Below are 274047 nucleotides of genomic sequence, written 5' to 3'. Positions count from 1 at the left end.
AGGCTCACAAAGTATACTTACTTGAATGTGGAAGCTTGATTTTATGAGTATTTTGAAATTACTTAATGATATAGCATACATGTTGATTGAGCATAAGGAATTTTCCCATCAAGTTCTATAGATCTTCTAGAATAATCTGTAAAAATGATTAGTATAGCCTAATAGGCTCTAATACCATGTTAGAAATTAGGATCTTAGGATACTAATCATTATAAACAAGATCATAAAGTAAATGAAATGTGAAACATACATGCATAAATGTACACATTACACAAGATATACATGGGGAAAACCCTTTCGGGTTAAAAACCCCATAAAGCATCATTTAATTAAAACACTTACAAATATAGTATATCATAAAATAGACATGAACCTGGGGACACTCCTCCAATACTTCCACATGGCCAATAATACCTCGTATGCATAGTGATACAACTCACCATAAAGCTCCAAATTCTAACCACTCCCAAATGGGAGAGAACCTCCTTAAATATATGAGGAAGGGTGGCTTCACTAGTCACACCTTTTCAATATCCCTACTCATTAATAATTAATAATCTAATAGTTATTAGATTATAATTATTTCAAATGGGATATGCTTATAAAGAATATAATATATAAGATTTTATAACCTTATATTAGAACATTATATATAAATATTACAAGGATGTGATCCCTAATAACATTATGTTCTAATAATCTTCAGGTTCATACATCATGGTTGAAGAAGCTTCATCTCTTGTTGCTGATGAAAATGCTCGATTGTCTAATCAACAAGAAGATTTTTTCTCTTCTCCTACACAAGAAGAAAGTTCATATTCTCCTATGGGAGAAGATGATAACTTTTCTTTTCATGATGCATCCATTTTGGATGAGTGTAGGCTACAAATGGATTTGGAGATGGCATAGTTATCATATCTCTTAAGGGAAATATCTTCCCTTATTCCTTCAAATTGCAATTTGTTAATACTAACAATATGATTGAATATGAGTCACTTCTGTTAGGAATGAGCGTTGCATTGAAAAGAGGAATTAGAAATCTTCACGCCTAAGGTGATGCAAAATTAGTAGTTTTTCAAGTAAGGAGTATATATCAAACAAGAAATGATAGACTCAAGCATTATCGTAATTTGGTATGGGAAAATATTGAATATTTTGATGCTTTTAGCATCTCATTTGTGCCTCATGAGTACAATGATAGGGTTGATTCCCTTGTTGTTTTAGCTACTTTGTTGGTTCCTCATCTTGACTTTGGTCAAGATAAATATATTATTGAATTGAACTGCAGATCCAGTGTGCCTGACAATTGGGATCGCTGGCATATTTTCAATGATGATAAGCAGATTAATAATTTCTTGAAAGCAGAAGATGGTTTCAACAACCTGTACTTCAAAGGGATTAATTCTCCTTCCTCTTCATCATCAAATTCAATGTCAGAAACATCATCTGAATCAGACAAAAATATTCTTCAGCTGAAAGGAAATAAAATTCCCAAGGGGTTGGTTTCTCTTGAAATCAATTTCAATCAACATGATCGTTATATCAAGAAACGACAATAAGAAAATGTTGATTCTCCTATGGGATATGAGAAATATAATATCGGCTCAAATGAAGACCTAAAATTTGACAATATTGGTAATAATTGCACTTCGAATGAAAGAGATCAGTTCATTCAGCTTTTGCACCAATACTGTGATGTCTTGGCATATTCATACAATGATCTTAAATCTTTTCAACCCAAGGAGGTGCAGCATGATATTCCCCTAAAGCTTGGTGCAGTACCCTTTAGACAAAAGTAGCGCCAATATAATCCAAAAATCTCAGGTACCATTATTTCTGAGATTCAAAACATGCTTGATGCTCAAATTATCTTTCCCATCCATCATTCAACGTGGTTGGAAAATATAGTTCTAGTGCATAAGAAGAATGGAGAAATGTGTATTTGTGTTGATTTCAGAAATGTTAACCAATTGTCACTAAAGGATAACTATCCATTTCCAATCATGGATCAAGTATTGCATATAGTGATAGGATCTGAAATGCTATCTATGTTAGATGGATTTTCAAGATATAATCAAATTGAGGTTAGTGAATCTGATCAACATAAGACTGCATTCACTACTCTATGGGGTATGTTTTCCTACTGTAGAATGCCTTTTGGGTTGATCAATGCCGGAGCTACTTTCCAATGAGCTATGGACTTGGGTTTCTGTGGTACTATGGGAAGATATATTTTAGTGTATCTTGATGATCTTACTATTTTTTCCAAAGACCGTGAGAATCATCTTTTTCACTTAAAAGATGTACTTGAAAGATGTCGTAAGCATAACATTTCTCTTAATCCCAAGAAATCAGTTTTTAGGGTAACCGAGGGAAAACTTCTTGGTCATATTGTTTCCAAGGAGGGGATTAAAATTGATCCTGAAAGGGTTAAATCTATTCAAACTATTCATTTATCATCTAGTAACATCATTGTTCTTTCCTTCTTTGGTAAGGTAAATTTTCTGTGAAGATTCATTCTGGACTTTGCGAAAAGATTCGTCATATCATGGATATGATGAAAGGAAAGACCATTTTCTGCTAGAATTCAGAAGGAAAAGCTGCATTCAATGAAATCAAGGATGCAATTGCTCACGCGCCTATGTTGGTATGTCCCAACTACACCAAGGAGTTTATCATGTATAGTTATTCTTCCGAGCATAATATGTTTTCTATTCTAATGCAGAAGAATTCAAAGGAGATTGAATCTCCTATTGCTTTCATGAGTTATCCTCTAAAATCTCATGAACTCAAGTATTCATTTGTTGAGAAGAATACTTGTGTTGTTGTTAAAGCAGTCAAGAATTTTTGTTTTTACATTCTAAATTCTCATACTATTGTGTTAGTTCCTGATACGTTGGTCAAGTCTATCTTGATGCAACAAGAATTTGGCACAAAAAGAGGGAATTGGATTGCCAAAATCCAAGAGTATGATTTGGAGATCACGCCTACAAAGCTTGTTCAAGGGAGAGGACTTTGCCAGCTCATGCCAGAAGGCATTCTAAAGGAGCAAGAACTGGACGATTCTGAATGTCTTCCCAAGGTGTTGTTTGCCAATGCTACCGATGAATGGTATTCTAATATAGCATTTTTCTTGACTTATGGTGAATGTCCACAATATTTGTCATTCAATGAAAAGAGGAGTATCAAGCTGAAAGTTGCAAACTTTATATTATGGGATACTAGTTTGTACAAAAGAGCAATTGATGGAACTTTCCTTCGTTATGTTGATAAAGCACAACAAGCCAAATTGCTATAATATTTCCATGATAAGGCTTGCAGTGGTCATTTTTCCGCACCAGTGACTGCTCACAAAATTTTGAGAGCTAAGTATTATTGGCCTATGCCCTTTCAAGATGCTTTTAGATGGGTGCATAAATGTATACATTGCTAGCAATTTGTGGGCAAATAGAAGCTTGTGGCATTACCATTAAAACTGGTGATTGTTGAAGAACCTTTCCGGGAATGGGAAATTGATTTCATTGGTGTTATCAACCCTTCTTCAAGTGAAAGAAATTCATATGTCCTTACAGCTACAAATTACTTCACCAAGTGGGTGGAGGCAATACCAGTAAAGCATTCTACTTCTAAAATAGTATGCAGATTTCTCAAGGAGAACATGTTATATCCAAGTTTCGCGTTCCACACAACATCATGACTAATAATGCAGCCACATTTTTCTCCTCTAAGATCACACAATTTTGTTTTGAATATGGTATTTTGTTAACTCATTCATCTAACTATTATTCTCAAGGTAATGGTCAGGCAGAATCAAGTAACAAGAACTTGATTACCATTATTCACAAGCTTATGGAATAAAATCAAAGGTCTTGGCATAAGGCTCTTTGTGATGCTTTATGGGCAAACATAATTACACCCAAAAGGGATATTGGTATGTCACCATTTTAGCTTCTTTATGGGATCAATGTAGAAATACCCATTACTTTGGAACTTCCTACTCTAAATTGGCTAAAGCAATTAAAGATGAAAATTTTGAGAATGTTTTAGACAAGAGGATCATGTACCTTTCTCAGCTGGAAGAACAAAGAACACAAGTGGTGGACTGGATCGCTCAGCACCAACAACAAGTCAAAGTCCTTTTTGACAAAAAAGCAAAGCAAAGAGGATTCCAAGTTGGTGATCGTGTGTTGCATTGGGATAATTGAAGGGAACCAAAGGGTTCTCATGGAAAATTTAATTCTCTTTGGCTAGGCCCTTTCACAATTAATCATATTGCTGGAGAAGATAGTTTTATCTCTGCTTATCGTGATGGTACGTCATTTGTGTTGCTTTGTAGTGGCAGCATTTGAAGTATTACTTTGAATGAAATTTTGACGTAACTTCTTGTAAATAATGTCTATATCTTTTTTCTTTTTTCTTTTTGTCTTTTGTCTTTTTGGTTTATTTGTTTTCCGTTGATTGAATTTGTGGCCCAATGGATAAAAGGAAGGCATTTAGAGATCTAGTTTCTTTTCTTTCACAATCTAGAAGGATAAATGAAAGAATTCCCCAATCAAAGCACGTTGTTGTCCTTATTTTTGTTTTCAAAAATGATGGACCATTACATAAAAATTTTGTCAAAAAATGAAAATTTCACTCTATTGCACACTTCCTGAGGTAGAATTTTGCCTTATCGCTGGACTGGACTAATCCTCAGTTCATCCTTAAACCAAGTTTCAAATTTCATCGCATTTTGGGTTCGTTTGCTATCTCTTTCCTTCAATTTCGGGTTTTTTCTCCCTAACTGCAGGTGGGAAATTTTCCTTAACTTGCAAGTTTTAATGTTTTCCTTTGTTTTAGTATTTGTAGGGAAATTTTTGGTTAATTACAAATTCACTTTATGTAAAAATAACTTGTAACTTACTTTTAATTTCCCCCTTGTTTCTTTTTGGTCATGTAGGAACTTTTTGGATAAGTTACAACTTAATTTTATATTTTAAATTTAAAAGTCACTTGTAATTCTTCTATAAAGTTCCTCTTTAGTTGTTTTTTAGTTGTAATAAGGATTTTTTCTCCTTATTACATGTTTTCTTTTTCAAGTCACTTGTAAAGGGAATTTATTTTCCCCATTACAAGTTCTTTTTTAAGTTAAGTTATTAAAACTTGTTAAGGGGATTTTATTTTCCTGTTGCAAGTTGTTATAACTTATATTTCTCTCTCAAAAACCCAATTTTGCTAGAATGAAAAAAAGTGTCATTTTAAACTTGCAATTGAGTTTTAGAAACCTGATTTGTTCCTAGAATGAAAATAAAGGTATTTTAAACCTACAATATGGTCTCAAAAACCCGATTTTTCCTTGTGCCAAGAAAAGTGTCATTTTAAACTTGTAAAATGAAAAAAGAAACTCGATTTTCATTCTTACATGCAAAATGAAACTTGTTGCATTCTTCCAAGAACCCGGCCAACATTTTTGAAGGTTTTGGTTGACATTTTCCACCAATTTTTGTAGAGAAATCTTAGGAAGAAGAAGGCGTTTATAATCCATTGCTACTTTCATGCATTCTTACACTCTCTTCACGCCATTTGGAGATCGTGAATGTTGGTTTCATGGTATTTGACATCAAACATGTGTTTTATAAATTCCACGATTTTCTCCTTCAAAATGCCACGAATCCTTTCTCTTCAAAGTCATTTTTGCTTCTTTCACTTAGGCATTGAGGTTAAAGGAAGATTTGACCAGTTCTTGTGTCATTTTACTTGCATTTCGTGCCACGTTTTTGTTGTTTAGTCTCCCAATCTAAGTTTGGAAAACATGGCTAGGTTTTTGGGAGTTCGTTTGGTTACTTATTTAAGGGATTTGCTTCTTCATCACAAGGATTGTTGCATTTCCTTGGAAGAGCATTTGGATTGAAGCAAGGTGTGATTCCTTTTCTTTTTTTCTTTTTTTCTTGTCTTGTTGGTTTTATTTCTTTGCTTGATCTTTGTATATATGTTAGTTTTGCCTCAAAATCGGTTTTGTGAGAAAGATTTTCCCCTTTCCAAAGCAATTTGTGAATTGCATTGATCTTCATCATTTTACCTCTTTACTTGCATTTAGGTTTCAAAATCCCAATTGAAAGAAGCATGAAATAATTGATCTTCCCTTATGGTTAGAATATTTTAACCATCTTTTGTTAAAATTCCAAGTTTCAAATATGAAAAATACCCATTCTTTCAAAATCGAGGTTTTAGAACTAGATTAAATGTTTAGAGTTCTTCCCATTTTCTTGAAAGTGATTTTCCTAAAATATTTCCATTTTCATCCATACCCTTTGCCTTTATCCATACATTCCATTCACGTCATTTCCCACATGCTGAAATCTCTTTCTCACCCATTTCTCCATTTTCCCTTTTTACAAGTATACTTGCATTCGCGTTTCAAAAGTCTGACTGCATATTTGTCCTTCCCCACTCGTATACTTATAAAATGTTTCCCAAGATCCGAAATTGGTTAAAGTCAAGTTTCAAGAATCTCTTTTTATTTCCCATCTTCCTCTCACAAAATCATGAAGTGCAAGGGTTAGAGTTTTTCTCGTTTGAAGATGAGAAGATGTTAGTTGCATCTGATTTTGATGTTGCTTTGACACTTTTGAGTCTTCATCGCAGCATGTCGGATTGTTCTTTAACGACATATTTGTCATCATCCTTCGTTCCCAAGAAGATGAAATACAAATATGACAAATACCAGAATGAGGTTTCTCCTACACATGTTTCCTCTCCTATGGATCATATCAAGGATATGGAAGTGGGGCATGTTGACATATCAAAATTCGTCAAAAGGGTGGAGGATCCAAAAGATAGTAATATGCAGCGTTTGTCGGAGAACCACATTCACCACGCTTCTTCTTTTCCAGTGGTTGCACTTGAACCTGAATTTGTCCTTGCTTGTTCTCATCATTTTGACAGGGAGACTAGAATCATCAGAAATGATGATGGGGAGGCAATAATTCGCCTTCATATGGATACCATTGAGAAATTTTTCAGAATACCATTCGTACCTGTGTATATATAAATTTCTAGGGATAGTGTAGCTGAGTACTATGTCAAGAGAGAAAAGGACTGTAAATGCCATGGCAATAGGTGGATTCATGAGCCACGGGCCACTTTCACGAGGTGGGCTAAGTTATACCGATGTGACTTCAAGTGGGAAATTGGAGACATCGTCGCTCTCCTTGGCAGAATGTTGGGTCTTGATTTTTCTAATGTTTTTGAGCCTTGGATATATTAGTTTATCATGTTCATAAGGTAGTCCCATCATATTTCATGGGGAGAGGTCATCAATGATGATTTGTGTGAACAACTTGCAGCAGTCCCTACCACTATGACATTTTATATGAACTTATACTCAATGTATTTAGCAGCATCACTTAGACATTTCCCTGGTCTTTCTACCAAGGGTGATCGCTCACTTATACCAGTGTAGGAATACTATGATCAGCTGCCCTTGAGACCTAGAAAATTACATTTCATGAGGATTCAAGATGCTTTCTTTGGTTATTTCATGTGCCAGTTTGAGAAGACTCTGAAGAATAGAAGGGTTTAAGATGAAGCATGGGAAAGAGTGAATGAGTATCATTGTGTGTTCCTTCAATTCCTGACTTTTACTTATATGAGAGTTGGATTCTATAGTGGGTAGCCATACATACATCCTAGATACTCAACTGATAGGATTATTCTTATGGAGTTGGGAAGACAAATCATGGCTGTGCATGCTCATCAATTTGTCAAACATAAGGTTGGGATGGGGATTTCTACAACTAACCCATTGAAGATTGATCAGTATTCTCTTGTCACATCAATCAAAGCCAAAGCCATGGAGACTGAGATGCAAGAAAGTAAACTCAAAATTTTTAAGTCAAGGGAAGATTTTGATTATCGAGGGATGAAGAAAAGGATTAAGAAATCCATCATACATGTGCATCGCTTTGAGGATATCTGGGTGGATCATCGTATAGAAAAGGAGGTTCTCAAGATGTACTAATGCAGGCTCACTCTTGAGCAGATTGTTAATCTGAACCTTGTGAAATATATGATTAAGCTAAAAGAGAAGTTTTGAAGTCTTTGTTTATGAAGGATGAGGAGTAGTTAAGGGCATAATCCGAGTGGCATCTTGGGAGCTCTCGGCTTGTTCTACCAGTGAAGTAGTTATGTCTGTGTCAATATTTTCAACTTCTATTTCCTGCCAAGACTCATATTGTTGTCCACCATCACCCAAAGGTTGATTTTATTAGAGTCTGAGGAGGTGAAGTTAATGCTATGTGTGGGGGAGAATGAGGAGGTGAAAGAATGTGAATTTGATGGCTGGAATAGGAATGTGAATTTGATGGCTGGAATAGGAATTGGAATAGGAATACGAGTAGTTAGAGTTTGAGATGTAGGTTGGTCTGGTGGAGGACTTTGGACATGAGGAGGTGGCCTAGGTGGTGATTTTTACGGTGAATGGTGAATGGTGAATCGTGAAGTGGTGAAGGAATGTTTTTTTCGGTGGAGATGTTCTAATAACAATAAGCTCACTTCCACTTTGGACATGAGGAGGTGGCCTAGGTGGTGATTTTTATGGTGAACCATGAGGTGAAGGAATGTTTTTTTTGTGGAAGTGTTCTAACAACAATAAGAGACTTGCAAGCTTCCTCCTCCTAATAAGTGGGATTTCATCTTCCTCACTTCCACTTTGACTCAACCGCGACTAAATTTTCTCTCTTTCCTCTTTATGGAAAAAAGTTCCTTTGCATTTATATTTTAGACATTACCATTTTACAGAAACAAAATTATAGTTGCTACTTAGGGGACACAGAAGACGCACATTCCTTAAAATTGGCCCATTTTAGACAATTCCCATTTTATTTTTTCATATACAAACAAAATTATAGTTGCTACTTGGGGGCACATAAGAAACATAAGAAATCTTTGTTTGGGGGCACATAAGACACTTGGTTGCTGCCACATTGAATCTATACACTAACAAAATTATACTTGCTACTCGGGGTACATAAAAAACCTTCGCTTGGGACCAAATAGACACTATGTATCTATTTAACACACAAATCCACCAATTAATTACCACTACAAATAATCTCTATATTTGCCAACGCGTTGGCATTGGCCCATTTTAGACATTCATAGTTAGTTAAGTTCAAAGAGAACCCTTTTACAAGATTGTTATTTTATTGCATTAAAATTTTCAAATTAACAACTATACATATATTGTATTTTTTTTTTAAATTCAAAAACCATCAGGATACTTCTAACAATCATCAAAAATCTGACAATAATATAATGTCAAATCTATGACAGACAATTATAATGATTCACCAGGAATATGAGAAACATCTTATTTTTCACTTTTAAAATCTTTACTAGTAAGACTTCTATAATCATATTTAATATTAAAAAAATGATCAAAAACATCTTCATAAACTGTGGAAAAGTCATGTCTACTAGCACTGCAGACTTTTTGATTTATTGTAAAAAACTTCAAGAAAAGGCCAAAACTTTTCCATTTCCAATTTTAGATTAAGTTCACCACTGAGCAAATAAATCAGACTAGCATCTAACCATGGCTAAACAGAACAACATAATCCAAACATGTCCTCCAAGCTTTCCAATACAACCCAGATTGGACCCAAAAGCTAATGCTTTTCCCATCTAAGCAAAGACCCAATTCATGACCAAAACAAAACAAAAAAAAAATTCTGCATCCCTCGTAGTTTGCAATTATTGTACAAATATAAAAACTGCTCTGTATCATATACAATGATTAAACTACCATTCAACACTATATCCTGTATCTACAGAAATCTAAGTCATGGTATCTAATTACACATTTTACTCAAAAATTGGACGCATATTTGTGTGTCCATGCTCGGGCAGTATCCTCATAACGAGCTCTGTCACTCTTGTAAAGATGAGCAATCTCAGGCACCAGAGAATCATCTGGATTGGGATCAGCCAGCAGGCAACACACAGATAACAGCACCTTGGAAACAGTCAGTGCCGGACTCCACTGCTCTTTCAGTATATCCAGACACACACTTCCATTCAAATTTATATTTGGATGATAAACCTGACCCCAAAAAAACAAAACCCACATAAATTACAATGATCTCAGAATGGGATTTGAAAGGCTTAAGACAACGAAAAACTGCAAAACCCACATAAATTGCAATGATCTCAGATGGAATTTGAAGGGCTTAAGAAAAATTGCAAAACCCACATAAATTCCAATGATCTCAGAGGGGATTTGAAAGGCTAATGACAAAAGAAAAACTGCAGATCATAAAAAAAAAGAGCAGATAAACTATAGATTAGGGTAATGGGTTGTTGTGTTTAAGATTGTATATTTACCTTGGTCTGGAAGGTGAGCTTAGGAGGCTTGAAGGGGTAGTCCTTGGGGAAATGAAGGAGAAGTAAAAAGGCGCCCCCTGAGTAAGGAGTTTCAGCAGGACCCATTATGGTGGCCTGCCAATGGAATATGTCTTCTGCAACTGGTCCAGCAGTGAATGAACTTGATGTATCCTTCTTCAACTCCGTTAGTTCCTTCTGTATACGCCTGCTCGCCATGTTTTCTTACTCTTACTAGTAATCCAGACTATCTGGGATTTCTTTGGAATTGATGTTTTCTAGCTTTCTCCGCTTCCTGCTTTTTTAATTTTTCTCCCCACTGAATTTGCTTGCGCTGGTGGTTTGAGAAATGTTGTGAATGTGCTTGATTTTATAAGGTGGCAATGTCGGCATGTTACACCTGGGGTGAGATGGACCAGCAGCTTGTTTATGATGTTAGTCGGTTTGGTGATGACTTTTTGGATGCCCAATTTGTCTGATTAGTCCGAGTGGAAATTTAAAATGTCTTAATAAGTCTGATACACGCTATTGTCGAGGTTTACCCTCGATTTCTAAATCTTTAATGGACACTTGGAAAGGATTGAAGAGAGGGTTTTGAGGATTTTTACTGTAATTGAATTGGCATGTCTATATTTAAAAAAATAAAAAATAAAAAGACATCCATAGATATCGTTATCAAATTGTCTGTTTTAAGAAAAAAAAATTTAAAAACCACAATTTAATAAAATTAAGCACTTAGATAATGATCACTTTTATCCTTTTACATCTACAAATAGAAAATTTGTAAAATGAAAACCTTCAAAATGGAGTAATTAATAATTAATTACTTTTAATTTAATTAATCAATTCATAATTAAAATATTCAACAAAAGCATTCCAACGGGGTTTGAATCTTGATAGCTAGAACAACAATGCCATAATTTTACCATTACACTATGCCAACATTGGCAATGTTTCAAATGCACATATTTAATTATACAAATTTTTATGCTCACGTTATTATATAATTAAATTTGCACACACAATTTGTAGACACTCAAATATGACCACTTAATTAAATGAATACTTGGCATTTATTTGATTATTTAACCATTGATCAACAATTAATAATTTAATTAATTCATCTTAAATTTAATTAATTTAAATCATTAAACCATGTTCTAACTTTTAATTAAATAAATAAATCATATTTATTTAATTAAATCCCCCTCTCACATTTAAATAAATTAATATTTATCTAAACCCCTAAAAGTCCATCCCTCACATTTAAATAAATAAATAGTTGTTTAAACTCCTAAATCCCTCACCCACTTGCACTTTCTACAAAATGCAAGTTGCACACTAACCCTTCTCCTAATCATGTCTAAACTCATAATTATTAGCCTAATTCCACTCTAAGTGTTTGCACATTCCTAAACTAAGGGATTAGGGAAGAGTCACTTCTCAAAAATATCTAAGGCTCTTACAAAGCATTAAAGGTCTTCTTCCTTCAACAAGTTAACCCACATGGGTCTTTGACCAACCTAGCCCGCCTTTAACCCTTGCACATTTCTCCAACCCTTGGTTAAAGGCTTATCCCTTAACCTAACCATCCATGGCAACCCTCAAGTCCCCTAAACTCTTAAAGGCTTCGACCAATATAACCCTTTAACCCTTGCACATTCCTTTACCCCTTGGATAAAACCTTTATCCATTAACTTAACCTTAACCTAACCACCCATGATAACCATCATGTCTCTTGAAGCATTTAATGCTTTGTCCCTCTCCTCTCTAGTGTTCCCTTGTTGACACTTTTCAACATGGGATTGGCTTGAAGAGGAGCACATGGATTGAGGATCATCACTTCCTCAGGCAATCCTAACCCCTCCTCAATCAGCTCAATCTCAACCCTTCATTTGCCCATTTCCTCTATAAATAGGGCTCATTCCTTCATTGTTGAGGTCTCACACACACAAGACAAGAGCTATTATCCATGCATTATCATTTTGTAGAGATTTTGAATGAGTTTTTTGATGTTTTATCTCTTCCACTAGTTGGAGTTGCTAGTTTACATTAATACTTCATTTGCAAGCTTCATCCACACTTGACATAATCAATCATCTCCCATCCTCCATTTGGCATCCCATTGTGCTAAGTGCTCAAACTAAGGGGACACTCCACATAGCAACAGGATCTTGGAGAGGAGGAGGACAAGGAAGAGCTAACGCAAGGGAGCATCATGGAGAAGTTTTGTATTCATTTCGTTTTGTTTATTTCCTAGCTTCTTGTTTACTAATCTTCCTTGATAATGCTTTTAAATGGTTTTAGTTTTTATGTTGATGACTAATCTTGACTGACTGTTTTATTGTGTTTCACAATTAATTAATTATGCATTACAATTATTCTGTCATCATTCTATAATTAACGCATTATCAAATTTAGTCGTTTCCAACTAAATAAAATGTGGGGTGACATTTAATGATTTAAATGATTGTTTTAGAGTCCATTTCAATTCAAAATGGATGAATCTCATTATTTTGTCATAGCATCATCTATGTTTGATTGTGGTTAATGACAATGGTGTAGTTTTTTTTCCAATTGCTATCTTTTTTTTCTATTAGCTCAATGGCATCTTCTTCTAAGGTTAAGAGTGGGAGGTTTTAGAAGTTTGAGGTGGTGATGGACAAATTTTTCATGAAGGAAGAAGTGATGTGTTTCAAACAAGGGTCTATCGATCGGCCCCCGAGGGTTAGCATTGTCTTCAAAGCGATAGTAGGGCATCTCGAGTTCCTTTCATGCCATTCTTAGAATGTGAAATAAAAAATATTAATCTTAGGCTCTAGGTAGTGTGTGTTTGGGAGCTAGCTAAGGATTTTAATGAAACTACCTACATTAATGTTTAGTATACCATGGCTAACATGTTGCTAGACCTAGTCATATGCATGGTCAAAAGAATATATTTAATGTGACACACGCTCTTAGTCATGATTCTATGTTTTCGAATAGCATTAACTCCTTCCTCCATGATGATATTTAAGATGTTTTTCTTTTGAAATCCAAAGTGTATTTTAATTGTGTTTTAGATCATTTCCATATGATAAAGTGGAGACAGATTTGTCTAAAAAGAGTGATGGAAGCAATTATTAAGGGGGTCAAATTTTATCTTTCAAAGCAGACTATTCCTACTTTCTTTGAATGTTGTGACAAGGATGACTTTTTTGAGGAGGTTGTGGTATCTTCTTAGGTAAGTCTATTTCTTGTAAAAAATGAAGGTGTTGTAATGTTTTCAAGATTGGTGGTGAATTGAAGCTTGTGTAACTTTCCTTGGCCATAGATGGATTTTTACTCTTTTCCTTATCTACATGGGGATTTATACTTAGGGTTTGGGTGTTGGCCTTTTGTTTTCTTATTCAATGGTACCATCTAGAAGGGTAGTAGATGATGTTTCTTGGTGAACTTTTTAGTTATAGGATGGTGATTTCAGTATGTTTACAATTAATCTCCATATCCCTATTTACGCATATATAAAAGACTCTTTATGCTATTAGTTTTTTCTTGCATCTATACCTCATCAATTTCATAAAGTAGAAAGTTGTGATGGACCTAGTTGCTATTGTCACCAACTACTAAGAGATAGCGCCTTTCTTTAGAGACTGTCATGGACCTTCACCTTAAAAAATAATGTCTTTTGAGATTTATCATTGCATTTATGTGGAATGACATTGAATGGTAATGAGGCCTCTTTCACCAAAGGTCAATGACAATCTCTATATCACCTTCTATATTACTAAAAAATTATTGGTAGGTCATTATTGTAACGTTTCATATCCAAATTCCCAACACTAATTTCTTCCACCTCTATAAGAAGATGAACCACCAAGGGTGTTTTAGATTTAGATGTGAAGCCGCCCAAGATCAAAATGACTAAAGGAAAGTAAGATTGAACCTAGAGATGAACAAAACTCACCACTCCCTTAGCACTAAACTAGCACTCATAATCAAGTGAGCTAGTCAAATTAGCATAGGGAGAAGTGAGGATTGTTTATATAACAAAATATGGGCATATAAAACTAAGAGGAATAATAACTCCCAACAAGCCAAAATAGGTGGGATTTTTACCTACATGGTAAATGCCAAAGACATGGTTATGCCAACGGTAAGGACAAACAAATGGTTATGGCAGGTGGAAAATAAATCCAATAGAAGGTGTGACATTCAACTACCTAAAGGTAGAGGTGAATGACACATGTGATTGAAGGATCATGCCGTGTGTCCGCATCCTAACCATTATAATATTTCTTAAGCAAGCTTAGTAATGTGTCTTGGAAAAATAATTATTCCCTAACATAAGGAAAATAAAAACCTAAACTAACCCCCCCTTAAGAGTTTCTTAAGTAGGTAAAAAAATATAAAGATGGGTCCTAGCTACAAGGCCATATTAGGTACCCATGTACAAAATAACCTCTCACAAATGAGGAAAATGAGAAAACCTAGTGGGATAAAATCCTCCCACAAAGAGAGAAAAGAAAATAAGTTTTCAAACACAAGAAATAATCTCATGCAAGGAAGAAATCCTTTCCAAAACAGAAAGCATAAGAAAGACTACGTAGCCTTCCCTGAAGTAATCTATTGTACCAATGGTTGATGCTCGAAATAGGTTGTAGAAGATGGACCATGATCATCGAACATTCCTCCCCTTAAGAAGAAACAAAACCAAAGGTGTATGAAGAACATCTTCCAATTCCTAAAAGGAATATGAAGGAAGAAGGTGTAAAATGTATGAAGTCTCTGAAAATTGCTCATGTGTCTCCATATCGATGTTGAAAGTTGTCACCTTAAAATCAAGCATTCTAGGCCACACTGATGAAGATGACAATACAAAATCTTTAGATATATATGTAGAGCAAGGTCCAAAGACTGAAATATCTCCTCTAGAGATAAAGACACCTCCTCCAAATTTTGGTAAAGAGTATCCACACTCATGTCAAACTGTGATGAATGATCATCTGGAAAATGAACAAGAGGACCCAAAGGTTCCTCCACAACAACTCAAGAAGAATAAACTTCATCAAAGAGAAGATGAGTTTCATGAATAGCATCTCCACATCTAAAATATGAGACCCCACAAATAAACCTGCAATGTCTACCAAGTAGTCATCCCATGTAGCTATATTTGGAAGATGGTGTAAATCGTGATGCACTAAATGTAGCAACACAAGTATCATTAGAAGCAATAGAAGATGGAGGAGACAAAAGGTAAGGTTCAAGAACTGAATCAGATGTGAGAATACCTAGGTTCAAGTAACCAAATTTCTCCTCAAAATCAAATTTCGCACTAGGAATATGATCAACAACCATATCAAGTGCAAAGTCTGAAAAGGCATATAACGGAGATACATGATCAACCATCCTAGTAGAAATTATCTCTCTTCTTTCCAAGTCTCAAATGATAATTGAATCAAGTGTGAATTCTAAAGTATTTCCAATTCCACCATGGGTGATCAGATAGATGGAAAGAAGATTGTTTGACAAATGAGGTACGTATTGTTGTCTTGATGATGATTGTAATGAATTCATCATATGTTGTCATTGATCAAACACATACACACACATATGTTCATATTGTCTATCATTGTAACTTCAAAGTTGTTTACACTACAACCGGTGTACTAGAGGTTTATATCTAACCGGTACTTGGTGACAACCAGTAAATGCATGGAGATAACCAGTGGTTATACATAACTCGGCATCAACAGGAAGATCCAGTGGAGATTATCACAAGAGTATCAAGGATAACGGTTTATATGTTTAACTCCAACCGGTATTCGTTGATTGTGTGATGACTTATCACAAGTCGTGATGAGTTACCCTTACCGACAAATTTTGGTGGTATTTTTGTGATGAGTTATGATCACTTGACTAGATACACTGCACCTAGGTAATTGTGTTATGATTTCTATAGACCGACATGAAATCTAAATGTCTATTTATTGACATCACAATTAATTATTGTGGTATGAGCGAAAGTGATATGTTATGTGCGAAGGCAGAAGTGTTAAGTCGCAGAGTATGTTGGTAAATAAGTGTTAAGTGTGCAGAAGAGGATCTATACAAGCAATTTGTGCTACTACTAGATCACATCACCTATTTTTTCTAACCACTACAACAGTCAAATCCCCTAACCGGGTAAGCTCTAACAAGATTCATTGTTCAGATCCTCTAACCAAGTGATCCATTAGTTTGGATTCATAAATCCTCCACCAAGGTTACTCCTTATAGGGTATTACCTTTACATGGTATAGCTTTTAATTAAGCTTTGGGATCTTTAACAGGGTTTGCTCCTAGCAGAGTATTTTTGTAGACCCTAATCGACCAGTTATCTATTACTGCAGATAGTTAACTTGTGAGTCACATCTCACCGTGGTTTTTACCTATTTGGGTTTTCCACGTATAAACACTTGTGTTATGGTGGATTTTTTACTTATTATGGGTGTTGTTATATCATTTTTTATTGCATGCATATTGCTTAACAAACTTGTTAAGTTTATCTATCGGTCAGTGTTTAAAGTAGTATTATTTCTGGTGTCACTGATTCACCCCCCCCTCTCAGTGCTTTACAAGTCCATTACGCACAAAATAGCATTGAAAGTGCCATCCTCAACATCAATAGAACCTTTCCCAATAACACTCATATAAGTGTTGTTGCCCATCAAAATAAGTGACATATCACAAGGCTCAAAATAGGAGAACATAGACTGTGAAGAAAACATATGATGAGAAGCTCTAGAATCTAGGAGCCATCTCCCTTATTCAAAACTTGTAGAAGCACAAATACCTTTACCTATATTTTTAGTTGCTTCAAAAGAAACTCCTGCATGACCTTTTACCTTGGTAGATCCTAATTGTTTTGAATATGAAGAAAAAGATAACTCAAACATTCTAGAAGGTAGATCAATGTTGTTCTTCTCAAGATTTTTTTAGTTCATCAATATCCTTTTTATAATAGAATGTCCTTCATGTGCACTCATGTTGCAATGTGCACAAGTAGGCTTCTCCTTCTTAGATGAATCATCTTTTGAAAATGGTTTATTATGTGCTTGATTTGTATGTCGTTTTTTCTTCAATTTCTTCTATTTCTTGTCAGATTGTCTTAACTCTCTTTGTCCCTTAAGCTAACTAGCCAACAAGTATAATGTCCCCTTTAGGGAAACTTCCCTAAATCTTTCCCTCGTAAACATCAAAATTGGCTAATTTTCTCCCTTTATTAATTCTGATATTAGATATGTCTCCCTTGATCCATTGAATTTCTTGTCTTCTTTGATCTTATGGATGATTCCTCCCCAAATGAAACCTTCTCCTTTTATATCCTCCATTGTGAGGGAGAGTCACACCTCTTCACCATGTATGCCCTCTGCAATCATCACAACTTTCATAATTATCACCTTTTGAAAGAGACACAACCTTCCATAATTATTACCTTTTGAAAGACTCATAACCCTTCATTTATTTCTACATTTTTTAGAGAATCACTTGTGAGAGTTGATAAATACAACACCATAGGAGCCTAAAGATCTTTGCAAGCTGAATAACCTATTACAAGGAGAAGCAAGGAAGCAAATAACAAAAAAGCAATACACAAAAAATATGCTCAAAAAGATGAGAGCTCAATATTCAAAAAATGTGTAATGTGATAATGATACAAGAAAAAGAAAAATAACCTCTAATAGGTCAAGAAACCCTAAAAGAGAAAACCTAGGCTTGCACATAATAATTAATAAAAGAATTAATTATTATGCACCTAATGTTAGCTTAAGTGTAAAAAGAGATAATAGGGAACTTAAAGAATTAAACAAGTATTGTTTAATTAATCAAGTAAAGAACCGATTACTCTAACACCCCCCCTTAAGCTAGACTTAGGGAGAAGCTAAAACCTAGAACAACTACTAAAAGCAGGAAAGATGGGTCCCGGCAAAAAGGCCTGATCAAGTACCCAAATACAATGAAATCTCTATGAAACGGAGAAAAAAGGAGAAAACCTAGTGGGAAAAAACTCCTCTCCAAAAAGAGATAAAAGAACATGCTGAAAGAAGAAGAAGGAAGGAAGGCCTCATAAAGACCCCCCAAGGACAACTTCCTTCACCCCAAGCATAGAGCGCAAGTGAAGATAGCGCGGCGATGCAAAAGGTTTCGTGAAGATGTCTGCAACCTACTCGGCAATGGGAATGTACTCCAGAATGAGAAAACCATCCTGAATCAACTGGCAGATAAAATGCATGTGAAGCTCAATGTGCTTCGTCCGTTGATGCTCTACCCGAGTGCAGGAAATATGAATAGCACTCTGATTGTCACACCAAATAATAGTGGGACTGTCAAGACGAAAACCAAACTCAGTCATCAACTATCGAAGCCATAAGATCTCCTGATTGGCAAGCACATCAGCTCAGTACTCAACCTCTGTAGATGATAATGCATGAGCAGTCTGCTTCTTGCAAGACCATGTGATAGGACCAGAGCCAAGACAAAAAACAAAGCCAGAAGTAGACTTCCGATCAGTGACATCACCAGCCCAATCTGAGTTAGTGTAGCCAACAATGTGAGGTTCCCCTGATGTGTAGTGAATGCCATGAGAAATAGAGCCCTCAATGTACCACAAGATACATTTGGTGGCTTGCCAATGACTCTCATGAAGATCACGGGAGAATCGAGAGACAAGGCCAACCGCAAAGGAAAGATCGGGACGGGTGTGAGTCAGGTACAACAAACTGCCAACCAACTGCCTGTAAAGTGTAGAATCTACTAAAGGAGTGGGACAAGTAGTAATCAAAACAACCCTTGACTAAAAATGAGTGGGAGCAGGCTTGCAATCAAGCATATCAAAGCGCCAAAGAATGTCAAGAGCATACTTCTGCTAGTAAATGTAGATCCCATTAGAAGATTGAATCACCTGAAGACCAAGGAAATAGTACAGAAGACCATGATCTGTCATCTCAAATTGGTCCATCAAGACTCGCTGGATATGTTGAATCATAGAGGATGAGCTACCTGTGATGAGGAGATCATCAACATAGAGCACAAGAATCAAGATCTCACCCTCAAGAAGCTGAATATACACTATGTAATCAGAATGACTGCGGGTGAAACCAGTGGAGAGCAAGAAAGAATCCATCTTCTCATACCAAGACCGAGGGGCCTGTTTGAGACCATACAATGAACACCAAAGTCTGCAAACCAAAGAATTGTCCTACACAAATCCCCGAGGCTGCTCCATGTAGATTTCCTCCTGTAGCTCCCCATGCAAGAAGGCACTCTTCATATCCATCTGAAAAATGGGCCATCCCTGAGAAGCTGCAAGAGATAGTACAAAGTGAATAGAGTTCATCTTGGCGACTGGGGCAAAGGTCTTGGAGTAATCAATACCCTCAACCTGTGAGAAACCCTTCGCAACAAGATGTGCTTTGTACTTATCAATGGAATTATTAGCAACATACTTAGTGTAATACAACCAGCGGCACCTAACCATCTTTCTGCCCTTAGGAAGAGGACAAAGATCCTCATCAAAGAAGAATGCTCCTCCTCCATAGAAAAATCCCACTTAGAGTGTCATGTAGCCTCTGAAAATGTCTGAAGATCATCTGAAATGGCATGACTCAAAAGACTAGAACCCACAGTATGAGAAGGGGTGCGACAAGTATCTAAAGGATCACCAGCCATAGAATCGAATGCCTTAATAGTAAAGTGAGCCCACTTGGGCATATGAGGTGGAGAAAGTGGAGGTGGGGATGTTGGATCATCAGCACCGTCATCAGAATCATCCTCAAAATAATCCCGAAGAGATGCAGTGGGAGGAGTAGGCAGAGGAGTAAACATTGAAGTCAGGGTATCCACTGTGGGAAGGCACTCATCAAACTGAACATCCCATCGAAACAGAACCTCTCTGGAATCAGGATCAAACAAATTGTACACCTTAACATCCTCACAGTAGCCAACAAAAATGAGGGGTCGGCTCTTCCGCTCCATGGCTTTCCTCTGAGCATCAGGAATAAAATCCCATGCCTCATTGCCAAACACTCGGAAAAAAGAAACATCAGGCTTGTCATGAGACCAAGCCTCCTCAGGAGTCATATGTCAAATCGCCTTGTGAGGCATCTGATTCTGAATATAGTTGGCACAATTGACTGCCTCAGCACAAAAAGATGAATCCATGGACCTGGATTGAATCATACAATTTGCCATCTCCCATAAAGTTATGTTCTTGCGCTCAATGACACCATTCTGTTGAGGGGTGTAGGGAACAGTAAACTAATGTTGCAAACCATGCTCAGTGCAAAAATATCTGAAAGCCTGATTCACATACTCCCCCCCATTATCTGTGTGTATCCACCGAATAGAACAACTAGACTGCTTCTCTACAAATGTCTTGAAGATTTGAAATGAATCAAAGACATCAAACTTGTACTTAAGAAAGTACATCCATGTGCATCTAGAGAAGTCATCAATAAAAGTGAGTACATACTTGGCCCCAAAAAAAGGAGTGGGAAATGACATGAGATCACTGTGAATCAACTCCAAGGGTGCCAAAGCACAAAGGGCTCTTGCCTTCGGAAAGGGATCTTTGTGATGCTTGCCAAGCACACAACCATGATAAACACCATCAGTGCAGGAAATCTGTGGGAGCCCAAGAACAAGTGCCTGTGTACTCATCTGCTAAAGATAACTGTAATTGACATGGCCCAAGCGCTCATGCCAAAGCTTACTCACTGAATCTGCATGTTCTATAAGAGACAAATCGGCACCCGCAGAGGGCTCAAATCCATCAAATCTGTATAGATGAGATGCGGTATCAACACTCCCAGTAGCCACAACCAAATCAGAGTTATGGAGGTCCCGAATAACCATATCATGTGGTGAGAACTCAATTGTATTACCAAAGCCAGAATGACAAATCTAATAAATGGATAGGAGGTTCGTCAAGATGTCAAGGACAATTGGAATATCCTGCAGAGTACCCCCATCCAAAGGGACAAAACTTGAACCCAAGACAGAAAGCTGAACTGAGTCACCCACTGCAATCTGTGAAGTACCACAAGAGGCAAGAGAAGTAACCAACTACTGAGTGTGAGTCATATGGTGAGAAGCACCAGAATCAAGTATCCATGTGGACCCATAGGTCAAAACTCGAGCAGTGAGAGCATGACCTTTCCCCATGAAAGGAGAAGACGCCTGAGGTGAGGAGATGTGATGTTGCTACATGGCTTCCTCTAAAGCCTCTAAGCATTTCCAACACTTGGAAACTAGATGTCCTTCCTTTCCACAAAAACTACAAGTGTCTCCTGATTTCTTCTTACTCTTGGAGGAAGACTCACCAAACTGTGAATATTTCCCATGTTTCAGAGGAAATGGTGGTTTAGAATCAGACTTAGGAGGTGGCTTGGAGGAATGCTCACTACCTGCAAAATTCTTCTTTGGCTTCGGTTTTTGCTTTTGTTTCTCCTTAGAGGACTGAGCAACCAATGCTTTGTTCTTGGACCCTGAGAGCATATCCAGTTGAGAAAGATGAGACTGCTCATGAGACAAACACTCACAAAAGACATCAAAGGTGGGCATGGTGAAATGAGCACCCAAGCCATCCATGGTGGAGTAGAAAGCAAAGGGAAAAAACTAAAAAATGACCCCAGAGCTTCGAAAGAATCAAGTGAATGCACTTTGTGTCTGTCTTGATCTTGCCACATCCCTAAAGAACAAATCTAGTAGTCTTGAACTTGTTCAAAAAATCGTGAATGGTGGGAAAGGAATCAGGTGACAAGGAAACCAACTCTACCTCAATCTGTAATGCCTAAATCTCATTAACCCTCTCGAAGAGAGACTCAAACTTCAACCACATAGCGCGAGGAGTGAGCAACTCATCAAGGTGAAACAGAAGACTGTCAGAGACATGCAAAGAGAGCGAACCCATGGCCTCATCCATCGAGTTTCTGTACTGAAGAAGCTCATAAGGACGCTGCAATAGAGGTTGAACCTCATCCAAACAAGACCACAACCCTCGTGCCTGGAGAAGCCTCGTGATGTGGGGCTTCCAGGTGTGATAGTTGTGTGAAGTCAACAACTCAACTGAAGGATCTTCCATGAAAACTTTGCACCTATACCTGCTTGTTGGTTTTTTTTTATTATGTGATCTTTCAAAATAGACAGAAGATGCAGAAGGGTTTGTTTGTTTTGAGAGTTTTGGTGTTCTTGATTTCTGATATAAATGACAGAAAGCGAGAGAAAAAAACACTCCCCACAATAGATAAACCCAAACCCTAGTACATACTGATGAGAAGGAAGTAGTGCATAAGCAAAACAACTTCAAACTGAAATCTCATGTACCTGATGAAAAATATTGAGAAACAAGATCACATATCTGAATAGATAATTCTGAGAGCTTTCCAACGCCTATTCGTTTTCAAAAAATGGAGTCTGTTTGCCCATTCTACGACCCCGGAAGTGCAAAAAAGAGTCTTGACTTTGACTGGAAAAAAATACAGTCAAATAGAAAAATTGAGCAAAAATTCTAACACCACGAGGTCCAGCTCGGAACCAGTTTTCCGATGCCTATTCATTTTCAAAAAAATGACTCCGTATGCTCAAGATATGGCCAAAAAATAACCTCCCCCCCTTAAAAGACAAGAGGGTGGAGGTCCGGTGGCAAGGGCCTGGCAGTGGTGGCGCTCCGGGGAGGAGCAGTGGAGGGCGGAGAGGGAGCGGCGATGGCAGGAGGTGCCAAGGTGGCCAATGGCGGGGAGAAGAGCTCCGACGGGCAGTGGTGGCAGGGAAGCAGGCGTCGACAACGAGAAAGGGAAGCCGACGACGGGGGCAGATCTCCGACGAGCAGCGGTGGCAGGTAAGCGGGCGTTGGCAACGGGAAGGGGAAGCCGACGACGGGGCATCAGTCGACGGGGGCAAGGGTCGGCGGGGCCGGCAGGAGCCGACAGTTCAAGGCTGGCGGGGGCCGACACTAACAGGTCTGGTCGGCCGGACTATCAGGGGTACGGAGTACCTTCCGAACCCTGCAAACAATGGCTTTTTCAAAAAAAAAAAATTTTTTTTTTGGGTTGCCAAAACACTTGTGATTTTGATTTTTTGATTTTTTTTCAAAAAAATAAAAAATTTGGCCTGCATGCCATAAAAAGGAAAAAAAAAAATTTAATTTTGTTCTCGAACTACGTGCCAGGGTCGTACGACCTAGTATTGAAGAAAAATTACCCCCAGATGCTTAGGAGTCAAAACTAGGCAAACTTTCTATGACTATAGGGGTTTTTGGGCCCTCTGAGCACAATAGTGAGGTATGTTTAGGCCCAAAGTGCTCAGAAAAAAGGCCTATCCCTAAGTACATAAAAAAACTTCCTAAAACCTCAGATTTGCTTCCAATGCAAAAATCTCAAAACAAGAACAGATAGTTGCAGATCTAAAGCTCTAATACCATGTGAGAGTTGATAAATACAACACCACGAGAGCCTAAAGATCTCTACAAGCTGTATAACCTGTTACAAGGAGAAGCAAGGAAGCAAATAACAAAAAAGCAATACATAGAAAATATGCTCAAAAAAGATGAGAGTTCAATATTCACAAAATGTGTAATGTGATAATGATACAAGGAAAAGAAAAATCCCCTCTAATAGGTCAAGAAACCCTAAAAGGGAAAACCTAGGCTTGCACATAATAATTAATAAAAGAATTAATTATTATGCACCTAATGTTAGCTTAAGTGTAAAAAGAGATAATAGGGAACTTAAAGAATTAAAAAAATATTGTTTAATTAATCAAGTAAAGACCCGATTACTCTAACATCACTTTCTTATCTACTTCCCAGTTCGTCTTCTTCCATTTACCTTTCCTTAACTCCTTTGATTCATTCACTTTCCCCTTCTTCCTTGTCCTCTTTCAAACAAACTCTTCTCCCTTGTACACCTCATGTTTGAGGGAGTCACAACTCTTCATGTAGCATGCCTCTTGACATTTCATTCAACTTAATTAACTTGTAATTATAGTATATTATATTTTATTATTTATTTATTTATAATCTAATTTAATTATTATTTATTCTTAAATCATATTTCAGAAAAGGGATATTACAATCCACCCCACCCAAGATTGATTGTCCCCAAGCAATGATCACATAATGTTCAAAATGATTCCCACTATAAATCTACTCTGAAAACACTCATGGAATAAACTTGCTAAAAACACATCATGTATGAACCAAACACGAAGCGTACACATAAAAACACAAAGCATACACATGCATATATGCAGACATAGAGTATACACACAAATACGTGTCTTGTAGATCCCCCCTTTTTTTTTCAAGCCAGAAAGTGGGCCTAATCCCAATCTTGTTGCTCATAATTTATTTTAAACCAAAAAGTGGGCCTAACCCCATATTTCACCTCATAATCCATTTTGAGCTAGAAAGTGGGCCTAACCCCATCTTTTTGCTCAAGTTTGCCTTGAATAGGAATGATATTCAAAAAATTGTTTCCTTTCTCTTTCCAACACCCTTGAGCCCTTTGCCTAGTTTGCATTAACTATCTTTTGTCCCTCGGGCTAGCATGAACAGGGCTCTAATATCATTTGTAAAGTCCCCTTTTGGGATTGCCCAAAATCTTTCCCTTGTAAATATCAAAGTCTACTAAATTTATCCCTTATTAATTTTGATATTAGATATTTCTCCCTTGATCTATTGATTTTTGTGTCGTTTTTGATCTTATGGATGATTCCTTCCCAAATGAGACCTCCTTTTTATATCGTCTAATGTGAGCAAGAGTCACACCTCTTCACCATGCTTGCCCTTTGCAATCATCACAACCTTCAAAATTTTCACCTTTTGAAAGAGACACGACCTTTCATAATTATTACCTTTTGAAAGAGTCACGACCCTTCGTTATGTATGCCTTTTTGAGAGAATCACTTCCTTATTTACTTTCATTTCCTTCTTTCATTTACCTTTCCTTAATTCCTATGTTCCGTTGTTTTTCCCCTTCCTCCTTGTCCTCTTTCAAATGAACTCTTCTCCCTTTTATATCTCATGTTTGAGGGAGTCACAACTCTTCATGGCATGCATCTTGGGTTTTCATTAAACTAAATTAATTTGTGATTATAGTATTATTATATTTTATTATTTATTTATATTTAAATTTAATTATTAATATTTATTATTAAATCTTATTTTAGAAAAGGGGCATTACAACAAGGCCTTATTCCTTAACGGCTTAATGAGACTCACAGAAAGAAGATTTTGTTGTTCATGTATTAACATCTTAGAAAAAGATGCAAATGAAGGCTTAACATAAGCCAATTCCATAGTAAGCCTATGAGTGTGAAAGCTAGAAACAAAAGATGTATATCGAGTACCAAGTTTGTTTAGTACATTATAAACCAACTGAATGTCCTTTTTCTCAATGTCACATTCTTTACATTGTGCTCTCAAATCATTAACTCTAGTTACAGAATCTCAGATTTTGTCAAAGTTCTTTGGATCAAGGAGCATAAAATTATCAACAATTGGATAGCCTCTAACTTCATCAGTTGTACCATATGATGTTTTTCTTTTCCCAAGCTTCATGTGAACTTTTGCATTCTTCAATCTTAAACATAAGATCAAGTGAAATAAAACTACAACATCCAAGAGCTTTTGTTTGTTCAAGCATCTGTTTAAGCTTATCCTTGTCATTTGTAGGTTCAACTACTTTTTCTTCAATATATGGAGTATATCCAAGTTACATTAAAGCATTCCATGCATGTTGATGCTAAGTTGCATGATTATATGGTGTAAGCAAAGGAACCTTAGAATGATCCTTGTGTAAGAAAAGAAAAGCACAAGCAAGTAGATCATAAAAAACATACACCAAGAGAGAACCCCCCTTTTTCACTCAATCAAGAATCCCCTGCAACAAAAAATAATTGTGGCACTTTATAAACCGGTGTGTTTACAATGGTGGAGTTGTTTTTTAGAGTTTTACAATGTCAAAAAATGAGCTCAAATACTAAAAGTACAATTAAATCTTGGAATGAGAACCTCAAACTTGCACCAATATCAACTTTTAAAAAAAAGAGGCACCTCAATTTGAGGTTGTATGTGAAAGTTACATATATTTGAAGTTCCAAAATTGAGGACTATCTTTCAAATCTAATGAGAAAACCAATTTTCTAGAAAACTGGAATCACTTGAGTAGAAACCAATCACTCCACTGTGAAGAGTGCAAAATTCTACCCTAAATAAGAAAAAATGCTCAAAAAAATGACTTTGTATGCTCGAGATATCGTACTTTGAAGTTGAGGTGCAAAAATGAAAACTCCAACAGAGAGGGGTCTTGGTTTGCAAAAAAGTCCACCTTTGCCACATTTGGCAAATAATTGCCAAATTTGAAAACTTCCAAATTTAGTTGTTGACAGACAATTTAAAATCTCTAGCAAATTAGAATGTCGCCAAGTTTTTATGTTCGCCAGGTAATTTAGAAATCCTCCAAATTTAAAAGCTCCTCTAAAATTTGTGAAAGCTACCAAATATACCCTCAAGTTTAGCAAAGGCACAAAAGACAACACAAAGACTGGGACGCTTGCACAAAAGTCGAGGATAGATCAGGTTGTAGGTACGAAGACAAGGTCGAGTTTGCAAGCACAACGTTTGATTTTTTTTTTTTTTTTTAATTTTTTTAACTTTAAAAATAACCGTGTTTTGGTGGGGGGGGCAAGTCCTCACCCCACGACCCAACAAGGGGATTGTGTCCATGGCCACACTATGTGGCATGAGTCTCAAATGTTATTCGGAATTTTTTTAATTTGCTCTTGAAAATTAAAACTTATATTAAGTTTGTGTTGGGCTTTAAAACCATGCAGGGGGCACTATAGATAAAGACCTACTCCCTGTGCAAGTAACCATCGTATGAGGCATGCGCAAGACTTTAACCTTTTCAATTATTGTTTTTTGACTTTTCATTGTTTATAAAAAGTTTATAGATAAACTTTAACAAATAAAAAACTGCCATTTTATTTTTATCGTACTATATATAGGTGGGGTCGAATGGTCCTTCCTATAAAAAAAATTTGCCTTAGATTTGACTTTCACCAAAATTGACGAATTCGTAGTCGATATTAATGTTTTTGGACCTTCTAGACATGATGGCACAATCCCTTTAGCTAGAAAATGCATCAAAAAATCAGCTACCCTCTGAATCTGGCAATGAAAGCCCTGTTTAAACCTTTACCAAATTCGCATCTAATGTTTGTTTTCGACAAAACAAAAGGCCAATCTGACTTTCTCCGCTACTTTGAACTCAATGGTGAGTTCAAATTTCTTCTATGAAGCTCCAAAGAAACCTACACTGAAAAGAAAGAGATAGTAACTGCCTAGAAATTGCACTCCTTTCAAGAATTTATAACTCTCAATGTCATCATCAGATGCCAGACAAGAGCATACTTTGCTTTCAAGAAAAAATAGCTTTAGATTCCTAAAAAACTACTAACCTAAAACTCATAACTAGCTTTGATATCATGTTAGATTTAATTGTGAAGTCATCCAAGATCAAAATGACTGAAGGAAAGCAAGATTGAATCCAAAGATGAACAAAACTCACCACTCCCTTAGCACTGAACTAGCACTTATAATCAAGTGAGCTAGTGAGCTTAGCATAGGGAGAGGTGAGGGATATTTATATAACAAAATATGGGCATATAAAACCAAGAGGAATAATAACTCCCAACAACCCAAAATAGGTGAGAGTTTTACCTACTTGTTAAATGCCAAATACATGGTTATGCCAATGCAAATAAGGATAAACAATGGTTATTGGAGGTGGCAAATAAATTCTAACGAGGGTGTGACATTCATCTACCCAAAGGTGGGTGTGAATGACACGTGATTGAAGGATTATGCCACATGTCCTCATCCTAACCATTATAATATAACATAAGCAAGCTTAATAATGTGTACGAAAAATAATTATTCTCTAGCATAAGGAAAATAAAAACCTAAACTAATAGGGCAACTTAGTTAAGGCACTACACGACACAACAAATGAAACTTTGTAGCAACTCATCAACTGTTGAATCAATGAGTATCAAAGAGGCAACTTGTTTAGGGGGGTGGGCTTCTTGTTCGGAAAGATCCATGATGATGCAATGTAGACCACCTAAATAGCATATCATAAAAAAACCATCATGAAAAGTAAGACTAGCATCAATTAAGGCAATGCAATGTAAGGTAGAGACAAATACCCTAGCTTTAGAGGTTGTGGGCGAAGAACTAAAACTAACTACAACTATGAAATCTCTACAATATAACCACAAACTAGAAACCCTCTAAATAAGCCAAAGAGACAAAAAAAAATTGCAAAAAGCCAACTTTTTGGCCAAAATGGAAAATGGGCAAAGGGAAATTCGATCATTTGCTATAAAAAATTTGATTTTCTTTTATGTACAATGATGAAAAATTTATAAAAGTTGAAAACTACCAAAATTGATGAAACAGATGTTATTTTTCGTATTTTGAACCTTTGAGATGCAATGACAATGTTTGTTTGTCTCACGACGCTCCAACGATAGAGCTATGTGCAAAGTTACCTTAAAGTGGAAAAAACCCCGCTAGCATGGCTTTGATACCATGTTGGGGTAAGCCAAAAATTTGAAAGCGTGTAAACAACCTTCCACTAGTGAAACAAAAAAATACAATAGAATAATGTATCATATACAAATGAGTGTGTAAAGTGTACATAGAAACATTGCATATATAGGCAAGGATGAGGTGATAAGGTAGGATTGAAACTCTAACCAACCCCTCAAAGGTGCAACACTTGTGAACTCTCTTGAAAAGTGTGTGAACAAGTCGCAAGTATGCAATAGATGTCATGCACAATGAGGACATATGAGACAACATCATGAAAAAACCTCTGAAAACTTAAACCAAGTGTGAATAGGTCAATCCTAGAAAGTTGATTAGCTAACTAGTTTGATAATGACTCTATTTACACTAACAATTTCTAACCTAAATATTAAAAACAAAAAATAAAAGATAAAAGGGAAAAAATGTCAAAGCTCAAAAGATTTAGTTTGACTAGAACTGTAACCACCTTTTGGTCACCATGATCCCTCTAGAGCGAGGTGAGAGCATACAATGGATAGTTGCAAAGAACCCTAAAGTTGAAATGCTGCTTCAAGAAATAGCCTTGAAAATATATCTATTAGGACTTGTAATTAGCCTACAAACAATATAAAGCACTATAAATAAAAATAGGCATAAACAAAAGAAACACAATGCTTTTATTATCTTCATAGTGCCTCTTCAAGGGGACAACCTCCCAATGGAGTATACACTCCAATTACAAATTTCCACGATACCTTACACATGGGAAGTCATTAAAATATATAATGTCCTTGTATGGACCACTATTACCATCATATGCATGTGGGACAATAATTTTATTCAAACTAATTAATGAAATGACTCATAAAGCATATGCATCCACACTTTTATTTAATTTTACATATGAGCAACTTAAAAAGCATATGCAACCAACTAATATTAGCTACTATATCTTCAAAACTATATATATATATATATATATATATATATATATATATAAAACCTTTAAATAAATAATTAGAGAGTTTTTATTCATTCACAAAGCTAATCCGACTCCCACCCTATTCTAATTTCTAACAATGGCTAAACCTACATATTCTCTCTTTTCCTAGAGGTGAACAAGAATGCCAACCCTCAAAATCGATTGCAAAACCTCTGAAATCGATATTTAAAACCCCAATGTAATGGAAATCAAGAACTCTAACCTCTAGAAATTGAAATGAACTAGCAATCCTTTTTTAGTTTTCTTGCCACATCCATGTTGCCTATATTTGTTAGATGTTTTTCAAGATGAGCTAGCATTCACCGAGGCAAAACAACTATCTAAAGGGATATAATTGCCTGTTTGAGCCAAAATTTTCATTTTCCAAAGTTGTGCACAATATCATCTTTCTCGAGATGATCTAGATCACCCTAAATCTTCAACAACCTTATCCATGCCTCCTAAATGCACCCAACTGATGTAAATGACTCTCCATACGAAAATTGACTTGAATTGAACTCTTCTCTAAATCAGATTTAAGAACCAACCTTTCAATAGTAATTAGGAGTATTAAATGTGATTAAAATTTGAACATCGCTTAATACATTTACCATGCAGACTTGTATCATTATTGTGTAACAATAGAGAAAGAAGATAACTCCCTTCTCATACTAGCAATATAACTTCTTGTATGCAACAATTATAGATCATATAGAAATACAAATCAGATAATGCAGACAAGCATATACTTGGATTCTTCTGAACTATAACAATTCGTATAAAAGAAAATTAAACTTGTGATAATTATTGCATGTTTTGAATCCTTGTGGTCCTGATTCAAGTCAGACTCACTGTTTCTAAAAAGACGCCCCTAACCTATTTTTTAAAGTTTTAGAATAATATGAGAAATTATGTTTGAAAGGAAACTTTTCTAGGAACTGTGAGTTTTTACCTCACATACTTGAAGAAATTTCAGTTTACATTGTTCAAGAATAAACTCGGAATAATGAAACGATAAGCATCTCAATGTTATTGTTCAAGCAAAATGGAAATCATATTAATTTTATGATACCATTTCCTGAAACATGTAAATTCCCTTTGCCGTGTTTTCCGTGCTAAATGTCTACATACAAAGAACATCAATTTCTACACTAGGGTGTCAATGCATGTTTCTGGCATCGACAGTGAAGAGGCATTAACCATTGTGACATCCCCAGCATTGGAAGTTTCATTTTGATCCATTGAATTTTCTTGAACAACTTCAGCTACAAAGATGCTCCCTGACTCACACCACCCTGCAATTACATCCAAATTTGAACACTGCAACAAAAACAAAATCATGTCAAACATCATTGAAAGCTTATCCCATTACTTCACATCTCTCAAATAGATTTTTTGGTAATTAAAAGTTATTGAGATCAATAGTCATAATGCATGAATGTCAGAATCAAAGTATCATAACATACCTTATTGAAGCCCAACCAACTAGAGTCACCACGAAAGGAAAAGCTGCGTTGAGGCTTTCCTCTCCATCTCCCACAAACAACCTAAATATAAAGCATGACCTATCAATATTTCATATTCTAAAACATTCAATCTCAAATGATTAATGCTAAACAAAAAATGTTTGAGACACACAAGTATTAATACTATGCTTTTTAATCAATTTTATAAAATGAAGCTTAATATCCAATAGTTGTTATAAGCCAAAAAACTGGTATGTCAGACCTCTCAAATAATATTCAAATCAAACAAAACCATGCAACTCTTCAAACACAGTCTGTTAATCCACTGTAGACAAAATGGATGAATCTCTGACTTGTTCTTTCATCTTTAGAAGGAAATCTAGGTATCGCAGATCTTTATGTGGCTGGTTAAACAAAGTTAGGTGGACTTAAACATTATAATTTAAACATAGATGTATTGATAAATTTTTAATGAATGATCCAAGGTGGGTGATTGACGGCAACAGTATCAAGTGGAGTAAAACAAAAGACAGTTCAAAAGAGCTTTAACTTGCCTAACACTATGTCAGATTTGTGAATACAATTGAGAACCAGCATACCTGGTTTCACATTGATCAACCTCACATACTTGTGGAAATCTCTCCACTTTTGTTGGGAATCTTTGATTGGACCGTGGGCCATTAGTCACTTCTCATCCAAGTTCCATGGTGTAGGTACGCTTTCAAACCTTCATAAGCTGCAAGCTTGTTTCTATTGCTACTTGTAAGATGGAAAACAAAAAGTCCAGAGGATTCACATCTAGAAATACCTAAAGCCATCAGATATATGGTATATCAACTGGAATAAGGCCCTAAGGGTTCATTCTAGTGTGATTTCCCGATGCCAATCAAAGACCAGGTACCCACTTAAGGGCTGCCAACCCTTGCAGCCAAGTACACATCTCACACAAAAACATGATGAAAGCAAGTACAGAGAGCTACTTGATAAAAAAAAATTGATCTTCCTGCATCTTATTACAAAGAAAATAAGCTATGCTCTCATAGCTCTGTAACCTGCACCTCCCTCAAGCATTACTCATAGCATCATCTTTTGTTTTATTTCTCTACTGAAATTTTAAAACTACTTCAAACCCACACTACTACTCTTCCTCTCAGCTAAAACTCCCTGAAGCTCTCTCTATCTTGTACACATCACTTAGAAGGTTTCTGTTGCTGTCTAGAATTTAATTTGATTGCTGTTTTTTATAAAAGCTCAAAATGAGCTACTACTTACACCTTCCACACTCACCTCCTCTTTACTTTCCTACACTTTCCCATTTACTCATGCTATTCTCCACCCTTCTATTTATTATAATTTGATGTTTTAGCAGGGCCCAAGAATGAGCGCCCAGCTTCCAACTTCTACGTAGCCTCATCTTTTTTGTATTTGCTGTTTTAAAATTCAAAAAAAGCTGTTCCTTTTAACAACCCCACCTTCAGTTTAACATCTGTATTAAAGGGCATGATTCCTTATTAAAAAGGGTTCCCAAGTGTTGCTCAATGCCTCCCAGGAAGGCAGAAAATTTGAACTTCTTTTACCAAGTCTCACATGAAAGATTCTTCCTCCAAATAGATAATTTGGTCGCTGGAATGGCTTAGAAACAAGTAAGGATTTAATATTATTGCATCCAACAGCTGCTCCACATTATAATTTTCATGATTTCATTTTTGTGAAAAGAAAATTGCGTTTTAGAGAGACTTAAGTTACGTCAGTTACCTAGGAAACAACTTTTAATTTTTGCATAAGTTTTCACTGGATGCTTGATTTCACCTAAAAACTGGCCAGAATGTGAGGAACATTGTGAAAACCACAGTAAAACCTTTCTATTCCAACTTTCGAAAATCTCTAGAAGTAATATATTCAATATACTATTGACGAAAACAAAGAATTTCACATTCTCCCAACAAGTGCAAAATCTGGCCATGAAAATTTGACACATTTGGCGAAATACAACCACAAACATCCTTGTAAAAGGATTTAGCTCCAAGTATCATGGATTTTCAAAATCAATTGTTTCCATAAAACTGTCTACAAAGCTTTAGAACTGTGTTTAGGCAAAAAGTCCAATTTTGCAATTTTGACCAAATCAAAAATTTCCAGCTGTAGAGAGATGCCAAGAATACCAAAACAAACATTTTTTGCATGATGTTGGATTGCCTGTGGATCCAGATTCCGTTGCATCATTTTTTTACTATCTAAATTCTATTAGCCACGATGTTGGCTCACATAACTTTCTTCATATATCATTTGGGATGATATTTCCTCCATATCAGTAATCAACAAATGATGTCGATCAATACCATTTGCACCATATAAATAATAATAATCCATGTAGCAACATTCTCATACACAGTGATGGAATATTTTGAGATTGTGGTCAATCCATAGGGTAGTCTTGAAAAGTGTCTATTCAATGCAACTGTCCTGATCAACATGGCTATCTTAATTGTAAATTCAAATTGCATGACTTGTTTGACTGCTGCTTTTACTTCTTTAATTGTCTTCCTTAGGTTCATCACCATCTATATGGTTGTGGACTTCTCAATCACGATTAATGTTGTGTACTGTATGATTGCAGGTTGGTCTATATTTTGCTTCATGTCTTGTTGTTTGGTAGCATTTCATGCTTGGTCAGCTCATATATTTTTGTCTGTTGCCTTCTTGTTTGCTTATACCAGAGGAGGAGCCATAACACTCTCAAAACTGTTCTGTCTAGATTAAGTTAAACCACCATCTTCTTGCTTGATGGTTATCCTTCCATGCTTTCCTTCTCTAATATAAACAAAGGATTGTGTCCTTGCTCTCCTAGCAGCAACGACCCATTTGTTTCTCCCCTTGTACCAAGTTCTGCCCAACAGTTGCTCCTTTCTCCCTGTAATTTCCTTGTAGTTCAACTTGTGTAGCCTATCAATCCTATGGTATTCAGAATAAATCATTAGTCGTCACTTTCTGTCAACCTAGTTTTCAACCTTTTGTGCTTTACTTATAAATCCTAATAACTATGTCATTTTGTCTTTGTCATCTTTTTATTTTGAACATTCTGTTAGAGATTGCTATATGTAGACCAGTCCCCTTATTCTTTCTATTCTTTTGTCCATGTTTAATGGTGGTTCTCTTTATCCACTTCAGCTTTTAAAATTACTAAAATCTTGTGCCTTGGTTTGGAATGTTACTCGCTCACCCTCTTTATGCTGGTAAAATCATATTGACGTGCAAATTGTATTGGTGTTACATGGATGGTTGGTTTGATTATTAAGTGCATAGTTTTAAAACTCATGGACTCGCCACGAACTTGCCACGGACTTGCGAGTCCATAGGAGCCACGAGTCGACTCACCAAGGACTCGCGAGGCGAGTCCCGGCGAGTCCATCTGAAAGACTCGCGAGTCTTTTGCAAGGACTTGCGCGAGTCTTTTGCATGGACTCAAAAAAAAGTCATGCAAGCTTTGAAATTGAGTTTTTTAAAAAAAAATTTGCCTTCATTTGGCATAACTAAGGGAGTGAAAAATAAAAGAAAAATAACACCCGACGCCTTTATAAAATAATAAAAGTATTTTTGGCCTCACGGGGCACTGCCCCTCGACCCCGCCCTGTATCGCGACAGGGAGCGCGCAAGGGGCGCTGCTCCCAAACCCCCGTCAAAAAATATAGGGGGAAACTGCGCCGATGGAAGTAGGGAAAATTTAACTTCCGAGTCTGATTAGGCTCCATATAACAGCATAATTAGCATTGAAGAAATCTTGGTATTATACATTTTAGAGTTGAAAGTTTGAAACTATGAGTATGTGACATGTGTAATGTTTCAATTATGGCTCTTATGCTCTCTAAATGCATTAATTTCTTTATGTTTTTTTGTAAAACTACGGTTTTTCTTTTTGTCGAGTCCTTGCCGAGTCTTTCACGAGTCCGAGTCCGAGTCCAAATTTTTGGTTTGCCGAGTCCGAGGCGAGTCCGAGATTTTCAACTATGATTAAGTGTACATGTTAGGAAAAGGGTTAAGGATATATAAGCGTTGTGAACTTTGGTTTAATTGGTATAGAATTTGATAAGGATGTGATTCATCAGGTGCTGAATTGTGAGTCAAATGGCAGTGAAGGTGACAAAACTATATTACATAATCTACTACCAACATGACAAGCCAAAAATATTATATATATAATATATATGTATATATGTACACACACATGTATGTATGTGTGTGTGTGTATAAGTATATGTGTGTATATATGTGTGTGTGTGTATATATAAGTATATGTATGTATATATATATGTGTGTGTGTGTGTGTATATAAGTATACGTGTATATATATATATAAGTATATGTGTATATATATATATATATGTAATATCCCCAACAATTTTTTTTAAAATTTTAACAATTACAAGCACCCGTTAGGGTTAGAAAATGATAACCAAAACACTGCAAAAAGTAACCCTTCGACTTTTTGATCATCGAGAGCCCAAATTAGGAGGGTGAGAGCATAAAGTGATAGGGGATCGTTAAATACAAATCTGAGATGCTGATACAATACTGGGTGGCAAGCCAACCCCTTCCGCTTATACAGCGGGTAATGGAAAATCCTAAAATCACTTGACGGTAAACCAGCCAAGGACGATACAAACAATTGAAATGAGCAATCACTCTACCGCTTATGCAGCGGAAGAACTAAAATGAAGATTACTATCAACTCCACCGCTTATTCAGCGGGAGGACATTATTACAAACAAAGATAGGTGGCATGGCTAGCCTCTTCCACTTATGTAGTGGGAATTACAGATAAGTTGCAGCAAGAATGATTGATCTATACTACTGAAACAATCTTACAAAATAGAGATAAAGGATTAGAGAAGATGTTTAATGCTGATCCCAAGCAAAATACTTCCAAAATCACACAACATAAAAACACTACTGCTGTTCTAATTCTGCAAGCTAGAAACACACTGTCCAGCCACTACCAGAAACACCAAAACACTCATAACTTTCTCAAAACTATTCGAAATCACACCAAATCAAATGCAAATGACTAATATAACATAGGCGACCAATCCAATACCTCAAACCTGCAACTTGGAAGCCTCAAATGTGATGCACGCATCCCAAGGTAATTCTGAAAATGGCACTACAGCAGCAGAATTCGATTTGCAACCAAAAAACAGAATGACCACCAAAGCCACGCCAAGATAGAAGAAGGATTGTCTTCCCAATACGCTTCCAAAGAGCCGATACCTAGAACAATGCTCTCAACACATAGGCAGCTACGAATAAAACTCACTTCCAGCCAAATACGCACCAGCAACACCAAAAACACAGCAGCAACATAGAAAATTCAAAACTCTCACTGAAAACTGAATCAAACACTCCAAAAACATCACTCAAAAATCAACTATCCAGCTAGGTACTGTGTCTCAAGTACGAAACCGAAGCAACTAGGAAGCTCTTCCAACTTCGAAGTCCAGTCACTAACCATTCCAATAGTATAATGGTGTAAATTCTCAAGATCACCAAATGAGGAGCCCATCCCTTGTATTTATAGATTTTGAAACTCAAATTCACCTGAAATGGTGCCCAAATTACCTTACATTCATTTGCATTTCATTTCACATGCCCCTCCAAATATGGCATCCACTTCCACACTCCCTAGTCGAACTTTTCCCAAGGAAAAATCGCCAAGTTATAATATCAACATTGTGTTGGCAGTGGGCCAGCATCCCTCGTGGGGATTCACGACATGGTTTAACAACCTCCTGTGGATTCTATAAGTCTAGTGGTTGTATCAAGCATTGACAGGTCAATCTTTTGGTGCAACGGCAACCCTAGCTTGTAACAAGTGGTATCAGAGCTTGGTCACAGGTTTGAATCACACAGGCCGCGGCGAGTGACGCTGGGAGGGGGATTGTTGGCAGTGGGCTAGCGTCCCTCGTGGAGATTCGCGACATGGTTTAACAATCTCCTGTGGATTCTATAAGTCTAGTGGTTGTATCGAGCATTGACAAGTGAGCATTGACAAGTCGACCTTTTACTGCAACAGCAACCCTAGCTTGTAACACATTGCAGATCATAAACACCTTCATTTTTTACGCCAACAACTTAGGGAAATAACTTGTGACTTAGGATAAATAACACTATGCACAATTCTCAATACAATTGATCAGTAATATAAATAATTAAATATTAAACTTTAAAGTAAAGTACTACTATTTAATTAATTCACTTATATCTCCAATACTGATCGCAGTCAAATCCACAGGTGAACTGAAGTGAAGAAAAACACTGAACTGCACTGGATTGGAGCTCTGCCCAAGACTGCCAAAAATAGCAATACCCGAACTGACACTTACTAAAAATAGCAAGTCAAGAAAAACTACTCCGAAAATCCTGATCATCGAACCCAGAGAGAGAGCTCAGAAAACCCAAAAAAATTGTACTATCTAGTCAGCCCAACACCCACTTACTAAAAATAGTAAGTTCAAAATTCTCCTCAGAATTGAATGCATGTTATACCACCAAGAAACTCTCAAAAAACCTAAAAGGAAAAATGAACAGAAATGTAGAATTGCCAACGAACAGTCCTCAAATGGCTCGTGCAGAACTCCACAAAAATAGGAAACCCTAACTCTCCATTTCAATCAGCCTACGGGTCTCTGAAATCATAGAAACGAGACTCGCCCGGACTCGCCTAAACTCGACGAGTCTGAGTCCGAGTCTAGTGAGCAAACTCGCCAGACTCGCCGAGTTTGGCGAGTTTGCAACCTACGGGTCTCTGAAATCATAGAAACGGGACTCGCTCGGACTCGCCTAAACTCGACGAGTCCAAGTCCGAGTCATGCTCACCGAGTCTCTAGGACTCGGACTCGGACTTGTCCGAGTCTAGTGAGCAAACTCGCCGAGTTGGCGAGTTTGGCTCAAACTCGCCAAACTCGGCGAGTCCCGAGCCCCAAACTCAGCTATAGGCTACGTTGGTAAAATGACAAAAAAACTCGGCGAGTCCCGAGCCCCAAACTCAGCTATAGGCTACGTTGGTAAAATGACAAAAAAAATACATTTTAAAAAGTTTTTTTTAAATGAATGGTATCGTCTTTGTTCACTACAACCTTCGCCTGAGAATGATAAAAATTAGGGTTACAAGCTGTCAGCCAATAGAAAAATAACATCCGACACCTTTATTAAATAATAAGTTTTTTTTGGCCTTGCAAGGCGCTACCCCTCGAGCGCGCAAGGGGTGCTGCCCCTTGACCCCACCTTGGGGGCACTACCCCCAAACCCCCGTCGAAAAATATGGGGGGAAACTGCGTCGATAGAAGTAGGGAAAATTTAAGCTCCGAGTCTGACACTGATTGGATCGACCAGGTAGATATAGAGGCTGAGACTGTAGCCATGGCAGAGGAGGAGCGGAGAGCACAAGCACAGATAGGAGATTCAGAGGCAGATAGTGACACGGATGTTCCTGATGTTGGTGAGCATGGCATGGTGTCACGGGGAGCGGCTATGGCTGTCGAATCATCCAAGACCTACCTTAGACACCTTCATAGGGGGCCGGGGCCGAAGGGTGCAGGCTCCTCTGAGCCATAGGCTTGTAGTTGTATTTACCTTTGGTATTTGTATGAAACATTTGATGATGATCATATGATGACATGGATTTTTTATTCCATGAGTTTTGTAATATTGTATACATTTGACAATATTTATATATCTATGTTTTTTATTTCCTTCAGCTACAATTTGCGTTTATGCTTATGTGATTGATGTATACTTGTGTATGTAATCAAATGAGCCGAGTTTGATGATGTTAGTGTCTTTAAGGTGCATTCAATAAAGGGTGCTTGAATCAAGTTTTAAATCTTTAAAAATCTCTAAATTTCTTGAGTTTTTCACTTTCTTGAGTCCAGCCAAGTATGGAGCTGAGTCTGACGCCGAGTCCCGAGTCCGAGTCCAAGTTGGCCTTGCCGAGTCCGAGTCTCGTTTCTTTGTCTGAAATAGACCAATGGACCTCTGATTACTCCTCACTGAGAAGGGGACGTTACAATATATATAAGTATATGTGTGTATATATATCAAAGAAACGAGACTTGGACTCGGCTCGGACTCGGCTGGACTCAAGAAATTTAGAGATTTTTAAAGATTTAAACTTGTTACATGCACCCTTTACTAAATAAAACCTTAAAGACACAATAACATCATCAAACTTGGCTCATTTGATTACATACACAAGTATACATCAATCAAATAAGCATATGCCATAAACGCAAATTGTAGCTGAAGGAAATAACAAACATAGATATATAACTATTGTCAAACGTATACAATATTACCAAACTCATGGAATAAAAAATCCATGTCATCATATGATCATCATCAAATGTTCCATACAAATACCAAAGGTAAATACAACTACAAGCCTATGGCTCAGAGGAGCATGCACCCTCTGGCCCCAACCCCTTGCAAAGGCGTCTAATAAGGTGCTCCTAGATGATTTGGCAGCCATAGCCGCTCCCCGTGACACCATGCCATGCTCACCAACATCAGGAACATCTGTGTCACTATCTCCCTCTGAATCTCCTGTCTCTGCTCGTGCTCTCTGCTCCTCTGCCATGGCTACAACCTCAGCCTCTATATCTACCTAGTCGATCCAATCAGTGTCATCATCACTAAAGACAGCCACAATATCTGTCTCAGTGGCCGACTCTGCATCAGGATCAACCTCATCTAGAATGATAGGAGAGATGTCAGCTAATGCATTCTTTCTCATTCTTAGGCAGAGGTTGTAGTGAACAAAGACGAGATCATTCATCTTCTCCACAGATAATCTATTGCGCCTCTTGGAGTATATGTGCTCAAACATACTCCAATTGCGCTCACAATCAGATGCATTGCATGGTTGGCTCAAGATGCGAATGGCCAACTTCTGAAGATTTGGTGTCATTGGGCCAAAAAAGCTCCACCAATTATCTGAGTTTGAAATGAGAAAAATAAATAAAATCAGTCTCACTCATAAACTCATTTAACAATATACAATAAAACTAAAATTAAGCCTTACAATTTATTTTTACCTAGCATCATAGTTGTCCTACTTTCTTTGGCGATAGGACGAGAGGTCTCCCCTTGTGCATTTGAGAACAACTGTAGCTCTCGAATAAGCTCTGTCTGAGTAGAACTAGCAAGTGCCATCTTCTCCATGATTGAGTATAACCATTAAGAACCTCCACATCAGCCTTGAAAGTAGGGCTAAAATGGAATGCCAGATTCAGATAATAGGTTGCTGCACAGATGGGCCTATGAAGTTGATGATGCCATCTCCTATCAATGATCTCCCAAATGGGACCATACTTGCTCTCATCTCCTCCATAGACGGATTTGATGCCCTCCTTCGCCCTATCCATGCCCTCATATATGTAGCCCATTGCAGGCTTTTCTCCATCCGCAACTCGCAACAGAACCACCAAGGGCTTAACAAACTACAAAATTGAAAATAGTGTAATTTAGAAAAATGAGCAAATAAGAGAATATGATGAATAAGTTATAAAACAAAAAGTCAAATTGTAGAATTTATAAAAAAATTACCTTCACTATCTCATCACAAGGGATCCAAAAGTCTTGCTCATCAATAATGCAGTCTGCCATATCTTTCCCTAGAGGGGTAGCAGTATAGGATGAGGAAGACCACTCCTCACCAACAATCATACATCTCAAGGCCCACTTACAGCGAAGCATGGACTGCAATGTGATGAAGTTTGTGGCAAATCTTGTGATTCCTGGACGAGCTAACTCCTTCCGCTCTGTGTATTGTCTCATAAGAGCCAACACCCATGAATGATTATATACAAATTTGCACACATTTCTCGCCCTTTCTACACATCTCTTGACCCATGGGAGTTTTCCAATATCCTCCAACATGAGGTCAATGCAATGGGAAGCACATGGGGTCCAAACTACAGATGGGTGCCTCTCCATCAATAGTCTACCTGCAACAACATAATTTCTTGCATTGTAATTAATGAAGTTACAAAATAGTAATTAATTTGCAAACAAAATTAGTTTGTAATCAAAAGTTTGCCTGCAGCAACATAATTTGCTGCATTGTCGGTCACCACCTGTACCACATTTTCCTCATCCACCTCATCAATCACCTCCTCTATCTGCTCACATAGGTAGGTGGCATTCTTGCAATGGGCAGAGGCATCAATGGACTTGATGAAAACGGTGCCCCCCTAAAATAAAAAAATAAAGCAAGATCAATGATCATTCGATAAATCATTAAATGAAAAATATAAAATTAATGACTAAATGAAACTAAAATTAATCAATCACCTACGGAAGAAAAAAGAAAATTAAGGAGAGTTCTATTTCTCCTATCCGTCCAACCATCAATCATGATGGTGCAACCTTTAGTGCTTCATATCTGGCATTGTTCACCTAATTCCTTCTTCACATCATTCACCGATTGAGTCAAAATGGGTCCCCTCAAATTAGACTCAGAAGGGGCTTTGAACCCCGCCCCGCATATGGTAAGGGCATCAACCATTTCTTGCCAATAAGGAGACCTGACACAAATAAATTAAATGAGATAAGTTAAGTATGTACAGGAAAAAAATAAACGAAGAATCAAAATATAAAAATTATCAAACATAAAACATTCACTTGGCTGTAAAGAATGGAACACTATCGTAGACCCAAAACCTGCCAACTGCCATTGTAGCGGCATCATGGACCTCCTTGTTCCAACCCATGCTCTCAAGTGACTGTTGGGACCCAGGAGTAGTGCGAGGCGCAAAGAAGGTATCCAACCTAGATTTACGAATTCTAGGTCCAATGCTAACACTCCCACTACCACTGGCAATGCTAGGAACATGAGTAGTGGCACCTGCAGAAGCAGAAGCACTAGCACCAACAGTAGCATGGTGAGTGGGACCATATGGAGGCATGGAAGAAGGCCCTCCAACACAACCTAAAGCTGTCCCACTTCCAATGGCCGCGAGATCCTCCTTTTGCTTCTTTTTGTTTTCAATTGTTTCAACCATTACATAGCACTCGCATACAACCTCAGTTGTTGCCTCAATGCATCGGTCGGCATCATGCCCACGCACACCAGAAATATGGTATTTCAATCTATATATGCCTCCATGGAATATTGTTTTGCAAAAAAAAAACTGTCTGCCCCTTTTTTTGCCTTGGAAAACCCTCATGAAATTTACAAGCAGGGTCCTTTCTAATGGGGGGTCTAGAAAAAGACATTGTATGATAATTTTGTAAAACTTGAGGCAAATAAGAAAGTGAAGGTTGTTGCAATAAGAGTCATAAGACATTACAAATACAAAAAAAATTAATACATTCATTCTTTGTTGTGAATTCATTCTCATTGTACATTTTTTTCAAAAAGCTAAGGTAGGGCTTGTAAATTTATTTTTTTTTAAATGTAGTGTTTGATCAAAATTTCAAACCCTACTTTTTTTTAAAAAAAATTTACAAACCCTACATAGTAACATACAAAATATTTTGGAAAAAAATGTAAACTTTCAAAAAAAAAGAATAGAAAATGAAATTTTTGCATACAAGAAACAAAAAAAGCTCAAAAAATCAATCTTACCTCTTACAACAAGCTTGAAATAAGCTGCAAACTCTTCCTTTCCAACTCTTGATGCACCAAATCAAAGTATAATGCAGCCCCAATGTGATGAATGGATGAAATCTTGAGCTTCCTCCTTGCTGGTTTTTCTTCAATGAAACCTTGTTTCTCTTCACAACTCACTTTTCTCCTCCTATTTTGCCAAATGAATGAAATGAAGTTCACTTTTAGTGGCATAGGATAATAAACCCCAAAAAAAAGTGGCATAGGATAATAAACCCAAGATATGAATAATAATATTTAATAAATAAATAAATAGTTAAATTTCAATTAATCATTCATCGGTAATTATATTAAGTAATAATAATAATTGATATATATATGATGATCAAGCATAGGAGCACAAATATGGCTAAAGCCCCTTATAAACTTCCTATAGAAGGTAGCTAAGCCATGGAAACTTCTGACATCATTCGTTGTCCTAGGTGTAGGCCAAGACAAAGCATCTGCCACCTTATTCTTGACTCCTGTCTTGTCCTTAAGGATGAAAGTGAAAGCTTGTAGAGTCTCTACCCATTTCATGTGCCGGTGATTCAACTTTTCTTGAATATTTATGAAGCTAAGGGCCTGATTGTCTGTGAAAACTATGAATTCTTTCGATAACAAGTAGTGTCTCCACTTTTTCAATGATTGGACTAGAGCATACATCTCTAGGTCATAGGATGAATATCTTTTCTTGGGCTCATTCAACTTCTCACTGAAGAAAGCAAGAGGCCTTCCCTCTTGACTGAGTACCACTCCAATGGCCATATGACTAGCATCACACTCCACTTGGAAGATTTTGTTGAAATCAGGTAGGGCAAGGACCGGCTGCTCTGCAACTTTCCTCTTCAATGTTTCAAAGGAGTTATCTGCTTCTTTTGTCCAATGGAACCTGCACTTTTGTCCTCCTTTTATGGTATCAAGCATAGGAGCACAAATATGGCTAAAGCCCCTTATAAACTTCCTATAGAAGGTAGCTAAGCCATGGAAACTTCTGACATCATTCATTGTCCTAGGTGTAGGCCAAGACAATATGGCACTCACCTTTTCTTGATCCATTTTCAATTCACCATATGAGATTACAAATCCCAAGTAAATGATCTCTTCCTGCATAAAGAAACACTTTTCCAAGTTGATCATTAATTGCTCTTCATACAATCTTCTTAGGACCAGGTCTACATGCTTTAGATGTTCTCCTTTGGTTTGACTGAAAACTAGAATGTCATCTAGGTAGACTATAACAAATTTCCCTATGAAATCCCTCAAGACTTCATTCATTAACCTCATAAAGGTACTAGGTGCATTGGATAAGCCAAAGGGCATGACTTTCCACTCATACAACCCCTCATTTGTTTTAAAAGCAGTCTTCCACTCATCTCCCGACCTAATCCTAATCTGATGATAGCCACTTTTTAAATCAATTTTTGTAAAATATCTAGCACCCCCCAAACAATTTAACAAATCCTCAATCCTAGGCATTGGAAACCTATACCTGATAGTAATCTTGTTGATAGCTCTTGAGTTGGTGCAAAGCCTCCAAGTGCCTTCCTTCTTAGGTGCCAAGACTGTAGGGACTGCACATGGGCTCAAACTTTTGCCAATCAATCCAGACTGCAACAATTCTTCAACCTGTTTTTCCATCTCAACATTCTGATCCGGTGTGAGCTTGTATGCTGCTTTATTAGGCAATGTGGATCCAAGTATAAGGTCTATACAATGGTTTATATCCCTCATGGGAGGTAGTGACCTTGGCATGCCATCAGAGATGACACCCTTGTATTTGTCTAGTAGCTGCTGCACTGCAGGGTCAATCAATCTCAATCTGTCCTCTTTCTTATCCTCAGACCTCTCCACCTTGGCTACTGTTTGAATAGGGATAAGGGCATAACAGACCATGTCTTCATTTGCCATGTTCTTCAAGAATTGCTTCCTTCCTAATATCAACACCTTGGCTACCTTTTGTTTGGTCTCCTCATCATTCTCCATTAAAGGTAGCAACTCAATCACTTTACCATCCTTGGTGATGGAGTATGTGTTTCTAACACCATCATGTTGTGCCTTCAAGTCAAACTGCCATGGTCTCCCAAATAGGAGGTGACAAGCATCCATCTTTGCAATGTCAAACATCAACTTATCTCTATAGGTTCCAATCTGGAACTCTACCCAAGCCTGCTCTTCCACAACAGCTTGTTGTCCTTGTGTGAGCCATGAGACCTTGTAGGGGCAAGGGTGAGGTAGTCTTCTCAACTTATCAGACTCTATATTAATTAATGTATTGCATTAGTCTTATTTGGGCAAAATCGCCGAGTTGGCAAGTTTGCCCTTGGACTCGATTGAGTCCGAGTCTGAGTTTGTTTAACTCGTGGGGGGTGACTCGGACTCGCCAAGTTTGAGCGATTTTTGTTTCTCTAATATATATATTAATATATATATACAAGGTCTATATTAGTCTTTCTCAACTTATCAGACTCTATATTAATTAATGTATTAATTAATATATAGAAACGTATTGCAGTTTATATTAATGTTACCCATAAATTCCGTATAAAACATTATCAGACTCTATATGTTAATCTTACGTGTTAAGCATGTTCCCATGCATACCACCAAACAAGGATGTTACTGCCTGTAACTTAATAGTTCTCATCTAATCGACGGCTATCCCATCCAATATCCTCCCGCCCCTTTCAATTCTCATTTAATATTCTTTTTATAGCTTCCAGTTTCTTTACGAAGGGAGACATCTCATCGTATTAACCTTTTCATGAGACACCTCTTCATTAATTAAATTACTCTTATCTACAAGTCGCACCATTTGACTATTTGAATTTCATGGTAATCGCACCTTATGTGGATAACTAATTTATTAATTAACAGCATTTGATAATGATGACATTAATGTCTATTTTGCTTCATGTTTGATATAAATGCTCATGGAGGCTTCAATATATACAGATTGTTGTTTGTTAATTATACTCTCTTGATGTAATCCATTGCTTTTATGGAAACATCGGTGCTGTCTCAGATATACGATTCCTCTTGATCAGCGATTGTGGAAACGGAAGGCTGTTGATGATCTTGGTTAAGGATCTTCATATGGCTTAGTCAATTTGATTCCAATCAATGTCTTGCATAATTTGTTTAATCAAATGTCGATTATGATTGAATCTTTCTTAGTGGGATGGTTTAGTTTATTTCATGATTAAGATTAATTTATTAAATATTTACACATTAAATTAATAATATCATTAATATATTACAGATATTATTGCTTTTTTTATTAATAATATCATTAATATATTAATATGTAATATTCCTTTATAATATTTCCAGATGATCATAATATAATAATATTTCAAGAATATTATTATTATTTAAACAAATATGAATAATAATATTTAATAAATAAATAAATAGTTAAATTTCAATAAATCATTCGTCAGTAATTATATTAAGTAATAATAATAATTGATATATATATGACGATCAAGGAGGGGACATGATAGGGCCCTACTATTCGAACTAACCCCCCCCCTCCTCCTAATTATTCTGCAAGGTGATACTTTAGCCCCCCAACCCCCCCTTTAGAGTAGTAATCTACCCCCCCCCGCCTACTACAAGCCAAATTGTAGGGGAAGGGCTAGCAGGCTGATTAATTAAGGGGGGCCCACACACGCAAATAACTTAATGGCATCAGTTCATGACTATACCCCCCACCCCAAAAGAATAACTTAATGGCTTTAGTTCATAACTATTTCCCTGCCACAAGATGATATGCTTCCAATGCCAATAGAAAGTAACCCATCCAATAGATATAGCACCTAATAGATCGCAAGCTTGGACTCAGAGAGTACTCAGCAAGCCCAAATTGTTTGACTTGGCAACTTAAAAAGTATTGAAATTTCTTATAAAAACAATTTTTTTTTTTTTTTGTTGCAAAATTCAATTACAAAATGTATCAAATGAGTCTAAAAACCATGAGGAAGTGTTGTCTATTAAATTTGATTGTTCAATACATGTGGATTACAAATGGCATCATCATACGAAGCTAGATAGTGGAATTGGATACAATAGCTAGCTCCTAACTAATAACTATTATGAATTTACGATGATTGTATTTGAAAATCATAATCATAAATTCCATATCTAGGCAACTTAGACATTACAAGTTTCTACATCTTCCTCTTCCCCGCACTAGAGAAATAATGGGAAGTAGAGGGTATGGTCCTCGCACTCGAATCTAGCTCTCTGCTTGGTATAGAAGATTGTGCTTGTGGCTCCACCATGCTGGTAAGTGGTAGTGGCTCCTCCTCCACCATATCAATGTCATCCAATCCAATCTCCCCTGCTTCTGCTGCAGCCACATCCTCCATAGCTTCCCTTTCAATATCAGCAATCTCATCCTCTGTAAATAAGGGGTCCTCATCATCCTACCTAGTCCAATCACCATAGGGATCAATGTCATCCAAATCAATGAGTTTGTCAGGCTGGTCCTGCACCTTTCTTGTGCGAAGCTGAGGTTATATTATTAAATTTCAGAGCAGCATACAAAAGATGGTAGATTTTATTGACACTAATAATGCGCTTCTCTATTTCACTCGCTTTGTTTCATCAATCATAGATTACATATGCTAATATATAGGAATTGGATCTCCTATATTATTGAAGAACTCCCGTAACAAATCCCTTACATCATGGGATAACAAATAACCAAACTATAACAAACACACGTAAATATACAAGCTCCTAAACAAACTAACAAATACTTTTATATGCATCCTATAATTCTAACAAACATGTGAACACTAACAATAGTTTTCCCAACATATATTGCACAAAAACAAGATCATTGAGGTGTTTTTGAGTCAACTTATTACACTTTTTCGTGTGAATGGCATCAAACAAACTCTAGTTGCGCTCACAGCCAAAAGCACAAGGTTGAGACAATTCGAAGGGCTAGCTTTTGCAAATTTGGGGTATTTCCACAAAAATCTTTCAACCAAGAACCTGCAAATAAGATATTCATTTTTTTTGTAAATAAACAAGATTCTATCAATAATTGTAATTCATAACTTGCATAATATAAGGGTTCACTTTTCTTACTTGGTGTTCGGATCTCTCTTCCTCATATACATGAGTTGGAAGAATAAAATTTCCCCCTAGCTGTCTTGTAATTCTGCAACTCTAAAAGGATGAGGTCTCTTGTTGCATTTAGGTGTCATCCTCTCAATACATGTGAATAGGCCCTCCATAACCTCCCCATTAGCATCCGTGAAGCTACCAAAGAAGTAGAACTTGAGGTTGAGAAAGTACCCCACTGCATGAATGGGTTGGAGTTGATTGTTCTACCTTTGATCAATGATGTCCTGAAAAGGGGCAAATCTTTGCATCCCCCCTATAATAGTGTTGGATGGCCTCTTTGGCCCTATTCATTGCCTCGTATATATATATATATCCCATCACAATTTTATCACCATCACCCTCACCAACAGCTTAGTCACCTATAAAGTACAAAGTACAAACAAATTTAACTTACAACTTACAATGAAACAAAATACTTCTAAAGTTTAAAATTAGAAATAAAGGATACAATATGAAATTAAATTAAGTTACCTTGACAATCTCTAATGCTCTAGTTACAAATTCACCATAAAAAATTATTTTGACAATCTTTTCTCCATCAGCCTTCTTTGAGTAAGTTGAGTCTACCCATGGTTGACTCACAAACATTTACTTTGAGGGATTCAATAAACTAGCAACCCTTTGCAATGTTAGGAAATTTGTTGCAAACCTTGTAGCTCCTGATCGCACAAGTTCTTTGCCCTTGGTGTGCTCTCTCATCAATTGAAGAACCCATGGATGATTATATATATGTTTTGTTATATCTCTTGCTTCTTCTACAATTGGTTTCACCAAATCAATTTTGCCTATGTCCTCCAAAAGAAGGTCAAGGCAATGAGCTAGGGGTCAAATTAAGTGTTGGATGCCTCTCCTGAAGCAACCTTCCAGCTGCCACATATGCTGCTACATTCTTAGTAACAACTTGAACAACATTGTCTATGCCCACCTCTAAAACAACCTCCTCCATCATCAAGCTGAAATTTTCTGCATCCTTTATTATATTGGAGGCATTAATTGACTTCAAAAAAACCATCACACCATTTGAAACCATCATAAAATTGATAAGAGTGGTTTCTTCCATCTATCCAGTCATCTGAAAGAATTGAGCAGCCACACTTTTGCCATTGCTTCTTTTCAACTTCCACCATTTCTTTTACATCTACAATTTCATCTTGAAGCAACTTGCCACTTAAATCTTTTGGAATAAGGGCCTTGAACCCTTTCCCTGCAATTGTCACTGTTGTTATCAAGCTCTCCCAATATGGACTCCTTGCCACGTTGAAGGGAGAAGTTTGTTATAGTACCAAAATTTTGCACAAGCCTTCTCTACTTGTTTGTGAGCCTCACTATTCCACCCAATAGCTTCCAATACAAGCTGTGATCTTGATTCATTTTTAGTCTTAAAAAAATTGGATATGATTGAAATCAAGAAAGATTGGTCACGTACACGTGGACTGCGACTAAAGCCAACAATGTGTAATGCCCCCTATGTTATTCCTTACGAAATTAGGGAACAATTAACTTGCAAATCAATTGCAAGAGACTTCTTATAAGAAACTCTAAATCCTTATGAATTCTGATAATGAATACTAATAGAATGACAATATATTAATTCAGAAATATATGATCAACTGAAAGATGCCAACTATTGAATGTAGCAATCTGACTTAGTTTTCTGATTCTGAATTCTTTGCCCAACGGTAGAAAAAATTGGTTTTGTATGTTTGTTTTGTGGTTTTATGTTTTTTTTGTGGTTTTGCAATGTATATATGCCTTGAAATTTAGATAATGCAATTGGAAGACAATGACAAAACATGAACTAATGACTGAAATTAAATTTCAAATTGACTAATTTTCTAACAGCAATTATCAAAAGCCAATAAATAATGGAATTTATCAAAGATATGCCAAAATTGGCCTACCAGAGGTCCAACGCTTTGCCTGGAGGGCTGCTTTATTAGCTTAAATGAGTCCAGGTGCTGCTACAAGAGCTACCAACGAGTCCTAACTGTTCCAATGAGTTTTATTCCTCTAAATAATAATTACCAAAAACAAATCTAACATAAATAGACCAAACTGCTACTGTTTCCTTCAAGCCCCCAGGAGCCTTCACTGAAAATGGACAATTTTCCACACTGATTTGCTCATATCTCTCTCCAATGACATCATAAGCCTGAAAGAATGATTCCAATCTTTATTCCTACTACTGACAATTATGTTTGCACAAAAAACCCAAAGGTAAACCCTTCAATTTATTTTTTATGAATTCTAGGCAAGTAAGGAAGGTACAGCTGGCCCTGGAATGGTACGGCTGGCTTCAAGGAGTGGAAAGCTTGCTGTAAGAACCTCCAATCTGATCAGAACTTGCTGTCCAAAACCTCTCCTTGCTGTCTTAGCTGATAAATCACACAATTTGGTCCTCCAGTGACCTGAATTACTGAAAATAGTACCGAATCAGGTAGGGGCTACGTCCAACCTGTAGATTTCATTCCCAAATCCTTACCACAACCTGCAGATCTGAATTTGCAACTTGATTTAATGCCAAAGGTAGATGCTCGATTTGAGCACATCCAATATTGGATACAAATAAGAGATAAAAGAAAAATTCGATGATTCCATGAGAGTGTGACCAATTCCCAATATATTGCTTCCAAGATCGAGGGGATGCATCCTTTAGTTTGTAAACAGTCATACCCCTCCTCAACCATGTCCCTTCATAAGTAATAATTTATTTCTAATCACACCCTTATGATCATTTGTAATCGAATTTGTTTTGATTAAACTAATCATTAGTTTGATTGAGTAACCAATGAAATGGTTAGTGGCTGATCGAACTGGATGGTTCATCAGCCAATGGATTAATTGTTGCATTTGGATTTGTTAATGAAGAATATGTTCATCAACCGGCTAATCCTTCCTTCCTCATGAGGACAATATGCCTTCTCGATTACCTTCAGATATGATAAGTCTCCTTCCCACAATAATAACTGATGGCCAGATATGATGGTCTTTTGTTTATACGATCGGATTTACACAATGATGATACTTTTCCATTAGCTTATTACAATGATAACAAAGAATGGATGTTGGATAAGAAATGGTCTTCAAACATGATCGATATGGATTTTATATATGATCGATGTGGCATTGATGTTTGAGTGTTGTTACGTGCTGCTTTTAATTGATGATAGTGATGAAATATGTTACTCATTGTCTCCATTGTTATGCCAATAGGGATTTGCCTATGAGACCTTCATGAGTACTAGCGTGACAATAGTATTATGATCATTGATTCAGCATACAATATGGGGTTGAGGGGTGGAGCCCCAATCACCAAGCCCAAATGAAGACCTTCAAAACCACACAAACCTTCATGACACACATCATTTCAATATTTTTTTGTGAATCTTGGAAAACGTCATAAACCAAACAAGCATTGAAAGGTTGCAAGTTTTTTATTTTATAGTAACTTAAATGTTCGATTGACGTTTTACATTTTTTTTATCTTTAGATTTTTTTCCCCAAAATCCTAGTTGAGTCTAGCTTGTGGGAGTCGTCGAGTCTAGCAAGTCTCCCTCAAACTCAAGTCTCGAGTCCCAAGGACTCATTTGGCCAAACTCGCCTCGAAACTCACCAAGTTTGGGCTAGTCTAGGAGAGTCATGTAATTATGGGACTCTAGGGTCACAATTCAAAATAAAATCCTTACAATTACAAAATTGAAATAAATACAACCAAAAAATTGTATAATCATCTTCAATCTCATCAATCATCAAAAGTATTGAAATCAAGATCATCGTTTGGTTCATGTTCAACATCATTTGACCCATAAGTAAATGCATAGCCACTGCAACTAGGTGCATCATGTGTAAGAATCTCATCATCATCATCCATAGTAACTCTAGCAAACTCTCAAATAGATGCATCCAAGTTGGTACACTAAGGGGCTATGCCCCAATGCTTCGTTGACCCTTCCTTGTAGTGTTCTTGCTTATGTGAAAGAAGACACAAGTTGGAATTGACATAAACCAAGTCTTTTGCTTTTCTTTTGCAGCCAACTGGTTACACTTCACTGAGTGGATAAAGGAGTATATACTGCAATTCCGTCCAGCTGAAGAACTTGCAACATGTTTAAATAGGAGAAAAAACCAGCAGAACTTAAAAATAAAAAATGCAAAATAAATTAAAAAATGGTGAGTACTAAAGTCTACAATACAAATGTTAAAAAATAAAAAATACTTGTGATAGAATCTTGATTGCAAGGAACAAATACTATGATCTCGTCTTGAGATGAACATGCTAAACTCTTTCCTAACATTTTCCGCTATTTTTGGATCTGAAAAGAGCCTTTCAAATGCCCGCTTGTACCCATTAGCAACTTCACTATCTCTATATGGTGGAGTTCTCCCTGGCAAAGCAAGTATCTATGAGCTATAGTATTCAGGAGCTAATGCATATGCAAGGAGATGCAATAGTGTGTTCATCTTGTTCTAGTGGTGATGAATGATTTTTTCCACACTTAGGAAAATATTTCTTCGAGTTCATTCTATTTTTGTTCTATTATGACCTTTACTTTTTCTATCATGGAATCAATTCCATCATAGATTTCCCCAAAACATGGTTGATCTGTATCAACAAACCTGATCATACTCAAGATAGTCTCAGTGAAACTCAAGACAGTGTCCACAAGAGCCCACCAATTGTCATCTAGGATCAATGACTTAACCTTATGGGCCCTCTCTAAATTTCATTGCTTCCAAATACTCCATTGGTTGCTATTAACCATGGCACCCAATGCCTCTCACACCTTAACAATTCGTTTCAAAACAATCGTGGGTGATGCAAATCAGGTCTCAACAACCTAGTATATAACACATTTAAAAAATTATATAAGTAAATATAGCATGAAAAAAATTAAGAAAAATAAATTAAATAATTAAATTAAAATTACATTCAACAATTCCAAATTCGAGAAAGTCCTAAAAATGCCTTGTTACATATGGTGGCTTGTCACAAACATTTAGATCTCCTCACCCTCTTGTTATGTAGCTTTCACCAACTCTTTTTGAGTGCCAAATACTTGCATCGCCAAGTTAAGGGAGTGCAAAATGCATTGTGTCCAAAAAATGTGTTCATACCTTTCCTCAACCAAAGCACCTACAGCCCTATAATTTTTTGCATTGTCCATAGTGATTTGGACAACATTTTTAGCTTTCACCAACTCTATTTGAGTACCAGTTATTTGCATTACCAACTTAAGATAGTGTATAGTGCATGGTGTCCAAAAAAAGTGTTCATAACTTTCCTCAACCAAACCACCTACAGATGCAATTTTTCGCATTGTCCACAATGATTTGGACAACATTTTTAGCGCCTACCATCTCTATGGACTCAATGAGGATTTTAGAAATGAATTCTGCATCAACGATTCAAGTTGATTGTGAGGGGCAAATCAAGGATGCAGAATTTCTTCTTCTTCTTGTTCTCTAACGAATAAATAGATGATAAGATCTCCTTTATGCAAGTTATCTTTTCTCCTCTAGCACTTTGTGATCGATCTCCTTTGGAAAACCAGCTAACCTTCAAAATGCAAAAATAAGGAAAAATGGTTGAGCAATCTGTTTGAGGAGAGAAATGGAGCTTGATAGAGGCAAAATTTGGCTTTAGGGGGCCTTTTAGGGTTAAACCACTTTAGGCAAGTTGAAAAAGTTTTTTTTGGCATTCGTTAGGTGTTGACACCTGCAGGAGTGCCTAGGAACGCCAGACAGTGCCCCGCACAACCCAGGTTCCCTATGGGTACACAGTCACATATCCATAGGGAACCTAGGGTGTTTTGGGCACTCACTGGATGCTCTCCGGCACTCCCATACCCAAATGCTTCTAAATCGGGCAGGTGGAGCAGATCCAAAGAACCCAGCAACATAGTATAAAACTTGTGATACTTGCCACAAAAATTGCAGAAGCTCTAATTATTTGTATGCTTTCGAATAAAAAATGTCAAGGAAAAACATTTGACTTCCAATAAGCTTACGAGTGAGCAAGCCATCCTCCTTGGCGGCCAATTATTCTTTCCTTTGAAGCTTAAAAATATCTTAGGGCAGACCTCTAGATCAGATGAACTGGAATTATTAAAGTAATAAGAATTGTAAATTGGACTGTTGCAAAGAAGATCAAATTAAAGGACATAATAAGGAAACTATCAAGAGCAGACAGGCAAACATAGGAATGTGTTTCTGAGAAGATGTTTGATAAAAAATATCAGGGTCTATCAGTCTGTAAACCTCCCATAGATGTAGCTGCCTTGTGAATTGAGTAATTCTTTTCTAGTTTACATTTGATATCTGTTTGGTTTGTATTTGTATGATGTTAGCCTAACACAAAAATAGCAGTTGATATATATCAAAGTTAATGAAAAACAACAGCTTATGAATCATTAACATGAATTTTACCTCATAATCCAATCCATGAACATAAAGGAAATCAGGATTAACATCTGAAAACATAAGACCAGTAATCTGCACCAAGAAAAAAGGAAAGAAACAGTCAGTTATATGATAATCTGAACAACTCACTGGAAGAAAATTTTAAATGTGCACCTTTGACATAAGCTGCATAAGAAATTAAAAGTATCGGTTGCTTCTGTTACTATTAATGATATCAATAAACTGGAAGATATAGAATATGAATATTTTTTGAAGGAAACAAGTACACTGGAAATAGAACGATGGAACAAACTCCTAGGAAATATAACAGTAGAAACTTAAAATAATCAGTATCTGCTTCAATATACATAAAACTGTAGCACCCATGAGTACATGAAATATTGTCACATATATAAAGCAAGTAATACTTATCTGCAACAAGAACATATACCACAGAGCCAAAGAATAATGCTTTCATTTTATGAGATAATGAAGTTTAAATCATCTCCATGTATCATCAAACCTTCATATAGGAGAGTATTGTTGTGCCTTGCATACCCTCCCCGTCGTCGACAAGGTCCCCGCTTCCACGTCTTGTCCTCACTGAGGTCCTGAGTAGTAAGTTTTGGTAAATTCGTAGAGAGAAGATGCCACTGTTAGGAGTTTGAGCTTTGATAAGATGATCCAATCTGAAATCAAGTCAACCAGGAGTTGTAAACGGATCAAACGTCCTAAGTCCTAGATACCAAAGGATTTGCATCTTGAAAATGAGAAGCAAGATGTTGCAGTTAAGTCAGATCGCCAAGCTGACAAGAGGGTCTTGAACTGATAAGAAAAATCGGCTACTTGAGTGACAAGGAGCCTGAGATGAAGTCCCAAGATATTGTCAAATCCAAGATTGGTCATCAGCAGGTTCGAAGCCTGATACTCAAGGCAAACCAAGAGATCTAACCTTTTGACTGAATAGGCCAAGATTTTAAAATGATGAAAAGGTCCTAAGTTTACAAAATCAGCTCACAAGGCCGAAATTTGAAGAAAAGGCTCACAAATCGGCTCATAAGGCCGAAATGTGAACAAAGGGCTCACATTCGCACAAAGCAATGCAAAGCCAAAAAAGCTTCAAACTTCGAATTGCACCATAGAAACCATTTTAGCCGAAAAGAACAACAAAAGGCTCCATAATCTTGCAACCAAGCTCGAAGAGCCAAAAAGGTAGAAAAGGAACAAAGTTTAAAGCTTGCAAAAGGGTCTTTTAAGCCAAAAAAAACACTTAAACACTCTCAAAATCGGCTTCTAGGCCGAAAATTACAAAAGGCCAAGACTCACAAAGTAAGCTTTTAAGCCGAAATTGGCTAAGAGGAAGTCTAATTCGCACAAAATAGCCAAGCATGCCGAAAATGTAAAGAGGAAGTCTAATCCGCGCAAAAACGTCTTTTTGGCTGAAATCAAAAGGTTCTATTATCTCGCAAAAAGGCCATTTAGGTCGAAAGTGATCAAAAGACAAATTCGTGCAAAATCTCCTTAAGACCCAAAAAAGACCAAAAGAGTTTAAAATCTCGCAAAAGGCGTTAAAGAGCCGAAAATAGAAAAGAGGTTAAAATCTCTAAATAGCGCCAAACCCTCCAATGAGCCAAAAAGGAGATCAAATCGTGCAATTTCACCTTATAGGCCGATAAAGGGGCTAAGTTCACGTAATCTCATCTATTTAGCCGAAAAGCTTCAAGCTTCTAAATCACACAGAGGGTTTTCTTGAGCTGAAATCATCCAAAAACCGAAAACATTAGAGTTTAAAATCGCACAAGAAGGCTTTCTTTGGCTAACAACCTTCATTAGAATCAAATCACGCAAGGAGTCTCCATTGAGCCAAAATCATTCAGAGTCCAAGTCGCGCAAAGGTCTTAATCTAAGCCAAAGAGGTTAAAATCTCTAAATCGCACCAAACCCTCATTCTAGCCGAAGTTGCAAAAGAGTGCGATTTTGTTAATCAAGGGACCAAGTTTAATTATTGCTAAGGAGAAGTGTCTAAGGTTAGGGAAAAATCGCGCAGGAGAAGTCTTTTTAGGCAAAGTCATTTGAAAACCAAAATCTCCAAGTTAGTTTGAATTTCTTCTTCAAAATGATTTAAATTTGTGCAAAATAATCATGTTGCTTAGCCTAGGGTTCAATATACAAGGTAAAATTCAAAATTGAATTTTGAAAACTAAACACCCAATTAAAAACTATCATTTGCTAAATTAACCTTTCAGCCAAAATTCAAACACAGGCAAAATTTAGGAATTCCGGTCTGAAACTGTTTTGGTTGCATAAACTCATCTTTAAGAAATGGCAATCGCAAAATCATCCTCAAAACATTCAAAACGCTCAATCAAAGCTAAAATTTGAATGATGAACCTGAACCGCAGCAACTTTTTTTAAAAAGCATCAACAATTAGAAACAACATCTCAAAAATCTGCTCAAACCAACTAATCTTCAGTGTCTAGTTCGTATATAAAACGTAGAGTTTAAATTGTTTAAATAACCTGTTTTAAACATGCTTTCGAGTTTCAAATTATCTCGCTGATCATCAATTTTTATGCTAACGTCGTCTTCTAGCACTACTGACCCGCTTTTCACCTTAAAATTGTCTCGTAATCCATGTCCAAGTGTGCAGGATAAATGCCTAATTAGGCGGCAAAGTCTTCGAAGGCACCCAGTGCACCAAGAACATCACAAACCTCCAGAGCCGACATTCCCCACAAGCTGGAAAAAATGAAATACAAGTATTAGGGGGTGATCAAAGAGTCAAAGGTCCAGACTGATTGGGATAATATTGGGGATATAAACATTCAAGACTTCAGAGGCAGAGTGTATACTCCAAATGCATATGGAAAACCCAGGCGGATGCTAGAAAGTGGCATCGTACAGGCTGCTGGTTTCCCACCGGCAGTACAAAATTTTGAGCTTGTGGTCGAGGCCGCAAGGCACTATTAACCGAAAACAAGAATGGTGGTGGTAAAGGGAATGGTAGTGGCCGACTTCACAACTAGGGCCATCCAAGAAGCATTTGTCATCCCGTTGCCTGAACGTGCCACCGCAGTGACCATTGATGATGCTCAGCTCGCTATTGACGAGGATCCCAATAAGTGCAAGATACTAATAAACGAAGAATGGTTTAAAGTAAGAAGAGCCCCGAGCACTAGGATCATCAAAAAGACCTACAGAAGCGAATTCAATGATGAGTACGGGGACATGGTCATGCTGCTTAGCCGAGCTATGGGGCTCCCCCAATCTAACTTGTATGAGTATTGGATGTTCTATTTCACCGAGCAGGTCTTTAATGGAAAGGCTAAGTTTGACTAGGCTCAGATCATTAGCGATAACATTCACATGCAACTAGTGGAGCTCGAGGAGAAGAAATACTTTAACATGACCTCCTACTCTGTCTATATCTTCGCTAGGCATCAACTGCTGCCAGGGTGAAATTGGGAATGGACCCAATCAGGTGAAGACATATGACTGCTAACCCCAACTGCACTATTATAACATAACTCAAAGGGATAAAAACAACATTGCCTATGCAGTTGGTTAATATGAGGGCGTGAATGATGCATTCACAATGCGCATGGTTAGGATGATGCAGGGGGGATTACACATAAGGTTGTCAATACAGGCTACCGCCCTGATATGGAAATACGAGGCATGGTTCATCCAGTTCCCTCGCTTTACCTACATCAGAATCTCGGGCTTCGAGGGAGCACCATACCGGCTTCCCCGTTATCCATTAGACAAAATAGTCCTCATGGAAGTTGCAAGACAAGCACACCCAGCAGGACATATACTCAAAGAGAAGAGGCAGTCAGGGTTCACCATCCCAATGATCATAGGGAAGAATGATGTGTATTTCAAAAACTTTGTGCAGGTCGAGGAGTCCTTTGATGAATTGGCAACATATTGCTTGCAAGAGCATCTCCCCAGGAAATACTTCGACCCTACCCGGCTAGGAAAGAAGGTCTATGGCAGGCATTACAGGGGTAAGGCATCCATAGAAGACTACTAGGCTAACTGCCTAGATGACTTTGAGGTCCGCTCGCGAGAATACTCGAGGTTAATTGTTCAACAAATGAGAGATTTCAAGTATCGCCAAGTCCCAGATCAAGTAGTTGACTATGGAAATTGCCTGCAAACCCAAGATTATGAGGTAGTCAAGGACCTCCCACCAGCCATTAACTGGGCTCAAGACCCGATCACAAACTTCGAGGCCATCATGGAAGGTCCTAGAACATATACAGATAACTGGCTATCCCAGCAAATAGAAAGGCTAACTCATGAAGGGACCCAGTTCACCTATAATATGATGGGCAATCTTGATTCCCATTCTTTAGAGGACAAAGGAGCATCAAGTGTGCCAAGGGAAGAAGAAGTTAAAATCCAGAGAAGAAAAGAAAGAAAGCAAAGGCCAGCAAGGGAGCTTGGACATCAAAGAGAACAAGAAGGGAAAAGATACCAATTAGGAGGCTAGAAGTCACTACCTCGTCCAAGGATCCCAGTTCTGATGATGATATAGTTGAGTTTGATCATCTACCAACCCCACCTTCACAGAATGATCCAATTGCACCAGAGGCGAATGATGCACAGACGTAAAGTGAGCAAGAAACAGAGACACAGATCATTAGTTTGGAGAGACCTGAAAATTGGGTCGAAGATGGAGAAATTGTGCCAGATAAGGAGATTGACAAACAAGAGCTCACAGAGGGGAACAGACATGAGGTGCAGCAGGAGGATGGTGACAACCGAGATAACACCACAGTTGAGGGAGAAAAGGAAGAGGATAGAACCCAAGAACCCAATAGAGCTGAGGAGCAACCGCTATAAGAAGCTACACATCAGTTGCTCAATGAAGTGGGAGAAAACTCAATTGTGAGTAAGGGACCAGATACAGCGCCTAATCCACCCTCTACATCTAATCTCCCACGAATAGGCAATGAGTCCACTGAGACATCTAGAGGACAAAGTGGGGAGTTGGTGGTTACATCAGGGCAAACCATCCCTCACGACTAGTTGATAGCCCGAGCACAACGGAAAGCAGATGTCAAGCCGCCAATTAACCTGGAGGACATATTCTCTTGAATAGGAGAATCACAGGTTAAAGGAAAGAAGAAGCCAAGAACTTACTCAAGGATCACCAAGGACGAACAGAGGAATCAGACGATTCATGTTGCTGCTCCACCCAAGGACAAACCAGCAAAACAGGTCGCATTGGCTGATTATAGCATCACATCTATCCTGCTAGGGAAGGCGACCAAGGAACAAGAGAGAGAAGAGTTCAAGGACTCTGTTCAGAACATACTTCGGTAACTGGATGAAATGACTGTTGAACGGGACATGTATAGAGCTCGTGTTGACCAGGCTGAGGGATACATTGATCATTTACTAAAACCACTACAACATGCTGCTGAATCTCACATTCCTCCATTGGCCTTAGCGCAGAAGACTACGGCTGAGTTCGAAAGTGCCCGAGACACCACAAAGGCAGTCAGGGAGTGGATAGAGGAGATCATAAGAATGGGGGACACGGTGATTAACAACTTGGCTGATTATAGACTGACTACAGACGAAATCTTCCAAAGGGTCAAGTCCCTAAAAGATGACTTTGGAAAGAAATGAAAGATAATTGGCAGGCTGCTTCCGATCATGAGGGCTTTATTTTGGACCCACTCGAAAATTCCAAATGCTCAGCAAATCTTCGAGCCTTATGGTCTCAATATTTTTGAAGATTGGTTCAAGGCTGTAACAATGAAGAATGATGTCTTAAATAGCCTCAATGATGACTGGGAAAATAGCGAGGCAGCTATACACTGTATTGAGCAGTGCTCAACGAAACTCCTGAAGTCTCTAATTAGTGGTTGGAGGCCGGACATGGATCCGAGTGAATTCAAACTTCTCTGGGAAGGCCAAATAAAGAAAGGAGGTGCGTAGACTGCTAATGATTTCAAACTTCTTTGCTTGATATGGTGATCATGCAATACTTTTTGTCTCTAGTTTTCTACGCACTAGATCCAAAGCACAGATGCTTTTCTTTGAATGCTCCTAATTCATTCAAACGTTCTTCTATGAAAATTTCATTGTCTAATTGGGCAATATGCACAATGTGTAGGCTTGCCATCAAAACTTTAATAAGTACCACAGCCTCCTTTCCAAATGTCAGCTGAATTGAAGTGTATCCAGTTAGCCTCTTAGACGTTGTGTAATGCACCCAAAGGACCACAAGTATTCCTTCAACCCAATCTTTTCTCACAACATCACATACCTTTAGTAGGAGGTTTACCAAAATCTTGTTTAAGGTTTCAACAGTCCCATCTGCTTAAGGATGATATGGTCTGCTCTTATGGTGTTGGATTATGAAAGTCAGTAAGTACTTGAACAATTGGTGAATTAAGTTTGTTTCTCGGTCACTGATTATACTCAATGGGCAACCAATGTGATGTCCCCATTTTTTACGCAATGTTCTTCTGTGAGTGTTTGGCCAGTTTTTCGGTTTTCCCATTAGCCTTTGGGTGTGCTTGGGAGAACTCCAAAGATCTTGGAGAGCTAGAGTTCAGCTATGATTGACATATATTTATGGCATTGAACTTGGCGGTCTAGATCAGTGTTACGAGACATGTCCAGATTCACGAGTCTGAGGCAAGTCAGAGGTGAGTCAAGCTCACCGAGCTGGGGGACGCGAACTTGGGCTCGGCCAAGTCTTTCTCAAACTCATCAAGTATGTGGATTCCCTAGACTCGCTGACTCTGGGCGTGTTCTAATGTCCACTCTATCGCGCGACAATCAATAGGAATATCAAAAAAAAATTAAATGTTTTAACTCTTTTTTTTTTTACTTATTGTTGATCATCTACCCTTAAAGCAACATTATTTCATTTTGAAGCCAAAATAGAAGGAGAAAAGAGAGTTGTGAGAAAAATATAGAGTGCATTGTAGGGAAACCAGCAAGGAGGTAGAGCTAAAATTCATTGTTTAATCGCATTTGGCAGCTTCGTAGATACATTTGGTGCATCAATATGTGTCTACCAATGATCGGAAGGAGCTCTCAACTGATTTCAAGGTTGATTTAAGAGGTGAGTTTGTATTTTGATGGTTTTTTGTGTTTTTTTGCATTTCATTTATTTTTTCAATTTTATTTTAGTAGATCAAAGAAAGAACCCTAGGTGATTGATTTTTTATAGACAAACCCTAGGTATTTTTTGTAAAAAATTATAATTTTATAGTTGCAAATCCTACATTTTTTGTATTGGTTTAATAATGATAAATCATAAATGTTAATTTTTTTGTATTTATATGTTATTGCAACAGCCTTGAAATTTCAAGTCATCTTTATCACAATGTCCAAAACCCCAATTAGAAGGGACTCATGTTGGAAACATGCTTAAATTTTTACCTCAGCCAAAAAAAGGAGAGGTAAAATGCTATTATTGCAAAATAGTTTATCATGGAGGAGGCATTAATTGATCGAAATACCAGCTTGCACATATACCAGTCCATGATGTTATGCCATGCTCACAAGTGCCTCCTGAGGTTATGCATGAGATGCAAGTACTACTAGAAACATTTGAGCTACAAAACGAGATGGTAGGAATTGGTGGTAGTGGAGACTCGGAGAGTCTTCTTCCATGCATCCATTTTGTTCTTCTTCAGGTGTTGGGCTTGGTAGTGCTAATGTTGGTGTTGGTGTTGGTGTTGGTGCTAGTGCCAATGCTAGTGTTAGCATTGAGCCTAGAGTTTGTGAATCTAGGATGGATTCATATCTTTTGCCACACACAACTCCAAGTTCCCAAATGTTGATTGAGAGCATGAGTTAGAACAAGGACATACATGATGCAACAAGACATGCAATTGGAGACTTTTGGTATATTACACCATTCCATTCCATGCAGCCAGAATTCTTTTTTGTTTGATTGTTTTAAAATGTATATTTTGATTCTTTGTTTCTTGAATTTTTATATTTAGAAGTATATCAAATTCAAAATTAAACTCACCATTTTACAATACTTAAATTTTATTAATTTATTTGTGACATGTGTTAGGTCTCCTTATTGGCAAAATATGGTTAATGCCATTACTGTTTGTGGGGCAGGGTTCAAAGCCCCTAGTGAAGATGACATAAAGGGCCCAATTTTGACACAAAAGGTGACTGATGTAAAAGCCACAATAAAGGAGCAACAATTGATATGGAGGAAGGGTTGCACCATCATGACTGATGGTTGGACTGATAGAAGAAATAGAACATATTTGAATTTTCTTGTTTCTTCCTCAAGTGATTGTACTTCCTACAACGCATTTATTTAGTGATTAATATTTTTAACTTATGCTTTATTAAATCATTGATTTTGTTTCTTTTATAGGTGGCACCATATTCATCAAATCAATTGATGCTTCAACACATGCCAAATATGCCACATTCCTTTGTGAAGCTTTAGAGGAAGTCCTAGCTGAGGTGGGTGAGGAGAATGTCATGCAAGTGGTGATGGATAATGCAGCAAATTATGTTGCTTCAAGTAGATTATTATGGAGAGGCACCCATCATTATTTTGAACTCCATGTGTTGGCCATTGCCTTGACCTCATATTGGAGGATTTCCAACAAGATTCCATGAATAAAAAAAAAGTGTGGAGTCAGCCTAAAACATTTGTAAATTCGTATACAATCACACATGGATTCTCAACCTAATGAGGCAATTCATGGGGTAGGAGGAGTTCACTCATCCATACATTACCCGATTTACAACAGATTTCATCACATTACAATCCTTGCTTCAGTCAACGGGAGCTTTGAGGCACATGTTTGTTAGTGAGGAGTGGACTTCTTCATCATATGCTAAGACCATTGTAGGGGTTGATGTGGCAAATTGCACGTTTGATGAGACAGGCTTTTGGGTACTTGTTGCTAAGATTGTAAAGGTAAATGAAAACCTAATTCTATATTATGTTTTAATTTTTACTCATATTTTTCTTTTATTTGTTTATTTTTGTTTACACTTACTTATGTTAAGTTAATGTTTCACAATAATTGCAGTTCATTGAGCCTTTGGTAACTCACCTACGTGTTATTGATGGGGAGATGCTTGCAATGGGCTGCATATATGAGGGCATTGATAGTGGCAAGGAGGCCATTAGACCCATCTATGTAGGAGTTGAGGCTAAATATCGTCCCATTTGGAGATTTGATAGACGATGGCACCTCCAGCTTCACAAGCCCCTACATGCAGCCACTTATTACCTCAATCCGGCATTACAATACCACCCTAATTTCAAGGTGGATGGGGAGGTTCTCAATGGGCTCTACATAGTGATAGAGCAGATGTTGCCTAGTGTTACAACATAAATAGTCCACGAGATCGAAACCTTTAGACTTGCACAAGGAGAGCTCTTTTTTCGTTACATGTGCTAAGATAATCAGATGACATTGCAGCCAAGTAAAAATATATTAACTACATAATTTAAGTTTAAAAATGTAATAAACTTTTCCTCTTTTATATTATTATTAAATGTTGAAACATAAAGTTGGATAATGAGATTACTTTTTTCTTTTTCTCATCTCAGATAGATGGTGGGAACTTTTTGGTGCTAAGATACCAAATCTTCAAAGGTTTGCAATTCAAAAATTGAGCCAACCATGTAGTGCTTCGGATTGTGAGTGCAAGTATGTTTGGGCACATACACTCCAAGAAGCACAATAGACTGTCCATGGAAAGGTTGAATGATCTAGTCTATGTTCATTACAACCTTTGTCTTTGCAACAAACAAATTTTGGGCATTGACTCCACACCCATCACACTAGAGGAGGTTGATACACAATCTGATTGGATCACTGAGGTTTCAGATCCTATCTTTAGTGATGAGGACCTCAATTTAGTTGACCAGGCGGATAGAGTGTGAGGCTATAGCCATGGCAGAGGAGCATAGAGCACAAGAAGACACACATGATGTTAGTGGGGATGGCATGGAGATAGAGGCAGAGATTATGGTTACAACATCTGTTGGAAATGTTGTCATTGATGTCAAAGGTGCATAGATGAGATTGATGAAAAATTGTCATCGATGTCAAAGGAATTTGTTAACAGAGATTGATGAACATATTACTATGTTATGGAGATTGATGAACATATTGAACCACTATACTTACTGAATTAGTATAGTTGATGAACATATCGTCCTAAATCTAATAAATATTTTACAGTCTGATCATACATGTGTATTATGTCCTAGTCTGATCATACAATAACAGACAGAGAGTCCCAGTAATATATATATACAGTGATTTCAGTCCCAGTGTATGCATGGCAACAGACAGACAGAAGTGATTGACTTCAAATGAGTCTGAAAAGGTGAAAGAAGAATATGGGATATGAGCAGCAATTGAAGTAAAAAAATTATTCAAGAAAAATCAAAGGTATCTGGTCAAACCAAAGAAAAATATATCTATTAATATATTGAAGGGACACCAATTATGATGTCTGTGCAAGCAGCATACTTATAAATCTATGACTACCAAGACAGGCCCGATAAAGAGCAGCAGTCTCTTTCTAAGTAAATTAGAAAAATCGAAGTCAAGAACCTTCAATTTAAATATATTAAGGAAGGTACAATAACACTAACATGGCAGTTTGTTGAACAAGCAAAGTCAAAATGTTACAAGTCAGCATAACAAGTTGCCACGATGGATGGTGTTGATGTGTTTTTTATGCACAATCAAACACAAAATAAAATACAAAGGTATCTTATCCTCTCTTGAACAAAGTCTCTCAAATGCTATGCTTCGCGATCAAATGAGACAACTCCAAGGTTTCTACTGTCAGATCTTGACTCGTGGATAAGCTCAATGGTTGATGTGATTGCTGGTAATCCAAGGGGACTTACGCTGGATAATTAAATGTTGAATGCTTAGATGTCATTGGAACTTAGATTCTATCTATTTGCTTGGAGAATTAAAAATAAAAAAGAAAAAAAGAGATGGGTTTAGGAAGACTATGCTACTCCTAAGAATGCAAGAGACAATGGACAACCTTTGGTGAAACTCCACTAAGCCTTGCTTTGACATGCAAAGCAACAACTCCACAAAGCTTAGTGCGATCTTCTAAGGAGAGTAAAATGATGTTCAAATCACTATAAACAACAGGGATACCGTCAAGGCAATGCATATCAAAGTGTGAATAGCAATTGAAGTTAAGCTTATTAAGAATTCCAGTTGACCACACCAGGCAAACTTACAATCAACAAATTAATAGTGGTATGGACATATGAATTCCACCATTGATCATGCACAAAGTTCTTTCACTCATCAAATTATTCATTATCTAACATGAAAATCCAACAAGAAACCATGCACTTGTAAAGAAACAAAACATTCCACCATAACTTCAATGAAAAGGAAATTTATTTACAACTTTGGCAATAATTTCTGCCTTCTCCTCCTACTCTACTCTAGCTGCTATCTACTATTCTTGAGCTACTAACTATTAATCTGTTATTCGCTATTAAACTCTATTAACTATTAACCTTTACAAATGAGAGAGAGAAGCCTTTTATAGTGCTCCCTTTACAAATGAATGGCCATGATTGATTTTAGATCAATGGCCAAAATTACAAGATGAAAACCCTAATTAGGGTTTGTTAAAACAAACTCTTCTTAGCCAATGAAATAATTACAATATTTGGACACATCTCTTCTCTTGAATATTTGACAAATAGATAGTGGGGGTAGGCACATTGGAGTTTGTGCCTCCGGACATGCCGATGTGGAATCCTCTGGTTGGGTGAGTAGTGACTAGGATGACACCTCAACTTGCACTTGTAGACTTGATTCATCATCATGAATGAGTGTTGAGTAATATCTCTTGATACTCAACATTATTCAGTTTTCTCAAAGTGATGATGATCGATTTTCACTTATTCATGATCTTAATTTTGTCATTCCTTGGTGTCATTCTTGACTTCATGTTGTGGAATCCTTGATCTCTCACCACTTCCTTGTAGTGTGAATCTTGCCTTGATTATTTCCTGTTGCTGAATCTAAGTTCTCCATGTCGATGTTGTTCCTTCTTGATGTAACATTGTCCTAATCTCCAATTCGCCTCCTTGAAGTGTTCTTGACTGAGTCTCAACTTATTATTTCATGCCTTTTGACCATTCATTAACTTGAATCAAATTTTAATTATGTTCTTTAATATTTTTATTTAATTTTTATTTTTATTCTTTTGTATTTTAATTTTATTATTATTTATTATTAAATTATATTTCAAAGTGAGGACATTACACAATTATATAGTACTATGCACTAAAGTAGCAGGCTGTATGCTAAATCAATCAGTATAAGAAAATCAATGGTCCATTTTTCAAATAATTGTTAAGCCATTACTAGATTGAGTGGCAACTCATCTCTTCTGTTAGGCTTGTCTTTACATTGGCAAATATCACAGCTTCTAGCATAATCATGTGCAACCTTGTGTAAAGTAGGCCACTAGAATCGTTGCAAGATTTTTTTTACATTATTATTTTCCCATGGTAATGTCGTCCAACTTGACTTCACGACATTCTTCAATGCACCTTTTGCATTTAGCTTGCAACACATATCAATGTAAAACTTCATCAATCCCAAATGTGTAGAGTTGACCATTGATTAAATGAAATGGTATTATGTGCTCTATCAACTGCTTATTTTGTGCCCTTGTATAATTTAATTTTATGGCACTTCTCCAAAAGTAGGAAAAGCAGCAATTTCTCCACATCATTGGCGATTACTATTAAGATATCAATCATATATTAGAATAGTATGTTATAACTCCTCAAAATGTAATAGTGTAATTCCACTTAAACTTCTTTTGGCATCTTTTTTCTGTAATTCCCAACATTGTGGCCTACATAACTATCATCTATTATTAGATGTTCTTCAATAATATAAGGCTTCCATCTCTTCCTAAGACAAGCCTCTTCTCCCAATTCATTCTTTTCTCATACTAGCATTGGTATCAAAGTCAGATCATGTTGAGGATAGCCTAGTAAATCAGGTACAACATGAATCACATGAAGTTCGAAGGTCGGGATGAGAGAAGGTTGTAAGGCACAGTTGAATCAAGTGGTAGGTCATCGCAGCATTTGCAAGGAACAATAAACTGTGAGGGCACAATATCATTTCACACAATATAATTTGCAGTTGTGTCCAGGATATTGTATAAAGAAATTTGTGAAAGTTATCAGAGATTGCAGTAGAAACAGATGTCATGTGAGAAAAAATTTGAGAGTATATATTCGTGTTGTTTAGAGCAAGAGAAACTTGTGCGGAAGGTTGCACAAGGGAATAAAAAATTGTACAAAATTATAGTTTTTTCAAATCACGAGCAACAAAAACCATAGATTTTTTCAATCATGAGTAGGAAAAAACATGAGAATTCATCATTAGTAGTAGCTACAATTGCATGTGGTTTAATTTTCTAAGCACATTTAGGTAGGCAATCACATGTTTTAATAGTATTTCAAGTATTTCTGTTTAAAAATTCATTTTAAAGTCTGCATTTAATTTTTGGACGGCAGTTTACACAAATTTTCTAAAAATCTGAAGTTTGTCTAAGTCAGTGAAAAGTCGAGAGATTTTTATGTCTGCACCAATTTTGCAAAAAGGATTAGAGTTTTGAGAAAAAAATGTTTTTGGGGGTTTGTAAATGCAGATCGTACTCCTCTCAGATTTGATAGTTGCTAGACTGTAATTAATATTTCTGAATATATGTGATTTATGATTCTAATGAAGACTGTGTTTTGCAGGTCCAAACAAGGCTGAGAATGTTCGATTTTAATTGCTCAATATTGCCTTATCGGGTCTGCATATATACTTGTATCGGGGGGGCATGTTTTGAGTGGACATGTCTCCACAAAGTGGAGGCATGTCTTGAGCTGATGGCACTTAAACAGTATTATGAATACCGTTTTATGAACGGTCACTTACTATTAGTTAAGTACCCACTAACATATGTTTAATATGCCAATAAGAAAGGTATTCAACGTACATACAATGTAAGCAATGTTGATCAATCATTACTCGATCGATAATGAAATCAATATGATATTAATTCATGCAGATCGAAAGCATTCTTTATTCGATCATGATAATTAATAGTGAGGTGGTAAACTGATATATTTCATTGTTGATTCTTTATCTGTCGATGCTATATTTTTACCAGGGTTGCTAGGTAATTGTCCATTATTCAAAACGTAGCAGTGTCGAAGGCACAATAAATTGTAGTGTGCCTGCTAGTTAGAGATCACTGTCCTGCAAAACAAGATTGTTAGAATACAACAAATATATATATATAACTAATCCAACTTGCAATTTAAAATACTTAATTAACATAATCACAATTCTCATCTAATAAAAAAGGATACGAATGCCATACCGAGATATGTCATATGTCCTTAGGCGGCCGTGAAGCTCGTCTTCTTGGAACCCATCTTGGTTCCAACCCATCGAGGAAATCGAAGGTGAATTCGATTCTTGTTCTTACACCCAAGCCATCCAGGAGATCAAAGGTTAATTCGATTTCTGACTTGGGTGTAATTTCTTACACCCAAGCCATCCAAGGAAGACCCTATGTCAATTCCTTGCCTTGGATGATGCATCTCATCATCCAAGTCCTCAGAGGGGACCGGCCAGATCCGTCTCTTCTTGGATGAACTTAGTCAACCAAGCCATAAATATACATATAGATATTCAGTATATATACTGCCTTAGGGATTATCATAATCTCTCCCTTAGACTAAGGGAGTTTCCTCCCTATAGCCTTCAACATGTAATCACATTTATAATACATTTTTGCATTTTATTACTATTTTCCATTCCATAATCCACATTTACATATTCCTGATTTAACATGTATTCCCTAACATAAAAAATGTTCATTAACCAATATTCACATTTATTTCTTAACATATATTCCTACTATTCATTGATATGTATTTATTACTTATGTTCATACATTCATTAACACCTAAGAACCTTTCATTAACATATGTATTCAACTTGTTCATTACTATATTCCTTAACATATGTATTAGACCGTTCATTACTATTTTCATTAATATACGTATTAAGGTATTCATTGTTTATAGTCCTCAAACATATGTAATATCATGTTCATCATTCATATTCATTAGTATATATAATACCAAACTGTTCATTACTATGTTCACTAACATATGTATTAAACTTGTTCATTACCATATTCACCAACATATGTATTAAGTATTTAATTTATATTCATTCACATACGTAATAACATGTTTTATCATTCATATTTATTAACATATCTAATACCATATTCCCTCCTTACTTACCTGCTGCCGTAGCTTCCAGAACTTCTCTCCAACCACGTAGCAGTCCTTCCTTCTTCCCCGCGTTTTTCCCTTCTACTGTGTGCTGCTGCTTTCCCCTTTATACCTCGCGAAGGGATGTACCCCTCCACGGGTCCCCTTCCGCATGAAGGGGTGCAACGGTAATCGCAGCCTTTGCATCTCTTTGTGCGGGGGTAATTGTGGGGTGGGGGGGGGGGGGTCTAGTTAATATATTACATCGTGCGGGGGGGGGGGGGAGGGCGCTTTATTATATTTTGAATATTTGATGTTTTAAATATACTAACTATTACATTGACATATATTAAATATTGACATTGTAAATATATTTAGTATTAAATAATACTTTCTTTATTATTATAAATTATATATATATCCTTTATTATTTTTTATATTAAATACATTGACATTTAATAATATTTTTCTTTATTATTTTATATATTAAATACATTAATATTTTAATCGTTTATTTATATTAACCTTATTTAATTAACAATATTTAATGATTTATTTCCTCTTTAGGATATTAACATTATTTAATAATTTGCATCAGGTGATATCATGGGGGTCATCACAAATTGACTAGGAAAAATTAAAATATATTGAGTTGCAAAATGCTCATTACCCTTGAGTATCAAATGTGTGATAGAATGTGTTAGGCACTGATACTAGGCAAGCCAACAACCTAGATGATTTTGGCAAACATAAAGAAGCTTTATTATTGCTCAAATTATCTATGTTTGACGATTTAATCCCCGAAGTCCAATATGCACATCTACACATACATTATGGAATACTCTAAAATCAAATAACCCACCTCAAAAAAAGTTAGGACCCATATTTAAAAAATTTCTTATTTTCCACTAAACTGCATGAGGGTGACTCTATATCAAAGCATCTTCTAAATATCAAAGACTTTAGGGATTAGCTTGCTATAGTCAACAAACTAGTGGATGAAAGCAATGGTTGCTTTAATCATCAATAGCATGTTTCCCTCCTATTGGACTTTTGTGGAGTCTCTAAGCCTATTCAAATGAGTGAAATTTCTTCTAGGAGTTTAAATATTGCACTCATTGCATATTCTCAAGGTACAAACCACAATTATCCTTCTCCTACTTCACAACCACAAATAAATGTGCAATTCTTCTACTACCAGAAATTAGGGTATATTAAGAACAATATGAAGCCAATATGGCAAATAATGCCAAGGAAGACTATTTTGAGGAGTTTGCATTTTGCATTGATGGCTTTTTTAGACAATGCTAAAGGTAGTTATTGATTCTTTGATTCAAGTGCAGCCAGACACTTCACATGTCAAAGGACTAGTATACCAAGTTTACTACTGACGATAGACACAAGGATTTTGTTTCGCTTGCTGGCATCAAATCAATTATAATAATGGGATAGATGATGGTATAACTGCACTCAATAGGCATCATACTTTTCATAGAGAATGCTAGGTATGTTCCAGGTTTGAACAATAATTACTCTATTAGCCAAATTACAAAATATCCTATCACTCTAGCTAAATTTTATGGGAAGGAATGTATTGTTTGTGATGTAAAATAAGATAAAATAATTGCTCAAGGCATTATGCTAGTCCCTGTTTACAAAGGCTTCTAGAAACTTATTGATTCTTTTTACATGGTAAAACAAAGGAACCATAATCTAATCATAAATCTAAAGAGGTCAAGACAAAAGCCAATATTGTTACACAATTGATAGATGTATCTTCAAAGTTCATGAGATATTTTGCTATGTTAACTTTTGGGTGATTCTTCTCCACCTATGTATCAACAACATAAAACTAAAGGTGTATTCATTCTAGTTTGACATACAAATAAAAAAGGTTTGACATGCAACCATGGAGAGAGTTTAATCAATGGCAAGACTGATATAGTATTAGGAATAACAAAAAAGAAGAAGAAGAATTGATCTTTCCTATGGATGAACAAAAATAAAGAATTCTTTCAAAGGAAAATAGTTTTAGTTTCAATACAAGCTAATGACCTGCAATGATGGTTTTGGAACTACAATCATTCTCAATAAAAGGGAATAAAAGCAATTGGAGATAACAAACCTCATATTTCAGACAGCCAGTCCACCTGGATAAAATTGACCACCTGCATATGAAGATTAAATAAATTTGATGTTATTCAATTTGGATTACCAATGAAATCTCTCTATTGAGAAACACATTCCAATCAAGACCAAACAAAAACTAAACAAATAAATTTTGACAACTATTCTTCTCTATTATTGCCATTGTTAAGCATTCTATCCTAACATCTATCTAAAAAACCAATGATCAAGCAAGTTTTAGGGAACAAGGGACTAAAGAAGCATGGAAGTGTTTTAGGAATGGCTACAAAGAATCACAAATTCTAGAGGATACAGTAGGGACACTCATTCGAACTATACCAAAATTGTTATATTGCAAAGAAAAACATATATTTTCACTCATTTACAATATTATATATTAAAAATATTACACAATGCCTAGCTTAATATTTAAAAAGTCTAATCATTCTTTTATAAAGTCAAATCACGTTCCTGAATTAAAACCGAGTTACCGGGTTCGGCCCCCTAGACCCCTAGTACTAGTCCGGTACGGTTCGGGTTCGGTTCGCCTGTGGTTCGGACAGGGTTCGTGGTTCACAGGCCTGGTTCGAATCAGGGCAAACCCAAGAGGACCCAGGGTCGAACCCAAGAGGACCCAAGTCGAACCCAAGAGGACCCAAGTTGAACCCAGGGGTCTGACAGCCCAAAAATGGATTTTTTTGTTTTTGCAAAATTTAATTTTTTTGAATTCCACCACAAAAAAAATTAAAATGACCCTAAAAGTGAGTTTTAAAACATTAACTTGGCTCATTTCACACAAGCAACATGACTACAAGCAAGGGGAAACGAAGATGTGGGATATGGAGCCAAAACATACTGATTTGGATAAATTCACTTCTCAGCTTGTTGCATTTGATGACTCAGATAGCGAGCAAACTTAAAGTGCAAGTGCAAGTGTCATGGGCATTGGCATTGATTCATCTAATGTCAATGTCAATGATGAGGAGGAGGAGAATGAGGATGACGAATTAGAGAATCCATTTGATGATCAAACTTTAAATTGTTGAAAGTTGAAACAATGATACTTGAATATTTTATCATTTTGATATTAAACTTGATGTATATGATGTTGTTATGGTATGATCATGATGCTATGATTACAAGTTTATGTTGGTTTTGTTGTTTATATGATGCTATGTGACATGCTTATAGGCTGCATATATATATAATTTACATGTTTTTGTACTAATGACCCAAACCCCTTTTCAAAATTTTGTTGTACCAGCGTACCGGTTCTTCGAACCTGAACCGGTGCCCGAACCCAAACCAGCAACCTAGAATTAAAATTAAATACAATGATACATTCTAAAACCATAGACCTAGCAATGCTTAAATAGGTTGTGTCATGTCCCCTCCTTGATCGTCATATATATATCAATTATTATTATTACTTAATATAATTACCGACGAATGATTATTTGAAATTTATCTATTTATTAAAAATTAATATTTATATTTATTACTAATAATATTATTGAAATATTCAAATTAAAATAAATTAATATTATCTTATAAACATAATTACTTAAATATAAGTTGCCAATGAATCCAACTAGTGCCAAGTTTACCAAGGACGATACATACTATTAAAGAAGTTTGTATCTCTGTCAAGTCAGCCACTATCAATCATGTGTAAATCTATATCAGCATCACCCCAAGCCAAATCAAAATCGACTACAAGGGAGCAGCAACTGTATTCGAAGAAGGCAGCAAACTGAAGACAACTACACAGCGATTAAGAAATGTAATCTGTACCCTAATGAGAACAATATATACTCCTAGTTGCAGATCCATATATCGATAGAGACAATTTTGTAAATCGCCATAGAGGACTATCTCATATCTAACGACAGTGATGATATAGAAGAGATGTATGAAGCAGCGCCTATGATTATGAGGAGGTCGAGAGTATAATAAAACAATTAATGATTGAGGCATTCGATAATCACTTCATATATGAAAGGGCAAAGCATCGATACTACATCTGTAATGACAATTAAAATCAGCCATCTCACATAATAATACTCATAATTTACATATCGATTTATGTTCTAGACAAATAGATTAATTAACACCAAAGTGGTGCGGTTCCTGGCAAGGCTCCAATGGTTATGCAAAGTCAACATCTGAAGGGACGTCTTTTGCAAGGAAGGTTTTGACTTTGTGGACAAGACTCCTCATCCACGGTTGGGGAAAGGACATGATCCCTCATCTTGATAGAGAGATATTTATACAATAAAATAACCACTCCAAAAGGAAGGGGAGGTCGGGAAAAAGGCAACAGCAGGCTACGAACAGCAAAGGGAGAAAATACGAACCGGAACTACTACTACGGGTTACAAATAGGTAAGTAATGTCACAAAGTGTATATATGTGTGTGGACATGTGTGCCACACACACACATATATAAGTAATGAATATTTTAATATATATGTTAATGAATGGTTTTTATATGTTAATGAATATGTGTAAATATGTTAATAAATATGTGTGAATATGTTAATGAATGTGTAAACATATGTTGATAAATATGTGTAATTATATGTTAATGAATACATATTAATGAATAGTTCGGAATATACGTTAATGAATAACTGTGAATATATGATAATGGATATCTTCGAATATATGTTAATGAATATTCCTGAAAACATGTTAATGAATAGTTTTTTGAATATATGTTATGGAATACATGTTAAGTTAGGAATGGAATGGAAAATGATAATGAATTGTAAAATGTAATGTAAAAATGTGATTATATGATGGAGGCTATAGGGAGGAAATTCCCTTAGCCTAATGGAGGGATTATGATAATCCCTGGTAGGCAGTATATACTGAATATCTATATGCATATATGTTATGGCTTGGTTGACAAAGTTCATCCAAGAAGAGACGGATTTGGCCGGTCCTCTCTGGTAGACTTGGATGATGGGATGCATCATCCAAGGCAAGGAATTGATCAGCTATGATGGTCTTCCTTGGTATGGCTTGGATGTCCTGGATGGCTTGGGTGTAAGAAGTTACATCCAAGACAGGAATCGAATTAACCTTCGATTTCTTGGATGGCTTGGGTGTAAGAAGTTACATCCAAGACAGGAATCGAATTAACCTTCGATTTGTTGGATGGCTTGGAGCCAAGATGGGTTCCAAGAAGGCGAGCTTCACAGCCGCCTAAGGACATATCACAGTACGGCACGTGTATCCTTTTTATTAGATAAGAATTGAGATTAGTGTTAATTAAGTAATTTAAGTTAAATTGCAAATTAGATTAGTTATATATATATATATATATATTTTTGTTGTATTCTAACAATCTGTTTTGCAGGATAGTGATCTCTAACTAGTAGGGACATAACAGGTTGTGTGTGGTCTTTTGTTTCTATGCAATTTGCACATAGTCACAAAGTTCAAAAATCTGAATTCATAAAGGTGAGGGGGAGCCAAAAACCTGGAATCCACACACATACACCTCCACCCAGCCTCCAACACCACATAACCCACTCCCACTCCCATCCCCTGCTCTTCCTCTCCACCCCAGGCCTACCAACCCCCTCTCCCCATGCCTCCCCTCCCCCACCTCCCCCACCACAACACATATAAATACACACACATGTAAAACTTAATAATTGGGTTGACTAGAGAGTTATCTGGTTGTTGGCTTGCAAAGGAATGGAAAAATGGATCTTATTGATTTTTTTGAATGATAAATGAAAATTCTCAAGATGGATTAGAAAAATTCAAATTCGACAAGTTTTGGATGAGATCTGACAATATTTGTGTAATGTACCTAAACTAGTCAGCGCACAAACCCCCCCTGCCAGATGTGGAAACAACTAAGAGGCGTACGGTGCTAGACGTACAGGAGGTTGTCATTAGCCGTACGGTGGTGTTTGGGCCAATCGTACGGTGAGGGTGGAGCAGGTCGTACGGGTGTTTGTGCCAGCCGTACGGCGAGGGTGGTGCAGGCCATACAGAATGTTTGTGCCAACCGTATGGTGAGGGTGGTGTAGGCCGTACGAAATGTTTGTGTTAGTCGTACGGTGAGGGTGGTGCAACCGTACGATAGATGTTGTCGTACGGGGTGTACGGTAGGGGTTCGTACGGTGGATGAATACCCACCGAGTTTCACCCTCAAAGCCCTCTGGATGCTTCGTCAGTTCGATGTTGCACTAAGGCGTAGAATGAATTATTGTTATGCCAGACACGAGACTCAGATGAAGATTTGCACATACAAAGAGAGATTATATTGATAAATTTGCACAACAGATTACACACTCCAAATAGAAGCAGAATAGGGTGAGCGATGAATCCCACCGAAACTACAGAAACCAAGTAGGGAGGGTCTTTCACCTTCGAAATGGTGGGCAACAGAACTCCAATTGGAATTCGCACAAACAAGAAAAGATACCAGATTCACATACCAACACAAATGACAGACTCGGCCATAAATATGGGCTGCGGGAACTTTCCCGAAGGGTTACAAACGGGCCAACACGACCAAACTAAGACTTGACTAATCTAATTAAATAAAGGGCCCGAAAGATGTGTTATTAAATTTGGGGCCTTACAATAATTAATATTATTTAATTATATCGGGGACATTACAAATCCTCGCCGCCCAAAGATTGCTTGCCCTCAAGCAATCCATCATCAAACGGTTTGCCCACTGCAGAGATCCAGGGTCCCAAATCAGGCGTGAACACCGATAGCCGTATCTGAAATCTCAAGGCCGCAACATGACCACGTGCACGCACATGGAAGAAAGTGAGAAGAGTAAATCTCCTTCCAGCTTCCGCTGCTCCACTCTGATATAATTGTTGCCATGCCCGGAGTCGCCAAGATCCCTTCGAAGCCAATCATCAAACACATCGATGCCCGAATCCCAAGCTATCATGCCATCATGCCAATCAGTCCTTTCCCAATGATGGTCTGGAATCTCAAAACTCATCTACAATAGGTTCTTATGTAGATGCTGCTCTTCCTCATGGAAGAACAACTCATCCACTTGAACTGCCTGGCATCTAGTGGAGATGGCAAAGAAAAGGGCATATTTGGTCAAACGATCTACCACAACGAAGATGCAATCCTTTCCTTGCACTATGGGAAGCCCGGTAATGAAATCCATCGAGATGCTATCCCACTTCTGGTCGAGGATTAGCAACGGCTGAAACAGTCCAGCAGGTAACGTGTGCTCGGATTTGTTCTGCTGGCAGGTGGAGCATTCACACATGTATTGCAGAACGTCATTCTTAAGGCCCTTCCAAAAAAATTTGTCTCGGATTTGTCTATAGACCTTTAGATATTCCGGGTGGCTGGCCAAGGGAGAGTCGTGCATTTCTTTTAGAATTCTTTCCTTCATCTTGGACTCGGGCACCAAATAGATTTTGTCCTTGTAGTAAATGATGTCGTCAACCACCTTGTATCTGTCATCCTGCACTTGACCATCCATCAGCTCGCACGCGAATGTATTCTTGGAGTATTCAACCAACAAATGTTCCTTCCAATCCGCTGAAATATGGGATAGAGAACATATGGCAGGCCTTCTTGCGAGGATCTGGCAAAGCTCTTGCTGACTTCTTAACTCCCTCAACGCATTTATCAATCCTTCACTCGGTGCCATGATTCTCCCGACAGGCTGGCAGAATCACTAGCTCTGATACCACTAAGAACTAGCAGAGTTCTTATGGCAAATTTGTGTTAAATTGAGAGTCAAAGTCAAATTGCTTATAGAATTCATTGTCTATGCGAAAATTATGGGGACGTCCCCTAGGAGTCCCCTATCCCAGGGATGTCCCGAGGACGGGGACGCTTGAAAATAAAACCAAGGACGCGTCCCTAGGTAATGTAACACATTTCTTAATAATTCTTAGTCACTGCTCTTGAAGCACCATAATTACTATCTCTTTAATCACTCCTATATAATGTTCTCATTTTCAGTACTACCTTATTAATATTATTGCTGTCCAGGTTTATGAGTCGTTGTCTAACTTGTATATGTGATTCGCTGCACCTTAATACATCTGTTGACTTCTTTCATCGACCCTTTAATATAGTTGTTGTTCTAATCTTGATAAAATCACTGTCATTAGTCCATATATCGCAGCATGTTCCTTAGACATTGTGATCAATTTTCTTAATAGTTGTATCATCAATTACATTCGCTACCTTCAAACTGCTTTTGCTTATTTACTTAACTCGCATTCTTTTGCACTTTCATCACTGCTCATACATTTGTAAGACTCCTTGTTGTCATAGTTCTAAAGTTGGCTGTAGCAGCTGTGGTGACCGGAATACAATTGTGAAGATGAACATTCCTATGAGTTTATTCCGTGAATTGCACTCTATCTTCACTCTTTCTTACGTGAATCATTGTCTTATCAGTCATTGTATTGATTGTTGTTTTCTTTAATTAACTCGATGCTCAACCTCCAAATTCCTTCATCGCTGTTCTGAACCTTTCTTAAGAAATGCGTTTTACCTTTAATATACACCATGCCACTTTTCACTGTTGATAATCGATATTCTTCATTAAAAATTGAGTATTCAATCGAATTATATTTGCTCCTTATAATTGTATTCTTCATGGATCAGACCACTGCATACTAATGAAGATATTTCTCTTTAATGAATCGAGCTTTATACAAACAAAATGCTTTGAATGAATCACTGCCTGTCTTCTAAGTAAACTCACTGTCATAAACATAATGTCGTTTGTTTTATCCTCAATATACATGTTAGAATATGAATCACTGTTTTTCTTTTAATGAAAGTCGGCAATATAAAGACTTGTCATCAAAGCATAATCGTTGGTCAATGGACCGTGATGAAGTCGGCCATCATATAAAAGAAACTTGCTTGTGATGAAACTCATCATTGTGATTAATGACATGATATCAAGAATTTTATCAATCCCATTCTTTTTGTTCATAGCTTTCTTGACATCAGTGACAACATTTCCAACAGCTTCAAGATTAGGATTGGTTGACGACAACGAGTTGGGTTTGTTGGCATACTCAAGTTTCTTCCCTTTACACTTGGAGATTGAGTGTCGATGATATGACTTCAGTTGGTCATCACAGAGACACTACTTGGTTAGCGAATTTCAGAGTTGAATATATAGACATCTTCATTACCAGTCCCTCAATTGTGATAGATCAATTTCTTGTTTGGGACTTATGAGGAAATATACTGAGGATTATGGAGACCACGTTAGTTACAAGGACTGCAGTTATGGATCTTATTGGATTGCGTCGGAGACGTTTCATGTTGTGAACAATGTGGCGCAGTGTCAGAATGATGGTTCCTTTCTGAGATTGACTTGGAACCCTAGGATCACTTTGATTTGTAGTCTAACAGTTGTTAGAAATAAGAGAGTCAATGTTGACTTTCTTGAGTTTGTTCTTACGGTGTTTCAGTTCAGTTCCTTCGGAGAGCAGTTCTATGAGGAGTTGACATAGTTGGTGCAGTAATTGATTGCTCTTCTTCTAGGAGGTTTTTATAAAACCACTTGTTTGGGTACTTTGCACGACATTGTTTTCAAAAGATGGTACTACAGATCTCCTCGAATGACTTGGGGCCCTGCGATCATTTTTGGTTGCATGCTAGATTAGTTTGATAAAAGTGCAATTTCTTTGACATTGCTTGAGGACAAGCAATCTTTGGGAAGGGCGGACCATAATGTCCCCATTTTCAAATTCTCTGGTAGTATTGTTATCGCTGACTTTTCAGGTTTCAGTCAGCTTGTTCAGAAAGGTAATTTGATGTTACAAATGAGCTCAAAAGGTTTAGAGGAGTAATATGACACTTTCAAATGTTATTTTCGACTTCCGATTTGGGCTCCAATATTATCGAAGGGAGCATCTAATTTTAGTAAGTCACCCAGTCAGGTCCGCTTATCATCTTTCATCATCGGGATCACTCCTACGCAGTCAAATTTCAATTCAGATGCATTTCGACAATTGTCACTAATTGGGTGCAGTATTGAGCTATAATTAATTATTTTCACTAAGGTTGCCTTTTTAAATAAATTTATTTATCCGGCACCTTAGTGTTATAGCTCATCGGAAAGAAAATGTTAAGTTTCAAATGATGAGACACTTAAAAGTGATTTTAAGTGATGGACATGTTTTAAAAGAAAATTAAATCACTTTTTGGAGTTAAAGGCTTAATAAATTAATAAACTGATTTTAAAAAAGAGTTTCTAGAAACTTCCCTAAAAGGCTTAAAAAGGGGAATTGAGAGCTCATTTGGTAGGTGGAGTTTATTATTTCTGATATTTCTGTCTAAGAAAACCTTGCATAGTCCTAGATATTTGGACTTGGCCAATCTCAACCTTCCTGAGGATGAAATCCCTCTTGAAGAAGACTAGCTATGATAGTGAAAGATCTACTCTGGATGGTATTTGTTGGAGATATCTTAAAGGTATTTCACAGCGCATCTCTAGTTTGGTTTTGCTAAGTGTTGTCTGAGTTTCAAGAATTTTTGGAGACATTTTGCAGTTCTGATCATACAATTCCAGCTACCCTGAAATTCACCTTTTTGCTCATATCTCTAAAAATAAGTCATATTATTCTGAATTTCTGGGTATTAATTCAGATTTTCTTATGGCTAGGTGATGAGAATGCATATAAAATATGTGGTTTTTTGGTTTGGCATTTATTTTTCTAGCTAAAGTCAACCCTTGCAGGCAGCACCCAACTTGGGTATTGGCACATGGGAATTTGTGAGGTTTTTTTTCTGTGTTTGAAAACTACAAAATCATCTTTTCCAGGCGTTTAAGGTCTATATCACCATTTCTATCTGTTTCATGACCTATGGTGAAGTTATTGAAGATTGGCGTCCAAACTCCAAGTGCAAGTTAGCTGATTTCAATACTAGTTCAGTCTCCTTCATTGCTGCATTTTTTGGGTATGCTTGAATTAGATATGTGTTATGTTGCAAACATACACACCCCATTGCAAATGGGGACCCCCACTTTTTCACTTGCTTGATTAGCATTTGTCTTAGCTGGGCAATTGTTTTAGTCTTTAACATTTGTTTGTGAGGAGGAGTTTTGTCTTGTTAGTCCGAGAAAGAGTTTGTTGATCCGTCATTGAAGTAACTTAAGAGGGCAAAAGTTCGTCCTTGAGGTGTGATCAAGTCAGGGTTCAAGTTTCGAATCCGGAACTTATGAGTAGGTGACAAAGACTAAGGATTGATGGTGGGATTGTGAGAAATGTCAAACTTGTCTGAATTGCTTAGAGTTGTCAATGTTGTCAATGTTGCAAATAATGATGAAATTTGAAAAACAATGATGTGTGGGAAAATAATGATGAAATTCAATGTCTTGACAAAGAAAATTTTCTAACCTTGACAGGAGGGGAAAAATTGAAAATTCAAGTGCAATCCAGGTTGAAATGTAGAACTCAAGATTGAGATGTTAATATCCTTATGTGAGTAAGGAATTCCAAAATCGAAGTTCAAATTCCATGGTGGAGTGTGGAAATTTACAAAATTTGCTTCAATTCCTTGTTCAAATGTGGAATTCCTAAATTCAAATGTAAAATACAAAGTTCAAGCATCGATTCTCATTCAAAATTTATTTTTCCTTCGCCAGTTTGAGGATTTCATTGAAAAAATTCTTCATGATGATCATTTTTCCTTGCCAATATGGAATTAGCACTCAACATTCCTTGATCACCCTTCACAAGGGCTTGGGAAATTCCTTAATTCCATGTTGATTTCTCTCGCAAGTCCGGAACTAATCCTTGACCTTGTACTGATTGCATCCTCTACTTCGGAGCTATAGGACCCATGGGTCCTATAATCCGAAACTATAGGTCACACCCTCCCTTTAGTCTTGAACAACTCTTCAAGGTTGCCTTGCTTTGAAATAAATCAAGGTGTGCTCAAGGATAATATTGTCTCCTTGTTGTTAGTATACTCCAATCCAAGACTATAGGTCCCATGGAACCTATATTCAAAAGCAACCTTGTTTTGGCGCTCTTGTATCCAAGCACTCCAAGATTTAGCACTCTCATTTTACCCTATTAGCCTCTTAATACCACAAGGGGGTGTTTAGGCCAAGGTTGGCCCTCAAAAGAAATTTAAAACTTTTAAAAAAATCAAAACAAATCAATGCCTAGATCGGCCTGTATAAAACATTTCAAATTTCAAAAATGATAAGCATCAAAGCCTAGGTCAGCTAGTTAAAGGAGCGTTAAATTCAAACATGAGAGTCCTATAAAAGAGAAGCCTAATAACTTCACTTTTATCATTCACAAAAGCAAATCAGGTGCGAATTGGTGAAGAGGAGCTGAGCAGAACAAATAAAAATCCAACAATGAACTTCTTCCAGTCCAACCTAGTTATACAACCTTTAGCAATGGGTGCAAGTAAATCAATTCCAAGCACTCAGGGTGGAATGAGGCCAACCAACTTAGGAGGTAGTTTTTATTAATGAAATTGCAAAAAATTCTAAGACTAGGTCAGCCTTGTTGAGGTGTTTGAATGTGAACTTGACGAGGCATATAAATAAGAGGTCAAAACCTCATTCAATTCAAATTACTCCAAGCAAATTACAAGCAGACCTCTACAAGCAAATTAGGAGCAGTCTTCTACAGCGATTTGCATCAGACATTGACAGCAAATTTCATCAATTTTCAGGAGCAATTTTCACCTTAACTTGGAGCGATCTGATTCTAAAACCAGCAGCGAACTTTAGGAGATATTGGAAGCAAGTTTGTCAAACAGTTTTAATGCGAAATTATAGACTTTGTGATGTGAATTTCATCAGCATTCATCAACTTACAAAGTGAATTCCAGATCTAACCTGATTGAAAGCGAATTCCCAGCCACGGCAGAGTTAAGTCATCCTGATTTGGAGTGAATGCTGTCTACAGTTTGAACAGATTTCAAATTAACATCATCATTTCCAGACCTAGAGAGTTACTTCCAGATTTGAATGGGGTTTTAAAAACTTGATTGATGAAGTGTGGATGTTGTTTTCATTTATGAGATAAGAGTGTAGGATTGAGTTTATTTTATTATCATATTCTGTAATGTCCCCAATTTGGATCCCAAAGATTTTTTTGCCCAAATTCTTAAATTGCCAGCCACTTCATTCTATTTTGGTGCTTAGTGTTGACAATTTTATGTTTTATATTGCCAAACAGGATTCAGGTATAGAATGACTATTATTTTAGATCTACTATGTTATCTAAATGGAATACATAACTACAATCTAATACATTAGATATCAATCTACAAGTTTAGATAGATATCAATCTTATTGATATACGGGTGCACTACTATGACATCCGACTTGGTCGGTGTCTCTGATAATGACTCAATGCTAATTACTGCAATTATGACTTTAAGGGAGTAGTGAGTGCTACCGCTGTAGTCTTTTATTTAAATATAATTGTATATCTTCCTGGAAGTAAGAAGATGGGCACTATAACCAGATATCCCTTCTCCCGTATATCCAAAGTTTCTGTTATTGATCCCTTCTTATACTTTACACTTTGAAGCGATACCTCTGAAAGACATGACTTCGTCCCTTCAAACCATACCGCTTCTTAATAGTTATCGATTAGACTTCTTTGACCGATTCCTTCTTAATCTTCCTATTTCTTATCTTGCCTATGAACTACTTTGATTATCAGGAGCAAGCTAATTATCGGTGAGTCTTTGATATATTGATGTCGTCGCTAATTACTGATTTAATCAAATGGGAGTCACAATAATATCAATCCCTTAATAACGATAGTTGGGTGATTAGTCGAGCGCTGTCATTGATTCATAAGACTTGACAAATTATCGATAAGTAGTTGTCGCTATATATCCTCAATTAACTAGTTATCACCCTCCCATCAATCGACAGTAATATATAACCTTCCTTATGAACCTTGATAATCAATGCTTAATGGAATGATAATTGGTACCGATCAGATCTGCTATGATTAGTGCAATGTAATTAATGTTGAATATGGATAGAGTACCTCTGCTGTCTTTGATATGACGGCGTACACTATGCTGCTTAATTTGTTGTTTTGATTTCAGGCTGTTAATGTATGCGATAGTATACTGTATTGGTCTGATAAGACCTTCAATCTATGAGTGCTTGCCTGATGTGTAAGATGATGTAGTGATTCTATACAATCGTTAGATATGGTTGGTTATTTGCTTTATCTTGTGACTTATAGCAAACCTGATAGGCGATGCGTCTGATATGTTTAACTGGTAAATGTGCATCCAAAGGTCAAGGGCTGTTTACTCCAGGTGAGCGAATCCACAAAGGATGAATAAAAAGATGTTCCATATAGGATACTAAAATTACACTAAGTCTGGTTGCCTTCTCTGGTTTATACCTTTGTCTTCTATGCAACTGGAAATACCTTAATGGCAGTCTGCTATGCTCCTTTGTAATGTCCCCGTTTGGGACTTACCTTAATTTAGTCCTTGAGTCAATAATGAGTGTTTTCTGTATGTATACATAGCACATATATCATGCCTCAAGAACACTGCTGCCCCGAAGTGTATTTTAGGTTGTCGCTGTGTATTAACAAGTGGTCTATAACAGTAATATGTCCTTTCTTCCCCCCTGTGTCTGGTCAATGCTGATTGATCCCTTAACGGATTCCTCTTTAACACCAATTTATCTTAGTCTCAGAGTTCTGGCAGTGAAGTCGGTTCTGAATTCTCTTCCTATATTTTTCTCCTTTTTCTCCTTCTTTCCTCTTTGGCACGGTCTATTAGTATCTTTGAATAGATACATCCCCTTCTTGCCCACCTTTCATCGCACCTTCTAGTATTGATATTTGTTAATACGTTGCCTTTTCATCACCACGTATTGCAAATCATGACTCCTCCCTTAAACGTATTGGCTCAGTTGTTACTCCGTATCCTTAATCTCATTGTTTATGTCTTGGTCGCTTTTGTTAATTTGTCTATCTTTCAGTCTCCCCTACTAATCATGTGTTAGCTATCGACTCTCCAATTTCGTCTCTTTAGAGATGTAAACAATAATACTATTAATAATATAATATTATAACATTGTTTTAATAATAATATTTTTATTAATATGTAATGCTTATAATGATAATATTGTTTTGCTCTACTTGAATATTTTTAGAATATTATTATTAATGAATACTAATTAAATAATGATATCTAATAAATAAACAACTATTTAATAATTAATCTTTCATTAATTAATAATAATTATTTAATTCAAGTTTTATATTCACTCTTCTTAAGTGTGGTTTAAGAAGAGCATAAATAATTTATATTGTCTATCGGTTCTATTAATGGCATTGTATTAATACGATATTATTCCAAATAATACTTATAATGTATTTTGACAATTCATGTTTATATTTTATATTTATTAAATAACACGTTATATGGTAAGTGTAATATATTCAATATATCTATTTTATGTTTTAATAGTATTTTATGGTAAAACTTCTTTAATAGTTAATATAATATTAATAATTGAAATATGAACGTTACATTAAAATAAAACAATAATAATAAATAATAATCATAACAAATAATAAACATTAATAATCATATATTAGAGGAAAATCGTGAAATCTCATAAATGAGACGATTTTCCAATATCATTAAATGTTAATTAATAAATGTTTTAATTATCGTATTTATTTAATCCAATGTCCAAAGAGGGGTTATGACATATTCTTCTTGATTCATAATGTTTCCTCTTTCAGGTTTGATGCAAGGGCGAAAGGGTGAAATGAGTATTCAATTACACGGAGTCGAGATGTTCAAGTTCAAGAAAGCGGCTACATGGATACATTATGGATACATGGATACATTGAGTTTATTTTATTATCATATTCTTGTTGATGTTTAAGTTCAAGAAAGCGGATACACTGAATAGTAGAGTAGGAGGAGGAAGCTAGAGATTGTTGCCAAGACTATGTTACAGTTAAACGAATACATAACTTTCATTGAAGCTATGGTGTTTCTACATTTTGCATGGTTTCTTGTTACTTCTCGAAGTGTAATATCCCTTGCTAAATCTGATTTGAAAATTTCTGATTAAATGCTCAAGGAATATTGTCAAACACTTGTCATGCAACTTCTGTACTTGCTAATTGTGGTTTCTTTTTTTGTATTCTGATGTATGGGATGATAATATGCATTCATTGAACTCAAATAGACATATATCAAAGTTTGAAACTAAATGAGAATGCAATGAAACACCTACCACTAACCTTTCAATGACAATGAGTGACTGAAATTGCATGAAATATGCATCTACAGCTGATAGACATTTCTACGAACATTTGGCATGCACACTGAGAGATTACTCAAAGAGTATAGTGACTGAAAAAACACCTACAGCAGCTAGTCATTTAGTCAAACATTTTCAATGCAATCTAATTATGCAATAAGATCATCTACAGCAAGAGGCATTATGACAAACAATTGTCATGCAATGTAACAACTGAAGCAATGACCAAGTATATCTAGATGCAACCTTATAACACCTTCATTATTGACTGAAATGAAAAGCTGATTCTAATGTCAATATCATTGGCCAAGACTCTTGGGTACAACATGAAAATGCAAACTGAAATTTCTGAAGATTAATGGCAGCTAACTACCACTGATTGGAATGCTCTGAATATGAATATGAAATGCAAGGAAAACCTGGAATAAGCTGAAGAAAATCGTTGAAGAGATAACACTCTAAACAGCTCTTAATGCCTTCCAATCATCACCTACAGCAGCCGCCCCTGTTTCTAATTTTTGCGAAAGAAAGAAGGGTTTGATTACCCTTATAGCTGTATCGAGTTCTTCTTCAGCACTTCACCATCATTTCAGACTGTGTTGGGGTTTCATGACCTGTGATTTTCTCCATGAACAAATGACTTCCAGCATTCATATTTTGGACTGAAGGTAAGTCTTCTTCAAACTGCTTATTTGATTTCAAAATTCCACCGTTAAGTCCAGATGTGGATTCCGTATGAATCCACCAATCTTGAAGGAATGGGTTTCTGCCCAACCTTCACTAATTTCAAGGGTTTTAGTCCTTAGAATATCCAGTCACTGATTTCCAGCAACAATGGAGAAATAGCTTCAATGAAATAATCTCATAACCTCCCTCAAAAAGGATAGCCTTGCTTATATAGCTTCTTAAGTCTGTGAATGTTTGTACTTTTAGCAATGTGGGATAAAACACTCTTTACTTTTAGTTCCTCCTTATGAAGTAGCTTCTCGAACAAGCTAGAGAGCTATATGAATTAAAGTGACTTTATATTGTCAATTTATAAAGTCACTTTAAGAAAATGACTTAAATAGATTTTAAACCCCCCCTTATGTCAACATATCATAGACATTTAATGCTATAATGGCCCCCACTCTTAATGACATTTTATAAAGTTAGATAATAACTTTATAATATAATCATTAGCAAATAATATCATTAAATGCCATTATAATTTTAATATCTCATTAATTACTCATTATCTCTCTGTCCCGTCTGAACCTGAAGGTCAATAATTGTTCCCACTACGCATCCAACTGCCTTACTAAAAATAGTAAGGGTCCCTCTCTAACAACCACTAACTTACTATAAATAGTGTGTAAAACTGAGTCAAACGAAGGCAAAACTGAACCAAACAAAGAGCAATCTTGAACACTTCTGACCTTCGGAAAGGGAATAAGCCTCCTGCACTACCAACTGGGACCCTCTAACTATCCGACTTGGCCTACAAGGGCCAATAATAGGCTAATCCAATCATAAACCATATCATCCCAAAAAGGGGACACTGCACAAAGTTAGTTGAAGTTCATTGATTGTAATGGAGAAATGTGAAGATGTTTGATGGAATTCTGGTTCATACCATTTGTAATTTGTTGATTGCAAATTGCAGCGTATAGTTAGTTCGAACCTAATTTAGCAATAGTTCGATTGTGGATGTTCATTTGGATTGAACCAGTATTGGGTATTTGAATGGATGTTTGCAATATGAAAATCATTTATTACCTTTGGAGATTGCATCAGTTTTGTGTAGTTGTTTCCTCATGGCAAAGCAAGGTTTGATTATGGAATCCATCTATCTAAGCACTATCCATTATCGTCATTGTCCTTAGGTTTAGATTCAATTTCTCCAACCTACCTCTTTTATCTTTTATTTTCAAGCCAATCAGTTAAGTGTTCCACGTTCTAGCAACACATAAGTCCCTTTGTGTTACCAGCAAGATCACATCAATACACTGAATCTATCCACAATCTAAAGTCGGGTGTTATCCACAATATAAAGTCAAGTGTTCACATTGTAAACCTTGGGTTTGCCTTGTTTGATCACGAAGCTTAGCATTTGAGTTTTCCTTGTTAAGAGAGGATAGAATACTTAGTATTGTATTCTATGTTTGAAGTGACATAAAAAAGTGTTTGAAGTGACATAAAAAACACATCAGCAATATGTAATGCTATTTAATGATCTGAGTTGCTCTGACTTTAGGAAAAAAGTGTATTTTCAAATCAAAAATAAAATCTGGAATTTTCGGCTACATATATTTCTGAGTTTGGTCAATTTTCTGAGTTGTTAAAGTGCTGCAAGTTACTTTATTATATGCCCTTTGTTTATCATCTCAAAAACATTGCACAACACGTTTCAAACACAAAACAAAAAACCAAAAAAACAAAGTCAAAATAAGACAGCATATTACCACCACATTCAATTTTTCCATCATGGGTTCATAAATTGGACACTTTCTTTTCATTAAACCCTATGTTCAAGAATGAGGCTATCAAATACACTACTTCGCACTTGGATGGTAAGGCTCATGAACTATGGTATAACAAATCAGTGACACAAGGGCCTGTTGATGTGTTTTTTACGCACATGCGAACACAGAATAAAATACCCACAAGTATCTTATCTTCTCTTGAACAAAGTTACTCAAATGCTGAAGATTAGCTTAAGGATCACTTGAGACAACACCAAGGTCCTTGTATGTCGGGTCACGACGTGTGGATAAGCTTTGTTGGTCGTTGTGATTGCTGTTTCATCAAGGGGCATTTTTGGTTACGAAAGATCTCATGAAGTATTTTGCAAATGATATGTGGTGAAGTTTCTTCCTAACACTATTGAATGCTTATCAAAAAATGGCAAAAGATAAGGGTTTAGAGAAGCTCAAAGCTATCCTAAGAATGAATGGATGAAGAATGACACGAGTGAAACTCTACTAGTTTTAGCATAGCCATACAAGAACAACTTCACTAGAACTAGTGCTATCTTCTAAGGATATTTGGAGATTTTCAAATCATTGCTCAGCATAGACAACATTACTCAAATGCATATCGATGATTGAGCAACAACCGAACTTAAACAATTTCTAAGGTTCCAGTTGACCACACAAGACGCACTTACAATCAGCTAGAGGTTAGTGGTATGGATAATGAGTTTCACAATACATCAAGTGCAACATTCCATCATTCAATCTAAATATTTAAACTAATATCAAAGATTGACTTGACAAGATAAAGAACCATGCAATAGGCTTCAAAGATGGAATAGAAACACCATAACTTCAATGTTTTGTTAATCCAATGGCCAAACAACCACAATTCTACAAGTCCTTCTCTTATCACTCTTGACTTCTAATCAAAATCTCTATCTCACTATTCTAGCACTATTATTATTCTCTTTTCTATTCTCTATTAACCTTTACAAATGAAATGAGTGGAGTTTATATAGGACTCCCAAATACAATGAAGGGCCGAGATCAAATGGAGATCAAAGGCCAAGATTTTGCCACCTAAACCCTAATTAGGGTTTTACACAAATGCAACCCTATCCAGATAAACATTATCATGGAAACAACCAATGAGAAAATAGCATGTGTTGACACAAAATTTGAGGAAACATCCTCCAATGAGAAAACGAGCTGCCAAGTAGGATCATAACAAACTGTCTTCTAGAATCTTATTTCCTTTCTCACGTTCCTTTCTGACATATTCGATGAATCTGGTCACTATACCTTCTATCTCCGGCATCGGGATCTCAGGTAAAGACTTCAGTTGTTCCTACATGTGCATTACCTCGTCGAAAGCTTTGACGATGGCGTCCTCCCATTCAAGTTCGAGTTCTTCAGTTTTGCTTGCTAAAATCATGAACTCAAGCATATCATTCAATCGTTCCTTGGTGATCATTCCATCAACCCTATGGAAGATAGCTCTTATTCTTTCCTCCAACTCCTTAGCTTCTATAATTGTTCTGGGATCAATCTTTCTTCCCAAAACAATTTGTGCTACTTCACTATTTTATCATGGATTCGGTGCATATCATCTTGAACTTGACTACATCCGTTTCCAATCTCCTCAAAAATGATCTTTTTCATGCGAAGTAGGCTACTCCATCGTAGAAGGCTAGGTGTAGTTCCTTCTCTTCTTATCTTCTCTCTTGATAGGACTTCCCTCGGTGTTTTCCTTATTACTTGAAGTACTGGAATGATGACATCTCTAGCATGTGTAAATGTTTCGAAGGCTTCTATGAGGACATGAGTTCTCCCAAGGACTTTTATGACTGTATCGAGTGTCTGCATTATGTCCTTCATGAATTTGCTAACTCTAGTATATGAATCCTCTATCCATGCATCCATCAACTGTGCGGAGTTCCTCATCTTCTCCATATGATCAACTAATTCTGGAGGGAGCAAAAGGTGGTGGTGTAGCTGTTGGACTTTGATGTCTCAATGGCTGCTGAAATTACTGGACATAATTTCTCCACATTTATCTCCTTTTTTAATCTTCTATTCTTTTCTATTTCAGCTCTCAACAAGTCATTAACTGCCTTCAATGAATCAGTTGCATCACCTATAGCCTATTCGGAGGTGAGTGGACCCAAATCAAGAGTCTCCATATCATACTCATCTGTCGTGATCTCACCTTCGTACTTCTCAACCCTTGGAGTAGCTATTTGCGACTTCCTTGATCCTGAATCATCTCTAATCACCTTAGACATGTTCGTAGCTTTCCTCTTCTCGGTGACTTCTTGAGTTTGGCATAGAAGACTCGCTATATCATATGTTTGTTCTTCCTCGACCACTATCACTTCTTGAGCTAGTCTTTCTTTTACCCATTCCGGAATAGAAAATCTCCCTTCTTGAATTTGTGCTTCTTTGTGCATTTGTTCATCTCTGGGTGGTGAGGTAGTCCCATCGTTGTTCCCTTCCTCATGTCCTTCGGTCTCTTGGGTGTGATGAGTGAGATCTTCATGTTCCTGTGATAACTTCTCTTTCCATTTATCATTGTGAACTATGGATTCCGTTGATTCATTAGCCCCTTGACTCAACTCCTTTTCTACCCTTTGTTCTTCATGTCTGGAGGAAATATGACTTGAATTTGATTTATGCTTCTTCCTTGAGATCTACTTTTCTCCATGATCTTCTTTTATCTTTGATCCTCTTGAATGAGATGGTTGAGGTGCACTCCCACTTGCGCTTGCTTCATCTTCATCATCTGCTCTTTCTTTTGAGTGGAATGTGTGTGCTATATTTTGCTCTTTCAACTTCTTGTGTTGTATGTCTATCCATATGCGGGTGTACTCTAAAACTGGTTTCATTAACTCTTTCAAGTCATCAACCTCTACATCAACCCATTTGAATTTGATCTCTTTGTCTTCTTTGGCGTAGGCTGCTTGGAGATATTTGCCGCTATCTTGAACTTGATCGGCAATATGAAACAACTTGCATTTCCTGACGAAATCGAGAGATAGCTTAGAATAAATCTTCTTCTTCACCTCCACATCATTTTGAACGTTCATCCAATAGTCTTCAAGATGCCACCGGTGTCCATATTTCTTTCCCAGAACTGCTTTCACATTATCATATGGGTTGAAACAATCTCTAGGAGTGAATAGCTTGAGTGAATCGAATGCTAACTCTTTCTCGGCATCTTCTGCTGCATGAGTGGAGGGGCATACTTCAATAGGATCTCCAAGCATGATAGGAAAAGAAACACCAGCTCCATGCTTATGCCTATATGCCTTGACATATGCAAATAACTGTCTCACCACTTCAAGTAGCACCACTCTATTCATTGAGTAGTGTGGCAACATGTAGGGAGGAACGAGATGTCATGTCCCCTCCTGGGTCGTTATACATATACAGAGAGAAAGAGAGAGAGACCCTAAATGAAGAAGTTATTATCATTAATTTACATAATAATTACCAACGAATGAATATTTAATATTTATTTATTAAATATTATTTAATTAACATTTATTAATAGTTATAACTAATAATATTCTTTAAATGATAAGGATGGGTAAAAAGAATGCATACAAGCAATCATATGGTTTCTCCAACAAACAAGAATAGCATTTAGACTAATTGACATTAACATTTAACTGGACATTACATCGCTAGTATTCCTCAATCTTGTGAAGTCTCTAAAAGAGACAAAATTGCGAATGTAATTGGAAGACCACTATTATAGAGGGTTCAAGGGTGGTGCTTAGCATGGACCACCATTTAAAAACACTAATCGTATAGTCAGCGATCATGATTAAGGACATGTCGGACACTCTAAGGGGATTTACTACGTAACCTTCTACTCGGACACCCTTCAATAGATCATGGTTCTGATTTAAAATTATTTAATAATGTTAATATATGGATTAATTAAATAAGTTATTGTAAATAATGATTAAAATGATAATATAAGTAATATATTAAAAATAAAGGAAATATATTTAATATATTAAGAAAAGTGTTATTTAATATTGAATATATAATAAAGGAAAGTGTTATTTAATATTTAATATATTTAAAATATATATATATATAATAAAGAAAGTGTTATTTATTATTTAATATATTTTTAAATATATATATAATAAAGAATAAGTGTTATTTATCATTTAGCACATTTTTTTTAATGGCAAAATAATATGGTTAACTATGACGAGCCTCCCCCCCCCCCCCCCCCCCCCAATTGACCCCGCACGAAGTGGTGCGAGGGTAGGCTGTGATTACCACCGCACCCCTTCATGCGGAAGGGGACCCCTGGAGGGGTACAACCCTTCACAGGGTATAAAGGGGAAGGCAGCCGTAGTTTGAAAAGTGGGGGTAGGCAGCAAGAGATGTAGTGACAGAGACAACCATAGAGCTGGAATTTCTGCTGCAAACAGAACAGTACGTAATAAAGTATAATACGTAATGCTCACCACTATATATATCCATGAACATAGGTAAGTAATATGTTAATGCTCATTACTATATGTATCAATGAACATAGGTAATTAATATGTTAATGCTATCTACTGTGTATATTAATGAATACAAGTATTTAATATTCTAATATATACATTAATGAATGACTATTTTAATAGGTTACTAACGAGTGTAATTAATGTATATTTAATATATATGATAATGAATAATATCGACGTTAATGAATGTTTTTCAGATATTAAGGAATAAGTGTAAACCATATGTTAATGAACATGTACAAACATACGTTAATGAATACATTTCAATGCATAGTTAGGGATATACGTTGATAAATGTGAATGTTTTATAATGGACACCTTTTGAACATATGTTATGGAATATATGCTAAGTTAGGAATATGTAAATGTGGATGATGGAATAGGAAAATAGTAATAAACTGCAAAAATGTATTATAAATGTAATCACATGATGGAGGCTATAGGGAGGAAACTCCCTTAGTCTAAGGGAGGGATTATGATAATCCCTAGGGCAGTATATACTGAAAATTGATATGCATATGTATGGCTTGGTTGATTAAACTCAACCAAGAAGAGATGGGTATGGCCGATCCCCTCTGAGGACTTGGATGATGGAGGCATCACCCAAGGCAAGGAATAGACAAGGGTCTTCCTTGGATGGCTTGGGTGTAAGAGGTTACACCCAAGACAGGATTCGAACTCATCTTCGATTTCCTGGAGGGCTTGGAACCAAGGGGTTCCAAGAAGGCGAGCCTCACGGCCGCCTAAGGACATACTTTCGTATAGCATTTGTATCCTTTTTTTAAGATGAAAATTATGATTATGTTAATTAAGTATTAAAGATAGATTGCAAATTAAAAATGGGTCATATATATATTTATATGTTGTATTCTAACAATTTGTTTTGCAGGACCGTAATCTCTAACTAGTAGGGACACTACACGAGACATCCTTGAACTCTGATATAAGTGAACTTCGAGAATTGGATGAACCACACACCATGTTGCTCTACCAATGCTTGTGCTTCTGGAGAGAATCTTTGTTGCAATCCACCTCAAAATGTTCTCGTGATAAGCATAGTGAATGCATCATTCACCCTCCTATACTGTTGTTTTGGTGGATGCTTAAGTTGTGGATAACAATCATATACCTTAATCTGTCCAAGTCTCCTTCCAACTACGCCCCTGTACATGAGTCCTAGATACTCATAATTTCTTGCAATGGTGTATATGATGTAGGAGCTCATATAGAATGTTTTGGTGCGCATCGGGCTCCTCAACTGTAGATCAATGTTGTTGCTCATGAGTCTCACCCAATTTACTACATTCTTGCCATGAGTAATAGTCTCAATGAAGTAGAACATCCAATCCTCAAAATATGATGCTTCGGGTGCACCAACCAATCAATGGAGTAAGGTGATGAAGTCTCTGAATTCATCATTGAAGTCTATCCTATGTAGTCTGTCGGGCCATCTGCTTCTACCACCTCTACTCTTCTTCAACCAAAACTTGTTAATGATCTTCACACAAGCATCTGGATCATCATCATAGGCGGATTTAGCTCCTTCCAAGCTTATGTAGACCATGTCCTTAGGCTTGGGTAGATGAAATGTTTCACTGATTGTTGTCTCTGAGAGATATGCGAGCACTGTCCCATCCTTCGCAACAATTCTTCTTGAGGTAGAGTCATAATGTTGAGCACATTCCACAATCTGCTCGTAGCATTGCACCGCGAGAGGAAAGCCAGCTGCATTTATGATCCCACTTTCGATCATCTTCTCCGTTGTAGCTATAGATTCACTTGTGTATGATGGGTGCCGGAACTTCTTGGTGTCGAACTTCCCGAGATTGGTATCTCCTACTTTTCTCCAATGCGACGTGATCTTGATTTCGAATACACCACTCTTCGAGTCTTCCTTGATGAGCACTTGATGTGAGAGGGTCTTATTTGGTTTAAGAGCCGCCATCTTTCACCTATGAGATATATGCAAATTTGTAATATCCCAGATATTTTTTTTTTGTTTTTAGACCAATAATAATCATCCACAAACAGATAACCCGTTAAGGTTAGAAAGCATAAACTGAAAACTTGCTGAAAAATGCAACCCTTCCACTTTCTGATCACCAAGTGCCCAATGTGGGAAGGTGAGAGCATACAATGAATATCGTTAGATCTCAAATCTGCTGAAAGAAGAAGTGGAATACAATACTGGGCGGCATGCCAACCCCTTCCGCTTATACAGCGGGAAAGCAAGAAACTTGGCGGTGAACCAGCCAAGAGAAACACACAAAGACACAAATCACTCGACCGCGATATTTCAGCGGGAGGGCTGAAATTACAAACAAACTCAACTCAACCGCTTATGTAGCGGGAGGACCATTACAATCAATCATCATTCGACCGCTTATGCAGCGGGAGGACTGAATTACAATTCAATTGAAATAGGTGGCAAGCCAGCCTCTTCCACTTTTCAGCGGGATGAGAGTTCACAAACCAGAATTGGTTAGTAGTACTACTACTTAACCTTACAATAATCAAGATAGTGAGAGAAGAAGAGTAATGCTGAACATCCAAATAATAAGCATGAAATTTCTGCTAACATCAAAATCTGCAGGCTGGAAATGCAAAACCAGTAGCCTATGGTTTCACTAAAACACTCATAGCTCTCTCATTACTCACCCAATTCACCCAAAATCAGTTCTAAACCAATGCTACACCAGCCACAATGAAAACAAACCCAAAGGAAGCTATCAAAACACCCATATTTATTTTACACGCTTCCCAATGCACTCACTAAACCCAATGCCTAACCTGGGAAGTTCGATTTTCATTATAAAATTCCACACTCAACATAAGGTGTTAAAAACTAACAAGATGCATCGCCAGTGGTAGGAAAGATGGATGAGCCAGTACCCCAAATGATGGAATCGCCTGGCCAAGAGGTATGAGCAAAATACAGTTTCAGCAGTTCTGCGACCAGCAACCAGAAAACACTCCAATCTCACACAAAACACTCCACAATCTACAACTCACTCACCAACAGCACTGGAAATACATGGACACAGCTAGGTACTATCTTGCAAGTATGAAACTGAGACTTAGCTAGGAAGCCACACTTCGAAGCTCAAATTTTTCAATTGCCAATTCGGCAACATAATGATGCAAATTCATATCATGATCAAAATGGGAGCCCAAGGCTCCTATTTATAACTTCAAACTCCCCAAAACTAAATGCAAATGCTCACAAATTCGCCCAAATTCAACTTCTCCATTTGCATTTCCTTTACCAAGTGGACTCAAGGATGACGCCCAAACCATAAGTCAAAGAATTGCACCAAGTAAGCACAAGACCATGATTTTGAGTTAGCAAACATCGGTGGTGAGTAAAATAATATTTCCCAATATAAAATTGGCGTCCCTTTCTAGACATAATAATTCGCCTAGCACTTGGGAGACATTATGCGCAATTTCCATAGTCATTAGTCAGTAATCAAATTAACATGTGCAATGAAATGATTGACAAGCTCATTTGTAATCTACTTATGAATTCAATCTTTGGAATATCTCATTCAAACGCTCAAACTCATACTTACACATATTCTCAAACAATACACTCAAGGGAAAATTCGCTCATCTACCTCTCAACATGAAGTTCGCTCCTCTATGCCTAAACATGAAGTTAAGGTTTTGGGGACTCGGACAATGAGGTGAATTGAAATCGGATATTGTCTTCTTGTACATCACCTTGATTCATTTTCTCCCTTCAAATTTCCGAGATGAGGTCTTCTTGGAAACAACTTCGGCCGAGGATATTTAAAGTGAATTTTGCTTCTTATGGGAAGCAATTGGAGTTTTTACCTTGAACTCTTGGAGTGTCACTAACTAGCAACTTCTTTAGACTCTTCAGTTGATCTCCTGATTGACTCACATGACATCTAGACCCTATAAACCTACTCATTTCATCTGTGAAAAGGGGAGAGACTAGACTAAGAGGCGAGGACTTGAAAAAAAGGTGGGGTCCCCATCTTGATGGGGCGATGTGTGAAATGGCCACAACAGGGCCTATGCAGATTTCAAACAGTAACTTATAGAGAGATTTGATAAGAAAGATCAAGAGTTGTATTTTACAGAATTAGCATAGCCAAAACAAAGTGGCACAACTAATGCATACATTTCAAAGTTCTAGAGACTACTTGTTATAGTCCCACTCACCCAGATATAATAGATAGGAGGTTGATAGTGCTCTTCATTGAGGGGTTATCAAAACCTCTTCATGGTTGGATTAAGGCCTTTGAACCTCCCACTCTTCATGATGCCATTAAGAGGGCTACGAACATGGAGTTTTCTACTCCAAAGGCTAAATTTCAATCTAAGTTCCATCCATAAAAGAAAGAAAAAGGATCTCTCTAGGAGTGACATAAGAAGCCAAGCTTGTCAAATGAGATTAAAAAAATGAGTTAAGGTTGTCTTGTGACCTTTTCAAACATTGCCCCATTGCTAACGGGGACCTCCTCTTTTCCTGCTTTCTGCGTTGTTAGTTTAGGGTTTTGGCTGCTTAGTGAGCAATTTTACGTTTCCCGTGCCGGAGTCTCGGAGTTTTGATCGTGCCTAGTGCCGTTTAGGGTTTTGGAAGTTATAAGATCAAGCGCGTAAAATTGAGATTCTTAATGATCCTAGTTTTGTCCAAGTGTAGACCCTTTTGGAGCGTTAACATGTTTTTAAATGTGCTCGTCAGTGATTTTAAGTGCTAAAGCGTTTTCAGACCTTTGGGAGTTGATTTCTCGCTCCTAGGGAATTATTCAAGATGATTTCGCACTTTATCCCGATAGATTCCCTTTTGTTACGCTCCAATTTCTAAGGAATTTGCCTAGGTCCAGTTGAGTTTTATTAAGTTTCAGAGTTTCTAAGTGATTCTGAGTGGAAAAATCATCATTTTCCGGAGTAAAATCCATATTCTAAGGGTTAAAAGGTCAAAATTCCATGCTAGAGGTGCTTTTCCCCTCATATTCCTTACTACCCATGGTTTTCCCCCCTCAAAATCCAGACTGGGCATGGATTTCCCCTGAAATCCATACTTGCCTCATTTTTCCCACCACTGTTAATCCATACAAAGGTCGTTTTTCCCTTGGAAGCATTAAATTTTGTCCAAGTATCAGGATTTATCCTGACTACCCACGTTTTCCACCAGGGAGGTATGGACAAGGTTGTTGATGATGTTTGCATTCATTCCACACCTGGGTCAATTTTCCACCAAGAATTTGTGTCAACTTTTTAAGGATTTTTGTCTGGATTTTTATCCAAACTCATAGCGATTTTCCACTGAGAGTGCATTTCATGATTTTGAGTCTAGATTTTCATCCAGACTGAGCTCAATTTTCCACCAAAGGGGTATGTTTGGGTGATGACTTAATTTTTGAGTGGAAATTTCATTCCACACTCATCGATTTTCCCCTAGCCCATTGTTTCGCACATTTGATGAGTTTTGAGTCCGGATTTTCATCCAGACTAGAATCGATTTTCCCCTGGGGGGGATACTTGGCGATTTTAAAGTGATTTTGGTGAGAATTTTTTAATCCTTACTTGGATCAATTTTCCCCAATTGGCTTATTTTGATTTAAATTGAAATACTTTAATAAATTAGCCCCATTTTTTATTGTTTTTAAATGATAATTGAGGATTATTTAAAATTTAAAAACAAAATTAAATAATTTGCAAGGAGCATTTAATGTTTTTACCCTTCTAGAAGCAAGATAGTTTTGCCAAGCGAGTATAAGAGTAAGTTTTTTATCCAACATTGCTTGTGTGGTAAAAGTGAGGCAAAAGCAAGTATAAGAGAGGAGTCTCGAGCATTATTTTATTGTTAAATTTGCCAGGTGTCTCCATGCAAGGCGATTTTTCTCTCTTATTGGCGAATTTTGGCGAAGTGTTTTGGCGAGGCGATTGATTCAGGATTCTTTTCTCCTCCATTTTTTCCAGCTTAGCAACCTTTTGGTGGCTTCCATTAATGGCTTAGTGCCACGATTTTCCAAGTTTGGCGCTATTTTTGAGTTTGGCGATTTGTGGTGATTGAAGAACTTTGGCGATTTTCCTTGTCTCCACCATTATTGCTTGTTGTTCCCAAACCTTAATTGCAAATTGTATGCGGATTGGACGTGCATTAAAGACATTTCAGATTTTCCAAAGATGGCGCCATAGCTGGAAAATACGATTTTGATTTAGCCAATGTTTATGCCATTGTTTGGGTGGATTCTGTGCATATTTGGTCTCCTCCATCATTCCCTACTTGCTGATGTGTTGCAGATCTCATTTTATCCTCCATTGTTGCAGCTGGTTCGACCTCCATAGCTGACTGGAAAATCAATTTTCAGACTTATATCTTGTTCCCAACTAATTTGTGCCTTATGCGATTTTATCCTAAGGGCTGATTGGAGGCATTCTCAATCAATTTTCAGAGTTATCTTCCATTGTTGCAGATCTGAAACTCCATTGTAGGGGGCTGTCCTCAGAAAATAAAATTTTCCAGCCACCTACCTACCTTGCGACTTCACTTGGGAAGCATTCTTGCTTCATTCCGGAGTTTATTTCTGAGTATTTTATCATTCCCAAGGGTACTGGTAAGTCTGAAAACTTCATTTCCAGATTTGTCTTCAAACTAAGTTTTCATTTCCAGCCCTACATACATGCTCAGATTTTCTTATGTTTGCCTTGGAAGGCTGATTCTCATCAATTTATGCATATCTAGGTGATTGCAACGTGTTTTAAAAGGTTTAATTTTCAGGGTGTCTTCAAATTTTGTTGACCTCCATTTTTTACTGCGGAAGGTGTCCTCAAACATACTTTGTGTGAAAACACAACCTTTCACACCTTTCCTTAGTCACTGTTGATCCGATATACTCCTTTGCACTTAAGTTTACACAATTTCTAAGTATAAGGAGGTATTAATGAATTTCATTAGGGTTTCATACCCTAACGTTGTCACATTTCGAGTCTAATTGTTAAGATCTACCAAGAGTGTGGACTATTTTCCTGACTTCATGCTCTAATTAGCTTAAAATCTTTAGAAAGTCAGGAATTCTATTAAGAACATTATTTATTTTTCTAAGTTCTAACTTCAAGCTTCGTACAGGTGAGATGTCGAAGTCCGGATTTAGGGAAAGAAAAGAACAACAGAAGATACTGGAGACTCGATTCTATCCAGAATCCAAGATGTCATCTAGATGGAAAGAGATTACGGATACAAACATGCATGTCCTAAACCTAAACCTAATGCGATAGCAGATGTTCAAAATCGGATATCAGATTCCTTCCCCAGCATATGTGAACATTATGAAGACTGGTATTTTTCAAGCCGCTGGATTTCCACAGTCCATACAATGTAGTGAGCTTATCCTGGAGTGTGCACGATGTTATGATCCTCGCTCGCGAATGATCAAAACTCCTAAGGGAGATGTTATTGCCTACCTTGTTGAGGATGCTATTGCTAAGGTGTTCGGAATTCCACACGGACCAGATATGAAGGATGCAACTAAGGATGAATATAAAGAGCGGTACACGAAGAAGATGGATGCGTGTAAGAGTATGATAAACAAAGAGTGTATGATCGAGCCTAGGCTTCATCATTCCAAAGCTCCCAAGACACTCATGTGCACAGACTTCAAAGACGAATATAGTGACTTAGTATTCCTTCTTAACAGAGTATGGGGATATCGCAGGGTGCAATATTCGATGGATGGATGTTCTATTTCATCCATGATTGTCTTAGAGGGACATTGGTAAATTGGTCTAGAATCATAAGTGACAATCTGGACTTTCAGCTGAGGAATGTAGAGCGGTCCAAGTCATTCGCCATGACTTCCTACTTGGTATACCTGCTTGCACGGTTTGTTTCATACAAAGGATTGATATGCAAAGGTGAAGTCAGGAATGGGCAAGGAGAATTCAGGAGTCATGAGTGTGTTGTGTGTTGCACACACTCCCAGTCGCCGACACGGTCCCCTTCGTTTCTTTTCCAGCCTTCATCTTGCCAAGTTTCCGAATTTGATTTTTTCCACCATTTTGAGGTCCGGCAAGTAGTAGTGAAGCAGTGAGCTATGCAACCATCAGGAGATGGGGTGTTTGTGGTAGTTTTAAGTCACACGGCCACAAAATCAATTTACAAAGAGTTGCGCAATCTGACTGCCCAAAATCAATCCAAGGAAGACTAGTTTTAGCATAAGCCTGAAAATCGGCTAAGTCGGCAAGAATGTCAGTTCCATGGGTTTGCAAGATGACCTTTTACGCCAAATTCGGCGTTTCACCTTTTAAAGCTTTTCAAAGCACCTCTTTAGGCCCATTACTGATTTCTGAGACGACGTTAATATTTGGGAACTTTGCGAAATTCCCTTTAGCCCGAATTTGAAGAGTGAAGTAAGGCGTCAAACTTTTTAAAGTTTTCAAACTCCCTGTTTACCCCAAAAACCGCCTGATAGGGAGAAAATGTTAAAAGTTTAAAAACTTGCAAAAGTGCTTTCCAAGCCGAAAATGAAAAGATGAGGTAAAAGCGTAAAACTTAAAACTTTCCAAAATACCCCTTCAGCGCAAAATTGCAAGGGGCGTTTCGCTTAAAGTTTTTCAAAACTCCATTTAGCCCCGAAATTTGGCAAAAGGGCCTCATGGGCCGAAAACACGAACCAAGTCATAAGGCGTTATAAACTTCAAACCTTGAAAAAGGGCCTCATGGGCCGAAAACGCGAACCAAGTCATAAGGCGTTATAAACTTCAAATTTGGCAAACGGGCCGAAAACGCGAACCAAGTTATAAGGCATTATAAACATCAAACCTTGCAAAAGGGCCTCATGGGCCGAAAACGCGAAATATGAGTGAAAGTGTTTTTTAATAACTTTAAAACATTGCAAAAGCCCACTTTAGGCCAAAAACACGAAATAAGGAAGGTAAGGCGTTTCATAAATTTGCAAAAAGGTCTCCTACCCCGAAAATCGCAAGCAGCAGAAAGGTGTTGAAAATAAAGAGTTTTCAAATCATCTTCCCAGCCCGAAAATGGGCAAACATCTATGAAATCGCGAAATCGCCAAAGGGGAAAAGGGTGACTTAGAGTTTGCATTTTAGCCTTTAGGCCCGAAATTGGGCAAAGCAAGGAAGGTAGGGCGTTTTCATATTCTCGCAGAAAGCCTTTTAAGGCCAAAACAACCAAGTAAAGGGAGAGAAAAATAGGCGTTAATCTTCTAAGTTTGCAGAGTCCCCCTTTGACACGAAGTTCACGGCAGGTAGGGCGTTTTCGTTAAACCCTTCATTCTTGCAAAGCCTTTCACAACCCTCTGCAGTCAGAAAATTGTGAGATGCTAGCCGAAGGAAGAAGTTTTTAAAGGTTAGAAAAGGGCCTTGCAGGCCGAACTCGCACAAAGCTTTTCTAACTCGAAGTTTGGGGAAATCGCGGGATAACCACCTTATTCGCCAGGTAAGTTTGTTATGTCTCCTTTAAAGTCATTAAATGAATGTAAACTGGTCGTAATGTTTAAGCAATGAATTGAAGACTGAAGTTTGTTGGTTGAAAATTTTGTACACTTGGGGAAATATACAAAATTGTGGTTTCAACCACAATGTGTGAGTAAAACTCTCCTAATTAAGGGAAGGCTCCCCCTATCTAACTACAACTTTGAAAATAAAATAGGATGGGACAGCAATCTTTCTTCTTCTTTCAAGAAAGACAATATCCTTTTCTCTTCATAGAAAAGGATAGCGATTGAATATAAACAACAATAACCACTTTCAAATGAAATGAGAGAAAGGAAATGAAGTTTCTTGAAAGCGCAAAGACTTCCGTCACTTCCTTCGGGACGGGACGACAATATCAAGCTCAAAGACTTGATTATGTGAAGTCCTATCTACCCTTTTCTACACTAATGCTATAAACAACAAATTATGACAGCTCAAAGATTGAAATACCTTATTCTTTTCTTCTTTAAAACAATGAGAAGTAGTGTAAGCTCAAAGGCTCACAGCTATTTCCCACAAAATCTATTCCTAAATTCTCCTAAGAACAAGTGAAAGCACAAAGACTTGCAGCTTCTCTCAACAAAATATTTATTTTAATCTATACAAAACTCAACTACCTGCAGCACAAAGACTGCAAATCAGATGTGATTAAGCTCTTTAGGAACACTTGCAAGAAAGGTAATATAGAACACTAACTCAAGAATGTAGCACAAAGACTCAAAGCTTGAATAATTTCCTTTTATTCCTTTCAATTCTTGAATTTACACATGAAAGCTCAAAGACTTCTTTGCTGTAAATTTGGCAGAGTTTTTTCTTGCTTTCCAAAAGATAAAAATTACAATAGACCCCTCCTGTATTTATAGAAGAGGAGCCTTGAGAAAAAGGTGGGAGGATCCTAACTAACTTGAGAGATTCTCTCAACCACCAACACTTATTCAATAACTAACTAAGACTTCAATAACTAACTAAGACTTATTCCAACTACAGTCCTAATTGGACACACCTTGTAGTTGCCTTACATGTAATTACAAAAGTGCAAGTAATGAGTAACTTGCATTTTACAAAAAATACTTTTACATATAACTTGTCAAAACAAAATTACAAATGCATAACTAAAACTATTCCATGTGTCTAAAGACACAACTCTAACTACATCATCCTTTGTCTGTGATGATCTTCATGTCACTTCAGGATGCTAGAACTTGAAGTATTCTGGATTGGTATAGACATCTTAAACCGGAACGGGAACTTGCATCCTTGTCTTCTTGCTTGGGGTAGTACTATCTTTTCAAGAGGGAAAGGGCGGCCTTCCTCTTTTAATGTCATGACCATCTTTGTCTTGAAAGCATTCTATGTTCTCAACCTTGAATTCTTATTGTATCTCTTCTTTGTATCATCCTCCAATCTTGAAATCTACTTGCAAAATAAGGCCCATGCCTTAATTCATTGATTTGGTAGGTCGTGCGTGCAAACCGGACTGACAAGGGAAGGGATAAATTGATGCAAAAATGGGCTCACAAGTGAATTTCGGGTTTTGGAAGCTGCATTACATGTGTGGGAAAAACAAGAGCATTAACTTGCAATTGTGGAGAACAAACATGCAACTTCATATGTGTAATAGGTAAACACAAGTTTGCACTTGTAATTGGACCTTTAAAACTCATTTTCAAGTGTTTTTTTAGTGCATTTTGAACCAATTTCGGGTTCTGGATGGCTGACTGCAGGTAGACTTTAAATGGGGAAAATGAATGAAGGTGTGAAATGAGTGGATGAAATGGTATGTACGGATGATGGAAATGAATATGAAAAGATTTTAGGAAGATCATCTTCAAGAAAATGGGAAGAACTTTCAACATGTAATCCGGTTCTAAAACCCCGATTTTGAAATGATAGGTATTTCTCATCTTTGCAACTTGGAATTTTAACAAAAGATGGTTAAATCTTTTATCCGTAAGGGAAGAACAATGATTTTCATCCAACTTGTAATCGGGACTTAAAATCCCGAATACAAGTAAAGAGGTAAAATGGGAAAGATCAATGCAATTCTAAAATTGCTTTAGAAAGGGGAAAATCTCTCTCACAAAACCGATTCTTGGGGAAGAACCAACATATTTACAAATTTACAACTAGAAAGGAAAAACAAGAAAACAAGAAAACAAGAAAAATGAAACAAGAAGAAAAGAAATCTTACCTTGCTCCAATCTGAAAATGCCTCTCCAAAAGATGATCAATCTTTATGTTGAAGAAGACAATCCAATAAACAGAGACAATCCAAAATGCTAAACCCTAGCCACCATTTTGCAAAAACGCCTTATGATTCAAAACGTGGCAGCAAATGCAAGGGAAATGGCGTGGAAAGTGGATAAATCTCCCTCTAACCTCAATGCCTTAGCATGAGATGCAAAAACGACTTGGGAGATTGCTGATTCGTGGCATCCTTGGAGGAGAAAAACGTGGTTTTTGACAGTTTGCTGTTATAAAGCAAAAAACCAGCAATCTTAACCTGCATGTGGCGAGAAAGGTGTCTAACAATGCATGAAAATACGAAGGAATCCTAAACGCCTTCCTCCTCCAACAAATTTTCCACAAAAATTTGCTAAAAATCTTCAAAAAAACGTTTTTCCCTTGCAAATAGGGTTTTTGGAGACAAAGTGCAAGTTGGAATTGCATAAAACAATAAAAATTTGGGTTTTTGGAGGATATAACAAGTTTAAAATTTCACTTTTTCAACATGTTAGGCAAAATCAGGATTTTTTGACCAAATAGCAAGTTTAAAATTGTCAAAAATGCACTTTATAAGCAAAATCGGGTTTTTTGGACCAAATAGCAAGTTTAAAATTGTCACTTTATTTCATTTCTAGGCAAAATCGGGTTTTGGACAGAGATGTGCAAGTTTTAATTACTTGTAAAGGGAAAATAAGATCCCTACAACAAGTTTTAGTAACTTACACACATGTAATAGGGGTTTAAAATCCCTATTACATGTAAAAACCATTAAAGTACGGGTTTTGGGAAAGAATTACAAGTTTACTTGTAACTAAACCAAAAAATCCCTATTTTAATTGAAAAAGCCAAAAAACAACAAAAACAACAAAGGGGAAATAAAAAGCAAATTACAAGTTTTTATTTTTCAATAAAGTGCACATGTAATAAGCTAAAAATTTCCCTACAAAGACCAAAACAATGGAAATCATTAAAACTTGCAGTTCAAGGAAAATTCTCCACCTGCAGTTAGGGAGAAAAAACCCGAAATTGAAGGAAAGATATAGCAAACGAATCCAGAATGCGACGAAATTCGAAACGTAGTTCGAGGATAGAATGAGGATTAAGCCAATCCAAGGATTAGTCAAAATTATGCCTCAGGAAGCGTGGCATAGAGTAAAATTTTTCATTTTTTTACAAAAATTTCATGTAATGGTCCTTCATTTTTTAAAACAAAAATGAGGACAACAAAGTTTCGTAGGTTGTAATTTTACAAACCATTAAACATAGCGTAAGAGCAAAACCTGCAAGGAAAATTAACCCGGAAATGTAAAACTCAGACTCAGGGAAATTTTGAACATTTTGAAAAACTGAACTTAGGCAAAACTCTTACAATCGTTAAACACCCGAACCCTCAGCTGCAAAATTGAACATTTGTCCATACCATCGTAATTAGTCGGAAGTGGCACTTTTTGGAACTCACTCCAAGTAGCAAATTTTAAACAGAGCCAGCTTAATTTCTTATTTCAAATAGCGTTTCACTTCCAGTTAATCAAGCTCTTTTATTGAAGCGTCATGTTTTTTCTGAATCTGGTGTTCCTATTGATCTTTGGTTTTATACGCTAACATCATCCTCTGTTTTGGCTAACCTATTCACTTCCTTCATCTCGTCTCGTAATCCGTGTCTGGTTATGCAAGATAAATGCCTAAATCGGCGGTAGAAACCTCAAAGACACCTGGTGCAACCGGAATATCTCGGGTCTCCAAATCTCACATTCCCCGTAGTGGCGAGAAAATGAAATACTAATACCAAAAAGGAGGAGTTAGGGAGTGAAAAGTCCAGGGCATATGGGAAAACATAGGTGATACTGATTTGGGCCACATAGACATTCAGGATTTCAGAAAAAGGGTATATTCTCCTAACGCCTATGGCAAGCCCAAGCGGATGATGGACAGTGGTATCACTCAGGCAACAGGCTTCCCTCCATCCGTGCAAAATTATGAGCTAGTAGTTGAGGCTACCAGACATTATCAGCTAGAGACCAGATTAGTGGTTCTAGAAAATATGGTGCTAGCTGATTTCTTACTTGAGGCCATTGGGGAAGCATTTGACATCCCATTTCCCGATAATCCTATTGCTACAACTATAGATGAGCCACAAGTTGCTTACGACATGAATCCTGCTAAATGCAAGACATTGATAAATGAAGAATGGTATAAAGAGAGAAGGCCTCCGAGCATTAAGATCGGTAAAAAGACCCCCAGAAGTGACTTTCATAACGAGTATGGTAACATGGTCACCTTACTCAGCAGGGTTATGGGACTCCCTCAATCCAATCTTTTTGAAGAGTGGATGTTCTACTTTACAAAGCAGGTCTTTGCTGGGAAGTTCAAGTTCAACAGGGCTCAGATCATCAGCGATAATATCCATACACAGTTGGTCGAGCTTGAAGAAAAGAAGTACTTCACCATGACTTCCTACCTGATTTACATGTTTGCCCGACACCAACCACTGACAGGATTAATCAAGAAGGGTGAAATCAGGAACGGCCCAAATCAAGTTAAGGTGTATGAATGCTACCCTCAACTGCATTACTATGACATAGCTCAAAGAGAAAACAACAGCGTTGCTTACACAATTGGTCAGTATGAGCGTGTCAATGACGCCTTTACAATGCGCCTAGTCAGGTTAGTGCAAGGAGGATTGCACATAAGGCTCTCAGAGCAGGCTACCATTTTGGTACAAAAGTATGGCGCATGGTTTATCCAATTCCCTAGGTTCACCTATATCAGGATAGTAGGCTTTGAGGGAGCTCCATTATGACTTCCATGCTATCCGACAGACAAAATAGTCCTTATGGAAGTCGCAAGATAGGCACACCCAGCAGGCAGCCTACTCAAAGATAAGAAACAGTTCGGATTCACCTTCCCCATGATCTTGGCAGACCTCGATGTGCATTTCAAGAATTCGGTACAAGCTGATGAGTCACTTGTTGAATTAGCATCTTATGGCCTACAGGAACATTTCCCAAGGAAGTGTTTCGATCATGACAATTTGGCAAAGACAGCCTATGGCAGGCGCTACAAAGCGAAGGCATCAATTGAAGATTATTGGAGCAACTGTTCCGATGACTATGAGGTCTGATGGTGTGAGTATTCTAATCTAAGTGTGCAGCAAATGCGGATTTATGATTATCGTCAGGTCCCAGATCAGGTAACAAATTATGGCAATTGCTTGCAAGTCCAAGAGTTTGAGGCAGTTAAATACCTCTTGCCAGGCATTGATTGGACTCAGGATCCAATTACTGATTTTGAGGCAGTCATGGAGGCTCTAGGAAGGTATACTGATCACTAGTTATCCCAGCAAATCGCGAAACTGACCCATGAAGGGATTCAATTTACATACAATATGATGGGCAGTCTCGATTCCCAGTCTTCGGAGGATGAGGGAACCTCGAGCGCACCCAAAGAAGAGATTGAGAAACCCGGAAAGAAGAGGAAGAAAGCCAGAGCCAATAGAAGGACTCGGACATCAAAAAGAACTAGAAGGGAAAAGATCCCTATCAAGAGGCCCGAAGTCAGTTCGTCATCCAAAGACCCCAGCTCGGAGGATGACGTAGTTGAGCTTGACTGTATACCTGCTCCGCCTTCCTTAAGTGTTGTTGATGCATTCGAGGCTAATAATCCTCCGGCACAAGGTGAGCTAGATGCAGAGGTCATGATCGTTGGCTCTGATGAACCTAGAAATCAAGTTGAGGGAGAAATCCCCCCTAATCAAGAGGTTGGTAAGCGTGAGCTCACACAGGGGAGTCGGCATGAATTACAATTGAATAGCGCCGGCAAAGATGACACCACCATTGAGGGAGAACAAAAGGGGGATGAGACCCAAGAGCCCGACAAAACTAAATAGCAACCATCACAAGGGGATACCCGACAGTTGTTCAGTGAGGTAGGGGAGAACTCAGCTATGAGTAAGGGATTGGATACTGCATCCGTCCCTTCTATGACAGATCAATTGCAGATAGGCAATGAGCCAGCTGAAACCTCCAAGGAACAAAGTGGGAATTTGGCAATAACATCTGGACAGACCATCCCTCAAGACTGGTTAATTGCTCGTGCACAGCGGAAAGCAACTGTCAAGCCACCTATCAACTTGGAGGATATCTTCTCTCGCATAGGAGAGATAAAATCCAAAGGTAAGAAGAGGCCCAAGACCTACTCCCGAATCACTAAGGATGAGCAGACGAACCGCACCATTCATATCGCTACCCCGCCTACAGATAAGCCAGCCAATCAGATTGCATTGGCTGATTATAGCATTACAACCATCCCAATAGGGAGAGCCACCAAAGAGCAAGAAAGGGAAGAGTTCAAGGATTTCGTTCAGAATATGCTGAAACAACTCGACGAAATGACTGCTGAGAGAGACATGTACCGAGTTCATGCTAAGCAAGTTGAGGGATACATTGATCACCTGTTGAAACCATTGCAACATGCCCCTGAATCCCACGTTCCCCCATTAGCATTGGCACAAAAGACTACAACCGAGTTTGAAGGAGTACGTGATACCGCCAAGGCCATCAGGGAATGGATTCAAGACATTAAGGAAAAGGGAGAGCGTTTCATTGAAGACGTAAAGGAAATGGCCCACAACCGAGAGACCATTCTTGTCAAATTGTTTGAAGTAAAGGAGTGTTTCAGGGTCCCTGAAGTGGTTGGTACAATTCTTCCCCTCATAAGGGCTCTTTTATGGACCCATACACAGATTCCCACATTGCCCGCTATCCTGGATCCCTATGACATCAACATTTTTAAAGAATGGTAATGAACTACCAACATGAAGAATGATACAAAAGATACCATTAATAAAGAGCAGGAGGAATGCGAGGAGATTTTGAAAAACATGAGGGATCTTGGTGGAAAGATCCTCCGATCAATGGTTCTGGGCTAGAAAAATAGTTTGTCTGATGATCAAGTACAACCAAACTGGGAGGATAGATTGAGAATTGATAAGGTCGCATACTCCATGGAGGACCTAGAATTTGCCAGTGGGTTGCATTCGAACATATTAAGTTTTGAGGCTCATCGGTCCGACTGGAAGGATGGGTTAAAGCATGTAGATCGCCACTTGGAGGGTATGCAATATAAAATACGTCATCCTCCTATGCCCCAAAGCATGGTGTTGTTCCAGCTATGCATCAAATTTCAGGGACATGTTTGGGCAGAGCGTACAACAAGTCGGGACATCTGGAAGGAGTATTTGCACAGGGAGGATGAATTTTTGGAAAAAGGATCTACAGCAGAAAAGGAAAAAGTGTTTTCCTAAAGTGCAAGTTTCTTTTTAAATCTTAAAAAGCACTTTTCAAACATAAAGTTCATTTCTAACTACCAAAACAGTTGTAAATCTTGAGCTCCGTGCATGCGCACTTTTTGGAGCAACTTTTTGGGTAGTTATTGGTTACCTTTTTGGTAGTTATTGTTTCTCCTTTTGTTATTGCTGAAATTTTGCCTCCCATTTATGGGTATGGGCAGTTTTGATAGAGGATGAATCTGGCCCACTTGTTTAAGTTTAATCTTGGCCATTCATCCATTTTTGGAATTCTATATAAAGGAGTTAGTTCCTCCTTTGTAAAAAGAGAAAAAAAAGATTGTTACAAAAGCTCTAGCGAAATATATACAGGATTTAATGGATGTTTAAGCTGTGTTTGTTTTACTGTGAGTGCATGGTCCTCTTCTCCATTTATTTCATATTTCTGCAACTGTATTTAATTTCAAACAGTTATTTATGCATGTATTTGATGGAAAATCATGGTTCATACCATTAGGAAATAGTTGATTATTGTTTCCTTTGCATGGTTAGTCTGAGCCCCCTTTGTGCTAAGTTTGGTTATTAGATTTGGATGAATGGCTGTAAGAGTCCATTGTTCGTATCTAATAAACTCGAAAATTCAAAAAATCCTTAGATGATTGCACTGGTTTTTACCTAGTTGTGCTAATTAGCTAGCAAAGTAATTTCTAGTTATTTTAAGACTTCCGTCTATGTGTTGAAATATGTTGTCTTAGTTAAAATTAGCTAGCTGTTCTTATTCACTATTTATCCTTATCCCTCCTTTTTCCTTTTTCATTAAAGAAACCCTCTTGTCAAGCTGAAATAACATCATTTAGAAACAAATCAGATGATATAGGACTGTAAAACTTTAGGGAACCTGTACGAAACCAATTTCGTCTAACCATAAGTGCCCTTTGTGTTTCCAACAAAACACATCAACTACTAAGCTATCGTGCAATCAAAACCTGACAACCGAAACATTGAGGTCATCCCCATTGATCAAATTAACACAGCATTAGGGATTTCCTTATCTCAAGAGAGGATAGGATTCTTAGCATTTCTATTCTGCGTTGGCTGGATGAAGTCGTAGTTCCGCAACTTTAGACACGTCAACAAAGTGCTACCCCCAACTGAACATGTATAGAATTGAAGATTATAAGAGAGTAAATAATGTATTCACCATGTACATCACGCAAAAGTTGCAAGGCGGAATCCACAAAAGATTGTCCAAGGAGTCAACAAAGCTAATAAAGAAATATGGATCGTGGTATATTCAGTTTCCCACTTTCACGTACCTTAGGATTCATGGGTTTCAATCCGAACCCTACAAGCTTCCTAGGTATCCGTCCAACAGAATGATCTTGTTGGAAGTGGTGAGACATCTTCTAGAATTTGATGCCATTCAAAGAGAGAAGCATAGGACAGGCATGACATTCCTTGTTTCAATTGGGAAGACATCGGAGGTTTGCTAGTCTACCTTAGCCATCAACACTGCGAGTGAGGAGCTTGCATTCTATCGATTTGCAACCTTCAAGAAAAGAGAAAGATTTGATCCAGATAAGAAAGTTGGAAGGATCAGGGGAGAGAAGTTCATCCACAAGGTAGACATAGAAGATTATTGGGCCGACCTAATGGACGAGCAAGCAATGAAGAGACGAAGGTGGTCCAGACTGTCAGTGGATTTCATGAGGAAGTGTGGACTTTTCCTCATTCCTGATCAAGTATTAGATGACATGGATCATATGCATCCATAGTATGAGAATGAAATGAAGAAGGCAATCTTATTGCCTAATTGGTCAGAATCAGAAGAGATTGATCTAAATGTATTGATGAAAGAGGTCTTGAGTTTCTCCCGTGCATGGGTAGATATTCAAATGAATAAGTTAGTTGATATGGGTGTTCCCTTCACTTATAGAAAGATGAAGTCGGAAGAGTCTGCTTCCAAAGATGATCAAAGGACTGTCAGTGATGTCAGGATTCATGCAGATGAAGAGAGTCAAGCTACCAAGAGGAGGAAAAACACGCCAGGAGGAGTCAAGGCCAGAGGGAAGAAGAATGAGGAGGTAAAGAAGAAGAAACAAAAGACTATCATTCCTCCACCTATCATTCCTTCACCACCTCTTAGTGTCTCATCAATTAAGGTAATTGAAATAACAGAGCACAATAAGGAAACCCAGCAATGTTCCAACACAGTGATACTACCAGAGAATATTCAGGAGTTACATGCCACAACGACATCTGCACCACCAAATGAGAATGTTGATCAACCAGGATCTCCTACTGTCCTTTTGGAGGTTAGTTTGGGAAATGAGATATACGATTTGACCAGGAATAATCCTGATGATGATGATAATGTTATCTCGGCATTGAGAGGGCTTGATCGAGAGATGTGTCTCGATGATGGCATGGAGATAACTACCCGCTTCCATCATTGGATGAGGTTTTACAGATTGTGAATGGATCGCAAATGTGTCCTTTTTTGACAGATATTCAGGATACAATCAGGTGAAGATAGATTAAAGGCAACCTTCACCACAAAGTGGGGTATGTTTGCATACAGAAGGATGCCATTTGGCTTAATCAATGCTGGAGCCATATTCCAAAGAGCTATGGATATTGCATTTCAAGATTTGATTGGAAAATGCATCATTATTTACATGTATGACATTACAATTTTCTCAAGGAAAAGAGAAGATCACATTGAAGATTTGAGAAAGGTGTTTCAAAGATGCAAAAAGTACAGGATATCTCTTAATCCCAAGAAATGCATATTCAAGGTTACAGAAGGTAAATTGTTAGGACATTTATCTCCCGAGCAGTAAGAAAGAACTGAAGTCCTTTGGTAAAATCAATTTTGTGAGGAAATTTATCTCTGGATTTGCTAAGATAATACGACCACTGAATGAAATGTTGAAGAAAGATGCTAAGATGGAATGGACGACAAAAGCAAAGAAAGCATTTGAAGAAATCAAGTCCACCATCGTTGAGGCTCTTGTTTTGGTCAGTCCTCATTATGCGAGACCTTTTTATGTGTATTCATTTGCCTCAGAACATACTTGTGTTGCAGTCCTTACACAGAAGAACGAAGATAAATATGAACATCCCAAAGCATTTATGAGCGCACCATTGAAAGATGCGGAGCTGAGATATCCGAACGTAGAGAAACAAGCTTATGCTTTGGTGAAAGCAATAAAGAAATTCAGAGATTACATTTTGAGAGCAAAAGTTCATGCCATTGTCCCAAACGCAGCAGTTAAGACACTCCTTATGCAGAATGAATTAGGAGAAAGGAGAGGAATGTGGGTCGCCACTATCCAGGTGTACGACATTGAGATCCAACCAATGAGACTTGTTCAAGGTCAAGCCTTAGCTCAAACTTTAGCAGTTGATGGACCCAGATTAGTCCAACAAGTCTATGCAATTGAGGATGTCACTCCATATGAATGATATAGACGTTGTTTGCTATTTATTGAACCAGAAATGCCCCGCGTGTATGAGACCCGCTCAGAAAAGAGCATTAAGATTGAAGTGTCAACATTTTATGTTACAAGGCTCGGTCTTATACCGAAGAAATAATGAAGGAATATATTTGAGATGTGTTGGAAAGGATGAAGCTAAACAAATTGTGGAGCATTTTCACAACAGGTTTGGGACAGGTCATGGTGCAAGCTTGGCTACTACACACCAAATTCTGAGAGCAGGCTATTACTGGCCTACCTTGTTCCGAGATACTCATGAACATGTGAAGACGTGTCACACATGCCAGGTTGTTGCCATTTGAGAGAAGAATCCAACTATGTCACTGCAGCCCGTGATTGAGTCCAGACCTTTCGCTATGTAGGGTATCGACTTCATTGGTATGATTAATCCGCCTTCCTCTGCCCAATTCAAGTCCCTTTGCTCCTTTTGTAGTGCTAGTCAAGAAGGAGGATATGGTAATGAGGATATGCATTGACTAACAAGCACTCAATAAGAAAATAATTAAAAATCGATATCCAATTCCCACGATTGAGGAGCTAATTGGTGAACTTCATGGAGCAATCTACTTCTCTAAGATTGATCTTGGGTATGGATATCACCAAATTAGAGTGGAGGAGGAAGACATACATAAGATAGCCTTGCGATGCCACATGCGGTTTTTCGGTCATGCCCTTTGGACTGACCAATGCCCTCACCACATTCTAGTCCTACATTGAAATGTTCCCCTTGATTTTTTCAAATTATTTCTAGTTACAAACATTACAAGTACCCGTTAGGATAAGAAAATGATAATCAAAATATAGCTGAAAGGTAACCCTTCCACTTTCTGATCACCAAGAGCCCAATGTGGGAAGGTGAGGGCATACGGTGATAAGGGGATCGTTAGCTTCAATAATCCATTGGAAATTACAATGTTGAGCGGCAAGCCAGCCCCTTCTGCTTGTCCAGCGGGTAATAGAAATTTAACAACAGTTTGGCGGTATGACCAACCAATTACAATGCCAATGAAACTAAAGTAAATAACAATCACTCAACAACTTATTCAGCAGGAGGACTGAGAATGAAAATAACAATCTACTCAACCACTTATTCAGCGAGAGGACAGCATTACAATAAGAAAAGATAGGCGGCAAAGCCAGCCTCTTCCACTTATTCAGTGGGTCATGTGTTACAATCCAGTAATCAACTTTACAAAATATAACATTAAATTTTAGAATAAGAACTTCAGTGTCCATCACTGCAAATGATAAGATATGCACTCCAAAACCACCCAAAACTAACCACTCCAAAGACACACAACTCACTATCAATCTTCAAATCTGATATGCAATAGCAAACTGAAAATACGCAAACCAGCAACTACAAAACTCACAAAATTGCTCACAACTTTGCCCACACTCAATGGAATGACCCCAAATCAGATGCAAATGAAATCTAGGAGATAGGCGATTAAGCAAGAACTGACAAAACACAACAAACAGACCCAAAACTATTTTGCATACATCCCAAGGCAGCTTCAGCATAGTACGGCTAGGGCAGAAATTCAATTTGCATTATAAACTTAATGACTCCAAGATAAGCACTAAAAACTTACAGGAATGATCGCCTTAGGTATAGAGAAATAATGAGCCGATACCTAGAATGAACGGACGCACGGGCAAAGAGATATGAATGAAAATAAGCTACAGCCACACCAAAACCAGCAACTTGGAACACACACAGAGCACTCCAAAATCAGAAAAACTCAAACACACACTTTGCAATGAATCCATCCATTCATCTGAGTGAAGAACAGTCCCAAATATCAACTAGTCGCTATCTTTCAAGCGAGAAGCTAAAAGCATACAATCTAGGAGGTAAGCATTCCTCGAAGCATTCAAACGTCATTTTGGCAACACTTCGTTATAATATTCATGGATAGTCTCAAATGAAGGCCACGGCACTTATTTATAACCTTCTCCCAAATCGAACCTCCTTTTCCCTCCAATGTGGGAATAAACAATGGCATTCAAATTCACTTTAACTTGCATTTCATTTCATTCCTTCACCAAGTCGTCCCATTTTGCCTAGTCAAGACACTTTATTAAAATGCAAATAACACATAATGTGAGCACCCAACATATAATTGAGAAAATGACTTTAATATAACTTAAGCAATCCCTTTAATAAATCATCCATATTGCCTTAAGTTATAATCTAACTTTAAACAACATTTTCCACCAAATTGACCCCCTCAAGGTAGCAAATATACTTCATAAAAATATCAATAAAGTGTGTTCTAGCGTCCAAGGTAATAAAGTGAATATTTCATAAAAATTAACTTATTTCTTTCTAAGGCATCCATCATGCCTTGTAAATAATTCACTTATAAAATATTTTTCCTCAACCATGAAGTCGCGCAACATAAGCTCAGACTTGCCAAAATAGCTTCAAAAATGCTCGAAGACCAACTGCTCAAACTGACCTGTTGGAAATAGCCATCTGAATTGACCTGCTGAAACCCTACTAAAAATAGTACTTACTAAAAATAGCATACTACAAAAAATAGTGTGCCCAAATGCATTTTAACCACATTCTGAGCAGCCATCACAACTTACTAAAAATAGTAAGTCCAAAAAAACCTTCGGATTCGTTTGCATGTCACACCATCGCGAGGCTCTCTGAAAACCGAGAAAAAACCCAAAAAAATAAGTTGTCTTCGTCCCCACTTACTAAAAATAGTAAGTTTGGGAAAAGTCCTCAGATTCAGTTGCATGTCACACCATCGCAAAGCTCTCTAAAACCCCAGAAGGAATCCAAAATCAGAATTGTAAAATTCAAACATGCAAGCCACCAAAAATGTCAAAACATCCTCCTAGAAAATAGGAAACCCTAATTTTACTTTTGACTGACCAACAAGTCTCGAAATTGGCCAACAATCCCCAACACAAACTAGAGCGGAAAAGAGGACTTTAAATACATGAACCATGTGTTCAATAAGCAACTACCAAAGTTTGTGCTTGTGTTCTTACATGATATACTAATATATAGGAAAACTTAGGAAGACCACCTTTGACATATTGATAAAGTTTTGGGTATCATGGAGGCATAGTCCTTCTTTGCTAAGGCATCCAAATGTGAATTCGAGATGACAAAGGTGCTATACTTGGGTCTTTTGATTGGTGCCAATGGAGTTAAAAGTGGATCAAAAGAATATTCAAGCTATCCTTTACTATCCCCAACGATAGACTATGACACACTTGAGAGGTTTCCTTGGGCTGTGTAATTATTATGGAAGGTTTGCAAAGGGGTTTCTACAACCCACTACAACTCTCAAATTTGACAAAGATCTTAGTCAAATTAAGTGTAGTAGGTGTTTGACCATCTTAAGGAGGCAATGAGCATTTGTCCTATTTTGGCACTTCCTAATTTCTCTCAAGTTCTCAAACCTTTGCACTTGAATCTGATGCTTCAAGAGAGAGGATTGAAGTTGTGCCTATAAGCACCCTATAGCTCATGAAAGCAAAAAACATAGGGGTATTGAGAGACGTTATTCTACATGTAACAAGGAGATTCTCACAATCATTCATGCCTTGGCCAAGTTCCAACAATATCTAGTTGGGGGTAAGTTTGTGGTGAGAAATGATCACAACATCTTGAAATACTTCCTTCGATAAAAGGACCTAAAAGAGAGGTAACAAAAGTGGGTAAGCAAATTACAAGCTTATGATTTTGATATTAAGTAAATTATATGAAAGGAAAATATAGTAGCAGATGCTTTATCGAGGAAACCCAATTTGTGTGCTATGTTTGAGATATCAGCATATTGGAAATCCCATCTTTGGCATGAATACTCTAAGAACATTTTCGAATTTGAAATTATGGATGGAAAGATTCAAGATGATTGGTATAAGGTAACTGATGACATTATGTACTATAAGGACACAATCTATTTGGCACCTGAATGAAAATGAAGGAAAAGATTCTCAAGGCTGTTCATGATACGCTGAAAGATCCCAACTGAATCTTTGCCCAATCTGATAGGTTTGGTTTGACTGATTAATCGTTGTCCAATGTGAATTGCTTCAAGTTTTTGGTGTACTTTGCGGTTTTGAAGTTGTTATGGTTTTTGCTTGAGAGTTTGCCAATAATGAATAGAACACAAATGCAATATAGGAAAGAATAATATTCTGAAATGAATTTTCAGATCTCTGATTTTATAACAGCAATTAACAAATGACAATAAATAATGGAATTCATCAATGACATGCCAAAATTGGCCTACCAGGAGTCCAACGCCTTGCCTGGGAGCTGCTTTATTAGCTTAAATGAGTCCAGATGCTGCTACAGGAGCTACCAATGTGCCCTAACTGCTCCAATGATTTTATTCATCTAAATAATAATTACCAAAAACAAATCTAACACAAATAGACCAAACTGCTGCTGATTCCTTCAAACCCCCAGGAGACTTCACTGAAAAATGGACAATTTTCCACACTGATTTGCTCATATCTCTCTACAAGGGCTTCATAAGCCTGAAAGAATGATTGCAATCTTTATTCCTACTGCTAACAATGAGATTTGTACAACAAATCCAAAGGTAAACCCTTCAATTTATTTTTAATGAATTCCAGGCAAGGAGAAGTGGTACGGCTGGCCCTGGAAACCGTACGGCTGCCATAAATGTGTTATTTCTTGCTGTTAAACTACTCCAAGTGCTCAGATCTGAGAATTAAGTTCTGAAATTGTAGGAACCCAACTGGTTCTTTGCTTCTATACTGCTCTACTACTGAATGCCCTGTCTGAATTAGTTTTGGGTGTTTTGAATAGATATATTGTTTTTTTGTATTTTGAGGGTTTATTGAAAACAAATAATCTAAAACTGAAACTAATTACAATAATCTGAAAATTTTGAAACAACTGAACTACTGCTGTAATGTATCTTTGTTTCTCAAGAGGATGGGAAAATACATTATTTTTTTAATAATAAAAATAATGGCAGCAACAACATGGAACCTGATTTTTATTTGATTCTTCTTTGCCTTCAACCGGAATTGAAGCATTTTACTATTCACGGCAGCACTATAGCGTGTCACTATTCACGGGGTACTGTAGTGCATCACTGTTCACGGGTACTGTTCACGCGTCATTGTTCACGCACACTGTAGCAAATAACCATTCACAACTGCACCTTATCTCTCCCTTATTTTGTGAATTCGATGAATACTGAAATAAATACTGTTGCAGCACAATCAGAACCTCTGTATGAGATTCTCTCAGAATTATCAAATTCACCAGGTATTTCACTGGCTCAAATGATGATCACATAGAAGAACTACGTTCTCCAATGGCAAAGCTGTAAACCCTTCTCAGAGTTCAAAATCACAATGATCAAATATCTTTTTCTTTTCAAAAGCCTTATATATATTTCCCATGAAGGTTCGATTTTCTCCAATAAGACATTAAATCAATTAATGATATTAAATGACATTTAATGATATAATATTTTCACTTTGTCATTTAATATTCCACCTTGGTAAAAAAAAACCACAATTAATTAATTAAATGGTCCCCTTTAATGATACTTGGACCCTTCCTTAAGTTATAATATAAAATTATATTATAACTTAATAATATAAGCTCAAAACATTAATGTTTATTTAAACTAAATAAACATTAATATCTCCATTAATATTCAACATTTTTGAATGTCGTCTGAACTGGGAGCTGACATGATGAAGCTGCATATGACCATACCCCCTTTACTAAAAATAGCAGGGGTCCATCTCTAACATCCCAAGACTTACTAAAAATAGGAAGTAGAGCAAATGAAATCCAAATGATACCAAACAAAAGCCAGATCGAAACACACTGAACTCTGGAGCTGATACAAGCCTCGAGAGACCCTCTATCCATACTCATTAGCCTAAGAGGGTCAGAATGATAGGCTAATCACCAAAAAACCATGTCTGCTAAAATGGGGACATTACAGAAATTACAGAATAATCACATATAACCTCTGAATATGGCCCCCTATACCTAATTTGAGGGTTTTCCTGAATGCTGACTTGATAGAAATGGCTGGGGTTTCGTCCAACCTCCCTAAAATTGAAGGATTTCATCTCCCTGAATGCTGAGCAAAGAATAAAAAAAATCTCCAATACATAATGCCAAAGAATTCCACGTACAAGTCCTTATGTCTCCCAATTGCCCTAATTTGAACCCTCATAGCATCTTATGAGATCCCAAAGGAATCTTTAATTCCTCCAAGGGTACGTACAACATGAGGGGTCCATTAATCATTAAACTGAGGCCACTTTTAATAATTTGATGCTTAGGAATATGTGCCATGGGGTATTATTTATAAAGTGTTATTAAAACACCTTTAAGTTAACTTTTTCTTTTCTTCCAAAAGCCACGCCCAAACTTGGCTTTGCACTTTATGAAATCTTAAAATATTTTATAATGTTATATGCCTCTTGGGGGACGTGCAAGGTGGGCCCAAGTGCTCACTTAATCAAACATTTAATATAAAGTGCTTTTATAGAGTTACTTTATAAGTTTATTTTTCTAATTTAAGAAAAAGTAACTTTATCATTACTTTATAATAAAATGTTATAAAGTACATGTATTTATCCATCCAAATCAAATAAATGACTAAGTATAAGCCCCCAAAGATGGAAAATATCACCTCCTAACCAATTAATTTGCCTGCGGAGGTGGCTAACAGGCCAAGCTATGCAACTAAGTTTTCACAGGAAAAATGGGGACATTACATACACCACTAGCAGACCACCAAGGGTACTTCAAAACTTACATCAATGACTGGATAGATGATTACTGGTGACTGCATCATGATTTCATTTATCCATTCATACAACTATCTAATTTTTCAGTGTCAGCATCAAACCAAGCAGTCCAAACCAACTATATTGATGTATTTAAGAAAGAGAAATTATATTAATGTTCACAAAGGAACATAATAAATCAAAATACCAACCTACGGTGATCAAAGATAACAGCAGATCGCTCAGCTCCACCAGTTCCTACAAAACCATAGGAGGAACTACAGACTGCATACAAGGGATCCCCAGAAGATCCTGACACTCGTTGTACACAACCTCCTTGTTGATTTGTTCTCAAATCCCAGATGCTCAACTGCAATTGTTTTCATAAAAAGAAGAGTTATACACAGACAAAGGCATATATAATACAAAACATAAGTTTCAAATTTAGACAAGAGACTAAATTTTCCTAACACACAACTGTTTCATTCCCAAAGATTAAACATGTGTCACTTATAGATTGGTATGTATTTGAAATTGTTACACATACATGAGATCCCTCTGTGACAGCTAAAACAGAAGAGTTGCCCTCACCAAAATAGGAACTGGTCAAAAAGCACAAAGATGTTGGGTGCCACAATCTGCACAATATTACATAAACGTTCAGAAATATCAGCACATGTCATGATAAAACAACAGTAGCAGACCTCTATGTTTTGTAGCTAATAAAAATAAAACGGATTCTTTTTATTACCCATTACAATGGAGAAAAGACTATGTATTCACATTTTCACGCTCAGCTTAGAAATTATCAAAACAAATTCAATCTTAATCGCTGCTTTTTCAACCGCATTTTTTGAGTATGTCTCTTATGTGTCAAATTATTTAGAAATGTTATTGCCTACATATACATAGAGTTGGAATATAAAACACAAGAATGATAAACACATAAGATATAGCACTCCGCCTCAGCTGAGAAAACAAGTATGATAAATACTTAACATTTAATAGCACTCAACCTTCAATGGGAACACAAGAATGATAAACACATAAAATTTAATAGCACTCCACATTGGTTGGAAATAAGATGTAAAAACTGTTGGAAATGTTGTCATTGGTGCCAAAGGTGCGAAGGCGAAGTTGTCATTGACGTCAAAGTGAATAGACAAGATTGAGAAGATTGTCATTAATGTCAAAGGTGTATGGAAGATTAAAGAAAGAATGTCACACGGGTATTATATGTGACGTGCAATCTTGCATGTGATCATACAGGGAAACTTCTTGGAGTCCGTTTTGCAAAGGAAAAGCAATTGAGAATTAATATGAATAAAAAGATAGTGCTATAAATTAAAAGGACAAAATAGAAAAAAGACAAAAATAGGAAAAGACAAAATAGAATAAGACAAAAGAGAGCAAGACAAAATAGACAAAAGAGAATAAGTCAAATTAGAATAAGACAAAAAAGAAGGCAGCAATTATATTCAACAAAGGCAGCAATTAATTTAAGGAAAGTTATTAACAAAAGATGATGACTTTCTGAATAGCCATATTTTTTCTAAAAGGTGATAAGAAATATGTGGAGAGTGTGTGACAAGGAATAAGAGATAAGTGAGGAATAAAACAAGAAATATAAAATACACACCAGCAGAAACATGGATAGTATTGTAATATCCCCCCCCCAATCTGATGTTTTAATTTTCTGATGGAGGGATATATTTTGACTTTTGATTCAATTGCTCTTTATTTTTTGATTTGATGTTTTCAGAATAGAAATATAATGCTAGAAATAAACTATGAATTGCAATTTAACTATTTGATTTTAAAAAAACAAATTTCAAAGTTAAACGCTTGCCTGCAAGAAATAAATAAATTAAATATAAACATACCCGAATTGCCTGGCAATAGATAATATATTATTTGTTGACCAGCTACAGGCGATAATCACAATTCTGGAAAATGATGATCAACTGTGGGTTTTCACGCCTAAACTGGTGAATTGCATACAATAAATTCAAACATCCAAGATTGAGCATGTGAAAGCTAGAATGAGGGTAGTTGGCTGAGAGAAAATGAAACATCCCCTGTGTAACATTTAGGAATGAAATAACATTCTAGTAGTGCTTAGAAAAAAATAATCTCAAACTAAAAAATTGCAGAGCTTTGCTCTTTAAATCACCTTCAAACTCATTCACCGGTTCAAACAAGGTTGCAAAAGCAGTATGAGGAATGGCTAAAGGTCAAATGGATTTAAGAAGGAAAAAACTTAGGGCCTCGCAGAAATTTTCACACTTACCCTAGTTTTGTCTTGTCTCCTTGTTACTTTGTTCAAAATCCAAGTTGGTTTTACATGTCCTTTATTCAACTATCAATAACAATGTTAGTAAGAGATTTGTGAATAATTATGTTTTCCCTGACGTATTTTCCTTATTATGTATGTGTCCATGGTTTTACTGTCCTAGTTTACATTGGGTCAGTCCTCATATTCTTGATATTTGAATTTCAGATTATATCCCTATGGTTACAATGTTTATCGGATTAATTTATGTGTTTTATGATATCTAAAAATAGGGGTTTAATGTATGTTTTGATCTTACTTTAGGTCTATTTTGTACCAAAGTCTTATGTTTTAATTCGTCCGTAGGGTGGAGTACTGGATTGACTATTCTAGCCCCAAAATCAAGATAGATCCAAATTTTATAGTAAACTGCATCTAAACTTTCTCAGAGGAATCACCAATTTATAAAAAAAAATCGCATCCAAACTCAAGAGCATCGATATACCAAGGTTAAAGAAAAATTTGCATCTGAAGTCCTTTTCGGAGGATAAATCTATTTTTAAAATTGGATTTAAGGACCAAAGGAAAAATTGAGCTGACAAATAATCGAATCCAAATTCAATCAATTTCAAATCTGGGTAATCCAAGATTGTAATGCATGGTAGATGATGGTACAATGACAGTACGAGATTAAGCCACACAATTTGCCAAGAACAAAATATCCAAAGGAATTATCAATTAAAACAAATCAAGGTTCAAATCTGAAATTTTATGTACCCCACTTTTCCAAGCCCAAGGGTTTGCATCCAAATTCTTTTCACAACCTAAAATCTTATATTATACCGTTGCTTGTCCTCAAACAAAGCCCGATTCAAAATATCTAAATAGCAAGATTTATTTCAGGTTAGAATCAGATTCCTATTCAAAGCGAAAAAGAAAAAGAAAAAAAGAATGTTACATTTGCAATTTGAGGCCAAACCTAACCCAAAATATTTGTCCAACTGCATTAACAATAGGTTCATATCCAAACTCTATTCACACAGGAGACAAAAATTTGAAATCTTTTGGGTTCTGTTGTGACCTTTTCACACATCGCCCCATTGCAAACGGGGATCCCCTCTTTCCTGCTTTCCACATCTTGTTAGTTTAGGGTTTTGGTGGTAGGCAACAGTTTTGAGCTTCCAGTGTCCGAGTCTCGAGTTTTGAAGTGTGATCATGCCTAATTGCTATTAGGGTTTTTGAGTTTTGCATAGGATCAAGTGCGTAAGATGTTAGATATATAGGTGATCCTAATTTTGTCTAAGTGCGGACTTTTGAGCATGAGTGAGTTTTGAAATGTCCAAGTCCGTCATATTTTTGTGCCTAAGTATTAAAAGGTCCTTTAGGAGGTTATTCAAGTCAAATTTGCACTTTCTCCCGATGGAATCCCTATTTTCTCGCTCAAGTTTTGATGAATTTGGCTAAGTCCCAATGCGTAACGATGAAGTTTGAAGTGTCCAGATGATTTTGAGTGGAAGAATCATTAAATTCCCAATGAAAATCTATGTTTTAGTGGTCTAAGGGTCAAAAATCTTGATGGGAGGAGAATTTCCCCCACAATTCCGTTGGACCCTGTTTTTCCCCCACTCAAAATCCTAATGGGAGGAGAATTTCCCCCACAATTCCGATGGACCCTATTTTTCCCCCATTCAAGTCCCTGATGGAGGGAAATATTCCACCAGGAGGATGAAATTTTGACTGTGGGAAATTATCCTAATGACCCACAATTTTCCCCAGGAATGCAGATGATTTTAATGTGGATGAAATTCCTTATCTTGATGAAGGTCGATTTCTCCAAGACAATTTATGATCAAATTTGATGGATTTTTATGTAGATGATTGTCCTAATGGATTACAAATTTCCCCAAGTGTGTTTTTTGACGAATTTTGATCTAGATTTTTGTCTAGATAGGGAGTGATTTTCCCCCAAAGTGGATTTTTGGACTTAATGGTGAAGATGAAGTGATTTTTGGAGTCCAAATGAAAATCGATTTTCCCCCAAAGGTTTTTATTGACGAGTTTGATCAGAAATTTTATCCCCATGAGGGTCGATTTTCCCTAGAGAGCAATTAAAGTGTTTGATGATGATTTTTATCTCGATTTTTATCCATATATGGGGTGATTTTCCCCCAGGTGACCAAATTTGGTGAAAATGAAATAAATTTAGTGCAAGTGGGCCCAAATTTAATTGTTTTTTGCATTTGACAACAATTATTAATGATTTGCAATGATTATTATTTTTCTTGATGCAAATCGATTTTCCCAAGCAAGTATAAAGGCAAGTTTTTTTTATCCCACATTTGCTTGTGTGGTGAAACATCAAGGTAAAAACATGTTTAAAAAGAGCCCAGCAAGCAATATAATATTATTATATTCGCTGATGTGATTGATTGAAGGTGGCTAAGTGGCTGATTGAAGAAATTTTTCCAGCTAGGTGATTTTATTGAGTGTCCATTTGTGAGCTGAAAGTGCAAGTTTGAGGGCGATTTCTCCCCAATCAGACCTGGGCACCATTTTTGGGAGCCATTGCAGCAAGTTTGGTGGCGATTTTTGCCACATTGGGCGAATTTGGGAAGTGGCGCCACCTTTAGAGAGGCCACGATTTTGTTAGAGAGGCCATGATTTTGATATTTGGTGCATACTTCAGACTTTGGGGTGGTTTTGGGCAACATTGTGAACTCCATTAATGCTAAGAGGCTGCCATTGTTCTCAGACCTGCACTTTCCAACATTGCTGGGAGCTTTTTGACTTCATTGTTGGCTGAAAACATAGTTTTCAGACTTAATTTTTTCATTCCCAGCTCATTCCCACTTAGGCAATTTTGTCTAAAGGTCATTTTGAGAGCATTTTGGAGGCATTTTTAGAGTTGACGCAAGTCTGAAAACATCATTTTCAATTTGCCTTCAGATTTGGAGTTGCATTTCCAGCCTTCTACTCTTGGGCAATTTCATCGAGGAAACATTTTTGAGGCATTTTGTGATCATTTTCTGGTAGTGCCATCATTGCTTGAGGTGTTGACAAGGTCTGAAACTCCATTTCTCAGACCTCTCTTCAGACTGATTTATTTTTGCCAGCCCTTTATTCTTGCCCAGATTTGATCATTTTGACATTGGAAAGGTAAATTTACATCAAGCATGAGAATTCTACATGGCTGCAACCTCGTTAAGTGACTGATTTATGAGTATTGCAGGTTGTCTTCAGACATTTGGCAGCCATTACTGAGTTTGGAAGGGTGTCTTTAGATATCAAAGAGTGAAAAATCAGACTTTTTACACCTTTCCAAAGCATTTCCAGATTTCGGTATACTCTTTTGGACTTCATTTTTTATGATTTTCCGAGTATACAAGATGTCTTCAGACTTAATTTTTTTATCAGACCTCATTTAAGTCTGGAAGTGAGGGTTTTATGAGGGTTTTAGACCCTATTCATATCAATTTATTTTTATTTTCAGAATTTGTTAAGAATATGGATAGAATTCCAGATTTCCAATCCTAAATTTGTCTAAATCATTAGAAATCAGAACTAATTCAATTCTAGAAATAGATTATCAGGACAATTTTCCAGGGTTATTGACTTCAAGCTACGTACAAGTACCGTGTCCAAATCCGGGATTGGAGTTCAGAAGGAGCAGTTAAAGATCGTTCAAGAGGAATTCTATTTGGATTCCCAATTGTCTTCCAGATGGAAAGGAATCACAAATACAAACATGAATTACCTGAATATGGAGTGTATGTGGCAGAGGATGTCCGAAACAAAGAACCAGATTCCCTCTCCCACCTATGCAAACATCATGAAGAGTGGCATATATCATGCCGCTGGATTTCCACAATCCATACAATGCAGCGAGCTCGTTCTGGAATGCGCAAAACACTATGATCCTCTCTCCAGGATGATCCGGACTTCCAAAGGGATAACCATCGCCTACCTTGCTGAGGATGCAATTGTTGAAGTGTTCGGGATCCCTTGCAGTGCAGACATGGAAGAAAGGACAAACGATGAATATGAAGCAAAGTATAAATTGAAGGCGGATGCATGCAAGACTGTAGTGAATAAAGAGTGGATGATTGAGCCAAGGCCTCATTATTCCAAGGCACCAAAGACACTCATGTGCATAGATTTCAAAGAGGAATATAGTGATTTGATATTCCTACTAAACCGAGTGATGGGGATGCCTCAAGGTGCCCTATTTGGAGGATGGATGTTTTATTTTATCCAGGATTGTACAAGAGGAACCATAATCAATTGGTCGAAGATTATTAGCGACAATCTTGATTTTCAGTTAAGAAATGTGGAGAAGACTAAGTCATTCGCCATGACTTCCTACCTTCTGTATATACTTGCTAGATTTGTCGCATACAAAGGATTGATATGCAAAGGTGAAGTCGGGAATGGACAAGGACAATATAGAAGTTAAGAATGTTATCCACAACTTGATATGCATAGAATTGAAGATTATAGGAGGGTCAATGATGCTTTCACCATGTATATTACAAGGATGTTGCAGGGCGGAATACACAAGAGGTTGTCCGAGGCGGCAACGGAGTTAGTTGAACAATATGGATAGTGGTACGTACAATTTCCCACCTTCACATACCTAAGGATTGAGGGATTCAGATCCAAACTGTAATGACACTTTTCAACCAAAATTAATTAATTATTTGCAGCAGAATTAATAGATTAAATGTTAATGTAAAGTTCATTAATTAAAGGTAAATATCATTAAATTATATGTAAAGGATAATAATTACAAAGTAAATTAATAACATAATAAATGGAATGACATAGCCACTTAATTCAACCATATTATTGGCAAATCATATATAAAGCATTCTCAATATCTTATAGCATCAAGGTTTTCCAATACTTATCTTAATCTTGAGCACTTGGAATAGTCATTCTCACTCCTAGAATATTCTAGTGGCCCTGGGTCCTTTATGGCTATGGGGCCCCACGAAGGAAACCGATTCTTACACAAAACCAACCATATTATCTACAATTCAAAGGAATTGTCACAAGTCTAGGCTCTTTTATGGCAAGTAAGCACTCCAAGAGGACAGGTTCTTACACAAAACCTCGCATGCCTTCACGGCACGAAATAAACACAACCTTGGCCAGGACGCTCCCGAGTGTACACCGTACTGCGAGTTGGACACACGCAGTGTGCCCCTTCTCCAATGCCCATGCCAACCAATGACCTTAACCTTCATTACTTTGTGCCCTCTAAATTCCTAGATTTCCTCCCATGCCCATAGCCCACCAAGCCACCTCCTTCTTCTTCCTTGAGTGATCTCTATGCCCTCTCCCAAGTCTCACATAAATGACTTATATAACCTTTTCAAGGGTAGTTACCAAACCATCACCCCTTCCGAAAAGGTCACCTTTAGTTGTCCTTTAATAATTATAATTATTCCTCTCTCTTAAGAGAGTTTGTCATAAACGTTATTTATTAATATTTATTTAAACTAAAGGATTATAATATCCTTTATTTTTATCTCAAAGGGGTATTTCATTACTTTATCTTCTCTTGGAGAAATAGTCACATAACACAAACCATACAAGCTTCCTAGATATCCTATAGACAGAATAATCCTGCTTGAGGTGGTGAGACAACTTCTGGAATTTGATTTCATTCAGAAGGAGAAGCATAGAACAGGGATGACTTTTCCTTTTGCTATAGGGAAAACTTTGGAAGTGTGCCACAGTGCCACTGCAGCTAGTACAGTAATTGATGAGATTGCATTCTATCGCCTTGGAACTTAAAAGAGCAAAGACAGATTTCATCCCCAGAAGAATGTTGAAAGAATCAGAGGAGAAATATTCATACACAAGGTTGACATTGAGGATTATTGGGCGAATCTAATGGATGAACAAGCAGTAAAGAAGAGGATGTGGTCCAGGATGTTAGTGGACTTCATGAGGAAATGTGAACTCTTTCTCATTCCTGATCAAATATTGGATGATAGTGATCAAACTCATCTGCGGAATGAGAATAAAATGAACAGACCTATCCTATTACCTAGTTAGTCAAAGCCAAAAGTAACGGATTTGAATGTGCTTACGAGAGATGTCATGGAATTCTCTAGAGAGTGGATAGACAAGCAAATGAACTGATTGATAGATATGGGTGTTGCCTTCACATATGAGAAGATGAAACAAGAGGAATCCTCTCTTGAAGATGACCAGGGAACAGTTAGTGATGTGAGGATTCATGCAAATGACGAGAGTCATGCTCCAAAACGTAGGAAGAGTGTGCCTAGAGAATCCAAGACGAAGGGGAAGGAGATAGTTAGCCGCCAAAGAAGAAGAAACAAAAACCTAGCGCTCCTTTGTCTCCCCTTAGTTCCTCATCGATCAAGGAAATCAGCATGCCAAAGCGGAGTAGGGAATTTAAATCCAACACAGTGATTTTACCAGAGAATATTCAATAGTTGCATGCTACAACACAATCTGCCCCACCTAATGAAGATGATGAGCAGTCGAGATCTCCTACTGTCCTATTGGAGGTTACCTTGGGTAATAATTTTATGATTTGACAACGACAAGGAGGAGAAGGATGATGTTATCTCAGCATTGAGAAGGCTTGATCGAGAAAAGTGTCCTAATGATGGAATGGAAATGTCCACCATTCCCGATTGGTTGATGAAGAGCACGTAGAAAAGTAAGAGGCCCAACCTATTGATGATATTGATGACTACTTAGCCAGGAGTAATAAGGAGAAAGAACCTAAGAAGGCTAAGATACTTTCAAATATAGCTAGAGATGAAACAGGAATGCAGATTGCAAAGGTTGTTGTCCCGATTGGTGATGTGACTTGAGATGCGGCTACTCCTATGAATTTCCAGATCACCTCGGTTGCCCTTAAACAGACTACAAAAGAACAAGAATTCCAGGAACTTGGTGATACAATTCGGGTGATCAATGCAAGGTTGGACAGGTAGAAAGAACCTAAGAAGGCTAAGATACTTTCAAATATAGCTAGAGATGAAACAGGAATGCGGATCGCACAAGTTGTCCCAATTGGTGATGTGACTTGAGATGCGGCTACTCCTATGATCACCTCGGTTGCCCTTGGACATACCACAAAATAACAGGGATTCCAGGAACTTTGTGATACAATTCGGGTGATCAATGCAAGGTTGGATAAGGAGATTGAAAAGAAGGAAAAACAAAAAGGAAGAGAATATCAAGCTTAAGGAGTATATTGCGGGGGATGAGGCATGAGGATCCCACCTTTGTCTCGCCTATTGCAATTGACTGTGGACTTCATTTTGATCACAAGGCAGCGAGGAGGACACATACAGAGTTTGGTAAATGGATTGAAGATGTGAAGAGGCAAGCGAGTGATTTCCTTACTCAATTTGTCCATGTATTAAACAGGACAATGGCACTCATATTCAAGATACAGTATTCGGAGGGAGTTTGGGATGAATTCCAACCCATTTAGGAGAAGACCATTCCCCACCTTAGAGTGTTGAAGAAAATTCCGATGTCCGTGTTGATTCAGGAAAGAGTTGTGCACACAAGAGATAGATATGATTTCCATGGTTGGTATTGTTCATTGGCCATGCGGAAATCCACTTATGAACATGCACAGAAGGATTGTGCAGAGATGGAAGGATCGATTCAGGAGATACAATCGAGGAACCTTACATCTATTGAAGAATTGTTGGGGGTAGATGTCAGTGTTTCCAGCAATCTACACTCAGAAGAATTGAGAGATAAGATGAAGTTCATGTACTTCAGCCAATTGGATTCTTTGAGGAAGAATCAGGTTCATGATTTCGTTTCCTTGCTGATCCATGTCCATAATTTGCAGAAGCTCATGCCAGATTGGGAAAATACTTTGGATGCTTGCTCTGATGCGTTGGATTTGATTGATGTGCAGCAAGATGCTTTGCCCAGCAAGGAGTTCGATTCAGTATTGGTTAGATTCCTGAAATATGCTGTGAGAGAGAGGAATGCAAGCTGGAATCTTGTGGAAGATTCACCACTTGATGACTAGGCATCATTCCATTGGGTCACATGTTGGTAGATGCAAACCCTAATTAGGGCAACTTTAGGGCTGTGTTGGCATGATCTTGGCCCTTGATTTTAAATAAATCTTGGCCATTCATTTCTTTTGAGGCTCTAAATAAACCCCATTGCCTCTCATTTGTAAGAGAGATTTTTTAAAATTGTTGCTTATATGTTGCAGATTTGAATAAAAATCATTGTTCGAATTGATGGTGATTTTGTTTAAGTGTTTTATGCATTTGTAGTTCTCATTGCCTCCAAGTTAGATTAGAATTTGCTTTCAAGTATTTTAGATTGAATGAAGGAATTTGTTGAATGCATTTGTGTGGAATCCATCTAATCCATACCACTAGCTTCTTGCTGATTGTAAGCTAGCCTTGCGTGGTCAGTTGGAATTTTATGCGAACTTCACTTCGATTGTTATACGTCCATTGTTATGCATTGTTTTGAATGGTATCAATGTTTGATGGTAATGATTTGAATATCCATGAAATATACCTTAGATGATTGCACTAAGCTTGTGTCAAATTGTACGTTTTGATGGGGAGACCTTGCCTACTAGGATTCCATTGAATCATTCACCCTTTTCTTGCATTCTAGGTTTTAGAATAGAATTCCTAAACCCTATTGCTTTTGTTCCTTTTTTTTTTAAATCCTTGTTATATTAGATCAAGAGCTCAAAGTGCAAAATCATGAGTTATCAACATAACCTATTCCAATTCCAAATCCATGAAAATTTCCCAAATTGAACAATTACGTAAGTCCCCAAGTGAAAACAGTATTATCACATCAAGCCATTGAGTTACCCACATGTCAAGAACTGACCATAGAAACCTTGGAATCATCTTAGTTGATCAGATATTTAGCATCTAAGGTGATTTTGTTCAAGAGAGGGTAAAATACTTTGGTATTTTATTCTATGTTCGTATTTGCATAAAACACACATCAACAGGTTCCAAGGTTAAAATGGACCCAAATGGGGTTTATATCAAGTTTTTAATCTTTTGAAATCCAGCCAATCCAAGGACGAATGGGTGACAACCAAGTAAGGAACTAGAAAGAGAGGATAATGCAAGATCTTTGCACCCAATGAAGGTACTTCATTTCAGATGAAGCCATGTGAACTTAACCTTGAAAGTTTAGAGCAAATAAGGTTAAAGGATTGATTCCAAAAGTTATATATCCCATTTTAAATCCAAGTCACATCTAGATTCTTCTCACACAAACAGAAATCTTTATTCATTTTGGTTGTGAGCTTCATCCCAGATGCAATGTTAATTCCAAAACAATATAAGGGTCTTTGGCATCCAAGTTTTAATTTAAAAGCCTAAAGTGGAAAAATGGAACAAGACTGAGATATCTAGCACAGAGGGTAATCTGTGATGAAGACACATATTAGACTTGAATGTTTGAGGGATTTTTACATACAAACAATCAATTTTTTTAAAAAGATGAGAACATTTGATCAGCAGGATGACATGAGGAAATTCAAGAGCTATATGCTCAGGTTTATATATGGATTGGATCAGGATTCACCTCGCACTACATGGAGGCTGTTTTTCATCCCAATCACTGCAAGAATTTGATGGGCATGACATAATTTAATATTTATTTTATTTCAGGTTCAGGTCTGGGTTTGGACTAAGGCATATATGTGGGACCCTCTGGAGTTTATGATAGTGTTATAGCCATGAACTAAAATCACAATATTTTTTATGAATGACAAGTGTCAATAGTTAATTGGTCCCTGCATATCAATGTATATATTTAATGTGTTTCTTTCAGTTTCAAGATAATGTGATAATTGTTAATCTCTCCTAGTAATAATCAAAATCATCTATGCCTTCAAGCTTTCAAACAAGTTAACCATGTCTCAAAGGATACCAGATTCATATTTTTAGCACATGATATCAGAGCATAAACCAAAAAATTTATGGTCAAAGCCAGCTCCAAGAAGACATTGAGCAAGAAAGGATAATCAAACTAGTAATTGTTTATAATTTTAGAATGTTATTATAGTTGTTATTTTTGGCATGCAAGATAATAGAATTGACCAAAAATATGGAAAATTCAAACCAGGAGTTGCATGGAGATATACAAAATAGATAAAGAATTCCTATGTTGCTTCAGGCATGACAAATTGGGTAAAATCAAAACAAAGGGATATAGGCAATTGCATAAGGAGGCAAACTATAATCATCAATATTTACCCAGGAATTCAAGAGCTAATCCAAGATGGATGAGAATTACTTTTGAATATTAGGACATGCAGAGAGAGGAATCACCAAATGGACTAAGATGAAGCCGTGTGTGGGCCAATTGAAATAGGTAAAGGCATGCATATTGATAAAATGGATTACAAAGAGAGTAAGAACAAGCACGATGGGGTAATTGGAACAAGTTCGGAGGGTGCCTCTAGAGGTACAGCTATCTTTTGGAATCAGAATACTATTAAAGGTAAGGAAATTGCTTCAGGGGTTAATAGGACCTCAGTATTGCTTGAGCACATTAAGGATAATTTTGTCTGGGTTATCTTTAATATCTATGCGCCTAATTCTAAAGCTGGAAGAAGTAAATTTTGGAGAAGCCTAGTTGAAGAGAGACAAAGTTTTTTTGATAAAAGCTGGATGATCATTGGAGATTTCAATACCCCTTTAAAAGAGGATGAAAAGATGGGAGGCCTTCATTTGCAGCTGGAGGGAAGACAAGATCTTATGGAATTTATTAATGATCAAGCTTTGATGGATGTGGATCTCCAAGGGATTAATTACACTTGGACCAATAGAAGAACTGGCTCTGATCTCATTCAAGTTAGGTTGGATAGATCCCTGATTTCTCCCGATTGGCTCTCTAAGTATAATTGTTCTTTGGCGTCTATCATTAAGATTGGTTCTGATCATTATCCTATCTCTTTCACAACCAATTCAACTTCTACAAAGCGGAATTTTCCTTTTAGATTTGAAAAAGCTTGGTTGTCCCATCCTTCATTGGAAAACTTTGTTTCTGAATGGTGGAATTAGGAGGTTGAGGGTACTGCCTTATTTAGAGTGGCCAAAAAGCTTAATATTATCAAAGCCAAAGTTAAAGTCTGGAACAAAGAGACTTTTGGAGATATTAAAGAAGTTCAAGATAAAATTCAAGTGGAAGGGCTTTCTGAGGATTTGAGGAATGTTGAAAATGGGTTGCTTTCCAAATACCATGAAATTATCTCTAATGAAGAAACTTTTTGGAGACAAAGATCAAGAGCGTTGTATTTGAAGGAAGGTGATAAAAACACCGGTTTTTTCACATGACTGCTCTTAAGCATAGGGCGGCCAATAGGATTTCCAGTATATCCAGCGATAGGGGGATTTTGTAGGATGAAAATGAAATAAGAAAGGAAGCTATGGATTTCTTTAGTAATCTTTTGGGAGGTGTGGATGCTCTAGACATCAGAAATCAAGACCTTCTAGCCCAAGCTATCCCTCCCATTTTAAATGAGGATGACAACAAAAATCTTTCTCGGATCCCTTCGAATCAAGAGATCAAAAGGCTATGATTTCCTTTCTTGGTGACAAGTCTCCTGGTCCGGATGGATTCCTTATGTTCTTCTTCCAAAAATTTTGGCATATTGTGGAGATTGATATTTGTAATGGAGTTAAAGAATTCTTTGGATCTAGGCGACTTCTAAAAGAACTCAATGCTACCTTTATCGTTCTTATTCCTAAGATCTATGGAGCTGATTCTCTCAATAAGTTTAGACCTATCAGTCTTTGTAATTTTGTTTACAAGATAATATCTAAGGTTCATACTTCTAGAATGTTGGATATCCTTCCCCGCATTATTTCGGCTCAGCAAAATGTTTTTGTCCCTGGTAGACAAATTCTGGATTCCATCATTTTTGTGCATGAGAATATTCATTCTTTAACGGTTGCAAAAAAACAGGGCTTTTTTCTTAAGCTGGACATGTCCAAGGCCTATGACAAAGTGAATTGGCAATTCCTTTTCAGAATTATGAAAGCTTTTGGGTTTGGGGAAAACATGATTCAGCTTTGTTCTCAGTTGACTGGCACTTCCACTTCTGCAGTTATTATTAATGGATCTCCTTCCAGTTTCATCAAAAGTTCTAGAGGTCTAAAGACAGGGGGATCCTATCTCTCCTATTTTGTTTACTATTCTGGCTGAAAGTTTGGGTAGATTTATTATGATAAGTGTGAAGGAAGGGAAACTAAAAGGCCTTCAACCTTCCTCGTCCAACTTAACCTGTACTCGTGAACAGTTTGTTGATGATTCTATTACCAAGGGAGAAGCTACCATAAGAGAAGCGAGAAACATGAAGAGTGTTATGGATTCCTATGAAGCTGCTTCTGGTCAAAAAATAAATTGGGATAAGAGTTCTTTGTTCTTCATCAATACCCCTGTGGATAGACAAAGAAGGATCGAAAGGATCCTTGGATGTAAAATTGTTGAGTTCCCTTCTACTTATTTGTGTCTCCCTCTGTGCTTAAAGCCTTCGGAGAATTTCTGGATGAAGCTAGTTGATAAATTCAATTCCAAACTGGCTGGATGGAAAGGAGCCCTCCTTAGCCAAGCGGGTAAGGTGACGTTGCTTAAGGCTACCCTTCAAAATTTGCCTATCTATGCCCTTAGTTTGTTTAAAATCCCCAAGAAGTTTGTTGAGCCATTGAAAGAATTCAAAAACAATTCTTATGGTCAGGAGTGGAAGATAAAAATAGAATCCCCCTTATTGCCGAGAATAATATTTGTACTCCTAAGGCTTTTGGGGGTTTGGGAATAAGGAACATTATAAATATGAATAATGCCTTCCTAGCTAAACAAATTTGGAGAATGAAAGGGGAGGAAAGGGAATGGAATTCAATTTGCAAAAAGAAATAGCTTCACATGCAACCATCTGAGGAAGAATTTATGGATAATTCTTTTCTTGTGGAAGGTTCTGCAATTTGGATCGCAGTTCAAACGGCTAAAGCTTGGGTTGCAGCTAGAAGAAAGTGGAAATTGGGGAATGGGAGAATTATTAGATTCTGGGAGGACAAATGACTAATGGATAAACCGCTGGAGGAAATCCCCATTCTTAAGGAATGAAAAGACTGATTTAAAAGCAGGTATGGAGACTTTGTTAGGGACTACTGGAGAAATGGGAAGTGGGTTGAGTTCAGCCAGCTTTGTCCGGGATTAAAATTTTTGGAGACCTTGCTTTCTTCCAAAATCTTTATGGAGCATTCTGAGGATTGTTTGATTTGGAAGGAAACTTCTGATGGGAAAAATTTTGTGTCTTCAACGGTTTCTATCCATTACAAAGTTTCAGAAGAGATCCCTTTGTGGGCGAAAGTGTGGATAAAGAAGTTGACGCCCAAAATTAATATCTTCTTTTGAATTTTTATCCAAAATAAGGTGCTAACTCTTCATAATCTCCATAAGCGTGGATTTGTTTTTCCTAACAGGTGTTCTCTTTGTTGCAGTGAGGAGTTTGTTTGCCATATCTTCTACCAATGCAATTTCAGTCAAGAAACTTGGAATATTATTCTTAGTAAGTGGAAGTTGAGCTGGGTTTTCCCGAACTCTCTGGAAGAGTTCTGGCAGCAATGGTATTGCCCTAGTTCCAATTCTAAGAATGTTGAGCTTTGGAAACTTACTCTCCCTATTGTCACCTGGAACATCTGGAAGGAGCGTAACAACAGGATTTTTAGGGGAAAAAGTGCGAACCCTGAAGTGGTGGTGGATAAAATCTATAGAGGGATCCATGAATGCTTATATGGAATTGATAATGGTTTAGCTGCTAAAGACGACTTTAATGAAAGATGGAACCTCTCCAATAGTAGAAACAGCAAGGATAAAGGTAGGGATGGTCTTTTCTGGTGCTTTCCTTCCCAAGGATGGATCAAGGCCAACTTTGATGGGGCCTCTAAGGGAAATCCTAGGAATGTTGGATATGGAAGCATTGTCAGGAATTTTGCTAGAAGTTGCCTTGTGGTTGTTGTTGGCCCTTTGGGTAACCAAACTAGTCATTATGTTGAAGCCTGGGCTGCCCTAAATACATTGATTATAGCTAAAAATCTCAATCATGATAATCTATGGTTGGAGGGAGACTCTCTTAACATTATTAAATGCCTTAAGGGAGAAGTTGAGCCTTCGTGGACTATAGAAAATATTATTTTTAAAACTAGAGAAATTATTTCTAGCTTTAAATCAATTATTATTGAGCATGCTTTCAGGGAAAAAAATGCCATAGCGGACGGTCTTGCTAACCTTGGCGTTATTTCCGAAGATCAAAGCATATGGAATGGGGAAGACAATATCGATTTTAAAATTAAAGAACTCGTTAGAAAGGATAGATTTATGGGGAAAGAAGGATGCAACGTTAATCATGGAAGAATTAATGATTAATCATCAAATTTTTAGAAAGGTAATGATAGCTCGTCAGAAGGGCAGAGTCCTAAATAAGAATATAAAAATTTTGCATGCTTTGTGGGTGTGCATTTTCAAAAGGCCGAGTGTCATTTGGAAGAAAGCTCTGAAGTTGCAGAAGCCGAGAAATTGTAAAACGAATTCTAAAATGGGGGTGATCTTAGAAGAGCGGAACCTGATAATATTTCCAGATGGCAGGAGATGCCTAAGGTATGGGCAAAGCTGGAGAAGGGTTTCATGACGCATTTCATGGAAAAACTGGTAGACTATGATAAAAGCAGAGTTAACCTGGCGGTTACCAGAGCGACTGAAAACTGGAAAAATGGCTCCTTCAAAATTCATGGTGTTAGATTCAAGCTGGACGCGGACCTCATCTCTACAATCACAAGTATGCCCCATTCTGGTCTTAATTTCTTTAGGGACCTGAATGTGTCTAATAATGCTATGAAACTCTTTCCGTGTAAAGAGGACAGAGCAAAATTAGGCAAAGCTTCTGGGGGTATTATGATGCTTCTAATATTAAATAAATTTGGGGTTGTGTGCTTAATGCCATTATGGAGTATATTACTGTGGAGGGTCGTTTCACTAGGGTCCACATCTACCACTTTGTGCTTCTGAATCACTTTAGGCATGAGAAGAGGATTTCTCTTCCCTACTACCTTTTCAGATCTCTGTCGCGGTCATTGAACAAGCACAGTAAGAACCCCTCTTCTCCTGTGCTTCATTTTGGCCTTATTTTGCTCATTTATGAGCATTGTAAGATTTTGGCAATTCAGGAAAACAAAAGGTTGTCGGTGTCGTCGGGGAAAGGAAAGAGGAAAATTGAGGAATCTGGGCCCAATAAGGATGACTTGATACAGAGTAAAAAGGTTAAAAAAGCCACTGTGGAGAAAATTCAAGAGGACATGGATAAACAAAAGGTTACGGAGGTTGATTATGAGGATATGGGAAAAGAAGGAAGTGAGATGGAGACCGATGAGTCTGACGGAGAGGAGAGCTGGAAAGAAGAGGAAGTGGGGGAAGAGGAAGGAGGAGCAGAGGATGCTTCTGATCAGAACAGCCCTACCCACAACGTGAGTATTGGTAATTTTAACAACCAGCCTATGGAGAAGCAGGACAATCAGATTAATAAGGAGGAAAGGGAAATGGAAACTGAGCAGAACAAGGATAAGGAGGAAACGAGAAGGGAAAAGGATAAAGTCGGTGATGGGATTATTCTGGATAAACTCTAGAACCAGTCTGAGGCTCGTCTGGGTTTTGATAGGTGGGTATTGTTGACGTGTATTTTGTACATGATCATACACAGAATAAAATACCCAAAGGCATCTTATCCTCTCTTGAATAAAGTCTCTAACTGCTGAAGATTCGCATGAAGGATCAGTTAGGATGACTCCAATGTTCTTTTTGGTAGGGTCTCTACGTGTGGATAAGCTCTTCGTGGTGTGATGTGATTTGCTGGAATCACAAGGGGACTTACATGTGATGATTGAACTTCCGATCTGCTTTGCTGGACACAGGCTCTTACTAACTTAGATTTGAAAAAAAATGAAAAAAAAGGATAAGGGCGAAGAGAGGATCTAATCCTAATACTAAGAATGTAGGAGCAATGACTTGATTTTTGATGAAACTCTAACTAGATCTTGTTTTGACATCAATGGAACATCTACACAAGACTAGTGCGATCTTCTAAGGGAAGCTTTATGATGTTCAAATCATCACCGCAGGCATAGATACCATCCAAGTTGATGCATATCAATGAAGAAGCGACAAATTGAAATTGAGCTTAAGCTGAATGATTCCAGTTGACTACACAAGGCAAGTCTGCAATCAACAAACTGCTAGTAGTATGGATATACGAATTCCCACCATTAATCAATCACATTTCTTCCATTCATCTAATCATCTACCATCTAAGATTGAAGACTCAACAAGAAACCATGCAAATTGCAAGAAAACGACATATTTCACCATTACTTCAATGAAAATGGAGTTTGTTTACAATCAATGGCAACAATTTCTTTCCTTGTCCTCCTATTCTACTCTAATTGCTATTCTATCAATTTCTAACTACTCTCTATCTACTAACTGCTTTCAACTATTTCTATATTATCTCTCTAACTTATTGCTAATTAGCCTTTACAAATGAAATGCCTGGGCTTATATAGTGCCCACAATACAATTTGATGGCTTAGATCAATTCAAGATCAATGGCCAAGATTCAACAATGAAAACCCTAATTAGGGTTTGTTACAACCATTACATAACATTTAATGCGTGACCAATGATAAAATTGTATTGCTTGGACACATGTCCCTTCTAGAAAAATCGACCAATGGATAGCCGGGGTAGGTACATCGGAGTTTGTGCCACCTTCCATGAGTTAGGTACATTGAATCTGGACATGCTGAGGTGGACCGCACTGACTGGAGGAGTGCTGACTAGGATGCCACCTCATCTGACACTTGTAGCTTGCTAGATATTCAATTTGATGTCGTTGAGAGGCTATCTTTAATTAACTCTTGTCCCAACTCCTTTTGTCCTTGATTTGCAAGATGATGATGTACCTCGCCTTGGAATGCTGGATTGAAAGAGGTCGCCCCTGTCCTAGCTTGATCGTCCCGGCGAAGATCGTCCTTGATTCGGCTTGATTTTTCTTGATGAGATCTCCATTTGATGCCTACACAACATTTCAAAATTAGTACCATGATTTTGCACTACATAACATAAATTAGAGAGCAAATTTTAGGAAACTTAATGATAAGTCCTTTATTAATCATTTCCTAAAAACGACTATTGAGCTATGAATTCAAAATTTCAAAATTTCAAAAATCTAAGCTATGACGATCAAAAACTAAAACAATAAAACAAATATCGCCATACCTCAGCTGAGAGCTAACTCTAGAATGCAAAACAAGGAATTTGCCTAGGCAAAATTAATGTTTGAAGCCTTTTCCACGTGATCTTCAAGCGAACGTCCTTCCTATCAACTTCGTCACCCTTGGGTCTTTGATGTGATCTTCAATATTTTTGGCAAGTTCGCCTTAACTCTAACTTCAAGCTCGCACTCCCCTTTGAAGATGTTTCGCACCACCTTTGCTTTCTCCAAATCGCATGTAAGAGATGATTGAATAATGATTTAAAAATGAAATTAACACCTCCCCTATATAGGCGCTCACCTTCACATTGACCCTAGGCCGACTTTGCCAAAATGAGGCAATTAAAATGATTTTTAAATAAATAACAAGGGCCGACCTTCATAAAATAAACTCAAGCGCTCAACTTATTTTTATAATTAATTAACTTTATGCCTTTAAAAGGCAAAATTAATTAATAAATGTTATGCGTTATTTTTAAATGCCACTTAATTAAATTTTCAAGACCTATCGGATTTAGCATTTAAAATAAATTCAAAAACTTGTTTGAACGCCAAAATTGGAGAATTGGGAAGAGTACAAACCTCATCGCCCTGGTCCCTGACTGAGGGACAGGAGCGATCCATCAACTTAGTCTTGATCCTTGTGTTTTTGACGTTCAAAGTTTTCATCCTTACGTTGGTATTGCCATTTTCGCTAGGTCCTTCAAGCTTGATTGACTTGTTCTTGCAAATGAATGTCCTTTAGATATGATATCGCCCTGGACCCTTGGGGAGGGACAGGAGCGATCTTCATGCTTTCTCCTTGATCTTGCATTCTTTGACCTCCAATCTCTATCATAGGCGAAAAATAACATTGTTTCTTTACTCCACGCTTGCTCCACTTGATTTTTACAAGGCATATTTGATGTTAAGAGGAATATCGCCCTGGTCCCTTGGAGAGGGACAGTAGCGATCCTTGTGTCCTGGTCTAAATTCGCCATCTTTCCATCTTTGTTCTTCGTTCATTGCCTTTTAAAAGACGTCCTTGATCTTGTGTAAACTTGCCTTGACATGCATTTGAAGGAAAATGAAGGATCCTATGTAAATCGCCCTGGTCCCTTCCTGAGGGACAGGAGCGATATAACCTCTTTGTTCAATTTGGTGATCGTTTAACGTTTGAAACCTTTGTAAATCATCTTCAAATGACACCTTATACCTTGTGTGATCTCGAAAAACCTTGACTTGGCATGAATTTGAAGGAAAATGAAGGATCCCATACAAATCGCCCTGGTCCCTTGGAGAGCGACAGGAGCGATATAGCTTCTGTGTTCAATTTAAGGATCTTTTAACGTTTGAAGTCTTTGTATATCACCTTCTAATCATGCCTTGGACCTCTTACGACCTTGCAAAACCTTGACCCCACGTGATTTTTGCATGAATTGGCCAATATAATAAACATCGCTCTGGTCCCTTGGAGAGGGACAGGAGCGAACTTCAAGTCTTTGGGTTCATGCTTGCGTTCTCCAACATGCAATTGTCCTCATCGTGTAAAACGTAGTCTTTTTGATCCCCTTGGTCGCTTGACACTTGCTTAACTTTTGAAATCTATGCCTTTATGGAAATATCGCTCTGGTCCCTTCTTGAGGGACAGGAGCGAATTAGATGTCTTGGTGCAAATCCTTCATCTTTGGCAATTTTTGATGCTTTGCGCTTGATGGAGATGTCTTAAAATGTCTTCACCACCTTGTTCTTCGTCTTGGAGTGCCTTGAATTTGGAGGAACGACAATATAATCATTATATCGCCTTGGTCCCTTGGAGAGGGACAGGAGCGATCCTGCTCTTGTGGGCTTCATTTTACTTTATCACCTTCAAAATTTATCTTCAATGGTCTCGCCATACTTCATTTCATTCATTCATGCCTTGAGATCGGTTGTAACTTGGCAAGAAAATCATCTAAAACAAAAATCGCTCTGGTCCCTTCCTGAGGGACAGGAGCGAACTTGGGCATTTAGGTCCCTTGTTGACGTTTCATAATCTTCAATTTATCTTCAACGAGCTCAAGTCACATCTTTTCTTGCCTTCAAACCAAAAACTTGCTTGATCTTCGTCCCCTATGAAGGATTTCGCTCTGGTCCCTGGGAGAGGGACGGAAGCTACAAAGAACTTCGCCCTGGTCCCTGACAGAGGGACAGGAGCGATTTTTACATCTTGGGTCATTCTCCTTCACGACGGTACTTCACGTTATATTCATTTGATAAAATGCATCTCCTTGGACCTCTTCAAATCGTCAAGTTGTCAAAATCCTGCAAGGACAAAGCAATATTTGATTTTAAGCTTCGGTCCTTCACTGAGGGACAGGAGCGAAATTTGCTCTCTAGGCCAAATCGTTACAATTTTCATCAAAAAATGTCTTGGCTAAGGAAGATATCATCTTACTTAATGCTATGAATAAAAGTTAATGTCCAAAAAAGGTCTAAAATTGTGCATATAAAGAAAATCGCTCTGGTCCTTCAGTGAGGGACAGGAGCGAATTTGACCCTCTAGGCAAAAACTTCATCATTTCATTGTTTTTGATCAAGTCTGGATGCTCTATCATGCTCATTTCGTCCTTCACCATGCCTTTGATGTCTCAATTCGTCCAAACACGGTCAGGAATAGCTCAAATAAGTATTTTCGCTCTGGTCCCTTGGAGAAGGACACGAGCGATTCGCCTTGGACCCTTGGAGAGGGACACGAGCGAAATTTGACTTTTCGTACTCTCTATCAGGATAAATTTTATGGAATATAACATTTAAGTATTCTTCTTTCTTATACTTTAAGTTATATTCCATATATACTTTCAGGATGTTTGAGAGTGGTTTCAGACCTCCAGGAGTTATATTGCAAAATCTAGTTTTTGGAGGTTTTTTCAGTTTCCAGACTTAGTCAAATTTCAGGATCAGGACATTCCAGACTTAGCCAAATTTCAGGATCAGGACCTCACTCAAGCCGGACTTGCTTATCCATGTGATCCCCTGGGCGACGTTCAAAATGCAAAGGCTAGCTAACAAAACCCTAAAAAACCTAAAGAACAAACCCTAAAAAGCAAAAAACATGGGTCCCCATTTGCAATGGGGCGATGTGTGAAAACGTCACAACAGGTATATGAAAGAATCAATAAACTGGAAAAAATAGCTAAGCAGCAAGAAGAGCAGGGAAAGAAAGATGAAAGTAACTAGGAGCAGTGGAAAAAGGTTATGGACGAAAAAGTGGAGAAGCTGGAAGCTCGGATCAGTAAGCTTGAGGAAGGAAAGACAGCCATGAAGAACTTCTTGATTATGATTTCGGATATCCTTAACTCTGTGACCAGGAATATGGAGGAAATTGCCAAGTACCTTGATGGCTCCAGTACTTCCAACCCTGTTGTGGACCTAGATGTTGATGATGATGCTATTGAGGCAGGGAACGTGGATAGTGCTCCTGGTGGTGCGGCCAAAAGCACTACGGCGAGTATGAAAAAAGTTGCCTTGGCCTCTTCCAAAGAAATCCCAATGCTCAGGGATAATATCAAAGAAATGCAAGGGATTAGCGGAAAATTGGCTAATGCCCTTAAAAACATTAAGTAATTTGTCTTTTTTATGTTTTGGCTGGATGTTGCTGGTTTTATTGGGCTTTTATGCTGGCTTTTGCCCCAGAACTTTGCTGGTTTTTTTGCAAAATGTCTTTTCTTGTTTCTTAATGCTCTTATCTTTTAAGGATCTCTTGTAAAGGGTTTCAGGGTCCCTTCAAAACCTGTTTTTCCTGTAATCAAAAACAAGTACGATGGAGAAACTCTGTTGTTTCATCGCACAATTCACTCTGTGCTCTTATCTTCCTCTTACAAATCTCACTATGATATAAACCAATTATGATTTCTCATCAAAATTATGATTTGATATTTCACATTAAATTATCAATTACCAGTTGTAATCTCAACATTTAATTTTCTATACTTTCCGCAAATTCTGGTTCTTTCAATATATTCTTCATATAAAGAATATATAGAAACAACCATAATTTGCACCTGGCTGAACTTGAGGATTGCAATTCGTGGGGATGACACCAGAATCTATGACAGGAACAGAATGAAAAGAACATTAAGGTTGGTTTTAACTGGTCCTTTACTAGAAATATATCCCTCTTGTAACCCTGCAAATCCTAAACCCATGCTACTGAAGTATTTATGAAAAGCCAAAAAGACACATAACAATTGGATGATTTAGTAAAATAGAGATTAAGCCAATGTCACAACCAAATATGAAAATCACTAACACGATATGTCCTACTTCAATAATGAACCACTATCTTCTTTATGAAAACTGAAACATAATTATGGATTCAGATTCAAAGATACACCCTTTAAACTTACGTATGTAAAGTACGAATGTGTATATCCCTATCATAGAGATCAATGCTTTTACAAAGGCTGCGTGCAACTGCCACCTAAACATTTCAAATACTTAGTAGAGTTAAAAAAAAATACAACATAAGAAGCCTAACAGCAAATTCATTTCCATAATTAATATGAAAATACACTCTTTATTTCTATTAAAAATAATCATCACTAAATTAGTTTCACTTCATTAAACTTCTGTTTGTTGCAAAATTAATCATTCCATTTCTTTCAACATGTGTGAAACAAAATCGCTAACATCAATTTTTAAAATATCTCAATTCTCTATAAGAGTAGACATTAAATATCACTATATATATAATCCTACTGCCAATTAGAAAAAGATAAGAAAATTTTGAAAATCCCTTCATATAAACCCCAAATAGAGATACAAGAGTATAGACAGAAACAAACTTCAACAGCACTCTAAGCTAATGGGATGATTTTATCCCTATATTTAAAAAGTCCTTCAAGCAATACAAATATATCATTTTGTGCATGATCAAAAATCTAGTGGATGTGATTTACGATCCAGGTGAACATCCTACAATTCCATTAATCAGACTTTAAGGATAGGGGAATAATCACCATAGAATTTTGACTAGGATTGAAGTTGATCCCTGCCCAACCACCTTCCCCAACTCCAGAATCCTGGGGTGAAGCTGTATATGTTATTCGTTCAGCATCTGTCCAGGTTTTGCTTCAATTAAGTCACAATAGTGGATCCATCATTTGACTCGTGACATAACAAATCCAAATAATGAAGTTTTAAATTAAGAGGGTGACTGTCTTTATGCCTTGCAGCTGTCACCATCCTCATTCTAGCTATGAATATTTTGTGAAAACACAATAAGAAAAAAAGAAAGATGAAAATTGGCTATCATTAGTACTAATTCACAAGAAAAATTAACATTGAAATGAAAATTGTCTTTATGCCTGACAGCTGTCACCATTCTGGTGCTATCTGTAACTATTTTGTGAAAACACAAAAAAAATAAAGGAGCAAAAGGTCTGAAAACCTAGGAGCAACAATAGATTGTAAAAATAAATGACTTGCATGCATTTTGGAACCATTACAAAATGCAATTCTATAAAAAGGATCAGATCAAACAGAAATGTAGAAAGGACAAAAAGAAGATAGCTCCTTTTCAACTCTGCTTTCCAGATTTAAATTGCACTAAAGAGAAAGAGGACTGTTTTTCCTTGCTTTCATCACCATCTGACCAAATGTAAATGAGACAGGAATTTGTGACTTTTGGCCTAAGCAGCATATAAATAGCATTTACATTTAAAAAGTTTAGAATATTAAAGTGACTTCACCTTCAGCATCTGACTCCAGTGCAGATACAATGATGTTGCCATAAGAGTCCACCGTACCCAGCAAAAACTGCCCATCACCTGAAAACCATTCAATATTTTGTAATGCAATCAAACAAGAAAGGAAAGATAAGATATATTATAGAAGTAAGCTTTACCTTTTATATGCATCAGTACATTTAGATAGGACAACTGGCATTGCCAAATGGTTTCCTATTTTGAATTAAGGTTATGTCACATAACTTCCACAGGCAATTCTATATACCAATTTAAAACTACAAGACCTCTCATTCTCACACTAGTATGAATTTGTTAAAAATTCATGGATTTTCTCAGTCTTCATGGTTAAAACTTAATAGTAAATATAACAGGTCTCAGATTAAACAAGACTATGATATGATGCACCAGGTCTTCATAATGTTCTATATTGTTGTCTTGATAGGGAGCCCAAGACATGATCTGACATTCACTGAAAAGAAATGTCACTTATTCTTCCTAATTGGCAATCAAATTGAGTCATAAGCACATATAATTTCTGTAGTTAGTCTGTTTTGAACTTAATAATTTGTTCATATTTGTTTTGCTAAATTATTTTGTTAGTTCCTTTCTGGCTTCTAGGTAGTTGCTAAGAACTAGTTGGAAATGGTTATCAATTGTTGTGATCTAACTAGAAACTGTAGAGCACTTTAAATAAGTTTCTCATATTCAAAGAAGGCTGTCTGATTTTGTGTGCGGCTCAACTTGGTCTACATTTTCATGGTGAAGGCACTACCTTAGAATAAAGCAACCCATGTTCTTCCTCTACAATCTCTTGGTATGTTCTGTAATGTTCTATTTATATTGCAAATGGTAGTGTGATAGTTTTGAAGTGTTCCCTATAGGGAGTCCGGTCAGATTCATAAAGAATCAGCATCAATGAACATTGCCCATTGACAACTACACCAGAAACCAATGAAATCAATGTCATTAAGTCTAAACAAATTGAGAAAATATTAAAGCAGACTCAAAGGATCAGACCATGAGATCAAAAGATACCTTCAACAAGTGGAACAAGAATGCAGAAGGCCATAGGAAGAAGCTGCCTCTAAAAATGTGATGTCCCCTTTTCCTCAATGACCACACGAGAGTTGACTAGCCTAATTCATGTCATCCCGATAGGTTAATTAGGGGATATAAGGGATGATATGCTGGTCACGTCATTAATTTCTATTAGTGGAGAAATAAAGGTGGAATATTTTTTATGAGATCTTATATTATTATTTGGTGAGAAAAGTTACTTTATGTTATAAAATAAAATTATAAAAGTAAAGTGACTTTATAAGGAGTAAATAAAATAAAGTGATTTTTAATCCCACATTGAGAGTGGAAGCTCACCAACGGTTTGGGAGGTCTTTATAAAGGAGCCTCATCCTTCTCCAAAGGGGATATTATGTGATTGTTTGATACTTGACATTTCTCGAGTTGCTGGTGTGACAGTGACAGCCATTTCTTTGGACGAAACCCCTTGGATATTTGTAGGTTGAACGGAAACCCAACTCTACTTGTGAGGTGGATTCAGTAAGAGTTCATCATTGAGCTTATTTGCAGAATTTTGGACAGATTTGTGGAAGTTCCAGCTAGAGTTTGGACACATTAATGGAGCCATTTTGCAGATTGAAGGTTACATGAATTTATTTGATATTTCTAGCTTGGGCAATCCCTTGTAGGGCATGTTTGGAAATGATTGCAGAATTGGGTGTGTTGCATGTATTGTTCGTAAATTTCTGAGTAATTGCAGCATCAAATGCTATTGTAATAAGTGCCAAAATTCACCATTCCAATACTAATAAACAAGGGTTTACAGTTCCATTGTGAAAATTCTGTTATTTATATTTAGTGCATGTTCTTATCGTTGCATGCACAAGAATATTCAAGATGTGAAATAAACACCAAACATATATATAAACAAATTCATAAATTCCATCAAAATTCAGTCAATAGGATATTTCAAAAAATTCATCACTCAAGTTTCGGAGAACAGCTGAAAATTGGAGCCAAAATAAAAGATGAAGCAAAAATGCATAGTCGCAAATGAAGGAATTCACACATCTTGACTTTGAAAAAACAACTTACATAGGATTAATATATTGAGTCTGAAGCAGATTTTACGCCAAAATAATACACTTATACTATAATATTCCAGCACTTCACATAATATGAATTACAAACAAATATATAGAATATTTCATATACTTTATTGAACTTCCTAAAAGACTTCTCTAAATATAATGAGTTGTTTTCACAACTCAAATCCCTATAGTCTCTCATGCAATTAATAATATATATTATCCTATAATATTCTAACCAACCACACTAATAATATTATATTCTAACAATAATATTAAGTTGTTTGTCAACAACTTTATAGCTAACCTAAACGCTCATGTGAACACAAATTCCCAATACCCACCCTAGTGTGAACATGGGGAGAAAGTACATCACATGAATTGGAAACAAAATTGTATGCCTATGCATACTTTTAGGTCTGCATACTGCTATCAGGATCTTGCTGCACCTGATCACCTACATACCAAAACTTATCTCACTTTCACTTCCAATGAAATCATCACTGGCCAACCATACTTCTAAGAAGTACAGTCAGAGGATCTCTATAGCCAGCTCCTCTCCTATACAATTGTTTATAATATCAATGATATATGTATTCTCCTCTTTTCAAACTTACTAGGAAAATGCTTACAATGTTATCAATTGTATCCATTGTTGTTGAGCATTGCGACTCGATCTCTAGCAAGATAGGAAGTTATCACTGCCACTAGAAGTTATCCTTGACTTTAATCGATTTAGTTCATGTAGTTTTGTCACTAAAACAATTCTACAACCACATCGTTAATAACTAAAGAGAGATTGTTGAAAGTCCTTCAACCTCCTATGCCTCTATCCTCCAATAAGTTTACTACTTATTTAGCAAATGTGGACTTTAAGTACAATCTTAGGATTCCCCCCATAACATGGACATTACATGCAAGCAACAATCCGTCCAATTACAATTGAGACATTTTTTATTATTATTTTTTTATGCTTTTATATTTTGACATAATTGAAATATAACTATTTAAACAATTGATATTACAAAATCAAATAGCTAACAGACCCTATATCAATACCAAGAATATGGCAACACAATGAAGAGGCACGTACTTGAAAGATTGAAGCCATTCAAAGGACCCAAAACATGTGCATCATATCCACCAAAAACCAAAATTAAATCTGGTTTGAATCTATGAGTGCCTAATCCAATAACTTCAAAAAATAGACAATATAGCTTGATAAGATTCCTTATCTCCAATGTAGGATTTGAATCTCAAACAAGGTGGTTGAAAATATTAAGTAGAGGAGGAAATGACTATCAATGATAAGATAAATAGGCATCTTCTCATGTGGATTAGAACTAAGTGCCACCTAAAGAAAAACTATGAGGCTCGAAAGATCCATCTCAGCAAACATAATGACTCAAACTCGCAACCTCCGATTGTTGAACTCAAATCCGAATGTGAGGCTTGTAACTATGTAATATGAGTTGGCAACAAAATGTGGAATAGACCTTGTTGCATATTTAAGTCCAACAAATACTATCATATACCCTCCATATTTGGTCATTAGTTCCTCTCTCAATATATTTTCCATTGTAAACAAAAAATTACTCTCAAGGGAGGCACGACATCCAAAAGAAGCAGCCACAATGATTTAGAGAAATTAATTATGTGTGTAAAATATAGTAATCGAAAGATATCAGCGTCAAGACACAATAGATTATTCCCTTCCGAGTCGAGGACAAATCCTAACCAAATGATGAGGTTAGAGAAGAATAACCTCAAATTCTAAAGAGCTTCACTAATAATTATCCAAGAAATGGACCAAACATACAATCAGAATCAGGCTAGCACATGCAAAAACAACACAACACCTTTCTCACAAATAAAGCTCCCACGAAGGAAACTAAAACTAAACAAACCAACTAACACTTAAAGACTCAAAGCAAACAAACTTATTGGCCAAACGACCCAAGGCAAACCAACAGCTAAGCTAAGCAAACCAAACCAAACTAAAACAAACAGAAAGGAAACCTACTCTAAAGTTATGTACAAAACTCCTAGAATGAGCAAGACTCAAAAAGCCTAAATATGTACAAGACCTCGCATGATTTCTCAAAATGTTCAACGGTAACAAGGCATGAGTCATGGTTCGAAGTTTTGCAAATTCGTCCTTGAATTTTGAGAAATGACCTTCCACTGTGCAACTCTCATACTCAATCAAAACTTCATGGAAAATCAAAAACTAAGTTAATTCATTTGGTCAATGGTTAACCCACACAAAACTTGTTTTTCCTAAATTTCCATAATCAAATTGATAATCCTCAAAACTAGTGGTAAGGAAGTAGACAACTTGGAGTGCTTCGTCCTTGAATGGAGATTCTTGCTTACTATCCACCAACACATCAGGAGGTCATAGTTGTTGATGAATCATTCCTTGGCCATCTACTCATTCCTCTTGAGACCTCTTTAGAAATAGACTCAGCACCACTTCAAATTGTTCTACACTCTTTGCCTCCATGGTGACAACTTGCTCATCATTTTGCAAAAACTATGTATCTTTGTCCAGCTCTGTAAGCATATCTTTGAAAACTAGGGCCTCTTTGATAAGTCGATCTTCACCTATCTTCCCGAGTTGTTCTTCAAATACAATTTGTGGTTGTAGCGCCAACTTGAATCGCTCTTCATTCCTTGCTTCTATTGTGACAATTTGCGTATCACTTTGTACTTCCATTTGTTCTCCTCCAAGGATGCTTGAACTTTCCTCTCTTAGGGCATTTGAATCTTCTCCTTGTTTTGATAAAGATAAACAGGTTTTACAGGGACCTAAAACCCAAAGTATTACAAACCAAGGCCAGCAGCCAACCAGACAATAAAACTAAGCAAAACAAGGGACAAACCCCACACAGACCGAAAGCCAAAAAAACAAAACAACTAAACCAAAAAACAGGGCAAAGCCCTCAACTAAGACAGTGCATCAATTCACCATTTTTCTGAATAATCCTCTTATTAATTTTCTCCACATCCTCCATGATGAATCTGGAGGTTCCCTGGTCCTGGCTCCGCCTCTTGGTTCTAGTGCAAGGACCCGAGCTATTCTTCCCACCAGCAACACTCTATGCACCCTTCGAGGCATTCTTTTTCTACTTTTCCCCCAATGGAGGGTCACTGGCAATGGTCCTGGTTCTATAATCAGTCATCATGGAATTAATTGTTTCCTAACCATCAGCACTATTGTTCATCGCCTGCCTACTAATTTCCACCAGATTGTTCAAGTTTTCCTTGATCTCACTCACATCCTCTTCCAGCTTCTCAATTCTACGCTCATGGTCAACCTTTCATAGTTTCAACATCTTGAGAAATTTGCTGGATCATACTCGTGATCTTCTCAGTTTTACTGGGCCCAAGGGATTCCGTGAAAGTCTCAACAATTCCTTTAATCCCATCTTTCAGGGATCCAATTTCCTTATTCACCCACTTCTAATAGTTCTCTTGACTTCTAGTAGCCTCTAAAAGCAGATTTCCTAGCACCCTCTCCTCCTTTTTCTAGCCTTTATTTTCCTTATTCACAAACCCTTGTTTCTCATCATCCACATTGATAGGGATGTCCAACCTAATCTCGTGGTCCAAGACTTTGGACCCACTAGATTTGCTTAATTTCATTTTCTTTTTGGTGGGGGGCTCCAAGTCTTGCATTTTCCTGCTACTGTTAGTTCCTGGGATCACCATAAGCTCCCCTTCTTTCTTTGGTCTATACTCACGGTCCTCTGTATCCTTGATATCATGCCAATCCATGGCAGTACCACTGTCATCCTCATCCATCTCTATATCAGAAACCAACTGCACATTAGGGCTAGAGGAGGAAATGTGGGTTTTATCCTTGGGGGAGGGTTTCACTTCATGAGCTTGGGCATATTCCATAATCAACAAGATAAGCCCTTTATGAATCACAGGGTTATCCTGGTTTTCAAAATGTTTAACTAAACTATTCTCCAAGGACGAAACCAAATAGAAGGGAATGGAAATAAATCTACCATGCCTAAAATGATTTAAGATAGGAAAATGATGCGAGAAAATGCTAGCATATCTACCATCCAGGGTGATGTACCTCATGATGAATTCTGCCATATCCACCCAAAGGGGAATCAACTCTTTCCTGTTATAGCCACCGTCCGCCATTTTCATAACCCTCTGTCGTTCCTTTTCCTTATCATAAAAGGCAGCTATAGCCTCCTCACCCGACTTCCTGTCTCTATAGAATTTCCTGCCTTTCATATCCAGACCAGTAACAGTGGCAACTAGGTTTTCGTCGACTTGAAACTCCGCACCAAAGGCAGTCAGCACACCCTTATTCCAACCTTTAACAAAGCTTTCCGTAACAATGGCAGAATGACCATGCAGTCTCTCCAAAAAGGGCACCATCCCATCGTAAGAAATTTCCTCCCAAACCTCCTTATTCTTCTGCCACTTATCATAGGTTGTGGGTTCAAACCTATTCTTTTCACCTCCCTTCTGTAGCTCGACCAAATCAAACAACAAGACTCCAGAAAAACCAGGAGGAAAACAAACCAAAAACAGGGCAAACTAAAAGTTCTAAAACTTCTCAAAGTGGTAATAATTCGAAATACCACCCCAACGGCTCCCATCCCATCATAATCTTTCATCATAACTTTCATTGGAAAGGCCGAAGATCTCGACATCATTTCTTGCCTGGTCGCACAAAGTTTTCGGGAAAGTTTCCTTTCCTCTCCACCATTTAACCCCCATATTACCCACCGCCAAGTTGGCCAAATGATCCGTCGGTTTGTTTCCTTCCCGGAAAACATGCGAGGTCTTGAAATCCTCCAGAACGGCTATCATTTCAAGGCAATCCTTGATTAAGTTTGAAATAGTCCAGCTAGGCATCGTACATCCCTTAATCCATTTGACAATGTTAAGCGAGTCACTTTCTAGCTAGACCCGTTTGAACCCCTCCTTGCTCGCCATGTGTAGTCCTATGTAGGCGGCGCTGGCCTCCGCAAAATGGTTAGTCTGGGTGCCCAAAGGAAGCGCCACCGCCGAGACCAGCAAACCCAAATGGTTCTTCGCCACTCCCCCACAGCTAACCGGCCCAAGATTTCCTTTGGCCGCCCTGTCGATATTAATTTTGATCCACCCCGGAAGGGGCAGATTCCAAGAAACATTCTCTTTGGTATGTTTAATTTTATAAACAGGGATAGATATATTCCAACATATCTGCCACCGCTTGATAGTATCCCATTCCTCCTAGCTAGACTCAAGAGGAGGATCATTTTTCCTACAAGGACAGTAATTAAGAAAATTTTCCTCAATAGCATTCCTTATTCTGATAGCCACTACAAGAGCAACAGACTCCATATCTCTGAAAAACCCTATTATTTCTTTCCTTCCACAAACCCCAAGCAATATGAGGTAGGGATAAGTTCCATAGAATACCAATCACATGGTTGTCATAAGGGCACTTCCATTGGAACCAAAAGTTCTGAATAGAATCAGGGGGGACCCAAATAATATTCCACAGGTTGAAAAAGAAGGCCCAAATCTCCCTAGCATAGGAGCAATGTAAGAGCAGATGATCAACATTTTCAGCTTCTTCTTTACATAAAAAAACATCTATTAGTGATGGGGATCCCACGTTTATAGAGATTATCAATGGTAGAGATCTTGTTTTGCATGAATAACCAGAAGAAGATATTAACTTTGAGAATTAAGAGTTTATTCCAAACTCCAACGCAAAAGGGGGGAGGAGAAAAAGACCTAGTGATGATTCTGAAAGCATCTACAACCAAAAAATGCCCCGAGGTAGAACCATTCCATATAACCACATCTTCCACCAGAGAGGATGGAATGATGATCAAGTTCAGCCAAGAAAACAAAGGAGACAAAGAAGCATCCAAGGTTCTGAGGTCCAACCAAACTCCATTACTGATATAATCCGCAACCCAAGTTCCAATCAGATTAATGCATTTCTCTTTGAATTGTGAAGCACACACAGAATTAGACAAAGGTCCCTCTCCTGTCCACCAATCATCCCAAAACCTTATATTTCTACCGTTTCCTAGAACCCATCGGCTTCCCTGAGAAATAATGGAAGAGGATTTAAAGAAGTTATTCCAAAGATCAAAGACAAAAGTCGGGAGGGAATAATTTTCCAGCATCCTTTGGAAACCATGAATTTGGTATTTGTCATTGAAAATATCAATCCATTTATTGTTCTCCTTTAAACATCTCCATAGCTGCTTAGCCATTAAAGTTCTATTAAAGTCTCTCAAATGTCTAATATCCAGGCCTCCCCTATTTCTAGGCAAACAAACTTGATCCCAGGTGACCAAATGAAGCCTACTCTTGGATTCCAAACCCGACCAAAGAAAGTGGTTTTGTATTCTTTCCACTATATCAGCAAATTTGGTCGGGATTTTAAATACTCATAGCATACACGGGAAGGTTCTGAAGCGAAGCCTTAATTAACTGAAGTTTACCCGCTTGGCTTAACAAAGCTCCTTTCCAACCAGCCAGCTTCATTTGAAATCTATCAATTAGACTAGACCAGAAGGAATCCGAGGCAAGTCCCTCACACAAGGGCACACCCAAATACAAATCAGGGAGAACACCCATCTTGCAGCCCAAAATATTGGCAATCTTCATTTTTCTATGCTCCGAAGTATTCATGAAGAAAATGGAGCTTTTAGAGAGACTGACTTTTTGCCCCGATCCTTTCTCATAAGTATCCAGGATAACTTTAATAGTATTTGCTTCTTTAATTGAACTTTCCCCCATCGGTAGCATATCATCAACAAATTGTTGGTGGGAGCATATAGTAGCTTGGGAAGAAGGTCGTAAACCCCTTAGATTGCTCTTCTTGACATCTCTCTAGATAATTTTGCTAAAAGCTTCACTCATCAGAATAAAGAGAAACGGGGAGAGAGGATCCCCCTGTCTAGTACCCTTCGACGTGGAGAAGAAACCAAACGCCCAACCATTGACCAAAACCGAAAATTTGGGAGTGGTAACACACTAATTGACAAGCTGGATGAAATGGTTACCAAAACCAAAGGATTGAAGCACTTTAAACAAAAAATTCCAATTGACCCGATCATAAGCTTTGAGGAGATCCAGCTTCAACAAGAAGCCCGACTTCTTATTGACAAACAAAGAATGGATATTCTCATGGACAACAATAATAGAATACAAAATCACCAAGAACAAAACCATTCTGATGCTTCGAAATCAAAGAAGGCAGCAAATTTTTTAGCCTAAACACAATGACCTTGGTAAAGATTTTATAGATCGAGTCACATAAACCAATGGGTCTAAAGTCTTGAAAGGAACAGGCATCAGGTTTCTTAGGGATCAGGACAAAAAAGGTAGCATTCAGTTCCTTAAGAAGCGATCTGGAACCAAAGAACTCTCTAGCAGCATCCACAACATCCAATCCAATAATCTGCTAGAAAGTTTGAAAAAAGAACATAGGGAAACCATCAAGGCCAGGGACTTTATTACCTTCAAAGGAAAAGACCGCAGCTCTAACCTCGAGATGAGATAGGATTCTGGTTAGCTCCTTATTCATGTCCTGGGAAACAGTACAGCTAAACCCCCACAGGATCTCATCTTGAGCATTAACATCAAGAGGGCCATCATCCGAAAGAAGAGTGGAAAATATCTAATGGCTTCCTGGTTCAACTCCTCCTGCTTATCAATCCAGCAATGATCCACTAAAATTTTATTGATTCTGTTTGAGGCCCTATGTTTGAGGGTAGTCATATGAAAAAACTTTCTGTTTCTTTCACCAGATTTGAGCCATAAAGCTATGGACCTTTGCTTCCAGAATTCCTCCTCCTTAGAGATGATATCATGAATCCTGGTAAGTAACTCAATTTCTTCGTCCATAACCACAGGATCATACCCCACATCTTGAACCTAAGATGGACATCATCCAAATCATTCTTAAGCTTCTCTTTTATCTGAAAACTATTGCCGAAGGAAACTTTATTCCAGAGTTGGATATTGGACTTAATATTGGCTACTTTCTTAGCCACTCTAAACATCGCAGTTCCCTGAATGTCAACATTCCACCATTTAGAAATATTGTCATGAATATCCGGAACTAAAAGCCACATCTTCTCAAACCTAAACGGGAAGGCCTTCCTCTCGGTCAAAGGGAATATACTCAAACAAATCGGGAAATGATCAAACCCAATTCTGGACAATGCATTTAATCTACAAGAAGCATTACGAATCCACTCAAAAGAAATAATACATTTGTCCAGTCTGACTTGGATAAGGTCCCCCCCCACTTCTTTTGTTGGACCAATTGAATTTAGCCCCAAGGAGATCAAGGTCTAACAAACCCAGAGAATTAATCATATCCACTAAGTCCTACCTACTTTCATCTGAAACAGGCATCCCACCAACCTTTTCCATACTAGATAATGGGGTATTTAAATTCCCCAATAGAATCCATTTCTCATTTGGGAAAGCCATTCTAGCATTAATGATACAGGACCGGAGCATTTTTCTAGCATTTTTTTCATTTGGGGCATAGATAAGAGAGATGATCCAAGACGATCCATCAGATAGACTAGTAAATCTAGTGGCAATGTGATTAGGAGAGGTAAAGACAACCTTACCCAAAAGTCGTCTAGGATTCCACAAAGTGGCAATACCACCAGAAGCCCCATCAGCATCAGCACAATGAGTTTCGCACTCTCCACAAAAAGCCAATTTGATCTTTTCCACTCTACAACCAGGCATTTTGGTTTCTTGAACAAGAAATATATCCGGCTTGTGATCTCTAACCAGTTTGGATAGAAGATCATGTTTGTGGGGATGATTCAATCCCCTAATATTCCATGAAACGACTTTCATTTGACTGGATGGGTGGAACCAATCCCCATGTCCTGTAGTGTTCTCTGGACTCCATCAGCAATGGAAGCCCGACTATGCTTGTCTCTGCTAATCGCATTGGGAGGCCTCCCCACTGCCCTCAAATCAGACCCACAATCCGCCATTTGTTTGTTTCTAGTCTTAACACCACTAGAAACCGGTGTTAATAAATGACCATTTGGGGAGTTCCTTTTTTTGTGCTTAGTTTTTACCTCAATAAATGGATTTGGATTATCATCATCCTGGGTCACATCATCGGTAATGTTTGAATCCGATAAATTCCCAACTTCAACAACAAGGTGGATGGAAGGATCCTTTACCCTATGAACCTCCATCACAAACTTATCCCCATTAGAAATCTCCTCAAGCTTCAAACTTCCCCCTGCATCCCCCCCCCCTCATTCAAGGGATCCAAGTTTGAAAGATTTGGATCTGGACCATCCTGAACACACGGGATATTATTCATTCCATCCATACATGGAGTGGGATCCAAGGACAGGGACTCCACCAAATACACCCCCTTTGTCTCATTTTTCTTCTTCCAGGTCCTCTTAGGCATAGGCTTAGAAGGGCATTCCTTGGCCCAATGACCAACTTTTTTATAATGGAAACAAGCAAAGGGAATAGATTCATACTCAACTTTATGAACCCATCTGCCCAGTTTAGAGAAGAGGTCAATCTCCTTCGACAAATTAGCAGATTGTTTAACATTCACACAAATTCTAGCATACACCAGACGCCTCTTCGCAGAGGTCATTGGGTCAACTGAAAGGAGCTCACCAAAGCATGCAGCAATCCCAGAAAAGATTTATTCGCCCTAGAAGTCCATAGGCAGACTTGGTAGCCGCACCCAAATAGGGGCCTCATTACATTCCCATTCCTTCGGGTTAAAGCCTAGTTCCCATTTCTTGAGAGCCAACGATGATTTGCCTAACATCCAAGGACCACCCACTAAGACAGATCGAATGTCCTCCTCATAGGCAAAGGAAAAGGAGAAAAAATCATTAAACATGGTTACCACATCAATCTGACCCTCTCTCTTCCATTTACGGGACACCCAATCTCTAACAGCTTCAATATTAGGTCGAGGGCCAATAAACTTGCCAACCAGGATAGAGGCCAGATTAGCCATATTCCTTTCTACGATACAATCTGGAATAGAAATGGAACAAGAACCAGACTCCGGCTCCACTTTATCGGGAGCGGGCACAATAGCCTTGCTTTTGAGGTTTGACCCAAATAAAGTAGACCATTTTCTATTGCAGTCCAGAGATCCCGATTTCCTAAGATTCTCCACAGACTTTCTGGGACCCTCCCCGCCACAAGGTAAAACAGAAAAGTCAGCTTTTTCTTTTGGTGGTACCAGCAAGGTGCCCCCATCCCAAAACCCGTTGAGACTGCCATCAGAAGCTTTAGATTTTGTTTCTCCCGTGGTGGAAATCACGTGGGAACCTCTAGAACCTTCATCACCCGATATTCCCACTCCAGCTCCATTCGAATTCAAACCAATCGCTCCAGTCGTTCCCACTATTCCTGCCTCTCCAGCCGCTCCCATCCTATTGTTTGAATCTTCTCCTTGTTGAACAACTAGATGTTCATCAATTATTTTTTCCTCTTCTTATAATCGATTTGAGTCATTCCATTCTTCCTGATTGATGAAGCATCATGTGAAAATGAATCACGACAATCCTTCAAGTTGCTTATGCCTTTTGCTAAGTTCTCAATTTCTTGATGTTTCTCTTTCATTATAACTTGATGATCTTCTTGCTTCAACACTTCCAAACCTTGATCATCACCTACAACTATTTTGCTAACACATTCTCCTTTTGGTAAAAGGTACGCAAAGTTGTCCTCAACTGCGATGCATTCATCACCAAGCTCAATTGTGCTACCCTCTTGTAATAAGCCATCCTCACTGTCAGATGATGTGGTAACACTTCCTTCTTTTGATACCAAGCTGATTTGTTGGAGGTTATCTTCATAGCACTCCCTATGGTAGTTCCTCATTGCACATACTCAATTGTTCCAACAATCCCAATTGACACTTGAGTTGCTTAATGGCATCCTTACATGATAAGCATATGAATTATGAGTGAGATGCATTACGTATCCTACACCAACAAGATAGCAAAATATGTTACACGCATAAGTCCTCAAAGCTTAACTAATTCTTGAGAATTTCCTTGAATTTCATAAAAAAAATCACCTTCACCATTTGAAACTTTTGGTTCCGCCCTTGCAAACGCTACCAGTTCATGTATTTTTGAAAAGGAAATCTTCTTTTGTAACGCAAACTCTATCCTTGACAAAAATGTTAAACACTTCAACTCACCATGCCTGGTAGTCTCATGAATTCTACATCTTCCTAGGAACGCAAATTGAGATAAACTTCGTGGATGCAACTGTTTATTCAAAGTCTACCCAAGCAGAAGAATATCAACTTGAGGTTTATCTTGGCCACAAGAAACATGGGACTTCTGCTCATTCATTGAGAAATCTATTTTTTGGGGGATTTTCTGATTTTTTATTTTTTTGGATTTTCAACATATAACAGATCTAGCATATCTCAATTTTTGCTTTTAAAAGATCATTTTGGTTCCAGCCTGCAATAGATTTGAACACGAACGACCTCCTTTCTTTTGCAAATCCGGTTGATGATCCAACTTTCTCACCTTCCTTCTTGTAGTAATTATATTGGGGAGCGTAGAGGAGGGTGAAAGAAATCTTAAGATAATTACTCCACCTGATGATTCTCCACTTGAATTGATAGGCTTTGGCATTCACACATTCAACTGTTCATACATTCATCCCCACCCTCCTTCTAGTGCCAATTCTATTGATGTCTTTTTTATGACACCTCAAACACAGAATAAAATACTAAGTATTCTATCATCTCTTGAACAAGGAGACCTTAAATGCTAAGCTTCGTGAACAAACAAGGCAACCCCAAGGTTTACGATGTAAAGAATTGACTTTAATAATGGATACACTTGTGAATTGATGTGTTTTGCTGATTATCACAAAGGGGCTTGCGTTTAGTTGGAATGTGGAACACTTAACTTCTCAAACAAAGAAATATTAAAAGGGGTAAAGGGATAGGAAATCTAATCTAAGACCTAACAATGCAAGAAATGATTGATGACTTAGTGAAACCAAACCAAGCTTTGCTTTGCCATGAGGAAACAACTACACAAAGATGGTGCAATCTCCTAAGGGTATGCAAATGATTTTCATATCAGTTATACACATCAACACCATGAACAATGAGCATAGAACAATTAAAGTTAAGCTTTCAATTAAGTTCAAACTAACCATGCACTGCAATTTGCAATCAATAAATCACAAATGGTATGAACATATAGGCTTCACCATTAATCAACAATAAGATATTCCATTCAACTAATCAACTCCATGTAAACAAATCTTAATCTACCTTGAGAAGTAGAAATCATGCAACATATTGAAACAACACAAAAAATCCACCACATCTTCAATGAAATCATATGTATTAATTCCACCATAGCCTTGGCAACGATTCCTGGTCTCCTCCTCCTACTCTACTCTAAATCTATTCCTACTATCAACTATTAACCTTTACAAATAAGAAGGCAAAGCCTTATATAGAGCTTGAATTACATATGAAGGGCTAGGATTGATTTGAAATCGACGACCAAGATAAGGCTAAGAAAACCCTAATTGGGGTAGTTATAAATACCACCAACATTCATTTAATGTCCCCCAAAGAGAAAATTACATTGCTTTGAATGCACATCCTTTAGGTGAAGAACCAATGAGAAAATAGAAGTTTTTACATTGAATTTAGTACCTTCCACATGTATAGTTGTTGATGAGTCAGGTTCATTGAACTTGGACATGTCGACATGGCATCACTTGATTGGTTGATGATGATCAAGTACCACCTCAGCGTAGATATCTCCTGATAATCAACATTTTCAAGCCTTTGACTAATTGTGATGATTCATATTCCGAAATTGCATCATCTTGATCAAGTTTCTAACTTCGATTAACTCTTCTGAAACTATCTTCTATCCTTGATCACATTTAACTTTACTATCTTCATGTTTGGGAATCCTCCTCTTTGGGACACATTTCCATCGTAAACTGCGGAATCTCAAATTACTTCCCTCCTTGACACTCTTTGATCTTGAAATTCCTTTCCTTGGACTTGGATTCCCTGATGTAGTTTTTGATTTGACATCTCCCCCTTGAAGCATAAACCTTGTCTCGATGTTATCTTGGGATTCTCTGTGATGTAATTCAATCCTTCGTGTTGCAATGTCTTCGATGTCTTTGATCCCCTTGTAGAAGTTGTAATGTCCTTCCACGTGGTTTTCCTCCTTTGCATTGTTCAATTGCTTCCTTCGAACCTGAGCTTTGAGCAATCCTCCATGTTGATGAGTTCCTTCCTTTGATTTTGGATTTCCAAAGGAAATCCAAGGTCGTTATAGAGTCTTCATTCATGATAAAACGATGTCTTGAAACACCTCCTTGCATGCCTTGATCTTCTTGAGCGTCTCAATGAAGTGTGAATCTTGACGTTGCCTTGAAAGGTCTCATCCTTTGGAATTTCTTGCCTTGTCATCATTGTGTAACGTCCTCCTCTTGGATTCACCATTCAATTCCTCTTGAAATTGTTCATCTTGATATGCTTGCAAATATTGTCATCCAAGTTGCATCTTCATCTTTTCTCAAACTTGAGCCTTATTCCTCCTCATAGCATTGTTTCAGTTCCTCCATGTGGTGAAGTCCCTCATTCCACAATCCATGCACCTCATTGCTTGCATCAAACCTGAAAAAGACAAAGAAAACATTTAAATCTTGATTATGAATGAAACCCTAAGTAAGAAAAAGGCAAGATAATTCCCAAAATTCACTTCACAAAACCCTTCAAAACCTAGAAATGACACTTAGGAGCTTTGGAAGTGATAATCCAAATCTGGAAATGCATTTTCAGGTGTGGAAATGTATGAGTTCTGGTCTGATTTATGCTTCCCATCAGCTGGAATTCGTTTGGTAGTGACTGAATTCGTCCTGTAATCAGATTTTCTCATCTAAATTCGCCTTCTTTAGTGTTGAATCTGATTTCATTTTTCATTGAATTCATACATGTCTGCTGGAGTTCGCACCCTCTGCTCCTAATCAGGCTTGAATTATGCTTTCAACTTGTTGACCTTTCTGCCGGAATTCGCACTTTTCTGCTCTGCTTATTGAATTCCTTTGAATTGCATTTGATTTGATGAAATATTTCATTGAATCTCTCTTTTATATGCGCTTGCAAACAACTCACAACTTGATAAAGGAGTCGACTAGCTTATAGTTTACAATCATTTCAAGCCGTTTCAAGGTCAGCAAGCTGAAATCATTTATTTTGTTTTTTTAAATTTGAAATTTCCTCATTCAAACCAGGTCGGCCAGCTTTTGCTCATTGGATTTTATTGCATTGGATGCATATATATATAGGTAGGCACTCATTCTCTCCAAGCATATCTGACTGCAAACAAATCAAATAAATCTCTGCCCTGCACAGCTGATTTATCTTATTGATATGCATCTCATGGTGGGATTTTCACTACTCCAAGGACTAATAGGTGCACCGCTTACATGCACAAGAACTATTAAGGCAGGTTTGAAGGGATGGAAGGGACAAAATTGAGTGCAAATCCACATTGGAGAAGGACCAGGAAGGGCGGAATTTCAAGGTAATTAAGGACTACACCGGGTGCATATGCAAGGGGGTAAAGGACTGCTGGAAAAAATCGCCTCAACACTAATGTAATTCAGGTATAAATAACCTCCAAGGTCTGCAATTCGCACCTAATTTGCTGGACATAATGACTTCCAAAGTCTCCTAAAGTTCGCTACAGGTCTGACTGAATAATTCGCTTCAAAAAATGTTGAATCGGCCCTTAATTCACATCACAACCTGATAAAAATAGCTTTCAAAATCTGCTCCTCCAGTTCGCTGTGAAGTCTGCTCCTCATGTCGCATTGAATGGATTGCAATTGATGATTTGAAATGAGGTCTAGACCTCTCCTTTATAGCACTCGCACATTTGAAATTAACCTTTCTTCAACTAGGTCTACTATAAATGCATTGTTTTATTTCTTTTAAGTTTTAAATCTCCATCATGAAGGTCGACCTAGCATTAAAAACTCCCTTTGCGGCATTAAGAGGTAAACGTGGACAAAGGGGGCGAGCTAATCCTTGAATTGATTGGATAAGTGGGCGCTAGGAGGAGTAAGTTCTAGACTATAGGTCCAGATTGAAAGGTGCTATCAACATGTAATCAAGAACCTCCTTGAGCGCTCCTTCAACCAAACCAGGAATTATTTCAACTAAGGCAAACTTGCAAGAATTTATCCAAGACACCTAGGCACTAGAGACAAGGCATCCTGGACTATGGGGTGCTAGAAACACTCTAACATGGAATTCCAAACAATGAGCAAGGTTGCACATGAACTTACAAGCACTAAAGTGAGAAGTGCAAGGAATGTGGAGCGCTAATCCTAGGTATGCATGGACAAAATATTTTGTGAAGAAATTTCAAGTGAATCTTGTGGATTTTCTAATGAAAAATGATCTTTAATTTGCAAATCCACATTGAGAGTTTTCTTTTGAATTTTAATTTTAAAATTTCACACTTCTCACAAGGATTTGAACTTGAATTTTACATTTTTGACTAAGGATTTTACAAAAAAAATTCTATTTTCCCCTCTTGTCAATGTCAGAACAAGGATTTTTCCTTGTCCAAGCATTGAACTTCATCATTTTCCACAATTGATATTTCAAAAATCCCAATTCCTTAACAACTTGTCCTTGACACCTCTTTTGCAACATTTTTTGCAATTTTCACAATTTTGACAGCATTTTGCAACATTTACAACATTGACAAACCTTTGACAACTTCTACAATCTCCCACAATCTCACCCTTTGACACTAATTGTCAATCCTGATGCTCAATCATTGATTCCAAACTCAAAACTTGAATTCCTGATTGGATCACACCCTAAGAGCGAACTTTGCACTCTAAGTCATTTCAAGGACTGATCAACACACTCCTTTCGGGCTAACAAGACAAAAACCCTTCTCACAAACAAAGGCTAAAAACTAAAACTATTGCCAAGCTAAAACTAAGCAAACAACTAACCTAAGGAGCAAAAAAAGTGGGGTTCCCCATTCGCAATGGGGCGTATGTGATTACAACACAACACAAGGGACTGCACGAGAAGTTAGGGCAATACGATACTACTTTACAAATGGTAGAGAGCTAGAGATTATGATGACACTGGATGTCCGAAGCAATAATTGAGTGTAAACGTCAACATGATTGAGGTAAACAAAATGAAGAAATAATGACAGTAACAGGGGCCCAAGCAAAGCCCTATGCAGCAAAGAAAAAAGACTACACAAAGCAAGAGACAATGTGGAGCATGCCATTGAAAATGTATGGAACCACCCAAATGAACATGAAGGTACAATAATGAACTGGTAGAGAGAGATTAAATTATTGCAAGACATTTATTATAAAGTAATCCCAAACATAGGAATGTTGTATCCAAATACTATACCTGAGAGGGATCAGACAACACACCTACTGCACATATAGAGCATGAAAGTGTGAATAATAAGGACTATGCAATCAAACCTCCATTGTCAAGTGACCAAGTCATTAATGCCATGCTCCTTACTATGAATTTGGTAAGGATGCCAATAATAGTACATATGAAGATTCTCTTAAAGAACTTGAAAAAAACAATTATTAATAGTGGATCTGTACTTATAGAAGATACTTGGTGAAGCCTACGCAAGTTAACTATTTGGCCACCACACTTCTAGTTGGTAGGAGCAGACCAAAAAGGAATAGAAATGCTCCAATTCTCATATCATAGAAAGTAATAATTGGATTTCAAAATTTCAATTAAACTTCATTGACATCTCATTACATAAGATCGTGTCTGATGCATTATTGAAAAACTAGGACTCAGCAAGCCCAAAAAATACGACTTGGCAAAAACTCAGCAACTTAAAAAATTTGCTTAAATTTAATTAGAAACACTTTTTTTTTGCAAAATTCAACGACAATATGTATCCAATGAGTACAAAAGAGTTTTCTATTAAATTTGATTGATTTGAATGTAAATCAAGTACAAAATTGCATCCTCATGTGGAATCCTAATATAATAATTGTTTGCCACATACGGGTAAACGATTAAATGCAGAAAGTAAATGCACAAAACATAATGGAAATATATTATAGAACCAGTCTCTGTATTAATTCAACAGTCGATGTACATCAAGTGCTTATAACATCACACCCAGATACGACTATGATGATCCTACTTCGAACGAAAGGTATGCAATATATACTACCCGAAGGGTTGCCACCAACCGTCACGTCCAACTGCCCTTCGGGAAGACTAACTGACTGTCGTAACCCACAATTACCGACAACAACATAACATAATGATTATTTTGGACAACATCATCCCCCCCAAGAAAAGAAGTCGTCTCCGGACAGCTTAATACAAAATAGAGATGATGTTCATAAATTAAACAGAATCAAGGTATAGAACTGCAGGAACTGCTGACGTCAGTCAAGCCCGGAACTCATACACCTGTTGCGTCCTCGCTTGAAAACCCTTTTCTACTACCACCCGATGCTCAAGTGCGGATTTCACCATTATTGCTTCCGCAAGGAGTTTTTTTTTCCTTGACATCACAGTCCTCCTATGCCTAAACCAAACTTGTCGACAAAACACGCTTTTTAGTCTCAGGCTCCACCAACTGCTACTCAAATGATACTGTCTCCCTAGCCAATTTGTCCTCGATAGCGACCCGCATTGCCCTCTTGACATCCAACTCCTAGGTACGCTGAGCTAAGTCTCACGCTACTACTACCTCCAACCTGGTGGTCAACTCCTCCCGAGCCCTTTGTGCATCCACCAAGGCAACCTCACGTCCAACCGAGACATACTTTGAGTTCCTCAAAGCATACCATTCATGCCTGGAAGTGGCCACAACCCCCTAGCACAAAGGCTAGGAGACGCCTCAAATCCTCCATCCCACTCCCCAAAGGCTGATAACTGAACTGAATAACTCCCTGGTGTCGTACGACTTCGCGTTCTTGCAATGCCTTCCTTCAAACTCTGTTTGTTCGCAACCTCCAAATCCGTCTCCCTCTACGGCTTATGGCTTACCCGCCAATGCTTAGCTTCAGGCTTCTTTCTCACAGTACGGAACAACCCAAACACTTACCATGACTTCTCTGAGGTTATTTGTCGTACGATGGAGTGGTTTGTCGTACGGTGGAGTGAACCCGTACGGTGGCTGAGTCGTACAGCGACTGGGGTCACCCGAAGCTTGGTGTCATACGGTGATTGGTCTATCGTACGGTGGCTGGGAAGGTCGTACAGTGGATGAATACCCGTCGAGTTCCGCTCTCAGAGGCCAATGTCCCACCGCACGGTGGTGAACCATACGGTATCCCACCGCACAGTGGTGAACCATACGGTGTCCCATCGCACGGTGGTGCGTCGTACGGTGTCCCACCGCATGGTGGTGCGCCATACGGTGTCCCACCGCACGGTGGTCGACCGTGGTGGTTCCACCGTATGGTGTCCCATCGCACGGTGGTCTCCCATGGTGGTTCCACCATACGATGATCCCACCAACACTTGCAAAAAATATATATTTATTCATTTTTCATTTCAATTTTTTTTTTTTTTCAATTTATTTTCCTAATCTAATTGTCTAGAGAGTCTTCGGCTCGGGTCCCGTGCCTCTGGGATCACCCTTCATCCTTCTCGGTTTGCCTCGCCCGAGACTCTCCCGCTTTGGTCCGGTGCCTCTCAAGTCGCCTGCCCGGCCTCTCGAGTCCCCTTCCATCCTCTCGGGTCCCCCTCCAAACTCTCGAGTGTCCTTCCAACCTCTCGGGTCCCCTGTGCGCTTCTCGTGGTAGGGTTTCAATTTGGACCCATTGATGGCAAGTCTATTTTCAATGGCCATCCGAAGACCTAGAACCATAAATTCTACAAGGACCACGATCTCCTTCCCGTACATAAGAAGAAGAAGAAGAAGAAAGATTTTGAAGGCTACGGCCTTCCACACAGGGTTCCAATCATTGTCGACACGAATGATCTCGGGATTATCTACGTCACCGAGGTTTGGGGCGTCTCCCTTCCAATATTCTCTGTATTCCAACAGGTACACCTCCTCTATTACTTGCTCTGGTTCCTCTACTTCGAGTCTGTAGCTTTGGAACATTTCGTGATCCTCCATCTGCCAATGGAAGAGCCCATTCAATGACCCCGTCTCATCCTCGGAGCACTCTCCTAGTTTGAGAATCCCTTCATCGTTGGGCTCCATGCAGCCCCGTCCTTCATCCCTCAGGTCACCTTCTCCTTCACCCTCTGATTTCGAAGATGATGCATGTTCCTCACTAACCAACTGCGTCCCGAGGTCTATGATGAACTTCCTTCCTCCATTCTCCATAGACAAAGTGTTCTTCTTCCAGTTGTGGGTGGCCTTGGCTGCCACTAGCCACCCTCTCCCTAAGATCACATCATACCCTTTTTTCTTTAGTGGGATTACCACGAAGTCCAGTATGAAGGGTTGCACCCCGATGGTAACTTGTTGGCCCATCAGTGTCCCGATGGGTTTGATTCCATGTTGATCTACTCCCAACAGATTGAATGTAGATGGCCACAATGTAGGCTTCCCCAGCTTCCACCAGGTTTCTTCTAGAAGAACATTCACTCCCGATCCACAATCGACAATGGTATCGGTTAGAATGGTGCCAAGGATACCCATCTCCACAATGGTCGGGTTCCTTCCAGTGTTAACTACCAACAGCCTGGGGTCTATTGCAGACCCCCCACGAACATCCGTGCGGTGATTGGTATTGGTGCGTGGTTGCGAGATATTATTCAGCAATGTCATTCGTAATTGAGGCATCGTCTGGAGGAGGTCGTGTACCTTCACAGGCACCTCCAGTTTTAAAATTTGATTTATTATAGCCTCCTCCGCCTCCGATCGGCTGGAAGTACCCGCCATACCCTTTGCTTTCGCCCTCTCTTGTATCTCTTTCTCAATTTCTTCCCGTACTTCCCATACCCTTCGCTTCTCTATCTCCGGGTCTGGGCATGTTGCTTGTCTGGTTTAGGCGCGGGTTACGGCCAGCAAATCCTCTTCTTTGGTTTCCTCGATATTGAGCAAGTTGACGCCGGACTTCGGGCAGGTGGCGTCTTCGTGGTCTCCCGGTCCGCACCATTTGCACAAATATTGTGTGGCCTCTCCCTTCGAGCAGTCTCGGGTGAAGTGCCCCCACTGGCTACACGCTTTGCATTGTATCATCGGTCGGCCTTTGGAGTCATATTGGATCCGGCTCCTTGTATTGTTATTGTTGTTATTGTTGTTTCGTCCTCCCCACCGGTTATCTCGGTAGCCTCCCGATGTTGCATTGTCGTTCGCCTGGGAGCTGTCAGTACCACCCGATGTAGTTGGTTGTTCCTGCGTAAGCAATACTTGTTGGTTTCGTGTTTTCATGTTACAGGGGCACTCCCTGGTGGGATGCCCCATCAATTGGCATATATCACAATAGGCCTTCTTTGGGCAGGAGCCTTTCGTGTGGCCATCCGTCTTACATTCCGTGCACCAAAACTCCCCTTCGTCGGTCTTGCTCAGACCTCCCTTCATAACCTTCAGCTCTTTAATCATCCTCAGCATGTCCTTCTGCAGGGCTTGCACCTTTTTGTCGGACTCGCCATCGCTGCTGCTTCCCTCGGAAGAGTCATCATCCTCGGACGAGCTATCCTTCTTCTTTTTCTTCTTGGATGTCTTGGTCTCGCTCTCGAGATCCATCACGTTCTATTATATGCATCTTCGTACGAGGTTGGTGGAACAATTTTCATCTTCTTCCGGAGGGAGTGTTTCAATCCCTCCACGAACCATCTCTTTTTCAACCCATCTGTTGGTTGACTCTTCATTTTCCCCAACAGTTCCTTGAGCTGTCGACTATAGGCTCGGACCGTCTCGTTCTTGTTCTACTTTGTGCCATAGATTTTGGCTACTATTTCATTGTCGTCTCTGAGGAGGCGGAACTCTATCTCGAACTCCTTCTTCAGGTTGGGCCATGTGCCAACTTTGGCCTTATCCGTATCGGAGTACCAGTCGATGGCCACTCCCCTTAAGGTTGCTGGAAATTGTGTTACCCATTCGTCCTGGTCAATAACACCGTTTGCTGACCATATAGTTTCGCAAGGGCGGCAATGGCGGACGGGATCTTCCTTCCCGTCGCCATTGAACTTCGGCAGCTTCTGCTTACTTGCCATCCCACCACTGGGTCTCGCTCCTCTAGTGCCTTTTGTGCTTGTACCTGGTGATCCTCCGCCTCTGCCTCCTGCACCTGACCCTCCTCTCGTGGGTTCTCCGGAGAAGGTTGCTGACCCCGAACCGAACAAATTGCCTCCCGTACGGTACCCTTGTGCTCCCCCGGCACCTTTGGCCGTACCGTCACCTTCGGTCGTCTCCCTCCGGTTGTCCTCCAAAATGGACAAGTTCTTTAGGTCTCTAGTAGCATCGATCAGGGTTAGACTTCACCTTGTTTGTTCCACCAACTCTTCACGACTTCTTACCCTACGGTGGTATTCTGGCGAACTGTAGAGTTCTCCTTCGGCACCCTCAGTGACTCCTTCTAGGTTCCCTTTGGGCAACCCTACGACAGTGTAGAGAGTATAATTCTCTCCGTCGATCTCTGCCTCCACAACCTCCATGACACCTCTTGGGTTCTCTTCGAGCAACCCCTCAGTCGGTCATCCCTCGACAAGTTGCCTTACCCTACGCCTTCGTTCTATCTGTTGTCTGAGATTCAACACTCTTTGTGCCACTTCCCATTCGTCACTTTATATCTTTTTTTATTTTTGTCCTTATTTAGTATATTGGGCATAAATCATTTCCGTACATAGCAAGCACACACCATGTACACAAAACAAAAAACTTTTATTAATTTCCCTTTCGGCCACAATTTATGTCACATTGTGCCGGGATTATTACAGTATTGCTTTATTCCTCTCGGAGGTTCGACGTTCAATTTCCCCCTCGCCTCTTGCCATCACGCTCTGCTTCCCCACGACGATTGTTTTCTTCGTACTATTGGAGGACCTATTGGTGTCGCTCCTCATGGGCAATCTCCTCCAAGCGGGTTCCCTGTGCCAGTGATGCCTGTGCAAGCAACCGAGGGAGGAGGTTCATCAACCGATTTACTACGGGGCTAACTTCCAGTGCGGTCCACACGGCACTTGTTGGGACTTCAGCCTCAGTGCCCTCTCTTTTGACGTAGGTCTCGATGGCCGCCTGAAGCGGGATTGAGAATTCCCTCGTTACAGTGTCCTCTCCGTCGTAGAGTTCCGTTTGTGCGTCATCGGCCTCTCGATTAATTTCACCGACAGTTAGGCCCATCGTGTCCGTACGCTATACGCTCCTTCCTTTCCTAAGTATGTCTAGGCAACGGCACCAAATGTTGCCACATACAGGTAAACGATTAAATGCAGAAAGTAAATGCACAAAACATAATGGAAATATATTAAAGAACCAGTCTCTGTATTAATTCAATAGTCCATGTACATCAAGTGCTTATAACATCACACCCAGATACGACTATGATTATCCTACTTCGAAGGAAAGGTATGCAATATATACTACCCGAAGGGATGCGACCAACCGTCACGTCCAACTGCCCTTCGGGAAGACTAACTGACTGTCGTAACCCACAATTACCGACGACAACATAACATAATGATTATTCCCGACAACAATAGTTAGCTGACAACTATTATCAATTTATGCTCATTGCTTTTGAACATCATCATCATGATTCAGCATAATTCATAAATTGCATGCTACAACATTTTACATCTTCCTCTTCCCTAGTCTAGTTAAAACTTTGGGAAAGGTTCTAAATTTCTAATAATCACATTTGAATGTTGGATATTGATAGTATGATATTTCATCATTGATCAATGATATTATGATAGTGATAAAATTAGTTATCTAAGTTCTCGATTTTGGTCTCCACTCCTAGGCCCCCTCATTGTAATCAAATTTCTTATATGACAAGATATCCCAATAACTAGTGGGGGTTTGGGAGTGGAAACCACAATGGCTTTGACGGGTAGTGATGGCAAGTTGCAAATTTGGGCCTTTTTTTAATGCAATTGAGGTTTTGCCACAAAATCAAATCACCAAGCTTTTTGGAAAAACTCACCAAAAACACAGCGAGATTTTAGTGGAAAAACTAGTCAAAACTCGGTGAGTTTTTAAAAACTCGCTGAGAATTCTGTGAGTAGTTCAACTATGATTAATTATTTCCCTTGCTTTAGCCTTTAGCCTACAACATTCGAGAATAGGCTAGAGGTCTTTTCCATGTCTCTATTTCCAAAGAGGGGACATTGTTGTTGTGTAGCTAGGTCGGATCCCTTCTAGGGCCGACTTAGTGCACAAAATGCCAAGTGGCCTGTCAGCCTTGGCATTTGGATATCTCAGTTGTATGAGTCTAATTTGGGGCAGGGGATCAAGATTGGTTGGGAGTAACCAAAACCAGCCAAAACTCAAAAAAGAACATAATCTCCATTGCAAATAAAGACCAGCAATGTATCACTAATTTGAGGTATCAGGCAGTGAGTGAGAAGGTAACTTCCTCAAATTCATCAAATTCAAAATCCAAAGAAGGTTGGACAGAGAAGGGTGATCAAGACCCCATGGAGCCAAATTCCAAAGGAATCTTGTAACTACATGCATGTTGTGATGATGCAGTGTTATTTTGTAGCGTAAATCAAGAGATGAAAATATTGAAGCAGCAATATGATACATCACATTAAATACGACAGATAAGCATATTTAGTATGACATAGCCCAGTCTGTAATTACAGATTTATAGTGGGCAGCAAAGCAAACAAGTGCATGCTCAGGAAGTTAAAACAGGATGAAACAACAACAAAACATGAATCCATTATACAGAAATATACTAGTAGCTCTAGAGACTTTAGATATTACATCTGGCTCTATCTAGATGTTCAAAAGGAAACTAACTTCCTTATAACATCACCTCCCACAATAATCACATACCCAAACATAGACTATTTTGTTAGACTTTCGAACTTTGGTTCCACAACTTTTAAAACACTCGATATGGCCTGTTCAATAAGTAACTGCAATAGACACAACCTCATCCTTAAAACAAAGCCACAGCACTCAGGCTTCATATTCCTTGGAACCAGGATTAAATATTTGATTAACATTAAGCCCCAGGTACCTCAAGTACATCTATTGTAGGCTCTGCTATCATTGAGGTTGGGTTTTTTGTGACAATTGCTACTCCTAGGGTGAATTTTATATTTTGAACGTTTCAGGAAAGACTTACATAATTTCAAATTTTCATATTTTTCGGGTGATGTGGCAAAACTTGAGCAATGCATTTAAAGTATGTATTATTTCTACCTATATTGAAACCTAGCCAGGCACTTAACCTTTATGCCTGGGTAGAAAGAGAGGGTAATACTTTGTGATGATCTTTCTTTGCACTTAGACTGTTGCTTATGTAACATAAGACCCATTTTCTATTGGGTTTAAAAATAAAAACAGAAAAAATACCAAATGTTTGGTCAGTTGCTCCTTACAAGCATTCCATATAAGAGATAGTTACATGGTTGCACTTAGTAAACAGTTTATGGACATGAGACTTGTTTTAAAATGAATCTTATCAAACCAAGCAAAATATGTTCCTTGGACAAAATCTAATACTCACAAGAAGCATTAGAAAGTGCAACACTTTGAATTTCTGCACGATGGGGACAACGGTAAACCCCTGATGCTGCCATAACCTACAAAAAATTAATCTTGATCAAACTTGTATGCCAGCACAAAGACTAACAAAAAAAATGTAGAAAGACCTACCCATTTCCCGTGTGTTGCTTGTCATTGATCTCTTGTATATCCTTTTTCTGTAAGTAATGCATACATTTTTTTCTTTTCATGAAAACATTAAACTAGAGCTAGTATGGAGCAAAATAAACCCTTAATCTTGGATGACTATACAAGTGAAAAATTTGCAACTATGCAAATTTGCTTAGCTATATAGAAGAAAATGCATGTAATCCATAGAATTAATCCATGGCCCTTTAAAGTCGATACAAAACTTAATCAAATAATTGTAGTGATCATGTCTCAAGAAAAGACTATTTTTAACCTAAGAATTGTACAGCATGAATGTAGCTCTCATTTATCTAAATAGATTCTCTAAATACAGCTCCAATTATACCAGCAAGCCTATTCTCATAACCTGTGGTAATGCCAATTCATGTTTTATGGTCTGCAGTACTGCACAACTACCTCCAAGATCATATTGTTCGATCTTTGCCACAAACTGCACACATGCTTTCACTGACAAAATGCAATAAAGGCAGGTTACGCATGGCACCCTTCAACTGTGTGCTTTACTTTAAGCAGACTTTGTCATTGATTTTGTCAAGGATCCATATACCTTTATTTCAACCACTAATGCCAACTCACAATGCATGGTACTGTAGAATGCTGATAGTTTTACTTTGTCCCTACTAGGGTCCATGACTCCAAATTTGGCCATTACATTTTAGCACAGTGCAATCTAACCATCAAAAAGTGAAGAGAGACACATGGAAGAGTGACTTTTTTAATCTTCCATAATGTTTGTTTAGCCTTCACAGCATTGTATGATTATGTATACATATAGTACATAAGAAGTGTCAAATATAAGAAGAGAAATGTATCTAGTGGAAGACAGACAACCATAAATCTTCAATAGTATAACTCGTACAAAACACACAAATTAATAAAGATTTTGTTCCAGTTATATTATCTTTCATTTGCCACTCTTGGAAAGTTATATACCATTTTTTATCATTGTTTAACATTGCTTCAGCATATAACACAACTGGATTCTAATAATCTGCAGTGTCATCTTCCATATAGCTCCTAGGAGCTGGACTGATTCAAGGCAACTCAAACATGGACCAAATTCTATCAACCAAATGAGAAGAAATATCAAATGTCTTAAATTGCAACTAGCATACTTGCTACAAGAAAGGCTGTATAAAGGGCTGGGGGCCTAGCTCGATTGGCGAGAGCTTCTAGTGGTAAAGCACGAGGTCACAAGGTCTAGTCTCCCCCAAGCCACGTGGTACCGGAGGAGGTGTCGCGCCAGCGTCGCCAGTCACGTTAAAAAGTTTACCCGGTGCACTGCAGTTTATAGGGGGGTGCTATACCTGATTCCTGCAGTCTAAAAATAAAATAAATAAATAAATAAAAGAAAGGCTATATAAAGTTAGCAAACATATAGAAGATGGTGATTCTCTCCCAAATAACCTTGAAATCAAATTATGGAAACCAATGGCTATCATTTAATATATGAATAACATCATTCTTCCTTGGAAAATATGGGCAATAAAACCTGCCTTTCCTTGCATCCATCATAGCCAAAGTTATAAACAACATTGTCACATCCCACAAACCTTATACTTTCTTTTGTGTTAAATGCCTAAGGTTCCAATATAATTTGGACTAAGCTGGAAGCCCTAACTTTGAAACTACTATCATGCTTGACATTTTGGATGTTGTATAGATTTCACGATTGATTCTTTAGATTTAGCTCTTTAATTGTTAATTATTATAGTTGTCGAGAAATTGAAAGTTATGGGTTGATTGGTGTTATTTATGTTTACAATATGGATATACGTTTTGGACTAACCAGGTATAGACATTTCGCAGTGATGTGTGTATATTAGAATTGGAATGGTTTTGCAGGTGCCAAGGGTGCAACAAAAGAAGACCTAGTAACTAGGAGGTGAAGTCACCCCAAATAGACCACCTGACTAATCCCAAGAATAGTCCTTAAGCTTTTAACCCCGCCTTTTGTAACTAGAACGTCAAGTCGCCCTAGGGCCTAGATACACCACCCGACTGCAAATATCCCCACCGACTAACAGTAATGTTTTTGACCAAAAGTCAATTACATCACTCTAGAAGGTTGGTTGAAAATTATGCTACAAACAAATTAAAAAATAAAAGACAGAAAATCAAAATCAAAATAAATAAAAACAAAAAAATGAAAGAGAAATATAAAAGAAATAAAGAAATAAAGAAAAGAAAAGATTAAAAGAGAGCTGGGTCATGGCATTTATACTAGTGACCTAGCCAAGGAGGCAGCCCCAATTTAATGGGCATCACCTTGGTATGCAAGAAAAGGGTGTGGATAAAGGAGAAAGGTGTCCATATCATTAAGAGGGCTTGAAATCCCTTATTCTAATTAAAATAGTAGCAGGCCATGAGGAAACTGGCGTGCAAAGGAAGCACCAAACCCATAATCTTCCATAAATTGCAATTTTGGGACAGATTGAGGGCAAGAAAACCATTAAAATGCAAGCAAACGAGTCAAACTGGATTGGAAGAGGAGATCAAACCACAGTTTCACATGCTTGTTGGGAGGTTCCTAAGTGCTAGATGTGGAAATATTGGATGCAATTTAGGGCGCAAGAACTATAGGAGGCTGTTCATGAAATTCACCATTGTAAATTTGAAAAGGGCGGGCAATAGACCTCAGAGGTAAGCCCTTGTTGTGATCTAGTGACACTCCATTGTTGTTATAAGTTATACTTATTCATAAAATATTAATGCACCTATAGCATAGTAAAGAGGGGTAAACATTGTCACGTGTTATCAAAATCAGTATCTAGCTCTTTCTTACATGCTTAGCCTTGTCAATAACAGCAAGGAACAAATGGAATGCATGGATGTAGATAATAAACAACTTCCACATCTAACAATCAAAATATTTGGAAATAACATTCTAAATGTAAAACTTTATTGCGGATAAATCTTCTAATCTAATGTACGATGGGATTGACTATACTTAGCACAAGAGTTATACGAAAAGGTTTTTCCTTTCCCTATCACTATATTGCTTGATTAAATTGATGTTTTAGAAGACCAAGTTTGACTTATCACAACCCCATATTTTTAGCGATCTCCAAATCAACTTACTAACTTTACCTATCAATCTCTTGCTTCCCCATTCTTAGGCACTGCAAGATCAAACCAACCATCCACTTATCCATAAAAAGGGACAACCATTTATATAGAATCCCAAAAGAGTTCATACTCTATTTCTTTAAGGTAAGAAATTGTTGCAGCTTATTTTCCTGTGTACCAAAAGATTCTAAACAAACTTTTAAAGAATAAAATTACAGCAGTAGAAGAGATTAAGGGAGTAGATGTAGAGTTCATTATTAAGACCCATGAATGAAATATGAAAGTAACAGCAGTAGAAGAAATTAAGGGAGTCGCAATATCAGTTTGATTATAATAGACCATACCTAGCCATAAGAAGGACGAGTTCATCAAGTTACAGAATGAGCCCCACATACAATTAGATTAAAAAGACGAAGAATCTACTTGGAAATAGCTGTCCTTGTTGAAGGGGATGTTCACTGCCATGAGCACTTTATGCCCGAACATAATAAGTAGATGGTGTTATCTTGTTTTTCCTTAAGTCACATAAACCATTAAACTTAAGGAAAAGGTTTAAATCTAGTGATATAATCCACGAGTTCACCTGAAAAAAGAAAGAAGATAAGCTTAGTTGGCTGGTCGAATACTAAATGATGGAGTTTCCCTAAATCACTATATCCACCAAGACTATGCCTCATCTCTCACAAGCCTACTAATGTACTTGTACGAGGAGAGATATCATATCCTTAGTCCTTGACATTATGTCACTATCATCACCTCTTGCTAACTATGTATATGCCTGTGAGGACTAACCACAGTAAACAATAAGGTCAACCTGAAAATATACGGTTTTGATAATTCCAGTTCATGTCAGCATGTGTTTGAAGGGCTCTATAACACTCTATCTTTAGCTGCCTCAATCAACTTTCCATTCGCCTTAGAATGCTCACCAAGTTGAGTTAATTGTAGCTAGTATTCTAGTAAGTCCCAGGCTATAGATGACCAAGTTTGAACTTCTAGGATACTAGAGCAGTTAACAAGTAATCATTGGACTATGCTAGTGATCAATGCCTGGAGCTACTACTGTACCTTAGGGACTAGTCGGCATTCACCTATATCATGAAGGTGACGGATTGCCAATGGCTACCCTACTTGTGATATTGGAGCAAGTGGGCTGGTGTTACATTACCATGTCGACAATGAAAACTGGACCTGGTCGTATCATGAGTTAGGCAATCAGCTACAACATGGAGGTGATCAATGCCAGGTGCTACCCATATTGTGAGGGTGATAATTGACAATATCACTAAGGCCACAAGGCAATATATGTCGGATGCTACTTCTTACTAGGTGGACAGGCTTCTCACCAGTGGCCTAGGGGTGATCAAAGTTGGAATCCACCAGTCTAGAAAGGTTCACTGCTTGTGGAAATCACTCTTGTGCCTTAATGACCATTTAAGACTTGTTGTGACATTTTCACACATCGCCCTATTGCAAATAGGGACCCTCACTTTTTTGCTTCTTAGTTTAGAAGTTTTGCTTTGTTTAGTTAGCTTGCCAGTAATTGCAAAGTTTCTAGCCTTAGAGAAAGGATTTCGTCTTGATAAGTCTAGGAGTGAGTCCACAGATTAAATGGTAAAATCAGGTCTTGTGTATAGGTGAAAATTCAAGATTGCTTGCAATTCCATTGGAATGGCAAGCATCAAATCAAACTTCGCTTTTAATTGCATTTCTGGCAAAAAATTGCTTTCAAATGTTGTTGTCAAAATGCAAAGTGTGTAAAAGTTATCAAGGGCAACAATAAAATTGTCAAGGAGCATGAAAAAGTTGCAAACGTTGTTAGTGCAAGATTAAGGTGAAAGCCTAAGTGAAGAGGTATGATAGTTTATGCATGACTAGGTTGAATTTATGCCCTACATTGGGTAGTTTATGCATGAATCTTATGAAATTCCGCCTTGTTCTATTCATTTTATGTGCCAGACCACCTAATTTCCTCTTTGCATTAGTCATTTTAAACATGAACTTTGTGAATCCCCACCATGCATTGAACATTTTTATGCATTAGCTATTTTATACATGCATCACATGTAATTACCCCTTGCATCTCTTGTTTTGTAATGTCCCTACTTTGAAATAAAAATTAATAATAATAATAATAGTAAAATTAAAATACAAAAGAATAAAAATAAGTTAATTAAATTAAGATATAAAAGAATATAATTAAATATAATTATTTAAATTTAATTAAGTTAATGAATGGTCAAAAGACATGGAAGGAAAAGTTGTGCCTCCCTCAACAATGAGTTATAAAAGGGAGAAGAGAACTTCATTTGAGAGGGGGACAATTTGAAAATCATAAGTGCAGATCTGATTTAAATAGGTGCAGATCTGATTATGAAAGGTTGTGTCCTTTTCAAAAGGCAGAAATATTGAAGAGTTGCACTCTTTCAAAGGGTGCTAATGTTGAAAGGGTGCGTCTCTTGCCAAAGGGCATACATGATGAAGATGTGTGACCTCTCCCTCACATTGAGAGATATAAAGGAAAGGAATCAAAAGGATCCAGTGAGATCACCAGCGATTAGGTCAGATCAAATCAGATCAAAACTGTTATTAAGTTACAGGCAGTAACATCCTTGCTCTTGGTGGTATGCATGAGGATGTGCTTAATATGTATGCTTAACATATGATGCCTGATAATGTTCTTATGCAGAATTTAATAGTAATATTAATACAGACTGCAATATGCATAACAGTCATACTTAATCTTATATATATTCATAACATATGAGAAGTTAGTATACTTATAGTCTAAATCATGTTATTACTGTCAGTGTTTAAGAAGATGGGGATGAGATGTTCCAAAGAGGGGCAGTCTAAATCCAAGCAATAGGTTAAGTCCCAAGATAGGGTGGGGATCAGCAACCCATAAGCCTTGAGGGTATAGACCCAAGATAGGTAAGGGCTTGGATCTGTAAACTTTGAGGGAACCTATTGTATTCGGTCTCTAAGCACTTTGATAACATAAATAGACCCTTCTCCCTTAAAACTGAAGTAGTAGCAGGTCTGATATCTATATTAAGAACTATGAATAATGAAATTAATAAGCTAATGAGGAAAATAAATAAGAATTTGTTAATAAGTTAATAACTAATAAATTAAAAAATATCAATGACTGGCTTCATGATTGATCTCTCAATCAATTTTAGTATATCGAAATAGATTGACTATGTTAATCAGGTAGGGAACATTACATGTTTTATGCATGTGCAAGGTGAATTTCTGCCATGTATGAACCCTTTAATGCGCACACAAGTAAATTTCCCCCATGTATGAGCCCTTTAATGGGTGCAAAAGGTGAATTTCTGCCTTGTATAAGCCCTTTAATGCATGCACAATGTGAATTTTTGCCTTGCATCTCTTGTTTTATGAGTGCACAAGGTGAATTAACACCATGTATAAGCCCTTTAGTGCATGCACAAGGTGAATCTCCACCTCACAATGCGGGAAAACCTTGAATTTCCCCTTCACACTGCGGGAGCACCTTGAATTTCCCCTTCGCAATGCAGGAGCACCTTGAATTTCCCCTTTGCAATGCATGAGCACTTATGATCTCCACTTGACAATACATGATCCACATGAAAATCCACCAAGGAGTAAAGAGGATTAAATTTTGGCAATGTTGACTGACAAAGAGTGAAATGATTGACATTTAGGGATGAAGGGAAGTGTTTGTGGGGCAATCTTGTGTGAATTAGTAATATTGTTTTTGATATTGTTTCACATAACATGAATTGGTAATATAAGAGTCGAACTTTCACTCATCATAAGCCTTTTGCCTTGTATTTTCATAGGATTTTATTTACAATTACAACCAAAGGAATTTTGTCTTTCTTTTGTCATGAATGTTGGATGCAAGGAAAGATACATGAAGAGAGATGCCTCAACAACATGGAGAGGGAGAAAGACTTTACAACCTGAAAGGAGATCAAGCAAGCAAAGAGGCCGATAGAGGAGGACAACATCAAGGATGCTCGAGATAATGCACACAAGGCATTACAACATGAAGATCAAGTCATTGGAGAAGTGTGGTGGCAAAACTTAAAGAAGAACACTCCAACAATTCAAGGGGACATCAAGATGCATAAGCCAAGGGATTGCATTACAACAAAAAGGATTACATGATGATGAAGAGCCTTACCACAATGCGAGGAGAATCAATATCAAGGAATCAACATGTTCAAAGAAGATAAATGGAAGCGGATTGTTCTACAATGAACAACCCTACATGGACATCAACACTTCAAGTAGGTTTCCACAATATGAAGCTAGGAACTGCATCAAGGAAATCCAAGATCAAAATGAGGGACTCTACATGATGATTAATGCAAGATGAGGACAAAGTACAAGACATTGCAACATGAAGTCAATAAATACACTAAGGTAAGTGGGCGTTCAAGACAAGGTGGATTCCCAAACATGACACTGAAATGCAAAACATCACAAGAAGGAAAATTCCCAAATATGAAGATGAAAAGTATGATGTGATCAAGGAAAGAAGATAGTTTCAAAAGAGTTAACCAAAGTTAGAAACTTGATCATCAAGATGATGCAATTTGGGAATATGAACTATCACAATCAATCAAAAGGTTAGAAATGTTGAGTATCAAGAGATATTGCTACAGAAGAGCAAAGAGATGAAAATTTACAAGAAAAGCAAGCTGAGTTGGTGCCCGATCATCATCGACTAATCGAGTAATTCCAAGTCGACATGTCCAAGTTCAATGAACCTAACTCGTCAACAACTACACATGTGGAAGGCGCTAAAGTCAATATACCTTACCTCATTTCTCATTGGTCTAAATTCAAGGGAAGGATATGTGTCCAAAGTGTTGTAATTTTCTGATTGGTCAAGTATTAAATGTAAGGTATTAGTTGTAACTAACCCTAATTAGGGTTTTATTGTTCGAATCTTGGCCATTGATTTCAAATCAATCCTAGCCCTTGAATTGTACTTGAGATGTATATAAAAGGATTTGCCTTTTCATTTGTAAAGGGTTAATAATAATCAAAGAATAGTTGCTAGTTAGCAATAAAGTAGGAGGAGGAAGCTAGAAATTGTTGCCAAGACTATGTTGAAATTAATACATAAGTTTCATTGAAGATATGGTGTATCTTTGTGTCTTGTTTCTACATTTTGCATGGTTTCTTGTTACTTCTCAAAGTTAACTGAAGTGCATTGATTATGGTGGGTATATGTGAAGATATTTGATGAATTCCTTGGTTCATACCATTGGTGCTTTGTTGATTACAAGTTACTTTGCATGGTTAGTCTGAACCTCATAATTGGTAATAGTTCAATTGTGAATGTTTCATTTGGATTGCGCCAGTATTGGGTATTTGAATGGATTGTTCACAGTATGAAAAATTTTCACTACCTTAGGAGATTACACTTTCTATGGCGGTGTGAGCTATCTCTAGTCAAGTAGAACGTAGTTCCATGAGGAATTTGTCTATCTAAGCATCATCTATTATTATCATTGTCCTTAGGATTAGCATAAATTTTCTAAACCCTTTAATATTTCTTTATTTAAGTAAGTTAGTTTTGAATAATTTCAACTAAGATTCATAAACGTAAGTCCCTTTGTGATACCATCATATCACATCATTTCACTAGGTCTATCCATTGTAATGTCAAGACTTGACTAAAGAAACCTTGGGGTAGCCTTATTTGATCACGAAGTTTAGCATTTGAGGTTTCCTTGTTCAAGAGAGGATAGAATACTTAGTATTTTATTTTGTGTTCAAGGTGTCATAAAAAACACATCAACAAGACTGAGGTTGAACATCGGTATAGTATGGAACAAATTGTAGCCCTCTTCCAAGTTGTCCAATAGCAAGCTTGACCCTGTCCAAATGGAGGTGGACCACCAATGTAGCATTATATACACCAAAGTCCTCTTCCTAGTCATTCCCTTGAAAAAGCCAACCTTTACCCCTCTCACCTAAGCCCATGATCTTGACCACTTCACTACAAGATTATTCTCTAGGATAGCTTGCTATATCCACTTTGTTGGGGTGGACATGGAAATAGCTAACTTGGTTGGGTTTTCTGCACCCTTGAGATAGGTAAACAAAAACCTAGTCAGCCGAATTACTACTGTAACAAAAACTCCTAATTTTTTTCCATTTTTTTTTGCTAATGTAATCACAAGGACTAAGGAAAGAAAACATACCAAGAGCTTTTCGCTGCCATAATCTTTTTGTTAATGATTCTCTATGCTTATTGCAATTGTTGCAAAGAGCACTCAATTATACTAAGAGGGAGGGGCAAGTGAATCAATGCACTATATAACAACAAACTTTTACTTTTCAAAAATTAGTTAACATTAATAGAGGGTGCTACCAAGTAGTGTGAAGTACGATGAACGTTTGATGAAAGTTTTGCATTATTTAATGAGATGGCAGAAGGGATGATGTTGCCATGGAGTTAGGTGTTTATGTCATGATACCAAAGTAGAACCAACAATATCACATACCACTAAGGATTCCTAGACATCATATGCTGGAATCATTATGTGTCAACTGATAAATGGCACTATCAAGTATCTTGTTGCATCTCAAGAAGTGAACCAATAATAGCCATAGCATTCAATGGTTTATTGGTTTCACAAGGAATGTCAAGCTAATAAACATTATTTTATGAGGGACGGGTTTGTGATATTTAACCTAGTACTCATTGTTAACTTGTTTTATGATGAGTTATGAATCACCATATATGGACAAGTGTTGAATGTTCCATAAGATTGATAAATCGAGGCCTAAGGAAAGTGCTTCATTATCTATAATCATTGGTACAATGAAAATCAATTTTGAATGTTTCTGGGATGAGGTCACCTTGTTGTGTAAGGACAAAAATTCTTGCCCAAGAACCATGAGTCGTGAAGGAACCATCGAAATACATTTTATTCAAGTAACTTAACAAGATATACAATGGACTCATCTAGAAACTCAATGCTTAAAACTCTATCTTTTTTTTGTATTGATAAAAAGTCTATTATCTTGTCATGGTGCTCTACAAGTTGATCTGCAAAGACTTGTCACTTTATAGTATTTTGATTTAGATACTCACTGTCAAACTTACTAAGCAAGGTAATCCATTTTGCCATTCTCCCTATGAGAGCTGACTTTGATAAAAGATAGTTTAGAGGATCCACTTTGGCGACAACATTAGTTTTATTACTAAGCATATTATGTCGTAATTTTTGAGAAGCAAAAACTACTACAAATATACCCTCCTCAATTTGGGTGTAGTTCAGCTTGAATGCTATCAAAGTTCAACTTAGATAATAAACAACTCTTCAAGTTCCCTTAGCAATATGTTGACCCAAAAGGGCTCCCAAGGCAAACTATGTCACAAAGATGTGAAGTAACAAAGATTCTCTTGGAGCAGGTGGCATAAGCACTAGGGGATTTGAAAGATACGTTTTAAGTTGCTTAAAATCCCATTGACATTCTATGTTCCAATGAAATACATTGTCCGTTAAAAGATACATGAATGGTTAACATTTATCACAAGTTGTGAGATGAATCTTCTAATGGCTTAGATTGCACAGTTGTTTGAGATTTTTGGGAGGAGGTATTTATACGATGGTTTTAATTTTACTTAAATCAACTTCAATACCTCTTTTTGACAAAATAAATCCCAACAATTTGCCTAATGCAAGACCAAAGAAACTTTTCAGGATTCAAACAAATTTTGTATTGTCTCAACCTTTCAAAGAAAATATGTAGAATGGTAGGATGTTTTTCTCTAGTATTTGATTTACCCAATATATCATCCACATAGTTCTCAGCAATATCACGGAACATGTCATTGAAGATGATAATCATGGCTCTTTGATGGGTTGCACCAACATTATTCAATCCAAATGGAATGCCTTGGTAATAAAAAGTTCCCCAAGGTGTAGTATTCCTTGCCAATTCTGACCTCAAAATGCTGATTAGAGGCTCAAGGAATATCGTCAAACACTTTGCATACAACCTCTTTACTTGCCGTTTCTATATTTCAATCAAGTAATGATTGCTTGAAATGATGTCAAATGTGATTTAAATGCTTTCAAATGGTTACTAAGATGTCTAGGCAAAGAACCATAATGCAAATGCAATTCTTTTTGCCTTTTTGAATGCATATAGATGACCCACAGAATGTAAATATGCACCCACAGCAGCTAGACATTAATACAAACAGTTGGCATGCAAACTAAATATGAGAGAGACAACTCTTGACATTCAAACTCCTTGTGACTACAATGATATTAGAATGCAATGAGATTGCTTACAAACTGAAATGACAAGCAAAAGGCCAAGACTCTTGGCTTACAATGATGTATCCAATGCAAGTACCAAACTGATATAAATGTGCATCTACATCTTCTTAAGAACAGTGACAAATACAACTGAAAAATGATGCCAACTACAATAAAAAAACATGAAAGAACCTGATGTGAAGAAGTCCTTATGATTGATGAAGTTGTGGCAGATCCTTGTGCAATGAATGGAGTCTCTTTGAAGCCAAATCGTGCCTCTCATGCAGCCACCCCTGTTCTAGCATGAACTTCTGATATTAAGTCATAGCAGCATTAATGAAGATCTTCAACAATGTCTTCTTCCAATATATTTAAACCTGCAAAAGATATTCTTTGGAAACCCCTTGAAGATTCTGAAAGAAATGTAAATCTTGCCCAATGACGCACCAACTCGACCTCTATATGAAGCCCATAGTCGAGCAATGATTTAGTTCATCTTTCACAGCCTCAAGATTGCATAAACACTGAAGAGATTTCGTTCTCCAATGCTGAAGTTGCCTAAAACCCTAGGTCTCAATGCACAACACCCAAAAGCAAAGACAAATGATCATCAATAATGAGTTTGATTTGCTTTTTGAAACCATTTACATCATCTCAACTCTTAAATGCATTTAGTTCCTTTTAGAAATCCACTTTAGGGTTTTAATAAAACTTTATAATAACTTTTCAAAAGGGTCAATCCCTTCATTTGGTGCAAAAGAAAATAATATAAAGTATATATATTAATAATCACTTATATCTCCCTTGAAATTGGTACTTTATATTATTCCTCATATGCACTTTATAATTTGACTTTATAATCATTAAATGTCCTTTTATAGTAAAGTCAAAAAAAGTAATTAAATGCAATACAATACATTATAAAGTCACATGAAGTCAATACAATATTCCCTTAAAATAATTAATTATTATTAAAGTAACACTTTAATAATAATTAAATGTCACAACTCCATTAATAACCATTGTTTAATGATTCTGACTTCATCACTGGCTAGCCCACTGCTCCCATTGTCAATCTGGATGCCTTACTAAAAATAGTGAGGGTCCCTCTCTAACATCCACTAACTTACTATAAATAGTAAATCCCTCAAAATGAGACCAGAAACCTCTGAATATCAATGCCTCAGAACAAACGAAAGATCTGGTCAAATAAACACTTACAATGGCCCCCTAAAGAGCTCCAAAACTCCCAAACTAGACCCTCTAATCCACCATACTAGCCTACGAGGATCAAAATAATAGGCTAACCCCTCGAACTCTGATGCTCATGAAAATAGGGACATTACAGTCTACCCTCCCTGAAATTGCTTGTCCTCAAGCAATCTCCCTAGTGACCCCAAACGGTCCCTCCTGAAACTCCGAACTCTCAAACAGGTGCTCAGCAAATGTATCGGTGCGGTAAAAACAAAATAAGGCGGAATCAACCTTATCCTCTAAAACCTGCACCTGATTACTCTAACTCTGCGACACAACAAGTTGTCTATCACCATCGGCTACATGAGATGAAGTGATAGATTTACTTCCAGGAGAGGGAAACAAATCAACATGAGAGCCATACTCCCAACCAAATGACACCCTGTCAATCTCCTATGAAGATGATGGAGTAGCGTCGTGTACCAACACACAACTCTCGGGAGAATCCACCATTGCCACACAGGAGCTATCAGCAATCTGACCCGCATCATCTGACATAGTACTGACCTCAAGAGAACCTGACGCAACATGTGGTTCTCTGCTGCTCTCAATCCAAGTGTTCATCACATCTGAGACTACTACGCCAAATTCTGTGATAGATGTAGCTACATCCCCACTGCAACTCATGGATATCAAATCATCACCAACTGCCACTGTAGGAAACTGTACTGTAGCTGTAGCTGGTGAAGATTGTGCCAAACTCAATTCCACGATAAGCTCCTCCAATCGTGACTACGACTCCTGAAGGGCCAACTGGGCACTCTTTAATGAATCCATAGTCACCTCAAGCTCATGAATGAGCTCGTCAACCTCCTCTTCCTTCCCCTTTAGTGCATCGTAGCAAATACAATCCCACTCAAGAAGAAAGTCCCTATCAACAAGTAGCTGCAAGTAATTATGTTTCATTGTCCCAATGGCTTCTCGTAGTGAATGGAACTCTGCAAGGGAAAGGCCACTATCACCGTGCTCATCTGACATAGGAGTACCCAAACCAAATGTAGCCAACATCTGACGAGCAACATCAAAGTGCTCTATGGCTGTGGCAATCATGCCAGCATTACCCTTAAGTTGCCCAACCAAATGATGAGGACTCTGAAACCAATGACTCTCATGCAAGTGTTCTGACCCAAAATCTGCACTGTGATGTGAGGCTGTATCCACATCACTCACCTCATGGTAAGCAACATTGTGTGTGCAATCATCAGCGCACACATCAACAACTAAGGTACTGTTGTTGTGTACCTCATAGGATGGCTCAAAAGGCACTGTAGAAACTACTGATTTGACAAAGTCTTCACACACTTCCTCTTCCAAGGTAGTTGCATGTCCATCCAAAACCCAGTCCAAGGACTCATTGCCAACCAAAGAATTTTCTCATTTATTTTCCAAGGTCTGATTTGCAAAATCAGGCTCATCATGACATGAATCTACATCACCAATCTTATTTTTAGCACCCAAATCTTGAGTACCTTCATGTGGCAACAAACTAGAAGCATGTTCTTTAAGTGAAATGGCTGCTACCTCATGATAATGCAAAGAAGTTTGACTGCTGCTAAAAATCAGAACTGTTAGAGCTTGTATCCTTTGCACATTCCTCATCTTTGACACTTCCAACTTGCGTGCCAACGTTGGTAGATCCTTCCACAACATTTTTGTTATTTACTGACATGCCTACATCATGATTAAGCTCAATAGTTTGGCTACAATGTAAATCAGCATATGTATGTCTCCTTAATCTCAAAGGCTTCATCATGAGATCCTCTTTGTCCTTCCCAATGATGTGACTCAAGAATCCCATCATCTTCATTCAACATATGCATCTCCAAATCTGCCTCCTTCATGGCTTCCTCTTCAATGCATCTGAGGTCTTCCTCAAGCCCCTTTACCTCATTATCTGTGCATTGGTGGTTAGGCTCCCAAAAACCTTGGCAAGTGAAGCATAGACCTTGTCTTCACATTTCATCCCTGCTCATTATGGGAGTTCCTGTAACCTGATCATTGAGTTTGGAAGTAGAACCACCTTCATAATTTGATTTAGTAACTCTATTGTTGTGACGTTTTCACACATCGCCCCATTGCAAACGGAGACCCCCTACTTTTTAGGCACTTCCGGTCTTTTGGCTTTGTTTTTGGGGTCTTTTCGCAGCAGTCTCTCCGCTTTGCAAGTGTTTGGGGGTCATATTGATTATATGTGCTTTTCGTTTGAGCGAGTTTGGTGAAGTCTAGGCCCTGTTTTGTCTTTTTTTTTGGTTTATGCCTTTTGTCCTAGATTTTAGGGGTTTCTGTTAGGGTTTTGAAGAAACTGAACATACGACTGGAATTAGGACCCTTAAAGGAACCTCCCAATAAAATTTGAGCCAAAACTGAGCAACTTTCTATTTTTAGAAAGTTCCTATTTTTTAGGGATTTTACTGAGTACCGGATTGGTCTAATTTTGCCAAAAATCAAACTTACTATTTTTAGTAAGTTCTATTTTTAGTAAGTTTCTAATTTTAGTAAGTGCTTTTCTGACCTATTTTGCCCAAACCTTGACATTTTGAAACACTTACTATTTGGGAAAATCTATTTTTGGCAGGATCTTCACAGGAAAACACTGAAAGCTGAATATCTCTGAAGACATTGAAGACTGAACGTTCCAGAAGACCATTTCTAAATCCGAAAGAGTCAGAAGGCAGACAAGTTGGATCAAAAAATGGTTAATTTTGGAACTCCTATTCCAGAAAAGGAAAGCGTGCAAAATCATCCAAGTCCAGAAATTCTCATCAATCCACCAATGTCATCCTGATCCAAAAATGGCCTGAAATTTGACTAAGTCTGAAAACTTGAAAGATCTTCCAAAATCCAGAATTTGCATTATGATTATTGATTCCTATGGACCTGAAACCACTCTCAAACATCCTGACAATATAAATGAAATATAACTTAAAGTATAAGAAAGGAAAAAGACATATTGAAGATGCCACTTATACTTAAATGTTATATTTCATATATATATCCTAACGAAGAGTCTGGAACTTGTGAAAAGCATCAAAATCCTCCATGCATGAAGAATTCCGCCCCAGGAAGTGATTGGGCGCCAAAATGGAGGAGGTAAGGATAAATGAAAAAATTCCATGAATCCTTCACATGGTGAAAATTCCGCCCCACGAAGTGATTAGGCGCCATAATGGAGGAGGCAAGCATAAATGAAAAAATTTCATGAATCCTCCACAGGGGTGAAAATCTGCCCAACTGTGGACTTGGGTGCCAAAATGAGGGTCTCAAGGATTCACAAATTCAGTGAATCCTCCACCAAGTCAAACTTCCGCCCAAGATGAAGGACAGGTGCCAAAACCAAGGAAGCATGGAGGATTCACAAAATTCACTGAATCCTCCACCAAGTCAAAATCGCGCCCAAGAAGAAGAAATTCCAAGAAAATGAAAAAATTGGCTAAGTGTCGGAAATTCCTTCATGACAAAATTCCAGGAAAGGGTAAGGAACAAATTCCTTTCCAAAGGAGAATTCCTCCACAACAAGAAATCACACCCAAGGATGAATTGAAGATAAAATTTCCAAGGCAAGGAAGGAATCAGGGATGAACTGAACAAGAAATTTCCCCCTGTTGTGACGTATTCAAACATCGCCCCATTACAAATGGGGACCCCTGCTTTTTGCTTTCTAGGGTTTGTTTTCTAGGTCTTTTAGGGTTTTGTTTGTTAGCCTTTGTAGGATGAGTGCTGTCGAGGGGATCGTTGGATTGCAAGCTTTGCTTGAGCCAGGGGAGTCAGCAGGTGCCCCAGAATTAGGGTTTCTTTGAGAGTCTTCTTTAGGGCCTGGTTTTGCTCGTTGCTAATTGTGTCTTGCTTTGTGAGTGGATATCATTCTTGAAGGTCCGAGCTAAATCGAGTTGGTGAGTGATGGAGTCTGAAATATCATCCTGATCTTCAAATGCCCTGAAATTTGGCTAAGTCTGGAATGTCCTGATCCTGAAATTTGGCTAAGTCTGGAATGTCCTGATCTTGAAATTTGACTAAGTCTGGAAAACTGAAGAATCCTCCAAAAACTAGATTTTGCAATATAACTCCTGGAGGTCTGAAACCACTCTCAAACATCCTGAAAGTATATATGGAATATAACTTAAAGTACAAGTGATCCTGACGGAGAGACCAAAATGTCAAATTTCACTCCTGACCCTTCCAAAGGGTCCAAAGCGAATTTCGCTCCTGACCCTTCCAAAGGGTCCAGAGCGAAATTCTCCATAAGACATTCTACTTTGACCAAAACATAGAACTAACGCATTCCCAGGCTTGAATGAAGGTAAAAACGCTTGTTTGAATGAAGAAATGTGAAAATGAAGTCAAGGATCCAACCCAAAAAGTGATTTTCGCTCCTGACCCTTCCAAAGGGTCCAGAGCGAAAATCTTTGTAGCTCTCATTTCCTTTCAAATTTTGACTAAGTGTTGGTTTCTAGGACATGTTGGGGAATGAATTGGTATGTTTTTGCCTTGTGAAGTGGTTCGAAGCTTGAAAAATGAGCAATTTAGCCAGGAATGAGATTTTCGCTCCTGACCCTTCCAAAGGGTCCAGAGCGAAAATCTTCCCAGAGCACATTTCATCTTAAGTTTGGCTAATTTGTGATTTGCAGGGTACCTTGGAAGGAAGCTTCGACATTCTTATTGCCTTTGAAAGGTTGGAAAGCATTGAAAATGAAGGATTTTGGACCAAAGCGAATTTCGCTCCTAACCCTTCCAAAGGGTCCAGAGCGAAATTCCTAAAAGCTCTTAATTTTGCAGTAAAGGAAATCAAGTTTTGATTTGTTATGGCATGGATGGAAGGAAAATGACTTACTTTGGCCTCTTGAGGTCGTTTTGGAAAGTGGAAATGAAAGATTTTCTCTCCTGACCCTTCCAAAGGGTCCAGAGCGAAAATCTCTCTAAGACACATTTCTTGCCTTATTTGGCCAAAATTTGATGTCCAAGGCATGATGAGATGAAGTATGAACATGTTGAAATCCTTGGAGATGATTAGAAGATTGTGGATATGAAGAATTCTAGCCAGGAAAGGAAATTTCGCTCCTGACCCTTCCAAAGGGTCCAGGGAGAAATTCCTTATAAACCTACCTTTTGACCTTTCTTGGACATAAAATCTTATTCCTAGGGTGATGAATGACGAAATCCTACCTTGCAAAGAAGTTTCAAGTTTAGAAAAAGATGATTTTGGGTCAAAAATGAAAATTTCGCTCTTGGCCCTTCCAAAGGGTCCAGAGCGAATTTTCTCAAAACCTCTTTTGCTATCAAGTTTTTTGCTAGGTCAAGTATGGGAGGAGGCAAAATCAAGAAGAGCATGCCCTTAAGAATGACTTTAAGTTGTTGAAGACCATGAATGATGAAGGAATTGAGCCTAGACAAGATTTTTGCTCCTGACCCTTCCAAAGGGTCCAGAGTGAAAATCCTTGAAAACATTGTTTTTTCAAAATTTTGGGCAAGGCCAAGCTAGGACAAGGGTGTGAGAAGGCATTGGGATTGCCTTAGAATGAATTTTGGTTGCCAAGAATACAAAATTGAAAGCCTAATGAAAATTTCGCTCCTGACCCTTCCAAAGGGTCCAGAGCGAAATTTCTAAAATTCCCCTTTTTCCTTGCAATTCAAGACAAGATTTTGGTTTTTATACCATGGGAAGGAGAAAGACAAGATGTTCTATGCCTTGGAAGTGATTTGAAGTTGGAAGGATGGCAAGATAGCCCTAAAACAAGATTTTCGCTCCTGACCCTTCCAAACGGTCCAGAGCGAAAATCCTAAAACCTACCCATTCCTTTCAAATTTATGCTAAGACAAGGCTTGGTTAAGGTAAGAAATGCCCTTGAGACTACCTTTGACTTGATGTTGGTTTCCAAAAGTGATGATTTTAGGCCCAAGGAGGATTTTTGCTCCTGACCCTTCCAAAGGGTCTAGGGCGAAAATCCTAAAATCTCCTATTCTGCCTTGCAAAACGAAATCAAACTTGGATTGGGTGAAAGAAGAAAGATATTTCCTAGCATTGTGAGGTGGATTGAAGTTGGAATAATCAAAAATGAGCTACAAAAGGAGAAAATCGCTCCTAACCCTTCCAAAGGGGCCAGGGCAAAAAACACTAAAGTCACCTTTTCCTTCATGATTTAAGTAAAACTAAGCTTGGATTGCAGTGAAAAAAGCCATTTGGAATGCCTTGAAAAGATTTGGATCTTCAAAAAATGTGAATTTTGAGCTCAAGAGAGAATTTCGCTCCTGACCCTTCCAAAGGGTCAAGAGCGAAATTCTAGATAGGTCCTGTCCCTGGCTAGGTTACTAAGCAAAACTGACCTTTTTCGCCTTGTGAAGATTAAGCCAATGCTAGTAGGTTGGTAAGTAAGTTCAAACTAAGCAAATATTGATGAATTGAAGTGAAGGAGATTGGAAAATTAGCCAGGAATGAGATTTTCGCTCCTGACCCTTCCAAAGGGTCCAAGGCGAAAATGCCTAAAAAGCAGTATTTCTTTCAAAATCCTGTTGAGCTAACTTATTGGTTGAGATAAATAGACCCTGGAGATTGCTTTGGAGGAAGTTAATGATCAAGCAAAGATGAATTTTGACCTAAAAAGAGAAAATTGCTCCTGACCCTTCCAAAGGGTCCAAAGCGAATTTTCTCAAAACCTATCTTTTCCCTCAAATTTATGCTAAGTCTAGTATGGGTCAAGATTAGAGGTGCCTCTGGGCATGTCCTTGAATGGTCAACAATTATCAAGTTTGAAGGTATTGATCCAAATGATGAAAATCGCTCCTGACCTTTCCAAAGGGTCCAGGGCGAAATCCTTTGAAACTGCAATTTTTCACCTTGTTGGGGCCAGGCGAGGAGCTAATTGTGAGGTAACATTGAAAGGAGGTCTAAATGAGCCAGGAATGCAAAATTCGCAACTAACCCTTCCAGAGGGTCCAGGGCGAAATTCTTATAGGGCCTATCCCTGGAAAGAGTCTTGAACTAACTTCATTTTAATATCTTTTGTTGATAATTTAAGTTGGAAATGCTATGTTGAAATGAATTTATCATGTGTCCTTAATCATCTTTTGGTTTGTTTTGGCAGATGAAAGAAGACCAGGCCAGGACAAGGACGACCTTCTCCAGCCCAGCCTCATCAAGGACGACCTTCTCCAGCCCAGCCTCATCAAGGACGACCTCTTCCAGTCCAACATTTGAAGGAAAGACAAGGTGGCATCCCAGTCATCACTCCTCCAGTCGGATTGGTCCACCTCAGCGTGTCCAGATTCAATGTACCTGACTCATGGGAGATGGCACAAATTTCGATGTACCTACCCCGATTCTCCATTGGTCGAATATTCCAGAGAAGACATGTGTCCAAATAATGCAATTATTTCACTGGCCAGAATTGAGTTTGTTGTAACAAACACTAATTAGGGTTTTCATTGTAAAATCTCAGCCATTGATCTCAAATTGATCTGAGCCATTGAATTGTATTGAGGGCACTATATAAGCCCTGGCTCCTCATTTGTAAAGGCTAATAGTTAGTCAATGGTTAGCTAATAGACAACAGTTAGTCAATAGTTGTTAGAAGGTGAATAGTTAGCTAATAGTGAATAGTCAGTTGATAGAATAGCAATTAGAGTAGAATAGAAAGAGAAGGCAAGGATTGTTGCCAAGATGTTGTTGTAAAAGACTTGTACACTTCATTGAAGAAATGGTGAAATCTATGGGTCGATTCAACAATTTGCATGGTCTTTATACTTCTCAGATTTGATTTCATGTTATTAGATGAGTGGAAGAAATGTGTTTGATTGATGGTGAAATTCGTATATCCATACTACTAGCAGTTTGTTGATTGCAGACTTGCCTTGTGTAGTCAACTGAAATCATTCAGTTTAAGCTTAACTTCAATTGTCGCTTCTTCACTGATATGCATCAGCCTGATGGTGTCTATGCCTGTAGCGATGATCTGAACATCATAAAGTTTTCTTCCAAAGATCGCACTAACCTTGTGGAGATGATCCTGGGATGTCAAAACAAGACTTAGTTAAAATTTCATCAAAGATTATTCATTGCTCCTACATTCTTAGTGTCAGAATTAGATCCTTCCCTCGCCCTCATCCTTTTTTCCTGTTTTTTAAAAAAATCTAGGCTAGTGAAATCTTGTGATTCCAGCAAATCAGACATTCAAGTCATCGAGTGTAAGTCCCCTTGTGATTCCAGCAAAATCACATCATACCACAAAGAGCTTATCCACGAGTAGAGATCCTACATAACAAGAACCTTGAAGCTTCTCTGATTGATCCTTCTGCAATATCTTCAGCATTCGGGAGCTTTACTCAAGAGAGGATAAGATACCTCTGGGTATTTTATTCTGTGTTCGCATGTGCATGAAAAACACATCAACACCCCCCCAGGGAAAAATTTGAAAAATCCATTTTTAAGGCTCAAATGACCTCCAAATTTAGAAATTTTTGAAGACATGGATACGTGGGAGAATTCGCTCTCTCCTGGACCAAGACCCTAAAATTGTGGAAATTCCTAAAAAATAGGAGATGGTGGAGAATTGTTGAAAATCTCCTCCAAAGCAAGGAGAGTTCGAGAAACTTCAAGAAAAATTCTTCATGGATCAAATTCTTCTCTCTTGAAGTTTTCTCTCTCCAAGGTTTTCTTGCCAAGTGGCAGCCGAGTCAACGGACGTTGAATTAATGAAGCATCTCTCTGCATGCAATCGTCACATTTATGGTATTATGACAGATTCCTTCTGCATGCATGCAGTCGTCACATTCAGAAGATGATGGTGCATTTATGGCATCATGGGCGATTTTTGCATGAAGGTACATTCATTGCATAGTGGGCACTTCTGGAATGTAATTAATTGTAAGGGGATGGAATTAATTGTATATGGGCATGATGGGTTATTAATTGGAGATTCCAACCTTGTGTCATCTTGAGTGGAGAATCTTTAGGGCAAACCCTACTTAGGGTTTTGCATGTAATCATGGCTTGAGGCCTATATAAAGGGGTGACCCCCTAATTTGTAAAGGAGGGAGCTTTGTATGAAATTGTTGCAATAAGTTTTGAGATAATAATAGTGAAACATTGTTCTCTGATGGTGTCCACTTAAGTTATTTTTTTAAAGATTGCATGGTTTCACCTTACTCACTTAGATTAGAAACAATAAAGCGCTTTGATTTCAATGGAGAATGTAATGGTGTCTAATGAATTTCCATGGTTCATACTTTTTGCATCTTGCTGATTGTAAGTTGCAGTGTAAAGTTAGTCTGAGCCCCCTAAATTTGTGCTAAGTTCGATTGTGGATAGTCGTTTGGATTGCATCGTTTTTGGGTATTCAAATGTTCTTTCTCAATTTGAAAATCCTTTAGCATCCCCAGAAGATTGCATCGGTTCCTGCGGAGTTGTAGTTGATCTTGGCGAAGCAGAGCTTGGTTTATTTGAAATTTGTCCACCAAAGCACTATTCATTGTTATCACTACACTTAGGAGTAGATTTAGATCCTTCTAAACCCTTTCCCTTTTACTTTTAGTTCATTTTAGTCCGTTTGAAGCAACAGCATCGAACAATTGCCATATCCGATGATGGAGTTCCAGCCACAACAAAGAAGTGAAAGAATGATGCAAACATAAGGCCCTTTGGATCACCAGCAAACACATCAACCAACTGAGTCACGCCCGTAGCATAAAGGAACCTTGGAGTCGATTGTTTGAACTTCTTGCAATCTTAGCATGCAATCGCACTTTGATCAAGAGAGAGTGAAGTGACCATTAGGCAACTTTATTTTGTGTTCGACATAGTCATAAAAAACACGTCAACATCTACCATACCTACTCACACTATGCCCCTGACTAAATGTTTTCCTTTTAGATGAAATTGTCTCCTTATACACCCTCCTAATGTACTTTACCAACCCAATCTTGTCAAGCCTCAAGATAACAACAAAGTCCAGAAAATTATTAAGAGAATTTTGTGCTTTAAAGCATCTAGCATATTCTGATAGTCCTCAAGGAGTCGAGGAGCTTCATGTTCACATTTTTCCCTCATCTTGATGGCATCCTGATCAATCTCTTCCTTGGATTTCCCTACAATACTGTAGTAACCCATAACTTGAACTTATGAGTGCTGGTTACTCAAATTCCAAATGTGTGAGCTCAGTGATTTCCAACCCCAATAGACTATGGAAATGTAAATAGACTATTATAGATTTACTGAGCAATCTGATTTGTTGTGACGTCAAGTTTAGAATGTTAGCATATGATTGAAGTAATGTAAAACCGATTTGTGTCTTTTATCGATTTGCTTCTGTAGATACAAAAAGCAACTGAATATATCTTCCACTGATCGCTGTGTATTTCCCTATATATTAATCAGGGAGGGTGGCGTATATATATCGTTTGTTTTCCATGGGATCGTGCCTCCACAGGGGGTCGCGATCCTATGTGGAACCACGTGGTTCCACATAGGGTCGTGACCCCTGTGTGGAGCCACGATCCTTCTACACCGGCTATTACCTTAATCAAACTAATGACGTTGCATAACAAATTTGTTAGTTTAACTCTTAACTAAATTCCAATCTTAATTAAATCGCAAATAACAGAATTATTATTCTGTGTGCTGAGACAATTAGAGAACAGAATTAGTTTTTTGTGTGTTACAACTGAGACTATATTTTAACAATCCCTCTTAGTCTTAAGAGTATAGACCTAAAACTTAACTGAGCTCATCAGAATCACATCACCTAGGTGAAACTAAGGATATACTCACTTTGATATCCAAGTTTAAGTATCAACCTGTGATACTAAGGATATACTCACTTTGATATCCAAGTTTAAGTATCAACCTGTGATACTAAGGATATACTCACTTTGATATCCCTGTTATAGTATGTGCACTGACATTAATCCGCTTATATAATGTCTATTATAACTTATCATATTACTGATATTCAAGTTGTATGATTTTCAATTTATATGATCTTCCAAACATTTATAAGATCGTCACCTTACAATGTTGAACTACAAGTGTTCATTAACTAAAGAATCGTCATCCTTTAGAAATGTACACAGGGAAAAGTTACATACTTCATATACTTAATTATATGACCAAGAAGTTTACATAAATTAAACATCTTTACATGTATCAATTACATTTTAACCATACCAAGATACTTCCTGAAGTGATCAATTTTCACTCTTGCTAGAGGTTTGGTGAGAATGTCAGTTGTCTGATCTCCTGTATTGACATATTCCAGTCTTATTACTTTTCTTTCTGTCATGTCTCTCACATAGTGATATGGGATCTCAATGTGTTTGGATCTATCATGGAAAACTGGATGCACTGAAAGTTTAATGCAGCTCTGATTGTCACAATAAATGATTGTAGGGTTCAAACTTTCACCAAACAGTCCTACTATCAGTTTCCTCAACCATACGACTTCCTTAGCTACCATGGATGCAGCTATATATTCAGCTTTTGTGGAGCTCTGAGCTACGGATGATTGTTTTCTGCTCATCCAAGATACCATAGCTGATCCTAAGCTAAAGAGCATCCTGAAGTGCTCTTCCTGTCTATCACGCTTCCAGCCCAGTCTGAATCAGAGTATCCATGTAGGTTCAATGCAGTGTGTTCATAATGAAGTCCATAGTCCAAGGTACCTTGTAGATATCTCAATATATGCTTTAATGCAACCAAATGTATTTCTTTGGGTTCAACCATGTGTTGACTGAGTGCATTTACTGCATAACATATATCAGGTCTGGTATTGACTAGGTACATTAGTGATCCAATAATCTGTCTGTATAATGTTGGATCTACAAATTTGGAATCTGCTATAGCTTCTTTTAGTTTATGAAGGTTTGTTTCCATAGGAGATGACATTGGCTTGCAATTCATCATTCCAAATCTCTTCAAAATGTCAATGGTGTATTTACCTTGATTTAGATAAATACCATCTAATCTTTGCCATACTTCTAATCCAAGGAAATAATGGAGTAGACCTAAATCCTTCATCTCAAACTCTGAAGCTAGTTCATGTTTGCATTTTGCAATGAGATGATCTTCGCCTGTAATTAATAAGTCATCTACATATAATATCAGTATCAACATTTCACCTTTGATTGTTTTGAAATACAGATTTGGATCAGCAATGTTCTTAGAGAAACCTATCCCTAATAAGTAACTGTCAATTCTTTCATACCATGCTCTGGGAGCCTATTTTAACCCATACAGTGCTTTCTCTAACTTGCATACATGTGTTTTTGCATTATTTACCTCAAATCCCTCAGGTTGCTCTAGATATACTTCTTCTTCAATTGCTCCATTCAAAAATGCAGTTTTTACGTCCATTTGATGAACTTTCCATCCTTTAGATGCTGCTATAGCCAGGATTGTTCTGACAGAAGTGTATCGTGCAACAAGTGCAAATGTTTCTTCATAGTCAATTCCTTCCTTTTGTGACAAGCCTAGAGCAACAAATCTTGCCTTATGTTTTTCTATACTGCCATCAACAGCATGCTTAATTTTAAAGAGCCATTTAGAAGATACAACTGATTTTCCTTTAGGTCTAGGCACAATTTTCCATACATCATTCTTTAAGATAGATTGATATTCCTCTATCATGGCATCCTTCCATACTTGTTGTTTAAGAGCCTCTCCGGCACTTGAGGGTTCAGCATTTATGAGGTTTGTCATTAGAGTAACATAGCTAGCAAATTTTGAAGGTCTTTTGCTTTCTCTAAATGTTCCTCTAGGTGCTGCAAAGGATTCTGCTTCTTGTACTGTTTTGGTGGCCCATAGTGGTCTTTTCCTAGGATTCCCTGTTGTAGTGTTTTCAAGTTCCAAGGTGTTTTCCTCAAGATGCTCCCTCTGAGTTTCAGAAAGAGAATCTTCTTCCAAATTCATGGAATTAGTTGGGATCTCAAGTGTGATGGAACTCCTTGTTTTGTTAATGGCTACATCTTCTTCAAATATGACATCTCTGCGTAATTCTATTTGTCTTTGTCCAGGGATGAATATTCAGTAGGCTTTAGATGTTTCACTATATCCTACAAAAATCCCTTTCTGCCCAGTAGGTTCTAGTTTAGTTCTTTTCTCCTTAGGTATATGAATATAAACAGGACATCCAAATATTTTGAGATGGCTAATATCAGGTTGAATTCCAGTAAAGACTTCTTCAAGAGTTTTGTCACCAATATGAGAGTGAGGACATATGTTTTGAATGTATACAGCGGTATTAGTGGCTTCTCCCCAAAGTGCAGTTTCAAGGTTTTGATCCAACAACATAGCCCTTGCCACTTCTACTATTGTTCTATTCTTTCTTTAAGCAACCCCGTTTTGTTGAGGATTGTAGGGTACAGTGAACTCCCTTTTAATCCCAGCATCTTTACAGAACTCTTTAAATACATCTAATGTGTATTCCCTACCATTGTCAATCCTTAGAGTTTTGATTTTCCTACCAGTGTGATTTTCTGTAATAGATTTGAACTCTTTAAATTTCCTAAGAATATCTTCAGATTCCTTACTTTTAAGAAAATAAATCCAAGTTTTCCTAGAAAAATCGCCTACAAAGATTACTTAGTATAATGCGTTTCCCAGTGATGGTTTAGACATAGGCCCGCATAAGTTAGAGTGAACTAGTTCTAGTACTCCTTTAGTTTTTCTAGAGCTGGAGGGAAAAGAGCTTTTAGTGTTTTTCCCTAGTGTACATCCTTTACAAACATCTGAATGAATTGGCTTTAGTTTAGGTAGTCCTGTGACTAATTTCTCCATAGAGGGTAGAGCATGAAAATGTAAGTGCCCTAGTCTTCTATGCCAAATTTTTGTTTGATCTGTGACTTCATGAAGTAAGGTTTGATTTGGCTCATTACACAATTCATAGAGGTGTCCTTGTCTATAACCAATCACTTGTGCTCTTTTGAAGGTGGATGTTTTTGGCCATGCCATTACCTTTCCTTCTATGAATGAGACTTTGTATCCATCATCCTCAAGTGCAGAGATAGAGACCTGGTACAAATAGTACTCCGGTGAGTTGAATTGAGATTCCAGACTTTAGCCTAGTTGTACATGTCCCGACACCTTTTATTGGATGTGCAGAGTCATCCCCTATTGTTACCTCTTCATTTGATCCCTCTTCCATTGAGTCTAATAATTCTCTGAATCCGGTGACATGTCTTGACGATCCACTGTCTATTACCCAGATGTTAGACTTGTTTGAAGCTTGACTTGATAGTGCTGAATATAATACAAACTTCTCAGATTCAAGTTCTGTGTTCCTCTCTACTTTGGCGAATGATGCCTGCTGTTTTTCTTTGTCAGGACAATTAAATGACATATATCTGTACTGATCACATCTATGACATTGAATTTTTGACATGTCTTTCTTATGAAAGCTTTTCCCATGGTGGGATTTTCTTTTCTTGAAGTTTCTCTTCTTGCCTTTCTTACGAGAGTCGGTATTCAGAATGTGTAGGTCCTCATCTTTGGTTTTGTGATTTCCCCCTTTCATTTGCCTTGATTCTTCAAGGAGACAGTCATCCCTTACTCGATCAAATTCTCTGAATTTATCCCTTGCATTTATGCCTTGTTTGAATGATTCCCAGGATTCTGGTAATTCGTCTAGGGTAATCATTGATAGTTCTTGCTTCTCGACAAGATAATCAAGTTTTTGCAGTTGATCTCTGAGTGAACCTATCCTCACGAAGTATGAATTTATATATTCACCTTTATTTATACTTATGTGGTTCAACTGTCTTTTTAGGGCTAGGGTTTTGCTCGGATTGTTTATCTCATACGTCCTTTCAAGGGTTTTGTACATTTCATATGCGTTGTCATATTTTGATATAAGTCATATTATGTGATCCCTTAATGCATCTATCATGATTTTTACAGCTTTATCATTTCCTTCATTCCACACAGTTTTCTCAGGTTCGTCTTCAGGTTCGGGCTTGTCTTCTTTTATGAATTTGATTACTTTGTTCTCTTTTAATACAATCATAATTCTGACTTTCCAAGCCACAAAATTTGTTGCTCCTTCGAGTCTGTCCTCGCATCTCATTGTGTTCGCCATTTGAGAAATCTTCGATTTTAATTTGTAAACTTTGCTTTTAGTTTATTCGGATCTTTAAATAGTTAGGCTCTGATACCATGTAAATGTAAATAGACTATTATAGATTTACTGAGCAATCTGATTTGTTGTGACGTCAAGTTTAGAATGTTAGCATATGATTGAAGGAATGTAAAACCGATTTGTGTCTTTTATCAATTTGCCTCTGTAGATACGAAAAGCAACTGAATATATCTTCCACTGATCGCTATGTATTTCCCTATATTTTCATCAGGGAGGGTGGCGTATATATATCGTTTGTTTTCCATGGGATCGTACCTCCATAGGGGGTCGCGATCCTATGTGGAACCACATGGTTCCACATAGGGTCGTGACCCCTGTGTGGAGCCACGATCCTTCTACACCGGCTATTACCTTAATCAAACTAATGACGTTGCATAACAAATTTGTTAGTTTAACTCTTAACTAAATTCCAATCTTAATTAAATCGCAAATAAAAGAATTATTATTCTGTGTGCTGAGACAATTAGAGAACAGAATTAGTTTTCTATGTGTTACGACTGAGACTATATTTTAACATGCTCTGATACCACTGTAGTATTCCTTGCCAACTCTGACCTCAAAATGCTCATTAGACGCTCAAGGAATATTGTCAAACACTTTGCATACAACCTCTTTACTTGTTGTTTTGTAATGTCCCCTTCCTTGTGATGATGCATTCAGTGGTCCATTGGCCTATTCCGGAGACCCGTAGGCTATGTGGAAAGGTGATTTAGGGTTTCCATGCTCTTTGGAGTTCCAACCAAGCTTGTCAGGGGTGGAATGTGAACTTACTATTTTTAGTAAGTTAGGGTTTGGCTATCAGGATGGTGCAGAGTTGCTAAGCTCGCCAAGCTCTTTCTCTAGTTGCGAAGATCACGATTTTCGGAGCATTATTTCATGACTTACTATTTTTAGTAAGTGGCAGTTTGGGCATTCTATTTTTGGCAATCCTGGATTTGGTCCTATTCCAGCACAATTCAATGATCCTCATTGCTCAACCTTATCCGGATTCTATCGATAATCAGTACTGGAGTTGTAAGCAATTTAATTAAATATTATTCCTTATCCTAAGGTTATTATTTAATTATTTTATTACTGATTGATGTTATGGGGAATTGTGCAGAAATTGATATTTTTCCTAAGTCTTGCCTAGACGAATTATTTGATGGATATAAGGAGACTTTATTTTCGATATACTTCAAAGTTATATCATGCCAAAATCGTGGTCTCCTTCCTAGGCACGATTTTTGGACTTGGGAAGTAGGCGCCATTTTGGGTCCACGACATGAAATGAAACGCAGTTTGAATGAGGAGAATTTGGAAGCAATTTCATTTGAATTCCAGACTTGGAAAGCTATTTAAACAGGTGTTTGGCTCCTCATTTGGGCATTCAGAGAAAATATATCGTTATGCTGTCGGAATGACACCAGACTTCTTCGAGGGTGAATACCTCCTAGATCTTTCCTTCTAGTTTCGAGTGTGAGACATCACTCCTAGCTGTGGTTCGAAGTTGTGAGCTATTTGGTGATTTTTGGGTGTGTTGGTGAAGAGTTGTGTGCTGCTGCATTTTTTTTGGTGTTGCTGGTGTGTGTTGGCTGGAAGTGTATTTTGCTCGTAGCTATCTGCGTGTTGAGTGCATCATTCTGGGTGAGGGCTCATTGGAAGCGAATCGGAGAGACAATAATTCTCCTACATTGGTGTGGCATTTGGAGAGCTCTCCAATTTACAGTTGCAAATCGAAATATTCAGCCAAAACGCCATTTCCAAAATTGCCTTGGGTTGCGTGCATCGCAGTTGCTGCTCTCCAATCACAGTTTCAAGGTATCGATTTGATTGTTTATGTTATACGCTTCATTTGCATTTGGTTTGGTATGATTCCATTCAGTTTTGAGAGAGTTACAAGCATTTTAGTGGTTTTTGGGATGGCTGGTTTTGTGTTTCATTGTATCTGATTTCAGAACAGCAAGTAGTGTTTATGGTGAGAATGTGTTATTGAATTCTTGAGATATGTACTTCATTCTATCTTCTTTCACATCTCTATCTTTGTAAGAATTGCTTCAATAGTACTAACCAATTCATTCTAGGTTGCATTTCCCGCTGAACAAGTGGAAGAGCATGGCTTAGCCGCCTGTATGTTTTGTAATTCAGCTTTGTCCTCCCACTGACCAAGTGGTTGAGTGATATTGTCCTCCCGCTGAAATATGCGGTTGAGTGATAGTTTTATGTAAAAGTCCTCCCGCTGCATAAGCGGTAGAGTGATTTCGTTTTGTTATGCTCTTGTTACCTTGGCTGGTTTACCGCCAAGTTCTTGTTCCTCATCCCGCTGAAAAGTGGAAAGGGCTGGCTTGCCGCCCAGTATTGTAATTGCATTGTAATTTCGGGTGGATTAGTGAGCTAACGAACCCCTTATCATCGTATGCTCTCACCTTCTCACATTGCCCTCTTAGTGATCAGAAAGTGGAAGAGTTACTTTTCAGTAGCATTGGGATTATATTTCCTAACTTAAACAGGTGCATTGTAATATTTGTTGTGCTCGAAAACCGAAAAAATAAGAGGGAATATTACATGTTTCTATATTTCAGTCTGGTAATGATTGCTTGAAACAATGTCAAATGTGATTTAAATGCTTTCAAATGGTTACTTAGATGTCTAGGCAGAAAACCATAGCGCAAATGCAATTCTTTTTCCTTTTGAATGTAAATATGCATCTACAACAGCTAGACATTAATACAAACAATTAGCATGCAAACTAAATATGAGAGAGACGACTCTTGACATTCAAACTCCTTGTGACTACAATGATATTAGAATGCAATGAGATTGCTTACAAACTGAAATTACAAGCAAAAGGCCAAGACTCATGGCTTACAATGATGTATCCAATGCAAGTACCAAACTGATATAAATGTGCATCTACAGCTGCTTAATAACAGTGACTAATACAACTGAAAAATGCCAACTACACTAGAAAAACATGAAAGAACCTAAAGTAAAGAAGTTCTTGTGATTGATGAAGATGTGGCAAATCCTTGTGCAAAGAATGGAGTCTCTTTGAAGCCAAATCGTGCCTCTCATGCAGCCACCCTTGTTCTAGCATGAACTTCTGATATTAAGTCGTAGCAGCAATAATGAAGATCTTCAACAATGTCTTCTTCCTATGTTTAAATCTGCAAAAGATATTCTCTAGAAACCCCTTGAAGATTCTGAAAGAAATGTAAATCTTGTCCAATGAAGCACCAACTCGACCTCTATATGAAGCCCACAGTCAAATAATGATTCAGCTAGTCTTTCACAGCCTCAAGATTGCATAAACACTGAAGAGATTTCGTTCTCCAATGCTGAAGTTGCCTGAAACCCTAGGTCTCAATGCACAACACCAAAAAGCAAAGACAAATGATCATCAATAATGAGTTTCATTTGCTTTTTAAAAACTTTTATATCATCTCAACTCTTAAATGCCTTTAATTCCCTTTTGAAATCCACTTTAGGGTTTTAATAAAACTTTCTAATAACTTTTCAAAAGGGTCGATCCCTTCATTTGGTGCAAAATATAATAATATAAAGTATATATGTTAATAATCACTTATAGCTCCCTTGAAATTGGTACTTTATATTATTCCTCATATGCCTTTAGAATTTGACTTTATACTCATTAAATGTCCTTTTATAATAAAGTCAAATAAAGTCATTAAATGCTCTCACTTTATAATTTGACTTTATGATATTAAATCCCCTTTAATTATAAAGTCGCATGAAGTCAATATAATATTCCCTTAAACTTATTAATTATTATTAAAGTAACACTTTAATAATAATTAATTGTCATAACTCCATTAATAACCATTATTTAATTATTCTGACTTCATCACTGGCTAGCCCACTGCTCCCACTGTCAATCTGGATGTCTTACTAAAAATAGTAAGGGTCTCTCTCTAACATCCACTAACTTACTATAAATAGTAAGTCCCTCAAAACGGGACCAAAAACCTTTGAATATCAATGCCTCAGAACAAATGAAAGATCTGGTGAGATAAACACTCACAACGGTCACCTAAAGAGCTCCAAAACTCCCAAACTGGACCCTCCATTCCACCATACTAGCCTACGAGGGTCAAAATAATAGGCTAACCCCTCGAACTTTGATGCTCATGAAAATGGGGACATTACACAAGGTGTCATGAAGGTCATTTTGTGTTGATCTTCAAGTGCAATTTTATTTTGGTTGTCTCCTGAGAAACTGTCCATAAGAGATAACATGAAGGGCAATGAGAGTTTTATGTTCTATAGATATGAGAATTTTACACTTTGTATGAGTGAGAGTAGCTACCTCTTCAGATTATTGCATGTGCTAATGTTCACATCAATGGTATCTACAACAAGCAATTTAGAACCATCCCATAATTGCGTTGGTGTTGGGGAAGGTAGAGTTCCTCATCTATTAGTGCCTCAGCGAGGTTTTCACTAACAGAATTGTCTTTATTTTCTTAATTTTGATATTTTTGGTCTAATAGCCCCTTAGAGAGGTTTTCACTATGGAATTTCACTTTTTTATTATATTTATATTGTTTACTTTTTTATGACAAAGGAACTCTTCCTACTCCCCAAAAAATGCTTATCCATCAAGGTTGATGTCAAAACCTTGCTTATGATTTCCTAACAAGATGTCATCTTGAAGCCCTAAAAATTCTACAATCGCCTCATCATTTTAAAGAAATCCAAGTCACATAGTTTGCCAAATTTAAGCCATGAGGTTCAAAATTCTGCAAACTTCTAAACACTATTTAAAAATTCATTGAAATTTGCATGTTATTCATAAGAGGCTCTGCCCAAGCTCGACCCATCAAGCCATGAAAATACATGCAATAGTGTTCATGTTTCTATTCCATTAGACTAAAACCAGCTTTGAAATCAGATTGTAATGCCAAGTTTTCTTCTTTGCTCAGTTGGGGGAGCACGTGATGTGGTAGATTGTGAGAAACATGGTATGTGGAAGGCTAAGGAGAGGACATTTACACGGCTGACATTAGAGCGTCATGCCTTACCGCATCCCTATGCACTTTGAAAACAAGGTTTTGTAACAATTATACTTAAATTTCCATAATTTTAAGTTATTAATATAATATCATATATGTTCAAAATTTAATATTATTTAATTTTAATTTTTCAATATAATAAAAGATTATACTTAATTGTCAATATTTTTTATTTATTAAAATAAAATATCATATATAATTAAAATTTAATATAATATATATTATGATATACAAATTTTGAATTTAAATTCTATGGTGATTTTGTTTATCATATACAATGCATATTATGTAACTAATATTCTAAATCGGCATGTTATGTATCTGATATTCTAAATTAATTTATAATTTTAGATTATAAATATGTATAATTTTAGAATTTTATATATTTAGCATATTAAACTATTTTGACAATTTTGTGGATGTAATATTTATATTTTTTAACAGTAAAATTCATACAAGACAAATTTAATCATGATTTTTTTTTTCAATTTTTTTCCCTTGTCAAACTTCATCCAAATTTTATTGTTGTTGAACACAAACACAAACTCAAACTGTGTAACATATGTTCCAGTTGACAAGTTCAGACTAATGATTGCCAAGGCTAATGGTGAGGACAGCGGTGGCAAGATATTCATAGAGATTATATGAGGAACCAATTTTGATGTCAAATGAAGTTTCCTTAGAAATCATGGAAGCATCATTGAGATCCTTGGATTGCTCATCAAGAGACATGTATCCTAGATCCATGCACATATATGCAATTAAAATAAATAAATGATCCTAACACCCATAGTGCACTCATCAATAAAAGTCAATTAACTAATAAGTCAACCCCACATTTTATTCATGTCAATTTAGCCAATTCTGCCTTTCACTCATCAATCAAATTAGAGTTAACTAATTAGTTGATCAAGTTAACTCTCAATCAAAATAGTTGACTGGACAATCGAGTCAGTTCTAGTCAGTTGACTACTCAATCAGGCTACTTAACTTGTCAATTAGGTTTATTAACAAAACAATTGAGTTAACTAGTCAATCAAACTAGTTAACTCTAAATCAAATCTTTAGTCCTGAAGATTGGTTAAAAATATTTTCACCTCAAAAAGTTTAATCTACCATTCCTTTCAAGAATTCTAGGGATCTCTCTAAATAATATCTTATGCATTTCTAAATATCTATAAATGTTGTCATCATGCTCCTAAAAAGCTTTGACAATAGTTGAGCATCCATAATCCTTTGTTGAAGCACAAGCAAATCTGAGTCAATGCTCCATCTAAGGTTTGAGTGTGTTTAGAATAAGGAATTTCAATTATTTCTTTTTATTTTTTATTTTGTCCTAAATGCATTGCATTCATTCTAGCACACTAGTGGGACATAACTCTTTGTCTATTACATTTCTTGTAATTTAGGATCTTTTTAAAAATCATTTCGGATAGTTTTCTTTTTGCACATATTTAATACTGTGGGTCTCATGCTCACCTAGTAGCCTATACTGAAAGCTAACAAGAACTTGAGGTGTCAATTGTGTTGAGTGGGACATCTTTCTAGCATATTCAATTGCCTTATGCCTCTTCAACTCAAGTTCCAAAAAAACCAATAATTTTTTTACTCATTGTAGGACACTATGGAAGAAAATGGTTATTGGACCATAGTAGAATTGTGATCCTAGAGAATTGTGGTCCCCCTCAAATCTAATGATTAATAGTCTCCCTTTTCTTCACTCTTTGTTGTAATTGGGAAGTTTTCAAAGCTACTTGGAGAATAATCTACAAACTTGGCTGCTCATGTCTTTTGTCACAGTGGTCTCAAGAGAATGTTGATCACAGCCGCAATCACTTATAATATAGATTTTATAGGATGTGTGAGAGTTGAGAAATACAACACCACAGGAGCCCAAATGATCTCTACAAGCTGAATAACCCTGTTACAAGGAGAAGCAAGGAAGCAACAGAGAAAAATCAAAATACACAGGGAATGCTCAAAAAGATGAGAGCTTTGTATTCACAAAAATATGTAATAGAATTAATAATACAAAAAAAAAGATTCAACCTCTAATAGGTCAAGAAACCCTAAAAGGGAAAACCCTAGGCTTGCACAATAATTAATAAAAGAATTAATTATTATGCACCTAATGTTAGCTTAAGTGTAAAAGAGATAAAGGGGAACTTAATTAATTAAACAAATGTCGTTTAATTAATCAAGTAAAGACCCGATTACTCTAACACCCCCCCTTAAGCTAGACTTAGGGAGAAGCTAAAACCTAGAACAGCTACTGAAAGCAAGAAAGATAGGTCCCAGCAACAAGGCTTGATCAGGTACCCAAATACAACCAAATCTCTATGAACCGGAAAAATAGAGAAAACCACATGGGAAAAAACTCTACTCCAAACAGAGATGGAAAAGCAAGAAGAACACCACTGAAACAGGAAATAACTGCAAACACTGACGAAGAGTAACTATTGATCTGAAGAACCTCCACTGAAATAGAACATGACTAGGTGGAGAAGACTGTAATCTACATGAGTGCCCTCAAATGACACTACTTGAATCAGATGGCAAACAAAGGCAAACAATTGAACTCAAAGATACAGATGGCATGAGAAACCAAAGCCTGAAGAGCTGATCAATCGAACCAAGGAAGCATTAGAACCAACAAGACAAACCTCCCCATAATGCTGAAGAGGGAGAGGAACAGGTACACTGAAAAGAACGGCTAACAAGAACTGCATTACGAAGAACCAGGAACATCGAAGGTGCTGAGAAAGGACATAGTGTCATGGAAGGAACACTCACTTGACACACATCATGAGGCGAATGTCGTGGAAGGAAAACTCACTTGACACACATCATGAAGCAAATGTCGTGGAAGGAGCACTCACTGGACAAAGGTAGATGGCAAACAAAAGGCAAACATCAACCCCCCCATGGCACTTTATAAGTAGTGCATGTACAATAAGGCACAAGATGTGCAAGATCCCAAGTAAACAATGCATGATGGCACTTTATCTCAGTGCGTTTGCATATATAAAAAGCTACAATGGTAAGAAGACTAAAAACAAAAAGAACAGCCAAAAACTGAAAAGATATTTACCAGAGTGTTGAAAAACAAAAAACTGAATAAAGTATTCCTAGAGCGAACTCGGAAAGAAAACTCATGTGACTGGAAAGTATAGAGAACAAGCTTTCCAACAATATAAAGTTTTCGAAAAACGGAGTTTGGATGCTCATTCTACGGCCCCGGAAGTGTAGAAAAGTAACCCCACTTTGACTGGAAAAAATTACAGTCAAACAGCAAAATTGGAAAAAAAAATTCCAACACAATGAGGTCCGGCTCGAAACCAGCTTTTTGATGCCTATTCGTTTTCGAAAAAAACAACTTCGTTTGCCCAATTTATGGCAAAAAAACCAACCCCCCCTAAAAGAGGCAAGAGGGAAGCTGTCTAGTGGCAAGGCTGGGCGGAGGTGGCCCGTGAGCGGCGGAGTGGCAGAGCTGGGTGACGACGGGGCTACGGTGGTCGGCGAGTGATGCAGCAACGGCAGCAAGGGCGGAGGCCGACGGGCAAGGGTCGGCGAGAGCCAAAGGCCGACCGACAGGGATCGATGGACGGTGGCACAAGGCCCGAGCTGGCAGGGCCAGCGGCTAGCAATACAGGCCTACCGCAGGGCTCGGGGGCCCACGGTACCCTGCGTACCGTGGGTTTTAACCCCAAAGAAATTTTTGTTTTTTGAAAAAAACCTTTTTTTTTTTGCAAACTTTCAAATTTTTTGGAAAGATGTTTTTTGATTTTTTTTTTCAAAAAAACAAATTTCGACCTGCATGTCGTAAAAAAGCAAAAAATGATCTAAAAAAAATTCTCAAACTGCGTGTCAGGGTCATACGACTTTGTACATAACAAAAAAATACCCCCAGAGGCTCGAGAGTCAAAAGTGGTCAAGTTTTATATGACCATAGGGGTTTTTAGGCCCAAAGTGCTCAAAAAAAAAGGCCTATCCCTAGGTGCACAAAAAAACTTCTAAAAAACCCCAGATCTGCTTCCAATGCAAAACACTCAAAACAAGAACAAGTAGCTGCAGATCTGAAGCTCTGATACCATGTGAGAGTTGAGAAATACAACACCACACGAGCCCAAATGATCTCTGCAAGCTGAATAAACCTATTACAAGGAGAAGCAAGGAAGCAACAAAGAAAAACCAAAATACACAAGAAATGCTCAAAAAGATGAGAGTTCTGTATTCACAAAAATGTGTAATAGAATTAATAATACAAAAGAAAAGATTCAACCTCTAATAGATCAAGAAACCCTAAAAGGGAAAACCCTAGGCTTGCACATAATAATTAATAAAAGAATTAATTATTATGCACCTAATGTTAGCTTAAGTGTAAAAGAGATAAAGGGGAACTTAATTAATTAAACAAATGTCGTTTAATTAATCAAATAAAGACCCAATTACTCTAACAGGATGAACACTTAGCATTTCCATTTTCTTTTCACTGCAAAGATTTTTGAGATCCCTCAATATCACAAGATTTTGAGGGTATGACAGTAACTTCTAATAATTAGCGACTTCAGCTGGTACCTAAATTCTATTTTGTTCTATGTTTATTTTTATCATGCCTCCTTATAATCCTTCAAATTCCTAAAACATGGTATGTTGTAATTTTAATGCCAAACAAAATCAATTGTATACCTAGTGCATACACATTCTACTATAGAGATTAAGTAGAAAGAGAACAAACAAATCAATAAATTCACCTTATTTTGGTAAAAACTAAAAACAGCGTATGTACTTAAAAAGCATGACAATTTCGACCAACAGGAGCTTTTAAAACCAATGAAATGAGTATGGCACATTGTTGAATCACCTATCTATGTTTTTGGGAAAGGAAAATCAATTAAATTTTGTTCTATGTTTTTGGGAAAGGAAAATCAATTAAATTTTGTTTTTACTTTCACCCAAAAACTTAAGACACATTTCCTTCAAAACCCAACCCTAATGCCGAAGTTAAAGGCAGGTTAGCATTCTATACTAAGGCAACCCAAGCAATTATAACAACCCACAACCTATCAATTAAAACCATAAAAAATTGAATTAAGTCAAATGATGCCTTCACACCATCAAATAACCACCATACCCACCACTTCTCATACCATATGAACCATAGAAGTCAAGTGCTTGATTTGGAAAAGTGTCAACCATTCTAACAAGTTCATCTTTGAAATTGCCATGAGAACATTTGAAACAATTGCCACAAACCCAACAATAATGATTACAACAGTCGCTAATTTGGTCACTTTTGGAGAATTGCATTTTCACCTATTAGCAGATTTGTGAGGGTTATGCTTAGTTGCTGCTATTTGGATCACCGATCTGCACTTTTTGGAGGCTGCCACATCATCCCAGGTAGGGCGATCAGCATTTTACTTCATATTTTAATAATCTAGAAGGGCAATCTGCATATTGGAGGGTTTTGGCCTTTTGAGCCATTAATTGCATGATGTGTCAGATTATTAAGTGCTTATAGGAGCTGCCATACCACTTCAAATGAGGATGAACATCATTTTTCCATTTTTTTGGAAGCAACCAACCATTGGACAACTTTGGAGGGTTGCAAGCAGCATTTCAACCCTTTTTCTAGCCAAATCAATATTTTGTCATTCTCCACTGAAGGAGAACCACTTTGGCATATTTATAATCAGCATTTTACATAATTTTGTCGCCCTAACTGAGGGCAATCTGCATTTGGACTTCCATTTCAAAACATTTACAGTGACTTACTAGCAGGCATACTGCAAATTTTGTACTTGTGCATAGATTTTGGAAAGTTGCAATTTTGAAAAACTCATTTCCAGCTTGCATATCAGCCTTGTAATCATTTTTTCCATCATACAATTACATAAAGTTAATGTTGTTGCTGCTGTCATATTGATTACAAATCAGATCTGAATGTAGTTTAAAGTTAATAAGGGTTTTTGTGAAGTTTCCAACTTGGTAGTTGCAATCAGCGTTTTGTAATACAAGTTTCAGTTGCTCCTGAAATAGAAAAAATTATATAAAGAAGACATTACAGAATAATCCTCTCAAGGTTGGGCAGCCTCTATTTAATTTTTGGCATGCTCCCAACTCAAGGCACCTAGTTTAGGTATCAATTAATAAAGATTAATTTTATTTGATATGACATTAATATCAATTAACAATCAAATACCACATAACATGGCACTAGTGTAATAGCATTAAATTGCCCAACTAGCTAATAAACCTTGACCACTCAATTAGTAAATCAATAATAACTTGAGAACCACTCACTAGAAAGACCTGAGATAAAGCATTCTGAATAGCTGACTCATGCCCAAAACCAACAAAACACTAGATGACATGGTCTTCTCCCCGGCAGCGCCCCAAAAGCCCCCAAGGAATAGGAACAAGTTTACCGCAGGGCACTTAGAGCGGACATGTACAGTTAAAATCTCCACGGGGATGAACAATGTTAATAATAAAAAAGGTCCCCTTAGGATAAATCCCCCATGAGGCAACAAATGGTGAGGCTCCTGCCTCGAACCAATATCCTAAAATTTAGGAAATGCCCCTATAATTCAAGAAATGGTCCAAAACTCATAAAAATATTAGGAACAAATGAATGAAACAAATCCTCACCCATGTCTACTTCTTTAGCAATCACCCCTCATATTGAGAATTATAGAAATGGGCTCAGGATTCAATGAAAAGGGTGCATCACATTTACAAGCCCAAACAGAATGTGAAAGGATGCCAAGAAGTGTAAGTGCAGAATCCAAAATGCCACAAGCCATTTTTTTTACGTGTGACCAAAGTGTTAAATGGGGCAGACTGGCAAGTGCATAATCACCCCAGCAGTTTTACACGTCTATTTTCTGCCCAAAACACCTGCCCCTTCATCAAAACTGTTCTGCATGTTATGCTCCACTTTGTCATAGACCTATAGTGCAACTCACTCATTTTCTGATCCATTATTGAATTTATATACAATAGGCACAGTGCTCAAGCAAGGAGGGCACTCAATGGTACACCATTTGGATTCTTGGTCCAAGTTTTCAATCAGTGGCATTATACTTTTTTCAATAAAGTCACTCTGAATACTGATCACCAGCCACTTCGGTTGTTGAACTCTTAGTCTAGGACTCGTGAACATCACATTTGAAGCAGGCATCATAAAAAAGGGTGCCACTAACAAAGTACTGTATCTTAGTATTCCTCCTTGAAATATCAGCAACTTGACTACTCCATGTGCAGCCTGTGTTTTGAGGACCTTTCTATTCTGAATATCTGCTTTGGTCAAAATTGAACATGATTTCCTGCAGCTCATAATGTTCAATCTGGAACCTTTTCTTTTCAATAGTTTGTGGAATGGATTGAAGCTTCTTAGTTATTAGTTTTGCTTCTCCACTTTCTTTCGTCTGCAAAATAATGGTTAAGGAGAAGTTGCTGGTCATACTTAGCCCATACTCTCCACAAATATCATTAACAAAATAAGCAGAGGGAAAACTACTTTTACTGCGTAAAGTCATCAAACATGGTACTTGCACCATACTCCATGCAAACAAATAAGGTACACAAAGTTACTTTAAAATGGAAGAACTGAAGACATAAAGAAGCTACAAGTCAACTCAAACCACTTTTGTAATAATTCCAACTTATTTAGCTCATTTTATAGAGAAATGTGGAAAGGAATGACTTTCCCCATGGGAATCCAACATCTTGGATTGAATATCAGTTATAAGATGTACCATTTCTCTTGCCACATTATAAAAGGCAACTGAAGTAAGATTTGTTAGTGGTGTAGAATAAAATATCATACCTATGCACCAATGACTTCTTTCATGTTGGTTATATTTTGGTCTTGGAGTCTCTTGAAGCAGATGATTACAAGAAAGACTATTTTGCAATTATTCTTATATTGTATATAATCTTATTTGTCATGGACTTCAGTTACTGTTATTATATCAAACTAATTTGATGTGTTTAGTTAACCAATCTTGCCAACTGTCAAGCAACATTTTATAATATAATAACATCCAATTTAGCTGAGAAGCCAGCCAACTTATCATGCCTCCATCACATCCACGATTCATTGATTGCTAATTCCAATGGCATTAACACAGATTCCACTTTAACACGGGGTACAACCTCCAAGTTTTGGACTCAATTATTATTGTAAAAAGTGCCTCATCTTATGACGACCACAACCTGGACAGTTGTCATATTATAATATTCTCTATAATTATCAGAAACTTAAAGTCTTCCAAGAAATTCTCACATACCAAAATAGGTTACTCTTATATCTTTATGCCCTTTCTCTATTCACAACATGTGTACACTTTTTCTTACCTGCTTCACTATCGATTATCATCTATGGAGAATTTGATGTTACAAACCTGCGTATGCATTGGAATTAATAAGCTCTCCTTTCCTTGTAGAACCATATTGCCTGTCATTGATATCTACACCATAAAAAACAAATTTTAACTCTGAAAAACATAGTCAAATTCCATTTAATTAAAGTCAATTTGTTAAGAAACAAGTTTCTTAAAAAAATGTGCACACAATTATTAATCCAGAAACTTCATTGAAAATCTTCTAAAAAGTTTTTGCAACACGCTCAATTTTTAATTCATGGACTGAAAACCATGTCTTCAAGTGAGATTTTTATAAAAGCTTTTAAAAATCATAAATATTGACAGGAAAGAGATTGACAAAGAACAAAAAAAAAATAATCCATAGGCTATTACATCAGACTAGACGAGAAAAAACTAAACTTATATTTCTTAAAAATAGAACAAATTTTAATAAAGTGCCATGATTTATGAATGGAAGAGGTCTTTAAAATGCCTCTCGGTTAAAAAAGATAAATAATGGAATGAAAACAATATAAAAGTGCAATGATCTTTGTTCCTGGGGTTTTCTCCTTTTCTGGCACAGGAACAGTGTGGTATTATGGGAGGGTGTACTATGAACAAGTGAAAAAGTATTTGCATGAAAATGTATTTTAATGACCCTTTCTTTGTGAAACTTCTAATTTTCTAAAAGACAATTTGAAAGGGGAAAAGAATAAATTGTTCTTGAAACTAAAAATCCGATTTTATTCTCACAACTAGAAGGTGCTGATGGGACTTAAAGTTATCATGAGAAGACACATTTGGTGCTACACATGGTTCGATAACTATTAACCATTGTAAATGCCTCTTTCTAGCTTTCTCAATGACAAGTGTGTGCTTTGGAAAGGAGAAAGATGGCACTTTTCAATTCTTTTTGCAGAGATTAGGATTTCAAATATGCTGCTACATAATTGGTAGTTCCCTGTTGCATTGTTAGTTTGTCTTATACTCCTTTCATTTACGTATTGTCCTTTACTTAGCTGTAAGAAAGATATCTATTACTTGTTGGCTGTGCTTGGAAGCATGGTCAACCTTCTGTGGCCCTCAAAGTTTTTTTCTTGGTAGTGGTTATCAATTTCTTGGTTAATTAAAACAGCACTTTGAATGAGCAAGGAAAGGCCACAGAGAGGAGAAGAGCCAATCAGACTACAAGTTCTCACTATGCCCCTCATAGTAGCATATGGGAAGCTAGGCCTGCTGCAAATTACCATATTTGGGATGTTATACAGCCTGAATTGTAGAAGAGAGAGAATGGCTCCCCTGAATTCATAGAGAATTTGGAACAGTTGGAGACATGAACTGGCACGGGCAAAGGGAAGGACCTAATGACATAGGAAAAGAGACCACCAGCCAATTTAGAGAAAACTTTTGAAGGCAGCTCATTGAATGTACACAAAATGAAGTGATGTCTTGCTGAATACAAAATTGTTTCCGAGAAGTCACTCAGAAAGTTGATAAAGACCAACCTAAATTCACCCAAGCCACTCTTGCGGGTTAAACCAGAACTTGTCAAAATGTTCTCAGGGTGGCACAAAAAGTAACGCTGTATTTTTTTTGTCTAATGTGTACTGTTCTTTTCTCCTGAAAAATGAAGCATATGTTGGCTTATGCAAGAATCTTCAATTAAATTCTGAGAACAATTGTAGAGAAATCCGATGTTGAGATTACAATTGATCTTAGCCCCTCAAACATTTCCTCCAAATGTAACGAGGTAAACCGGCATGAGTTTGGAATTGGATGATAACCAAAAGTAAGGCCTAAGTTTGTGTCACTCACCTCATCTCAAACTTCTCTATCAAAGCCAATATCTTAATTGGCTTAGTAAGAATGTAATCACTTGCTGTAAGTGTCACTGGGAAAATCATCCTATATCCTATGGCACCATTTTAGATGAATACATTGTTACTAGATGTCATGTATGTTGATTTTATGGTAGTGATCGTTAACCACAGGCAAACATCAGATCTATTGTCTTCCCAACCGTAGACGATAAGCTCTTATCATCACCCCCGAGCACACCATATGTCCATGTTGTTGAATTCATATCAATTGATGCAATCATGACCTTGCATATATATGAATCAATACCTCCTAATAGACCTCAAGTCGGCCATATACTTTTGGGCCAAGGATAGGGTCAGATCTATATATTACAAGTTACATATTAGATTGGTTCGCCCAAATAGGAACTGCCCCAAATTAGACGCATACAACTGAGATATCCAAATGCCAAGGCCACTTGGCATTTTGTGCACGAGGTCGGCCCTAGAAGGGATCTGACCTACCTACACAACAACACTCCCTCTTAGCTAGGGAGGATTCCTTCTGAATAACCAAGTCACATAGTGACTACCACCATGGCTACTCCCATGAATAATACATTCACCATAGCTACTCCCAGAGGGTGAACAAGCACATCATGGAATTTCTTCCATGATACCCACCATACCTACTCGCATAGTGTGGGCTCACCATGCCTACTCGTAGAGGGTGGAAGAGGGCTTTCACCTCAACCTTCTCCCAGAGAAGGGTGCATTACCATCATGCCTACTCGCAGAGGGTGGCTCCACCATGCCTACTCGCACAGGGTGAAACGAGGGATCTAACCTCAGACTTCTCCCAGAGAAGAATGCATCTCCACCATGCCTACTAGCGGAGGGTGGATCCACCATACCTACTCGCAGAGGGTGGAACGAGGGCTTTCACCTCAAACTTCTCCCAGAGAAGAATGCATTAACAAAGGATTGCACCTCGAACTTCTCCCTCACAGAGAAGAACTCATTAACAAGGGAATACACCTCGAACTTCTCCCTCATAGAGAAGAACTCATTAACAAGTGATTACACCTCAAACTTCTCCCTCACAGAGAAGAACTCATTAACAAGGGATTACACCTCAAACTTCTCCCTCACAGAGAAGAACTCATTAACAAGGGATTGCACCTCGAATTTCAAGTAACCATCTTTGCCTACACTTAGATTTCTCAGTCTGAAAATTACTTTGATTGAACTCCCTCAAAAGCACAGGATCTACCTTCAAGCGGTTAGGCTCTATAGAAGGAACCCGCTCTGATACCATGTTGATTTTATGGTAGTACTCGTTAACCACAGGCAAACATCAGATCTGTTGCCTTCCCAACCATAGACAATAAGCTCTTATCGTCAACCCCGAGCACACTATATGTCCATGTTGTTGAATTCATATCTATTGATGCAATCATGACCTTGCATATATATGAATCAATACCTCCTAATAGACCTCAAGTCGGCCATATACTGTTGGCGCCAAGGATAGGGTCAAATCTATATATTACAAGTTACATATGAGTCTCCCTTAGTTGCAAGTTACATTTAACTTAATCGCAAGTTATCCATAATTGGTTCGCCCAAATAGGGCCTGCCCCAAATTAGACTCATACAACTGAGATATCCAAATGCCAAGGCCGACAGGCCACTTGGCATTTTGTGCACTAGGTCGGCCCTAGAAGGGCTCTGACCTAGCTACACAACAACAATGTCCCCTCTTTGGAAATACAGACATGGAAAAGACCTCTAGCCTATTCTCGAATGTTGTAGGCTAAAGGCTAAAGAAGGGAAATAATTAATAATATTATTTTAAGTTGGGCTCAATAATTTCTAATTCAAAAGGCAACATAATAATTTTATGATTAAAATTAAACAGTGTTTTAAACACTAAAGTTCAAATTAAAAGTACTTTTCAATACTTAAAAAAATAATAAATAAAAAGTATTTTTAAATACTCAAGGAAATTGAACTCATGGGCCCATTTTGGAGTTCTACATAAAGGAGGTGCTTAGATTCATTTGATCATCATATCTTGTTATCATTTTTGCAAAAACCAACTTTTCTAGAATTTGACATTTTGTTCAATTTCACATTCAAGGACAAAATCGCTTATCTCCCTTGGGGCAATTCCACCCACGAATCGCATGTGAACTGATTGGTGATCTTCATGAACATTTTCAGACTTGTACAATTGCATTTGCAAGCAGATTTGGTGTTTGTGATTTTTCATTTTAGAGGTTTTCATTGCCTTCAGAATTTTTGTTGTTATTCTACCTTCATTTCACCTCTAGACCTTCAGCGCCACATAAGGATAAATCTCTGTCAACATTTATTGCAAGTTTCAGGGTTACCACACTTTCCTGCTACTATGTTGAAGTTGATTGCCCTCATTTAGGCCCGCTCATCATTTTTGGAGGAGCCATGCCATTTCTGGCAAAAAATACTCAATCCTAGTGCTGTGATCTGCATATTTTCGTCATTATAAGGGTGTGCCGCCATCATTTTGCATTGTATTAATCATTCCCGGCCACCTACCTTCTTGTTGAGGGACTTTGGACCATAACCAGTGCTACAATCTGCAAGTTTCAGGTTATTTCAAGGTCACTTTTGACTCATATTAGCTACTGTAGTACCTTTTCCAGCCTTCTGGACTGTTGTGCCAACCTTTTCCATCCCTAGATCTTGAGCGCCAAATTTGGAGAAAAGGCCACCATCACCGTTTCCAACTATTACAGCCTTTTATCAGCCCTCTAAAATCATCTTCCAAGCATTTCTGGGGTTGTGGTAGTTGTACCATCAGCATTTTCAGTCATTTTATTTGCTATCAGTGGAAGTTGTCATTGTTGTAAGTCTACAAATTAATTCAAACATCATTTTATTAGAAACGTATTTTGTATCCAGCAACTACAATTGAATAAAAATCAATTTCAAGTGTTTCCCTATTTCTGTTATAATTATTTCTGAATATACTTGGCAGCCTGGGGTTTTGTACCAATCATATCAACATTTATACTTGATGTATTTGAGCACAAACTTTTCCAATCCATTGTTCATGTTGTACTAAATATGTATATCACCATTGTGAGGATTTGAATTCGCTATTTAAAGTTGCATATTTGATTTGCAAGAATTTTGGAATATTGTGTTAGTGTTGGTCAACTAAGGTTTTTGTAATGTCCCTTTTCGTACATGCCCTAGTCTTTGCCCTAAAATCACAAATCCTAGTTGAGACCCACAAGAATTATTATTTCACATCAAATCACAGTTGTAATACTATTATCTGTATGCCTGAATCTGATTATATCAGGTCTGCCCCTGTTTGATCTCTTGCTGCTCATAAAGTCTGAAATTAACTACTCATGCACTCTGAAATAATATGCTCATAGTCTTCATACATTTCTGCTCACAAATGTTCCTTAGATCTGCTCTAGGGTCTGCTTACTATACCTTGAATAGATATGATATTCAATGTAATTCTTATAATCTGCTGTATTAATATATTTATATGTTGGCTGTAATAGGCCTGCTCTGATTTGTAAAATCCTCCTGCTTTCCGTTGGTTTGATCTGATTCAATTCCTTCCTCGATGACCTTCCTTGGGGAAATTGTTCTACTTTTATATCTTTCCTTTGGGGAAGGGACATACCACTTCACACATTCCTTTTCCCTTGGCAAGAGTTGTGTCCTTTCAGATTGAGCACTTGACTTAACAAGTCTTAGGTCGGCCCTAACAATTTTCTTTATTATTATTTTATTATCTGAGTCAGCTGTCTTAGATGCATCACTGGCATCCTAATTCACTTTTAATTCAGGTCGGCCTCCTTAATGTAAATGCTCATAATTAAATTCCCTATAATCTAGGTCGGCCTTTGAAATATACACTATTATTGAATATTCTAGTCGGTCCTATTTATTTCAATTGTGTGGGTTTGACTGCTATAAAAGCTGTGATCTTCTTTACAAAGGCTGTGATTCTATATATGTTCAGGGATATGACAGGTATGGCATCTACAATTGGCATTTGATTATTGTTTCAACTTGCACAATTTTGAAAAGTTCCCTATTACCTAAAGTTGTCCGATTGAAGACATTATATTAGTTTCATAACTTCGATATTTTTAGCCTGCAAGAATATATTTAACAAGTTTTAATGCAACTCAACAATAAAGAATTCGAAGTTTATAAGAAAAGGAAATTAAGGCATCCAAAGATAAAAGAAATGCAAGAAAGAGGCAAGAGGGTTTTGACAGATAATGAGAAGGCCAATATGCAGTACAATGTCATTCTTAGCATAAGCCAAGGCTAACAACAAATGACAAATCTTATGACACAATTATGTCAAACAATGCAAAACTTCAATGCTACAAAAAGTTGATAACAACACCAAACCCTATAGATTAAAGGAGTGCTACAAGAAATCACAGAAATATTGTGAGTTCCACATCTAAATCCTTCCAACCCAAGTTTTTACATGGAGAGGAAAATCCGCGTGAAGAAAAAAAGTCAAATCAATAGGAAAATAGAATAGAAGCTTATTTTGCAGAGTATAGAGCTCTTGGACCAGAGTTTCATGCCCAAATGTCACTCAATAAATTATGTAACTTGAAGCTAAATAACGAAAAGAAAAATAAAAGAAGGATAAATACACATCAGCCACATAAGGATCTACAAAACAGATTGGGTACACTAACGGTCTAACCATTCCAACTTTTGATGGCTTAAATAGAAGTATTGCTCATGCTTGGATTAAGAAAGTAGACACCTATTTTTTATTAAACCCAATGTATAAGGAGGAAGCTATCAAATTTGCCACACTACATTTAGATGGCATAGCACATGGGTGGTGGTATCAACGATTGGTTATACAAGAACATAGTGTGATTAAGACTTATGAAGAATTTAGCCAAAAATTGGTTGACAAGTTTGACAGGAAGGATTCAGATATCTACTCTAGAGAGTTGTCTAAATTGAGACGGAGTGGTAGTTTGGACAATTATGTGGAGGAGTTTCAGAGACTGCCAGTTATAGTTCTGAATGTTTCAAAGACGAGACTCGGAGCCTTTTCATGCAAGATTTGACCAAACCTCTTACAGATTCTGTTAAGGCATTTGATCCACCATTGCTATTAGAAGCCATCAGGAGAGCTAGAGCCTTCAAGACTTTGATTGCCAAAAACAAATTTGAAGACAAGGCACCACCTCCAACACCACACAAGAAACCATTTTAGAAGAGTCACATCAAAACGAGATGCCACAAAAGGCAAGGAAGAAGAATCAAAGAATGAGCTTCAAAGGAGGTTGTGTTTCTCTTGCAAGGAGCTATGGGAGTGTTGTCAGCAATGCCTTGATAGAGGACAAGTACATTACATTAAGATAATACCTAAGAAAGAATCAGAATGAAAGATCCCCAACCCAATTTTACCAAATCTAATCCAAACCAACTGTTTGTTTTGCTGATAACGTCTTTGGCCAGCATATGTTAAGTGGGGGTTTGACTAATTTCTTTGTTTTGTTTGTGCTTTTTGAGAGTTTTTGAGTAATGTTTTGAATGCTAAGAGAAAGAAACAGCTGATACAATATAGAATAATGCATAACACATTAAGAAAGCAATTAAGATAACTTTCTTTCACTTAAAAAGACCGATATACATACCTTTAACTGAGCATAAAGATTTGATACAAATTTCCAGTAGATAGAATATAAGAAATCAGCTATAATATTAGCTACAACTCCAAATACACCCTAGGGTTTGATACCCTTATTTCCAAAATAGAGCGACTGGCTGGGAATAAGCTAGAAATGACTGGTGATGATCTCTAGAAGGCCTGCCTTGCAATTAATTGATGGAAACCTGCCCTCAAACTGATAAATCTGCACTAAAATCCCCAATGAAGGCTGTCAGATGCACATTGAAGCTAAATACTAATGTAACATGTCACCAGGAGAGATGGGTTTTCGTCCAAATCTCCAAATTCTTCTAGAAGTTTGCATTCCTGGAAGCTCCAAGCTGCTGAAACCCTCAAGCAAGCCACTGATCTGAAAATTGGAAGCATAAGAATGAATCCAAATGCTAGGCAAAATGCCTTTTTATCTATTTTGGGCTTACTATTTGGCCTTAAAATCATAAAATATCCTTGAGGATCTAATTTCTCATTGTGAACTTGGCCCCCTTTTAAAAAACAACTTAAGTTACTAGGATGGGGGGCACTTTTCACTATTCCTCTTATGTTTCTTTGTTACTATTCACTTTTTACTATTCATATAAGGCCAACTTTAATTTTTCAATTTTGATCATGGTTTCACCCCAAAACTCCAAACTGAAAGGCTCATAAAGCTCCCTGTTGAGCTCCACAACCCTCAATTGGGTCCCCCAAACCACCCTACTGACCTATGCGACCCCGATGATAGGCCAATCCCTGCTCAACTGCCTGTCACCTAGGAAGGGGACATTACAATCCTTGCTTCCCGGAATTGCTTTCCCACAAGCAATGCATCATTGTGCCACCAGGACTCCACACTAACCGTAGGTAGAACACTATATGCTTCTGCTGCTCCATTCTGACATAAATGCCACATAACTTCCATACCTGAAGCAAATCACCAAGATCATTAAATGCCAATGCATCATTGAAGCCAACTCCTGGATCCCAAACCGAAATATCGAACCTGCTAAATGAGATGGAGGGGAAATATCTCAACCAAACACTATGAAACAACCACCCATGGGAATAGACGAACAAGAAAATGTGGAAATGAACTCACACAAACAAATAGCCACCTAGTATCGCTGTTGTAACTCAGACCAGCAAATTGAATGATGTCATAGGTGTCATCATACCAATGCAAACCATTTAACCCCATCTCATACTCCATGTTCATCCAATAAACATACTTCCATACACTCCCAAGTAGCCGAAGTGCTGATGTATTCCATGAAAAATCAAGAAGTACAACATAATTCCAACTAGGACAATGCTATCCCATGTCGAATCTATGAAGAATAAATCACCAATCAACAAGTAGATCGTTGCCTTAACATAAGAGATCAATGACATAGCCAAAGATGAGTTATGGTTGTCTTCAATGTCCATTATAGACAACTCATGTGTGGCTGGCCTACTTGGAATGTTGTCAATAAAATCATCATTACCATCAAGAAAATGATTAACATCTGAATTTTCTGAATTTTTAGAATTAACCAATCTTTGTTCATCATCATGTAAAGAGTGGTGAATGTCATGAATGTATTGAAGATGAAGCTTGGCTTGATGGGCCAATAACTTGACTTGCTTTGCCCTTTCTAGCCAGCCATCATTCAATTTCTGAGACTGCTCTATGTCAGCTGCTCCAAAATGTTTAAAATCAGTCCCATAATGAGATGCATCATAAAATTTACCTTGCCCAATGCTTGCATTTTGTGTGCCAATCACAGTAGAGTCTATATCACTCATTTCCCTATGATTAGAGGCTGCAACATCATAATAACCATGCCCAGCATATGCATCTTGCATGCCATCATTTGCAAACTCACCTTTACTAGTTTCTTCATGAATAAGGGTTGCAAGTTCATGTTCTCTTCCAACTGCTGTTATAAAACCAGATTGTTGGCAAGTAGAAGTTCCCACCATTGTAGATGATGTGTGACTAGCCAACTTGAAAACAATAACGTTCCCTTCCACAAAATTGGATATAAAACTTGGGGCTGATCCATCAAGGGTGCATCTAATATCCTCATTGTTTTGAGCCTTCAAGGGGCTCCCTAAAAGAGGAAACTCATTAACCTCATGTTGCAAACTAGTTACACATACTGAATTTTCTTAATCATACCTCTTCTCTTGTTCACACACAACAACATGATCTTCTAGTTTGTTTACATCAAGAAGTTCTTCCTCTGCCTGCTCAACTTGTATACATTCTTCCCTTGGAAGTAATAAGGATCTAAAGTAGGTTTCTCTCTGTTGTCTTGTTTGCTCCATGAGATTGCAGCAATCTTTGACTTCTTGCAAGTGCTGTTTTGCTTGGGCAGCAAGTGTCTTAGCCTTCAATGCTCTTTGTCTCCACTTATTGCACATGTTTTGGGTCTTTTCCACATCATCCATGCTAGAATAAAAAAAATCAGATCTTATGTGGCTTATATTCACATCAATGGAAGATCTTATGCTGCTGTCACCATTAGGTGTTATGGCTGCCATCTCATGATTTAATGAAGGTATGCTGCTGTCATCAACAGAAAATCAAAAGTACCATCATATCTTCTCATCTAATCTTTTTGGAGATCACCATGGGCTGCTGTCCCAAGGTAAGTACCATGCTGAAATTCTCTCTCATGAGCTGCAGGAGCTCCAATCACATTGTGGTCTGCTGTACCAATTGTTGCCGGGAATAATCATTATGCTATGTTGTTATATTATGTTTATGTTGTCGTCGGTAATAATGAGTTACGGCGGTCAGTTAGTTAGCCGACAGGTAGGTAGTTGGAGTCGCGACGGTTGTGTCGCACCCCTTCGGCTGTCATATATTGTACCACCTCCGGGTGTTGGAGGACATGTAATGTTGACGACAGATTATAATATGAACATCTTTTGACATTAATGGAAAGCTTATTCTGGTACTTCAAATGTAATTGCATTGTGCATTGCTGTTCAGTTTCTGTATTCTTCCTGTTTACCCAGTGAGGTAAACATTTGGTGCCGTTGCCGAAATTATTTCGGGAGGGACGGGAATATACTACATGGCACAGGGATAATGGGACAACCATTGCCCAAGGGGACGAGCAGTAACCCTGACGAAGATCACCAAGAACTGTTCGAAGGAGAACGAGCACTCACAAAAGATTTATCTTGCATCCTTCAGGCGGCCATCGAAACACACGTACGGAGGGAAGCCACCATTGAGGCTGTTCCATGGATGCTGTGTGGAGCGCGCTTGGGGTAAGCCCGGCCGTGAATCGGTTGATGAGCAATTTGCCTAACCTTCTGGCTCAAGCATTTTTGGCTCTTCAAAACCGCAAAGAAGACACCTACCGTGAGAACCGACGACAGCAAATCTTACGAGAATTTCATGAGCGCCAGGATGACGGACGTAGGGAAGACCGACAAAGGACAAATAATCCTTAAATTGTGAAGGGAGACAAATAAAGAACACTGTTAGAAGCAGAAGAATTATGTTGATTATATACAAAAGAATGAATTAATAAAGACGTGTTGTGTTTTGGTTTATGTGTGGTGAAATATGAAATTGTACGACAATTAATGCCCAATTTATTGAATAAAGATAGAAATAAGAAATTAGAAACCGACGAGTGGGAGGCTACGCAGAAGGCTTTGATTCTGGAACGACGTGTAGAACGTAGACGGAGGCTGAGACAACTTGCCGAAGGACGACCTGCCGAAGGGTTGCCTGAAGGGAACCAAGGAGGTGTCACGGAAGGTGCAGAAGTCGAGGGGAATTTCTACGCGTCGCCAGACTACGGTAGAGCGAGAAGCCTCGAAGAGTTTCTGGAAGAAACTAGGTTACGGAGAGAACTAGTTGAAGAGACTCGAGATTGGTTCATAGACTTATCTCTCACGCCACAAAGGGAGGATCACCGAAGGGAGGATCACCGAAGGGAGCCGGGCACGGGTGACGATGAAGGGGAAGCTAACCGCACGATAGGTACAAGGCAGAACACCGTACCTTCGGTCACCACCACAAGAGACATCAGCGGCATCGGAGGGAGCAACGCCAGAGGGCAGACACAGCCACAACCACCTCCAAGTGGACGACTTCCATCAATGGCGACCAAACAGAAGTTGCCCAAATTCAACGGGGATAGCAAAGATGATCCCGCACGGCATTGCCGTACATGCGAAACCATCTAGACAGCCAACGGGGTGACTGACCAGGATGAATGGATGAAGCAGTTCCCCGCCACACTGAGAGGAGTGGCTATTGACTGGTATTCAGACTTGGATAAAACCGGGGTAACTACGTGGGATGAATTGAAGAAAGCATTCGAGAAGGAATTTCGGCTTCTCCGAGATGATAATGAGATAGTCTCTGAAATCTATGGAATAAAGCAAGGAAAGAAGGAGACCGTACGGGCATATGGCCGCCGGCTAAAGGAATTAGTCGGAAAGATGGAAAGCCAACCGACTGATGGCTTAAAGAAGCGATGGTTTGTCGAGGGTCTGAACCCTAAGCTACGACGAAAGATGAAAATTGTGCCTCCGACATCCTACGATGATGCATACAACCGGGCCATGGACTTGGAAAGTGAAAATAAGACGGCCAAAAAGAAGAAGAATAGATCTTCGTCATCCTCTGAAGATGATATGTCGGAAGAAGAGAGTAGCAGTGATGAGAAGCCGAAGAAGAAAGTCACGGCCCTTCAGAAGGATATGGAACAGATGTTAAAAGAGTTTAAGACAATGAAGGGGACCACAAGCAAGGATGATAAACTGTGGTGCACGGATTGTAAGGAGAGCGGCCACACAAAGGGTGCCTGTCCCAAGAAGGCATTCTGTGACATCTGCCAGATCATGGGACATTCTACGAAGGAATGCCCATACAATCTGAAGGCACGTAACCAGCAAGTGCTCTTTGCACATGAGCAGCCCTCCACATCGGATTCAAACAATAATGCATCTTCCGGATACTGCCGACGAAACCGACGAGGCGGACGGGGGAATAATAATAATTCCACCAGAAACAGGGTCCAATACGATGCGAAGGGACGCCCGATGATTCAATGTAGGGCTTGCAATCAATGGGGTCATTACGCACGAGAGTGTAATAACAATGACACTGCTCAAAAGCTATGTCGGTGGTGTGGCCCCGGTGACCATGAAGATGCCGATTGTCTGAAGTCTGGCGTAGGGGCCAATCTGATTGATATCGAAGGCAACACACAGGGTAAAGAAGCCATCCTTGCTCTTACCCGAGGGCAGGCAAAGGAAGCCCGATACCCCCATCCCCGCACGGAGAAGCAGAGAATGACGGAGGCAAGGGAGGAAATAGAAAGGGCCATGAAAGCCCAACGGGGAGAGACACACGAGTCATCTGGACCCTACTGCACAGACGCGGAGAGGAACATTGTACGGCAGATGCTCCAAATGGAGGTACCTGTGAAACTGGAAGACCTCCTATACACCATACCGCAATTGGGGACAGTGTTGTTGGGCACAAAGGTTGATAAACCCAAACCGAGAGACATGGACGCTCCCATACTAGGAAGCTCGGCAACAAATCCAGTTGTACTTACCGTCAACAATGGCCGACACCCAGCTGTGGTGGAGATGGGCATCCTGGGCACCATCCTGACAGATACTATAGTAGACGGCGATTCCGGAGTAAATGTCCTTCCGGAGGACACATGGAAAAAGCTAGGAAAGCCCACTCTATGGCCACCTACATTTAATCTGCTAGGTGCAGACCAACATGGGATTAAACCCCTCGGCATGTTGATGGCACAGCAAGTCACCGTGGGTGCACAACCTTTTGTACTCGACTTCGTGGTCATTCCATTGAAACAGAAAGGGTATGACGCCATACTTGGAAGAGGATGGTTGGTGGCAGCGAAAGCAAACCACAACTGGAAACGAAATACACTCTCGATGGAGAGCGGAGGCAAGAAATTCACTATTGATCTCCGGACGCAGTTGGTGAGCGAGGAACTTGCCTCTTCCTCGGGATCTGAATCCGAGAGGGAAAATGACCCACGAGACGAAGGGAGAGAGGGGATGGACCCATATGCCGAAGGCATATTAAAAATTGGAGGTTGTTGTTCGGAGGATGACACAGATTCACTAAATGGATTGTTCCACTGGCAGCAGGAGGACTATGAGATGTTCTCACCCTCCTGTAACATATTAAGCGTCGAAGTAGAGGAACCAGAGCAACCAATAGAGGTGTACTTGCCAGAATACAAAGAATATTGGAAGGGAGACGCCCCAAACCTTGGCGACGTAGATAATCCGAAGAGTGTTGGCAACGATTGGAACCCTATGTGGAAGACCGCAGTCTTCAAAATATTTATTATTCTTTTTCTTCTTATGTACGGGAAGGAGACCATGGTCCCTATAGAATTTGTGGTTCCAGGTCTTCGGATGGCCATGGAAAATAAACTTGCCACCAATAGGTTCAAATGGAAACCCTACCACGAGAAGCGTGTAGGGGACCCAAGAGGCCGGAAGGACACCCGGGAGTCCGGAGGGGGACCCAAGGGGATGGAAGGGGACTCGAGAGGCCGGGCAGGCGACTCGCCAGGTATAGGACCAAAACAGGAGACTCTCGAGCGAGGAAAATCGAGAAGCATGAAGGGCAATCCCAGAGACACGGGACCCGAGTAGACGACTCTCTAAGACATCTAAATTAGGAGATGAGGGAAAAAAGAAAAAAAAAAACGTACGGTCGTATGACAGGGAACCGTACGGTCAAAAAAATAAATAAAAATATATATATATATATTTTAAAAAAAAAAAGAGAGAGAGGAAAATGGCCACCGTACGGTGGGACCACCGTGCGGTGGCACCACCGACGATGGCACCACCGTGCGGTGGTGGCACCACCGTGCGGTGGTGGCACCACCGTGCGGTGAAACCACCGACGGTGACACCACCGACGGTGACACCACCATGCGGTGGAACCACCGACGTTGGCACCACCGTGCGGTGGAACCACCGAAGGCCGCGCAAGGATAACACGCCGCACACCAAGGATAGAAAGAAGACACCACCGCACAAGGATAACACGCCGCACAACCCCGCGCAACAAGAAAGACGCCGCACACCACACAACACCGAACACCGCCGCACAGCAAGGGATAAAGGAGGAGGAAGACGCACCGCACGGCCCGACCACGCACTGCACGGCCCGATCAACACGCACAGCAAGGTTACGCACACCACCGTGCAGCAGCCGCAAAAGGAAAAAGAAAAAAAAAGAGACCAAGCCCGCACAATCCACACAGCCACGTAGGGGCAAAACGACCGCCACAGGTAGACCAAGCAGCCGCACGATTGGAGGTGCCAGTGTTGTTGACCGGAGGTGTGTCCGTACGACAAGAAGGGTGTCGACGGCACGATTGGAGGTGGTATGGCCGGGGTGCCATCGGGGATATTACAGTGCAAAAAAAAAAAAAAAAAAACGACGACGACCAGATTTAAAATGATTCGCTGGAGTTTGAAGCTAGTTTCCTGGAAATTCAGAGTGGAGAAGGGGTTTTGACATCATAAAATATCACAGAAATGATGCGCTGCCCCAGGACCCCGCGAGGGGCGCTGCCCCTCGACCTCGCTGGGGCGCTGCCCCAGACCCCGCGAGGGGTGCTGCCCCAGACCCCGCGAGGGGTGCTGCCCCTCGACCCCGCTGGGGGCGTTGCCCCCAGACCCCCAGTTTATTTTTGAGCTACAGAATACCACGGGAAGTGTTGTGGTTGTCCATACTGTGAGAAAGAAGCCTACAGCTAAGCATTGGCAGGGAAGCCATAAGCCGTAGAGGGAGACGGATTTGGAGGTTGGGAACAAACAAAATTTGAGGGAAGGCATTGCAGGTCCGCGTAGTTGTATGACACCAGGGAGTTATTCAGTTCAGTTTTTAGCCTTTGGGGAGTATGATGGAGGATTTAAGGTGTCTCCTAGCATTTGTGCCAGCGGATTGTGGCCACCTCCAGGCATGACTGGTACGCTTTGAGGAACTCGGAGTATGTCTCGACTAGACGTGAGGTTGCCTTGGTGGATGCACAGAGGGCTCGGGAGGACCTGACCACCAAGTTGGAGGCACTAGTCGCGTGAGACTTAGTTCAGCGTACCCAGGAGTTGGATGCCGGGAGAGCAGCACGGGTGGCTATCGAGGACAAATTGGCTAGGGAGACAGTATCATTTGAGTAGTAGTTGATGGAAGCTAAGACTGAAAAACGTGTTTTGCAGACAAGTTTGGGTTAGGCACAGGAGGACTGTGAGGGCAAAAGAAGCAATATTGGTGAAATCCACACTTGAGCATCGGATGGTAGCAGAAAAGGGTTTTCAGGCGAGGACGCAGCAAGTGTATAAGATCTGGGCCCGACTGGCATCAGTAGTTCCTGCCGTTCATCTCTATTTTGTATTAAGTCGTCGGAGTCGACTTCTTTACTTGGGGGGGATGATGTTGCCGGGAATAATCATTATGCTATGTTGTTATATTATGTTTATGTTGTCGTCGGTAATAATGAGTTACGGCGGTCAGTTAGTTAGCCGACGGGTAGGTAGTTGGAGTCGCGACGGTTGTGTCGCACCCCTTCGGCTGTCATATATTGTACCACCTCCGGGTGTTGGAGGACATGTAATGTTGACGACAGATTATAATATGAACATCTTTTGACATTAATGGAAAGCTTATTCTGGTACTTCAAATGTAATTGCATTGTGCATTGTTGTTCAGTTTCTGTATTCTTCCTGTTTACCCAGTGAGGTAAACACCAATCAGTAGTCTGCTATTACAAATGATGAAATCGGTCCTCTCCATTAGGACAACATGATATCCATCCAAAGAATCCAAAGCATCAGTGGTCTCCATACTAACCAAAATGATTTGATCCTCGCATGGGATCATTGAGTAAAATGTCTCAATCATCTTATGATCATCAATGTGTGAAGGATAAGAAACAACATGTTTGTGTATGGAATCCTCATAGATCTCCATCCTGCCTCCCTTCATGGGTGGAAGGTCATCAACTAAAGGTGTTCCAAACTGAAGGGTATAGGCATCATGGCTATGAGTTAACTTCTCCTCTTTCATGGTCCTCAATGCAATTGCGAAAAGGTGATCTCTATCTGCAACAAGGTGCACATAGTTGTTCTTCCTCTTGATCAAAGCTTCTTGCAACATTTCGCAATCCTAGGGTCTATCATTCCCCCACAAATCTACCACCAACTCATAAATGTGATCAAAATGGGATAAGGCTGCCATAACCATATCCTCTTTCACCTTCAGCTGATTCATCCAGGAGTGTGAATGATAGGACTTGTCTTCCTCATGCAAAATCTCAGCTCTACCATCATGTTCATCCCAAACGGCCTTCTCCATGACATCTTCCTCTTTTCCATGCATGTGAGCTAAGTCTTCAACATACTCAAACAAAGGATTATCATGATAAGAGTGAAATGGTATCATATTAATAGATTCATGCCTCTCTACATCTACTGATGTAGAATATTGGAAAAATGAATTTCTCATTACATAATTATCTTCCCACTCAGCATGACTAGGATCATTATCTCCACAATCTTCATTAGATTCAAACTCACATGAGGACACTATACTGCTGTTCAAACTCAGAAAATTTGAATGTTAATCATACCTTTCCAACATGCCTTGGTTGTCTTCTCTTGCTTCTTTCTTCATGATGGGTGGCTCCTCAAGAAGTGCTGGTGTAGGAGGAGTCGTGAGCTGAACATCATATGTCTCCTTAGCTAGTTTAGGTGACCCAAACTTGCTAGATGCTTCTATCTCTATGGCTGCTCTGTTTTCAGATTCCAACCAACTACATGGTGTAAGATTCATGATGAACCACACATTGTCAAAGTGGAGAATCTTCCCATTTGGCAATCTCCTAGTCTCTATGAACAGCTCTTCAATGCAATGAATCTCAAACACCCTCATCAAATGCTCTTCTAATGTAAACATGTGTACAAGATCATGGAAGCCAAGGTTATAATAAGCTGCCATACCATGTACAGGGCTGGGAATTATGATCTTTCCTTCATGTTTCTCGACGCTCAAGGATCCACAAGTTGTTCCACCAACCAACGGACGTGATGTCAACGTACATAGAAACTTCTTCTCAAGCGGTTGATCCCTAACGATGTTGTCTTCATCTTTGTACTCCATATGAAAACCATGTGATTCTTTTTCCTCCAAGCTAGGGTCTTCACATGATGACTGAATTTTGCTCTTCTTAGTTCTTATCCTCACAGGTAGGCTGAAAGACACCTTTGTTCTCTTCTTCCACCATAGGGCTGTCATAGGCTGACTGATTTTTGTTCTCCTTAGGATGCAAATCAAATGATAACACATCTTCTTGCCTTTCTTCTGCATACCCTGCAAGTGGCTTACCCATTATGGTGTCTTCTTTAAATTCATGGTCCTTATGAATGTCAATACCTTCATCCATCCTAGGGCTTCCACGTAACTGAATTTTGTCCTTATCATGAACATGGATAGACTGAAGCAAATCTTCTTCCCTTTCTTGTACTGGCACATTTGACTCTTCACCTTCCCCAATGCTTTCTTTACTATCCTTTCATATTTCGTTCTTTTTTTGCTGCTGATGTGGACTTGTAAACATCAAGTCATCTTCATCCTCATCCAGTATACCCAAAAACTGTGTGAATGAAAGCATGTCTTGTATCTTTTGAGGAAGAGAGTGATACTTATCATAGCTGACCATAATTATTTTATTTGTTGGCAACGCACAAGGACTCTTAACTGTTCTTGTAGACGGAGATGAACCATTAGTGTGCCTAATTTTTCTTGAAAGGGAATCTTCAACATGCTGCAATTTTCGAAGTACCTTTTGTTGTGAATGGTGAAGGTCCCTCAACATTTGTTCCCTGCTAGGCACCTTACCCCTAGTTCCCATTTTGCTGTCCACAATCACAACTCAAACCAAACTGAAGTGAAAACAACTGATCTTTACCCAACAGGCTGGCAAGAACAAGGCTCTGATACCACTGAAAGATCCCCAACCTAATTTTACCAAATCTAATCCAAACCAAATTTTTGCTGATAAAGTCTTTGGCCAGCGTATGTTAAGTGGGGGTTTGACTGATTTCTTTGTTTTGTTTGTGGTTTTTGAGAGTTTTTTAGTAATGTTTTGAATGCTAAGTGAAAGAAATAGTTGATACAATATAGAATAATGCATAACACATTAAGAAGGCAATTAAGATAACTTTCTTTCACTTAAAAAGACCAATATACATACCTTTAACTGAGCATAAAGGTCTGATACAAATTTCCAGCAAATAGAATATAAGAAATCAGCTCTAATATTAGCTACAACTCTAGATACACCCTAGGGTTTGATACCCTTATTTCCAAAATAGAGCAGCTGGCTGAGAATAAGCTAGAAATGACTGGTGATGATCTCTAGAAGGCCTGCCTTGCAATTAATTGATGGAAACCTGCCCTCAAACTAATAAATCTGCACTAAAATCCCCAACGAAGGCTGCCAAATGCACACTGAAGCTAAATACTAATGTAACTTGTCACCAAGAGAGATGGGTTTTCGTCCAAATCTACAAATTCTTCCAGAAGTTTCCATTCCTGAAAGCCCCAAGCTGCTGAATCTCTCAAGCAAGTTGCTGATCTAAAAATTCGAAGTATAAGAATGAATCCAAATGCCAGGCAAAATGCCTTTTTATCTATTTTGGGGTTACTATTTGGCCTTAAAATCATAAAATACCCTTGAGGGTTTAATTTCTCATTGTGAACTTGGCCCCCTTTTTTAAAAAAACTTAAGTTACTAGGATGGGGGGCACTTTTCACTATTCCTCTTATGTTTCTCTGTTACTATTCACTTTTTACTATTCACATAAGGCCAACTTTAATATTTCAATTTTAATCATGGTTTCACCCCAAAACTCCAAATTGAAAACCTCTTAAAGCTCCCTGCTAAGCTCCACAACCCTTGGTTCGGTCCCCCAAACCACCCTACTGACCTACGAGACCCCGATGATACGGCAGCCCCTGCTCAACTGCCTGTCACCTAGGAAGGGGGCATTACACAGAAGCAAAGGAAGTTGTATCTAAATTTGAAGAGATAGGGCAAGGTGTTGATTTGGTAACTAGGTTAGAAAAATAAATAGGATTCGGATTGCCTTAAGGCATCATCTGAATCCTTATAGGGCAAGGCCCTATCTATTGTATGTATATGTAATGTGTAAAACAAATAGGGCCGGGCCCTATTCCAATGTTGTCTGAATCCCAAAAGGGGGTTGGGCCCTGCTTCATTAAGGAGGCGTGTAAATAGGGTTGGGCCCTATCTCTATGTGCATAAACTCGAATAGGGTTGGGCCCTTTATCTCCTACACGCCAAGCAACATGAAATATGTTCATCATATTATAGGGCCGACCCTATATCACTTCATGTAACGTGTGGCCCTAAATAGGTGCGCTCCCATTGCAATATAACTTAATCATTATTAGTACGCCAAAATAGGGCAAGACATAAGGTAACGTGTAAGCCCTATAATTGTAATTAAGTCTTGGCACAAAACTTAAGGTGAAGCCGACTTGAATTGGTCTCCACGCCAAATATAAATAGAGATTAATGTGTATGCATTCATCACTCAATTTTCATCATCAATGTGAAGTTAGCTCTGCAAGATCTGCCCACTCATTCTGGAGGTTAGTGAATCCTCATTGAAGGCAAGCGAACCACTTCTGATCAAGGAATCAGCGAATTACTTCTGCCATCAGCATTTGCCATACATGCGATCTTGGACAGTGAATACATTGAAGAGGATAGCGAGTTCCTCTTGAAGGTCTACAAACATCATTAGGTCTGCAATCTTCAGTGAAGAACTACAAAGAGCTGGAAGCTGTATGCTGATGATATTCTTATATAAGAAAGAGATAAGTCTGCTATCTTCTGCTGTTACATTGTGCCCTAGCTGGGTTACGACTGTAACTCTAATTCTGCCCTAGGTTGACAATTATATCAGATAAGTAATCTGATCTTTATTGCCATTGTATTCTACAATTAATAAAAGGATCTAGATCTGATTTGTTGCTGGGTTTTTCCTCCAAGAGGGAGGTTTTCCCACAAGAGGGAGGTTTTCCCAGGGTAGTCTTGTGTTGTGTGATCCTCTATTTGTATGCTTTACTATGCAACTTTAGTTTTCTGTTTATTGTGGATAATCTGATCATGAAAACTAACATGGTATCAGAGCCTAGGTTTGCATGTGCAATGATCAGATTCACAGCCTGGACTTCTGTGTGCCCTAGCTGACTAGGGTTTTCAGATGATTACATGCACAGTCAAGGTCCTTCATTTGCATCAATGGATTCCTCATCCTCTTAGCATCTTAGAACCTTCAAAGGTGATAAATCTCAATTTATTTCAAAGGAGATAGGTAAGTGAAGTTGTAGGTGATTTGAAACTTACCTTATTTTTGATACTTGTTGTCATCCTTATATATTTCTGCTATCATATACCTGCTATCACTTATATATTCAATGTGTTCATGGCTGAATAGTGATAGTATATATATATGGATGTGTATTAGGATCCCAGTATAGATAAATGACTTCTATCTATATGTTTGAATCTGTGTTTTGAGTGTTTGTAAGGGTTGGTGTTTTGTTTTACTATATCATGTCTCTAAGGTAACCTAATGTCTACTCATGAAGATAATGTTTTCAGATTATGTCTCTCTGAAGAAAGCTTTCATGCATGACCTAAGAAGCCCTCCCTCAATCAGATCTTGTCATTGGACTAATCATGAAAGTCTACCTTTCATCTCTCTTTTAAGATGCTATGGGTCCACTTCGTAAGTAAGAATGAATCATCAGGTCTGTGAATTCTTTATTTAGATAGGGTTTTAGAGGGAGTCTTGATATCTTTTAATATCTCAATTTCATTCTTGGGTTCTAATCATTATGGTTTAATAGAGGAATTGATAATATATATCTAATGTATATTCCTTGTCTATTGCAAAATGTTTATTTATGATGATAATAACCATGATACACTGGGTGTATCATCCACCCTCTGCGGAGTGCAAGGTGGTAGTTCTCTCTCACCCTCTGCGGAGTGCAAGGTGGCGGTTATTTCCCGCCCTCTGCGGAGTGCAAGGTGGCGGTTATTTCCACCCTCTACGGAGTGCAAGGTGGCGGTTATTTCTCACCCTCTGCGGAGTACAAGGCGAGTTCACCTTCTGCGGTGTGCAAGGTGACAGATTGTCCTTCTCTGGTAGAAGTTTATGTATCCTCTGCGGTTGTGCATGATTTATGTTATATGGTTATATATATCTTTGAGTATTAATTATTGCAAGTGTGCATATGGAAAGGTCTCTTTCATCCTCTGTGGATGTGCATGATGAAAGATAATGGTGTTATATGAAAGATAATGGTATTATATGCAGGTTCCCAAGAAAGTGTGAAGTTATAAAGCGTTGGCTTCTTCCTCTGCAGGCATTGCTAGAGAAGATCATGTAAAGGTTCATTGTAATGTAATTGCGTGATCAAATCACGAATTGTATATTGATTGAACTATTAGGGCTGGGCCCTAATCCTAAACCTTGTAAATGTTCATGCCATGGGTTTGTCCATGTGAATTTGGTTATGTATTTATTTTCCTCCCTAGTTAAGAGGGAGTGTTGATTTTGTAACTAGGTTAGGAAAATAAATAGGATTCGGATTGCCTTAAGGCATCATCCAAATCCTTATAGGGCAAGGCCCTATCTATTGTATTTATATGTAATGTGTAAAACAAATAGGGCTGGGCCCTATTCCAATGTTGTCCGAATCCCAAAAGGGGGTTGGGCCCTATCTCTATGTGCATAAACTCGAATAGGGCTGGGCCCTTTATCTCCTACACGCCAAGCAACATGAAATATGTTCATCATATTATAGGGCCGACCCTATATCACTTCATGTAACGTGTGGCCCTAAATAGGTGCGCTCCCATTGCAATATAACTTAATCATTATTAGTACGCCAAAATAGGGCAAGACATAAGGTAACGTGTAAGCCCTATAATTGTAATTAAGTCTTGGCACAAAACTTAAGGTGAAGCCGACTTGAATTGGTCTCCACGCCAAATATAAATAGAGATTAATGTGTATGCATTCATCACTCAGTTTTCATCATCAATGTGAAGTTAGCTATGCAAGATCTGCCCACTCATTCTGGAGGTTAGCGAATCCTCATTGAAGGCAAGCGAACCACTTCTGATCAAGGAATCAGCGAATTACTTCTGCCATCAGCATTTGCCATACATGCTATCTTGGACAGTGAATACATTGAAGAGGATAGCGAGTTCCTCTTGAAGGTCTACAAACATCATTAGGTCTACAATCTTCAGTGAAGAACTACGAAGAGCTGGAAGCTGTATGCTGATGATATTCTTATATAAGAAAGAGATAAGTCTGCTATCTTTTGCTGTTACATTGTGCCCTAGCTGGGTTACGACTATAACTCTAATTCTGCCCTAGGTTGACAGTTATATCAAATAAGTAATCTGATCTTTATTGCCATTGTATTCTACAATTAATAAAAGGATCTAGATCGTATTTGTTGCTGGGTTTTTCCTCCAAGAGGGAGGTTTTCCTAGGGTAGTCTTGTGTTGTGTGATCCTCTATTTGTATGCTTTACTGTGCAACTTTAGTTTTCTGTTTATTGTGGATAATCTGATCATGAAAACTAACACAAGGAGCAATCAAGGAGGAGCTAATTTCAGAAGGCACTATTGCCTCACTTTTTGATCCACATAAGTATCATCATTTCAGAATTAGCAAGATTTTGCATGGGCAAAAGATATAGTATTGATTGATAGTGAAGCCACCCATAATTTCATAGATGAGGATTTGGTATTTGGGAGAGGATTGAGTACAAAGAATTTCAGAGGATTCAATGTCATAGTCACACATGGCTTCACAATTCCTTGTACTAATAAGATACAACAGGTTGACATCATCTTGGGGAGACACTAGATGCATGATGATTACTATGTTGTTGGATTAAGAGAGCCTACCATGGTTTTGGGTGTACAATAGTTATATTCACTTGGATGATTAACAAAAAACTTTCAAACTATGGAGCTGAAATCCAATTCAAAAGGTAAAAAGGTTGTACCTTGAGGCATTGAAGATGGGGCCCCCAAAGTCATTATAATTAAAGGGACGAAGCACCAAAGCACAACTACATCCATAGGTGAGACATTTTTTATAATGGTATTTAGTCTATTTTGGATCACCATAGTGTGGTGTTACATGTTGCACCTCTAAGGTTAACACTGAGTAGAGAGTTATATCAAGAATCGAGAAAGAATCTTGTCAGAGACATCCTTCCTATCAAAGAAGTTATGGGCACCACAAAATAAATAGCAAGGAATTCACATGAATATCAACCTAGCATAGCATAAGCTTGGTGGAGTGGCTTCAAATTTGTGTATTTCTACAAAGGATTACCAACAAGACATAAGGGGAATGAATGGTGATAGCATATTACCATCATGTCACAAAGGATACATCATGATCATAATTTCTAGCCTTTATACTACTGTGAACAACATTTCCAGCTTACATCACATGCAGGCACGAGTGCTTTAGACATGGGGTTGAATGATTTTTTTTATGCATAAGTAATTTTTTTAATCAAATAGTCTTGAGATACATTATTTAAGCCATTGTGCCCTCAACCAGCCACAGGCAAGCCCACCCGAAGACAACCTTGTAATGTCCCCACAATTTTTTTTCAATTTATTTCCAGTTACAACACAACAAGAACCAGTTAAGGATTAGATTTAATACAATAATACTTAAATTGTAACCCTTCCACTTTCTGGTCACCAAGAGCCCAATATGGGAAGGTGAGAGCATACGGTGTTGAGGGGATCATTAGCTTCAAACAAATGGAAATATTACAAAGCTCGGGTGGCAAGCCAGCCCCTTCCACTTATCCAACGGGTGAGAGAAATGCTGATAACAACTTGGAGGTAAACCAGCCAAGAACAACCAAGAAACTGAAGTAAACAATCACTCAACCGCTTATGCAATGGGAGGACAGTAAAACAAAATAAAGACATAGACGGCAAGCCAACCTCTTCCACTTGTTCAGTGAGCCTTGTTGCACAATCCAAAAAATAGTTGTTAATAATACTACCCAATGAAGCATTAATCGTTTGGGGAATTAATTGGCAAAACAAAAGTATAAGATTTTTTGAAAAAATAAGGAAAAAATCAGATTTGAAAAAAAGTAAAAAATTAATATATATAATAAAAACATATATAAGAATATAATTAATATATATAATAAATATATTAAATTTTATAGGTTAACTAATAAATGTATTATAAGTAAATTTCTAATTTTATTATTTTAAACTACTAAATTTAATACAAAATAAATCCATAAAAATATAAGAATTGAATACATTATTTATAAGTATATTAAAATTATAATTTAAATATTATTAATAATAAATAATAAATACATAAAATTAAAGTTCATATATCAAATACTAAATACATTATAATTAAAGAACTAGTTTAATATTTTAAAAAATTTAATTTAAATATTTTTTAAAAATAAAATTAAAAAATGAATTGGCATTATTTTAAAAAACATATATCTAAAGCTATTAAATTTTATTTTTAATAAAGTAGAAAGCTATGGACCCTCTTCTCGATTAACAACTTTGAAAAGTCACACCACCTAATTTTTCGTATGTTTATTTTAAGAATATTTTTAATCTTTTAATTTGGCATATGGACAAACCTAAGACCTCGATATCAACCCCCAATAATATATTATTATTATTATTAAATCCTTTAAAAAGAAAATTTGGTCTCTCTTACATGCATTGTATGCAGCTACATTTGACGCAAATCTAATATTTCTGTCATTATTATTATTTTATATATAAATCATAAATTGCAAAAAAGATATTATTATAGAAATAAAAGAAACTAACGGTGAATTTTTTTATAATGATAAAATTTAATTATTTACTTTAAGTTCAATAAACTTTGTATTTTACCTAGTTAAAAATTAAAATAACAAAAACTTTTGGATCGAAATCTCATCCTGCTCCATTCGGCAAACCCTATGTCCTGACCCCGCCTATGCCCTTGACTTGCACAGAAAAATTCCCATCTGCCCTCAAACTTTCTATCTGCCCTCGACTCTGCCTGCTCTGTATTCGCACTGTGTAGGGTTACGTTTTTTTCCGCATTTAAATCGCATTTTTTCACGTTTTTTGGCGCAAAAAATCGTTGACCCAAGGTTGACCGATTAAATCCAATTTTTTGGGGGGGGAAATCGGCAAGTCCCCGATTCCCGGTTAATCGAGTATAATTGCGATTTTTTCCAGATGTTTGCTTCTTTGCTACTACCAGCTTTACAATGAAGTAATATGAATTTAGAGTAGAAATGATACTATCCACTGCTAATAAGTACTTCCATGCTCACCACACTCTGCAAACTCACAGCACACTCAAAAAACTCAAAACTCCAAACTCTAGTTTTGAAATATAAATTACAGCAGCATAACACGCACCCAAAAAGCCACAACAAATCCAACAAAAATGCTCACAACTTCTCCGAAACCACACAGAATGACACAAGAACTGAAATAGACAATTGCTAGAGGGAAATCGACTAGACTAAGAACTCCAAATCACCACAAAAATCACCTAAACAGATCTGCACGCAACCCAAGGCAGTCTCGGCATGGTACAACCAAGCATGGGGCGATTTTGCAATATAAAATTCAAATGTCCAAACTAGACTCTGTAAATTGGAGGAAAATATCGCCTAGAGTCAACAAAGATTTAGAGAAAATACCCAGAACACACAGATGAACTCAAGATGACTAATGAAGACAAACCTCCTCTAGCACACCCACACGAACAACAACCTGGACACTCAAAAACACTCCAACACACCTAAAAAACATTTACATAAATCCTACAACATCATATTCAATCCACTCCTCTAAATGAAGAGCAGTCTCTGGCTCGACTAGTTGTTGTATGGCAAGCAAGAAATCGAACTATGGCTAGAAGGTAAGTGTTCCCTGAAGCTTCACTTAGCATTTTGGCAGCATTTCGTTATGATATGTTCAAAAGATACAATGCGAGTCCCAACACTCATATTTATAGACTTAGAAGCTCAAATTCAAATCCAAATGGCGCCCAGACTCCAACCATTTCATTTCATGTCCCCTTCCAGAAATGGCACCCAACTTCATGTCCTCTAGGCGTACTTTTTTAATGGTCACAAGTTATAAAGCATAAATAATACTGATTCTTGGCGCCACCTGACTTAGGAAAACTGAGACTTAGGATAAAATAATATTTTCTCCCTTCCTAAGTCCACCATCCATAAAATAATTAATTATTAAAATCTCATGTCTAAGGTATTAATATATTAAAAATACCTTCTTCTCAATTACTAATTAATGCCAAATTGATCCGAAAACTGAAGTACTGGAAATCACCAAACTGAACTGGGTTAGAGCATTGAATTGAACTGCTGAATATAGTACTTACTAAAAATGGTAAGTCCTGGAAACATCAAAAAAATTGCTCTTCAAACCCTATGGACGAACTCTGAAAACCCAGAAAAACCCAAAAATTCTGACGACTGACACTAACTTACTAAAAATAGTAAGTTCGGAAAACTCCTATGAACTGAATGCATGTCACACCCCTGCAAAGCACTCAAAAAACCCAAAAGAAATCCATTGTCTGAATTATAAAATTCCAATTAGTCAATCATCAAACAGCTCCCGCAAACCTCCACAAAAGTTGGAAACCCTAATTCTGCTTCCAGTTAGCCTACGGGTCTCCGGAATAGGCTAATGGCCAACTAAACTTCTCACCACTGAGAAGGGGACATTACAGTCCGCCCTCCCCAAGATTGCTTGCCCACAAGCAATCACAAGCCTGGATGCTACAGAATCTCCTCATTCTCCCAAAGTCGCATCCTCTACAGGTAGGTTCTTCCACTTTACTAAATATTCCTTGATTGTCCTCCTCCTCAAGGAACGTTGTCTGGAATCAATAATCTCCTCCGGAATCAAAACCAACTACCCTTCCTCATCCAAGGGAGGCAAAACGGAAGAGACCACATCATTGTGCCCAAGCGCCTTCTTGAGGCAAGACACGTGAAATACATTATGCACCTTGCTACTAGCCGATAGCTCTAACTCATAAGCCACTGCTCCAACTCTCCTGACAACCTTGAATGGTCCATAGAAACGGAGCTTAAGTTTTTTTGCACCACTCTTCTTAAGAGAAGATTGTCTAAAGGGTTGGACTCTGAGGTAAACCATGTCCCCAACCTCAAAAGTACGTTCAACTTGTTGATGATCAACATAAAACTTTTGTTGATTCTGAGCGATCAATGCTTTCAACACATCTTGACACTGCCGCACCATATCCTTTGCTTGAGGGGCACTGCTATCCCCAAACACCAAATCAACAAAGTTGGGAGCCTCATAACCATACAGAGCCATGAAGGGAGACATTCTAATAGACATGTGGTAGGACGAGTTGTAGCAGTATTCTCCTAAATGGAGCCATCTTACCCACACCTTCTGCTGCTCAGAAACATAATTACAAAGATAACCCTCTAACCACTTGTTAACAATCTTCGTTTGTCCATCTATCTGTAGGTGATAACTAGTGCTTGGAGTGAGCACTGTACCACACATTCTGAAAACTTCCTGCCAAAAAGTGCTCAAGAACTTGATGTCCCTGTCACTTACAATGTTTTTAGGCACCCCATGCAACCTAAACACTTCTCGAAAAAACACCTCAACAACTTGAGCTGCTGTAAATGAGCTAGTAATGGCAAAAAAGTGTGCAAACTTAGTTAATCTATCCACCACAACATATATGCAATCTTTGCCCTGAGCTCGTGGCAACCCCATGATGAAGTCCATTGATATACTTTCCCATTTTTTACTAGGAATTGGCAAAGGTTGCAACAAACCAACCGGTGTCGTATGTTCATCCTTGTTCATCTGGCAGGTATGACACTCCTTGATGTATCTCAAGACATCATTCTTCAACCCCTTCCAATAAAATCTCTCTCGGATCTATTTGTATGTCTTGAAAAAACCTTGGTGACCAGCAAGGGGAATGTCATGAAAAGTCTGTAAAATCTTCTCCTTCAACTTGGATTCGGGAACTAGGAGATCCTTCTCTTGTACAAAATCAGCCCATTCACCAACTTGTACTTTTCATCATGAAAAGCACCCTCTATGATGCTGGTTGCAAACTGATTTTTAGCATAATCAGCAAGCAACACTTCCCTCCAATCAGTAGTAAGCTCACACAGTGAGCTCAAGTGAGGTCTTCTAGACAGAGCATCAGCCACAATATTGTTTTTTCCTTTGACATACTCAATGTCAAAGTCGTAAGCCTGTAGCTTACTCGCCCAGTTCTATTGTCTCTCATTCAAATCTTTTTGATGCATGAAGTGCTTGAGACTATTATGGTCTGTTTTAACCACAAATTTGCTTCCTACCAAGTATTGTCCGAACTTGGCTAATGCATGCATGATTGTAAGCATTTCCTTGTCATAGATTGAGTAAGACTTCTCAACTCCATGTAACTTTCTACTCTCAAACACTATAGGATGCTTCTCTTGCATCAAAACAGCACCAATACCTTCTCTTGATGCATCACATTGCAACTCAAAGGGCTTGGAGAAATTGGGTATTACCAAAACAGGGCACGAACTCATAATCTCCTTGAACTTGTCAAACACTCCTTGTGCCTCTTCTGACCAACTGAAAGCCCCCTTTTTAGTGACATCAATAAGGGGAGCAGCAAGCTACAAGTAACCCTTCACGAATTTTCTGTAAAAACCGCATAGACCCAAGAACCTCTTCAGATGTGTCAAGTTCTCAAGTGGAGGCCAATCAACAATAGCCTTGATCTTTTCGAGAGCTACCTTAACTACCTCTGCACTGATGATGTGACCAAGGTAGAGTAGGTCCCTCATTCCAAATTCACATTTGGACTCCTTAGCAAACAAAGATTCTGACTCCAGTATACTAAGCACTTCATCCAAGTGCTACAAGTGCTCTTCCCAAGACTTGCTGAAGATGAGAATGTCAGAAAAAAAAATAAGCACGAACTTTCTCAGCTGCCTCTGGAAGATCTTGTTCATGCATGACTGCAGTGTCGCAGGAGCATTAGTCAAGCCAAAGGGCATGACTAGAAACTCAAAATGCCCAAAGTGGCATGTGAACGTTGTCTTTTCAATATCCGACTCCCTCATGCGAATCTGATGGTACCCTGATCTGAGATCAATTTTTGAAAAGAAGACAGCTCCATGTAGCTCATCAATGAGCTCATCAATCCTAGGAATGGGGTACCGATTCTTGATAGTCTTTTGATTTAATGCTCGGTAGTCCACGCACATGTGCATGGTCCCATCTTTCTTCCTAACTAGAACCACCGCTGAAGCAAAGGGGCTCTTACTTGGACAAATGAAGCCCATGTCCAAGAGTTCCTTGATGGCCTTCTCTATCTCATCCTTCTACTTCTTAGGATACTGGTAAGGAGTGGTAATGACCGGCTTAGCTCCTTCTTCTAACTCAATGATGTGTTCAAACCCTCTATCTGGAGGTCTCCCAAGTGGTAAATCCTCGAAGACTTTGCTTCTTTTTGTGATTAGCTCCTAAATATCTGAAGGATATTGTCTCTTCACTTCAATAGGATCAGATGGCATAATCATACACTCTACTGCCCACTCAACTTGTCCATGCCGAATTAGCTTCTCCATCCTCTTTAATGACACAATACGAGGGCCTCCATTAGACATCCCTCTCAATACTACCTTCTTTTCATCAGACATGAACTTTAACTCCATGGTTTGCAAATTAAGAGTGCTCTCTCCAAGAGATTGCAGCCACTATATGCCAAGGACCACATCATTCGTTCCTCCAATGTTGACAACATAGAAGTCATCCTTAACTTCGTAGTTACCCAGCCTCAAAGACATATTGGAAACCATCTGTTTGCAACATATGGTCGACCCATCAGCCACCACAACTTTGAAGTCTTCAACTTCATCCATGACAAGGCCTCTTTTTGCAACTATTCTAGCATCAATGAAGTTGTGAGTTGCTCCGGTGTTAATTAGAGCAACGAGACGATGCTCTCCCAATGTTCCTTGAACTCTGAATGACTCATTCTTATGGAAGCTTGAAAGTTGGGCCACTGCCTTCCTCCCCCTTTGTCTTCATCAGCCTCTTCCAAGACATCCTCATACTCACTTTCTTCCAACTCTGTCTGCTGTTCTGAAATTTCAGATTCTGATCCATCAACACAATAGGCCTCCATGTGATGTGCCTTACCCTTGCCATAACATCTGTGACCCGGGGCTCATACATAGTCCAACTTTCAAGGAGTACATATGCCATTACCAAGTGTGGTGGCTCTTTGGTTCACACCAAGAACCTCATTTACTATTTTTAGTAAGTTTTCAACTTTTTGAATGGAAAAACTATATAATGGCTAGATTTGAAGTACATAATCAAAGTATAAGGCATATAACTCTCCTCAAGAGTTTTGAAAGGAAGCTAAGGTGCAGAAATGCCTTCTACTCTAATCTGAGAGGAGAGATTAATGGAAAATATAATCTAAAATAATTTGCAAGAATGAAACAACAATAAAATCATTCACCATAACACATGATCTATCTTGGGAAAACCTTCCAAAAAAAAGCCCAACCTCCAAAATCCAAACCAATGTATTAATTAACAACAATACTAATTACAATACAATCCAAGTAAGAAGGCTTTAGAAGAGACAGCAATGCTCCAATGTAGGGTAGTACCAACACCATTATAATATCTACAAAATACACTATACAAACTCCATCTCAAGCATGATAAATAGAGAAACAAATACATGAAACTACCAAAGGGAAATCACAAAACAGCTAATATCACCCAAAAGTGGTGCTCAAATCCCCAAGTTAAATTCCAACACCCAAATCCCAAAACAAGTCCTATAAAAATTTGTCATAACATGTCATAGTTATCATCCCAACTTGGGCACTCCAATTTGTCTTATTCAAACCCTCCAAAGATTCTTTAAGACAATCATAATGACATGTCATGGGTTGGTGAATTTTCTTGGTCAATATGTGTAACTCCCTCTTATAGCTCTCTTATGCCTCATTGATGCTTGCACATTCCAAAAGTGGGCACCTAGCTTTTGGAGGTCGTAATTTTTTATACAAGAACCCAATTGAGCCTTTTTTTATTGAAGGTCTCAAGGAGCTCCAAGTTCAACCAGTTAAAACCCATTTCAATCATTTTGGTGCAGAAATCCACTTTTACAACCTAGAAATTGCATTTGAGCATTAGGATGCAATGTTGATACACCTTTTCTAACATCCTCCCCTTGTCAAACACCTTCCGAGAGCAAAGGGCATAGCAACACTATCAACTATCTAAGGACTAAGAGGCCCATAGATTTACCACACCACCTATATTTCTTTGTGCTAACTAGATTTGTCAAAACATCTGCAACATTCTCCAAAGTATTAACTTTCTCCAGCAATACCCCCCCATATTCCACTGTCACAAACACAATGACTTTGTACATCAATGTGCTCTATCTATGCCTAAAAGGTCTTCTTTGCCAAGTTGATGGCACTCTAACTACTATCTGATACAGCCCAACATTCGAACACAATCTCAAAAGCCAAATAGAATCTTTATAGGCACAAGTAGCTACCATGTACTCTATCTCTATTGTGGATAAAGTGACCATAGCTTGTCACTTATCCAACTCATTGAATCACCAAATAAGCTAGAAACATAAACACTCGTAGACAATCTATTGTCAACATCCTATACCCAATCTGAATCCATATAACCCTATATATCCACTAAGTGTTGGTCTTCTAAAACATCACCATGATAACATATGGAATACTTGCATATACCCCACAAATACTTGAAGACCCTCTTCACTACAACCTAATGTTTCTATCCTTGATTAGCCATGTAACGGCTCAAGACTCCAATTGCTTAGGCACTATTTGGTGTAGGGAAAACCATATCATACATAAGGCTCTCAACTACACTAGCATAGGGCACTAGACTCATCTCCTCCATCTCTACAAGAGTTGTAGTGCATTACTAAAAACTTAGTTCCCACAAAACAAGAAGTCAATAGTTTGCTATCGAACATACTAAAACATTGCATAATAGAATTAACATACTTCCCAGAACTGATCCAAAGTTTTTGGTTAGCCCTATCCTCTCTAATTTCCCCCAAAAATGTACTAAGTGGCCCTTAAGTCCCTAACCATTTCCTTATTATTACCAAATAATAGCATATCATTAATCTACAAAATGATCACCATTTTGTTTATAGTAATACAATAATCTAACTTAGAACTAATAAACTCCAACCTCAAAACATATAAATCATACTTTTTATACCGCATTGTAGTAGACTATTTCAAACCAAAGAGAGATTTCCTCAACTAACTAACCAAGTTTTCATTACCTCAAGATCAAAAGTAGCAACACATGCTAATAGCATTCTAATAGATGTTAATTTTGCAACGAGAGAAAATCTCACCATAATCTAATACTCAAACTAGAGATAACCTTTAGCAACCAACCATGCTTTGTACTTCTCAATGTTACCATCAAAGCCCAACTTCTTGTTGAACACCCATTTGCAACTAATGAGTTTTTGTCTACTAGGCAACTATACCAAATCCAATGTATCATTCTTCCTTAGTGTAGCCATCTCCTCATCCATGACCAATTTCAAAGACACGATTATCCATTTTCATTGCCTCTTTAACTATTTTAATCTCATCGGTGTTAGTCAACAAAGCAAATATACATCTTAAATCGAGTAGGCTACACCTCTTTGGTTGGACCTCCTTAAAAAGCTAAGTTCAACTCTTTGTACCATCCTCATCTAGTTCAACCTAAACATTTGATTCAACATCTAGTGCAACCTTCTCAATTTTGGCTTTTGTTACACAACAAGATTTGTACCATCCTCATCTAGTCCATCTTAAACCTTTGATTCAACATCTAGTGCAACTTCTCAATCTTTGGCTTTAGTTGCACAACTAACTTCCCATCCTTTTTGGTTGCTCAGCTAAAATGGAAGGTTTGACCTCCTTTAAAACCACAATCTGACTCGAGAGAACTTTTCCAGCCACAAGATCCCAAAGCTTGTACTCTATAGCCAATAAAGAGGCATTTCGTAGCCTTATTATCCAACTTTGACCACTTCTCCTAGGGCACATGAGCATATGCCTCACAATGTGATGTCCCCTTTTCGGAGGACACTAAATCTTGCCCACTATACTTGTAGAATTATTGCAGGTTATGAATTTTCAGTCTTTTGTGGTAATTTGGACAGATTCAATTCAATGCTGTTTCCCTCTTTGAAAACTGAACGCTGCTCTCTTGGATGAGTATTATTGCTGAATGGTTCGAACTGTATTTGATTGCTGAAGATTCTTTGCTTTCTTTGGAGAATTGATGTTAATTGCATTGATTTCCTCCATTGATTGATAAGTCCCCTTTCAATGCTTGGAATGAATTCTCCTTTATACTTTATTGATGAAAGGGTCACCACCTTTCATAAGAATTGAGTCACCACTTTTCATAGCTGCCTTTGAGAATAATCTATTATTCACCAAATTGATCTCCCCTTTTTTATCTCCTCCTTAAATGAAAACTTCTCCACTTTCTATCCTCCAATGTGAGGGAGAGATACACCTTTTCATAATGGTCAAAACCTTTCACAATTACCACCCTTCAAAAGGTTCACAACCTTTCATCATTGCTGCCCCTTTGAAAGAGCCACTTCCTTATCTTCTTCCCATTAATGCTTCCGTAATTCCTTTGCTCCCTTCTTTCATCCTTTTTCCCTTTTCTATCCTATCCAAATCTCCATGCAGGTTTTCTACACAAGTGCTAATGTAGGAGACCCATTGATTACATAACTATAGTAGCAAACTACTTTTACCCAAAAAATATGCTCTAGGCCGAATCCACTTAACATGCTCTAGCCATCTCCATCAACATCATGTTCATGTGTTCTCCAACTCCATTATATTGAGGGGTGTATGAAGTTGTCTCATCCATTTATGTGTTGTTCTCCTTACAAAATTTTAAATTTGTCAAACTCTACAAAACAATACTCACCATTGTTTTCAGTTCTCAACAGCTTAATCTCTACTAATCTAATTTCCAAAAAATGCCTTAAACTGCCAAAACTAACTAAGGACCAAAATAATAGACACATGTCCTCCAAAAATATAGATATAATTCTCCTTTGCGTGTTCCTTCACATGCTCCTCATGTCTTTCTCCCCTGGGAACTACATTGATTCAATTGCTCATGGCTATTTTAGTAATGCTTCCTCATACTATTCAAGTAGCCCCACATCTTATAGAAACACATGCCTGGATTTGCAAGCATCTCTACAAGAGAACAAATGAAAGCTTGATGAGCTTGATAGACTTAAAAAAGAGTGTGAAAGAACGAGTCGAGACCTTGCAATTGAATGCTTACCTTGCTTCTACAAAAACTCAAGTTGCTCCATTCCATATCATTCCCCTAGACGTCACTTACAAACAGCCAAACCTCTCTTGGACTGATTATGAAATGCAAACAATGACTTCCAAAGTCTACAACCAAATGCCTAAATGTAATGTCCCCCTTAATTTTTTCCAATTTTTTTCCCACAATTACATTCAACACAACACTTGTTATGGTTAGGAAATAAAAACCAAATGTTGCTGAAAGTAACCCTCCACTTTCTGATCACCGACAGCCCAAGCTGGGAGGGTGAGAGCATATAGTAGCAGGGGATCGTTAGATGCAACTTCTGAAAATGTTTAATACAATAATGGGCGGCAAGCCAGCCCCTTCCACTTTTCAGCGGGATGGAAATAAGAAACTTGGTGGTAAACCAGCCAAGGAAACAAGAACACAATCTAGCACCAAGCACTCTACTGCAATATTTCAGTAGGAGGACTTATCACTAAACAAACTCCACTCAAACACTTATGCAGCAAGAGGAAAATTACAAAAAGAAAATCACTCAACCGCTTATGCAGCGGGATGACAGAACTACAAGCTGAACTACAAACACTGAAGGCGGCCAAGCCATCCTCTTCCACTTGTGCAGTGGGAATTACAAAGAGAGATGCAAACAGTGATAGTTAATGGTACTACCATTTAGCTTTACAATAAATCATTACAGAAGATGACTGAGAATATGAAGATATAAGCCAATACATATACTGAATTGAGAGAGAAGCACAAAAACAAGGAAGAACTTAACAAGAGAGGAAATCCGAAAAACCACTATACCAAGCTGCTGTTACAGAAAACAGCCTGCTGTAACTCCACCAACAGCCACCATGAACTTCAGCAAACACAAGGAAGACACTCCAACAAAGTTCTAGCAACACTAGAAACTCGCACAAGCCAAAAAGAACCAACGAATGCTGAGCACACCACCAAAACACCAACGCAGAACACTCCAAAACACAACCAGCAACACACCAAGGAAAGTACGGCCGGCAAGGAAGGTACGGCCAGCAAGATGGTGCGACCTCCATGGGAAAAACACACAGTCCACCAAAAATCACACCCTTCAGAGGAGGAAGGCGCCCAACAATCAATTTTCCAACAAGACGATACCCACAAAAAACGAACCAAGCATTCTAAAGATCCAATCACAGCTAGGAGTGATGTGTCACACTCGAAGTCTACCAAAAACCCTAAGAGGTATTCACCCTCGAAGATTGTCTAGAGTCAATCCAACAACATAACGGTGTAAATTTTCTGAGATACCAAATGAGAAGCCCAACACTCTCATTTATAGATTTTGAGGGCTCAAATTCAAATTCAAATGGCACCAAATTCCCCTTATTTCACTTTCATTTCATTTCATGACACCATCTCCCTTAAATCAAACTTTTGGAGATAATTTAAGGTGTATAAAATAATAATAATACATTTGAATTTTGACGCCCCATCTCCATGTCTCCTAGTCGCACTTTTTGAAGGTCACCAAGTTATAAAATAATAACATTATAAAACATAAAATACACTAGTCCTTGGAGCCACTTGACTTAGGAAATAATAAAATATAATACTTCTCCCTTCCTAAGTTGTCCAACCAAATATTAAAACCTCATGCTAGGATATTAATATATTAAGAATACCTTCTCCTCAAATACTGATTATTGCCAAATTGAGTCGGGGACTGAAATGCTGGAAATCACCAAAACTGAACTGAGTTGGACCTCTGAACTGATCTGCTAAAAATAGTCATCTGAGTGAACACAGGATCGTGCCCAAAATAATACTGCCAGAAATAGCCACTAAGCTGAGCTGCAGAACCCCAACCAAAAATAGTACTTACTATAAATAGCATACTCCCAAAAACAGTAAGCATTTCCAAAGTGATTTTTACCACATATTGAGCAACTGCCAAACTTATCAAAAATAGTAAGTCCCGAAAAGGTCCTTAGATTGGTTTGCATGTTATACCAACGCAGAGCTCTCAGAAAACCCAGAAAAACCCAAAGAACTCAACTGCTTCTGCCTCCACTTACTAAAAATAGTAAGTTGGTCAAACTCCATAACTTGCTATGCATGTACCCTCACTATGAAGCTTTCTGAAAAACCTAGAAGGAATCCAAAACCGGAGTGGGTTACACTTTTTTGCCAACTTTGACACTTCAATTTTCATTTTCAGAAAAAACCTCACATTTAGACACTTATTACTAATAAACCATAAGGAATTTGCAGATGATGTGAACTAGTGATTTGTGACATTTTGTGTGTAGATTCTAAATATATTATTTTGAATCAATTTATTTTCATTTTTCTATCTCCCTCGAAAACTAGTTTTTTTACAAAAAACAGCATTTTTAAAGAGTGACACTCATTTGGTATGGCATAACTTTTTTTCTAAAATAGATATGAATGTGATTCTTTCGAATTTAGCTTTGTGACATCCATATCTAATGTTTCCAATTGGTTTCATAACATTATCTTCAATATTTCATATTTTATTAAGTTTTGAAGTCGAGTTAACTGTAATTTTGACATATGTTAATTTGGTTGATCATAACTTCTTGTGTATGTATCCAAATTCAATTTATTTATTTTTGTTGAAAAGAGGACTTCAATACCTAGTGCACATATATTTTTCAGAATTTTTTTTCACTTGTTTACTATTTTTCCATAGCCATTGAACTCGGAAGTTGATGTTCGGTATGAAACCTCTGTTTAGTTAATCTAAAAAAAAATCATAATAAACTCTTTATATATTAAAATAATAGTCATTAGAAAGCTTGCTTCGAGTACTACTATCATGCATTTGGGTTTGTCAAAATTCGTCCATTTGAGCCCCCCATTTGAGCTTCGAAGGCCAAAAATCTGCAGAAACCATGAGAGGTTTGGGGGGAGTCCAAAACCAAGCACGTTCGATAGAACATATTGAAGGGGATTCAATCGAACCCCCTAATGTAAATTTTGTGTTTTATGCCTTTTTGGGTTCGATCGGAAGTAGGTTTCGATCAAATGTGTTTTTTACATTCGATCGAACGGGGGTTTCGATAGAACATGGCTAAAATCAAGTTTTGGACAAAAGAGTCAATTTTTTTCATCCGAAAAAGTGTAACCCACTATTGTGGGTTCATGTTGCGACGTATTCACACATCGCCCCATTTCAAATGGGGACCCCTACCTTTTGCTTTCTAGGGTTATTTTTCTTTGCTTGGTTGTCTAGTCTTGGCTATTAGCCTTTGCATTGGAGAGTTGTCAGAGAGATCATTAGGATAGCAGGGTCAGCTTGAGTTGAGGTGGGTTAGTAGGTGGTCCAAGTCAGGGTCTCTTTGAAAGCCTTCTCTAGGTCAAGCTTTGCTCTTGTTTCTAGGTTAAGTCTTGATTGAGTTTGAGGAAGTCCTTATATCCTGCTAGGAGTCTTGCCTTTTGAGACCTATGTCTTTGAGATAAGGAAGTAAATGAAGGTTTGTGAGTGAGTATCATCAAGGATTTTCCCTTTGAGGTTTTGAGATTGGTCCAGTTGATGAATGATGAAGTTCTAGGCATTGATTGATGTGAAACTGGCCTATTTATCCTTGGAAAACGCCTAATGATCAAGTCTAGACTTGAGAATTTGGAGAAAGGTCAAGAATTTGAGCATTTTAGGAAATTTCGCTCTTGACCCTTCCAAAGGGTCCAGAGCGAAGTCCTTAGAAAGACCTAATTTGTCATCAAAAGCATTGAATTGACATCACTTTGAAGGCAAATGGACTTGATTAAGATGAAGGAAGGACCCAAAAGCCAAGTCTACGAGCAAAGTTGAGGGGAAAATGAGAAAATTGAGCCTAAAACATGAATTTCACTCTTGACCCTTCCAAAGGGTCTAGAGCAAAATTCCTAGATAGGTCCTGTCCCTCCAAAGGTACCTAGGCGAAATTGTTAAAGTGTGCTTTTGATCCAGTGTTTTGAACTAGGTGCCTCCTTGAGGTGGTTTGTTAGCATGTCTTGAGGTGAGAACAATATGAATGAGGGAGAAGATTGAGTGTTTGGAAGGTATTTAAGACTAATTCCCCAAATTTGCTCCTGACCCTTCCAAAGGGTCCATAGCGAATTTCCTAATATCTCCCTTCCTGGTCCTAATTTGCATCAAAAACCTTGTCCTTATACCGTTATGAAGGGAGAATTGATGTGTGCAACAATGTGAAGTGATGAAAAGTAAGGAATTAGGGCATAATTGCAAATTTCACTCCTGACCCTTCCAAAGGGTCCAGAGCGAAATTCATCCAAGCTCCTAACCCTTCCTAAGGGTCCAGAGCGAAATTCCCTAAAGGACCTAGTTCTTCACCAAAGTCATGGAATGGTGGTCATGCACGACAGAGAAAAGGATCAAAGATCAAGTCTAAAGCAAAGCTAAGTGAAAAAGGATAAGAATTGAGCCAAAAAGAGCAAATTCACTCTTGGCCCTTCCAAAGGGTCCAGAGCAAATTTCTCCATAAAACATTATATCTTGCTCCAACCTATGAACTAACTCATTCCCAAGCATTTTTGAAGGCAAAAGACTTGTTGTTGATGAGAAAAAGATGAAAAATGAAGATTCATGAGGGAAAATCAAGCAAAATGTAAATTTCGCTCCTGACCCTTCCAAAGGGTCCAGAGCAAAATCCTTAAGACTCCTTATTTCATCTAATGCACCCAAGAGATCTTGTTTTAGGCTAAATGAAGGGCGAATTCACTTGATGATGATGGAGGGAGATTTGAAAAGAGGAAGAATGGTGTCAAAATGCAAATTTCGCTCCTAAACCTTCCAAAGGATCTAGAGCGAATTCTCCTAAAAACACATATTTCCTCCTTGTTCAAATCAAAGCTTTTGTTCCTAGGACATGGTTAAGGGGGGATTGATATATTCTTGCCTTAAGAAGTGAATTGAGGTGAAGGCAATGATGAATTTGATCCAAGAATGCAAATTTCGCTCCTGACCCTTCCAAAGGGTCCAGAGCGAAATTTACTAAAAGCTCTATTTTGCTCATTGTTGAGACTAAGATCTTGGTTCCTATGGCGTAGTTGAGGGTAGATTGATGTATTCTTGCCTTGAGAAGTGATTTGAGACAAAGAGATGATGAAATTTGAGCTAAAATGCAAATTTCGCTCCTGACCCTTCCAAAGGGTCCAGAGCGAAATTTCCTAGGAGGTCTAATGTTCCACCTAGGCCCTTGAGCAAAACCCATCTCTAAGCAATTTTGGAGACAAGTGACTTGATCTTGATAAGGTAAGGGTGAGAGACGAAGTTCTATGAAGGAAGATTGAGTTAAATGCAAATTTCGCTCCTCACCCTTCCAAAGGGTCCAGAGCGAATTTTTCTTGAGGCATGTACCTTGCCCAAGGTCCAAAGCGAAATCCTTCTTTTAGGCAATTTTCGGGGTCAAATAAGTGATGTCTTCATGAGAGAGGGATTGAAAGGTGAAAATCAATGCAAATTGAAGTGAAAGGAAGGAAGAATTCAACCTAAAGGAAGAAATTCGCTCCTGACCCTTCCAAAGGGTCCAGAGCGAATTTCATTATAGGTCCTGTCCTTGAGAGGGTCTAAAGCAAATTTCATCATAGGGCCTGTCCTTCCAGAGGGTCCTGAGGAAATTGATCTTAATGCCTTCTTGTTGATGATTTAAAGTAAGAAATGCTATGTTAGAATGAATATATTATGTATACTTAATCATCTTTTGTTTGTTTTGCAGATCAACAAAATCAAGTTCGAGGGAGATCAGGCCAGGACAAGGGCGACCTCTTCAAGTTTCATCATTATCAAGGACACTTCAAATGCGTGAGGGAGGACTCAAAGTGCTTCTAAAGTGTTGAAAGACTTCAAGTGTTCAAGGAGTTGCAAGTTATCCTCAAGATCTTCATTCTACCACATGGAGAAACCAAAAGATATCAAAAGAAGGATCTTGCAGACACTTCAAAGAGAGATGAGATGAAAAAATAGAAAGAAAGACTCGACCGTGTAGAGGCCTCATCAAACATACATGGGAGTCAAAGGAGGTACGTCATCCATCAAGTACATCAAGGACAAAAGAAGATCAACCAAAGTCAATGCAAGGGTACATTGAAGAAGTAGATAGTTTCAGAAGAGTTAATCAAAGTTAGCTTCTCATCATCGTCACATTGAACATCAAGAAATACAACGTTCCTTGACCAAGCACAAATGCAAGACAAGGTGGCATCCCAGTCACTGTTCCTCCAGTCAGATAGGTCCACATCAGCATGTCCAGATTCAATGTACCAGACTCACCAATGATGGCACAAACTTCGAGGCACCTACCCCTACTTCCTATTGGTTCTCAAATTTTGAATGTAATTTTCTCATTGGCTAAAGGAGTTTGTTATAACAAACCCTAATTAGGGTTTTCATCTTGTAATCCTAGCCATTGATTCTAAATCAATCAGAGCCATTGAAATGTAAAGAGCTCTCTATATAAAGCTTTGGCTCTTCATTTGTAAGGGTTAATAGTGAGTTGATAGTTAATAGTGGGTAGAATAGTCAGTAGCAGAAGAATAGTAAATAAAGTAGCAATTAGAGTAGATTAGGAGGAAAAGGCAAGAAATTGTTGCCTAAATTGTAAATGAACTCCATTTTCATTGAAGTTAAGGTGAAATGTGTTGTTTCTTGCAATATGCATGCTTTCTTGTTGAATCTTCATTCTTAGATGGTAAATAATTAGATTGAATGAAGGAAGTTATTAAATGCACTCGCGTGAAATCCACCTAATCCAAACCACTAGCCTCTTGCTGACTGTAAGTGCGCCCTGCGTGGTCAACTGGCATAGAATGAGCTTAATCTCAATTCGTTACACGTATATTGTTCATGCATTATCTTGAATGGTGATCAATGTCTAATGGTGTATGATTTGAACATATTTGAAGCATCCCTTAGAAGATCGCACTGAGTTGGTGTTGAATTGTTCAGCCTGATGGTGAGACCCAGCCTAGTAGGACTCCATCTAGTCGTTCATCCATCTTCTTGCATTCTAGGCCTTAGATTAGATTCTCCAAACCCTGTATCTTTTGATATTTCTTTATCTTCCAGCTAGTAGATAGGACTTGAGTTCCAGCTAATTAAACACTCAGGTAGTCGAATGTAAGTCCCCTTGTGATTCCAGCATAATCACATCAAACTAAATTAAGCTTATCCACATGTAGAGACCTTACATATAAGAACCTTGGAGTTGCCTCGATTGATCCTTAGGCAAAATCTTCAGCATTCGGGGAAACTTTGTTCAAGAGAGGATAAGATACCTTGGTATTTTATTCTGTGTTCGCATGTGCATGAAAAACATATCAACAGTTCACCCAACCCAAACTGACAAATTCCAACATGCAAGCCTTCGAAAATGCAGAAACGTCCTCCCAGAGGTAGGAAACCCTAATTTATACTTCCGACTAGCCCACAGGTCTTCAGAATAGGCTAACGGTCCCCAAAACAAACTAGACCGGAAAAGGGGACATTACAATCCACCCTTCCCAAAATTGCTTGTCCTCAAGCAATGCCACCACAACTCCAGAGAATTTTAGACTGATCCACACCAAAGCAAGTACACTACCAGGGTCCTATGTCCGTCTCAGGAAGAACCCACCATGCTGATGTTGCACCACTCTAATCACATTAGTGAAAACATCACGCCATAACTGCACTAACCTCCCTAGTAACTCCAAAATGTTACCATGCATGATGCTTAGACTGAGAAATCTTGAAGGACTGAAATCAATATCATGCAGCATCTCATGCCCATAATGCTCTGAGTAATCAATATCAACAATGCCACTGTCTATCACAAGCCTGAGCAATAGGAAATAAAGTCTACTCAACTCACAATCAAACTCCACAACATATCTCCCCAAGGTGTCAAGCAGAGCCATGACTGTAAATGTGACTTCTCCAAATCTTCCTGCAAGGAAGAAAACAATCCTTTGCAAGTGCTCAACAAACTCATTCTCATAACTCCACATGAATCTACTAGGCCTCAATTGAATTATTTTGATACAACCATGGAGACTTCTGAAATCTCTTATAGTTCCCACTCCAAGCACCTCAAAATGGTGAACCCAAGAAAGCAATGGTTCGTTGTCCCAACCATAAAAAGAAGAGGGGGCATAATAATAACCACTAGTTAGAGCTTAAACACTTCCCATACACCTATACTAATTGACCCAACTCGCCATACCTCTCATCTGAGACCATAAACCCGTCCTGCCAAGAGACTGTGAAGTCTGAAAAAGAGTACACCAACAACCCACCAATTCTGAAATGATTAACTTGAGATCTAAATTCAAGAAAATCAGCATCCTAGAAGATGAACAGCTACTGCAACACGGGAAATCATCATCCAAAACAACACATATGCTCACGTTCAAGGCTGGAAATATCCTCTCTAGTGACTCCAACTCCACACAGAACCATCCTTTGCTCAAAATATTTCCCCAATCCACTAATTGATGAGCAAAAGGTACCATCAAATGGCTGGTAAAGAGGGGAACAGCACCATCAAGACTGAAAATTTGTTCCTTATCCCTCCAAAGATCCTTCTTTCCACATGTAATAAGCTCCATCAGACCATGTTGACGATCTCGAGCCTGGATACCCGATCAAGAGTGATCTTCAACATACTAAAAAGAAAACTCAACACATCCCCAAGTGCTAGTAAGGACCAAGAGCATACTTAAGAAATTGATGTCTCCTCTAGCAAACCCTTGAAGCCTAACCATGAAAGCTTCAACAACATTGGAGTATGGAACAAGTGTTGCCCTCAAATCCAACTCCCAAAATGGACTAGTATGAGCCTTATTATTATTCAACTCAAAAAATGGGTTATCAAGCATGCGATCACCACGTTCTGGTCCTTTCTCCCCTACTTCGTGAATAACAAATCTGAAATCTTCACTCCTTGCTGAAGCAATGAAACCTTGGACGACTTCTAAACTGTGTTTAGACAACATCTTGATGCCAAAGATGTTGAAATCATCCATCACAAAGAGAGGGCTTTCAAGAACTTGGAAGCCATCCCTTTGTTATTGCTTATTTCCATCCTGCTGATCCGAATCTGCACATGCAACCTTTGTTTTCCATGTGAAGTTCTCAAGATCAAAATCTTCTTGAAGACTATCAAGCTCACCAATAACTTGCTCAAATTCTTCAGTTTTTTGTGCATTCTCTTGCTCCCTGAAAAGTTTGAAATCAGCAAACCGGTCTTCTAACTCCATTAGAGCCAATTGAGTATTTCCTAACATGTCCTTTGTTGACTCAAGCTCAAGAGTAAGCTCTTCAACTTTCCTCTCTTCCCCTTGGAATGCACTAGTGGTCTTCCTTGCAAGTTCGAAGGCATAATCTCAATCTTCAATCAAGTGTATGTAATCTGATTTTAATATTTCCAAAGAGTCTTTGATAAGTTGCAAATTAGGGAGAGTAACTTCATCCTTAACCCCTTTTTGTCTCTCATCCATTTGAGCCTTCCAATAGAGTTCTTCAATCAAACTATGTGTGTGATCAAATTGGGATAGAGCTTGCATTTCTTTTCTAACAAACACCTTGAATTGACCATCCCGCTCATAAGAATGCAAAGATGGTGTACTGCTGATAGGCAGCAAGAAAAAATTAGAACTTTGTTTCTTGCAATTGCTGCCCCCATAGCTGCTCCAAGACTCTTGTCTAACTCCTCCAACTAGCTGCAATTGCTCAATATCATGAAGAGGATCAGGTTCTACTAAATATTCAACTTTTTGCTTACCACCAACTTCATGAATAAGTAAATCAGATTTGCATTCCAAAACCTCTTTAAACTTTCCATCATCAAGAACCATATGGTCCTCTAGCTCTACAACACAATCTGTTTTTTGAGCCTCATCAGGGTCAAAGGGAAATTCATCCCACACGGGTTCCTTGTCATCGCTAGGTGCCATCACACCCGGATCCCAAGTGCTAAGGGGCTGATTACTTTGTTTAGTTAAAAAAGTGCTCACCATAGTTCCGAGTATCATCCAACTTAGATCTTGAATCTTCTCTTAATTTCCACACATTGCTATTCCCACCAAGAGCAATGCTAGAACCCAGTGATGTTCCATCTTCCCACTCAAAAAGTGGATTGTCATCTGTTTTCTCTATACCCATCTCAAACAATGGGTTATCATTGGAAACAACAAACTGATTTTCCAAAGAAAGTGAACTGCTACTATGATGAATACCAAAATGCTGTTGAAAGTAACCCTCCACTTTTTGATTACTAAGAGCCCAAGCTGGGAGGGTGAGAGCATACGGTAGAAGGGGATCGTAAGATGCAACTTCTGAAAATGTTTAATAAAATAATGGGCAGCAAGCCAGCCCCTTCCACTTTTCAGCGAGATGGAAATAAGAAACTTGGCGGTAAACCAGCCAAGGAAACAAGAACACAATCTAGCACCAATCACTCTACCGCAATATTTCAGCATGAGGACTTATCATTAAACAAACTCCACTCAACCGCTTATGCAACGGGAGGACAATTACAAAAAGAAAATCACTCAACCGCTTATGCAACGGGAGGACAGAACTACAAACACTGAAGGCAGCCAAGCCATCCTCTTCCACTTGTGCAGTGGGAATTACAAAGAGAGATGCAAACAGCTATAGCTAATAGTACTACCATTTAGCTTTACAATAAATCATTACAGAAGATGATTGAGAATATGAAGATATAAGCCAATACATAAACTGAATTGAGAGAGAAGCACGAGAACAAGGAAGAACTTAACAAGAGAGGAAAAAACCACTATACCAAGCTGCTGTTACAGAAAACAGCCTGTTGTAACTCCACCAACAGCCACCATGAACTTCAGCAAACACGAGGAAGACACTCCAACAAAGCTCGAGCAACACCGTAAACTCGCACAAGCCAAAAAGAACCAAAGAACGCCGAACACACCACCAAAACACCCACGCAGAACACTCCAAAACACGACCAGCAACACACCAAGGAAAGTACGGCCAGCAAGGAAGGTACGGCCAACAAGATGGTACGACCTCCTTGGAAAAAACACACTCTCCACCAAAAATCACGCCCTTCAGAGGAGGAAGGCGCCCAACAATTAGCTTTCCAACAAGACGATACCTACAAAAAAAGAACCAAGCATTCTGAAGATCCAATCACAACTAGGAGTGATGTCTCACACTTGAAGTCTGCCAAAAACCCTAGGAGGTATTCACCCTCGAAGATTGTCTAGAGTCAATCTGACAGCAAAACAGTGTAAATTTTCTGAGATACCAAATGAGAAGCCCAACACTCTCATTTATAGATTTTTCAAGGCTCAAATTCAAATTCAAATGGCACCAAATTCCCCTTATTTCACTTTTATTTCATTTCATGACACCCTCCCCCTTAAATCAAACTTTTGGAGATAATTTAAGGTGTATAAAATAATAATAATACATTTGAATTTTGACGCCCCATCTCCATGTCTCCTAGTCGCACTTTTTGAAGGTCACCAACTTATAAAATAATAACATTATAAAACATAAAATACACTAGTCCTTGGCACTACTTGACTTAGGAAATAATTAAAAATAATACTTCTCCCTTCCTAAGTCGTCCAACCAAATATTAAAACCTCATGCTAGGGTATTAAAATAATAAAAAATACCTTCTCCTCAAATACTAATTATTGCCAAATTGAGTCGGGGACTGAAATGCTGGAAATCACCAAAACTAAGCTGAGTTGGAGCTCTGAACTGAATTGCTAAAAATAGTCATCTGAGTGAACACAAGATCCTGCCAAAAATAGCCACTGAGCTGAGCTGCAAAACCCCAGCCAAAAATAGCACTGCCAAAAATAATACTTACTATAAATAGCATACTGCCAAAAATAGTAAGTGTTTCCAAAGTGATTTTTACCACATTCTGAGCAGCTACCAAACTTACTAAAAACAGTAAGTCCCGAAAAAAGTCCTCAAATTGGTTTGCATGTTATACCAATGCAGAACTCTCAGAAAACCCAGAGAACTCAACTGCTTCTGCCTCCACTTACTAAAAATAGTAAGTCGGTCAAACTCCATAACTTGCTATGCATGTACCCTCACTGCGAAGCTTTCTGAAAACCCAAAAGGAATCCAGAACTCAAACTGACAAATTCCAACATGCAAGCCTTCAAAAATGCAGAAATGTCCTCCCAAAGGTAGGAAACCCTAATCTCTACTTCCGACTAGCCCACGGGTCTTCGGAATAGGCTAACGGTCCCCAAAACAAACTAGAGCGGAAAAGGGGACATTACACTAGATTTGATTCATATGATATTCATGAAGGACATGCATATGTTTTGCATTTTCAAAATTTTCACTTTGAAGATGAAGACATATGGATGAGACTCTTTGTTAGATCTCTAAGGGGAAATGGACGGAAGTGGTACGAAATTTTTCCTGAGCATTCATTTGCTTCATGGAATAGCGTTGTGGTTGTCTTTGATGATGAATTTGCACTTAATATTGACCCTGTTGTTCTTGTTTAAGAATTAGCAAATATTCGACGAAAAGATGGAGAGTCAAGTATGGACTTAGCCACAAGTTTGCAGTAACCCTTTCCGAAATCCAAAGTGCTTTCAAACCTAACATACTTGCCTGCATTCACATGTTTTTTAGAGCTTATGAAGTTGGTTTGAGCTCAATGCAGAAAGCTTTTGATCTGACAAATATGCAGCAGGTTTATGCGTGTCTTAATTCAATTAAAAGGGTAAGGAGCAACTATATTGTAAAACTTTTGTCCTCACGGATAACTGTTGCTAGTAACGAACAAATTGGTATAAGTAGCAACTAATCGGATGCAACATTTAAAGTAGGCACAATGTCAGATGATGATTGTGTATGCAAGCAAGAGAAAATAGTGCTAGTGTGTTAAATGACAACGACGATGACGATGAAGGCAATGTATGCACCTAAATTTAGTTGGATAGATCATCTATTGATGAATGCAACGATGAAATATATGATGATATCTAGTCTGACAATGAGGTATATGACCCTTTCATTTATGGAAACTAGATGGATAAAGAGGAAGAGGTGTACACAAGTGACTAGTCAAATGAATCAACTTTTGAAGTTGATTGTATAAAGTGTGCACATGCTTGTGATGTATTGCCATATTTTGTCACTAAGTTTGATATTGAGGCTACTAATGTATGTTTGAATGAGAATGACATAGATGTAGTTGTGCTTAATGCTAAGATTGTTGAGACAAGTGTTAGTGCAGTCAATTATTTTCGACTTGGAGATCTTCCTCTCAATTGTTAATTTTAGTGATCAGATTAAATAAACAATAATTCACACAATTGCACAGATATTATCCTGAGAAAACCTTCCCCTTGAAGGTGAAAAACCCAGCAATGAAGGATGACTTTATTATCTTAATAGTCTCAATAGGTTTTACAATGGATTTGCTTCACACTTGAAGCTAAGGGATGATACAAATTCAGCCTTGATAGCAGTCAGAGATTCGAACTACTGTATATCAGATTGTACAGCTAAATTTTGCCTTCTATATGAGAATACACTGCTGTAGTATAAGATCAATCTGCAGACGTAGAATATTACACAAGTCGAGATCAGTATGAGGTATGGAATGAATACGATCTGCCTCAGAACCACTTCGGACTGCAATGAAGAAGACACGAACTGCTGAAGATGATGATATTGTTGATACGATCTGCTTGTTGTGAATTCAATTGCCAAAGGAGATGGAGTTCTTCGATCTATATACTCCACCACGATGAGATCAAGCAACGCGACTTATGCTAAAAGTCGGCTTCTAACCAATCAACACGACTCATTTAATAGTCATTGGTTATATTATATTTGACCCGACTTTTCACTAAACATGGCAGGATTACATTTAATTATAATAACAAATACAAAATCGGCAAGAGTGAATCGATACACATATAGATCGATCTCCTGAAATGTCTAATTCAGGCCGAAAGGCCAATTAGACATTTAGATTTGCACTGTCAGTTTAGGGAAGAATACTGACCGACGCTATAAACATCAACATCAATGATTGCATAGTTGACGATCATGCCAAATTGACAAGACCTTTTTCACTTACTCCCAACGCATATGTATAAGCATCAATGAACCAATCAAAGGATGTCAACTCAACATAAAGACAACACAACATCGAACGAACTGGTAGGTATGAGCCCACACTAAGAGATACATGACACAAAATCACTAGCTCACAATTTTAACAAAAGATTTCGAACAAAAACTGCGATGTGAAGAATCCTCACAATGCAATAGGAACCTGACACATGGAATGCCAACAAGGACCCAATGCTGCAATGTGAATATAAACAAATAACAAACGAAAAATACAATGCGTAGGCAAACAGTAGTAATCGAAAGCACGAGGCCTATAAGACCATGGTATTCATCAGGACTAAGCTGTAGACGTAAGTGAATGAACATAAAAAACCAATCAACATTAAAATAGGAGGATACAACACAAACAAAAGGACTAGGGTTTTAGTCATAAAATGAGAAGAAAAAAACCCTTAAAACCCTTGTGAACAGAAAAGACCAAAACCCCAACCCCAAGGATCACCCTAGATAAACTAATACACTCCAATAAAATGACTTCTCGAATCAAATATAATTAATGGGCAAAAATAGGGCAAGAGCATGAAAAAGGCATGGACATGGCTCGATCTTGCAAATTTTGAGGGCTGCAAATCTGGGCACTAACAGAGACAAGGATAAGGAGACTAAGACTTTTTTTTAAATAAAAGCACCAAGAATGACTTCAACAGCAGAGCTCGAGTTCAACAAATTTGTCGATCCAACTTGATAAATTATGCACACTAAAATGATTTAACGAATGATAAAATCTGTCGTCACAGCCATCACTATCTATTTCCATTGTCTTTACGGATACTAGCAATGATACCAAGACTTCACTATGAATAATTTGTGAAATAAGCAATGAGAAAAAATTGCCACAAACCTGAGCTGTGTATACGTTGCCACCAGATGCAATGTATATGCAGCAATAAGAGCCTTCCCCACCCATCTGCGTCAACAAATACACAAACAGATAGACACCAAAGAATTCATTGACAACAACTAAAGAACAATAATTGAAACATCATCACGGAGGACTTATTTTCCAAATTAATTTGTGTAAGAGGATTGAGCATGCAAAAACAATGATACAGCTTTAGGAGTTCACAAAAGAAAAGTTATAATTTAAAAAGCATTTCTTAAGAAAAAGTGACATATTAGAGCTTATAGAAGTTTTTAAAATCTTACATGGGCAGCAAGGCGAGTAGACTGAAGGCTTCCAGGAGATGGATGAGGAAGCAGAGAGGGCGGCAGAGACGCTCTCAGCAGCGTTTTCACCTTCGCCATTTTTATTATTTTTAAAGTTTTACTCTGCGTTTTCGATTCTAAATACACAGCATCCAATATATGGACAACTTTGTGCCGCCATTTTCAATGAGCGAATCATGCTGTAATTTATAAAAATTTGAAGATTCAAACTAAGTGTGATTGGATTTAATATCTATCTGTTCGGATATAAATCTACAGCCTCCAGAATTATATATTTATATAAATTTAATTGCCAAATTGTTTTGTAAAATTTAAGACAATATTTTGTTGGTATTTCCTTTGGGGAGAAGACCTAATCCTTGGGCACCTTTAGTTGGGAGGTTTTTAGAGTGTCCATGGTGTTTTAGAGAGGCTTCAAATTTGTCATGCATTAAGGGTCATGGCTTTGACAAAGGTCCAATGTGGTTTTGATGTCAATTGGCATTTCATTGAATCTCATTAGTAACCACCCAAGACATTATTAGCTTTATCAAAATTATAATTGATGTTCAAGCTAACATAAAATCAATTTTATCTAAGATGTTATTAGTAAAAAAACATTAATAATATATATTGAGCAATTAGTAAAAATAATAAAAAATTATATTAAAAATAAATAAAAAATACTAAATTTTTTTAAAATGGTCTATTCTATGCGAGCGACATAAACCTCCCCCAAATGGTAGAAATAGATCCTAAGCGACAAAAATCTCCTCTACCCTTCATGCCTATCCCCTTGAATTTGTACAAGGGGTTAACCAGATCCCTTTAGGCGGTTTTCAAAAAAACAAATATTTCAGCGAGATCAAGCAAATTCCAAAAGCCAAAAACCTGGTGGTCAACAAAGTACAAACATCTATCAAAATCGATGTGATTGAACTAGTAGATTAGGAGGTAGATTTCCTTGCGGCTCACACTGTAATTGCAAGGGTGATTGAAGCCAAACCTTCCAGGGTTGATATTCGGAAGTGGGTTCATCAATTTTGGGGCCCTAATTTGGAGACTGACTTCCTACCCAAAAAAAATTCATTGTAACCCTAGATTCAATGGTTACAGGGACAAGATCGTCAATACAAAACCATGGTGGTTTGGAGACAAGATGGTCTATGTTCGGAAATAGGAGAAGAATTTTGATCCCTTGGCGATGGTACCAATGAACCGAGTCTTCTAGCTCCAACTCAACAACCTGTTGTTGGAATACTGGTTCGACGATTGCCTCCACTTCATTGGCTCAAAACTGGGCATCGTGTTGGGATTGAAAATGGAGCGAGTCAACTCTGCCCTCTTTGCACGAATCAAGCTTATCTCCATCAAACCAATTCCAAATCAAATCCTCCTCACCACCACTACAAGGGTTTGGAAACAACAAACAATAATCGAAGAAACAAAATGTTATTGCCTAGAATGCAATGTACGTTCTCACCCAACTACAAGCTGCCCCAAATTAAAACATATAGTTAATCCATCCAAGGGTACAAAAAAGGAGTGGAGGCGCAAAGAGCGTACCGAGCCCAAATCAACTGGTTTGGTAGTTTATTCTTTAGAACCCACCAACAAGGAATTCACAAGCACAAGGAAAGTAGAACCCTTTTTAGAAGGCAATGATAGACAGGATCTAAGCAAAGTAGCCAATACAATGACTTTAGTCGAATCACCTCTGACAATCCAATTGGTCGAGCCAGGGTCGAAACATGCTACAAAGGCTCTTTCTCATGAGCGAGCACCAAAAAAGACACCAATCGAGATGGTGGATAGAAGTACAGATGACAGAACTAGCCAAATTGACAAACAATTTCAGGCCACAGAACAAAGCTCAGAGGAGATCTCAGAGTAAACAGTTATACTGATGAGATTGCAGAGGTCTCGAGTCAATTGGAGGTAACCCTAACTAAAGCATACTTGGATTTTGATCTATTTGAAAATGATTTTCAAAGGACCTTGAATAGGGCAATGTGGATCAACTGGATATTTTAGAACCACGTTGCATTAGTCAAACTGTCGCAATCACCCTAAATTGTGGTCCTTACAAAAAAGGTAAAGGCAAGAAAACAAACACGCAAAAGAGGGAAGCAGGGGCACTAAAAGGGATCAATTCTCCATCAAAATATATTTGTTAAGATCTATTGCCAAGGGAGGAACCCTCTCCCTTGGGAAACAATTAATATCCTCGAATGGAATGTCAAGGGCTTAAACACCCTTGACAAAAGGTGCTTAATAAAGCATCAATTAGAAGCATCACCAATTGACATTGTGCTTATCCAATAATCAAAATTTAAAAGCAAGGAAGCAGATCTCTTCATTAAACATTGCAAGTGCTGGGATGGTCAATTCGTGGAGGCTAATGGCACTTTAGGAGGTATGGGTATCCTATGGCAATCAAATCACGTACACTGTGTCATTGAAAAAATTTCTGAATTTTGGCAAATAGCAAATGTTAAAAGTCTAAAATCTTCCCTCAATTTCACTATTATCAATGTTTATGGGTCAATCAAAACATAAGACAAGAATAGATTATGAAATGACCTTACAAATATCATCTCATCACATCACAACAATATTATCCTCAGTGGGGATTTCAACACCATTCTATCTCTTAAAAAAACATGGGGGAATAGGATGTGTTACACAAGTACAAAAAGATTTTAAAACCTTTTTATAGAACAACAAATTAATGGGTTGTCAACCAACCAATGGAAATTATAACTAGACTAATAGACGATCAAGCTTCACCTACATTGCAAAGAGACTTGACCGCTTTCTGCTATTTGAGAATGAACAAAATATCCAAGCTTCCCAACCTCACTAATACATCTCAATCTTATTTCAGATCATTTCCCTGTAGAACTTGACATCCCTGAGAACTCCATGGAGTCAAACCCCAATTTCGTTTGGAAAGAATGTGGTTCAAACACCTAGAACTTCTAGCAAACATTAAACAGTCACTAATGCATTTGGCCTAAAATTTCGACCAAGGTTTCCGACGGAGAAGGCATATTGTGACCAAATTTGATTTTTTTGAAAAAATGCCCACATTTGTCGAAATTCCGACAATAATTCAACATTTTGTTTTGACGGAGAAGGAATTGGCAATGAAATTTGTGTTTAATTGGGCATTACAAGGAGGGAAACCGTTTTGGATTACAGTGCCACCAAGATTCGGTTGAAGAAAAAAGGTAGGGTAATCAACCAATTCATTCACAGGATGTTTACTTGAAGAAAAAAGGTAGGGTAATCAATCAATTCATTCACAGGATGTTTTCTTGAAGAAAAAATCGTTATGTTTGTGACAATGTGTCGAATTTGCTTTATGTAGTGATGAAATTGTTTGAATTTTACATAGGAGGTTGCATTTGTGTTGGTTGATGATCAAGTTTTATATTTATTATAATGAATTTTCCTGCTCATAATGTTTTTTCCCTAGCTCATATTCATTGTTTGGTAGAAAAAGAGATAAATAAGATTGATTTGGATGGTTGATCAAATGAAATGATCAATTATCCTTTTTATAGGCATAACCTCTTAGGACAGACCCTAATTAAGGAGTGGGATGACCTAAACCTGCGTGATCAAATAGGGAAGAACACAGATTGTGCCACTCTTGTATTTGGCATCCGTTGGAAGTGGCATGAACGTAGGCTCTAGCTAAGGAGCTTACCTTGGGTATGGATGTTGGTATATATGGTTGTGATAGAAACTCCCTGTTGCAGGACCGCCAGACCACTGTGTGGTGATCGAGTGCCATTTTTTGTCGGTGTTTTGGAAGGGACGATAAGTGTACTGTGATAGGAAGGTGGTATAAAATGGAAGCTGAGAGGTATAAGGTCATGAGGTGTGGGTTAGGATAAGACAGGGAAGTAAATGATGAAGGATGTGATGGTGAAAGAGTAAGTTAGGATATGTTAGGGGTTTGGAAGGTAGGAAAGTGAATGGGGGGAGATAAAAGGATGTGAATGATGGAATGGGGTTAGGTAGGTGAAGTAAAAGTAAATGTGTATGAGGTTAAGGTTTAGGATAAGATGTAGGAAAGTGAAGGAGGTTAAGAGAGGGGATATGAAAGGTAGATGGAAGGTAATAATGATAGGAAGTGAGGTAAAGGTTATGAGGTGTGGGTTAGAAAATAGGGTGTAGGAAATGGAAGGAAGGGTCATCCACGTCATAGTGCTTCAAGAGGAGCACATTCATATGAGGGACAAGAAGAGTCATTGCATGTCGTAGTGTATCTCCTTAAACCTTCCACCAACACCAAACTCAATACCAAACTCTTTCCCAATCTCGCTAATGGACTAACTCAACTCACTGTCAAATTGTGACAGTCAATGCAAGGTTTAGGACAGTAGTAATTAGGATCTTCTAATTATGGTAGGTGACCCTATGCAACCTTTGGAAGGGTTTGTGGATCAAAACCAAATGAAATAGATTAAATTTCTATGATTGTCCTAAGGGTATTGATTGTCACAGTCATAGTTTTACTAGTGATATTGTTTTTGTTTTGACAAAGTTGTGTTTGTAAACCCAAGTGTGGACATGTAATGGAGTCATGAGATGTCTTAAGACTACATCAATACTTAACAACAACATAGTGTGTAGGCACCTAAAATATGAAAGTACTGCATATTGGAAGGTGCGTGTGATGATGCCATGAAAGGTCTAATATCCCTATGTATCAGACCGAGAAAACCAGTGAAAGACAAAAAAAAATGCATTGAGAAGGCAAAAGGTTGAATTGCCTAATGTTTGTTGTTGAAGTGGTGTGTGGGGACCCTGCCAAGTCAAATACCTTGTTGTAGTTTCAAAGGGTGGAAAAAGAATAAGCATTTTATTTACCGTCCTAATAGACCATCCATCATAACAATTATTACCAATGATGTGTGTGTTGCAAACAAAGTTCTAGAGGAAGGCTCTTTCTATTGTAATACCAAGTGAGTGTTCATAGACCTTGTGTAGGGTCCTCCAAGCCTAGAGTAAGGAGTTCGAAGCCTAGATACATTGATTTGGCCTTGTGGCCATCAATGAGTGTTGACCCAATAGGAGAAGTCTTGAGACTAACAATTTTGGAAGTGTGGCATTGTTGAGAGCCAACACTTATGTGTGAACCCCTTCTTCATGTATTATGATTAGTTGCCATGATACTTGACCCTATCCTCATGGTGTTGGCTCAATTCATATTAGTGTGTTTTGTTGAAGAAACATGATGTGAGAAGTTTGATGCAGAGGCAAGGGTAGAACTCGGTATTTCATATTAGGACAACAACCACATTGATTAGGCAAGTCAGATAAGGTCTCTCCAATGTTTAGGATACACAAGGGCAGCATTAGTCATGTAAGTATGCATGAGCATGGGAATGGATAGTTGCTTTCCTTTTAGACTAATTTGGACAGTATGGAGAGGATCCTATAAGGAATGACTATCACCATACTCTCGATGACTTCACAACATTGATAATGAATTCACATCAGACACTCGTGGATTGCCCCAATTAGACATTAGTCAACTTAAGATATGATACAAGGATTGCATACCACAAAGCCATTAGATATGTTTTGAGATGAAAAAGAAGAGTTAAATGGTTTTGGTTCAATGATGATGATGATAATTTCTATGTTCAAGTAATTTAATTTGGTATATTATATTGAAACGTGATTTCATAACTAGCATTTCAACTTCTATATAACTAGTTCTATAGCCCGATTTTCTTGCCTGTGAAGAAAGACCATGTCAGACAATATCAACGAACAACAAAATAAGGAGACAATTGCTAGATTGTGGTCTAACTTGAAAAGAAAATGTGATGGAAAATGTTATTGTCCCTGCAAAATTTGCAAGGGGTTAAAGACTAGAAGACTTCTAATCAAAACAACTAAGAAACATTGTAGGCTGCATGGTCACATTGAAGGTGGACATGATTATCATCCATTGGTAAGTTTTTCATTATATCGTTTGAACAATTTATATACATAATAAATCACTTGATGATGAGATCATGACCATGGTTTATTTATGTTTATCAATTTTATATAGGTCAAGCACCGCGAAGCACGTGATATGGATCAACACAACCCGAAGAATATGGTTTTCGAAGTGGACGAACATGGAGGTGTGAATATCGAAGTTGAAGATAATGATCCCATGGAAGATGACGATCATGAGCCACAAAACACAATTGAAGATGATGGTACAAATACATTGATCCATGACACATTTAGTACTCGCGCAGTTGATCATGATGATGAAGATGACCTTGATGTTGTTCATGATGTCCCTCTACTTGAGAAGACATCTGAGGCCCTTTACAAAGGCTCGCGGACAACTCTTATCTCTGTTGTATTGTTGTTGGTGAACTTGAAGGTTATTAATAGTTTATCCAACATAACAATCTAACGTATGTTAAGGTGTGTCATAAATGTCATAATAAATGGTGAATCATGTTGTACCATTAATATTATTTATATTAACAAATTATATTTTTTCCTTGTAGATTGATAGGTGAGTTTTTGTTACCACCATCAAATATTCTACCTCGCTTATACCGAGAATTATCTGCTATTATGAAAGATATTGGACTGGAGTATCAAGCAATAGATGTTTGTCCCAATGACCATATTATATATCACAAACAACATGAATTTTGAACTGAATGCCTTGAATGTCATATCAGTAGATATCGAATAGATCAAATAACAAAAAGGGTTCCTCGCAAGGTTCTTCACTATATTCCCATTATTCTACGTATGCAACAATTATTCAAGTGCACTAGCTTGGCACAATTTATGGATTACCATGCACGCAATAGAAGTCGAGATGACATTATTCGAATGCCTGCGGATGGTTCAACATTTATGGACATAGAGGAAAAGTGGCCACACTTTAAAGAAGAACCTCATAATCTTAGGCTTTCATTGGCAGCAGACGGTGTCAATCCATTTGGAGAGATGAGATTTGTTTACTCAGTGTGGCCTATTTTTGTCATCAACAATAACATTCCTCCATGGATGTCAATAAAGGGGGAGCACTTAATGTTGGCAATGATTGTTCCAGGTATTTTATCATTTAAATATAGTCATCTACATTTAATTATAAACATTGTAGTAAAATGGTCATAATAATTATGTAATGTTTTTGTTCATTCGATTAGGTAAGTACCAAGTTAAGGGTATGAATGTATATATCGAGCCTCTTATCGATGAGTTGCTAGAGTTATGGAATGGTGTCACTAGGTATAACATCTCTAGACCAATAGGACAAAGACAATTTCAATTCCATGTGATGCTTCTATGGACAATACACGATGCCCTAGGCTAACACATTTTTGTGGTATGTTATAGTGTTTAAGTTGTGCATGAACATTATAATTCAAAAAATTATCATATTTAGTCCAATTATACATTATCTTGTAGGTCTTCAAACAAAGGGAAAATTTGCATGTCCGGTTTGTGGTCCAAAGATGAAATCTCGTCATTCAAAAAGTTTAGGAAAATAGGTGTTTGATGAGTATAGGCACTTTCTCCACAAAAATCATAAGTATCGAAATACTGAAATAACATTTTTTCAATGGCAAAGAAGAGAATACATCAGAGCCACAAAGAATGATACCTAACCTGTGGAAGTTGAAATATAATAGAATCAATCGTCAAGGTAATGCCATTTCATCTAATGGTTTATGTCATAAAACATCTTTTCTATTTTGTTTTGTTTACTGATGATGTGATTGATGATCGTGAAGGTCATGAAGGCATAAATGACCACCTTCCTAAGGGACTAAAAAGTTATCCCCAACAATTTAGTAGGTTGCCCTACTATGAGCAGTTACAAATTGTGCATTTGTTTGATACTATGCATATTGGAAAGAATATAACAGAGACATTATGGAAAATATTGGATGGAATGCGTGACAAAGAAAAAATTGAAAAAATATGTAGTGACATTCAGGATTCCAATCATGCAATGATAAATGTCATTCAATCAAATAGCCATGGAGACCAGATTAATATAAGTGAGCTTCCTTGGTTATTAACGAACCAACAAAACAATGCTATAAAAGAAGTCATATGAAAAATTCGATTTCCCATAGGATTTGCTACGAACATAAATAATCTCATATCAAAGAAAAGTGAATTTGGGTCAGGGATGAAAACACATGATTGACATACCTTCATTAAGGTAATTCATGTTCTTGTGTTTTTACTACGTATTTAAGTACTGCGCGTACATGTACTTTTCATTATATTATGTTAGAAAAAAATAAAAAAATAATTTTATAATTGTTGCAGTACGTTCTACCTCTATCTCTCCCAGACGACTTTGACAATAATGTCAAGCAAGTCATATATGATCTTGGAAAATATATGAGGTAAGTAGTGATATTTGTTCAGTTCGTTGTATAGATATTATATTTGCGATTTGTTTTACTTGTTATGTAATATATTTTTTTGCATCTTGAATATCTTGTAGGTGGTTGTCATGTAATGAAATCAATAAAGAAGATATAAAATATTGGAAGAGAAAAATTCCTTATATAATGTGTGAAATGCAAAAGTGTCTACCTCCATCTTTTTTCAATGCATAAGAACACTATCTCATACACCAAGTTGAGGAGATTGAATTGTGTGGACTTGTACACACTAGGTCAATGTGGATGGTTGAGAGACACTTGAAATTTTTAAAGGCTTTGGTTCGACAAAGAGCACATCCTGAGGGTTTTATGGTGGAGGGATATATGGTATACCAGACTATAGTGTACATTTCTTAATATCTTCCTAAGTTTGCAGCAAAGATCCACGTGGATCGCATTTGGGATCCCAACCCCATTAACAAATTCGAAGGGGTAGTTGACGGGGAAAGGTAGATTGAGAAAAGTGAGAGGTAATTATAAGATGTTATTGTAGTTAATTAATTCTTAATCTTCAAAATAAATCGGTTGTCAAATGTCTATTTATTTTTTGTACAGTTGGTCGAGAGTGGGATGCACTGCATTTGTATATTGCAAACAATCTTGATTGGATGACATTATGGATTGAACGTTGTCAACATTCTGGATGCACATTAACTTGGGAAGGTGTGGCTTCATTGGTTAAAGAAGCTCATCGTAATGGAGATTCCAATGTTACGCAAAGGGAAATTGATTTAGCATGTGGTTTAAGAGATAAACAGGTACGTATAAATTTATTAATCACCCATATTTTTATCAACTCACAATGCAATAAATTTTACATGTTTGACATATCGCAGGTCAAACACCACAACGCTATATGCTGCAATGGTCATCACACGAAGAAAACTTGTGATTCTGGCATCATTGCAGTCTTTGAGGTGACAAATATTTCATCGAGAAATGACATACATCCTCAACAGTCTCAAAATCGATACTATGGCATTTTGGTTGTCAAATGGTACAGGTTACGATTGAATAAAAATGATCCTGATAGAACTGATATTGAACATGATAATGGTTTTACAATGGTTAATACAAGGTCATTTGAACCAGTTGGGGATGGGCCCTATGTTCTTCCAAGCCAATGTGAGAAAGTATTTTACTCAGAGGTTCCACATAAAGCGGGTTGGTCATTTGTTGTTAGACATGATCCAAGAGGAAGACAGA

The 274047-nt window shown here is 37.9% G+C and overlaps 3 protein-coding genes across 7 annotated transcripts; all 3 read right to left on the bottom strand.

Annotated features, from left to right (window-relative positions):
• Window positions 1-9683: 9683 nt before the first annotated feature.
• On the bottom strand, window positions 9684-10724 carry LOC131035072 (ubiquitin-conjugating enzyme E2 8). Its single transcript, XM_057966732.2, has 2 exons — window positions 10363-10724; window positions 9684-10081 (listed from the first exon to the last, which is right to left on the bottom strand). Exons 1-2 carry the CDS (start codon window positions 10576-10578, stop codon window positions 9848-9850), a joined length of 450 nt encoding a protein of 149 aa, XP_057822715.1. The 5' UTR covers window positions 10579-10724; the 3' UTR covers window positions 9684-9847.
• Window positions 10725-30685: 19961 nt separating this feature from the next.
• Window positions 30686-264732, bottom strand: LOC131034701 (uncharacterized). 5 transcript variants are annotated; one of them, XR_009103870.2, is made up of 16 exons: window positions 264392-264732; window positions 264087-264152; window positions 214019-214084; window positions 172684-172759; window positions 145874-145951; window positions 145142-145239; window positions 144530-144603; window positions 122442-122504; window positions 121106-121196; window positions 120771-120928; window positions 72036-72078; window positions 54612-54677; window positions 48147-48544; window positions 47921-48050; window positions 31403-31483; window positions 31240-31256 (listed from the first exon to the last, which is right to left on the bottom strand). XR_009103870.2 is itself a non-coding variant. In XM_057966307.2 (14 exons), the coding sequence occupies exons 1-14, from the start codon at window positions 264488-264490 to the stop codon at window positions 31083-31085; spliced, it is 1233 nt and encodes a 410-aa protein (XP_057822290.1). In that variant the 5' UTR covers window positions 264491-264706; the 3' UTR covers window positions 30686-31082. The 5 variants fall into 5 exon arrangements, 4 of the variants coding, with proteins under 4 accessions (XP_057822290.1, XP_057822423.1, XP_057822365.1 ...); XM_057966307.2 differs by lacking the exons at window positions 47921-48050; window positions 48147-48544 and having other exon boundaries at window positions 30686-31256; window positions 264392-264706; XM_057966440.2 differs by lacking the exons at window positions 47921-48050; window positions 48147-48544; window positions 172684-172759 and having other exon boundaries at window positions 30686-31256; window positions 145874-145940; window positions 264392-264714.
• LOC131034980 (uncharacterized) lies at window positions 40477-41387 on the bottom strand. The gene is made up of 2 exons (XM_057966637.2): window positions 41000-41387; window positions 40477-40893 (listed from the first exon to the last, which is right to left on the bottom strand). Exons 1-2 carry the CDS (start codon window positions 41330-41332, stop codon window positions 40495-40497), a joined length of 732 nt encoding a protein of 243 aa, XP_057822620.1. The 5' UTR covers window positions 41333-41387; the 3' UTR covers window positions 40477-40494.
• Window positions 264733-274047: the final 9315 nt, after the last annotated feature.

This window comes from Cryptomeria japonica, chromosome 11, assembly GCF_030272615.1.
Source record: "Cryptomeria japonica chromosome 11, Sugi_1.0, whole genome shotgun sequence".
NCBI lineage: Eukaryota > Viridiplantae > Streptophyta > Pinopsida > Cupressales > Cupressaceae > Cryptomeria > Cryptomeria japonica.
This window is presented reverse-complemented; position numbering and strand designations above follow the sequence as displayed.

Coding starts and splice junctions, on each gene's coding strand:
- LOC131034980 (XM_057966637.2), bottom strand. CDS start 41,332: ATGTTGGAGGATATTGGAAAACTCCCATGGGTCAAGAGATGTGTAGAA. Junction 40,894..40,999: donor CTTGTGATGAGATAGTGAAG/GTAATTTTTTTA, acceptor TCAATTTTGTAG/TTTGTTAAGCCCTTGGTGGT.
- LOC131034701 (XM_057966307.2), bottom strand. CDS start 264,490: ATGGCGAAGGTGAAAACGCTGCTGAGAGCGTCTCTGCCGCCCTCTCTG. Junction 145,240..145,873: donor ACTGGAGTCAGATGCTGAAG/GTGAAGTCACTT, acceptor AAACCTGGACAG/ATGCTGAACGAATAACATAT. Junction 72,079..120,770: donor GTTATCTTTGATCACCGTAG/GTTGGTATTTTG, acceptor CTTCATATGCAG/GTGGTCAATTTTATCCAGGT.
- LOC131035072 (XM_057966732.2), bottom strand. CDS start 10,578: ATGGCGAGCAGGCGTATACAGAAGGAACTAACGGAGTTGAAGAAGGAT. Junction 10,082..10,362: donor AGCTCACCTTCCAGACCAAG/GTAAATATACAA, acceptor TTTTGGGGTCAG/GTTTATCATCCAAATATAAA.